At 37.2% G+C, this 288,358-nt stretch overlaps 9 protein-coding genes and 1 long non-coding RNA gene across 12 annotated transcripts; 4 read left to right on the forward strand and 6 right to left on the reverse strand.

Annotated features, from left to right (window-relative positions):
• The first annotated feature begins 4,240 nt into the window (after nucleotides 1-4,240).
• wnt6b (wingless-type MMTV integration site family, member 6b) lies at nucleotides 4,241-28,101 on the forward strand. The gene is made up of 4 exons (XM_051904640.1): nucleotides 4,241-6,171; nucleotides 13,299-13,519; nucleotides 21,400-21,704; nucleotides 26,639-28,101. Exons 1-4 carry the CDS (start codon nucleotides 6,092-6,094, stop codon nucleotides 27,098-27,100), a joined length of 1,068 nt encoding a protein of 355 aa, XP_051760600.1. The 5' UTR covers nucleotides 4,241-6,091; the 3' UTR covers nucleotides 27,101-28,101.
• A 12,256-nt stretch (nucleotides 28,102-40,357) lies between these two features.
• Nucleotides 40,358-59,582, forward strand: wnt10a (wingless-type MMTV integration site family, member 10a). Its single transcript, XM_051904639.1, has 4 exons — nucleotides 40,358-40,805; nucleotides 41,645-41,907; nucleotides 44,619-44,992; nucleotides 56,668-59,582. Exons 1-4 carry the CDS (start codon nucleotides 40,582-40,584, stop codon nucleotides 57,133-57,135), a joined length of 1,329 nt encoding a protein of 442 aa, XP_051760599.1. The 5' UTR covers nucleotides 40,358-40,581; the 3' UTR covers nucleotides 57,136-59,582.
• A 9,509-nt stretch (nucleotides 59,583-69,091) lies between these two features.
• On the reverse strand, nucleotides 69,092-118,507 carry LOC127518259 (uncharacterized). The gene is made up of 4 exons (XR_007931512.1): nucleotides 118,045-118,507; nucleotides 112,793-113,000; nucleotides 73,417-73,544; nucleotides 69,092-70,457 (listed from the first exon to the last, which is right to left on the reverse strand). It is a non-coding gene; the product is annotated as an uncharacterized LOC127518259 (long non-coding RNA).
• A 7,702-nt stretch (nucleotides 118,508-126,209) lies between these two features.
• On the forward strand, nucleotides 126,210-128,712 carry cdk5r2b (cyclin-dependent kinase 5, regulatory subunit 2b (p39)). The gene has a single exon (XM_051904643.1). The coding sequence runs from the start codon at nucleotides 126,887-126,889 to the stop codon at nucleotides 127,805-127,807; it is 921 nt and encodes a 306-aa protein (XP_051760603.1). The 5' UTR covers nucleotides 126,210-126,886; the 3' UTR covers nucleotides 127,808-128,712.
• Nucleotides 128,713-134,436: 5,724 nt separating this feature from the next.
• On the reverse strand, nucleotides 134,437-137,824 carry fev (FEV transcription factor, ETS family member). Its single transcript, XM_051904653.1, has 3 exons — nucleotides 137,015-137,824; nucleotides 136,492-136,563; nucleotides 134,437-135,661 (listed from the first exon to the last, which is right to left on the reverse strand). Exons 1-3 carry the CDS (start codon nucleotides 137,100-137,102, stop codon nucleotides 135,114-135,116), a joined length of 708 nt encoding a protein of 235 aa, XP_051760613.1. The 5' UTR covers nucleotides 137,103-137,824; the 3' UTR covers nucleotides 134,437-135,113.
• Nucleotides 137,825-142,812: 4,988 nt separating this feature from the next.
• cryba2b (crystallin, beta A2b) lies at nucleotides 142,813-148,904 on the reverse strand. The gene is made up of 6 exons (XM_051904654.1): nucleotides 147,638-148,904; nucleotides 146,598-147,017; nucleotides 146,171-146,353; nucleotides 144,270-144,411; nucleotides 143,958-144,100; nucleotides 142,813-143,385 (listed from the first exon to the last, which is right to left on the reverse strand). Exons 3-6 carry the CDS (start codon nucleotides 146,329-146,331, stop codon nucleotides 143,238-143,240), a joined length of 594 nt encoding a protein of 197 aa, XP_051760614.1. The 5' UTR covers nucleotides 146,332-146,353; nucleotides 146,598-147,017; nucleotides 147,638-148,904; the 3' UTR covers nucleotides 142,813-143,237.
• A 5,136-nt stretch (nucleotides 148,905-154,040) lies between these two features.
• On the reverse strand, nucleotides 154,041-160,175 carry umps (uridine monophosphate synthetase). The gene is made up of 6 exons (XM_051904638.1): nucleotides 159,726-160,175; nucleotides 159,428-159,581; nucleotides 157,457-158,128; nucleotides 155,388-155,563; nucleotides 154,605-154,719; nucleotides 154,041-154,382 (listed from the first exon to the last, which is right to left on the reverse strand). The coding sequence occupies exons 1-6, from the start codon at nucleotides 159,873-159,875 to the stop codon at nucleotides 154,207-154,209; spliced, it is 1,443 nt and encodes a 480-aa protein (XP_051760598.1). The 5' UTR covers nucleotides 159,876-160,175; the 3' UTR covers nucleotides 154,041-154,206.
• Nucleotides 160,176-160,886: 711 nt separating this feature from the next.
• Nucleotides 160,887-163,735, forward strand: si:dkey-69o16.5 (Alpha-aspartyl dipeptidase-like). Of its 3 annotated transcripts, XM_051904651.1 has the most exons (9): nucleotides 160,887-161,079; nucleotides 161,219-161,335; nucleotides 161,675-161,763; nucleotides 161,861-161,935; nucleotides 162,276-162,355; nucleotides 162,438-162,611; nucleotides 162,829-162,888; nucleotides 163,400-163,531; nucleotides 163,609-163,735. In XM_051904651.1, exons 2-9 carry the CDS (start codon nucleotides 161,241-161,243, stop codon nucleotides 163,630-163,632), a joined length of 729 nt encoding a protein of 242 aa, XP_051760611.1. In that variant the 5' UTR covers nucleotides 160,887-161,079; nucleotides 161,219-161,240; the 3' UTR covers nucleotides 163,633-163,735. The 3 variants fall into 3 exon arrangements, with proteins under 3 accessions (XP_051760611.1, XP_051760609.1, XP_051760612.1); XM_051904649.1 differs by lacking the exon at nucleotides 160,887-161,079 and having other exon boundaries at nucleotides 161,091-161,335; XM_051904652.1 differs by lacking the exon at nucleotides 160,887-161,079 and having other exon boundaries at nucleotides 161,093-161,335; nucleotides 163,449-163,531.
• A 309-nt stretch (nucleotides 163,736-164,044) lies between these two features.
• itgav (integrin, alpha V) lies at nucleotides 164,045-192,603 on the reverse strand. The gene is made up of 30 exons (XM_051904623.1): nucleotides 192,138-192,603; nucleotides 191,565-191,701; nucleotides 188,504-188,595; nucleotides 187,171-187,285; nucleotides 186,779-186,840; nucleotides 185,896-185,941; nucleotides 184,290-184,412; nucleotides 184,021-184,065; nucleotides 183,238-183,281; nucleotides 183,082-183,138; nucleotides 182,472-182,524; nucleotides 177,736-177,941; nucleotides 177,256-177,447; nucleotides 177,058-177,103; nucleotides 176,154-176,261; nucleotides 175,906-175,961; nucleotides 173,859-174,013; nucleotides 173,155-173,292; nucleotides 171,641-171,708; nucleotides 171,391-171,538; nucleotides 170,440-170,532; nucleotides 170,208-170,287; nucleotides 169,611-169,691; nucleotides 169,193-169,298; nucleotides 168,923-169,081; nucleotides 168,290-168,409; nucleotides 167,409-167,522; nucleotides 167,166-167,273; nucleotides 166,921-167,040; nucleotides 164,045-165,617 (listed from the first exon to the last, which is right to left on the reverse strand). Exons 1-30 carry the CDS (start codon nucleotides 192,302-192,304, stop codon nucleotides 165,519-165,521), a joined length of 3,138 nt encoding a protein of 1,045 aa, XP_051760583.1. The 5' UTR covers nucleotides 192,305-192,603; the 3' UTR covers nucleotides 164,045-165,518.
• A 10,185-nt stretch (nucleotides 192,604-202,788) lies between these two features.
• On the reverse strand, nucleotides 202,789-213,832 carry zc3h15 (zinc finger CCCH-type containing 15). The gene is made up of 10 exons (XM_051904637.1): nucleotides 213,595-213,832; nucleotides 212,853-212,954; nucleotides 212,647-212,755; nucleotides 211,724-211,876; nucleotides 210,619-210,710; nucleotides 210,297-210,482; nucleotides 210,023-210,169; nucleotides 209,583-209,702; nucleotides 208,210-208,342; nucleotides 202,789-203,841 (listed from the first exon to the last, which is right to left on the reverse strand). Exons 1-10 carry the CDS (start codon nucleotides 213,829-213,831, stop codon nucleotides 203,651-203,653), a joined length of 1,470 nt encoding a protein of 489 aa, XP_051760597.1. The 5' UTR covers nucleotide 213,832; the 3' UTR covers nucleotides 202,789-203,650.
• Nucleotides 213,833-288,358: the final 74,526 nt, after the last annotated feature.

Here is a 288,358-nt window from a genome sequence, read left to right on the forward strand (position 1 = left end):
ATGAGTCATAAACCATCAGCCATAGGAAAAATTGTATGGCTTTTGGGTTGGGGGGACAAAGACACAGTCATTATATAATTAGCTTATATTTGTATTTGTCCATCTATCCATCCATCTTTATTTATTTATTGCATCTTTGCTTATGCATTTCAAATTTTTCTTGTAATAATCATGGTACAGAACTCACTCTATGTAGACACATTTATATTTTTACTGTACTTTTATTAGATTTGTTTGTTTTTGCAAAGCAACCATTCCAATAAAGAATTCTCTTTCAAATACCCATGATTTGAGGCTTGAAATCTACAGTAACTTAACATGAGTGAAAATGTACAAGACCCACCCAAATCTCTCTGACACATCACACACAAACACACTGAGTGGAAACAATTTCTTTACGGGCCACAAAAACCCCAGAGGGAACATTTCACTCACTGAGCTCTTTGTTCTAATAGATCAAGGGTGTGTTAGATGTTATCAAGCATATTTGCATGTTTACCTAAGGACGACACATCACAGTGGAAGCCCTTTCCTTTGGAAATCACAGCACCTCACCTAGTTCTGCTGATCTGAGTGGGAAACATGATCAGCCTAGTTCCAGATTAAACCTATCAAGTCTCTGTCAGGACATGTTGGCTTTTCTACTCTTGGGTTTTCTGTGGAACTCTGAAAGGGCATGTTAAACTGAATTTGCTTGATATAAGTACTGCATTAGTCATTTTCTACAGAAGGAGACTTTTTTTTTATTACACAGAGTTTAAGTTCTGCTTTGCATTTTGTATTGCAGACAGGGAAGGTGAACAATTTTGTTGCAGAAGCCATGATCTGACAGTCATGATCTGTCATCGAACATATTCATGTCAAGCTGCTGGGATAAAGGCATGTGTATAAGAGATGACATTTTCTTTCAACAATTGTTTCTTGGCTAAATTTGATTGGTATTAGTCCTGGAAGTATTTAGCACTTGGCATGAAAACGGCTGTGATTAAAACAAATACATTCGTATTGATAGTGTCATGTCAAAATCAACTAACTGTTGAATTAAACTATACTAAATTAACATAATTCACATTTTTCAGCACACCCATCTAGTCTCTGAAACTGTGGCCAAGTGTATTTCAACAAACTGTAACAAAATCTGCCTATAGTAACAAAATCTTAACACATGGTGGCGCTATATGCTCACCCATTTAGAGTTCAAAATTCTCCCCCTGAAATTCATGGCTTAATGAAAATCATATCCAGCTGTACGATTTTTGCTTCATACCACCATGTGCCTATAAAATAAATGGGATGTTTCAGGGAAACATCTGTTTCATCATCATACTATCTATCACTAGAGAAGTTCAAAATTGTTAAAATAGTTTTCCTTTCTTTAAACATTGCTGATTTTCCTTTTCCCGTTTATAAGCTTAGTAAACATAAGGACAAAGAACTGGATGAAAAGCTACTTGTGCAGCTTGACAAAAAAGGTGCTGATTCTAATTTGCAGAGAATTTATCACTCCAGTAATCAGTGTGTGGCCCATTATCTCATTGGCTCATCTCCTTGCAAATGTGTATCTCACCAGAAAGCTTGGCTTTTTGACCGTGCAACGGCTACATTTTTTCTATGCTGCATTACTCCAGTGTCTCATTTTTATGGTATCATGTTTTGCTCATCTAGATGTTAAATAATTCAAATCTTGTGAAATACATTAATGTACATATGCAGTCAAACCAAAATTTATTCAGACACCTTGAACATTTCATTCATTATTAGTTTATTCACTATAGTTTAAAAAATGGTAATAAAATATGACAAGATCTCAGAGTTAAACTGTGTCAGAAAAAAATTATCTTAATTATATCAGATAACACTTAAGCAAAACATGGTCATGTCCAAGTGTCTGAATAATTTTTTGTTTCAAATTTGTATCAATTTTACTGGTAGTCCACTGTATGAAAAATTGTTAGGTATAATATGTCACAGTTTACTTTATTTTGCTATCCTCACCTACATAAATGAACTATAGTGTCCTGTACCCACTAATAAAAATATATCAAAAATATCAAAAATGTCTGAATAATTTTTGGTTTGACTATATTTATATATAAAATAATAATATGAGTATTTAAAAAAGTTATCCACCAAAATATACACACAAATCACATGGAAAAAATAAATAAATAAATAAATAAATAACAACCCTCCGAAAACTGTTATCATGGTAATGGATATGACAATGTTAATGTATTTGGTCTTGGTGGAATAGATCTGCTACGCTGCTGCTGAATTGATGCTGCTGTAGATTATTGCTGTTGTTGTAGATTATTGCTGCTGCTGCAGAGCAAGTACAGGAACTTGTACATACACCGATACGCTGCTGTGAGTAAGACAAAGAGCATAATCAATAACCCATAGCAGATCTATACAGGTGGAGCTGGGGAAGGTGGAGGGTTTTAGAGGAGCTCTGAAGCGCGCTGTGAACTGCTATAGTGAATGTAACCGATCATTTAAATGTGTGAGAAACAAGCTCATTAGCTGCAGATGTGACATGGACCAATCAGCTTGTGCCAGTAGTTAAAGCTGTAATTATCCTCAGCTTGCGTTAAGACCCATCAGCCTGCGCCATCTAGAGTTTCATGACTGAACTATGTATTTATTTATCCAAATATATAAACATTATTTTAAAAAATACAAATTGTGTTCTTAGAGTAATTTTGACTTACTGATTCTAATGTCTTTTTTTGGTAATTCCACAAAATCGGAAATGTTCCATCTCAGCACATTTGTGTGGTGAAGCATATTAAATGAATCATCAGTGTACTTGAGAAATTCCTCAAGATGGTGTTAAATGAACTTGGCCAATACGACCATCCGCACTGTACTCATATGCTAAATGGCACCCAGTAGAGTTGAAGACATCTTCCCTAAAACTCTAAAGCTAACACCATCCACTGGTCCAAAGTTTACGAGTGATGCTATTACATATTAAAAGCGACCCATTTGGAGAATGGGACGTCTTCTGGAATTAATTACTGTACTCCAAGTGAAAACTCTTGCTGCTGAAAGGCTGAGCTCATGATCTGTAAAAAGGGAACAGAGTCTGCAAAAAACTGAGTCTGCAAAAAGTCTTACAGAGCAAGCACTGATTCAACGATGGCTCAAATCTTGTGGTGAGCAACAGCTTTTTTTATTGGAATAAATTATAATGCTCAAAGCAGATTATTATAAAGTGCGCTGTGATTATACATGTTTTACTCTGCCCCCATGTTCTGAAGAGACAAAATCTTACTCATCTGATGCAAGTTCCAGGAAACAGCACGTCTGCCGAATCCCCTCCCATCCTCTGTTGTTTAGGTCATGGCATGACTTGACACTGTCCTCTCTCCATACTGAGCAGCCTGTTCACAGACACACAGAAGCGTGTGGCAATATTGACGTTTTATAACACAAACTCTACTGCCAGTGGTGAAGGAATTTCATGAACTTGACTTCTCGTGGGGATTCCAGAAATGACTGTGGCTTGTTTATAAAGGTTATGGCACATAAGCGTCATGTGGTTTTGATTTGGACGTAATTTTTAACTATGCTTAAAAAATATTGTGTGTAATGGGATTTCTAATCGCATTGGATGCTAACGTAACAGGGAGTTGTCTCACTCCCTGTTGAGACCAGAATGTTAAACAATAGGAAAAAGGTGGGAGATCATAATTAACAGCTTTTTTCTGAATAATGGATATTGATATTAGTAGCAAAAAGTGGGGTCTCGGTTTTACCTGGGAGATCGACTGTAAATTCAGTGCTGAGTAAATGAGAGGCAGTTTTGCCACACGGTCTGCATGGGGATTTTTCCGCGCCATGTGTCAGCTGAAGATATTCTCCTGGTCTTCAGAGGGCTGTTCCCAGGAACGCTCAGCCAAGACCCCAGGCTCAACACCCTGCTGTACTTTGAAATGGGATCTTTATTGTCCATAAAGTTTAAGCCAAGTATGAAGAATCGCTCCTCCCAAACAAAACACACACTCTCTCTCACACACACACATATGTATGAAGAGAGAAAGAGTGCACAGTCTGTTTTGTCAAAGCCATGTTTCCAATTATGCAGCAGATATATATAGATGGGATATGATAAAGTAGTTTTCATAACTTTCTTTAATATAAAGAAGGCTCTTCATCTCATATAACAAGGAATAACATGAACAAACCTGTCTTGGTGCAATTAGATGTTATTTATTGAATCGATTTGATTTTTTAAAGTATATCATTGCTAAATTGAGCAATTCTGGTTTTCTTTCAGGAAATTTATTTGCCTTCAGACCAGAATTGATCGCCGTTCCTCTGCAATTAAACTATCCCTCAAGACAGGCAGGTTATCTTCCCTCTTTTATGTAATGAAAAATTGTGCTGCAACACACCTGCACCTCAGACAAAACTGCTCCATATTTGCCGCTTTGAAGCTGGAGGGAAAACAAAGAGTGAAAATCAAAAAGACCTGACCCTGAGATAACAGATAAACAGCCTATCACATCTCCTTTCTGCTCCCAGCTATCTCAAACGAGATATGAAATTAGAAACAGAGCTTCCATCTTTGATTTTACCTGTATGTGATGCAGTACATCACTGTATCTGAATCCAACAGTAAAGTGAGACTTCAAAAGCAGGGAGGTCTTGGATTTCAATTCGGGACCCCCTGGCCATCGGATGGATGAGGTAGAGCGTGTACGGCGAATGAAGACAACATCACAATGAAGAACTGTCTTGAGAGCCACAAATTACTTTGGGAGGACAGTTAATGAGGGTGATAATACAGATCTTCGCAGATGATAGATGAGAGGACAGCTATTACAGGCCAAATGTGTGAGATTTATTGCTTTGTTTTAAATGCACTACAGGCTAAATATGACTGTTTTTTTATGATTTGATATGTTCATAAATCATTATTTAAACAATGGGGGGCTGGAATGCAAAAGCACAAGCTGAATGGAATTTTTGGATTGTCTTTCTACAACAATTTTAAATCTTAAAATATTTGATAATGTTTCTGAAGAAGCAAGGCGGCATGAAGGCTAAGTCACTTGGAGTGAGCTGGGAAAGTTACTAGATACCTGAGCACAAGTGTGTTCATTCACAGTAATGTAATACTGGAATAAAGTGTGTCACCATTGCTCACACTGTCTGGACTGTATAACTGAACCAAACATGACTTCTTATCAGAGGCAGTTATTTATATCTATTAAATGAAGCATGTATACCAAATTGCATTTTTATTACATTCTTTAAAAAAAAAAAAAACAGTATTAATAGCTTATTTCATGACAACTTTATTTATCTTCTTTCATTTTTTCATTATTTATTTAAACAGGTCTGTCATTGCTTCTACAGATTTTAAATCTCTAACTCGGCCTGCTATAATGTTGTCAAAAAATAAACAATGGACATTCATAATGGGTAGTGTACTACCTGATCCTCCAGAAACTGTAGATCAGAACCGTTTTTTCCTGTATGACAAGGTTCCTGACTCAAGCCCCGGGCGACGTCACTGAGTGGGTGATGAGCTCTGAATTTCTTACACCACGAGAAAAAAGGTCCCCAGCTGAAGGCAGGAAAAAAGTGTGACGAGAGGAGCACGAAATGCCTAGACGTCTACCTGTTTGGATCAGGATGAGATCTGGCGCACTCGAAGAAGGGCGCGCGCACACAGGTTCAGCACATGGCACTCAGATCAACAGTTTTGCTCTTCAAAAGAAAAACTGAATATTTTACATTCCAAACGGAAACGCTTTTTTAAAGCATTTTAGTAGTTCGAGAGGTTTGACTACATTCCATTAACCTAATCTAAGTGCACTTCTGCCTGGAATTTTTCCTTAATTTATCTGTTTTTGATGGATGAAGATCTCCAAGAAGTAAGAATGATGATGCTGACGACTTTCCAAGCGGATTTTGCGATCGTCCTCACCCGATGATGTGCTTCTTGGAAGTGTATTATTCAGGGGTGCTGAATCTTCTCAGACATTATCAAACTTTCGCACAGGACAAGCCTTTTTCATCTCTGGACTAGTTCTTCAGCATCAGACGTACACTTTTGTCCTTCGACAGGCATCTGACCATGACGATTCCACTTTCCAGAACACAGCTTGCCCTCTTCTTTATCCTGCTTTGTCCAGTCAACATTATCGGGCTCTGGTGGTAAGTAATATCTCAGGCGCGCGCTCAGTCGCCTCTAGAAATTCCAGTAAGCTCCATGTTTAAAGTTCGATCAGTGTGATTAGAGAAACTTCAACGTTATAGTTTAGAGATGAGTTTAGAGACTCTTCGTTCCGGGTTATCGCATGATTATTCTTTAAAGAAACATCCCTTAACAATAAATGGTTATCTGGTTCAACAAAAAGCCCTCTTCTTATCATGAAACATCTTGTTGTATTCCTGAGTGGGTTCTCTGGAGGTTAAAAAGTTGAGATCAGTGTGTTGGTTTTTGAAGTCTGTAAACCATGCAGCATAATATAGATTGTTTTATAAAGAACTAAAGAATAAAAAGCCATTTGTAGAACTTGTAAAGGCTCTTTTTGACATTAGGCTGTAAAACATTCTGTTTCTGTTTCACCTTTATTGTTAAAAGTGCTTGTGGTGCAGTTTTGCTGATTACAGGCATAAAATTAATTTCTGTACACAATATTGTCTATGATTTGGTGCCTTATTTACATACTCTGAAAACTGTTCACTTTTAAAATATCAATCACTTTCCTTTGAGCACTTCTCACAAAATCAAAATGCAAAAGTTGAGAATGAGTTATTCACAGTAAATAACTGCACAGATAATAAAAACATTTGAAAGATTGCATTTTTGTAAAGTGCTTGTTTAGTTAAATGAAAGTGAATTAAAAAACGAAAAAACAGGTGGATAAGGAGGTCACTAAAAAGGTTAATATATTTGAAATCTGTACAGAGAAATTTCCTGTGATAGTTGTTGTCGTTATCGTGGGTTTACTAAGGGTTAAGCTGTACTCTGTTTCAGAGATAGACACATCAGGTCAGAGTTGGAATTTTAGCTGGACCTCCGGGCTGTGGGTGTCATCATAAACTACTCCTTCCCTTAACACTGAAATGCATGAGTTTGACAAGAGGGAGAATGTTTGATAAACAGAGACAATCCAAAGTGACATATTACCTTTAACAAGGGTGTTGTTTAAATTTGAACTTTCAAATTTCCACCTTATACAAAGTCAGCTGCACCTAAAGCTCTCCTCCCACGTCTTACGCACACACACTCTCCTTCATACACCTGGATGTCTAAAAACGTTTGCAGAGACAATGATGCTTTCTTTGGGGCACGACGCATGCCATCACAAAGCTCTCGTCTGGTGCTGGGCTGTGCCGAGGGTCTCTGACAGACAGCGTGCCATTCACATGCTGAGACTGAGAGGAGATGAAACGGAGGCAGATAAACTGGCTCTCAGGACTCTGATTGTGCTCTGATCTGAAGGGCTGAGAGCTGAGTGCTTGAGGAAGCGATGGGAAGCCTCACCTCCTCTGGAGTCTTCGGGGTCATGTGCTGGCAGCCTGCCAGGAGTCTGTCGGACAGGTGTGCCTGTGCACGCGCCATACCCTTTTGCTTTTATGTCTGTGTGTGTGAGTCCACTCTCAGTCAACATTTTTGCATTTAAATGCCCGTGTGTGATCTCAACCCAATCTGTTCCTTCACACTGTCTTTATTTTGTTAAAGCAGGGTTCAATCTCAACCTTTTTGACTTGAAGGCTCCCATTGTCCAACACAATATTCAAAGGCCCCTCATATAATATTTCCTCCAGTATGTTCTGCTTTAATAATGAAACATATATATGTCAATATTAGGGCTGTCAAGTCGATTAATCGCGATTAATCGCATCTAACATAAAAGTTTGTGTTATGAAACTGAGATTTATAGATCATCTGAAAGCTGAATAAATAAGCTTTCCATTGATGTATGGTTTGTTAGACAATATTTTGCCGAGATACACCTATTTGAAAATCTGGAATCTGAGGGTGCAAAAAAAATCAAAATATTGAGAAAATCGCCTTTAAAGTTGTCCAAATGAAGTCCTTAGCAATGCATATCCACTCACAAAAAATAAATTTTTGATATATTTACGGTAGAAAATTTACAAAATATCTTCATGGAACATGATCTTTACTTAATATCCTAATGATTTTTGGCATAAAAAAGAAAAAAATCGATAATTTTGACCTATACAATGTATTGTTGGCTATTGCTACAAATATCCATGTGCGATATACATATATTTATACATACATTTTTTCTTTTGTCAAATTAACTTCAATAATTAATGTGGTTCAGATAACATAATATTTTGAGTTTCTGTTGATTAAACCAATCGCCTTCATTGTATTAACTCAAATTTTTTATTTCAATGAACTCAAAATTTTAAGCCAACCAGTTAACTTACTTTTTTAAGTTAAACCAACAATTCTATTTTACAGTGTTACACACACACACACACACACACACATATATATATATATATATATAGACACATATATTATGTAAACAAACATTTATGTTAGATGCGATTAATCACGATTAATCGATTTGACAGCACTAGTCAACATATTAAATTAATTAACCATAATTGTTTTTGCAGAATTTTAAAGGACTGTATTTTCTGCCATAAAACATTTTTATTGAATTGATAATAATAATAATAATAATAATAATAATAATTAAACTTTGCAGTTAAAATAAAATAATAAACTTAAAAAATATATTTAGTTTACACCTTGATTTTGTGTATTTTAGCATTTTAATTAAGTTACAGTATTTTAATATAACTTGATTTAAATAATTTAAGAACCTCTGTATTAAATGTATAGTTTACCCAAAAATGACAATTCTGTCATTTTTCACTCACCCTCCCTCACTCAAACCTGACTTTCTTTCTTCTGTGAAACAAAAAAGAAAAATGTTTCAACTGTTTTTGTCCATACAATAATACATACAAGTCAGTGGGGTCCAAAACAACAAAATTGAACCTCACTGACTTTCATTGTATGGAATTTTTTTTTTCAAAATATTTTTTTCTGTGTTTCACAGAAGAAAGAAAGTCATACGAGTTTGGAATGACATGAGGGTAAGTAAATAATGACAGAACTGCCATTTTTTTATCCACTCACAAGTATCCTATTGGACCTAACCAATGTATGTGAGTGTGTCCCAGATTGCACAGTCTCCTCTAAGATGTTCAGTCTGGGAGAAGCGAATCTCATTTGGAGAATGGAGAGATATCCAATCAAGCGGCCTTGAGAGATGGATCAGATAACGATTGGATGACAGCTGCTTGGCCCGTTTGGCCGCACTTACATTGTTTCACCTCCGAGCATTTGTCTGCCGCTCTCCTGTTCTTCGGGTTTGTCCCATCTGCGTGTGACGGACAGTGTCGTGGTGATGGAGTTGCGCAGCGCCGTGGTTCCACTCGCATGATTTAGTGGCGCACTCCAAGACAAGATTGTGCCATGGCTCTGCGCCACGCGCCACAGAAGTGAACCCAAGCCACTCTGTGCAGTTCCAGCCCTGTCGTGACTGACTTCATATCCAGCATACTTGAGGGATTAAGTAGGGATGAATTTCGCTCTTTCACAAAGTGAAAAAAGAAGAGACTTATCTGTAACCATGCAATTCATAATGTAACCTGAGGTCTCAGCAGGCGCAGAGGATGACGGGTCTATGAAAAGATAAATGTGCATGTGTATGTTCGCACTGATTATTTGGATAACTTCTCTTAATCACAGTTCCCCCCCCCCTCTGTTCCCCTTCAGTATTATCTCTCTCATACATCATGGTGTGGCTTTTTTTTTTTTTTGAATATTCCTGATTGCACAAGTTGGGTACATCCTTTTCCATGTTATGATTAGGCCCCATCTCCCGCTTATCACATCCAGGAGTCTCACTTAGATAAAGGAGAATGAGGAAAGAGTGGCTTTGAATAAAGCAGTGAGGATGATGGTTGATCATCAAGGTCGTGTGGTCCACCTCTGCTTAGATACCAGCCTTACGTGCTGACCTCGGATCAGCATCCCCTATTAAAATCCTAATGTGAATCACTGTATGAGAAATGGCTGAAGTGATCGTCATGTTCAGATTGACTCTTTCTGCAGGCATGTTCTTTTGTCTATTGTTATGTCTTTGGCCATGGTCGTGGCTGGTTTCGATTAGAGCCAGGGAAGGGATGGTTCATCAGACACAGATGAATATCTTCATCTCTATATCACCCAAGCCATAATGTGACCACATATGCATCCCAGGGCCGCTTTTGTGATATTCAAGCTTTCCTTTAAAAGCCAGCGCTTTGCCTCGCCCCTTCTGACTTGGAAAGAGAGAGTCGCTCCAACACTGTCTGCTCTTTTACGAGTCTACACCTCCTGCTGTAAAATGTGGTTCCATTATTTGAGCAGTGATCCTGGCGCTGAGAAACTCACAGGTTTGTGGGTAATCAGAGACTGCAGAGAAGAACATTGTATCTGCATGTGCAGATCGAGATGTGTGAGAGATAATAGAGGCATTGGTGCATGCCTGTTTGTTGAGCACTATAGGAGCACTTAGGGATGAATTGGCCATAGAGAGCACTAAGACTTTTCCTGGTGGGCTGCTAGACTGTCGAAATCAAATTGAAATCAAACTTCAAAAATTTTTAAAGGGAAACATTGTTATACTGTCTTTAAAATAATAAAATAAATATAATCAAATGTGCCATCAAGAAATAATTAAAATGTAGTTTTAAAGGATTAGTTCACCCAAAAATAAAAATTCTGTCATTAATTCCCCCCCCCCCGTCATGTCGTTTCACACCCATAAGACCTTCGTTCATCTTCGGAACACAAATTAAGATATTTTTCATAAAATCCGATGGCTCAATGAGGCCTCTATTGCCCGCAAGATAATTAACACTTTCAAATGCCCAGAAAGGTACTAAAGACATATTTAAAACTTTTACGTGACTATGGTTCAACCTTAATGTTATGAAGCTACGAGAATACTTTTTGTGCGCCAAAAAAACAAAATAACGACTTTATTCAACAATATCTAGTGATGGACGATTTCAAAACACTGCTTCATGAAGCTTCGAAGCTTTACGAATCTTTTGTTTCGAATCAGTGGTTTGGAGCGTGTATCAAACTGCCAAAGTCACGTGACTTCAGTAAACATTATTTTACATCATAAACGTTACAAACCTTACATCATAAGTGTATCGAAATGTTTTGAAATTTCAATGGTTCACGTGACTTTGGCAGTTTGATACACGCTCCGAACCACTGATTCGAAACAGAAGATTCGTAAAGCTTCGAAGCTTCATGAAAAGTATTCTCGTCACTTCATAACATTAAGGTTGAACCACTGTAGTCACATGAACTGTTTTAAATATGTTTTTAGTACCTTTCTGGGCATCTGAAAGTGTTAATTATCTTGCTGTCAATGCAGGCCTCACCGAGCCATCGGATTTTATCAAAAATATCTTAATTTGTGTTCTGAAGATGAGCGTGTGTGGAACGACATGAAGGTGAGTAATTAATGACAGAAATTTCATTTTTGGGTGAACTAACCCTTTAATTATGGAGAATTTATACATGGGCCACTATGATCATGCACTGATATACAACAATGCATTACTCTTAATCAGCTCAACTTTGAAAAAAAAAAACTTTATATATATATATAGCATTTTTTTCAAAGTTGAGCTGAGTAAGAGTAATATATATATGGCTTTACAGAAGTTATGCATAATGCATAGTGATAGTGTTTAGCGTTAACTAAAATCCATCATCTCCTGCAAATTTTTGCTATAGGCAAAAAGTCCAAAATTCTCTTCAGGCGCCGAATACAAGTAAAAATTGACATTGGTAAGCAGTATGTGCCAATTGGCCTGTGAATTTATTAGGAAAAGCAACATAATACATGGTTTAAGTCAAACTGTAAAAGCAATAGTCTGACCCTCACTGATTGGAGAGACATGAGTGATTCAAAAGAAAGACTAAAAAACTGTATAATAATTTTACTTTTAAAACTGCCCATCAAAAGATTATTGTTTTGTTGTTGTTTTTTTAACCTTTACTCCATGTGGCCACACATATGTAGAATATTCCTCATTAAACCACTGCAATATGAGCATTTGAAATTGGACAAACAGGGATTGGCTAATGTTGTATGTGATGCTAAGAATGACAATGTAATCTTACTAATATACTGAGGGAAAAAATAGTTAATTAATTCTTTTGTTATTGGGAGAAAATATTTTTTAATAAATTAAATTTAATAAAAGAAATTTAAATTAAAATAAATGTACTTAATTTCACTCTATAACATTTTCTTATGTGCAATGAAATGAATCCAATGTGCCCTTTAGCACATGTAAGCATATATCACGGCAAAACACACTCGCGCTGCTCCATGTCCAAAGACTTCTGTTGAGTGGTCATATGTAAATGAAATATTAGGCCTATCAAGATGGGATGCATCACTTGTAACGCCTGTTATCTCCCCTCTCATATTTCTTATCAGACCGCCATGGAAGGCGACTGGCAAGAGCGTTGGTTTGACTTTTTAAAACAAACTCGCACGGCAGATGAATGTTATTAGTCTGAAAGATTAGCCTTGACAGGGGTGAATGAAAAGCAATGAGGTATTCGCACAGAGCTCTGCTCCCCCAGACGGCAACGTAATGATAAAAACCGACTTCAGCTGCACGGATCACAGACGCTGAACTTCACTCCAATGCGGAGAGAGTTATTAAAAAGAAAGAACCGGAGGATTGTGCCGTTCTCACATTACGTCATAGCGACTGTCACGGGAAGCTCTGGCAGCCCGCTCCACGCTTTGGACCTGAGGCCTCTTCTCCCATTAGCAGTTGAAATAAACAATTGATTCAAGTGTAAACACACGTCTGTCGTCACTTTTGATAAAACCCAGCAATTAAGATGCAGCTTTTTTGCTTTAAATGTTATCTGTTTATGTTCAAAGGGGTAATACGATTACCGCTGACATTATAGTGTGTCTGACTCTAGTAGTTGTCTTTTTTCTGTTTATTTTCTTTGTCATCTGCTAGGAACAATGAGTGTGCCTGAAAACCACGAAAAGCCTAAATGAATGAGGATCTGCTCAGACCTTAACGTGAACCTTGCAGTAAAGCAACAGAACATTAAATTTATAATGCTTTACATCATTTAAAGTGGTTTGTGTGCCGTGCGGTTTGAGAAGATAACCGCACTTTATCTTGTGAAACCTTATGTAGTTCAGATGAGTCATCTGATGAAGCTTTGTTGGTTTCAGGGCAGTGGGGAGTCCCTTGGTCATGGACCCGAACAGCATCTGCAGGAAGACCAAACGTCTGGCGGGCAAGCAGGCCGAGCTCTGCCAGACCCAGCCGGAGATCGTCAACGAAGTAGCCAAGGGCGCCAAGCTGGGCGTGCGGGAATGCCAATACCAGTTCCGCTTTCGGCGCTGGAACTGTACCAGCCAGAACAAGTACTTTGGCAAAATCCTCCAGCAAGGTGAGCATTTGTCCTGACGTAGCAAAAGAATCCACTCTCCCAGGTTCTGCACCTAAATTAATCAATCTTTGTCTCGATTATGGGTCAGCGACGTCTCTCTGAGGGCATGAACTCTGGCCCCGAGACCTGTGCCCTCTTTTCAGAATGTTTGATCCAAGTTCATAAGAGAACAAGGACAGCTGTTGTGTCCGGTTTACCTCAGTGCCTTTCTTCTGTGTTAAATTGCTCTCTAAAAACGATCCCCAAATTGCATAATCATTGATCTGCCACATTTTTCAGCCCTTTGAAGAGTAATAAACTAACGTAACCTCTACAATTAGGCCGTCCTCTCAGGGTTCAACTCCTCCCTTCTCAAGTTTGAAAACTTGTTCATTATTTTACCCCACAACAGTGGTGTTCATGCTAAAATGTCGGCCATTATCCAATATTTTGTAAACGTTTTCTTTTAAAGATCTGATGAACAACCCAAAGGGCGAGTGTAAATGCTTTCCAAGATGCATGTGAGACGGATAGAAATCCAATCAAGAGGTGGTTTGATACATAATAGGCAAATGCATCTGGTAGTTCAGGCCACAGTTTATGAGAACTTGACTTAAATTTGTAAATTTTCACAAAAATCAGCACATTCTTAGAGCAACTGTAAACTTGTTCCTTCAAATCTGATTGGTTGATTGGAATGTTGTTCCAGGATCAACAAAGATGCTAATCCAGGAACTCGTTGCACTTGGTGAAATCACATTCACCTTGCAGAATACAGTTTTTGCAATCATCTTTTTTAGCTTCTGATGAGTATGCATGAACAAATCATTAAAGGTTGTGTTAGTATGAATTTTAGATGCTGCATGTTGCAGCTATTCTTTTTTAAACAGTTTAATTAGTTGTCACCAATAGAGGGCACTATTTTGGCTCAACATACTGTGTCCTGAGCCAGCAGGGTATGAGATTAAGATGGACAGTAAATATTTTGCATAATTTCACTTGAGTCTTCTCTTTAGACATACCCATATCCCAGTGATGTATAGAGATGCAGGCTTGTCATATCCAGGTCTGGAGCGGAGAGTTCACGATTTGGCCTCCAGTGTGGACGTGTTCACACACGGATTGCAACATGATTCCTCTGTCTGCATCAGCCCATCTTAGACTGAGCACTGGAGACTGCCTCACAAAATGGAAATTAATCATAAATTCCTCTGTGTCTATAGGTGAAGCTTAAGTGCTCTTCTGTTTTCATGCATTTACCACAATTACCGTAAGACTCTGCTCTAATGACCACGTGTCAGAGCTGAGAGCTCTGCTAAAGCAGGTTTACTTCCTGCACCGTGCAATAGGGTTGTACAAAGTGTCTCACATATTTCTTCCATTGCTAAATAACTGGGGGCTATTTTCTTCCCCTATTCAAACATGTAAACCAGAGCTTGTTTTCTTGGCCCAAGGGAGCGGCCTTCTAATGCCAGAATTTGCTGGAAATGCTGCCGGCTGCTCTTACATGTTGTCTCCGAGGTTGTAATGAAGTCGTTAAAATCGCTCAGAGACAATATGCGGTTCCAATTAGAAACCCCAGAAATGATGAGGACACTGTGTGTGCGTAATTTGCCCTGTCACCTCAGGAATGTGCCTCATTATTTTTGCTGTCAAGACCTCTTGTTTCTTGTCTGTGTCAATGAGTGTATGGTATCGTGCATTGTCTGATGTACAGAGGTTACTGACATTTTTCCTTAAGGTCAGGTCTCAGAATGGTAACACGCATGTGAATTCAAATTATATTTTCATTTATGGCACAAATGGTATCCATTGAGTCTGAAATTTAACTGAAATTTCTATACAAATTATCTATATGTATATATATACATAGAGAGAGAGAGAGAGAGAGAGACCAGTGTTTTTTTATTTTTTAAATATTTTGTTTTAAGCATTTAATATACTCTACCATTCAAAAGTTTGGAGATGGTAAGATGTTTTCAAAATATACTTTTTTTGTAAAAAAAAAAATGTTTTTGTAAAGTCTTTACTGTCACTTTTGATCAATTTAATGCATGCTTGCTAAACAACAGTATTACTTTCTTTAAAAAAAAAACAACAACTTTTGATATATATATATATACAATATATATATATATGCTGAAATTTGAATCTGAGTCTGAGAATGAATGCCTTTGTTTTTTCTTTAATCACATCTTATCTTGTGAGATAGAAGTTACATACAGAAGGTGCATGATCCCCCTGGTATTCTGTAATAGGACCCAGAGTTTCTCTCAAATTTTACCATCAGCAATAACATCCTCACATCAGCCATTTGTTCAGCAGATGTGTTCGGTATCTTCAGTAATCTGATAGTGATTGTGAACTAACATTTGAACTCGTAAGTATGCGTGCATTCAAGAAAAGGGCAGGGAGAGAGAAAAAGGGAGAAAGAGGCAGAGAAAAAGATAAAAAGGTAAGCTTATATCAGATAACAATGCAACAGTGCATCTCCAAGCCCAAAGGCAAACCATTTTTGCAAGCATTAAGACTATAAACTCTCTCTTTTTTTATATAATCCCATTTCAAACCCCTAATGTATGCAACAAACCTAAGCACAAAACACACTCTGTAGCTTGGCATTCACTTTATTTCCAGCCCCACTGCTGGAACAGGTCAGAGGCCGCCAGGCCGGTGTACTCAGCATGAAGGACTGCATGAATATGTGTTATCATTTAAAGGGACAGCCAATCCTGTTGTAATGGATCCCTTGTGCACTCAAGAGTAACTGTATTGGACATATTTGAGGGTTGAGACAGTCCATTTGACGTCAGAGGTCACTTCATATTGTTAGTGTGAAAGCGAATTTTCAAACCCTGAATCTGACTTTCTAAGTTCACTTGAAAGGTGGTATAGGTTACGCTTAATGGGTTAGTTCACCCATAAATGAAATTTCTGTCATTAATTACTCACCCTCATGTCGTTCCAAACCTGTAAGACCTTTGTTCATCTTCAGAACACAAATTAAGACATTTTTGATGAAATCCGAGAGCTTTCTGATCTCCCTTTACACAGCAACGTCATAACAAATTTCAAGGCCCAGAAAGGTAGTAAAGACATCATCAAAAAAGTCCATGTGACTGCAGTGGTTCAACCTTAATGTTATGAAGCGACGAAAATAATTTTTGTGTAAAAACAAATAATAACTTTATCAACAATTTTCTTCTCTTTCTGGTAAGTCTCCTATGCTGTTGACCATTGTAAACACAGTGCAGCACTTCCGGGTTCTACGGCAGAACGCAGACTCAGTATCTGCGTTCTGCACTGTGTTTACAATTGTTTTCAAGTCGTTATTTTTGTTTTGTTTTTGCGCACAAGTATTCTTTGTTGCTTCATAACATTAAGGTTGAACCACTGCAGTCACATGGACTATTTTAACAATGTCTTTATTACCTTTCTGGGCCTTGAAATTTGTCATGACGTTGCTGTGTATAGGGAGATCAGAAAGCTCTCGGATTTCATCAAAAATATCTTAATTTGTGTTCCGAAGATGAATGAAGGTCTTATGGGTTTGGAACGACATGAGGATTACAGAAATTTCATTTTTGGGTGAACTAACACTTTAATGTGGACCCTGAGAATAGCCTACGAATTACTCATATTATCCATCAGCATGTGCGTGTGTGTAGCTTTGGTTGCCTTCAGTTGATAAAAGTGGATCCCAGGTATGCAACAAGATCTGCACAGCATTAGAGATTTTCTCAGCCCTCGCTGCATGCAGGCAGCACATGGTGGCAAAATAAATCAATCAAAATGATTCCCGCCCGTCAGCACTGGTGGAGCCGCTGGAGGGGCCCTGCCTTCTCTGCATCTCTTTTCATCCTGCAGCCCCATGCTTCATTGACTCAAAGATTGAGTATTAAAAAAATATTTGCTAATTCTCACAGAAGCCCCTTCTGGCATTAAGTTCTCTCTCTCTTTCCTAGGCAGGCCTGGGCATAGACAGCTGCACAAAATTTGTTTGGAATTTGTGTCTTGGAGGAAAAAATAAGAAAGGGAGGTGAAATCAAGAGACTTTTTACCCTCTGTCTGTCATGACAACCCCTGTCTTATGAATGTATTGGATTAGATTAGTGTGGATCCAGAGGGGCGAATTTTGTCTTTGTAGTAGTATAAATGTTAGATGATACAGTGTTTACAAAATATTGTTTGATCATGATATGTCTGACTTTCAAAAAGGCTGAGCCTCTGAGGTAATATCAGGGTTGCATGAACATGGAAAATCTGGAAATATCAGGAATTTTTGAAAGTAATGGTAATTTTAATAATGATTATAAGCAGTCTAGACCTGCCTTTCTCTAAAATATTTATTCAGCTAGTTGCTTCTGTAGAGTAAAACTTTCCCACAAGCCAGCATTATGACAGGAGTCTGTCCATTGAGGGTCATAAGAGACATATACAGCCGTAAGTATAATGGTTTAAATCTACTCATTTAAAAGATCTGTCATGGAATTCTTATTTTTAAAAATCCATATCTGATATTCATGAATGACTGGAAAAGATCATGGAAACCAGCAGTGGATGAGTGACAAGACATTGGTCCATTAGTTTTTATATCTGTTGTGTCATGTTAGATAGCTCTACCCAGAGTGAGATCTCATTTGTCCAAAATCTTGCTCTACATGTACATATCTGTTTTAAGAAAACAACTTTCATTCTCTTTTAGTTAACATTATTTACTTTTCTTGTCATATGATTGATTAGGTCTACTTACTGTAACAATTTCATTGCATTACCAACATGCCAATGCTGATATAAATATGAGGATGAACATGATCAAAGATGGATTTTGAGGTATACAGATAAACAGAGAATATATTTTTGCTTTCTTGGCGGCTTAGGAAGTAAAAGCAGACTAATGGCTTCATTGAAAGTAATGATGAACTTTCATGGATTCACTGAACTGAAGAATTCGTCAGATGGATTCATCAGACTCATTCTAACCAGTAACCTCTGAACCTCTGAGTCTTTTGAATCATTCATTACAAAACCAGTTCATAGGAATAATTTGTTTCTGAATCGGATACTACACATGTCGTGCTGTATGTTTGTTGTTGTATACAGCACATGATCACGCTGACGCTGAAATACACTGCAGTAAACACTGTACAGCATCTGTTACACTTGTGCTGCATCACAGGACTGCAGGTCCAGTTATTATTTAGTTATTATATAGTTATTATTAAGAAACATATGCAGTATGCACAGATGAATTATACACAATAAGATCTATAACATGCATCTAGAAAATAGGGTGAATTTTTATTTCATGCTGACTTTAAGCATCACATACATCTATGTTCTGATTGGCTATGATTTTACCGCATGACAAAGCATTTTTACTTTCGATGCGGAAAGATGAATGATGTTTGTTCATATGTAGGCATTATGTAATCAAAATTATAATGTATTTTTTGCATAATTCAGAAATATCAGCAAAAGATTAAGAAGGATAAATTATTGAATATAGAACATGAGCACTGCAGCTATTGATTCTCGCCACACACATGCAAGTGGTTCATGACATCCTGAACTGAAACCAAATACTGCACTGTCTAGTAATGCAGAATGGGCTGACAACCCAAACGAACAATGTTACGAGGGGTTATGACACACACACATATATATATATATATATATATATATATATATATATGGATCGTTCATGCAGCTGCATCTTTCTCCTGCCTTTTGGAAGCGAACAGGTTGGAAAGACAATAAGTGTAGGTTGTTAATGAATGATTTAGAGAGATCACTTGTAAATAAATATTAAATATTACACTCTCTGTCACTCAAATGGGCTTGCCTCAGTTTGGAGCTAATATTGCTTTCCCCCCTCTCAGGTTGTTGTTTTTACAATTGCGGAAATTACAAAAATGTAAGCTGCTGCCAATAACAGAGTTTTGGGAACACGGAATTTTGTGTCAAATTCTGGGATCACGGAATTACGAAATCCTGTTGGGACTAATATATATCAGTATTCAGAGAATCTGAGGATATGCGATGTATGTCACTGAGAGGCTGCTTCTCTTTAGAGCATTGCATTTTTGTATAGTAATGTAGTAAACAGCGCTCAGTTTGTACAGATTTCGTTGGTGTTTTGTGCGCCAGAAAGCTACAGGTGTTTCCAGGTGGGGTGCATTCAGAATGCCCATAGATGTATCAAAACAGGAACACACACACGTAACTTCACAGTATGAAGATGACAGTGGGCGTGTGAATGGACAGCTGGGATTAATATCTGTGTGTGTGTGTGTGCACTCATGAGCTCTGATTCCATTTCCACTGGCTTTAATGAATCCCATTCACTGAATCATGCGATGCAGAATTGGCACAAGACTGAAGAGTGACTGCACACTCACTGCATCCAGCGTTTACACAGGATAAAAGTCATTTCTTTCAACTCCCTTACTACAAGTTGTTAAACACATCTGTCTTTTCCAACTTTCTTGTTCTGTTCTGTCTTTTCTGTTATTCCAGAGAATTTGTTTTCAATCAGCATTATTAAATGTTAGCATTTAATAAATACTTCTAGTGAATTGGCTTATGCCCTGTCATTTTCTTGTAAAAGAACTTTTGACAGAAAGAGTACAATGTAATTTTCCTCTTAAAGTGGAAAATAGAAATATATATATTAGGGCTGTCAAATCGATTAATCGCGATTAGTCGCATCTAACATAATTAATCTTACATGTTATGTGTATATAAAAAAAATAAAAATAATATATATATATATATATATATATATATATATATTGGTTTCTGTAACCATTTTTCAATGTTATGTTCGCCAAGGCTGAATTTATTTAAAATTTAGTAAAAACAGTAATATTGTGGAATATAATTTTCATTTAAAATAACTGTTTTCTATTTGAATATGTTTTAAAATGTAATTTATTCCTGTAATGGCAAAGCTGAATTTTCAGCATCATTACTCCAGTCTTCAGTGTCACATGATCCTTCAGAAATCAATCTAATGCTGATTTGCTGCTCAAGAAACATTTCTTATTATTAATAATGTTGAAAACAGTTGTGCTGTTTAATATTTTTACGGAAACCGTGATATATTTGTATATTTATTTATTCATCTTTGGTAAATAGAAGGTTCAAAAGAACATAATTTTTTAATTGAAATGCACTGTAAAAAAGTGAGGAAAAATAGGGCCCATACTGTGTTATTATGAAGGAATTTTCCGTATTGATTTTTCACATTTTACCCATATTTTTAATCACTCATTGCATTGTGTTTTATGGTTGAAGGAAATTTCATGAACTTAAAGGATAATGTCATGGCAGAAAGTTACCATCACAATTTCCCTTTTTTTCTCACAGTGTAGAAATCTTTTGTAACATTAGAAATATCTTTACTGTCTTTGCTAAATAATAATATTAATATAAAAAAAAATCTACAATTAATGCACTTCCCAAGCGAATTTGATACGTTTTTTAAATTATTTTATAATGATTGTCTTTTCCAGGCCTTGAAATCATTATTTTAAAATTCTCCAGGCTTTCTCTGACCAAGGGAACCCTGATTTTCAGTGGTTTGCTTAATTTTTGGTTCTTTGTTTAAAAAAAGTTCTTACATATTGGAACATCATGGAACATGATTTTTAACTGAACAGCATAAGGACTGATCCACAATGCAGCTTATTCTGTCACCATACTGTATATGGCTTGTTGTGCCACAGTAGTGCTGTCACTGTGGATGAGACTACCTTGTCACAGAAATAGCCCATGCAGCTTTCAGATATCTAAAGTGCCATAATTATCAGAGTCCGATGTAACCCAGCCTGGCCAACAATCAGAAGCTAACTTTGATGTGTGTGTGTCTGTGGGTGTGTGTGTTTGTGTCTTCACAGACATCCGAGAGACAGCGTTTGTGTATGCCATCACAGCAGCGGGCGTGACACATGCAGTGACCCAGGCCTGCAGCATGGGGGAGCTGCTGCAATGCGGCTGTGAGGCCACACGGAGCAGAGGGCCGCCCCCTCGTTTAGCCAGCATTGGCCCAACCGAGGGGGTCAAGTGGGAGTGGGGGGGCTGCGGGGACGATGTGGAGTTCGGCTACGAGAAGTCCAAACAGTTCATGGATGCCAGACGGAGGAAGGGCAAAAGTGACATCCGCACACTGATAGACCTTCATAATAATGAGGCCGGACGACTGGTATGTTATTTCATGTTTATCTTGTCACAAATAGCTGTAAAAAAATTCTTGCAATGTTTTTACACAGACTTATTAATAGCTTTTTACAGTATTTTATAGGTGGTATAAATGCAATTCAATAATTGGCCCTACCTATATAAATAAACAAAAAATATATTATAAAAAACATACTATACACTACTGTTGAAAGTTTGTGGTCAGTGGTGGTGGTGATTGGGGGGTGATTAGTTAAATATTAACTATATTGATAGTTAATATTTTTATTTAGCAAGGATCCATTAAATTGATCAAACGGTAAAGACATTTATAAAGTATATATTTTTATAAAATAGTACGGTTACACTTTATTCTAAGGTGACAGTCACATTGTACTTACTCAAATAAGTACTGAGTAATATTAATTAACTAAATGTACTTACTATAGAGTTACGATTAGGGTTGTTTGGGTTTGGTTTAGGGTTAATTATGCATAATTTACTGTTATTACTATAGTAAGTACATGTAGTAACATGTAACTACGTCAGCTTAAAATAAAGTCTTACCAATAAAACTGACAAAACACATAATGTGCACCTTTAACTACACATTATCAAATGAACAACCAGTCAGTAACTCTTAGGTCTCGGATTACACTGTATTGTCTGTTTCACAATGGAGAAGCCATAGCATTGTTGTGGCGATGTTGTATGAGTACTGCAGGAAACTTTGTACGTTATTCTGTACTCATTTTATGGTTCTTAGTTGATAATACACATCAACAATAAAAAAAAAATTAGGAATTGTGATGACTAGCCAGGTAGCTTTTACAGTATTTACTTGCATGTTTTGCTAACAGCAGCCTCAGTTAGTACCTGTCACCCTCATGCAGGTTTGGCGTAATGTTTTTTTTTTTTTTTCATGTTCTTGGTACGATATCACTGTAGATAGATTTTTTGCATCGATGCATAGATGATACAAGCACAGTCGTGTGCTGTTTTGCCTGTACAACCCTTCAGAGATAGTCAAGCTCAAATGAGCAGATGGTGCACTTCAAAAGCCCAAGCATGGAAGAGCTCGGAAATGTTATGGAAATATACTTGGCAGAAGCTGAAGAAGACAGTTGAGACTAGTTTCCCAAAACCACCACTCTCTCCATTCCTTATTGTCTCGATCAACTTAATATATAAAGGTGTGTCATTTTTTTTTAAACTAGAGCTTTTTAAAATTACAGAATTATTATGTACACTAAATTAAACAAGTAAATATTATTATGCATTAAATTGATCAAAATTGACAGGAAAGACATTTTTAATGTTACGAAAGATTTCTATTTCGAAATGTTTTTTATTTTATTTTTTTGTGCTTTCTATTCATTAAAGAATCCTGAGGAAAAATGTATCATGGTTTCCACACACACACACACACACACACACACAAATAAAACAAAAAAACAATTAAGCAGTACAACTGTTTTCAAAGAATGTCATCACAGGAATAAACTACATTTTAAAATATAAACTTTACAAGTTCTTTTAAATTGTCATACTATTCCACAATATTACTGTTCCCTTTCAGTCAGTCACATTCAACGTCACGTCAGTGACTGATGAATTGGGATCTCACTTGAGAGCCCTATCACCTTCGAGTGTAAACTAAATGAGCCAATGCACAATGGCGTGCGAGATTTGCATCTCGTGCTCCGCCCCGCTGCGCAGGTATAAATGCGGAAGCGGGTGCAACACACATTCAACTTTTCGCTTCTGAGCCAAGCGGTTCAACTGTTGTGCTCTACCTGTCACTTCAAGAGTGTTATACGAGTGTCTGTGAGTGGTCTTCGGGAAGAAGACTCTTCTAATCCAGTGTTGGTGTAAAAGTGCTGCAGCGGTGGTTGCGGTCTTCCAGAGCATTTTCCTGCTGTTTCCATACAGCCTAAAAGAGCTTTGTGCTGTGCTGCGGCCATTTCCCGAGTGCTTCAGCACTTAAAGAGAGCTTAAATTTCCCTAAAAGAGCAAAACAAGGGTGTGACGTTGCGTCTTTCTAAAGATGTCATTCCACCTGTGTTTCTGGATGCGGTCTTTTCCTGGTACCGGATGACAGTCACGATTGTTGCCTCATGTGTCTGGGCATCAGACACACTGAGGTTGCTTTCGTGGATGAGTCATGTACCCAGTGCGGGAAGATGACCATCACGGTGTTGCCATTGAGACTCCAATACCTCAAAAGAGGTGAAGTCCCATTACCTATGCCCCGATCTAGATCCTCTTCTGGGCCTCAGAAGAGGGCTACTTCTGTGAATAGCTACAGAATAACCTGAGGATCACAGTGTGGGCTAACCTGCCGAGCTAGTCTCCGTCTCATTCAGGGGTCCTCCGGATGATTAGATGTCAATCATGGCATCGGAGGGTGAGCTGGAGTCCTCCGGGGATGAAGACTCGGCTGCGTTACCCCCTTCAGGGAGAGTAGTGTTGCCCGAGCCTGACCCACAGCTGACGGCTGTTCTTTCCCGGACCGCCAAGTGGAGACCTCCACAGTGTCCCGAACCCTCGAGGCTGGACGAATAGTATCTCGGGGCGGCCTGGGCTAGAATTCGGGCAGGCTAACTCTCACGTTGTCCTGAGACCCTGGCCTGGATATGTGCCCAAGGTTCCCACCATGCCTTTCAGGGATCAGGTGGTGAACCTGCAAGCGCTGCCCCTGGAGGAGGAAGACCCAGCCCTAGCTCTGCTCTTTCCCATTCGCGCTTTGCACCTATTTGTGGACCAAACGCAGAGCTTCAGGACCTCATCGACGAGCAGACGAGACGAGCAGCTCTTCGTCTGTTATGGAGGCCAGCAGAAGGGTAAGGCTGTCTCCAAGCAGAGGTTGGCCCACTGGATAGTGGATGCCATTGTCTTGGCGTACCAAACCCAAGGCATGCCGTGCCCCCTCGGGTTGAGAGCTCACTCTACCAGGAGTGCTGCTAGATTTTGGGTGTTGGCGCACGGCGCCTCGCTGACAGATATATGTAGAGCTGCAGGCTAGGTGACTCCCAACACGTTTGCTAGGTTTTATAGTCTTCGTGTAGAGCCAGTGTCCTCCCGTGTACTCGCCTTAAGTAGCCAGTAAACACTGGAGAGGTCGCTCAGTGTCTCGCTTGTTGCGCCATTCCCCTCTAAGGGCCGGATATGTGCGCTTATTCAGCTCTTCAGTTCAGTTCCCCGCATGGCAAACCCTGTTGAGTTCCTCCATCACCCTCAGCAGTCAGACGTCAGGCCTAACACTCATAAGTATGCCCATTGGTTGACCCTTGTGCTAGGCTAGGTGTCCATATGTTGTGATCCCCACGGTGATCCCATATGTGTGTTCTTCCATGGTACGGTTCCCCTGTCAGTGAGCCCATGTCTTTCCCTTGGCGGGGGAGTCCTCACTGCCATCCCTGCCGGTGTTGTCTCCCTCCTAACTAGGCCGGAGCCACCTCAGAGACATTCCATATGTTGTACTGCCCTTAATGCCCAGCCTATATGTGTAATCTCCACATGATACCTCGCTGCGGGCAAGATGTGGATTCTGCAGCATCCCTTTCCCCTTGAAAGGGCACGCTTACCCAATGTTATCCTATAGTCTTACTATATGGGTCAAGCAGAACAACAGTAAACGACTCTCTCCGCGTAAGCCCTGTCCTATCTTCCGCCCCAGTAGGTGTAGGGGGATCAGGTGGCTTACGAGGGGCACTGGAAGGGTGCTTTCGTAGGGATCCCAATTCGTCAGTCACTGACGTGACATCAAAAGTGACTGACTGAAAGGGAACATCTCAGTTACGTATGTAACCCTCATTACAGATACTCGGGAATGGAGAAGTCACGTCCTGTTGCCACAGTTGCTGCACCACCGCTGAGCGCCGGCTCACCAGCTCGGCTCCTCAGCGAAAACCTTAATGTGCATTGCACACGCTTCTGCATTTATACCTGCGCTGCGGGGCGGAGCGCGAGATGCAAATCTCACATGCCAATGTGCATTGGCTTGTTTAGTTTACACTCAAAGGTGATAGGGCTCTCTTGGGTGAGATCCCAATTTGTCAGGCACTGACGTGACGTCTCTGTTCCAAGACGTTTTTACTGTATTATAAAAGAGACTTCTTTCAAAAACATTAAAAGGTCTTACCACAAACTTTTGAACGGTAGTGTATTTACATTTTTCTTTTATATTTTTTCATATAGTATAGTGTGCAGAAAGAACTTTAAGTGTGAGTGTGTCTGTTACACCTTTTATACAGCGCAGCAGTAGTGTTTTAAAAACCCTTTTGGATAGCAATCATTATTTTTGCAATTACATTTGATGCCTCTAGTGGCATCTGTGATGCAACATTGTAACTACTTCTGTAATACTGTACAATGGAAATATCTGGTGTATGTGTGCTAGATCATTTTGAAAATCTCTTAAGATGTATGCAACTACTCTTTTCTCAGATTACTATTTTATAGTTCATTATTTTTCAGTAGTCTAAAGAGGTCTGATTTATGATTTCCTTTAAGCAATCATCAGTTGGCCAGTGGCCAAATCCTCACATTAGTTATTCACTAGTATCAGTAGTGCTTCATCTTCCAGGGGTCACTGCCTCACAGCCTCAGGTTCTGTTAGTACGGGGTCAGTCACAGGTAAATAGGCATTAAGGAGCAAGGTGGGGGCATAGACATGTTTGGCAGATAGTGATTCTCTTCTAAAGTACATCAAAGTGTTTTTTTTTTTTAATTCCCTGCGACGACATGTTTGGAATTAAAGCGAGAAAAATGTTAATGCTGCATTTATCAGATGTTAATTTAAACAGGTATAGAACTGTACAAATCTCTGTTTTCAAGCTCTCGGATTGGCATTCGGGTGGCTGGAGGCTACAAAGGGAGGGGAGAGACAAGGGTAAATTCCTTCTAAATAGCTTCTCCTTTTATCTCACTGAACAATCTTTGTGTCTTGAACTGCAGGCGGTGAAGAATTATATGAGAACTGAATGTAAATGTCACGGGCTGTCTGGCTCTTGCACTCTGAGGACCTGCTGGAAGAAAATGCCTCACTTCCGCGAAGTGGGCGACCGCCTGCTTGAGCGCTTCAACGGGGCATCCAAAGTGATGGGTGGGAATGACGGTAAGACTCTCATCCCAGTGGGGCAGAACATCAAACCCCCGGACAAGCAAGATCTCATCTACTCGGCTGAGTCACCGGACTTCTGCCTGCCCAATCGGAAGACGGGTTCCTTGGGCACACGCGGGCGAATGTGCAACAGCACGGCGTTAGACGTGAGCGGATGTGACCTTCTGTGTTGCGAGCGGGGTCACCGGGACGAGACAGTGGTCCTGGAGGAAAACTGTCTCTGCCGTTTCCACTGGTGCTGCGTAGTCCAGTGTAAAAAGTGCTCAGTTAGGAAGGAACTGAGTTTGTGTCACTAACCGAGAACCTTTGATGTTGGGATTGAGGAGAGCGATTCCAAAACAAGGATGTGGTGCCAGTGTCAGAACAAAAGAATCTAGAACATTCCAGATTCATGCATACACATTTCAAACCCCGAGGCTTTGGAAAAGCCTAGAGGAGTGTCTGACTTGTGATTCACCCCTCAGAAAACCCAGGAAGCTAGTCTCAATGTCCACTCAAGACTCAAGGGGTTCTTTAGCTGTGAAGTCAAGACATTCAGAAATTCTTATCAACAGATTGAGAAAGCTTTTGTGCATCTTTTTCTGTTAGATCAGCCCTATATATTTTATGAGTTCAGGCTGGAAGCACATCCACATCAGCAACGCAGCCACTGTGTAATGGCTGTTCATGCTCTGAAGTGACAGAACATTAAGAAAAGGATATTTGGCATATCTCTGGATATGAAAGACTGTTATTTATAAGCATTTAATATCATGACTACTTCTTGTGACTAATGCCCTGTTATTTTCTTTCAAAAGCACTTTGAGAACTTTTAACAGAAAGGGTAACAGGTCATTTTACTCTTAAACTCAAAGGTACAAAGCAAACGCAAGAGAAGCAACATGTAAAAACTCTTTATGTTTGTGAGGTATTTAATCTGTGGGGCTTTTAATGCACTTTTACTGATTCTGATCACTATTTTTCATTGGTTTGCTCCTTAGTGAAATGCATTTTCAGTGTTTTGTTTCAGTTTTGGATGTTTGTTAAGAGTTCTTGTATTGTTGACCTTATATATAATGCCTTTCAGTATGCTAACACTGCTCAATAGTTCTCAAAACCAATTGCAACTGATCATTAATGATAACGATCACAGGAATGCATGAGAAATTGTCATTGTTTTATCACCTTGATGTTTTATTTTCAATGGATATCTCACTGGAGGGTTAACAATGACATGGTTTCCATGTCTGACATCATATCTGTAGGTCATCAAAATACCATTTCAGCACCATGTTAAATAAATTAAGTGTCACCCAAATGCATTATGTTTGAAATACAATATTTCTGCAGTCTGTAGAGTTAATGAAATCAGAAAACAGAAATGTTAAGAAACAGACATAAAGAATGCAGAGCTACTTAAGGGGTCAGCCATGAGACTTTCATCAAGTGTTAATCTCAAGCACCCTGTCCTTTGTTTGGAATGTATTGCAATTTTGGAAAATACCTTCGCAAGGTATCATCTGGAGTTTGCGCTTGTGAGCCACAGACCATAGCAAAATACAATGTTCACATGCATTTGTATTAAGAGCATAAGTATAATAGACTTGAGACTGACAAGTGATGGCATTATTTAGGGTGAATTCAAGGTTCATGGGACACTTTTTCCAAGTCTTCTCAATGGCAAAAATTTTCCCGATCACTCTGAATTCACCCCTGTCTGTAGACTCCTCTAAATTTTTTAGTTGCTCTATATTATGCAACCTCATATCTGAGAAATGTGGTGGAAAGATGTTCAAGATTATTGACTGCTCTTCAAAACAACTGTTTATAAAATGATCTTGCAATAATTCGTACCAGAATTGTATATAAAAAAAATGATTGAAATAGGCATTTAATTGACAAAGTGAGACTACACTTAGTATAAAATGTGCAAATAAAGAGTCAACTGTTCTCTAACATATTCAAACTGACGGACAAGACCTGGCAAAAATCCATTTCCAAAGGTTTGTCAATAGTCTCTCTTTGTCTCCCATTTTTCCTCAGTGATAATTTGGTTGAATGTTGTAAGTCTCACATGACGTTTTGACTGGGAGATATGATCCCATTTCAGCCTGAGATATTTATATAGACAGCATAATGAAGCTTATGTCACACTTTCCTTTCATTGACGTTAAACAAATCATACAAATGTTGTTCTAACTGGCTCACTTCACACAGGGTCAAGGCTCAATGCTTCCCACCTTGCTCTCTCGCTATGGCAATTCAGAGATTTCAGCTTCAAGTGTACCGCTTTGCCACTCAGCAGAAGAAAGGTGTTGTTTTGAGTTATTTACGCAGTTGGAAAAGACTCCCTTTGTATTAGTAGAAGTCCTGCAAGTCGGCACAAGTTCATATTTTCAAGGAATTTGGGCTGTGTAGCCAACAATGTTGAAGATAGAGGGGAAGATGGAGACCGGGAATGTGCCAGGAGCATTGGTGAGGGAATGAGAGACAGAGAGAGACACGCACAATGGTAGACAGCCCAGAGCAGGACGACAGCAGAGTCATTCCACAGCCAATAGATTTATAGAAGCGGAGGTATTAATATGGCTGCTATGTTTCAATCACACACACACAGCGGCTGTGGAATGTGCAGGATGAGACATTCGTTCTGTCTTTGCCTGCTGATAGTAAAACACACAGGGCACTAATGAAGGCCTGCCACTGTGGGTGGATACACGGCATGATGGGATACACTCTCATTTCCTCTGATCTAGACAATGAGGTTCAAAGACGCAGATGAGAGACAGTGAACTCCAGTTGCAAGTCTACAGGTGGTAATCATCATTTTAGCTGTTGAATAATGAATTTATGATTCACCATTTTGCAGTAATGGAGATTTTGCTGGAGGATTTATATCAGTATATAGCAAAAGTGTCTTCTCTCGTTATGAATGCACAGAGAGAAATGGTTCATGTCTGTGTGTACACAGGTGCATGTGTGTGGTATATAACCCGAGTGAATAAAACGGTAACATAATACCATCATGCGCCCCCCTTGTTCTGACAACCAGTCTTTATCTAAATAGAGATGCTTGCTTTAGGAAGACATACTCATAAAAGTCAAACTGTGAATAAAGGCTCTGAAACCTTGCAGGAGATTTTATCGGGAGGTAATCGGTCTAATTACAACTTAGGATCTGTCAGACTGGGAGGTGCATGATGGGATGGAAGGGTGCACTGTACAAAATTTAGCCTGTACTTATGGTATGTTCCTGGCTGTTAGCTGCTGCAGCAATTTTTACAGTAGTTGTTGTAAAATGTATTACAATTAAATGACTGTAAACAGGTCCACTGCATTACAGTAATATTTACACATTAACTGTAATAGTGTCCATAATACTATGCTGATACTTATCTTCTGACAACTTATGTTCTGTTAAGATATTAAGACATTTTAATCATTTTTTTTTAAAAATTATTATTATTATTATTATTACTATTGTTCCTCTTTGTATGCTTGTATCTCTCGGCAAACCACAAAAATATGGAAAACACCAGCTAAAATTTACTGGGCCAGGACAAATTTTGTCATGGATGGGCCTCCATCATCACAGGGTCCAGGACAATGTCGCTTTTTGTTCCCCCTGATGGCAGCCCCAAATTTTATTATCTTTTATTCTATAACATGGCCACACATAGTGTAAATTTAATAAGATACTGTAAAACAATCAGTAAACTTTATTTTCTGCATGTATTTTTCTTTAACTGTTACTAGGCTCGGAAAATATTAGTCCAATCCAAATTAGTCCATTTATATCAAAAGGAACACTAATCCCCATCCCAACTAACAAAACATGTTCTAAGAACGTTTTGCTAATGTTCCCATTACGTTATAAAATGTTATTTCTGAATGTTCTCTGAATGCTCAATGCAAACATTAAGGGAACATTCCATTTTATTATTTTGCTTACATTATTAGAACTTTTATGTTTTCTGAACATTCTGAAAAGTACATTTAAAAAAACGTTAGATGAATGTCCAACTAAAACATTTCAGAAATAAAACGTTTGATGAACGATGTATAAATAGCGTTTTTTGCTAACATTTTGAGAACATTATTAGATAACTCTTAAAAGTTCTATAACGTTACTGGAAGAACGTTTGTTTACAACTTTGAGAAACTCTGTCCAACAACGTTCCCTGTTACCTGGGATAATAATCCCTGTGAATTGAAATTTAATACAGTTGTTTACATTATAGGCCTATTATCCCAGACTCATCTAAACAAGATCATTTTTAACAGTAATTGCTGTGTTACCGCAGAAAACGACCTAAAAGGGATTATTTCACAGTAAAAATCTGAATATAGGCCCATTTTATTGTAAGAGTTACTGCTAAATCTCGTAAAATCCAAGAGTTTTGTTTTTTTACAGAGTGATATTTACAGGGCACGGAAGTTAACGATTTCAAGGAGGGTTGAAACAGACTCATCTCCCCTAATGGCAGCGACTCTGCTCGCTAAATAACACAATTACCTGGACCATTTCTTTTTGTGGATAAACGAAGTTTAGTGCTCTCACTGGGTTGTTAACCTCTCATGTCAGGATTTTAAGTGCTGATAATATCTCCAAAAAAAGAGCTTACTCATAGTTACCATTTTGTCTCTTTTTGGACGGACTAAAATGTAGAGACCCAGCGTGCAAGTCTGTGTCAATAAACAATGTTGTTTGCGTGCTCTCCGCACTGGAATCGCCAGATGGAAATCGAGTCCCTGTCCTCAGTTAGATCAGGATTGCTGTTTCCAAAATGGGCCTGCGATGAAGTGTTTATGGATTTGTGGGTTTGCATGCATACGGTCTCTCCACTGATGCCAACCCCTGCACACACAGGCTTTTCAACAGCGCTCTCTCCGTACAACATTTCCAGCCACTTAACACAAGATGGAGCTATTTGTCTCATTTCATGGCTGCATGCTTTACAGGAAACTCTTAAGATACTTTTGAGCCTTTGAAATACATAGATGACTGACGATACAGCCTAGTGTAGATCATCAGTAGGCTAGCTGCAAGATAAGTACAACTGTGAGTAGATTGTTTTAACTACAAATAGAACAAAACGCTGTGAGAAGCTGCATGAAATACTCCTTGAGAAAAAGAAATAGCTACTCTTTAGACATAGCTACTCTTTAGCATAAGCTACTGATAAGTAGGCTATGCAGAAGTGGTAAAAGAATTTAATTATGTTTTTTCGGACACTTAATTCCATGTTATTTTCAATAAAATGATGTTTCATGGTTTAAATTTATATAGCATGCAATTACTTATAATGCTTTTTTGTTCCTTCACAGTAGGACTTGCTGTGCATTTCATATTTAGCCTACTTCTGTTGTCTTTAAAGTATGGTTAAAGTGTACTGTCAAATCAACTGACAATACTGATGATAACTAAAATTTACTATAATGTAATTTCTATTGAAACTTGTATGTTTTAAATATTGTAATTACACATTTGTCAGAATCAAAAATAGATTTTTTGCCAAATAGCCTATGTTTGCATACACATATTGGTGATATTTGTAATGATAAAGTTGCAATTTAGTACATTTAAAATATATTAACTTTAAATATCAACACTACAGTTACAAAAGTATGCTACAAAATTATAAACAAGTACTTAACACATGCTTTAGTAAGTTAGTCAGCACATCAAAATAAGTGTACTTCTTTAAAGCATGACAAAAGATAATTAAAACAAAATTATTTACTTTAAAGAAAAACTTTTGATTTGACATTATTTGATTTGACTTTCTAAAAGTGTTCTTACCTGTAAGTGTGTTAAGAAAAATGAAAGTGCACCCTCTTTAAGTAAACTTCAATGGCCTTTTATTTAATTAATATTATCTGCAAGTACAGTTTTTTTAATATAATTTTAGGATTTGAAGTACACTACAAGTGCACATTCAGTGCAATTAAGCATATTTCTTTTCCACAAGGGACTTTAGAAAGGTTGATGTGTTTTGTCATGTAATATGCTATAGCCCAAAACTGTTTTAAACAATATTTTGATAATTATGTATGTAAAAAATTTCTGTGCATGCAGTTTCTATATCCTAATATTAATTAATTTCAAATTAATTGTAAAAAGTGGTAACCTGCAATTATTACTTTAAAAAGTCTATCCCCTAAATTTAGTTTTTTTGTTGTAACCTATGCATTTATATTGATTCAGTGATGTTATAAAATATTTGTGAATCGATTAACTTAAATCTAGTACAATTTTAAGTTAACAATTTTCCCCCATATTTGTACTTTTAAAACATTTTGTCACACCACTTAGTGAAGGTGAAAAGTTTATTTAAAAAAAGATGAAAAACTTATAACATGCTGACACATTATGGATCAACTACCCATATGAAAAACACAACACAAGTAATACAATACAGCACAGTTTTTACTGAGTAATCACACAGAGGCAGGTTGTGGCTGAACAATAAACATGATCTATAAAGAATAATGTGTTTTCTAATCAGTGCAGTACATGCAATGAATGAGACCATAAAGTACAGACAGGATGCAGTTGTTAGTTGATAGCGCAGCAGCAGCAGCACCTGTCAGACAGTCGTATGGGATTAGTATGAGGGTTAAGAGCTTGGCTGAAGTGGGAAGATACTCTTCTGAAATCCGGTGGTCTTTGCGGATAGGGATTTGCGGTACATTCCAAGAGAAAAGCTGGAAGAACTGATGCGAAGCAGGATAAAAGGGATCATAGATTATTTTGGTGTCCCAGAGGGCAGTTTTTCTATTGTAGAGGGAATCTGCTTCCAGGGTTGTTTTGTTTTTTCAGACAGTTATAGATGATGTCAGGGCGCTTTGGGAGATGTCTGTAAAGAAGGAGACCAGAAGCTGCGGTTTAATTCGTCGAATGATCTCTTCATTTGTCTGAGGACGCACAGTTACTGCTGGACTTGTTTGATGCAGAACCTTTCAAGTCCTTTCAGACAGATTTAGTATGTTTGAGTGCAGTGCGTCGTTGGAGGTTTACTCATAGATTCTTGATGTAGACATCCTGCAAGCTCAAAAATGTTCACCGTGTCCAGCTGTTCATAGCGAATGACCCTTATAATAACTCTTGCTGGTGTTATCTTCACCATCATCTTAATGACCACATTTCACAGGTGAAACGTCTCCCTCAGTTTTATACACTCTGTCTGCCATTGTCATCTTCTCTTTTCTCTCTCCCTCTCTCCACATCAGAAACCACCAGCATGCAGAATTCATTTTGGAATGGAGCTTTCATTCTTCTCTGGGTAAACGGTTTGCTCACGAATGAATAACAGAAGCACAGATCTGTGCAGAATTAGGGCTATGTGCCTCAGTGTAAGAGGAAATCCCCTGTGACGACCCCACACCACAAACTTTGTGCACAGTTGCTTCTGAATAACGTATGTATATAGAGTGGGGTTCAAAAGTCCGAGACCACATTGAAAAATATGTGATTTAAAATGTAATTAAAACCAGGTTTTAGGAATGTTGAACATAAAATGTTGAACTATTTTTGTTTTGAACTATTTCTTATTCAAATACTCATTCAACCATGTCTTTATGGACCTTGCGTTGTGAACTTTCGCACAGTCATGCTGGAACAGAAAAGGGCCTTCCCCAAACTGTTCCCGCAAAGTTGGAAGCATAGCATTGTCCAAAATGTCTTGGTATGCTGAAGCATTAAGATTTCCCTTCACTGGAAGTAAGGGGCCTAGCACAACCCCTGAAAAACATCCCCCCCTCCACCAAATTTTACCGTTGGCACAATGCAACATTCTCCTGGCATCCACCAAACCCAGACTCACCCATCAGACTGCCAAACAAAGAAGCGTGATTCGTCACTCCACAGAATACCTTTCCACTGCTCCAGAGTCCAGTGGCGCTGTGCTTTACACCACTCCATCCAACGCTTGACATTGTTTTTGATGATGTGAGGCTTGCATGCAGCTGCTCGGCCATGGAAACCCAGTCATGAAGCTCCCGCTGCACAGTATTTGTGTTGATATTTAATGATTAGTTCACTTCAGAATTAAAATTTTCTCATAATTTACTCACCCCTATGTCTTTCTTTCTTCAGTCGAAAAAAAAAAGTTTTTTGAGGAAAACATTCCAGGATTTTTAGTGGCTGGGATGATGTAGAGCCCTTTGAAGCTGCATTGAAACTGCAATTTTGACCTTCCATCCGTTGTACTCCGCTGAAGTCCACTATATGGAGAAAAATCCTGGAATGTTTTCCTCAAAAACCTTAATTTCTTTTTGACTGAAGAAAGAAAGACATGAACATCTTGAATGACATGGGGGTGAGTAAATTATCAGGAAATTTTAATTCTTAAGTGAACTAATCCTTTAATGCCAGTGGAAGTTTGGAACTCTTGCGCAATGGAGTCAGCAGAGCGCTGGCGACTTTTAAGCACCATGTGCCTCGGCATTCGGTGACCCTGTTTTGCGACTTTACGTGGTCTTCCATTTTGTGCATAATGCGAATTCACACTGCACAATTTTTGCCCCAATTTTAACTCGCGACAGATTTTGCGAAATTGCCAACAAATGCCTGAAATCGGAGGCAAATCTGTGCTCGTTCTCATGAGTGACAATCACGCAGCGTGCATTATCAAAGACGCGATCTAAGGGGCTGTTTACATGACACTATTTTCAACTAAAAACGGAAAACTTTTTATGCGTTTTGGTAGTTCATTTACACGACAACGGGGTTTTGGTGGCCTGAAAATACAAACTTTAAAAAAAACGTGTTTCAAAGTGGAAGTTTTTGAAAATGATACAGATGTCATTTCCGTGTAAACTACAAAAGCGCAAAACTGTGAAAACGGGGACATCATGCACATGCGTATTACGTGTTTAGTCTATCCACCTTATTTGTCAATGCGGAATTAAGATATTTCTGTGAATGTGCGAGACTTCTGATTTATTAGCCGCTATAGGGAAATAATGAGAAGAATATCAAAGTGCAGTAAACTATAAAAATAAGGTGAATAGGCATCTGTGTTTGGCGCGAGTGCTCTGTATAAGAATGCGTGTGCTCAGGTGCGTAATCTTTCTTTACAAAGTGACATCGCCAACTAATTGTCTGACACGCGTAATACAGCATTTTTCATCATTTTCGCCGATCCCTGTGAATAGGGATAGTTTTGTAGTTTTGTGTCATCTGTACAATGTATAAAATCAGTAAGTAATATCTAAAATGAATATGTAATATGTAATATATATATATACACACATACAAGAATGCTTTAGGCTACTAAATTGTGGCACACTGCCATCCACCTGAGACTACTTCTTTGAAATAGAAAAAGATGTTCTTATCTCTAATACATTCTCCTGCTTCACATACCTTTACAGTCATATCATCTGCCGCAGTAACCCAAACATTTTCACAGTACCAAGAAAAGCAAGCAAACGGGTGTAATTCTGCTCAATTAGTGATAGCGAGCAGTAACTCAAGCGGTAAAGAAAACAAGCAACGCTCTGCTGTTTTTCAATAGCCATGGCTTAGCCAACTCAGCAGCTGGGCAAGTACCTAAAGGCAGGAATTTCTGAATATAAGTACCACTGGAAATTTGTTGTGATATCTCCAGTGCTTTCATAGAAGAATAAGATGCTCCTGTGGCCAGTAGGGGGAGCTTCAGATATCATGTCTACTTGGCCAGTTTGACATGTTCAGGCATCAATTAGTGGAGTTGTACAATGTGTCAACAGATGATTTTGCATTGTTTTTCATGCTTCATCTTGACGTTTTATTCCTAATCAAGATTTTAAAGTAAAAATAATTTATTGAATTTAACGGTATGGATGTCATTATGTTTACGTTCAGCACTTCCAGGTTCTGCGTCAGAACGCCGGCTCAGTATATTGGCCGAAGCTGATCATGTGAGCAGCATACGTGTGATGCTGACGCAGGAGCCGGCCAATAATGAGTCAGCGTTCTGACGTAGAACCTGGAAGCGCTCGATGAAAACACCGTAGCAGAAAGACACAGAACATAAGATATTGTTGAATAAAGTCGTTATTTTTGTTTTGTTTTTGCGCGCAAAAGTATTCTAGTCGCTTCATAAAATTAAGGTTGAACCACTGCAGTCACGTCGACCATTTTAATGATGTCTTTAGTACCTTTCTGGACCTTGAAAGTGGTGGTTAAATTGAGGAGTCATACAGCTATCGGATTTCATCAAAAATATCTTAATTTGTATTCCAAAGGTGAACGAAGGTCTTACAGGTGTGGAACAACATGAGGGTGAGTAATTAATGACAGAATTTTCATTTTTGGGTGAACTAACCCTGTCTTATTTACAGGTTTCCATCAAAAAGAAACTTCCTGTTTTCAAAGTGAGTTTGCATGTTATTAAATCCAACAACTAGTATATGTTATAAATAACCGCTAATACCACACTGTGAACAATTACACAAAGGATGTGAATGATCAAAACAGACCGCATCATTCCATGGCCTATAAAGATCTTTTGCGGCCAATTTAAGACATCTCTTAAACAGCACAAGACACTCTTTGTTTGGGTTGCTAAGAAAGTCAATAACAAAACTTCTCTAACCCCCCCAAATGTTTTGCTCCAACACAATGAACATTTAATTGATTACAACCATTCCCATCCTGACATATCAACAAGCAGATCAGAGGGCAATGGTTCTTGGGAGCTCCACACGCTGCGCTGTACAGCACAATGCTTATTTTCCTCTATTCTTTGAGTCTCCTCTCTTTCTGTGTCGTAGGAGCCAATACCTACACCATTAAGAGCAATCAAAAAGTCCTTTTCCCATCATGCTCTAATGGCTTAGCAACAAAAAAAAGAGACAAATATTCCTGTGGGAAAAACCAAAGCTTAGTACTCATCTTTATTCTCCCCTGAAAAAAAGGAAAGGTTCCTCTGCAAGAACTCATTTCTCCACAGATGTGTCATTGCTCCACAGCAGGGGGTTGAACTTTCTAATTCTTTTAAAAACCTTCTTAGTGAGACATCCCGCGGGAGCCCCAGTAATTGCAGTGTTGATCTTTTTACCCTCTGTTCTGTTTCTCCTGTAGCGTCACATCTTTTGCCCACTCATGAAAGTAGGAAATGCTTATTAAAGGAAGACCGGGAATTGTTTAACCGGCTGGTCCCTTCTTAAAATGAGCATAATTGGGTAAATAAAGCATGAATCAGTTCAGAAGAGTTTTTTATTATTATTATTTTTACAAAAACTGCATTCTTTTTCTGGAAAACACTTAAAATAAGTTAACGCTACATACTGTATTTTACTTATCATTTTTGTGACATTTTCATATCTATACTGAATCAGCCGTGAAGACTTTCTTGGAGAAGTTCTGAAACCTAACAGACTGTGAATAATTCAAATGTCCCTGGTGGGACCATTTGGACAAGGACAAGAGCTATTACCATGTACCATGTACCATTTCGCCAAGGAAAAGTGCACGCAACTCTTAGCACACCTCTTTATTGTGGGAAATTCCAATTCAGCATTATCTTTTGCCTTGGGGCTCTCCTGGTAATCACTACAATCAATGAACAAAACTCCTTTTTACTCATATGAGTCATTACATCACAAGACAGAAATCATTATGCGATTAATCAATGTAAAATTACTGTAATGATTTTGCCTTTTTACCAAATGATGTCTTTCTCAGCCATTTAACTCATGATCAGAAGATGTTCGGCCATGGATAAATGTCGTTACTAAATTACCTTAATGCTCTGCAATTAAAAAGATCATAGAGAAAGGGGTTCCCCAGTTGACACTAGGACACAATTAAAATCAGCATGTGTAAATTCTTGACCGCAGATCTCTTGGCAAGGATCCACACCAGATGGAAGCAGGATTTTGTTTTTCTGAAAGTTGCAACATCTTACTGGTAACCATTTGAGTGTGGAATGTGTCCGTTGTATTGTTTTTAACTTGTCATGAACTATAGCTATAAAAAACCGAGCCGTGATGGTGCCTAATTGAAGACAGAGATGATTATCAATTCATTTGGAGTCAGCGGGGGCTGTTTACCCTCACTCAAGACTGAAGCTTTAAACCGTACCGACTCCCTCCTTGTGACTTCACTGTGACTAAAACCTCCCTGCCACATTGAAGTAACTTTCTGTGGTTCGCTTTATTGATACCACTATGCACACACTCTTCATTTAAGTCTTGAAATGAAGAATTACAAAGGAGCATATGGAATTCAAACATTACAAAAGCTGCGGGAAGGTTTCAGCTTTAATGGGCTTTTGGCTCTTTTCTCAGCATGTAAGATGTGGTTGTATTTTGCATTTGTCATGGGGTTACTATAAATTCAGTGTTCATAATTGCGTTTCCAGGTAACATAAACACCAAGAGAGAGTCTATAGGAATAGTAGTAAGTTTAAAGAAATTAGACCAACAATGTATTTTCAGTTATTAAGACTCTATTCTCTGTGAAAATATATATATTTTTAAAAGCAATTTAAGAATAAAACTAAATTTTTCATCATGTAATAATTCTGTAAAAACTTTAATTGCTTTAAAAATAAAAAACAAACAGGCTATTCTCACCGTTATTTCCCAGGAATAAAAGATAGAGTTCACTAAACACATGTTGACCTACCGTGACAACATGCCCCAATAGTGACATATGGGGGGAGTTTAAACAGCTTGGGTTTTTAGCAAAGTGTAAACAGATATGGAACACAAAATTCATAAAACAGCTAAATAAATTAAAAAGGTAATGAATACATTTTATAAATGTAAAACATTTAAAACACATGTGAGAACTCACAAATCTGATATTTATGAAAAATACCCATGTCCTGTAAACAAGTTTTAAATCTCCCTGACTTGTTTACATGTATAGAAAAATATGAGAATGAAATTTAATTTTACAGAAGTCTGAATTATAAATAAATATTAAATACTAAATATTAAATACTATTTATTTATTTAACTATAAGAGGTCCGAGTCAGTTTTTTTTTTTTTTTTAAATCAAAACATACAAAACACTGCCAAAGAAAAACATTTGTGTAAAGAATTTTTGACTCAAAATCTTATAAATCCTTCAATTGAATAAAGACGACATTCATTTTTATCCATATTCAAATATAGACCATTTCAGTATATACATATGCTTGTCTGATATATTTATCCCTTCCTGGCTGTTCTTATTCTGTCTGTATGTCCGTCATATATCTCAATTAAATCCTTCAACTGAATAAAGACCACATTAATTTTTATCCATATTCAAATATAGACCGTTTCAGTATATACATATGTTTGCCTGATATATTTGTCCCTGCCTCTTTTTATTCTTTATAGTCTTTGTGTCTGTCATATATATCTCAATTAAATCCTTCAATTGAATAAAGACAACATTGATTTTTATCCATATGCACAGCAGCATGAAAGTACCTCGTTATCATTCTCTATCTGTCCCCGACCAATCCCTCACATCTCAATGGGTCCTAAACTTCCCTGTTTATCGGTTCAATCTGGATTTGTCTAATGAGGCACTTGTCCTCTACGGCAGTGTGCTGTGTGTGTGAGTGTGTGTGCTGACGTAGAGGTGGGCTGGCAGAGAGTTAAGTGGAGTAGTCTGAGTGCCATCAAGATAAGGCAAACATCAGAAGTCCTGAAGACAGTAGATTGCTCAGTCTGAGTACTGATGTATATACATGAGTGTCTTGTGTCAGATGATATCTCAGCGGATCCTCACAGCGTCGGCTCACATGCTCATTCATTCATTCTTTAAACAGAAAGCACCAGCAGAAAAGTTGTAAAGTGATTTCATGAATGAGGTATCACGACATCGCTTGGCACTCTCCAGCATCATTTTATTTTTCGTCAGATTTGGACGATCTGAAGCTGATCGCTGGAAAGCTGTGCGCGTGTTGGACGGATCTTCTCCTCAGGCAGAAGAGTTGTTGTGAGAGAGTTTTGCAGAAGAGCAGCAGCATGGATTACTTTTTATTTCGACTCTTCTGTTCTTTGGCTTTGGCGTCGCTTTTAGTTCAAAGGTAAGGACTTGCTTAGTTGTTTCGTTTAAAATTGAAACCATTTTATTCGTTTCTTTACGTGGACATCTATTGACATTGTCTAGGTCTATTTACTGAAAACGTTTGCTTACAAAAATAGCCTACACTAAATAAATTGCCATGATATTCTGTTTTTACGTGCAGTAAGATGTTTAAGAAGTTTTGTTTTGTTTATTACATCTTTGAGAAAAGTAGTACAAAGTGAAGTTTTATTTTTCTCTTTTATAATCTAACTAAAGTATTTGGAAATGTCATAAAGTGCCGAGGTGGGCCATTTGATTCAGTTTTGATTGATCAATTTTAATATTTTGCTAATAAATAATGTCTTCATGAGAGTTTCATTTATCAGTGAGCCCAGTTATGCAATAGTTTCTTTGCAGTTTACTGCATTTCCTTTTAATATTATTATATTGTACTGGTAGTTTGCATTGTAGTAGTTATACGCATATTAGTAGTATTGCCCAGATATAGTTTCACATAGGCCTAACTTTTCTTTAATGTACTGTTATTGCATCTGATATTAGACGAGTAAACTCATGTGTAATTATATCAGATCAACCCCTTTTGATGCCATCTTGTTTGCATGTATACAGTATCTATTTCCGGCACATGGCGTATTTTATATTAGTTATGATCATTGGGCTCCTCAGTGGCTCATTGTCACTTTAATGTGTGACACAGCAGTTTTGTATGACCCATGGGATCTTTTTATATTATAAACAATGCAAAAGAACTCATAAACAGAGTATTTATTACCTCTTTAAGCTTCTTTTTGTGCAGATGTATTTGGATACTTGATAAGGCTTCATTTTCTCTTCTAGGGCAGATTCAAATGAAATCCTGGGACTAAAGATCCCCTTTGACCCCATTCTCAATGCCAACACGGTCTGTTTGACCCTGCCCGGCCTGACAAAGAAACAGCTGGACGTGTGTATGAGACATCCAGATGTGACGGCCTCTGCCATACAGGGCATTCAGATCGCCATCCATGAGTGCCAGCATCAGTTCAGAGGACATCGCTGGAACTGCTCGAGTCTGGAGACCAGGAACAAGATCCCCTATGAGAGTGTTGTCTTCAGCAGGGGTAAGCAACAAAATAAACCTGAACTATGTTGAAATAGTGACTTTTCAATTGGTGAACATTTCAGGTGAAGTTTTTGGAAAATCTGGTTTTAGTTTGGTCTTTTCTTGGGGTCAAGGTGTAGAAGTACAAAAACAGAATTAATGTTTGTATTCGTACTTAATTCAGTAATAGCATCTAAACTGGTTTGATAAGATAAAAACTGACCCATACTAGTAAATAAATCCAAGTTTATAAATTGCAAGCACACATAAATGTGTGATAGTAGGAAAGCTCTATCAGCCATAGACATATATCACTTAAACAGTGAATGTAAATATCCTGCAAGGGGGCTTCCCTGGCCAGCTAATGCTTTTACTCTGTGCCGGTGCAAGTGCTGTGAATTTGCTTTCAGCATTTTCCCAACCCTCAGTGGCAAAAGCATAAACCTGTTTAGTTAGTTTCTGTAACCCAAAGTGACAGTTTCCTTCAATCTTTAATTCATTTTCCCACTTCCTCCACCATCAGCGCAGCCGGGCGTGCCTCTCACTTTAAATTATTTGTTAGATTGATTTGTTCCAGGTCTTTCATTGGCTTGGAAGGAAATCTAAAACAGCATTTCCATGTCCGTGTCTTCTGGCTGTGCCTAAGTGCCGTTTGCCCCCCATAGAATCATGAGAGGATTGCACGGAGAAAAAAAAAGCACCGGCCGGTGTCGTGTTTGTGTGTATTTCAGCATGCAGGTCTCCTCTGCGTGAGTGTGTATGTCACTGTGGGTGGGTGGGTTAATAGGTGTGAGTTCCTGTGTGTTTTGAAATGATCAATTGAACATCATTCAGCTATCTCAGATCTTTGCTCTGAGCCCCAAGGGCAGCTCTGCCATCAGCAAGTGTTTTTGGAAAACACAGCGAATTCCTGACACTGACTGTTTCGCACCTGATTTAAGTTTTAAAGGCTCATTAGTCATTTGTAATCGCCAAAGATGGACAAAACAGGACATGGAGGTGAGGCGAGGCTGCATTCACAGGCCTAATAGGACAAGCCCCAATCTGCATTGAACACGCTTTTTAAGTGGTAGACATGGGGTCATGGCCAGTTTAAAACTTGTTCAAACTTGGAAATTTCTGTTTCTCTTGAAGGATCCTTTTCAATAAACCAAAGGTCTTATGGTCACGAAAATGCATATGAATGCAGACAGTCGATAATGCAAAAGTAATAAGCTTTAATATTTTTGTAGTTTTGGTTGACACATACAGTAATCAGTGTCTTCAGTTGAGTTTCTTTCAGATCTTCGAAATTAACCAGACTGATTAAATCTTGCTCTTCTTTTTTTAAATTATTTAAATAAAAACTAAAAATGTTATAGGCTTTTTCATTTCGTGTGTGTGTGTGTGTATATATATATATATATATATATATATATATACAGTCAAACCAAAAATTATTCAGACACTAGATATAATTTTTAAAATTTTTTGTACTAGTGGGTGCAGGACACTATAGTTCATTTATGTAAGTGAGGATAGCAAAATAAAGTAAACTGTGAAATATTATATACTCAAAAATTCTTCATACAGTGGACTACCAGTAAAATTTATAAAAATTTGGGACCAAAAATTATTCAGACACTTTGACCTGACCATGTTTTGCTTAAGTGTTATCTGACATAATTAAGATTAATTTTTAAGATTTAACTCTTAATATTTTATTACCATTTTTTTAAAACTATAGTGAATAAACTGTAATGAATGAATATACTGACTGTATATATATATATATATATATATATGTATATATTTGTTTTTGTGTGTGTGTGTCTGTGTCTGTGATTTAACGGGAAAAACAAGAATTTTATATGTATACTTAAGAGAGTCTTTTACATACTGAAGAAGTGCCCTTTGATTTTAGCAGGCAGAAGGAACTATAAACTATTTAGCCTTTAGTGGGCTCTTTCATGTTTCTGAGCATGGCCTTCTTTAATTCCCCATCTGTCCCTGAAAGTGATTCAGGAGAGCCTGCTTTTATGAGACCTCCGTTTATTATTGTTTGAGACCATTAGCGTTCAACAAGCCTATAGCATACGCAGGCACCTCTGGTGAGGCATCTTCTTTACTCTGGAAACACTGGAGTGCAAAAAAAAAATTGTAATTAAATATCCTTATACAAGGACAACATAACATGCTACTGCTACATGTGGCTCTCATGTGTTCGAAAGTATTTGCTGAGGAATTTTTTAAATCTTGTCAGAAAGCCTTAAAGTCTGCCGCACTTCAGTTCTAATAAAGAGCGTGGTGGATGAGAGCTGAAATCCAGATGAGCGGCATGTTATTAGTGCAGATCAGACGGCTGCTAACAGTAGCCAGGTTAATTGCAGCCACGTTTCTGAGCTCAGTGCAGAGCCTGTGTACAGATGAGCATGTCTGTGCTTAGCCACACTAACCAGAGCCCTCCACACCTTCCCCATTGTTCCTGCATGTGCATGCTTTGGATACTTAAGCGCTGCACAGCGTTCATTAGATTTGTTGTGCTTTGTCCTGTGAGGTCTTTCTGTTGCTTGTTGTGTGGAGGAATATACTGGTACTGCTGTCAAGCATCAGGGCTCTTGCGGTTTCTCCTGCCGAATACTGATAGCGATCTCCTCCCCAAAGCACGGAGAGAACAAATGGCAAAGTGGGCGATGGACAACATTTGAGCAAGGCTTGCCTGAATAATCCCTTGTATTGTCTCTTTGGCAGGTTTCAGAGAAAGCGCATTTGCATATGCTATTGCGGCGGCCGGCGTGGTGCACGCCGTGTCCAACGCCTGCGCAATGGGCAAACTGAAGGCCTGCGGCTGTGATGAGAAACGCAGAGGGGACGAGGAAGCGTTCAGGATCAAACTCAACCGTCTGCAGCTGGAGGCCATCAACAGGGGTAAAGGAATGGTGCACGGCGTGATGGAACACTTTCCCGCCGACGCTCTCGGCCCCCAGGACTCCTGGGAGTGGGGCGGCTGCAGCCCCAATGTGGAGTTCGGGGAACGCTTCTCCAAGGAGTTCCTGGACTCCCGTGAGACGTACAGAGACATTCACTCCCGGATGAGACTTCATAACAACAGAGTTGGCAGGCAGGTGAGAGACGGCGTTATGTTGGCTGTGTGTGATGTGTGACACTAAGCCTGAATGAATCAGCAGTGTTGGATTGCAAAGGGGATCGACTTACGCTCCCTTTTAAGGTGCGTTAAAACGCGGTGTTCAAAGATGAGCGCTTCTTTTCTACCGAGATACTATAACCGTGTCACATGTACTAAAGGAGACAATAGCGGTTGAGTTCCTCCTTTTGATGTACCTAGAAGCTACAGATTTTCTCAGAGCGGCAGTTAAACATGAAGGGACGCTCGTGTTGCAGCTGTGCTCTTGAAAGCTTCATCCCTGTTCGTTTTGCCAAGCGTAACATTTTTGTTTGTGCGTTCGCCGCCTCGTGTGATCGTTGGTTTTTCAAAAAAGCGAGGCCCTGGCATTGAGAGAGGTTTGCTGAACTTTTTGCCTGGGCTCCTGCCTGTGCGTAAACGTACGAGCTGGTGCCCCGTCTATGCTCAATTAGGTGCACTCATGAATCTTTTCCGATCTCCACGCAACAGTGTCCACCCCCCGAACCACCTACCAACAGCAAAACACTTAAATGAGCAATAACTCCACTCGAGCAAAAGCAAACATGTGCTTCTCTGAAACGTGTTATCTTTGGATTTGGGAATGTTTAAAAGGCATTTAAGCTTTATCAAAATATGCCTTCCCTGGTGTTGCCTTTGATCAGTGAGTCCCTCCTGGTGGCAATGTGTGATGTAAGGGATCGAGGTGTTGTCTCTTTGCCTGTGTTGGACTAATTAGATAATAAGAGGTAGATTAGCGGCACTGTAGAGCAGTTAAGTTAAAAGAACTGGGAGGAATAACAGGACATGGAATGAACTGATGGGTCCTAATGACCTTTCTGAGTAATTACTTGTTACTTGTGTTTCATAAGGAAAACAAATATAGTGGTGCCCCAATAGTAAAAATGTCATTTATTTTACTCCATAAACATTTATGTCATGCAGCTTGTAGTATAGAGCACAAAGTCATCAAAAATATGTAATAACACAAACTGAATTATGCAGACTAAAAATGTTAAACATATCAAAAACATTCTAAATTTTAGATTATTCACTCTGTGCACTGATGACAGCTTTACACACTCTGTATATTTTCCTAACCAAATTCATGAGGAGCATTCTAAGTTGTCTTTCCATCTCTGGACACTTGTTCATTGCTTTCCCCTCACTCTCCGGTCCAAGTCATCCATCTCAAATACTTTTTTTTTTTTTTGTAGTTCTGTAAAGAAAATCATATATTGGTCTACAAAACTAGTTTCAGTCATTTAAGAATAAGCTTATAGATCACAATAGATCAAGCAGTTGTTGCTCAGTTGTTCATAAATGTTAGACTTAGTCTCCAGTTTCTAAATTATTTAATTATTAATTTTTTAAAAAATAATTTAATTTATTAAATTATTTAATAGTGCTGCCCTAAAAGAGTTGCAAGACAAAACTGTGTTGGAATTATATGATGACAGTTAAATTGAAGTGAAGTGGAATATATTAACCATTTTTTCTAGTTCTATACACATTTAATGAATATATATTAAAACTCATTATTCTGGAAGTGCAGCAATTTGCAATTTCCCCACCAGCGCTGAGTTACCAACCAGCATTTTTAATAATTTTTTACAAAACTTTCATGGATCCCAAATTATTATGTTGTATGAATATCTGAACATGCAATATATCAAAAGAAAGAACAGAGCATCTAACTTGATCCATTCTTTTTTTATCAACACTTGAAAGTGAGTAAGTTTCATAAAAAAGCAACATTTTGAACAAAAAGCTGAGAAAAACACATTTTTGTCAAGACTACGTCCGGATCAGACTCAGAACGATGATCAAACATAGATGGAGTAGATCAAGTCCATCAACACCCCCAAAGTTTGCACAGTCCTGTGCCTCTTCCTGGGTCGACAATTTCATTCAGTAACGTTAGGCAGTTTTGGTTTATATGCTGATTAATCATATTATTTTACATGCGCATAGCATAAGCAATGCTTCTGTCGCTTGTTTCTGCTTCTTCACTGTGTTTTGATCCGGAGATTCTGTACTCTTTTAGAGCATGCTTAATAGTGCCCCCTACCGTATAACAGTGAAAACATGAATTGCCTGAAAATTCCGTCAATGGTGGGGAAGCATTGTGTCATACAGTGCTCAGTGTAAATGAGTACATCCCCTTTGAAAAGTAACATTTTAAACAATATCTCAATGAACACAAAAACAATTTCCAAAATGTTGACAAGACTAAGTTTAATATAACATCTGTTTAACTTATAACATGAAAGTAAGGTTAATATTATAACTTAGATTACACATTTTTCAGTTTTACTCAAATCAGGGTGATGCAAAAATGAGTACACCCCACAACAAAAACTACTACATCTAGTACTTTGTATGGCCTCCATGATTTTTAATGACAGAGACTGGATGCAGGATGGAGAGTGATGCTCAACTTGTCTCTTCAGAATTCCCCATAGGTGTTTCGATTGGGTTCAGATCAGGAGCCACTGAATCACTTTCACCCTGTTCTTCTTCAGAAATCCAACAGTGGCCTTAGATGTGTGTTTAGGATCATTGTCATGTTGGAAAAGTGCACGACGACCAAGGGCACGGAGTGATGGTAGCATCTTCTCTTTCAGTATAGAGCAGTACATCTGTGAATTCATGATGCCATCAATGAAATGCAGCTCCCGACACCAGCAGCACTCATGCAGCCCCACATAAGGACACTGCCACCACCATGTTTCACTGTAGGCACCATGCATTTTTCTTTGTATTCCTCACCTTTGCGATGCCATACAGTTTTGAAGCCATCAGTTCCAAAAACATTTATCTTGGTCTCATCACTCCAGAGTATAGAGTCCCAGTAGTCTTCATCTTTGTCAGCATGGGCCCTGTCAAACTCTAGGTGGGCTTTTTTGTGCCTGGGCTTTAGGAGAGGCTTCTTTCGTGGACGGCACCCATGCATGCCATTCCTCTGCAGGGTACGCCGTATTGTGTCACGGGAAATAGTCACCCCAGTTTGGTTTTCTACTTCTTTAGATAACTGCAGTGAACTTGCATGCCGATTTTCTTCAACCCTTCTCATCAGAAGACGCTCCTATCAAGGTGTTAACTTATGTGGACGACCTGGACGTCTCTGTGAAATGTTTGCAGTTCCATCTTTTTTAAATTTTTGTACCACTTTTGCTACAGCATTCTGACTGATAAGTAAAGCTTTGCTGATCTTCTTGTAGCCTTCACCTTTCTGGTGTAAAGAAATTACTTTCTTTCTCAGGTCTTGTGACATTTCTCTTCCATGTGGTGCCATTGCTGACAGCATGAAATGAGAAGGGGTTTTAACACCCTTTTATAGTCAACTGTCTGCTGGACACCTGTATAATGAATAATTAGACTCACCTGTGGTTGAATTCTTGTTAAAATAGACATTTGTAGTCTAAAATTTAGCTTTGCTCCAGAGACTTTCTGTGGGGTGTGCTCATTTTTGCATTACCCTAATTTGAGTAAAACTGAAAAATGTGTAATCTAAGCTATATTATTAACCTTACTTTCATATTATAAGTTAAACAGATGTTATATTAAACTTAGTCTTGTCAACATTTTGGAAATTGTTTTTGTGTTCATTGAGATATTGTTTAAAATGTTACTTTTCAAAGGGGGTGTACTTATTTACGCTGAGCACTGTATATGACTGAAAAGGCTCACCCATAAACTGGCACCAGGCTGAGATCAAGTAAAACACATTGGATAGCACATTGTATACTGAACCACAGCCAGTATACATCAAAACAGTTGTAAATGTACAACCCATCAAGTCAGATGCTTTTCCTTTCATGTTAAATCAACAATATAAAACTAATATTTTATAAGAGACTTCATCTCTTAGCCCTCCTTTTCAATTGCATAACTTATATGTCTAATATCCATCTCCGTTTTCACGAAACTCACGACACAACAAAAACACATCTCTGATCATGGTGTCTTCCATCCTGTAGTTGTTGACATTGTTGAATGCCACACTTAAATGACATCAATGTTGACTGGCTTACGTCACTTCAGAGTTCCTACTGGAGATGCGAATGCAGCAGGACGATGGACCTAAGGGTAATTTTAGTTCTCGGGGGACCGCCCTGGTGGCTATTTCCTACATATGAGTTTCTATAACTACCTGGTGCTAAAGCCCCTATAAATCTGTTATTACTGATATTACTGAATCTCTTATCTCTTATTACTGAAGTCACATTTTACATTTGACAGACACTTTAATCTATAGCAACTTACATTGCACTCAAGAGTTGTTTTTTTTAACCAGATTTTTACAAGTTCATGCATTCCCTGGGAATCAAACCCATGACCTTGGCATTGCTAGTGCTCTACTGATTGAGCTAAAAAATAAGCCTAACTCTTATCATGTGTTGTTACTCCTACCACTACCACTTTTTTATGAGCTTCACTATTGCTTGTAACTCCAATAATGTCCAACTTATTTTGGTGTTGCAACAAACAACAGCTCATCAGCTGTGCGTTTTAGATGTGGGAGGTAAGATATCATCATGGATTAATCTGTTGTCACTCTTTATCAGGACGGTACAGAACTGAAGTGTACTGTAAATGACCATGATAAGCTCTGATGGGCCATCACTGGCAGGTTCACACAGACAGAGTTGCAGATTGTTCATTGTTTGCTGCTTCCTCTTCTCCAATTTGTCTCTGTATCGTTACATCAGTTTTCTGGTTCCCTTGATTATTCAGACAAAACATACTTGGTCAGTCCCAAATAAATTAGCAGATACACTCTTAAAAATAAAGCTTCCAAACAGGGTTTTTTTGAAGCGATGCCATAGAAGAACCATTTTAGCTTTCCCCAAAGAACCTTTCAGTGAACAGTTCTCAAAAGAACCATTTTGTCTTAGTGTGAAGAACACTTCTAAAGAACTAAATAAATCTAAAGAACCTTTTTCCACTATATAGAACCTTTTGTGCAATAGAAAGGTTTCATGAATGTAAAGGTTACTCATGGAACCATAAATGCCAATAATGAACCTTGATTTTTAGTTGTGTTTGTAGTACTTGATAATTCTCATGTCCAGTTGTCTCACTCTATACACTTTGACACATTGTTTTAGAGACTGTAAATTTGGTATATTTCTGGAGTCTTTGTTATTGATGAATTCTGTCAGTTTCATGATTTATTATTGTAATTATTATGATCATTGTAGACTTCATTGGCAAAAGACAGCCATTTGTGGACTTAAGAGACGACACTTCAAAGGATCTTTATTGTTATCAGTTTCTAAACCGATTAATTGTTATTTACATTGGATGATCTATAAAGGATGCTGGAAGTTCAGGATTTCTGTCTGAGAAGCTCATTTAGGAGGTGTGGTGTTTGATCAAGCTGCCAGAGAGGGTGTGATGTACAGAGAGACGCCATTGCTCAGGAATATTTCTTCTGCTTCTGCCAGTAAGCCTATTTGGCATCTGAACCTGATTGTCAGAAAAAAAGACAAGAAACTTTGCTGCTACTGAAATATGTTACTGTTGGCAGGTTTTGTCAAGTCAGTGTCAGCAAGATGAAAAAGAAAAATCAGAAATCCTTCATCTTCTGACTGTAATTAAAATAATATTCTTGATAAAAGATATGTGATCTCAAAATTCATGATATATTTCTGTTTTTTTTTTTTTTTCTGCTTAGACCATTGTCTTTAGCTGTTGGGTTCCATAATTCTGGGAGATGGGTGATGTGACGTAGGTTGGAGGGGACATGCTCTGTATCACAGAGCCTTTTTATTTGCAAGGTTTGCGACCCAATATTCCCCCACCTCCCTCCCCGGGAAAGGTAGTCGCTTGTCGAGGAATGTAGTGACTTTACTGGGATGTACATGTCGCCTCATGCCCACCCTCTGGTTCTCACGACGTTCAGTCTTGTTAAAAGCTCTAATTAGTGGCTGCTGGCTATTTGGAAACAGATGTTTAAAGCTAGCAAAAGATTTTAGACATCAAACACAGCGGGAAGTAGAAAGACATTCGCCCTTCCTTCCCCAAATACAACTTTTAAACAGTCTGTCACTGGCCAGGGCAACACAGAGAGAGAGAGAGAAAGAGAGAGAGAGAGAAAAGGAAACTGCATGAAGAGAATCAATTTAATTGTATTGTTTTAGTATTTGCCATTCACTGCTTCTGGCAACATCATGTGGACCGGCGGGTCGAAAAGAACAGGGCATGTTTTTATGTTTGCAGTAGTTGCCGATTACATGGCAACGTCTAGTGGGGTTGTAAATTATTTTTTGCATGTTTTCATTGGAGCTCCTTCCACTCAATGAAGACCGGTTGGAAAGCCAGGCAAAGTTTCTACTTTTAGAGCAAAGCAAGCAAAGGGCAGGAGACGGTACAGAAACACAGTTTAGAAGAACAATGTTTTGACCTAGAAGTATTAGTGACATTTCCTCTACATTTCTTTGCTATGTACACCACACATGATTTAAATGTAAACATGTTTAATTGATGAAATACATCACAGTCTGGTCACGCATCTATTCGAGACTTTAATGAAGATGTGTGTCGGGACATTGAGGTTTTGGTGGAACGCCTCCTCTAGAACATCAAAGGAACCGAGCAATTCTCATTCAACAATTCATCAAGAGCCATTAGGTGGAGGATCATGCTGTCAGGCACCCTGTCATCATTTTGTCCTAGATCTTAAGTGGACTCTCCAGTTTATACCTAACAGTGTCTTACTGCGACTGCAGCACCCTGAACAGGAAAGTGCTCCACAAATAATCACCTCTGACTGCGGTGATGCTTTTTGGACTGGCAAACAAACATTAATGTTGCTGTTGTGTAGTGTTAAAGACATCATGAAATGAAAAGTGACCCAATTTACAATTTAATGGCAACACATTCCTTCACATTCTCACTATTCAGAAAAGAATTATAAGAAATTACATTAAGCCACAATACAAGTCTACAGCTTTTCCTGTGGTCACCCATACACGGGGTGCTTGTTGCAGTGCTCCTCAAACTGTGCTGTTCTCTGTACATTTCTTCTACATCTGGATTTCTGAATCTTTGATATGTTACATAGATGCTTTTGTTCACAGATCAACTTTATCTGGAATAGTTTTACAGTAAATTGAAGGAATATAAGCAATGCTATGTGGAAATGTTTTATTAGAAAGGAAGCCATGTTGCCATATGGCAATTCTGTACCACAGTGGAATTGGAAATGCATTTCTATAGATAGTTGCATACTGCAATAAATTAATTAAACGTATTTATTTAGATGTGCATTTATTTAAATGCATAAATAACACAATGATGATGAATTGTGCACAATAAGAAAAGGGGCGTTTGTCTTTCTATGATACGTGTCATGTTGAAAAAAAAAGTTTTTTGGGGGATAAATTTTGGGTAAATGTTTCCATATGGAAACTCTGTAATGGAAAATTGTAAAAAAACAAACTAGTTTTTCATAAAAAGTATTAATTTTTCTTTCATTAAAATCTAATAACTTTCTCCACTAGTTAAATGATTTCTTAAAAGACTGCATTGAAAAAAAAAAAAAGTAATTTTAACAAATAATATCATTGTATCTCAGTATAATATCACCCAAATGAAATCCGGATGGAGAAAATAGTCCCACTCAGAAATATAGCACATCCGGAAAGCCAAAAGTGTTGCAAATGCTGTTTCAGTTGTTTTTAATAGTATTCCTGAAGGACTTCTGTTGTATTAACGGCTAGTATCAATATTTGATTCCCAATTATGAATATACATGTAAAAAGCTGCTTAATTTCAATATTAGTTATATATTGTTGATTTAGTGTGAAGCGAAAATCATCTGACTTGAGGGGTTGTACATTTACAACTGTTTTGCTGTATACTGCCTGTGGTCCAAATGTGCTACCAATGTGTTTTACTTGATCTCAGTCTGGTGCCAGTTTATGGGCGAGCCTGTCTCACTTTTTCTTCAATTAAAGTGGCCCAGATGTGGCTTTCAATTTGCTCTGAACCAATGAAATTACAGCACACCCTTCAAAACATCCACATCCACTGCATGTCGGAAAAGAAAATGTGCAAATTTATAGGCCCTAATATGTTTTGCTTGCAGATCCATTTATAGTGGCTTCTGCTGTGTTACTGTAGCTTTTGGAGCAGCACATGTTGCTGTACACATCAAATCCTGATGAATAACTGCAACTGTTCTTCCACTGCACATCTGCTCTTGCCAAAGACGTGTCAGACCGAAAGATTTGCTTTTTTCAAGGTTGAAATATGCCTTTATGTTTGATCTGTGCTGACACTCTTAAGATTTCGAGAACATCCCGTGATTGCATGCGGTGGCACTGTAAATGTATGTTCCTTCGCTTATAAAGCCCTGTATCCCTAAAGAAACTGTAGGATATGGTGAATAAAACGAATCTGCCAATAAAGCCCATTGTTTCACAAGTCTCATTCTGTGCCAGCAAGGCAATGCAGAGGCTTGACAGGCTTCGCTTTAAGGATGTTAATCTGTTCATGGCAGACTACGCTTCCTGCACTTCATCTGTAGCTCCTCAGGCTAGACGGCCTGCCAGGCCTCAGTCAGATGCTCCACCTCTCCACACACCCGATAGATTATCCTGTTGTCACTTAAGCAGGGCGGCAGCTTCCAAGAGCACTTCCTGTCTCTTCCTCGCTTCCTCCACTGCCGCGCACCCACGCCACTCCTGCCCTTAGGTGCCTTGTCCAGGCTGAGGAGGAAGAAGAGCAATCAGACCCTGCGATCTTCCATCCCTTCCCTGTAGCTCCCTCACCATGGGCCGCACATGGCAAGAGCAGGCAGGTTCACTTCCTAACTGCTGGAGGTGAGACATTTAAATTTCCATCAGGTCCTCGGCACTCAAAGTGAAAGGATTTGAATATCCCTATTTGTCTGTACCCGCATTGCATCGGCCCTCAGGGGACTGATTTGGCTTCCTTTTGCAAGGCTGCAGTCGCTCAAAACGATCCCGACCATGAAAATGCTAGTGCCGGAAAGGGTTAATCCTTGTTTTCCCATCACTAAGGGTTAATTTGAGTACCATTGAGATGTTTACCTCAGACGTAGTGAAATCAGCCTAAAATTTTAGTAGTACCTGATTTGCCATTGTGGGCATATTGTTGTGATTGATGGTTGTTATCTTTGGCCTCAATAAGGGTGTGATATCTGTTTCATATCGGTCTCTCTACTGTTTGTGCCCATTCATATAAAACAGACCTGCTCCATTTGCATGCGCACCTATGGTGGCTAAGAGCTTGAAATAGAAACCACCGGCATGCAAACCGCATAGCCTGGAGAATTCACGATCTTCAGGGATGGAAGATGTCTGCTTTTGACAGCTGCTAAAGGGACCTACGACTTGAGGTGAACGGCAACAGTTGTCTGCTGATTATCAGAACATACGGTTTTAGAAGACTGTGGCCCTGGAGGGTTGAAAAGTTGTTTTGAGTCATTTCATAAAACAAAGGTAAAAAAATAAAATAAAAATATGTTCTGGATCATGACGCCACTTCATAGGAAGAGGAAGACAGAAGAAAAAAAAACACAAACCATGGCTCAGTGACATGAAATAGCACAGCTTTATATTGTACAGTGAAACCTAATCCATTGAGTTTTGACAGACAAAACTCGACTTATCTCTAAAGATGTTCAAACTGTGTTTTGTCCCGCGCTAAGCGCTAGGAAGCCTGAGACAGTGTGAAATGTGGGATTGCTAAGCCTTAATGTTTGTGCTTGTGTTGTTGATATGGGTGGGTGCTGGGGCATCTGTCAGTAGTGAGGGTGGCCCCTCTTCCTCTTGGTAATTGGATCTAAAAGTTTATAGCCGGGGATGACAGATGAGTGCATTGTTGAGAGAATGGGAGGTCTGAACTTGTGAGTAGGGCATCCTCATCTCCAACCAGTCTCTGACATGTCATGTAGTGGAGCTCATAACCACACAGAAATGTTCATTAGCTGAATAAATCTGTTAATAACATTAACATCACTATCATTTTTTGTTCGAAAATACATAAAAATACAACTCATTCATACTGTACAATGACTTGAATACACCTCTATGATGAATTCTATGATGAGCATGTTTTTAATTTCTGAATTTCTAAATTTATTTAGATATTTTTTTGGAGTGGCATGAAGTCAAAAACATCAGGGTAGTACAACTTTCCTGATTTTATAAAGTTTACAATAAGATAATTGTATAATTGTAGACTGTTATAGGGGAGAGTTGGGTAAGATGAGCCAGTGGGTAAGTTGACCCACCCCCTGTATCTTGGCAACCGTACCATTTTATTGTCATGTGACCATATATTTTATAACCACCCGTCATTTCTGCCAGACTGTGAAAAGGAGAAGCACATGGGAGGAGTGGAAGTCGCTTGTTTACTTTAAAAACTGTTTTTGGCTTGTCAAAGTCAAATTTTAACATAACAGATGTAATGGCTGTTTCATCAAAGCAAATTTGTCCAGGTCTAAAACTATTTATGATGCATATTGGTGATTTAGCAACATATAAAACCATGCAAGTCATTTAGCTAAATATTATTCTGAATTGGTAAGCTAGCTAGCTTTTCCTAAAATGGCAGCTATGGGGCAAAGTGAGCCAAATGCTGTGGGGTAAATTGAGCCAGCGTTTTAACTTACCCCAACATAACGCAATGAATTTATGTTAAATCTGAAGTGTAAACTGGTGTTATTTCCATGTAATATTACGCAACTGGTTTAGTTTATCTTTATTTTCGAGTTTATTTGATAGGAACAGTGTACAAATACACAAAATCCATCTCTGATACGAACCAGAGGATGTTTAATTATATATATCTTTCCACCTGTAGTCTCTAATGGCCTAATATGGTCGACATTGTAGAACAACTACAATGTCAAGAACCTTTTGACTAAAATGTTTATTAGTTTCAGTGACATTTATTCATTCTTATTTAGTTTTTATTTAATTTTACTCAACAAACTCTGTTTAGTCTGTTTATGGGAAGGTTACAACTTTGGTGTTCAACATGTTGTTTCATTTGGTTGGTTTTATGTTGCTTAATTTAGCTTTAAAAAAAGAAATATTTGTAAAATATTTTTACAAAGAATATTTGAAAAAGGAAATTTGATTATTAAATTAGTTTTTAAAATAGGTACATTATCTTTAAAATTTCACATGGGTTTGATTCAGATTCAGTTAGATGGTCAGTTTACACCCACCTACTGACTCGGCTCAACTTACCCCTAACCTGGGGTAAATTGAGCCAGAGGAACACCTTTTTTTATAAGCCATATTTTTAGAACCCTTTGTCATAGATGTATTCTGATCATTTAAAATGATAGGAAACATCCTGAAATTAATATAAATACTTTCATTGTACTTCTGCCTCATTTCCCCTTATCTTGAGGACCACATAAGTAAAAAATGGCTCATCTTACCCCACTCTCCCCTATGTCATTGACCCATCTATTCATATATATCTTGTGTATAATTTTCCATTTATCACAAATCACTGATTCATCTAATAAGAACAAAGTTTGGATAATTTTTCACTAATTTTGCAGCTTTAGTCAAAGCATTGCAAGGTCTAGATTGCCAGCTATGGTCCAGATGCGCTGCGGTTTCCAGATATTAACGCTTCCTCATCTGTTTTGCTTGTGTGCAGGTTGTGGTGGACCACATGAGGAGGAAATGCAAATGCCACGGTACATCAGGAAGCTGTCAGCTCAAGACCTGCTGGCAGGTGACTCCAGAGTTCAGAACGGTGGGCTCGCTGCTGAAAGAACGCTTCAACATCGCCACGCTAATCAAAGCCCACAACAGAAACACTGGTCAGGTGGAGCACGCCCACCCAACGCACCGACGAAGAGCCAACGTGAACGATCTGGTCTACTTTGAGAAGTCTCCGGATTTCTGCGAGAGGGACCCCGGCTCGGACTCTGCTGGGACGCAGGGCCGGATCTGTAACAAGACCAGCCAGGGCATGGACAACTGTGAGAGCCTGTGCTGTGGACGGGGGCACAACATCTTACAGCAGACTCGCAGCGAACGCTGCAATTGCAAGTTCCACTGGTGCTGTTACGTGGTGTGCGAGGAGTGCAGGATAACAGAGTGGGTCAGTGTCTGCAAATGAAATGAGCAATCATCTACTAAATGTACAAAAACAGACATTAAACATAGGGAAAGACTAAGAAATCTCTCCCTTTTGCAATGGACTGCCATTTCCATGATTCGAATGGAAAGCACAAAAGCAGACTGAGATGAATTGAGTGCTAGAGAAGTGTGCACATGTTTGCACACTGCATGGGTCCAAGCACAAGATTTCAGACTGATTTTGGACTTGCACTGCATTAATTTCAGAAAGTATTTTTAATTTAAATAAATTAAGAATATGAATATATTGTGGAGTATATTGCCAACAGAGCACTCATCGACACGGCGTTGTGTTCGTTTTATTCGGTTTTTAAAGAAATCAATGGCTCGTAGTCCTGTAATATAGCACCAAGCAGCCACATGGGATTCCGGTACTTAAAGAAGAGAAACATATAATATATATATACTCCTGAGGAAAAAAACAAGCCAAGCCAAAAAAGGTGAAGTATTTAGTGGTCTTTTAATGGTCTTAACCATTTTATTCACAAGTCACTGGTAACTTATCACAGAATAGCCTTCCCCAACCTTTTTAGAGGAAGAAGAGCCAGTGTTGTTCCACTCAATGTTAATGGCTTCAAACAGTTCATGAGTAGTTGAAAAAATGTCTCCCAGTTCATTTGAGTTTAATGTGAGAAAAAATATTCGCTATAGGGTTCAAATCGGGACTTGACGGACTTTTTCTCAAACCACTTCTTGGTTATCTTTGCTATTTGGGCAGGACCATTGTCTTGTTGAGAAATAACATCTGATTGTCGAAGATACCACTCTGGAGCATCACCATGCAACTTGTGTTTCATTGTGATTCTTCACTCCACACACAACTTCCCATATTCTGTCAAACACTTGATTCTGTCTTTGATGTTTTTCTGAGACAGCAATGGCCTTTTACATAGCGCATTTGCTTAAATTTTGCTAATTTCCTGACCAATAATTTGTGGTTAAGACAATTATAAGCTTAGTGTTTAGCCATTTTGGGCTTGGCCCATTTTTTGCCTAGGACTGTGTGTGTATAGTTAGTACATCCATGATGTTTAATATACCTTTGCACAGAGCCATTTGTCAGAAGAGTTTAACAAATAAACTCTGAGTATAAAAACGGTATCATATACCAGTTAATATCAATTCAAAAAGGCCAGCATGTCTCCAGTAAATTTCCAGTGATTGTACATATAACCACTTTGATGCTGGTAAAAGTGTAAACTGGTCTTAAAAGGCTTGTTTGCCTTGTCAAGTGACACTTTTTAAGCACAGTCAGATGAATAGATTGCACTCATGTGCAAGCTTTGGATCAGTCCTGGAGACCAGTAGAAAGGACAACACTGTTACATGGATATGGACATTTGTTATGGACAAAGGCACGAAAAATACATCATAAAAAGGATCTGAGGAGTCTAAATGTATGGAAGAAGCTGGACCTCTACAGATGCTTGTGTGTATGACGTTTCCCTGCAAACTGTTGGCTGTGCCTCTGTTCACTGTAACAGGAACATGTTCACCAGAGCTTTTAATGTCAGTCAGTAGATATTTAGACAAATGTATAATCACATCCTGATCACCACACCCATAATGTGGTAGCTATAGGCCCCCTGAACTCACCAAACTTAATATAAATAATTATATATTAATTTCTGCCAGCTCATTCTTTGGTAACACAACTGTTCAGACATGATATTCAACATTCAGAGTCTCTTTTCAGAATGCTCATTGTCTAATAATGTCTTATATAAAGTAGTAAAATATCACTGGATATTTTATGAAAATAACTGTTCATGGCCAGTGTGAGCAACTTGTAAGTTTTTGTCATTGAATCATGACGTTTCTGCAAAAATCATCACTTTGATCAATAATAACTATACATAGAATAAGCTTTTGAACACTTTTGCCCATCTAAACCATCTATCTGATGAAAAAAAAAAAAAAAAAACATAACTACTCATAATTACACAATACTTTTCAAAGCGAACTCCAACCAACCTTTTCATTTAGTAATTTTAAAATTTGTCCCAAAGTGAAAGAAGAATCATTCCTTTTTGGTTTATTTTAGTCTTCTAATTTTGTTCTGTTCTTCTGTTTTGCTTTGTTGTTGTATTTATTTATTTGTGTGATTTTTTCATGTTAAAATATATGCCAAAACATCAAAAATGCATTTGTAAAAAAAAAAATATTGAGTCAGTTGAATTTTGAGTTGTCAGTTAACTGAGTTCTGGTTAACATTTAATTCAATTTGATTGTTTGCACATTTAGAACAATTATCCTGGAGAAATGACTGACATGAAATACTGTGCGGGGTGAACGCGATGATATGCATTTTTATTTTAAATGGTATAATTTTAAATGGTATAATTTTTTAAGTTTGAATATATAAGTTATTTTATTTTGTGGATAACTTAATATTTGTAAAACAATAAAGAACTTAATTATAGAAGAGGTTGAAGAGTGATGTAGACATTCCTGCATACCAGCTTTCACATTTCACCTGTTTTGCATGTGCAGCAGGAAGAAAGAAAAGCACATATTACACAGGACTGATGTGTTGGTCATCATCATGCAGACCAATATATTGTATCACGCATATATCTTTTAATTTCTGGAAAGCGGGAGAATTATTTTTTTTTTTTTTCTCTGTTCTCTGGAAAAAGTAAACTATTTTTCCATTGCAAACTGCATGAAGAGTGAGGACAAGCACGTTGTTGCAGCCTGCAGAGAGACGCCCTCAGGGCTTCAGTTAGTCGACAGCCATTTATAGAGTAGCAAAACTGATCGTCTCTGCCTTTATATAAACATGTTGCAACATAAATTAGGCAAGTAACATTTTAATCATTAATTGTCATCAGTCTTAAGTTACTCTAAAAAGGAATTAAATACTAGCTACATCTTCAACATTGTAATAATTAGATTACTCTCTCTAAAAAGTATAGCATTATTTATTATTAATTACTTTCCAAGTCATATCAACCTCAACCATTTGAACAATACAACATGAAACTGCTCTCTTAATTCTTAGATAAATAATATAAAATTGCATAGATTATTCTTGAACTGACCAAAGTATTTAAAGGAAGGAGGTTACATTAAAACATACATTTTAAATTAGACATCTGGTGAATTTATGTTAAAGTGCCCCGATTATGCCTATTTAAAGGTTCCTAATATTGTTTTGGGAGTCTCCTACAACAGGTTTACATGCATGCAAGGTCAAAAAACACTTTCGTTTTCTCATAATATACATTTAATTTCACATCAGTTCTCAATTATTCGTAAACGATTCGTTAGAAGCAGTTCAGAGAATAAGTCTCTCTAAACCCCTCCTTTGTGTGAGCCTACACTGCTCTGATTGGTCAGATGGCCCCATCCTTTGTTATTGGTCTACTGCGCGCCCATTGCTATAACTGAATGACAGCTATCAATTTGCAAGACACTATACAATGTATGGACAGAAAGATAGCATCGATTTTACCATATCGATTCGAGCCCGAGTCTGACGATGAAACGTCTGAAGTAGTTGATCAACCAGAAACTGATTCGCAATCACGACTGGAGTAGGACGTTTCTCTATGGTAAGTGTCACCTTAGTCTGCGTTATTTATAAGACGTGATAGCAGCGTCATTGTTGCACCTGTGGGAACTGTATCAGAATGTGAAGCGAAGCTGAAAACCTGTAACTTAAGATAAACATTTAAGCCAGATGTGTACACAGACTAAGTAAAAAATGGCTATATCATTATTTGACATTACAATGGGTGTTTACTGTTTACAGAGAGAATACTTCAACTAGTTAGCACAGACTAGCATCTTAACATCCTATTACAATACAGATAGAGCTCCACTCTACTGTAATAATAAAAACGCAGAGGAAAAAAACAGTTTGTTTTACAGTTATGTAAGCGAACCGGGCCCGAGCTATGTTGTGAACTCCAACGTTAGCCGAACACAAACGTGAATAACTGATAATGCATTACACTTTGTAAACAAAAGTCGTGCTCCATCTTTGATCATTACTCCAAGTAATAAGACAGACAAATTGCATTAATCGACACATTTTTAGACAATATTGGACCCACATCTGAATAGCAGAACTACAGAAACGTGAGTTAGCCAGTTAGCAGGAGACGTACAGACTGGGTGTACGTTACACAACATAACATACAAAACTACGATTTTTGAACGATCGCTAGAAAATATAAACATCATTTATTTATCATACTTACAGACTGAGATTCAGAGGAGCAAGCTGGTCCAAATAAACTGGGCATTGATCCATATTTTAAGACCAGGCGTTTTGTGAATCCTGCATTAAACTCCCTGAGGTTTGAGAAGCAGTCGTCAGTAAAATGACGGGAACACAACAAAAGATTGTACTGCTGTGGTATTGTTGAAAAAATTAATTTTTGCTGTTGTCTGTGCGCACAATAAGTGGGCGGGGAATATGCTAATGTTTCAGTGTGACGTCACAACGAAACCGCTTGGGATTCGTTTTACAAACAACTCGTTTAATTGACTCAGAGTCGACTCTTACTTTTGAGAGACAATAACTTTATATATGGCGCACTTTCAGATTTAAAACTTTGCAGGATGTTTTCATTCACTTAGAGCTATGTTACACACTACATGAAAGGTAATTTTCAAAAATCCATAATAGGGGCACTTTAAATCTACTATTGATTTATTTAGAATTGTTCTAAAGTCTACATTATTTAATGCAAATCAGAAGTAACTGCAATTAAATTACAGAAAAATTAACAGTAATCCCTTACTTTACTGTATCAAGGGAAAAGGAATTCAATTACATTAAAGGGTTATTTCACCCAAAAATAAAATTTCTGTCATTAATTACTCATATTTTCAATGAAATTCGAGGGTTTCTGAACCACACATAGGCAGCAACGTCATTGCACATTTTGAGGTCCAGAAAGGTATTAAAGACGTTGTTAAAACAGTCCATGTGACTACAGTGGTTCAACCTTAATGTTATGAAGCGATGAGAATACTTTTTGTGCGCAAAAACAAAATATACACAGCGCTTCTGTGTTACATCAGAATACCTACTCATTATTGGCCGGCACCTGCGTCGAGCTGCTAACATGCACAGAGTCTGTCAATACTGAGCCGTTCGGACACGTCAACTACGTCAACAGTGTAGGAAACTGACAGGGAAGTGGAAAAATTTTGAATAAAGTCATTATTTTTGTTTTGTTTTTGCGCACAAAAAGTATTCTCGTCACTTCAGAACATTAAGGTTTAATGATGTCTTTACTACCTTTCTGGACCTCAAAATGTGCAATAACATTGCTGCCTATGTGTGGTTCAGAAACCATCGGATTTCATCAAAAAATATCTTAATTTGTGTTCAAAGATGAACGATGGTCTTGCGGGTTTGGGGCGACATAAGGGTGAGTAATTAATGACAGAAATTTCATTTTGGGTGAACTAACCCTTTAATTAATTACTTAGTAATGCATTACACCCAACACATTGTCGTAAAGAACATAAAAAAATCCCAGCTCCATGAGAGACATGCAATGCCAAATAAAAGTGTACAGGATAATCTATGCTGTACAAACAAAATAGAGACAAAACCCTTATGTTCTGTTGAGATTAACCTATCTATCTATCTATCTATCTATCTATCTATCTACTCAGACCTCAAACAGAACATGAAGGCTAAACAAACAGCTCTGCAGGAAGGAGCCTTTATGAGAATGTGCTGTTGATTTCAATAAGCATTTGAATTTTGGATGGCAGCATAAGAACACTAATGACGTCAGTTTGATCCCTGCCTTTTAATTTTGATGTCATATGACTGCGTGCACAATTTATGCTGTTTACAAAAAAGTATTAGATGAAATCAAACATTGTTGCATTGATTTGTTACAGGCAAAACAAAATTCTACACACTGGTGTTTTATGTTTGAGTTTCAACTTGAACTTAGATTATATAAAAAAAAATAAAAAAAAACATGATTTATGATACTGTATTTACTGTATTGCGCTGTCAGATTCTTGGCAGACACCTTCATACCCATGTGACTTCTAAGAAAGAGCTCATTTGCATATATAGTGTCATTCATATTAGTCAGTAAAGTGTTGTTTTCTGTGGTGTTGATCAATGCATTCTGTGCAGGAAGTTGACACTTGGGGACATGTACAGAAGTTTGAGAAGACTTTGAGGGGAAAAAAAAAAAAAGAGGACAGCTGGGGAAAGCAGCCGATGGAAAACAAGCACCTCAGTGCCAATGCCTGATGTGAAATAAATGTTCTGCGTTTTTCCCCAAGGGTGGATCACGTCAAGCTGATGTGATGGGCCAGTCTCTACAAGCACAGGACAGAACAGACAGAGAGACTGTACACACCACGCAAAGCTCAGAATGACACAGTTTTTATTGCAGCCAGAGATAAGTCATTATTATTTTTTTAGCTGAATCAAAAGCATGACATGCGAGAGGCAGATACCATGCCGTTTGTGTATTGAAACCTGTACACCATTTGGCCATGGTTGTTTGACCATGCTAAAGGAATTAAGATCTTGAGAGTCGAAGGCTCATTTAATTATCTGTTTGCAAACACAGATGAACTTTGACCTGCCTACATGCTCAGAGACCACACATGAATGTTTGAGCAGGTATTGGTTTGCAGACATGAATTCAGCAGGAAAAGACCCTGTGCATGTAGAGAAGCGTACAGTGCTAATAGGCCCTGGGTGGTCGTTTACCTGAAGCTTATCAGTTGGAAAATTACCTTCTTTCCTTCAGATGGTGAATTTACAAAGAAATATGACAATAATTCATTTATCATCAAATAAATGCAGTCTTGGTGGGCATATGAGACTTCTTTCAAAAACATACTGACCCCAAATTTTTGCACTGTAGTGTTAAAAATATATATTTAAAAAACTTTTTAAAACACAAAAGGGTAACAATTTACTTAAAGCCTTTATATATACTGCATTATAAAATAAAGCAATAAGCCCCAAGAAGCCGTGGTTTACAGTGAATTTATAACAGCTAAGGGGCGTTGTTAGGCACAACGTGGAGCGGAGTGCCTAAAACCCCCTTAGCTGTTATAAATTCACTGTAAACCACGGCTTCATGGAGCTTATTGGTTTTATAAATAGTCCCTGACTGCGAACAGCAACAAAAGTAACACTTATTACGGCATTAGATGGCAGCAAATATTTTCTTTATAAGCGAGTCACTCAGGCGCAAAGACTTTTATATTGAAACTTGTTGTGAACACGGAACAAGACGCAAATGACAAATGCTTTGACTAGTGCTGTCAGTGTCAGCAGGGCACAAGAAACCCCATTAAATGTTAAAAGGAAAAGATCGCAGTGGACATTCAAACAGATTTTTTATTATGAAACATAGGACTGACCTGAAGGAAAATGCTAAATTTGAATGCAGGTAATACACTCGGTCACTCGATATCTCTCTCACAATACTCCTCTACATAATGCAGTAAGCTTCAATGAACAAAATCAACAGAGAACAAACATTATGTTTACGTTGATAAGAGTGGTTGCTAAGACAGACGCAGAGATACTTATGTAATGCAGTCAGCTGTATGTTTTTTGGGAATTTTACAACGGTTTCGAACGCGGCTCAACCAATCAGAATCAAAGGCCAGAACTATCTGTTTTATAAAGTATTTTAATGTTCTTCCTTCCGCCGGAAAAAAATAGTCCCTGACCGTGAACAGCAACAGAAGTTACATTATTACGCCATTAGATGGCGACAAAAACTCTTTATGAGTGAGTCAGTAGTGAAGACTTTTACATTGAAAAGACTGAATTGTTGTGAAAACGGAACAAGACGCAACTGACAAATGCTTTGACTAGCGCTGTCAGTCATGGGAAAACCCCTTAACTGTTAAAAGGACAGGATAATACATCAGATAAATTTAACATATTTTTTATTATGAACATAGGACTGACCTGAAGGAAAATGCTAAATCTGAATGCAGGTAATAAACTCGCTCACTCGATCTCTTTCTTGCAATACCCTTCTACATAATACAGTAAGCTTCAATGAACAATCAATTGAGAACAAACAGTTTACGTTGCTAAGAGTGGTTGCTAGGGGTGTTGTGTAGTGATACACAGACCCGTTGGGTGAAGTGGTCATAGCCGTGTTTTATCGTGAATAACACACAGCTATTGACCAATCAGAATCAAAGACAGGAACTAACCGTTTTATAAAGTATTTTAATGCCTTGTAATGCACCTTGCATTTTATGTTCTCATGAATAGTTGTAACCACAGTTATGATACATTATAATACATTTCTATTCATTGAACTCTGTCATGTACAGGCTGTAATGAGCGCACAACACAGGAGAATCAGAGCAGTAAACAGTCTTTTAAAAAATCCAACAGAAACATGTAGGAAATCTCAGGAGCTACAATAATCCACAACCACATAAATCAAAAACGATACTGGAAAAAATGGGAAACTAGGGAAAATCAGGGTTTAAAGGCCCACTGAAGTGCTAAAAGCATACTAAAAGCAAAAAAAAACTTCAATTTTGATTTCATGGTGACTCTAACTACATGGGGAGACATAACGATTGACAGGTGATAATCAGGAATCAAGGGAACAAACTAGGGAACACAGGCAGACAGACAGGCCAACAGGGAAACCAAAACACCATGATAATAAAACAGAACATACACATCACAATCACACCTTTAGAAAGTATAATGCATTAAAACACATGACAAACAACCAATACCAGATGTAACAAGAAATCTGCAAATATTATAATGCCTTTTACCTTTGGTTACAATTAGTGTTGTCACGGTACCAAAATTCCAGTAGTCTGTACCAATACCATGAAAATTTTACAGTTCTCGGTACCAATTTTGGTACCACAGCAAAATCTGTTGGAACTATTTTACTATTTTATATAGTCTATTTTAAAAACATATTAAATATGATTTGGAGCATGTGTGTATGTTTGTGTGTGTATATATAGGCTACCTCAATGAAATAAATTTTGAAATATAAAAAAAATAAATAAATGCTCAAACATCCATTTTGTACTGTTGAAAAAACCAGCATATGCTGGTTAAGGTAGGTTTTGAAGCTGGTATGCTGGTTTGAGCTGGTTTATGCTGGTCAAGTGCTGGTCCATTCTTAAGATGGACCAGCTCAAACCAGCATACCAGCTTCAAAACCTACCTTACCAGCATATGCTGTTTTTTTCAACAGGGATAACAGACGTGCGTGTTTATTTTAGCTATTCCGTCAGTGAAACAAAACACTACAGCCTGTAAAACTATGAAATAAATATCGGTAAATAATGGTAACCTAAATAATAAGAAAGTTAAATATTATTTAAAAACATTCGTTTTTTTATTTCCACACAAAGATGCGTCATATAGCCTACAGCTTTGAGAGGGATGTGGGACACGAGCAGGAAAGAGACCATATCTTCATGTTATCTCCTGATGTTACAAGCAACTGACACTTGTTGTAAAAGGTCTGAAGAGCGAGTTTTATCCTCGGCAGGGGCAAGACATTCAGGCTATGTTTGATTTTGCGCTGCCAGAAAAAAGCGTGTTTCACAGCATGTGTGAAAAGCGCTATACAAATAAACTTGATGCGCCTTATAAAGTCTAACAAGCACAAACTGTGTTAAATAGAAATTGACGTGCAAGCAAAAAGGTTTCTGTCCTACGGTGTTTTTTCTACTTTACCACAGTAAAGAATGTGAATAGCCTATAATAGGCCTAAATGTGAACGAAAGAAAGAAACGTTTATAATCCCCTTCATGAGTGAAGATTTGGGAAAAGAAACAGAGATTCCATGTTCAGTGGAATAACTAATGGAATATTGTTAAATTCTCTGATAATCAGGTGACCAGACACGCTCTTCAGTGAAAAGTCAAGATCTTCGCAAATTAACATCGCAAAGTCCTTTAGATTAGACTGACCAAATATGACGTTGATCTGATTAAAGCCCTAGGAGGAGTTCGTTAAAGTAGAACTTGTGGAAATGGCAAAAACTGCCAAAATGTTGCAGAGAAAATTCAAAATATCTCACTTCCTGTTGGGTTTACAGATTTTGCACCCAGGGCTTCTTTGAAGGTATTGGGCTGTTACATGTGTCTACCGAATTTCACACCTGTACATGAAACGTAGCGCGAAGGGCACTTAATTGAAATTTTGTAGGTGGTGCTATCGAGCCATTTTGCCACACCTAATTCTGAAACCCATATCATACGTAAATTTTCACCACTTCTGACGCGTGTGCAAAGTTTCATGAGTTTGAGCATGTTTAGGCCCTCAAAAATGTGATTCATTTCGGAGAAGAAGAATAATTGGCTGAGCAATTACAATCGGGCCCTAATTACGAATACCTTTATAATGCATTATACATAAAGGCTTTAAGTAAAGTGTTACCCACAAAAGTTGCACCACATGACATTTAAAACCATATGAGACTAACATGAGTGCATTTCTGTGTTTTAAACTAGATTTTTCTTTATCATTGTCACTCTTATGTCATTGTCCCTTGTTGTTGTCAACATGATTATTGCTTTGTCTATAATAAATATTGACGTCATAATTCAGAGGAAATCAACCACATTCCTCTTTTATCAATGCTATCAATCAAAGGGTTTTTTTGTGATCGTGCATTGTAAAAATGTTTGGTAACACCCTTTGTTTGAACGTCAGACTCTGCATGCAACAGCTGCCCCCTGAAATTCTGTGGTTCTGTGATGCGTGTGATTTTGTGAACATTCAAAATGAACAGGCAGGATTGAGCTTGTTTTAAGATTTTTCCTTATTGTATAGCACACCCACCCACTATCCAGTTTTGGTCTATTATACGCTCATTCAGTTCTAAACAATATTTGCTATTTGTCATTAGTATGTTATTTAACTGATCTCAGTGTCGCAAAGTACATCTTAATGCCAGTAAAGATTCCTCAGCTCTCTAATGATGGCACCCATAAAGATTTTGGAAATCTGTAAAACAGTGAAACCACAAACAAAGGCAAAAAAAAAAAAAAATGGTTCAGTCAGAGAGAAGGTCCTTTGATTTGCAAAAGGCCTCACAAGGATTAGAGCATGACGCACAGCTAGACAGCAAGAAGACAGAAAGCAGAAGATTCTCCACACACAGACACTAGAAAGGTCATGATGCAAACAGAAAGCAACAGCAAGAAGAACGAACTATGGATCTTTTTACATTTTGATAACAGTTTCCCTTTTCTTCCTTCACTCCACTGCAATCTTAAGTGAAAATGCTTATTATCTTGTAATTTTATCAAATAATTTTATTTACATGGATTCATTCAACGTTTGCTTTTTACGTAGACAAGACATTTCATGGAAAATGGGATTTTCCATGCTCTTTTGAAATAAGAATGCAATACTTTCTAACATTCACAACACAAAGCCATTCTTCCAACAAACCATTCTGGAAAACAAAGCTGAAAAGGGGTCGTTCAGGAATTGTCATGGTTATGACGTCAGAAGCATGAACACATGCTTCAAATGGCCACCCACGTTTATATATCAGGGTCAATGAAAAATAACAAAAAAACTTTCAAAAATCTAGTTTAAAAAGCATGTGCCAAGTTAGAAATGTACTCATGTTGTATTCATGTTGGTTTCATGCATTAAAAAAATATTGATACAATTTTCAACAATAAGTAAATCATTGTAACCATCAAGTAAAAAATTTGAGATTCTTTCCTTATACTTTGAATATACAGGTATTTTTAACATGATTTTTTTTTAAATCATAAATGTCATTACATTTTCTTGTCGTTATACAGTAATATTTGACTATCAAATAATCTCAGTGTCATAAAAAGTCAAATCTAATATTTTTGTGAAAACTGACTATGACACGCAGTCATTAGGGTCTAGAGAGGCCCTTTCTGTAATATCATTTCCTGTTTTATGAACAAAAAAATAACAATAAAACAATACAAAATGACAGATAAACTGTTTTTTTCTCCTCAGTTTTTATGCCTAAGATGTCTTATAGGTACAGTAGGAAAAAAACAACCTGTATAACTTTGATAGAGGGTGCACAATGTTATGTAAAACTAAAATATGATATAAACATATAATTATATTTTCAGAGTGTCTATTCACACCAAGTACAAATAGCCCGCCTTGTTGGCAGAGGCTATTTACACTAACTCCACCCACCATTATCTGACTGAGCCAGACAAAATTACAAAATAACTCCTGCTGATAACACGAGCAGTGATGTTGAGAGAAAGGTGGCGTCAGCTTTTAATGTCCCGAGTTCGAGTCCGCCTTTTACCAAACTCATTCGTATCTCTTTTCCTATTGCATATCAGCTCGAATTAGTGGTTATTTTTAATAAAAATTAAGAAAATATTCAAAAAAAAAAAAAAAAAAGAAAATAAAGTGCCTAACGGGTATTTAATAGTGGGAATAAGGTCTTTAACGGGTAGGGTTAGGAGTAAGTGCAGGTGCAGGGGAGGTAATGTCAAGAACAAGTAATGTCCAGCATCCATTTATGATTTTATTAAATATAAACATATACACTGAATATGTTTTATTATCGCATTCTGTTTTATAATATGCTAAAATATACTGAGGTGCAAATAGTACCTGCCACTATTTGCACTGTTTAAAACGCATCTAACTACTATTTAAACTTAGTGCAAAGAAAATACTGCTATTTGCACTTAGTGTAAATAGCATCTATTGCTATTTGAACTTAGTGCAAATAGCAGCTGCCTTATGTTTTCGGTGCAGAAAACCACTTATAACACTAATGGTATATGTAGACTTTAGGTAATACATAAAATACAGCAGCAGCAATAATAATAACAACAACTGTAATCATACACAAAGAAGAGTCAGAGCTGGCAGTGTCTCAGTGGTCACAGACTATATAGCAAATACAGGAACCTGATCCAGTTGAAGGTGATTAGAAGAGTTCAGGTTTGGTGGATGAGCTCTAAGATAAGCCACAGTCAGTACCGATTGAGCCTCCATGGCATGATCAGAAGAGAACTCACACACACCAGCAGTCTTAATCATCTTAAGTCCTGACATTTACATCAAGATTATATTGTAATATCTCACTTCAATGCACCCCGAAGACTAGAGTCGTGCTTTGTTCCAGGTATCCCGTTCTGTACAATTATCCACTTCTGCTTGAGCATCTACGTAATCCGCATTTCTTCTCGAATTCTAAGATACCTGCTCATTTCTCAATGAAGTTCTGTTGTCAGAAACTCCTTCCCCAACTTTGTAATCAGTCCACTCCAGCTTCGCTCCAGGTTTTTTGCATTGCTCAGTCCGCATGTCTGTCCAATAAAGAGTCAAAAAGCTCAATAATAGCATGTTATAAAAGTTTCTTTAGATTTTCCTTCTCTTGGTGCCTCAATAACTTACGGACCCATTTTTGAGCCATTCTAGGCCATGCTAGTCACTCCAGCTTTAATTGAGTTAAATTCCTATGAAAGGAAACTCCACACTATAATTTAATACATACATCTGCGCCGCATGCACCTCTTCCCCAGAGGCTTCATGCCTCATTCTGTCAGCTTCTTTACAAATACTTGATCTGTGTTAACATCACAGTTTGATCCTTATGATTATTTTAATAGGCCGCATTGGCATGGTAGGGTTTTTGAGGCAGCGAGAGGGATAATTTGCACACAGTTTTTATGAAATATTGAGACCGGGCCAGCGAGTACATGCTTTTAACACCATTTGCAACATGTTTGGGGTGACCTTAGGCAACACTGCCAGTGAATTCACTTCCATTTTTAGAAAGGGAAGATGTGAAGTGGCGCTTTCCCCAGTGACTGCTCCACTTTACTCTAGATTAGGCTCTGTGACAGCTGCCTCACAAGTGCGGAGATGGGGAACGACACTGGAAGCCATTCTTTGAAATATTGATCAACAGGGTTAAATATTTCCCCGTCGCTCGTGCTATAAATGGACCTAAGCCAGCGAGCGTCGCTCTGCTTCCGGCCCCATGCGTAAAACCTTTAGCTCACAGTCTATCCACTCCTGTTCCTCAGTTCCCCTGCCTGTCCTTACAGCAAATCTGGACTTCATTTAAGTGCGCCCTCTGTATTGAGCCGTAGTGAATACTGCATGAGCTCTGTTTCACATGGGCTCCTTAAGTCACTTGTTGCATGTCTTAAAGAACATCACGTTCTTCAGGCGCACAGCGGGAGAGCTGCGATCTGACAGAGACCCAAACTGTTTTCTCCCTCCAGGTCCGGGGATTTTGTCTCTTTCTCAGAACTTTGAATATGTTGCCTGGTGTATGCCGATATGTTAAAGGGTTAGTTCACCCAAAAATGAAAATTCTGTCATTAAGTACTCACCTTCATGTCGTTTCACACCCGTAAGACCTTCGTTCATCTTCAGAACACAAATTAAAATATTTTTGATAAAATCCGATGGCTCAGTCAGGCCTCTATTGCCAACAACTTAATTTACATTTTCAAACTCCCAGAAAGCTACTAAAGACGTATTTAAAACAGTTCATGTGACTGCAGTGGTTCAACCTTAATGTTATGAAGCGACGAGAATACTTTTTTGTGCACCAAAAAAATGAAACGACGACTTTATTCAACAATATATAGTGATGGGCGATTTCAAAACACTGCTTCATGAAGCTTCGAAGCTTTACGAATCTTTTGTTTTGAGTCAGTGGTTTGGAGCATGAAAGTCACGTGATTTCAGTAAACGAGGCTTTGTTACATTGAAATTTCAATGGTTCATGTTACTTTGGCAGTTTGATACACACTCTGAACCACTGATTCGAAACAAAAGATTTGTAAAGCTTCAAAGCTTCATGAAGCAGTGCTTTGAAATCGCCCATCACTAGATATTATTGAATAAAGTCGTTATTTTTTTATTTTTTTTGTGCACAAAATGTATTCTCGTTGCTTCATAACATTAAGGTTGAACGACTGTAATCACATGAACTGTTTTAAATATGTTTTTAGTACATTTCTGGACGTTTGAAAGTGTAAATTAACTTGTTGGCAATAGAGGCCTCACTGAGCCATCGGATTTTATCAAAAATATTTTAATTTGTGTTCTGAAGATGAACGACGGTCTTACGGGTGTGAAACGACATGAGGGTGAGTACTTAATGACAGAATTTTCATTTTTGGGTGAACTAAACCTTTAAAATGGTAGCCGGTAGGTTTTAATGCCAAATGGTAACAACACAACAGCATATTACTTAGCGGAGGCAAAACCACATTTGTTCAATTAAGTTTAATTTGCAAGTGTTTACCTCCTCTTCTGTAAGAACTACAACAAAAGGCTTTATTTTCATTGACCAAATATTTATCACACCCACACAACAGGACACCAGTGAGCATATAACATAAATGGCGTTCATCTAAAAGGAGCTAATCAAAAGTGGTCCATGTTCTTGGAGAAAAGAAAAAATTTTGTCCCTTGACTGGAGAAATCGTTGTTTTACATCCTACCCAGCCCTGTTTTATATAGTGCAGCAGATGTGGTTTCCAGTTTACTACTATACACTCGTTTTTGAGGTCCTTGTAGATCATCTGCTTCCATTTTTGCAGGTGAATGACCTTAGTGAGATGACCTACATCAGGTTTGGTAGCTGCAGATCATCATTGATTTTGACAACTAAATATACTTGTTACTGCTCAGGCTTAAATGTCATAGAAAGGCATCTATTTTCTTTCAGAAGAGTATAAAATACAGATGATCCGTTTCCTAGATTTTCATCCCTACATATTTGAAGCTTAATGAAAAGAAAAAGAAGGTAATGCCAGTGCGCAAGGTACGGAGGTTTATCTTTGTTCCTTTCAGGAGCAATTTCACCCTTGATTGCTCTAAAATGCCTAAAATACCTAAAATACCTAATAATGTGCCAAATGGCTCTAATATCAGAAAACAGGCCTTTATCAAAAGCTCGGCCACATATTTTCATGCATCTATCTGGTGTTTTGCAGAGGTTAGCATGCAGACGGCTGGGATAACGGGGCCTCCCACCATCTCACCACATTCTGACATATTTAAATACAGTCTTTGAAAATGTTTACGCATGGTCATCCTGGAAATCAAGTGTTCTTGTCTATGCCCCTTGATTTACCTCTAAGCTCCGACCCTCTCACAGTGACCTTGGGCTCTACAGCTTTGATCAAAGTTATCTGCACTAAATGAGTTAAATTGCTGCATCATCAACCAGCCTTCAAAACTTCTAAAGAGTATAATTAGCAATTCCAACATTAATAACATAAAAAGTAGAAACAACCTTACCCTTTAATCTTATGCTCCACAATCGTTTAGCTTTTTTTCGTCTTCCTTCTCCTCCTGTCCTCTCTCCTCATCCATTTTTTTTTCAGTGACTGACCCAAACAAGCCACAAGCCATGCTTTATGGCAGGCCTATATTAGATGAGAGCATTTGAGCCATTTTATTGATAGTCAGGAGGGCAAAGGTTGAGATATAACAGAAGAGGAGACAAGAAAGAACAAATCCACATTGTTAAAAAAATTAAAAAAAAATAAAAATTTAGTTGTAAATAAGATTACCCTTTTGAAAAAAACAGCATATGCTGGTTAGGTATGTTTTGAAGCATGGCAGCTGGTTTATGCTGGTCCTTAGTTGGTCATGAGCTGGTTTAAGCTGGTCCTTAGCTGGTCTTAATCAACTAGCTCCAGCTCAGGACTAGCTTAAACCAGCTCATGACCAACTAAGGACCAGCTCAAACCAGCTGCCATGCTTCAAAACATACCTAACCAGCATATGCGGGTTTTTTTCAACAGTGACAGTACATGGTTGTTTAAAACCGTCAAACAACCCAAAACAAAGTATTTGTCTAGCATCAAAAATTTAACAGAACTGGTATAATATATGACCTCAAGGCAGCCTCAGTTACCTGTTACAATCACTATTTCATCTTAAATGCACACATTGCAGTGGCAAAAGTTAAGCAAACACGGATGCAAAATGCAAAACTCATTTGCAATGCCGTCTTTGAGAGAAAATGTTTGTCCCTTCAGTCAAATGCCATATTTACATACAAATGAATGTGCCTCTTTTTGTGGCCACCTGATGCCACATCAAACAAGACAGGTTGGTATTATAGGGATCTAGTGAATAGACCATTCATCTCTATGTGGTTTCCCAAAGATATGTTTGACTTAGAAATTATATGACATGATACTTAAATGACTGAAAACATCAAACCTTCCGAAACAAAAAACAACCCAAAGAATACAACTGAACAAAGCAAAATCAAATTAGACTTACTTCCTCATTTTTTTTTCAGTGTGGCATTTTTAAGTACTATAATGCATCAGATTATTGCCTTCGCACAGCATGCAAATAAATATTAATTCAAGGCTTGTGCAACTGTATGCTTAGATTAACATTTTCTCAGTCTGTTGGATGTGGAGGCATTGGTCTCAGTGAGTGTAGATTCGATACACACTAATCAGTTTTACTTCCAGCACCTTTGTTAGGAAAAATGGCAAGAGCCCGAGGCTAATTCAGCTCGCAAACAGAAGTTCAGCATGCCGTGCACAGACCTGCCGTGCTGAGTATAAGAATCATTCCTGGCATTTTTCCTCCTGCTTTCTGCGTCTGTCTAAAACTGTGCACCACTTTCTTTATATCTAATATCAAATACATTATTTCACACCATTTCTCTTTGGAAGCTGGCAATCTGTGAAAGATCAGCAACAACAAATAGAGTAAACTACATCTGTAGTGAAGGAGAGTGAGGATGGCTCAGTTTGTAAACGTATGTTTGAAGCGCAACATATGTATTCATGCCTCTTTGACACAAGTAAATCGGCCGCAAACATTAGCTCGTCCTATCATTACCTACAGGTGGGTTAGCATGGAATGTTCTTAACTTTCCCTCCCGACTCAAGCCGCCCATCTGAACCCTGATTCACTGTGGAGCTGCATGACGATGTGTGTCACATCAAACCCTTTCTTAAGCTTCATAAGCTTGGGCTACAAAAAAAAAAAAGGAGCGAGAGAGAAGAAAATAAAAGAAGATGGAGAGAGAAAAGGAGGAAGAGAGAGGAGAGGGCAAATTGGAACATGTCTTAGGGGGAGTGCCAGTGCCTCTCTGTACTTTAATGTTATAACCTGCCTGATCTTAAATGTTTGTCCTTACATCAAAAAGTAATAGAGACTATATGTGCCACAAATGCCATCTTAGGCTTTAGAAACAAAACCAGCATTAGTACATGATTATTAATGACCTTTATATTTGAAGAAACCCAATGATCTTTTACACTTAAAGGGATAGTTCAACCAAAAATGAACATTTTGTCTTCATTTACTCACCCGTGTCATTGTGGAACACAAATGAGATATTTTGAGAAATGTGTTTTTGTCCATGCAATGAAAGTCCAGTGTTGTTTTGGACAAAAAAACATTCTTCAGAAATATCTTCTTTTATGTTCCACAGAAGATAGAAAGTCATAGAGGTTTAGAACGACATGAGGGTGAGTAAATGATAACAGAATTTACAATTTTGCCTTTGAATCTTTTCAGTTGGCACTGCGGGGCCAGTTTATGGTTTGTTTGAAGTTTATTGTCTTTTAGTGTAGTTATTCTAACATGATAAAACATAAAACGATGTTTCAGGCCTTCTTCTATCTTGCAGTATAGGTGCCAACTAGATTATCTGTGCCTTTTGAAACAATGTATGAGGGCCAGCTGCACCTCTCAGGGTTATGACATAAGGGTATTCTTTTACACAGACAAACAGAGCACAAAGGAGCTGAATAAGTTAGCTTGAAGGCGTTACAAACAGACTGTGACACAGGTATATGCTTCATCCTCAGGTGTCAACCACAACTGAGCGCAGATACCTCCCGTGTCCTTTTGACTGATGGGATACACTTAGCCTTAATTGACATTTTTGCATTTTGACTAGAGGGCTAGGCAGTGAAGTCACCTCTGGGATTTTATTACGGTGAAGAAATCCCGCCCACATCTCCTTCAGTACCTCTGCAGGTTTCATTGTCTGGTGGTTTGGACACATGGAAATGACTGTTATTAGCTGTTCAGATGATGTGGTAAAAAAAAAAAAAAAAAAAAAAATGGAAAGCCTCTCCACCCCCGAAACCATTACATAGCAAGTGGTTGCCAATGATAGCTAATTGTCCAATCTTTTTCTAAGAGGGAAGTCTCCCTTTTTAGGTTCTCTCTCTGTTCTCTTCTGCCAGCTCGGTGGTTGAACATGAAGACGAGTGAGTCATTGTGCATTCTTTGGATGTTCAGTAAGAAACAGACAGTAATGACACGCTGCCTGCATGAGAGCGTAATAAAACCAAAACAAGAAAAAGAAAGAAAAAAAAAAAACACAAGGAGAGGCTGTGTGAAACGTGATTAGGAGAGGAGAACGGGGACGCCCTTTGAAGATTTTAATCAGCGGTTAACGTATTGGAAAATGACTTGTAAGGCATCCCACAAAGCCCGCCATGTTCTAGCATTTCTCTCTGACTATTACAGTTTACTCAATTTGCCACTAGTGCAAGAGAAAAATGTTTCATGGACAGGAATGTGTTTAATTACGGAGAGCTTGAAGTGTGTGCCAGAAGCGAGCGGAAGCAGCGTGAGGGGCTGCAGTAAAGGAGTGCGAGTGATGGATGCGTGGGGCTTCCCACACTGAAAGAAAAGCATGAGTCAGTGAGGAAATTACTAAATTATGGAGAACGTGTGGATGAAGCAATGTGGATTATATCGGCTTTACAAGTGAGTGAGTAAATAGGACAGTGAGTGACTGTTCATAAAGTTGTTGAGTGAGTAAATATTTGCAGGCATGAACGAATGACACTCTCTTGGTCTCCCATTATATTTATGTATTTGGCAGACACTTTTATCCAAAATGACTAACATTGCATTCAAGTCATTCTGTCATGTTTACCCTGGGAATCGAACCCATGACCTTGGCGCTGCTAGCGCCATGCTATACTGTATGAACTACAGGTACGAAACTAAACTGCTTATGAAATTTTGACAACAAATTTACTGTTGGTCAGTGAAATTTTACAAGCAAAATCAATTTAATGGGAATCAGCGTAATGAACAGTGTTGAGGGTAACTCATTACAAGTAACTTGAGTTACATAATCAGGTTACTTTTTCAAGTAACTAGTAAAGTAACCCATTACTTTTTCAATTTACAACAAAATATCTAAGTTACTTTTTCAAATAAGTAACGCAAGTTACTTTTTCACATTTATTGACTGACAGCTCTCTTGTCCCCATGTTCAGAGAAATAAAGTGCAGACGTGTTTTGTGTGCGCTGTGTGAACATGATTGTAGTTCTAGACTAAATGTGAACATGCATTTACTCATCTCACTTGCATGAAAACATTCAGTATTCCTCAAAATGAATAAAAACAGTGAAATGCAATCTCAGAGTTTTATGCAAACCTGTAATAATTAACTATATTAAATTATACAAATATACTTAATGTATTTAATCTCACTTTATTATCCAATGTCTTTGCTGCTGATCTTCAATGATCTAATTCAACTCTACTAATAAGCAAAAATTACTTTAGATTAGATTTAGAAATAAGATGTTGAACCTCCTTCTCCTGTATCCTACTCTTCTTTAATCCAGAATGGCAGCACAGCTGAAAGGTTTGTTTGAGCTGCGCCCTCTACTGTACAGGTGTAAATATTCACTTCCTTCAGCCTGAGGCTTATTCATTTCACTTTTGGTGTGAAAGGGCCTTAACATTTGCCAAAAAAAGAACTTTTTTTGCTGCCATTAAAAAAAAAAAAAAAAAAAAAAAAAAAAAAAAGCAAGCCCAGCCCAGGTGAGGTAAAAGTAGCGCAAAAGTAATGTAACGCATTAAAAAGTAAAAATTAGTTACTTTTTTTAGGGAGTAACGCAATATTGTAATGCATTACTTTTGCAAGTAACTTTCCAACACTGTATGAAGAACTTTGCCTGATGGACTTCCCTATGTGAATTTCACATCAGGTTCAAGTTTGTTAAACTCTGACACACAAGTTTGCAGCATCAACCATTAGACAGCTTTGTTCGCCTGCGAAATATGACCACCTTAAATCATTTATGCACTTATGCACTCACTCACCCATTCAAATGAGTGGAATGGATGGGAAATTGAAGTGAGTGATTAAAAAAATCCAGCGAATGAAAGTATGAATTAATGTATCAATGAATGAACAAATTAATCAATGAATGAATGCAAGAGTGAGACAGTTAAGGCCTGTTCACACCAGGAACAATAACTATAACAATAACTTTTTTAGCGCCCACAGCAACACCAACAATAACACCTTATTATAAGCTCGCACTGCAGTTATGTCATCTGCAGCTTTAAAGTGCCCATGTTATGCTCATTTAAAAGTTCATAATGTTATTTTAGGGTCTGCTAGAATACACTTACATGATTTAAAGTTCAAAACACATTTTTCTCATACTGTACATTGCTGCAGCACGATATCTTTTCAAAGAAACACTCTGTTTTAGTTACTTTCTCTTTAAAGCCCATCTTTCCAAAAAGCCCAGTCTGCTCTGATTGGTTAGCTGGCCCCAGTCTGTTGTGATTGGACAGCCATTTAGACTGTGTGTTTGAAATAAAACATAATTGGGTTTCAGCTCTGGAGGCTCCATGAGCAGCTGTAAACAGTATTATATTATGGTAACTATGGCATTGGTAAGTCCACACAGCTTTTTCTCACAATTGAGAGATCACTTGCCTAACTATTCTTTGAGGGTAGGCCAAATCAGCCAGTGGGTGTTATGCAAATGTATAATATGGTGACAGAAGCTAAGTCACAGAAATAATGGCAGCACTACAAACAAGATGATTAATGTATGTGTTTCTGTTGGAAAGATTAAAGGGTTAGTTCATCCTAAAATGAAAATAATGTCATTTATTACTCACCCTCATGTCATTCTACACACGTAAGGCCTTCATTCATCTTCTGAACACAAATTAAAATATTTTGATTAAATCCGATAGCTCAGTGAGGCCTGCATAGCCAGCAATGACATTTCCTCTCTCAAGATCCATAAAGGTACTAAAAACATATTTAAAACAGTTCATGTGAGTTCAGTGGTTCTAAGTTAATATTATAAAGACTTTTCCACAACATAGTGATGGGCGATTTCAAAACACTACTTCGGAGCTTTACGAATCGAATCAGTGACTCGGAGCGCCAAAGTCACGTGATTTCAGCAGTTTAGCCGTTTGATGGGAGATCCGAATCACTGATTCGATTCGCAAAGCTCCGAAGCAGTGTTTTGAAATCGCCCATCACTATCCGCTTGTTAAGTCGTGACATAAGGAACGTCGTTACTGGGTCCAAGCCTCAACTCGTTTCACTTGAGAATGGCATCTCCACGGCCGTTTATGAGCTCTATTTATTCATATTAAACATTTAATATTTTAAAGTTAAACATTTAAAATACTTACAGTCTACACAACAGTCTCCATGCTCACAGCGTCACAGACATTAATATTTTAACGATTTATAAAAGATGAATCACTGTCTGGCCATCTGGGATTTTGGTATGGAGATAAAGGATATGATTATAATATTTTGGAAGTATTACACCACATCGTGTGTGTATATTAGCACTATTTGTTGTTTTCTTGTGGTATGAGATAGAGCGTTTGGACCCGGAAGCGCTGCAGCGTGACGTCAGACTTAACAATCGAATATTGTTAAAGTCATTATTTTGTTTTTTTGGCACACAAAAAGTATTCTCGTTGCTATACTATTAAGGTAGAACCACTGAACTCACATGAACTGTTTTAAATAGTTTTTAGTACCTTTATGGATCTTGAGAGAGGAAATGTCATTGCTGGCTATGCAGGCCTCACTGAGCCATCGGATTTCAACAAAAATATCTTAATTTGTGTTCCGAAGATGAACGAAGGTCTTACAGGTGTGGAACGATTATTTTCATTTTTGGGTGAACTAACCCTTTAACTCCCTTTGCAGTAGACCTTGTGCTTTGTAACTTTGCAGATTGCAGATGTTTATATGCACAAACAGCACACTCAAGGAAAGGCAAAAAATGCATTAAGGTGCCCTTTAAATGCTCAAGCTCTTTAAAGTCTGATTGGCTGTCAATGTTTTTATTGTTCATCAGCTGGAAAAAAAAATGTTCTGAAAGTACAGTTGTGGTTGGGACTTCGCTATTTTCATAGAATTAGTAAGATTATTAAAATTTTATAGTTATCGTTTTAGTTATCATCCCTAACTGTCACTGTCCCACTAGCGGGAACATGACTTGGTTAGACATATGGCTTTGATTTTATATCAACTTTAGAGTAAAAAAAGTATTTTGTAAAATATGTGTTTTATATAAAATACAAACTTTTTTAGCTCAGTACATTTGATTTACAGTAAATTTAAACCTCTATAACTTTTTCATACTTTCTTTTTTGTCTTTATTGATTTTGAAACATTACCACCAGAAACAAAAAGCACACACACACGCACAAAAAAAATAAAAAATCAAATGCAATGGTACATTAATATCATAACACGTGATGCACGTTAATCCAGGTTACACAGAAAACAGACTGGATCGGTTTCCTTCAAAAATCCTATAAAAGGATTTTATACTTTGAAAAACTGTTCAGGTTTTCCCTTAACAATATATGTAAGTTTTCCCAAAGCCAAACAATAAGACAATTTCTGTAACCACTGTTTAAAATTAGGGCTTTCTTTATTTTTCCAATGACATGCTACTGTGAGTTTTGCTTGTAATAAACAGAAAATCAACATTTTCTTACCAGAACTGGATAAAGTGCAAGTTACAGGGAAAAAATGTACCACTTTTTCATACTTCCATTTTTTGAAGTGCTTCAGCAACAATCTGCCAAGTGTCTTATTTAAAACAAGACCAAATTTAGGTCTATATTCCAAAGCATTCTTGAATTACAATGATTTAAGTTTGGATAGTGCATTTCCACGTCTACGCTCAAAAAGGGGTTATGGGGTTAAGTCAAATAAAGAGTGAAGGTGAGATTCATTCATTTACACTCACTTATTTAGTCATTCATTCATAAAGGGGGTAAGTCATTGAGGGAGTAAATGAATGAATAAATAAATGAGTCAATGAGTAAATAAATGGGCAGTAGTGAATACATGCATGAGTGAGTTAATGGCAGTGAGTTAATGTTTGGGAGAGACAGTCATAAATGAGTGAGTGAGTGAGTGAGTGAGTGAGTGAGTGAGTGGACCCTGGGTAGCAGCAGCGTGAAGTGTGGATCAGTGTGGAGAGCAGTAAAGCTGGTCTTTAATCTGGCTGCAGCAGCTGGCTGCATCTGACAGCACAGAGGTTCTCATTATCTCCTCACTCCTCCACTCCGCTCTCTCTCATGTGGTCACACAGCTGCAAGTGGCGTGCCTTGACCCCATAACTCCCAATGCACATGGGACTTTCCACCAGAGAGAGAGAGACAGAACTGTGAGCAGGAGAGAGAGAGACAGGTCACAGAGTTGGGATAGAAAAAACTGTGAAACAGTAAAGAAAGAGAGAGAGAGAGAGAGAGAGAGAGAGAGAGAGAGAGAGAGAGAGAGCGCACAAACCTTTTAATCACAGTTTGAACAAAAACGAGGGCCTCCTGACATGCTCTGTTATGTTTCAGTGGCGTATTGTAAACACATCTCATGACAGAACAGCGCAGCACACGCGCTGACATTTCAACAGCTCATGAGAGACTGCTACTGAGACAAATTATGATCTTTCTACAGCAGAAGTATGACAGGCAGCTGATTGGCCGTGCACATTTAATGTTTTGTGATTATGAAATGGTGTGTATCATGTAACAATAGCAGCGATGGAGCATTCACAAGTTTAATGACTCATACATTTCTCGCCCAAGGCCAAGATCTCATAACTCAGAGGAGGGGAATGCAGCCATGCCGCTGTTAGTTTACGCAGATCATACTTTGTGTATACAGAGGTATATAAATACAATTAAATTTGATTAGATGCTGAAAGAAATTGGTTTTATGATGTTTAGTTACGGTTGTTAAAAAATAAGCGAAACTGTCAATGTGTAAATATGCTGTTAGGTGGTCGGTGTGAGAGATATCAAAACATATCAATGGTTTTTCAAGACAAACTCCTTAGAGAGAATGCCCCGGAGAGCATATTATCTGTGTTACCTGTAATTGCTTTTGGTTGAAAGATTTACATGAGCATACAGAAACAGTGCCTGCTATGTGCATTCTTATACTGTCTGGCATCTGTTAGAAAAGTTTCACAAATGAGGTCCGTTTGAACTTCTAAACCAGTGGTTCTCAACCTGTGGGTTGTGACCCAAAAGCTGCAAGACTGTTTTGACAGGGTCACAAAGAGCAGGCTAATATTAAAATACAACTCCCTAAACTTGCAAAGAACCTAAAAACTCTTTTGTTGCTGAGGTCAAATGTTGCTTGGAACTTTCTGGTATGCATCTGTTGTTTATAAATATGGCTAATACAATACTGGACCTGTGCAGTAACATTAATAAATTTCAGTGTTTAATTCTATAGAATTTTGTTTACTTGTGTATGACACATCATTTTGGGTTGTCACAAACCAGGGAGTGCTGATAATGCACGCAGCAGTCTTTTTGGTTTCACAATTTTTCTCATAAACAAAGCGCTCAGCGTGTTTATGTGTTGTGACATCATCTCTCTCTCTGTTAGATTCTTATCAGTGTCTCGAGGTGGTTGGTGACTCAAGGATTTCCCCATCTGACCAAGAGCAGACATCATTGTGGTTATGACAATGGCTTAAAGCAAAAGTGACTTATGGCCAAGAATTCATTTATGACTTGCATTCAGTGCTGGGTAGATTACTTACAAATTGTAGTGTTACTGATAACAAATTACATGAAAAAAAAATTGTAGTTAGTAATGTAATCCATTACATTACACATTTAAGGTAATATAATTAGACTAATTTTTGGTTACTTTTAGATTACTTTTGACCTAATTATCACATTGATTTAAATAGGATATTCTTCTACTATATTGACATAAAAATACAAAGAGACAGACAATATATTCCATTCTTTGTTATCAACAACATGAAAGGTTTTAAAGTGTTAGTTCACCCAAAAATGAAAACTCTGTTATTAATTACTCACCCTCATGTCGTTCCACACCCCTAAGACTTTCGTTCATCTTCGGAACACAAATGAAGGTCTTTTAGATGAAATCTGAGAGCTTTCTGTCCCTCCATAGACTTTGCAACTGAAATATTGATGCTTCAAAAAGTTCATAAAGAGATCATAAAACTAATCCATATGAATTGAGTGGTTTAGTCCAAATTTTCTGAAGAGACTCGATCGCTTTATATGATGAACAGATTTAATTTAGGCTTTTATTCACATATAAACATTGATCTGCAACCATAAACAGAAACTGCTTGAATAAAAGCAGTGAATAAAAGCCTAAATTCAATCTGTCCATCATATAAAGTGAGCATGTCTCTTAAGAACATTTTTTACTGAACCGTTCAATTCATATGGATTAGTTTTACGATCCCTTTATGAACTTTTTGAAGAGTCCAAGTGGTAGTCGTGTAGCTGTCTAGGAGGGACAGAAAGCTCTCAGATTTCATTAAAAAGATCTTCATTTGGATCACGTGACCTACTGACAGAGATGGCCGCTTGAGTCTGGAGCTCCTGAACTCGGTACTGATAAATCATCCGTTCAAGTTATAGCTTCGGTATAAATCAATAATACCTGCTCCTTGGGTTCGTTTACCATGTGTGATGGCTAAACGACAGCTTTTACCATCCTCTCCGGAGAAAAAAAGGCTAAAAGAACCAAACAACGAAGCGCTGCGCAGCATGGTGGCTGACAAGCTAAAGCTACAGTTTGGTATCGTTCGAGAAATCTTCAAGGAGGAATTTCAACCTGTTGCTGAAAGAATCGGTTTCTTGGAGAGAGATAAAGTTAATCAGTAACAACTTTAATAACATTCAGTCAGCGGTTCGGAAAGTAAAGCAAGATTCGGCCGAAGTTAAGCTAGCCGTAGACATGCTACAAGACAAGATGGCGAGACTGGAAGATAAGAGTCGGCAATGCAACATTCATCTCGTTGGCCTTAGAGAAGGGGAAGAGGGCACCGACCCTGTGGGCTTTGTGCAAACACAGCTATCACAGTGGATTCCCTCCCTTGAAAACAAATCAGTCGAGATAGAAAGGGCGCATCGTATCTACACTAGTGACAGCAACAGAAAAGGCCCGCGAACACTGATCTTTAAACTACTACGCTTTCAGGACAGAAACAAGATTCTCAACGGAGCCCGAACTGCTGGTCCAATACTTCACAAAAGCAGTTTGCTTCTTTTCTTACCCGACTACAGCAACCAAACTACCACGAAAAGACGTGAAATGAATCAGGCTAGGAAAAAACTCACGCAGCTTGAGATCCCTTCCTTCATGATTTACCCCGCTACGATTAAGGTGACATATCGCGGATCAACCTTTCTTCTGGAAACACCGGCCGAAGTGGAATCTTATGCTTCCCAGCACCAGGAATCCGCATTGCCTCTGCACGAATCGGAGGAAGTACCAGCTGTAATGTTAACGGACGCCAGCCTGCAAACCATAGCAACTGACTAAAAGACTCGTCGAATGCAGCGACTATACCAAGCATCACATCGGTGAACCGGTATGCCGAGTCAGCAATTCCACTCGAGTGATCGACTGTTATACCGGCCACATATCCAGACAAAGTTGTTAAACAGGCAGGCAGGAGACTGTTCTTGTTCTCTGCTTTCTGCCTTCTCATTCGGTTCTTCTTTTTGTTCCCTCAATGTTCCAGATGCCATGAATTACTCTTGTAAGGGTGTACTCACACTAGGCGCTCTGAACCGTGCCCGAGCGCGTTTGACAATTGCACTCGGGCTCGGTTCAAGGCAACCGTGCCTAGTGTGAGTACACCCTAAGTCTAATCTTTTTTGTTACATACTTAATATGTCTTGCATTATGATGTCTGATTTATGGCTCTTAATATAGTATCATGGAATGTCAATGGTTTAAACGGCACTGTTAAGAGAACTAAATGTTTGGATTATTTAAGATCTAAACGGGCCTCTGTTGCATTAATACAGGAATCTCATTTAAAAGCCTGTGATGTACATCGTTTTCAGAATATACATTTTAAAATAGCCTCATTTTCTTCATCTGTAAAGAAAAATAAGGGAGTTTTGATATTGGTTGCCCAGCACCTTCCCTTTTCCATACATTGTTCGAAGGGTGATGCGGATGGTCGTATTACATGTGTACCTGGTACTTGGACCGATATTAAATGCGCCTTTGTCTCAGTGTATGCTCCGAACTAATATGATAGCGCATTTTACCAGCAACTCATCCATATCATACTGAGTCTTAACGACTATCACCTTGTCATAGGGGGCGACTTCAATGCGGTCCATAACCCCTCACTTGATAGATCCTCAAAATCTCTATCTGACCCAGCTGTTTCAAAGTTGTTTAACGACTTCATAAATCAAGTAAAGATATGTGATTTATGGCGGTTGAGAAATGGTGTTAAAGATTATACATTCTTCTCAGCCTGCCACAAGAGCTATTCGCGTATCTGCTCATATCATCTGCTTGTATTCCATTTGTTGATCACTCCCTGGTAACGTTGTGTCTTCTTCCTTTCACTGTCCCCTCTGGGTGCAAACGTTGGAGATTTAATACTTCCCTTCTTCGTGATCAAAAATTCCTGTCACAGCTACGTTCTTCCTTAGTAGAGTTCATTAAATTTAATAGTAAATCTGCAAAGAATCCCCAGTCTCTATGGGAGGTGACAAAATGTTTTATAAGAGGGAAATGTATTACCTTCTCTTCCTTTCAACAAAAATCTAGAAATATCTGCAAAGAACAACTGGAGAGACAAATTCGGTGGTGGAACAGGACCTCAAAAATACTTATTGTCAATGGAAGGCAGATGAACTACGTGCACTTAAATCTGAACTGAAAGGGCTACTCTTACATAGAGCTGAATTCATAATGCACTGCACAAGGCAGTCATATTATTTTAACGTATTTCTAAAAATTCTAAGAAAAAATATGGACCCATTGTTGAAAATTCCTTGATGTATGGAAAAAGGCTGAGAAAATTATGGGAGGTCCTTTTTCATATACAAGTACAACACCTTTATGGCATAATAACTGCTTGCAAACTGGAAAAAAGCCCTTTGTCTATAAAGCCTGGTCTGATTGCGGTATTCACACTCTGAATGACATTTTTTGTGAGGAGGGCCTCAAATCATTTCAACATTTAAATACAGAATTCTCCTTACCGGGATTTTCCTTTTTCTTATATTTAAGACTGTGGTCAGCCCTAAAGGCCTATGGTGTTCCCTGGACTGCTAACATACTTCCACATCCTTTGTGGAAGTGGATGGACTTTAACACCCCCTCAAGTGGCTTAGTCTCTAAAGTTTATAACTCTATTCTCTTTCAACAGTACACCTATATACCAGCTATTTATTCCTGGGAAAAGGAAGTAACAAACAAACCTGATTAGGATGTCGTATGGGCCAGATGTTTCACTGCATCTAAAAACCTGGCGCATCAAATGATCCACTATAAACTTATTAATAGGGTTTACATTACTCTAAGTTTATTGTATAAAATGAAGATCAGATCTGATCCTTATTGTCATCTATGTAATAATTCTATAGTAGGTTCATATTTGCAAATGTTCTGGGAATGCCCTACGGTGGTACCTTTATGGACCTTTGTATGTACGGCCCTCTTTGATATTTTACATCTACCTCAGGACCCCTTGATCTTCATGCTCTTAGATGACTCTATACTTCAGCTAAATATTCATCAAAATAGGATCTTATTGGCTGCAGGTACTAAAAAAACTATCTTAAAACTATGGATTGAACCATCCACCTCTTCTACTTCCATCTGGCTTTCTTACTTCAGAGACATTGCCTTGCTTGAGGGCACCACTGCTTAACTCAATGGAGCCAAGGACAGAACTATTCAAAGCTGGTCAATAACCACTGTGATGTTGTTAGAAAAACTAAAACCTAGACTTCCCAATTATGTGTACTTGTTTTATGTAATTATTTTTCTTTGGTCTGGTAATTTTCATGGCATCTGTTTGTATATAGTTCATTAAATATGTGATAATGTTTCTGAGACATATGAAACTTATAATAAAATGTTAATAAAAAAAAAAAAAATAAAAAAAATCTTCATTTGTGTACTGAAGATGAATAAAGGTCTTACGGATGTGGAACGACATGAGGGTGAGTAATTAATGACAGAATTTTCATTTTTGGGTAAACTAACCCTTTAAATACATTATGTCAGGGTTTAAAACAAAAACAATCAAAATAAACCACTTACTATAAAAGAGGGAATATTTTATTTGTTTACTTGCATGTCATGTGATAATTAACTGACATCAGAGAACTGTGAACTTAATTTTATTTATTTATTTATTATTATTAATTGTTTTTTTAATTTATTTATTTATTTTATTGACCTTACTTATTAACTTAAAATCTCAGGGGTTACTTCAAGTTAATGTATTAGGTCAAAGAGATTCAGCTGACAAAAAAGTTGGGGAATCCCTGCATTGCATGTAAATATGAAATGAAGTGAATTAATGTGTTCTACAGGAGTTGATTAGATATGCAATGTTGAGAAAACACTTATATAAGCTGTAGGCTTATTTTTAGAAAGGAACATTTAAAAAATCAGTGAAGCAATTTACTGCTATTGTGAGAATGACATGTAATCATGTAATCAATAAAAAAGTTACTGTAGTCTGATTACAGGTATTCTAAAATGTAATATAATCTAATTACAAGTAGTCTACTTCATTTTTGGAATCTGGTTACATAATCCAGTTTACATGTAATCAGTTACTACCCAGCACTACATTACACATTAAAATGTGGTCACTCAATGCTTCCAGTTCGACTAAACATATGTATTAAACTCTCACATTCACTGATATTTTCAGGAAACTAAAATCACACTTAGATGAGTTGCGCGATAAATTAATCTTGCAGACTTTGTGTTTTTAATTTGAATCTGACAATTTTCAAGAAATGACATTTAGCAAATACTTTAGCAAATAGCAAAAGCATTTTCTTTGTAAACTGTAGTTGATGCCCTTTATACTTAGTTCAAATAGTAGCAGATACTATTTGCAATAATACAATAATAACATATTCAGTGTATCTTTAATAAAATCATAAATGGATGCTGCCTTATTAGTATGGAGCCAGATTAGTCTCATTAATAATTCATGCAAAAAACATGATGCACACATGCAAAGCCAATTTCACATGCATGAAACCTAATTCACATGCACAAAAAAACATGCTTCCATTTCCTCTTCATTTTGGACAAAATACGGGACATCTGATTACCACAGCAGTTGCTTATATCGGTTAATCGTTAATAAACTATTGCTTCAACTGATCTCTAACTTCATTTACTTCAGTAAAGACAGAAATGAACCGATCAAACTGCACATACATCTGCTTAGCCATGACTTGAGCTGGTCGAAAGCTGATGACGTAACACCCAGGTAGGCACGCGCTCAGGTGATAATGATTGGTCGATTGATAAGCTTCAATTTGATTGGCTAAAGAGTACGAATGACCTGGGTGGGAGGAGAGCGCTGCCAGGGAAGTCTTAAAAATACACACATACAAATCCAAGGCGATTCACACATGAATAACGATTTGTATGGAATCCCAAGTCTGCCAAAATTAAAAATAAATAAATAAATAAATAAATATACAAAGAAATGTAAAAAAGCAAAAATAAATAAATAAATATATAAATAAATACATAGAAAAGCAAAAAAACAAAAATAAATATTTATACATTTATTTCCTTATTTATGTATATATTTATTTTTTTCCACATTTATTTATTTTTTCTTTTATTTATTTCCACATTTATTCATTTCTACATTTCTTTATTTTTACATTTATTTAACAAGCGCTTCCATTTCAGAGTCCCTGTTATCAGATCTGCTGAAGATGTTGCTGTTCATGTTTGCCAGCGCAGGACATTTTACAAATCCAGACCAGACAATGTTCTACGACCATGTCCAGAATAGAGTAGCCTATCCATGTCACACAGTACAGTACAGTGATATTACTTAACACGTGATATAAGATTTTGGCCATACTACCCATCCAAATCATTCATTCCAGTATCCAGTAAAAAAATAAATATATACATATGTATATTTATTTATTTTTGCTTTTTTACATTTCTTTGTATATTTATTTATGTATTTATTTATTTTTAATTTTTAATTCCATAGGATTTGCACAATCAGGATAAACTTAAACATTCAAAACTTTGTGCACAGTTGTATATCTATGAATTGTGTTTTACATTTGTAAAATGTATTTCATGAATAAATAATTATTTTTTGCGCACGTGAATTGCTTTTTGTGAATGTATTGTTTTTTTGCATGTGAATTGTTTTTTGTGCACGTGAATTAGGTTTTATGCCCGTGAAATTGGCTACGCATGTGTGCATCATGTTTTTTGTGTGAATTATTAAAGAGTCTAATCTGGCTCCATATATTTTGCACTTACTTGTCCCTAACCCTAACCATATTGAACCCGTTGATCAGTAGAGGTGTCTTCAAAGGTCCAAGAAGGAGCCATAGTTTTGACCATGGTAACAATATGAGCTGCACACCTCACGGTCAATGTGCCAGCCCGTCTGATCAACGTGAGGACACCACATCCAACTTCAAGTATAGGTCTATGAACACTTTTAATCTCACTACTTATTACCCGTAAGGCACTTTACTTTCACTTTCTGAATGTTTTCTACATTTTTTATGTAAAATAAACGTCTCTCCAAGCTGATAGTTGGGAAAAGGGCAGATTTGAACTCGGGTTGGTCATGTCAAACACTAAATCCACTGTACTTATTTTCCACACTACTTTCATGGCTTGGTATCTTCTGTAATTTGGGCACTTAGTGTAAATAGACACTAATTTTATTTTTTAATTAATTTTAATTTTATGTCCCAATTACTTTGACTTTTATATGACAGGTTTTCTCTGTGCTGTAGGCTAGTTAGCTTGCTACAGTAGTCAGTAAACTTTCTTGGATATTTCATTACTTTGCAACACTTTTCAGCAAGTAAAAAAAAAAGAAAAAAGAAAAGGATTCTTTAGTGAAGTTAGGTTTGCTTGGTTTAAGATGTTGTTAATTTATAATGTATTAACAAAGATTACTTAAGATTTGACTCCAAAAGTTTGGACATGAGACTTTTTCATATCTTGGAGCCATGTCTAACCATCATCGATCTTAAAGCATGTGTCACATCATGTGATCAGATTCAGGACTCAGTAGCTACTGTATCCTAGATTCACACAGGTCTAAATAAAGCAATAAAAGCCTGGTTACAGATGCTCTCATCAATATGGGTGACCACAGCTGGGCTGCCGGCACATCTGCTCTTGAGGTCACCCATCCCTCCACATTATGAGAGCCCTTGATGATGAATGTACGGGCCTCTGAGAGAGCGCTGTGGTCCCTATGTGGTCTCATACTCACATTCAGCCAGGTTTAGACTCACTCCACTCTAAGCCAATTAGCGAGCAGCACGTGTTCTGATGTGCATTTGAAGATATGGTTGAGGTAAAGGCTAATTTAAAAGTTAAAATGACACAACTAATGACTTGTTGAGCGATCTCTCAGTGCTATTAACCTGTGAAAGGTCATACTGATTAATATCTGAACGGTACATAAGATTTATGTTTTAAATGGTACAGGCTAGAACAGTGTGTGATGCTTTGTCTAACCTGTAAACGTTATCTGTACGACCATAAACTTTATAATGGCAGTTATAATCCTCATCTTATAGACTTTTTCATGTAAATCTAATATCCTAACGTACAATGTATTTTGAACCTTAAGTCAGTGTCTGGCCAGTGTTATCTGATATGATGTGTTTTGACCCGATGTGGCAAAAACAAACCAGTTCAAGTAAGTTGCAACGGAATCAAGACTTATTAATGTAAACTTTATGAGTGCTTTCACACTAGAGTTTGCGGTGCAGAACGAGTCCATCTGACGTCAGTGCTTGGTTCATTTGGTTGGTGTGAAAGCTGTTTTCCGAACTCGGGTGCACACACCAGCGAACCACACCCGACAGCTTGAAAAGGTGGTCTGGGTTTCAGTTCATGTGAATTCTGGTACATTAGGGATGCGCCTGAAGCCAAATAACTCCTTGGGAAAGGCCCAAATAATGACTTCAAAATGAATAACATTTAGAACAACAACATATATTTGTTACATACATATACATTATATATATATATATATATATATATATATATACATATACATACACACACACACATATATATATAATTTTTAAGGAAATTAATAATTTAGCAAGGATGTATTAAATTGATCAAAAGTGACAGTAAAGATATTTATAATGTTACAAAAGATTTCTATTTCAAATAAATGCTGTTCTTTTGAACTTTCTATTCATCAAAATTCTTTAAAGGGATTGCTGAAAGGGATACCCAAACATTAAAACCCTGTCATCATTTACTCAACCTCATGTCAGTCCAAAGCTGTATGACGTTTTTCTCCAGCAGAACATAAAAGAAGATATTTTAAAAAAAAATGTCTGAAAAGTGTCCATAATCAATGGGGTCAAATGCTGTTTTTAGAATATAGGTTTTTGTTTTTGTTTTTGTTTTAATTATATTGTATTTTACTGCAGTGTAAGGATTATGCTAGCCTATCAATAAGGTGGTGTTGCATACTGTAGTTGGTAAAGATAATCAAAATTACCAATTCGCACATGTGCAACACTTTGAGCAATGTAAAACTTTTTGAGTACTGTAAATCACTTTCTATAAAAGCACTGATCATCGCAAATGCAAATACGTGGCACATTAAGGGACAAAAATAGTTACGTTTGTTTAGAGCAGAATTATACAGGTCTGTCCACCTAAAATACCTCCACCCTGAAAAAAAGCCATGGTCTGTTTAAACATCTCACTGCTGTTACAAAGACATAATCTTTATATGAGCAAGCACAGGTCAGTAGACAGCAAGAGACAATCAGACCACACAATCTGAACAGTCATTGTCTCACTAAACTTTAATAGGCCTGCATCTATCACATGCTTCCTCTAAAATTTCTGACCTGAAATAAAAGAGTGCTTTGAGAGAAATAAACTAAAGAGACTGCAAATTACTAGTCTGAGACTTCCAGAGGTAAGATGTCAAACACTTGACTAGAGGGGGTCAATTGTTCGCAATAGCCTAAGCCTTTGATTATAAAGCAAGACGATTACAGCAACCATCATCAGATAAAACAGAGGTCGGGTCTAGAGAGAGCCAATTTGCTTGTCTAAATGTCTGGGTAGAAGTGAATAAATAGTTTTCAAACCAGTGTAGCAGGGGAAGATGAGTGGCTAAATGACTCATGTTGGCGGAGGTTAGGATGAAAGTATCAGTATTCTGAGATGAAGTCATGCCTACAAAAACTTGAGCTCAGGTGAGACTCTGAACCACAGGACAGTAAAGAGTGATGTGGCTATGATTACATCTATAATAGTTAACTGAAATCTCTCCAAGCAAAATAGAAATGAAACAGATGCTTTTTTTCTCTCTCTCTCTACCCTTGTTTGCACCTGAGATGTTTGAGGGAGGAAGATCACGTTGTTCTGGATCTTATTTCGAATTTGTCAGGTCATTAAAGACTGAAATAACAGGGTGGTTCTTACTGTAGCTACATGCTGGCAAAGGAAAACACCTTTGGTTTTAAAAGTTATTATTATTATTATAATTTTTTTAATTGAAGACGAGTCAGAGTTTCTCAGACCGTAACTATTTCTCAGCTAAACTAAATAAAGCATTGTTTAACCAGATCAAAAGGGAATTAAATATTCAATAAATCTAACAAACTCAATTCATTTGATGACCTGCCAAAAGGAATATTCCAGGTTCATTACAAATTAAGCCTATTCAGCAGTGCTTGTGGCATAATGTAATGTTGTCACGATACTGGAACCTCCAACTTCGATACGATACCTTGAAAAATATACTCAATACCATTTTTGATACCACGGGGGAAACTCCATATATACCGCCATACAGATAATTTGTGATTATCTCATAATTTTTGATAATTTGGGTAATTTTGTTGTAATAGTTTAAAAACAGCACAGAGATGCTTTATTTAAATAGTTGAATTACATTTACAAAAAAAAAAGAAAAGAAAAAAAGTCGATAATAAAATAAGAACAAATAAACAAATTTCAAATGATAGCACAAACAAATACAATAGAAGAGACCAATGAAAAACTAACAGTATTCAGGTAAGAAATGCTACAGAAATGAAAGTATTCAAATTAAAATAACACTAGACAGTTTACATTGTAAAAATAAAATACAGATTAATGCTTATAATTAAAGTTACAAAAGTTATTCAGTCAAAGAGCAGCAAGCGATTTTCTGATTGTCTTTTGTTCTTTAATTAACTTGACAAACAGCAGCAGGTTTATTAGGCTGCTGTCACTTTAAGAGCTTATGCACTGTTAACATGCGTCAAAACTGGCTGTATTTACCTGAATACTTAATTCAGATAAAATATAACTTATTTTGACATAACTTTGTACAAACCCGATTCCAAAAAAGTTGGGACACCGTACAAATTGTGAATAAAAAAGGAATGCAATAGTTTACAAATCTCATAAATTTATATTTTATTCACAATAGAATATAGATAACATATCAAATGTTAAAAGTGAGACATTTTGAAATGTCATGCCAAATATTGGCTCATTTTGGATTTCATGAGAGCTACACATTCCAAAAAAGTTGGGACAGGTAGCAATAAGAGGCCGGAAAAGTTAAATGTGCATATAAGAAACAGCTGGAGGACCAATTTGCAACTTATTAGGTCAATTGGCAACATGATTGGGTATAAAAAAGAGCCTCTCAGAGTGGCAGTGTCTCTCAGAAGTCAAGATGGGCAGAGGATCACCAATTCCCCCAATGCTGCGGCGAAAAATAGTGGAGCAATATCAGAAAGGAGTTTCTCAGAGAAAAATTGCAAAGAGTTTGAAGTTATCATCATCTACAGTGCATAATATCATCCAAAGATTCAGAGAATCTGGAAAAATCTCTGTGCGTAAGGGTCAAGACCGGAAAACCATACTGGATGCCCGTGATCTTCGGGCCCTTAGACGGCACTGCATCACATACTACTGCTACCGTAATGGAAATCACAACATGGGCTCAGGAATACTTCCAGAAAACATTGTCGGTGAACACAATCCACCGTGCCATTCGCCGTTGCCGGCTAAAACTCTATAGGTCAAAAAAGAAGCCATATCTAAACATGATCCAGAAGCGCAGGCGTTTTCTCTGGGCCAAGGCTCATTTAAAATGGACTATGGCAAAGTGGAAAACTGTTCTGTGGTCAGACAAATCAAAATTTGAAGTTCTTTTTGGAAAACTGGGACGCCATGTCATCCGGACTAAAGTGGACAAGGACAACCCAAGTTGTTATCAGCGCTCAGTTCAGAAGCCTGCATCTCTGATGGTATGGGGTTGCATGAGTGCGTGTGGCATGGGCAGCTTACACATCTGGAAAGGCACCATCAATGCTGAAAGGTATATCCAAGTTCTAGAACAACATATGCTCTCATCCAGACGTCGTCTCTTTCAGGGAAGACCTTGCATTTTCCAACATGACAATGCCAGACCACATACTGCATCAATTACAACATCATGGCTGCGTAGAAGAAGGATCCGGGTACTGAAATGGCCAGCCTGCAGTCCAGATCTTTCACCCATAGAAAACATTTGGCACATCATAAAGAGGAAGATGCGACAAAGAAGACCTAAGACAGTTGAGCAACTAGAAGCCTGTATTAGACAAGAATGGGACAACATTCCTATTCCTAAACTTGAGCAACTTGTCTCCTCAGTCCCCAGACGTTTGCAGACTGTTATAAAAAGAAGAGGGGATGCCACACAGTGGTAAACATGGCCTTGTTCCAACTTTTTTGAGATGTGTTGATGCCATGAAATTTAAAATCAACTTATTTTTCCCTTAAAATGATACATTTTCTCAGTTTAAACATTTGATATGTCATCTATGTTGTATTCTGAATAAAATATTGAAATTTGAAACTTCCACATCATTGCATTCCTTTTTTATTCACAATCTGTATAGTGTCCCAACTTTTTTGGAATCAGGTTTGTATGTATTTGACCATTTAAGCTCAATAAGCCACGAAAAAGAAGTCAATTTGGTACTCGTGCGCTGTTTGAGATGCGGCTTAAATGCCACTATTATGGCATTTGAAAGGTTCCTATTTTTGTTTCCCAAAAACAGTTTTAAAAGCATGCAAAGTCAAAAAACACTTTCATTGTCTTATAATATGCATTTATTTTTACCTTATTTGCTCAACGACTCCCAAACGATTCGCTCAACGATTCATTTTGCCGAACCCCTTGTTTGCGTGATGCTAATCTGCTGTGATTGGTCAGATGACTTCTGCTGGTTAACACGGAGTACAGTATATAGTGCTACATTATATTATAATAATGACGGTGCTACGCTCTGTTCTAAAAATAAAGACTCAGAGAGGAAATAAGTTGTTTTGTGTTTATGTTAGCGAACCTAGCCCACATCTTGGTGGTAAACACACAAACAGTCATGGTATATGCGTTAGCCCAATGCAGAAATGTATTGATAAAGCACTGCAGTTGTACACCAAAGTATTGCTCTATTCTTTATCATAACTCCAAGTAATAACAACGAAAAACATTCAACACATTTCTAGACAATTGCGAGCGAACACATAATGCTGGTTAGCTGGTTAGCCGGAGACCTACAAGCTGCACGGAGCGTACACAACACATACAACTAAATACGTATTGTGCATGCTACAGAGAATGTGGTGATTCTGGCTCGGAATTTGGACGCGCAGACGTCACTGACATGTTCGGACTGAACCGTATAAGGGATTCAGTCCAGTAACGCTACTCTACTTAGGCCAGTGAACTGAAACTCAGAACCGTGTGGATGTTAGACACTGGATTTTAGTCCTTGCTAATCACATATTTGTCTAGAAGATTTTTATTTTTTTACTTAGAGGACACATAGATTGTGCGCAATGCAAGCTCTATTCAACTGGAGTGAATGAGACAAGTGAGAGGAGGCGGGTGTGTCTCTATGGAGCCCCTAAAGGGTCATGGTGGTGGAAAAAAAATGAGATGGGAGGAAAAATAATAAGTCAATGATTTTGTGTTGTCTCACAAATGTTTTGCGTTCCCTCGCAAAATGTCTTGCATTCCCCCGAGAAACTTTGCGTTCGCTCGCAAAACCTTTTGAGCTCTTTGTGAGGGAACGCAAAGTTTCTTAGCAGAATGCAAAAGTTTTTCCTTCACCATGTCCCTTTAGGGGCTCCATATGTCTCAATTCGCTGTCAGAGAGAAGAACCATTTCAGATATTTCAGTATTGATACATAACGAAATAGCAATATTTTTGACAACGCTAGCATAATGTTGATTACCACAATGCTGTCAACAGAGGGACAGAAATCGCTCAGATTTCATTTAAAATATCTTCATTTGTGTTCCGAAAATGAATGAAAGCCTTACGGGTTTGGAACGGCATGAGGGTGAGAAAATGATGACAGAATTTTCATTTTTGTGTGAACTAACCCTTTAAAATATGCACTGTTTCAATAGTATTGCCACAATTTTACAACCTAGAGCCTAAAGCCTAAAACTACTGTAAAAATGACGAGAACAATTTTACAGCTCAAAATAATTAATACAAGTGCTTTTATAAACTTCTAATATTCACATTTATGCTTTTAAATCCTCCAAAAGTTGGCCTGTTTTACTTCTACTGTGATGCCACAAATGCTGTTGATTAAGCCTAAAACAGGCCTACATTTTCATTTTTTTAAAGCAGCATATCAGTCCTTTCGCTCTCTCATAGATTTGTCATATATGTTTGTAAATATTATCCTGCCTAATTGTGTGATTCCAGCTGCCATCCGTCTGCAGCTCAACTTTCAATCACTGTCCAAACATAATTAGAGCTGAATGACTTCCCTCTTTTCAATTAGCAGAAGATGGGAACAAGGGAGTGGATTTTACAGTAACCACACGTGTGAATTATTTTGCCATTTCGCGGCCGACCCACAGGCGAACCGGAGGTCAGGAGGGGTCGCGTCACAGGCTCACGCTTGCAGACCCGTTTTCCCACCAAACCGCATCTTGTGTGGCTTCGCAATCTCGCCCCCTCGTCTGCACGGGTGGACGAGGGCTATTCTCCAACCGCTATCAGCTGGATGTTTAGCTGTGCCCACACTCACAGACAGCAGAAAGCTGTAATGATAGAATTGTATCCAGATGATAAGCCGGGGTCTTTTATAACTCATCAGCCAGCGCCACGCTCCACGTGCATTTTGGTGCCAATTTATGGGGCCGGCATGTGAACCTGCTGTTGTTGCTGCCGCTTTGGACCACATCACTTAGATCTGAATCACTAAAGCCAGCCTTTCATCTGAGCTCCTGGACGGCAGCTGGGGAGGAGGGAGAGAGCGAGGGAGGTGTGTCCTCTCCTCCTCAAACTAATTACAACCATACAGCTCCTTTGTCATGTCTGAAGTGGAGAAAGATCAAATGAAGGCAGCGCTTTGTGCTTGGAGCAGGACATTTAAGGGCAGACCTGTTCGCATGGGGGAAAGTCTCAGATCAAGAAGGACAGGAGACTCAGAGAAAGCAAACAATGGCAGTGCCTCAGCGTTAGTCTGAGGTTTTCTTCTATTTAACTGATTGACTGTCACGTTAATGTTAATTAAGTTTTAATTTACAGTTGGGTTTCCTGTCTTATCGCTGGCAGCTCGCCACGCAGAAGGAGAGTTGAGAAGTTTTTTAGAGTGTGTTTTTGTGTCTGACTACACAGAGCACACCTGCGTGTTATTGCCTCATAAAATACCTATTAACACTTAGCTGGACTGAGCTGGTAATATATAACTTTAATTATTAGCTACAAATCTGCCACAACTGTTTTAAAAACAATTCTATTGTTCTTATGGAGTTCAAGAGAGGTTCATCATTCTTCAGAAGTTCATTTACCTGACACTCTTTTTTAAACACACACACAAATGTGGGGTTTTCATGTTTTATGGGGACTTTCCATAGACATAATGATTTTTATGCTGTACAAACTGTATATTCTATCCCCTAACCCCTCCCATCACAGAAAACTGTCTGCATTTTTACATTAAAAAACAAAACAAAAAAAAACACCACTGTATGTTTTCCTCAGGGAAACAACCGGCTAAAATAGTTCTAGGCAGGTCTTGACTGCATTGCAGTTCCATATCACTTCGCCAAATGATTTCAGTTATTTCAATGGTTCTACAGCCTACAACAGCAAAAGAAACAAAACCCACAACGACACTGACCAAGCAAATAAATATAGTAAACAATAGGATGAAAACGACAAATTATTGTCATGGTTTTTGCCACAAATTACATTTCATTGTGTCCTGAAAGCGCATACTCTCTCTCGCTTGCTCTTTCCAACTTACACATGTACTGTATAGTACGGACACACACTCGCACACAAACGTGTTGTCCGCGCTGCTCTGACGAATTATTCAGTAAAACAGTTTAGCAACTTAAAAGTTACGTGACATTTCTCACCATCAAGGTAATAACTGTGCGGTTCTTGAGGTAGATAAACTTTTCCCTATTAGTAGAGACACTGCTGCCGCTTATTCTCTCTCTCTCTCTCTCTCTCTCTCTCAACTGCGTTAATAACTGTATCAACTGTATTATTCTTCTATCAAGGATCAAGCCTTCGTTACTAGTTCTGAAATGACGTTTTGGAATTGGCAACGGAGGCTTGGGATGAGATGCGTAAGAAATTAGTCCCATACACAAGAGTTTTTAGGACAAAAACCTGACAAATGTCTTGAAATACAACATCAGAACAGTCTCTTGAGGTGTGGTAACCGTAGTATAAGCGGAATAATTGAATTATTGAATTCCTTACAAAATAATGCACATCCGAGGTGCTTTGTGTCGTGGCCGCATAACCACCTCGGGTGTACATTATTTTCTAAGAATTCAATAACCCAGAGTCAATTATTCCTTATATAATAACAATATTACATTATTACATTAAAATTTCTCTGCCGATACAGATAGCCGATTATTCAGAATGATATCGGCCCATACCGATAGTTTGGTTTTTCTTAAGGAAAAAAAAAAAATCTCTCCCAAATAATGCTGCAAACTATACAGGGAACCCTCTCATTTGGTACAGTACAATATTAGAGGTTACAATTAACAGCAGAGGTATTATATTCAGCTGCTGTTTATTTTCAGGTATAATAATTACACTCAAATAAAAACTGAAATGTTTGTATAAAACTTAGTATCACATAAGGTAGTTTTCATAAGCACTTGTCTTCATGGCAAATTTGCACAAACATATAATTAACAGTAAATAAACTCCTCTCTAGTGTTTTTCTTATATGTAGATCGCTAAGGAACTGAACATTGGAAAACATTCCTGAAGTAAAAGTGACATGAAGTGACTGTTCACAAGTTGTTTTATTGACGTCTTTCCGTGGTTGAAACACAAATAAAGTGATTACATGAGACATGATACATTCTTTTAAGTTGTACAATATATTTCAACATACCTTTGATGTTCATTCATGTTTTTCGAGATATAACTTGTATTGAAGAGGAAGAAAAGACTCACGCTCCGAGCTGCCGCCTGAACTGAGGCATTACAGCGATCTGATACATCACATTTAAGAGCGTCAAAACGCCATTTATTGTTTGAATTTGATTGACAGGATATAATCGGCCCTGATCATCGGCAGTTTTTAAACAATCAGCCGATGGCCGATAGTGATAATAATAGCTTTTATCGGCCGATACCAACTGTTAGCCGATACATCGGTGCATCTCTAATATATATTTATATATAATATATAAGTATATAAATATATAAGTTTAATATATAAGTCCTCTCCCACCCCCAGCATTCTAGCGCGAAGCCTCAGTTTAACGTTGAAAGAAAGTGAGGTAAGATGCAAATAGCGAAACATTTAATATATGTTTTGCGATATAAATGTTAAAAGACCAACAGTAACATCCAGTGACGCAAACTACTCAATTCTGAATTCTGTTACAGAGCTACTTAACTTATGGCAATGTTTCTTAAACTTATGGCAATCTGTTCAAAAAAATACCTTACTCACCCATTGAGTAATAAAAACGCCATCTCCGTGTCGCATTTACAACATTTAAAATCCCTGTCGCGTTCTCTTTTTGAAGGCAGACTCTCCTGTGGTCTGCGTTTTTTATTTTTTTAAATGGGTGATTCCCAGAGGTTCGAGTTTTAGCTGCTCCATGTCGACCTTTCTCACTCGTGAAAACAAACCTATGCCATTCTCACACCATACACGAGTCAAACTGGCCGGAGCAACTTTTCTCTATTTACGGATTTGACGAAACACGTACGGGTGAGTGACGTATGTACGCAATTTCTTACGAAAACCATCCCACCTGGTCTAAAATATAAACACTTTCTTCCCCTTATTCAGTTTTCACCCTTTATTTAGCCTTGCTGGGACAAACCTTTGGCTTATACCTGTAGGAATAAAGGTTGTTCCACTTTGCTGCTTACTCTGGCTCAGACTATCTATTATACCGATAAGAGGCCCACAGTCTATTGTAAGATTACATAGTCCTAAAAGTAAAGGATAATGTGCAGTCAGCTGGTCATTATCGCAAAACAAACCCAGGCAGAGCGGAGCGCTCAGGACCCTAATTGTGGGGGGTCTTGCATCACTCTCAAGGGAGTTGTATTGCAATAATGACCGACTGATTACATTTTATCCGACTTATACAGCAACTAGCCAAATAAGTAATTAAATGGACATAGTTTTGTATTAAGTTGAAACTACACTAGAGTCAGTAAGATTTTAACTGTTTTTTAAAAGTCTCTTATGGTCAACAAGGCTGCAATTATTTGATTAAAAAATACAATAAAAACAATAATATTGTGAAATTTTTATTTCCATTTAAAACAACTATTTTCTATTTTAATATATTTTAAAATGTAATTTATTCCTGTGATGCAAAGCTGAATTTTCAGCATCATTACTCCAGTCTTCAATGTCACATGATCCTATGATTTGCTGTTCAAGAAACATTTCTTTTTCTTATCAACATTAAAAACAGTTGGGCTGATTAATATTTTTGTGGAAACCATGATAGAGAGTGCAATAGAATTTTTTAAATAGAAGATACAAGAGACAGCTTTGTACACAGTTTAGTGGTCACTATACAAAACTATTTGACTGCAGAATGCCTCGACTGACCAATCAGAATCAAGTATTCCACTATCAAGCCATGCAATAAGCAAAAGTATCATCAAATTGCTGAATGCCTTTCAGAGCTTATCTGTTCTGAAGATGTGCACTCACGCACATCATAACACGTCTAAAGTAGTGATTCAGGATCTGTCGTTTACCATCACCTGTGGAATTTGGCGACAAGATGGAGGTCTACTATCTCATACTTTGGTGGCTCTTCCTAACTCAGTGCTAGACAGCATCTCAGTTTGTTGCCATGTTTTCATCAAATGAGTAGACTGCATGCTTGTGCAGCTCTTCACAACTTCCTACAACAGCAGGTTGTAGTTCTGTTTGGGTCTGAATACTGCCTCTGGTCTTTAGCTGGGTGGGGCATCCAGCATTCAGATGTGTGTGTCAGGGGAATGTAGGCAGGACTGATGTGGTAGCACGATGCTTCACACACGTCTATGGGCAGAGAGTGTGTGTGAATGACTCGGTGGGAACACGAGGGGCCGGTGCGCACACTCATCAGTGTGAGATGCTCTGTGGTCTGTAGGCAATGATTCACTTCCCACTCAGCCTGTGTGTAGACGACCAAGCTTCCTTTACTAACCTCTTCATTTACAGAGGTATTATAGTAACATGTGGGTCAGTGACAAATGAGAGTGTCCACGATAAAGAGAAAAAAAAAAAAAAAAAAAAAAGGAAAAATATTTTAAAAATCTAGTATAAAGCACATGTGGCAAGGTCTTAGAAATGTACTCTTTGTATTCATGTTGGTTTGTTGGAAGTTTCAATTTAAAAAAAAAAGTCATGTGGTGTGACCATCAATAATAAAGTAAAAACATTTCATTTTAAAACATTTAAAAATTAAACAAATTTAATTTAAATTCAGAAATTAAAGAAATGTGTGGTTTTAAAATAAATAAATAAATAATAGATTCGGACCAAAAAAGCTGAGCATTGTGTCAGAATGACCCACATGTCATTGATTTAATATTAGCAATATCATTATTTCTTGCCATTTACGATCGGAGGAAGCTTTATTATACTGCCTAACTTTTCTCATAAAAATGTAAGCCTTATTTTGTTTCCTAAATCTCTTTAATTAATTCCATTGCTGTTTTACTTAATCCATGGACTCATAAAGTCTTATGCAGACTGTCTTAATTTCAGTGGAGACCTTTTTTTTTTTCAAGTGTATCAAACATACATTTCATTATTAAAAAAGGACCCTGTGCTCATTAGAGCAAATATCAAATATGATAAAGACAAACTGAAATACTGTTTGTTGTTGATAAAGAAAGCTAAAGGTAAACACAGGAACTTGGATCAAATCCAATCATGTGTTTGCGTGAGGCTAATAGGGAGATGGCAAGAAAAGCATTTTGTTTGTCCCACAGTGCAGAAAACATCCTATTTCAGCTGACAGCAATCCTATCAGCCTCTGTGGCTCTTTGGGCTTCCCATAGATGTGATGTTCCTAATTGCTGCTGGCAGGAGACTGACCATGTTAAAAATAACTGTATAAGTACTGTGGTATCATATATCTGTTACACAACACTGCTCTCAGTAAATTGTGGCTATGACACATGTCGAGAATCTGGCGTGGTTCTGGCGGCGGTGGCCCACGAGCAGCTGGGATGTTCCGCTGCTGCTGACGGAACCGTAACATTTCCAGCAGGCGACCCGGAGCATTTGAACTCGGAAGGCAGAGGGAAGTTCAGCTTTACCGAGGATCAAACGGCCTATAGGCTCCAGCCACCACAGCTGGCCACCGATCTGGGGGGAACACCCTCGCTGTGGCTTTCTCGACAAATATTAAAGACCGTTCCTTTCGTAGGGACAGGGCTGCTCTTTCTAGCCCTGCCAGTTTGTGGTTGTGTAAATAAAAACTGCCATGGACTCATTCATTTAAACGTTTAATATCTGAGAATCTAGTGAAATCTCAAAATACACAAGAAAACATGCACATGTTCTGTTTACCAGCTGCAGAAATACTTTCGCTGGCCACACTCTGCTTTGCTTTTTCATTTTTTTCCCCCCTCTTTTGACTCACAACAAAAATGTGTACTAGCATACTTGTTCATATGGTGTGTAAAATGGATGTGCTAAAATTATGCTATGCTGACTAATGTATCTCAGTACTAATATGCTGTGCACAAAAAAGACTCCACAACAACATGAAACATTGTCAGTCAGAATTATACTTCTGGCTTCCTTGTTCTAGCTGCCAAATTGTGAGTTACTGGACGTTAAAGGGTTAGTTCACCCAAAAAAGGAAATTCTGTCATTAATTACTCACCCTCATGTAGGGTTGGGTGATACAGCTAAAAATAATTATCACGATATAATGTTTCGTATTGATTGGTATCGATAATTATTGAAAAAATTTTAGTAGAAAAAAATGTTTGAATTTAACTAATGCATTTTTAATTAAGGCAAACAACAAATAATTTTTAAAACAAAGCTAAATAAAATGTAAACAAATCTTGCTTATATTTTATATGAAGATTAAATAAATAAGTGTTAAAGAAACTTAGAGCTGCACAATTCTGGATAAATTGAGAATTTTTTTGTTTGTTTCAAACCGAGATCACAATTCTGAATGTCAACTAAACGAAATAACGTAATTTACTAGAGGTTCTGACAAAATATTAAATGCTGCAGTCTTTTTAAAAATTTTCAATATATTTGAATTATTTAAAAAAAAAAAAAATCTGTTTGGATGTATGATTCAATGACACGCCCATAAATACTCAGTGTATTTGAAAGAATCTGTTAAATGAAGATTCAACGTCAAATACATTTTTTAACAGTCACTTATCGCCACCTGGTGGTGAAACAATGTAATCGACTAATGCGTCATTTTCAGCGCGTTCAAAGTTTCTTTCAAAAGCTGATTTGCTCTATTGTGATCGATAACATAGACATTAGAGTTTTTATCTGAACTATAAACTTTTATCTCAGTACTTCTGTGATAATTTGAATATTTGTAACACAGAAATAAAGATACTGTGTGGTTGAAAACACTGTTTGTGCAGCTGTTAATACCTACATGACAACTGGTCTCTTTGAAGTACTTTGAAGTAGATCAACTGTAAGACGTAAGGAAACCATGAAACTGCCACACTGATGAGCTGACATGTCCTTTTTTATTCACAATCTCGTCGCCGGCAGGTACAGCACTCATTTTCATGTGTTTGTGTGTTCTGATTTCACGAGGCGACTGCGCAACTGAACTCCACAGCAACCTGTTTGCGTGTCACTCGTAGCGCGTCTGTTTGTGACCCAGGGACGGAGTGAGCTTGAGAGTTAGTCATGCAACCGAACTTCATGTCTGTTTACATTTTAATGCATTTAAGTGAAACTATATCGAGAGTTATATCGAACATTTTTTCTATTGTTATCGATTAAGACGTACCGTCGATAAATATCGATACCGTTTTACCGTTTTATCGTTTTATCGCCCAGGCCTACCCTCATGTCGTTCCACACCTGTAAGACCTTCGTTCATCTTCGGAACACAAATTAAGATATTTTTGATGAAATCCGAGAGGTATATGACTCGTCCATAGACAGCAATATAACCACCATTTTCAAGGTCCAGAAAGGGGCTCAGCCAATACTGAGCCCGTATTCGGACGTAAACACGGAAGCTCTGCAATGCCTTCACTGCGCCAACTGCGTAACATTTTTGAAAAATTGTTGAATAAAGTCGTTATTTTTGTTTTGTTTTTGTGCACAAAAAGTATTCTCGTTGCTTCATAAAATTAAGGTTGAAACACTGCAGTCATGTCGACTTTTTTTTAACAATGGCTTTAGTACCTTTCTGGACCTTGAAAGTGGTGGTTATATTGCTGTCTATGGACAAGTCATATACCTCTCGGATTTCATCAGAAATATCTTAATTTGTGTTCTGAAGATGAACGAAGGTCTTACAGGTGTGAGAGAGTGAGTAATTAATGACAGATTTTTTTTTTTTTTTTTTTGGTAAACTAACCCTACAGAAGTTAAAGGGATAGTTCACCAAAAAATGAAAATTTGTCATCACTTACTCACTCCTCAATTTGTTCCAAACCAGTATGAGTTTCTTTCTTCTGTTGAGCTCAAAAGAAGATATTCTGAAGAATGTTGGTAATCAAACAGTTGATCATTGGAAGTCAATGGCTACCGTCAACTGTTTGATTACCAACATTCTTCAAAATATCTTCTTTTGTGTTCAACAGGTTTGAAACAACATAAGGGTAAGTAAATGATGACAAATTTTTGGGTGAACTATCCCTTTAAGCAAACTTTAAGTGACTTCATACCACAGGTAATCAACTTAGTATTGTGTTTGGCATGTTTCCTTGACAGTAAGCAAGCAATTATAGTCTACTGTAAAACGCTCTGAGGATTACTCTGCCTCTTTTCCAAGTCACTGTACTGCGAGCTGCCTCCATCAGTAAACAGGAGATAATTACCCTGAGCCTGTGCTTAGTGCTTCAACCAGCTAGAACAAAACTGTTTTTCACCTGTACAGCCAGACAGTAGCAGGGGTTTCTGCTGTCCTACATATTCTGCCATCACCTCTTAAAGGTGCACTCACTATTTTTTCATTAAAAAAAAAAAACTTTACACATAATGAACATAACTTTGAAAATGATGTACACTCACATGAGATGAAGAATCCAGTCATATCAGTAGTCTAGTAGAAACGGTTTTACTTTACATGGAGCGGGTCACCTCATGAGAGCAGCCATTTTGAAATCACATGACTTGCTGAATACGACTTGCTTTATCTGAGTAATCCACCTGTTTTTGGACATTTTCACTAGGGGAATGAATAAGGAATTGGCTGATTGCAAACAGTACATTTTCTATGTAATAAAAACTTGCTTTAGCGTGATGCTGCATCCACACAAATAGGTGTCAGTATAAGCCCAAGACAATCACCATTTCAGCCAACAACCTAAAGAGATAGTTCACCCTTTACTCACCTTAATATCATTCAAATTCAATGCACATACATATGCACATCGAATATGGCAGATGAAAGCTCAAACGTGTGTGTGTTACGTGCAATAACCAATAAAGTTTGTTCTCGCGCATCATGCAGGTATACATTTGCGCTTCCGTTGACCATATTTGATGTGCTTTAGGTATGTGCACTGATTAATGTTTATTATATATTATATATGTTTATCATATAAAGCAAAGTCTTTCTTCAGAAGATGCTTGATGAACAAAATAAAAAACGCTCAATAAACGAAAGTCTTATAACTTATGGAACGTTATGAGGTGAGCAATTGATGAGAAAATACTGATTAAAAAAATTTATATTTAAGAAAATAATATAAATACCTGGATCACCTATGATCACCTCCAGGTATGATTTTAAACAAAGCTGCTTAATATCCCAACAGAAATATATTGCAGATATTATACACACCTGGATCTCCATGACAACCACAATAATCACAGCATACAGCTGGTCATAACTATGTGCCAAAAGATATATAAGTGTCCCTATAACTTTTAGGTGTGTAAATGTAAGTGTGGAGAGTTTGATATACCATAACCATGTAACCTCAGCAAGGTGACGTATTTGGGATTCCCCAAAGTCGTCCTGTCATCAGGTATAATTTCCTTTACCTCGCCTCACCTTCTTCAAGGTTAATACACTACTGTAAACATATACCAGGGTAGGAGAAATACCATCAGCGGTTAGGGCAAAAGAGAATAGAAAAACACAAGCTCTATGAATCACATAGGACAAGCACAATGACATCTGGCAGGCAGGTGGGTTTCAGCATCACTGGAGGGCTCTCACAGCAGAGCTTTAGGAAGTGCTCCCTCTACAGGACAAAATAAGCATTACATCTCTTTATCTGTGCTTTGGAAACAGTTGGCCTAATAGAAGAAACTACATCACTAGCTGACTCTCCATTAAATAGTGGATGTACATTATATAAATATATATTTTGCTTAAAAACAAGAGCTTCACAGAAACCCTAGAGGCACAAAGCATGCTACTGATATCGTGCCAAAGACTGGCAACGTTTTTTGCATTCTGGTGCCTTCAGAAACCGCAAAAACAAACTATTTAAGCTCATCACCTCTGATTGGTCCAATTTTCTGCAGCAGAATCTGATGATATGCGTGTCTCTGTGCTATTTTATGCAGCTGTATTTTCCTTCTGGGCATCTCCAATTATTGCTGCTTCATAATGATAGTACTGGCTGCCAACCAAGCATGGCATAAAATGGCATGGAGTTATGAAAATACGGAAAACAATCAAATAACGTGAAAGAGTCAAGTAATTCTCAGTGGGGCAAAATGCTGCATTACCCTTGACCCATTTTTCATAGTTCAGCCCAGCACAAAAATAATCAACATCTGGAGCATCTGCGTGTATTTTAACGACATGTATCATTCCAAATTTTTGGTCTGGAACAGATAGGCTTGGTAACTCATTGGAAAGTTCAATGTAAGCATAAACACATGAAACCATATGGCCCAACGAGGTACCTAACCCTCTCCGTAGTCCAAAAGGTTACCTTTGTTCCCGTCAGCAACGGCAACCATCCCAACGGCAACACTCTCCCAAATAAATGTCCATTTTCCCAGTGCCCACCAGAGAGCGTGTCCTCTGCTTGGTTCTCCCAGGACAGATTTATGTTCGCCTTTAGTGCTCTCAGCAGCTGTGGGAATGTAGCACTCTTGGCTAAGCAGGTTGTGTTAATGATTAGTATGTTTATGGGGCTACAGGCAGACTCTCCCAGAGACGGTGACACCAGATGCAGCTCCAGCCAGCAGGCAGACAATGCTGCTGGACAGAGATAGATGAGTCTAGCAGGCTCTCGCTGAGATGCTCATATTGCCTTACAGTGACCAGAGGCCATTTTATGGGCTAACACTGGCACATACTGCTGCCCTCCAAAGATTGCAACAATGTCTTATAGAGTAATTTCGGTGTCAACGTAATCACAGGAATGTAGATTTTAAGGAGCTGACAGAACGCTATCTATAATCATGGCCAAAAGTAGTGGCAGTGACAAATTTTGTGTTTCGCAAAGTTTGCTGCTTTAGTTGTTGTGGCGCTGATTCACATGGTTTTTTTTAGATTATTGTGCAGAGTGCTCAGATGCATTTTAAATAATTGCAAAAAGCTCTGCACAGTGAGATCTTGTCTTACTGTGAAAATGTTACTACAGTCAACAGGTGTGTGGTCTCGCGGTTCTGACGAATCTTCTAGTGTGTGCATTCAGAGGATTATAATGTTAAAAATGGATGAGTCGCGTTGGAGCCTGCACAATCCCAAATCGTAAATATCGAACATGTTTGATATTTACCATTTGGGATTGTGCAGGCTCCAACGCAATCAGGAGCAGTAAAATAATCGTAATGACACCACACAATTGAGGATTTTTTTGCGAGAAGCCTCAAATCGGGCCGCACCCCCCAAAACATTGGGGGCTGCAAATCAAGCCCAAAATCGGGCTTAAAATCTTTAAGTGTGTGGCTAGCCTTACTGGCCAAAAAAATGAACTTTATCACAAAAACCCAAATGTCACTGGTTTTTGGTCCTGGCGCAAAATGACCAGCTAACATAATTTCACTAATCATATTATCATCACATGGGAAAGTGTGAACAAGTACTAGTCAGGTGAAATCACTCTATCACTCTGATTGGATTATAAAAGAAGACTGATTGCTATAAAAGGAAGGAAGAAGTGCTTCCAATCATTGTGTTCTTGTGTTATCAATGGTTAAATCCAAAGACATGCAACCATCTTCGCTTTGCATCAAAATGGCCTCACATGCAAGAAAAATGCAGCAAAGAATATTGCACCTGAAAGAACCATTTATTCATCAATAACTTCAAAGAGAGAGGTTCAACTGCAGTGAAGAAGGCTTCAGGAAGTCCCAGAGTGTCCAGCAAGCGACAGGACCGTCTCCTCCTGAGGAGTCAGATATGGAATTGTGTCACCACTATTGCAGAGCTTGCTCAGTATCGGCAGCAGGTGGGTGTGAGTGCATCTGCACGCACAATGAGGCCAAGAATTTTGGACAACGGCCTGGTGTCAAGAAGGGCAAAGAAGCCTTCTCTCTCTAAGAAAAAACATCAAGGACAGTCTGAAATTCTGCAGTAAGTACAAGGATTGGACAGCAGAAGACTGGTGCAAAGGTATTTTCTCTGATGAAGCCCCCTTCAACTGTTTGGGACATCTGGAAAATTGATTGTCTGGAGAAGGAACGGTGAACGCTACCATGAGTACTGTGTTGTGCCAACAGTGAAGAGACAATCCATGTGTGGGGTTGCTTTTCATCCAAGGGAGTGGGCTCTCTCACAATTCTGCCCAAAAACACTGCCCTGAATAAAGAATAATATCAAAACGACCTGTAAAAGCAACTTTTCCCATCGACCCAGGAGCAATTTGGTGATGATCTGTGCATTTTCCAGCATGATGGAGCACTATGTCACAAGGCAAGAGTGATAATGAAGTGGCTCAGAGATCATTACATTGAAATTTTGGATCTGTGCAAATTTCCTGGATCTTAAACCCATAGAGAACCTGTGGTCAATCCTCAAAAGGCGAGTGAACAAGAAGAAGTCCGCAAACTGTGATTAACTCTGAGCACTAATAAGGAAAGAATGGATTGCCAACTGTCAGGATTTGGCCCAGAATCTGATATCCAGCATGCCAGAGTGAATTGCAGAGGTTATGAAGAAGAAGAGTCAACATTGTAAATACTGACTCTTTGCATATCTTGAATGTTTTTTTTTTTTTTTTTTTTTTTTTTACCAATAAAAGCCTTTAAAACTTACTAAATGCTTATCATTGTTTTCCAGTATACCATACATAGGACAATCGGTTTGGAGAATGGATGGATTGTTGTCATTTATATATTTTTTACAGTGGTTATAGTTTTTGGGCCACTTTAGTTATTTCAACTTAAACATCATGACAACAAACCACACATTGCAGAGCATACATGACAACATTACCAAAAAAGTTTAGCTTAAAGTTGTCAGGCCTTATGCAGGATTCCTCTCTGCATTTCTGTCTAGTTCAGACACAAGTCTAAGTAGCCAAGGAACAGCTCCTGTCTAATATTTATAATGAGCTTAGGCAAAGTTTGGCCCAAAGATGAACCAGGATCATCCCTCCCCATGACAATTTGGCTTTTGACATTTCTGTCTCTCACTATCAAGTGGTTGAGTCCACAGAGACATCTGCCCACCACCGAGGAGAGCATGTCTGACCACAGGGAAATCTGTTTCATATGACTGAGATAAAGCCTCTTGGGCCGCATTTACATTACATGGTTCAAGTGACCCAATTCCAATTTTTTCCTCCCATATGGCACAGATCGGATATGACCCACAAATGTATCAGCAGGAAAGAAGCACATGGATTTCAATATTCTCTGATCAGTTTCAGGCCTCGTTCATATGTGGAAATAAATCTGATATGAATCGTATACGTGCATGTAAGTGGACAGATCAGATATTCCCTTGTCAATGCGAGTCGTACGTCATTGAAAAAGCAACAGTGGCGAATGACGTCCACTCAGACTCAGGTGGACACCAACTGCGATCACATGACTCTTTTCAATGCCCAGGCTGCAACCAAGGGCTCTCCTCTTTTTTTTCTCCACGTTAAAATGCCAATGTTTTGCTGACCTTTAAAGATGGTGCAGAAAGCAAAAGCTTGTATAATTTCGTCTGCGTCCATTGCAAATCACACTGTTTTTTCTTTCTTTTCGTCCTAAGATTTTCCGGGTCAGTATGTCTACTTTGGGTTGTTTCACCAAGTGCATAGTGTAAATGCAGACATCGGATATGGGTCACTTTTAAAAGATGTAAGCTAGGCGTCAAAAAAAAAAAAACCTGATATAGTCAACAAATCGGAATTGGGCATCAAGACCTGCAATGATATAAATGCGCCTATAGAGAATATGCTCAACTTAAACTCTAAATGACTGAAAAAATAAAAATGTTATTCAATTTTATTGGTATTCAGTATTATTTTATTCAATATTATTGGTTTAGATCCAGTATTATCTTAGTATATTATGTAACATTAGTATACTTATATACTATTATAGTGTTTATTAACATTTTGAAGTATAGCTTCTAATTATATATTTTCATGTTTTTTATTTTATATTTTCATGTTTTTTTATTTTATTTTATTTTACTTTAATTTTATTTTAATTTCAGTTTTAGTTCAACTTAAACATACTTTATTTCAGTTCTTTATTTAGTTTAACTTTTTCCGTCTAATATTTATTTTTGCTTCATTTCAATTAACCAAAATAATTTTTTATACTTTTAGTTGTAGCACTGATTAAATCATGTTTTTTTTTTTTGTCTATAGCAATCGCAAGTTTGAGATCTTGCCATAATGCTGCACTTAATCAATATCAGTCTTCTCTTTCAAATTTGAAATTTCCGAGGAAAGATGAGGCTGTTTTTCAACTACTGCCAAGATACAAAAGGTTAAAGGTCCTAGAACAAATCTCCATTAATGATGTTTTGCTTTGATATGCGTGTGGAGACATTTTATGAATCACTTTGTTCTTGCCCTTCGTTTCTGATGTAATAATAAACCTTCCCTAATGACATTATCACACTCACATTCAAATAAACACCTTAATGTGGACCAAAACACACTAAACAGTACAAGAGTCTCTTGCAGAGCTTCTTCAGCAAACCAACAGATTCTTTATCTCACAAAACCATCATCAGAAGTTATTCTCTCAGCCAAAGCATTTTTAGACTTCAGCATGAGGAGCAGTGAACCAAACAATGCTAAGTCAAAGCTGTTTACTATCTCTTTGCGTGTTGGAATTATAACAATGCATTTTCAAGTTAAATTGGCTTGATTGCAGTTTCTGATAGCAATCAGGTCTGCCATACCACTAGCTGCATGTCTGGTATTTGTTTTATTGTGTTTGAAGTCTGATGAGCTCCCAAATAGAGAGAAAACGACCAGTGAAAGGATCGACGGGGAAAGCACTTCTCAAACTGGACACACACTCACAACGTTGCACATTGAGAAGGGTCCCATCCCAGGTGTGGATGCTAGGACTGCTCTCAAACATTCAAACCACTGTCAAAAACCAGACCTTTATTGATCCATAGAAGCCCCCCTCAGGCCCAGCTGGAATGGTCACTGTGTTTTTTCTCTAAACAAATATATTTGGAAATGTTCTGTCACTGTTTATGGGAATGTGTGCGCGAGGCGAATGTTTGAACGGATACCGTGGAAACAGGCGATGTTTGGAGCTGATAGTCTCTCCCCTTTAATTGCGGAAAATGGGTTTCAGATGTGCGTCGCCCGCTGATCACTTTCGGCCCGGGCTCCCTCGTCATGTCTTATAAAACCACTTCAAGGAGTGCCTGATGGGGGGATGATACCAGGGCTGGGACGGAGGCCTCAGCAGCTGCCTAAATACTCCTCTGGGTCCCACTGAAATAACAACAGCCACATTAGCAGTAGCTGAGAGCTCCATCACCACATTTTTCAAATTTGAAAACAATTACTCTCCATTTACACATAATGAGAACAGATGCTGAAATTATTGGCTTTATTTAATATTGTACACTTGACATGGATTATATTTTGGCCTATACTGAGCTGCTATTCATGAATCTTGGATGAATCATTCTTGCGGGCAAAAGGGTGGCGGTTAAATTAAGAAATGTCATTTTATGTGAGCATAGAGACTCAATTATAGGGCTATGAAGCAGGTTTATGCCCGTGTTGTGTGTACTGCCTTCTGATATGGGAGCCTGTGTTGCCCTCTGTTGGAGAATCATTAAAGGGATAGTTCACCTAAAAATGAAAATTCTGTCATCATTTACTCCTCCTCAAGTTGTTCCAAACCTGTATAAATTTCTTTGTTCTCCTGTACACAAAGGAGGATATTTGGAAGAATGTTTTTAACCAAGCAGATCTTGCCCCCCATTGACTATCATAGTATTTTTTTTCCCCCCCTGCTATGGTAGTCAATGGGGGGCGAGATCTGTTTGGTTACAAACATTCTTCCAAATATCTTCCTTTGTGTTCAGCAGAACAAAAAATGTATACAGGTTTGGAACAACTTGAGGGGGAAACAGAATTTTCATTTTTAGGTGAACTATCCCTTTAAGAATGCTAACCATGCTAAAGAGCGAGTGTTTTTTTTTTTGTCAATACACAAGCTGTTTTTAGTATTTACTTTTCAGAGCCTTATTTCATTCACTATACTGGCTGTTTTATGACCGTATCATGTAGCTGCTCCATTCTAGCTGCTTTAAAGATGCTTAATGAAAATGTTTACAAGGTTGCAATTTCTCTGCTTTAATGCACTGTATAAATTGTAAAATGATATATAAACTGTATAAAGAGCCTCTATTCTCAGCTTTTAGAGAGGAGAGCGCTAGCCTCTTTCTCATAAACCGAAGTCACATGCGAGTTAGGGGCTGTGTTTTTAATGCGGTCTAACGATTTCTCTTTGTTTATCACGCCATTAAAGCTTGGCAGCAGGTGGATTCTGGAAACTGGCCTCCTGACACACAATCTCCATTTCCCAGAAGGAAAGCAGAAAAAGGCCTCATCGCTTCCAAGGGGTACACATCTCTGTGGTTTTTTTCTCTTTAATTTGACAAGTCATAGTGTTGCAGTATGGCAGGCTCAGGTGACATCATCACCCAGCGTGCAACGGGCCGCTGTTAGTGCTTTTCAACATGTGCTGTTGATTTTGGACCAGGTGTCTAAAGTACTTTGCGGACCAGGGAACGAGCCTTGCCTCTGTGGCAGTGAGAGAACCCAGCGTGAGGCCAGAAACGAATTAGAGGTCGGTTCCACCACCTGACGACAGGAATGCAGGAATCTTGTTGATCTGAAGAAATGATAAGTGGTGTGTTCAGTGTACTTTAAGACTGCACTGATGTCTTAAAATGGGTAACACTTTACAATAAGATTCACCCAAAACTAAATTTCGTCATAATTTACTCACCCTCATGTCATCCCAGACCTGTACTACTTTCTTTATTCTATGGAAAAGATATTGTGAAAAATGTTTTTGCCCATAATAAAAGTCAATGGGGTCCAAAACAGCACTGGACCCCTTTGACTTTCAAAAAAAAAAAAAAAAAATAGTCAAACATTGATAATTGTCAAAATTCAAAATATCTTCTTTGGTGTTCCACAAAATAAAGTCTTACAGGATTGGAACAACTTGTGAGTGGGTAAATGACAGATTTTACATTTTTTTTGTGTGTCAATTATTCTTTTAAATAATTTATACAATGTGAAATGTTAAAAATGTATTAGTATATAATATATAAATTAACATTAACCTAAATGCAATTAAATAAAAATGTATTATAGTTTACATTTATATTATATGCAATTAGCCGAACTTTAGAGTGCTGTTTTGATTTACTTAAGTAGGACTAAATAACATATATGTAATTTCATAATTATTATTACTTGTATTGTCTTTCTTGCTGAATGTACTGACAAGCATTTATGGTAAACCAAACTATACCTTAATTTTATTTCTATTTAAACTTTTCTGTTATTTAAATGCAACATTGAATAACACACTACAGTTACAATTATAATTGAGTACATGTACTTTAATATGTTAGTCAGCACATAAAAATCAATGTATTTCTTTAAAACATGACAAAAGATTATTGAAACAATGATCTAAAATGTTCTTTAAAGTAAATAATTTGACATTACAAAGTGCACTCTTTAAAAAATTTACTTATTTGTAACAAACAGTCATAAAACTCTACTCTCTTTAAAGATCAATGTTTATATGCGAGTAAAACCCTAAATTAAATCTGTTCATCATAACAACTGATCAAGTCTCTTCAGAAAATCTGGACTAAACCACTTGATTCATTTGGAATAGTTTTCCGATCTCTTTATGAACTTTTTGAGGCATCAGTTGTGAAAGCAGTCAATGGAAGGAAATCTGACAGCTTTCGGCCATCAAAAAGATCTTAATTTGTGTTCTGAAGATGAACGAAGGTCTTACGGGTGTGGAACAACATGAGGGTGAGTAATTAATGACAGAATTTTCATTTTAGGGTGAACTAACCCTTTAAGTAAACTAAAGGCGTTTCATTTTTATTGATAATATATCTGCAGTTATTTAAAAATACATTTATTTAAAAATATAATTTTAGGATGTGAAGTACACTAAGTGCACATTCAATACAATTAAGCACACTTCTTTTTCACAAGGCAAGCAGACTAGATTATTTCATTTCGTTTCAGTCATTGATGCTTTTATCCAAAGCAATTTACAGGATACAGATTACACATTCAATCCCTTTGGAGTAACTTGGGGTCAAGTGTTTTACTCTAAGGGATTATTAGTTTATGTATGTGGTTTGAACTTGCAAACGTCCAGTTAGCAGCCCAGGTATTTAACCAATAATCTGCACCACCCACTATTGCACTATTTTAAATCGAGGGCATTCAATAACATCTTTCCATTTCCTTTACGTTAAATTAGTTGCATCAGAACGCTATCACAATTCCTTGCTGAAGACCTACTTCTGGACACACGTGGTTGTGCTTCATGTGCGTTCCATGTCAATCTGGTACTTCAAACGTGCTGATAAATGGGCCTGGGGCGCAGGAATCTGCTCACTGTGTCTCTCACCCTCACTTTGTCATTCACTGGTGTCATAAAAGACCACAGGACACCAAGTGATGATCTTATAAACGTATTTATACATTTGCCCTGAAATGAAGCGTTGAACATTTCTCCGGCTGATCGGACGTCCGAGTGAGTTTCCCAGCCCTGGGAGAGGAAGATTCTAGGGTTTATTTTGGGAAGCTAGTGAGAGGTGGGACAATGACAACAGGAGTTGTGTGTAATGGATTTATCACAGAGGTTTGGCCTTTCATGAGCCGCATTACTTTGATTGAATCAAGGATCCATCTGTTGATTCTGGCAGTGGCACAGCATTCAGCATGACCCTGTCCCCAAACACAATGGCCCATGCTGTCTAGTGATTTATAGCACTCAACGCTTGCCATAAACAGACAACGATGCCATCTGCTGGTGAAACCCAATTTTACTCCAGTAAGAGTGACCGCATACTCCAACTCTCTCTCTCTCTCTCTCTCTCTCTCATATATATATATATATATATATATATATATATATATATACACACACTAGTGAAAAGTGCAAAGCAGAATTTTGGAACAAGCCCAAAATAGAAAAATTCTGTTATATTTAAAAGTCATAAAAATGGTTAATAATAATAATAATAATAATAAAGAGACAGATTAATAATAATAATAATAATAATAATGTTTCAAACATTACCCTATTATTTTTATTTATAATAAAAACTTTTAAATTCATTAAAATGGCTATATTCTTAACAGTTATTAAACCTTCATTAGCAACAGTAACCATAATTAGTAAATTATATAATGCTTAAAAGATTATTATAAGTAGTTAAAACACTCCTTTAATTTCTTAAATATTCATATTGAATGTAGATTAACTATTGATCTATATAATATATATGATTACAGAGAGTTACAAAAACAGTATATGGAAACTTCCTCAAGTCTAAATAATTTGTTAATATATATAACAATTATGCAAAAACAATAAAACTTAACTATTAGTTTGAGGATTTCTGAGCTATGAATGAGTCCTGTTCTGGCCTCACTCTACTGAGTAGATACACTATCAGTGCAGATCAGAATGAGTGATGGAAGGAAAGACCACTGTTTACATTTTAACACCCCTCTATAACCCTCTAACATCTGTTCTTGAGCTTCTTGAACTTGTTCATCCTGTGCAGCTGATATAGAGAACTTTAGAAAGAATCAAGTGAAAAATATGACTATGCTATGGTTCACGTTTCCATTGTTGGTGGTTAGATTATGAGACATGAACTTAAATACAGCACCAGCTGGGGGGTCTCACTCTGCATCACCTGCACCCAATCACCCAAAAGACCATCAGCAAGAACTCATCAGTGGGACATTGAGGCAGTTTGTTAATGTGTACTTCAACTCATTTGCACCGAGCCTATGAAAGATATATTGATTTACTGTGAGTTTAAATACACAAAATCCCACGTTATATCTCCAGAAATATTTAAGCGGTTTGCTTGGACTTCTGGAACAGTATTTGTTAACGTGAGATTCATCAACACTTTCTATTCCACTAGCGGCACCATTTGGTCATGTGCAAAATGAGCTAGGCTATAGTGACTATAGTTGTGACACATGACAAATAATATCCAAAAAGTCAATTTCTCTCTTTTGAAAGTCTTTGAAATATTAGTGTTTTACATGTTGCTTATTAATATTTAAAATATATGCACAATACATGGCTGCTTTGACTATAAATGGAGAAATATTTATTTACAATCAGATGGTGTAGTTATGGCATCTATCATCATCTTGGTAACCATATAGTAGTCAAAAATAGCATTCCAAACAATTACAAGAGTTGTGTAGGTAAACAGCTGCTTACCTCATTCGTTGTGGCGGCCCTCCTCCACTTATGTTATTATTAATAAACCGAATAAGTCCAGGGGGATAATTAAAGATCAGTTCGAGTATCAGTATTGAACCCCGCCATCCACAATAATATGACTGTAAACAACAAAATTATTTCCCTGAAGAGATGGTCTTTTGGAAAGGTCCTTTCGACGGGACAATCAAGCAATATTACACGAGATACTGGGTAACTTACATTTTAGAGACAACATTCGCAACTGTTTGTCTCTTTTTGCTCTTTTTGCCAAGAAAATAACTTAAAAGAAACGCCACAGTATCTTAAACTTTGCACGCCTCCGAGCAACACGCAGTAATTGTTCGGTTCAAAAACACTGATTCAACTCAGTGAATGATTCAATGTCTCACTCAAAGACAGTCACGTGTTTCGCTCCTTTGTGGTTTTGGCCAATTGTTTAAAACATAAATGTAGATTTTAAAAAAAATAAATAAATAAATAAATAAATGCAGATCCTTCCATCCTCTCTCATTTCAGAAGAAACTGGTGATCTTCAAATCCTTAAAACTTATGCATAACAACAAAAACTTGTGTATCTTTGTTTTTTATCTTTATCTTTATGTTCATTTATTTATATTTTAATAGCCTAGTAGTTGCTATTTGGATTTATTGGAATCAAGTTTTGTGTTTTTTGAGGCATGTTGTGTATAATGATGATGATGAACTTGTTTCAGTCCTAATTTAATCTGTGTGTTTGAACGAATCGGTTAAATGAATGATTCACTGATTCACTCATAAAGAAAGTCACTTGTCGCCACCTACTGGCATAATGATGTAACCTACAGAAAGTCCTGACAAACTAACAAACTGATACAAAACCAATAAAAATTGAAGACTGGAGCTATTGTATAAATGAACATCTTTGATAATTATAAGTTCTAGTTTCATCACATTACATTGCTCACTTTCGGTGAAGTCGGGTTGGTACCGATTTCATCTTCTTATTTTCCTGAGGCAGCAGATGCTGTCTGATGTCTTTCAGCTTTAGATAAAAACAAGCAGGCCTTTCAAGTGATAGCTGCCCAGTTAAATATAGCGTCAGGTTTGTTTGCATGACAGGACTATGTCGCGTCGCACTGTGCATGGCTTTCAAGCAGTGGGCTTTGATCAAAGGCAGGTGTGTCTGTGTTCAAGAGAGCTCGGCCAGTCATATTGAGCCTTTATTGGTATTAACCAGTGTTTGATCTTCATTCAGAACGGTAAGGTTAAACAAAGCTGGCAGCTTTTGTTTATTTGTTAAATATCAACTGCAGCATGTTCTATAGTTTTGTTCTTTCTAATAACTATTCAGCATTTTACTCACCTCAGCTGTGGCATTTGGGACAGGGCCAGTGTGGTAACCTTTAGTCGTTTAACTGTGTAAGGGTATAGTGCTTATACTGTATACCATTTTTACTTTGTGTTTTCATTCTACACTTCTAAAAATAAAGGTCCCAAAAGGGGGGTTTCTCAGTGATGCCATCGAGGAACAATTTTGGGTTCTCCAAAGAACCTTTCAGTGAGTATTTCTTAAAAGAACTTTTTTGTTTCTTATAGTGTGATGAGCATTTTATTAATCTAAAGAATTATTTTCCAGTATAAACAAACTGCAATGGAAAGGTTCATGGATTTTAAAGTCAGCATGAAACAGAAGTCGCAATCGTTTTTTCTTCCCTATTGTGACATATATCTGAGTGAAATGGCTTCTCAAACAAGAAAAAATGTAGGGAGGGACTCGATTAGGTCCATTGGGAATTGATTGGATGGTTGTGGTTTGCTAATGCTGTGATATCATGTGAGTGACAGGTTGCCAGTAAACACATCAGAGAAGAGATGTTGCTGCAAGAGGGAGCGGAAGTTATTTGATTAAAGACTATGAGGGCACATCAGGGTTGCCAAGTTTTCACAACAAAACCCGCCCAACTGCTATTCAAAACTAGCATTACAGGCCGAGTCCCCCGGTAAAGATTGCGTTCCGGGGGGTAAAATCTGCGTCTTTGGCGGGGTTTCCCTGGTAAAATGTACCTTCCAGGGGCTAAATATCATGTTATTTGGTGTCGCTTCAACCCGCAAACATGAAAAACAACCCGTGGCAACAGTGTTAAAGTAGCCCAATTCCGCGGGAAAACCACAGACTTGGCAACACTGGTGCACATGCATGCATTTAAAAAAAAATTATGTGCAGGGATAAATCATTTATAAAAAATACTGCAATATTCCATAAAAAAATGCATGGTGACTTCAAAGGTTCTTCATGGAGCTATCGAAGCTAATACAGAATCTTTATTTTTAAGAGTGTATCAGTTTGAACATTAGCACCTTTTTGCTCTGTACTGTGTGTGTGTTTCTGTTTAGTCTCTGTCTTATCGTCTCAGTGTTGTCCAGCTGCAGTATCAGTGATGTGTTGTGCCGCCCACCTGCCCCTGGCTGTGCCGCTAAGCCCTTTCTGGAGTCCTGATAGACAACCCTGTGATAAGAGCAGCAACATGATCTCTGTGTTTGCTTTTGATGTGACCCACAACAAAGAGGTGGACAGATTCTTGTGCTTTACAGGGCAAGAGAGAAATGAAACAGGTCACAGCCTATTGTGCACAATGACATAGTTGAGTTCATTGAGTTTTTCTCTTTATTTACATTGGCACAGATTGCTCATATAGTTCTTTCCCATAAATCCTTTGTTTGATACATTAAACATGTTTGATAATTAATTGTCGTAGGATTGTATTTATACTCCACACATTCAATTGTGTGAAAACTTTTAATTATTATATAATTCCATAAACTGCCATGTATTTAACACCTTCATGGTGTTTTTTCTAAGTATTTCCACCTAAATGTGGACAAATTGAATAAATGGTTGTCCTTCATATGAAGAGCTTTTCCTCTGCTAACAGCTGGGGAGGTATAGTCAGCATTTGTTCAGAGATTTTGCTGTTGGCAGCAGTGCCTCGGATGAAAGCAGGATTCTGTCATGAGTGAGAATATTAGACAGATAGGGACCCGAGGGTGTATAATTTCGCTAGCTCTTGCCTTGGGTTATTAAATATTAGCCTGAGGTGCTGAAGGGCGTTGCTGACAGGGGCTATCATCAGTTCTCTCTATCATCAGGATTTTGCACTTCTTCCAAATGCTTGCACCCCTGACACTTAGTAGATGGTGCCCTCTTCTGTCCTTGTAGTGATTAAATTAACTGAAATGTGCATTTCTGAAACTTTTAGAAAGCCAGGGTAGGCTATATATTTTTATAATTAAGGATTTATGATATGTCAGTATCATATTTGTTATGGGCCGACAATTTGAATTTTTATGTTTATTGGTATCAGCCGATACTGGATATTCAATTGTGCATGTTAATTTCCCCTATTTTGACATTTAGATTGCCTTTGCTGTCAACTCACACTTAAAGTTATTTTTTTAAAACACTGATAATGTAATTATAACACTGTTAAGTGTAATCCTAAGCAAATCTCAAAATGAATGTTCTTTTTTTTTTTTTTATTCTGTACAGTATGTTGTGCAATGTTGTGATGCTTAAATTCACTTGTAGCATTTAAAATAATGGATTTTAGTTAGTGGTTTTTTAATGTTTATTTAGAAAAAAAAAAAAAATTGTAATATTAGTGCAATCCCTTATATGTATATCAGAGAGATTGGAAAGTTAGTAACATAATTTTTTTACCTTAAATGTGCAATGAAATGGATTACGTTACTAACTTTCTGATCTCTCTGAAACATATAATCATCAAATATCCCATTTCCTTTGTTTCCCACTCATCATTGGTTACCATGGTTTTTGATTATTTACTCACACCTGTTTCCTTTTAGTTCATTACCTTGTGTATGTATTGCCCTAAGTTCATTCAGTTCATTGTCTGGTGTTGTTTGTGTTGTGTTTTTGTATTTGTAATTGTCTTGTTGGATTATAGTCTTGTTTTCGTATATTAAAGTTCTGCAATTAGATCCACCTTGCCTTGCCTTATATTCTTGCCTGATCCAGCTGTGACATAACACCAGACTGAATTCAAATATGGATCTAGCAACAGCCTTCATTGTCCTCACCCATGAGGATCTACCTTTATGATTCTGTAAGTTGGCCCAGCGCTCCTGTCTGGATAATACCACTCTGAAATCTATTTATTGGATGGGAGTGAATTATTATAGACCACTGCACTTGCCAGAGAAGGGGGATCTCACATGGCAGGAAGCCATTCTTCAGTGTTTGGAATTTGCTTTCCCTTGTTGATGTCATCACCCACGACCACCGCAGAACCAGAGCCCACGCCTACCATGGAAACGGAGCCTGAGCACACCGTAGACACAGAGCCAGAGCTAATGCCCACCACAGATCCTGAGACAAAGCCAGTGCCCGCAATGGAGCCAGAGCCTGCAGCCTCATCCATCCCGGAGACAAAGCCTGCCACTCAGTCTGATCAGGTATGTGAGCCAGTTCATACATTTGTTCCTGTGGGAGTTTTGGTGGAGCTGGGTGATAAAGTGAGTGGTCACCCACATCCTCCAGCATCAAAATTCAATTTATCTCAGTCTGGATTGGTCTATTTCCTGATGACTTCCTGCTCCCAAGCCCTTCCTCATCCGCTGGTTTTGTTGTCGAGCACCAAGTCTGTTTTGTCGCTTATGGTCCCACTCAGCCTCCCACTCCCTCCACCTCTGTCGATCTTATCCAGTTCCTCGGGCCCCACCTCCGCTGGCTCCCTTCGGCTCCTCCTTTGGTGGTTCCACTTGACTGCTCAGATCAGCCTTGGGCTTCTCGATCTGCAGCTCCGCTTTGGTGTGGTGATCCCCTTGGTGTCGTTGCTCCACCTCTGCTCGGCAACCAGTCGGCTCCACCTGGGACCGTCATCCTCACGGCTCCACTGGGCTCCCTCGTCCCTCCAGCTCCACTTCCGGGCCTTCAGCTGTGCATCGTCCCTCCACCCCTTTGGCTCCATTGGGCTCCGCCTTGGTCCTCAGTCCCACCGGCTGCGCCTCAGTCCTCTGGCACCCTGGCTCCACCTCGGCAGCTCATCACCATACTCAAGGACCTACAATGTCACCTGGTCTCTATGCCTCCTCAGCTCCTCCTAGGTCTCCAACTCTCCTGGCTCCACCGCTGGTGGTCGGACATCTGACTTCACCCTGGCTCCTCCCACTTGATTCTACTGTGGTCCTTCTTCCTGGCTGTGCTCTTGGATCCTCCCACCATCAGCTCATCTCTCCATCGTCTGCTCCATGGTGGTTTCCTCTGTTAGCCCCTCCTTGGTCACATCACTTTCCAGCTCAACGCCCTCCTCCAGAGCCCCCACCCTCCCTCCTCTGTTGGAATTTGTTATTTAGTCATGGCGAGAGGATGTGCCTTCCGGGAGGGGGGAGTAATGTCATGTTCTGTTATTGTTTCAGTTTCATTTTCATGGACATTTAGTTTGTCTTTAATTGTTTCCTGTTTCCTTTGTTCCATTTTCCCACTCATCATTAGTTACCATGGTTTTTGATTAGTTACTCACACCTTTTTCCTTTTAGTTTAATACCTTGTGTATATATTGCCCTAAGTTCAACTTCATCGTCTGGTGTTGTTTTTGTTGTGTTAGCACACTGTTACGAGTGTTTTTGCTTTTGTGAATTATCTTGCCTGATCCAGCCATGACACCCTGAATTACATGTAAATGTGAAAGGATGTTTTTTTTGTTTTTTTTACATTTTAATGTGTTTGAAAGACAAAAGCCAGTAATACATGGTTAAATGGCTCATTGAGTAATAATTCAAATAATAATTATGTGTTCATCAGAAGATGATTAGATATGCAATGTTGAGAATCATTTCTGTAAATCCAAGGACCAAATCAGTTTTCAGTGGCAGGCACATAACTAGTGGCTGGTCTGTGTGCAATTCCACAAACCTGGAAGACCTTCTGAACATTTATAAGCAGTAGGCTTTTTTTAGAAAACTAAACTTTTTTAGAAAACTGTGCACCCTTACTTCTGCTCCATTGATCCCTTACCTCTCATTTTTCACACTTGAAAAAACACACAGAATTATGCCAAAATGCCCATTTTGTTGAGTACCCTTGTAATCAATCTTAAATGTGTTAAATAAAGTCTTAAATTAACGCAAAGAGCTGTGAGAAAAAGGGATGCGTGTCAGATCCAAGTAATGTGTGTCAGGTTTAAAGTGACAGCAGCCTAATAAACCTGTTGCTGTCATTAATGTAAATCGAACAAAAGACAAAGAGAAAATCACACACTTGACTGAATAACTTTTGTATCTTTAATAAGGATTAATCTATTTTTAATTTATAATTTATGCAATGAAGACTGAGTTTTTGATAACTGTTCAATTTCTGTATCCTATGGTAGGGCAAGCAAAAATCTGAACCCATCTTACTGGGCTAATAATAATAATAAAAAAAATAAATAAAAAAATCATTAGCATTGAGTCCTGATATATTAAAGGGCATGCAGGTAATAAATGTGACATTTATTATAATGGTTATATGTGATTGTTTTAAGCTCACTTAAATTAAAAGTTATTGTTTTAAAGCCTAATAAATGTTGAAAGCTTTCAATTATAGCCTACTGTAATGTAGAATGGCTATAATTAATGGCCAAAATTAGTAATATTGGTATTGGTGAAACTGGCCTTCATTCATAAAAAAATATATTGAAAATTTTAATGTTGCGATTAAACGTGATTAACTAAAGAAAAATGTGCAATCAAATATTTATATATGAACAACACATGGTCATGCATCTGGACAGTGTCACAATTTTAAACCAATTTTGCTTTATTGTATTTGTAGACTGTTTTTTAGTAACTGACCACAAGGTGGCGAAAGACTGCAGGGAATGATTAAAAGAACACATTAGGACAGTGGCAGTAAACAGCCTTGATTTAACTGCTATATATAGTCATCTGGCTTTACTAAAGAATGTTCTGATTTTTCTGTAAATATATGACATAATTCACATATCCTTGACTCATCAAGTAGCCTACTTCATCCACAATAGTTGCCTCACAACAGTTGCTGTACAACGATGCTGATTCATATCTTAAGTAATATTGACAAACTTGGCAACTGCCGGTTCTGACTTTGAGATATGTTATTAAAACTAGATAGATGCTTAAAAATTAAAAACAGAGAGCCACTACAATTATACAGATTGTTTGTTGTTATTATTAAAGATCATTTCATTGTCCTTTAGTAGAAAAGTACTGGATTCACAGACAGGGAAGGAGAGAGAAGGGATTCTTTTCTGTTCAGACACATTGCTTTCCACAGTAACTGTGTGAGGTTGCTGCAATAGGTGAATATTCATAACACTCTCCCTGCATATTCATTAGACAGACATGCTGCTCTGACTGCAGTACTGTCAGTTCTACCATTGTGACGCTGAATTGTGGGATATTCCTCTGGGTTTCGCAGATTCCCTGTGTCCTATTTTCTAGAGTATGTTTTGTTATCGAATTATGTGCACTGGAACTTGCCATATTTTCAAAGATAATACAATTACTCATAATTGTATGAGTAATACTCATATTGAGAGTATTATCTTTACTTATTAGTAATTGTATTGTTTGTTTTCATTTTTAGACTAAAATACAATTACACATGCACTGCAAACATCTATAAGACTTTTTTTTGTATAATTCATAGGTACTTCAGAGTGTATTAAAGTGTATCTCTCCTGCCAGCTGTTATGATCAGACAGGCCTTTTTGTCATTCGGATGGGAGACCACAGATGGGAGACCAGCATGGGGCTAGCAGACAAAAACCACTACCTAAATTGCACAGGAACACATAAACAAGGTTGGGGAATTAATACATTTAAGTAACATTTGCATTTATTCTGTTGCATCATATTATAATGTAATGGCACTTACACGGCATCTGTGTATCCTGAAAAATACTAGTAAATGAATAATGTTTTGATTAGTTATAGTTAGGGTAACTATAGAGCAAATGTTAATGTTGACCGCTTTAATCCCGATTTAAGATAGACAGAGCAGCATGATCCTGGAATGAATTTGTTATTCCTTTCCTAATCTCATGGAAACTTAAAGGACTACTCATGTAACCTCCATTTCTGTCAAGAAAGAGTACTCAATTAATTTGCTTTAGTTGTTCATCAAACAATCAAAACATGTGCAGTGGGTTGGGAAAATTGTCATTTATTTATTTATATGATTTAAAAAATACTAAACATATAGTCTAGGCCAACGATTATTAAAAACAAATAATATTATTTTATTACATTGTTTTTTAAGCAATTTCTCAATGCATTCATCTTGGTTAACCTCTTGTCATTGTTTTCTAATTTATAACACATGAACTATTTCAGTGCTAAGTAGGTGAAATGGAGTAGCCAAGGAGAGAACTGTACCCTGTCTGGGAATAGCAGAACTATACTTGGCTCATGCGGTCTAAAAATTGTACCTTCTGAAGTGATAATGTGGACGCAGGCGTTTGTTTCTATTGGTGCTTTAGACTGTCATTCGTCTTCTGTAGCCCTGAGGTTGGCTAATTACACAGACACTATAGGATAATCCCGGTTAACAGAAGCTGATGTCAGATTGGTTTGGCTTACCACAAATCCCCTCTAGTTGAGGTAGGCAATGCGCGACAGGCTTGCAGTCACTACTGCAGAAGAAGTGGAGGGAGTGCGTGACTGCTCTGGAATTTCCTTTCTGATGGGCTGTCAGTTTACCTGCTAACCTGCATGTTTTACTAACCAAATGGAGCTGCACTTGATTTGATACGCTCAAGCTCTATTGCGACGTCTCCGCGCGCGCAGGGCCGCATCTTAACGTTTTTGTCGCGTTTGCGAAATGGGGACCGTGCTATCTGTATCCCCTATAGTAACTAAAGGGACCATTCTGGAAGATGAAGGAGACGAAGGCAATGGAAAAATCGAGAAAAGCCTTAAAAAGCAGTCAGTGGTCGTGTCCATGCTCACGTTTAAGCGGCTAGTGACTTCATCGGGTAAGAAAAAAAGTGCCAAGAAAGTAAATCCGAATCCTCCTCCGCTGCCAGAGAGCAGCAACGGCCAGGTCGGGCATCTGAACCAGGAGAACTTCAGGAAATCGCAACAATCGACCAACACCGAGCGGAAAACGAAAAATGGACCTCTTGCGGTGCCCATCCCCACGGTTCCATCACATCTAGCTCAGGATAATGACCAGCTCACTCCAGTAGCGAAGCAACTGGTGTCGGTTCAGAAGCAGCCCAGCAGCCGGTCGCTTCTCTCGCCAAGGCGCGTTATCGTCCAGGCCTCCACCGGGGAGCTGCTACGTTGCCTAGGTGAATTCGTGTGCAAACGGTGCTGCAAAGTTAAGGAACTAACCTCAAATGAGGTCATTCTTTGGTTCCGCAACGTGGACAGGACTCTGCTGCTGCAGGGCTGGCAGGACCACGGGTTCATCACGCCTGCTAACCTCGTGTTCGTCTATCTGCTCGTTAGGGAAACTGTAACCAATGATGTTGACAATCCACGTGAACTCCACGGGACCTTTCTGACCTGCCTCTATCTGGCGTATTCCTACATCGGAAACGAGATCTCGTACCCTCTCAAGCCCTTCATGGTCGACACCAACGCGGACGTGTTCTGGGAACGTTCGTTAGATGTCATCGATAAACTGAGCGGTAAAATGCTGCAGATTAACATGGACCCGCACTTTTTCACAGAGGTTTTCCAAGACTTGAAAAACGAAGGAGACTATAAGAAGGATGGAAGCGAACTGGACCGCTAAATGTGATCAAAATCTGAGCCGATATGAATTACTACTGATTTATTGGGTGTAATTGTAATTTGAGTTACTGTTGCGTTGCACCACGAGCCGATTTATCAATATTTATGACAGTGTTTTGCTGGCTTTGTTTTAACAGTATTAAGTAGCCCCGGTGTAGTGATTTATACTAGCCAACATGGCTTCACCGGTGCAAAATGCATGTCGTATAGATTTGTATCTGTTGATGTGATTCACATTCTTACATAAAAAAGGAAAGTACAAATTAACGTTTATTCTATATAATTGTCCTTCTCAGCTGTCATTACTATGTTATCTGGGTCACTATCCTCCTGAGACCCAAAGAAAAGTTTATTTTTTTAGGCTAAGCATTACTTTTGTTTTACGTAAGTGTTTGGAGTATAATAAACATAATATTCATATTTACAGTTCTACAATTTATGTTATATATTGGCCACATTATTAAAGATTTGGACCTTGCTATGTCAAGGCTTAAAATGTATCTTTCAAAACATTACAGTGGACAAGTGGCTGGGTCTCAGGAGGATAAAGCTACATTTGAAGAGATGTGAATGGAACTATCCAAGGTGCTGACCTGACTTATATGTGCTCATGTTGCTCTATTGACTGACGCCTGTCTCCAGCCATTCTGGATGTGAAACTTGAAAGCGTTTTCTCTTCACTGAGATGTTCTATGTGCCAATCCATGTGTGATCATAGGAAAATGTGTTTTTTATTCACAATGGTTTGAGAAAAATGGGCAGATCTTGCATTGAGATTATTTTATATTTTGACATGATCTTGCTTGAATGAAATAAAATCCAGTCTAACTGGTTTTGTTGATCAATAATGCATGCATCGAGCTCATTGTTGGACTGACCACGTGCCATTTGACTAAATATCCAACGCTATCTCACGACCAATTCGTACGTATTTTACGAGGTGGCTAATTCGTACAAATTCGTACGACCTCACTGGTATACGATTTGTCTAAACCCCAGTGATGGGTAGGTTTAGGGGCGGGGTTAGGGGTAGGCCATTACGAATTCATGGTACGCTTTAACAAAAAAACGTACGAATTTGCAATCTCGTAAAATACGTACGAATTGCCGTGTAAACTCATAGTTTACATTTAAGCTTTGTACTCTAACTTTGGGACAAGGCATCTCTCCACCATCTCTACAGTGTGTACTAAAACTCGAAATCTCTTACATTTGTAATTTCTTTTCGTATGAAAACTAACAGGCTACAAGATTTATTTTTTCTAAGTATGATTTAAGTATTGGTTATTTTAGCATTTTTAATAATTTCCCTTTAATTCCTAATAATAGTTTTAGAAAAAGGAAAGAGGAGGGGGGTTTGTATTAATTATTAGTCTACAATTAATTTACAGATGGATAAATCGTGTCTATGACTTCACTCCAGTCTTTATTTTCTGTTGGACTTTTTGATCATCAGCCAATCCCGTTCATCTGAAAGCAAGAATGAGCGAGTCTCGCGGAATTGTGAATAAAACACTGGACATGAATGATCTTCGAGTTCATTGGCCAGAATTTGCTGCAGTCTGTGAGAGGGGTTTCTCTGGGTCAGCGGAATACATGTGAACTGGGGCTTCGTCTCTTCAGTCGGTCTCTATAGTAACCGCAGGATCGCTCATTCACAGCACTGCAGATCCTCACGCGCTTTGTCTTTAAGCAGCGCGTGGCCACATGCACACTACGTCAAGAAGGCTATGTCCTCAAGTAGTTTTCGAGTAGGAAATTAGCTCGCAATCAACACATGTCCCAGTTTTGGAACTATTTTTAAAGCTTCTGTTGTAAGCAACATGAGGCCACCTCAAGCTTCCATATTTTTGCAGTTCCCAGGCCTTTAAGTATAGGTCTATATTTAAAGGGTTAGTTCACTCAAAAATGAAAATTCTGTCATTAATTACTCACCCTCATGTCATTCCACACCCGTAAGACCTTAGTTAATCTTTGGAACACAAATTAAGATATTTTTGATAAAATCTGATGGCTCAGTGAGGCCTCCATTGACAGCAAGTTAATTTACACTTTCCAAAGCCCAGAAAGCTACTAAAGACACTTCATGTGACTACAGTGGTTCAACCTTAATGTTATGAAGCAACGAGAATACTTTTTGTATAGCGATGGACGATTTCAAAACACTGCTTCATGAAGCTTCGAAGCTTTACGAATCTTTGTTTTGAATCAGTGGTTCGGAGCGTGTATCAAACTTCCAAAGTCAGGTGATTTCAGTAAACGAGGCTTCGTTACATGCTTTTCGAAATTTCAATGGTTCACGTGACTTTGGCAGTTTGATACACACTCCGAACCACTGATTCGAAACAAAAGATTTGTAAAGCTTCGAAGTTTCATGAAGCAGTGCTTTGAAATCGTCTATCACTAGATATTGTTGAATAAAGTCATTATTTAGTTTTTTTGGTGCACAAAAAGTATTCTCGTCGCTTCATAACATTAAGGTTGAACCACTGTAGTCACATGAACTGTTTTAAATATGTCTTTAGTACCTTTCTGAGTATCTGAAAGTGTTAATTAATTTGCTGTCAATGGAGGCCTCACTAAGCCATCGGATTTTATAAAAAATATCTTAATTTGTGTTCTGAAGATGAACGAATTTCTTACAGGTGTAGAACAACATGAGGGTGAGCAATTAATGCAGAATTTTCATTTTTGGGTGATCTAACCCTTTAATGGTACATCTATACCCATCCATCCATCTATCCAATTCGGTGTTTGTCACACTTTGTTTTAAAATCACACTTATTGGAGTTGTATGAATTTCAGTTAATTTTAGTTCTACTTCTTTCAATTTAATTAAATGCTAATTTAAATTTAGGAATTCTCCATTTAATTCTGAATGGTGGACAAGTGATACATTCATAATATTCCAAAACAATATCACTGGACACTAATATGTTCTGTCTGGTGTATGTATGTTTCTTATTAGTTGCACCTACTGGATCCTTAGTAAACAAGTGTTTACCCCAAGAGACCCCAACCAAAGTGCCAAGCAAAAGATGATTAGTTCTTTTTTTGTACTTGTTAAAATGGTTCCTTAATCTGTCAGGAGGCTTTCTTCACCGTCAGTTTGACCGTATGATACTGTGCCCTGGCTATATATACTGTATAAGAGATCTTACCTAAGGCTTTCCACTAACTAATCCCAGATTAGTGGAAATGGGTTATAGCAGGTTGAAAATCAAAGTGTCAGTGGTAATACTCTGTTGACGGGTCAGTGAGTAAACATCTTTCCCATGAGCATGTCAAGAAAAACCAAAGAAAGCTCTCATCTTCAAGCAGATGGCTTAGTAATCTTAAAGTTATACTACTTTTTTGTGAAGATTTCTTTTGCTTTACGGAATAGTTCACCTAAAATTTAAAAATGCAAAACTTTTCTCACCCTCATGTAACCAATATGATTGTCTTTCTTCTGTAGAACACAAAAGGAGAAATTCTAAAGAATGTTCATGCTGCTCTTCATCGTACAATAAAAGCATATAGTGACCAGTGACTGTCAAGCTCCAAATAGAATAAAGAAACTGTCCATATGATTCATACAGATTTGGAATGACATGAAGGTGAATAAATGATAATAGAAATCCATAGTAAAACAATTTTGACATAATATAGAATGTTACAAACATGATATTATTTGTCTGAACATTTTAGTTTAAGTATTCTGTGTACAATAATGAGCCACACTTTTTTCAGTCTCTCTGGGGGAGAGCGAGATGGAGGATGTTGACTATATATAGAGTCAGAGTGGGTGTTCCGTGACTGACTTGAATGGATGATACATTCAGTGCCACCCACTGGCTGGGAGTTAGTCACTAGATCACACAGACAGATTCAAAGCAGTACTGCTCATTAAGCTTTCTCTAGGGGCCACCAGCCAACACTCCTCTCCTGTCACAGAGGCTTGTGTTTACCAGAAAGACTGCCTCACAATGACTTCAGCAGCCATTTAGGGGGCTAATAACCCTTAACAAACTTGAATTAGATTGATCGCTCTTTACTTCCTTCAATGATAGCAATTGTCCTTGACTGACCGTGACAGCAAAGATTTTTTGAGGTTGGCACCATGCTTGTAAACACAAGTTACTATATAAGAAACTAAAGCATTGGGTATTTTTAAGTGCCTTAGTGATTGAGTTTACAAGTAAGGAAAAATAAGTGTTTTTAAATGCTTGATTATATACATACTTGTTTAGAGATCGGAAATGTTCTTCTCCCATCTGTGTGTTATGCAAAAGCTGCTGCACTGGACTAAGCACAGATAATGTCCAGATTAACTCTTGTACATTCACCTACTCAGTGACACCCTCCAGGTCAAAAGAGCTTATTACAAAAGTGACTTAGCTCAGAGAGTACAGAGGAGACCTATGGAAGGCAGACCTTGTATATTATAGATGAAACGCCCTTTGCTGTTATTGGTTTACATTTTTACTTTCCCTATCTCTTAAATAAAAAAGATTACTAATGTTAAGTAATAATAACAACAACAACTGTGCATTTAGTTACTAGCCTACTTTAATTGGGTGTAACAATTATATCTTTAGGGTTACATATAAACAAAAATCATAGGTCACAAAAAGTTAAAACCATAAAAACATATGCTATGTAGTACCTTCATATTATTGTTTCATAAGTGTTTCATAATTGTTATACTGTTTCAATTTATCATAGACAGGCAGGTTCTATTGTGACAACTTACCCCATTTAGTGTATCTACTATTGGGGCAGATTATGTGTTGTTAAATAAGCTGTATCCTTCTCTGAGCAATAACGATGGAAATTACCAGTTTTGAACAAGGTCTACACAAAAACTAAATAAAAATAAACAGCCCGAGAAATATTCACTGGAGTAAAAAGTGTGACGATTAACTCCCCTAGTGAGAAAAACCTTAGAGAGTCCTTCATTGTTTTTTTGTTTTTATATATATATATCAGCTACAGATATAGCTTTGGCTGAAAGGAAACGTATGTCCCTGCACAAACCCTTTCTCTAAACTAGAATCTGTTGGCCAGACTAGAACCTATTTAAAATAAGTCCAGTGTGTCAGTGCAAACTAATCTTGCTATAAATGGCGGACCCCAGTAGAGCTGCTATTGACATGCAGATCACACTGATGGGACTTATGGTTCTCCTCACAATATACAGCAATGCTGGAGAAATTCCTCATCATGACATCAATAAGCAACTAGCCAATTAAACAAGAAAGCCATTTGTCACAAAGTACTCAAAGTAGTTAGTCTCGATACATGACAGGAAGATTTCTTTCTTACTTTCCCCAGTTTATATCTTGTGGTATTTTGATATATGAAGCTGAAATAATGCACTGTGGCTCTGTCTCTCACAGTAGTAGATATGGTGGAATATAGCTACATGGCGCCCTCTTGTGTTCTGATTGGGTGTTGTGGAAAGAAGTGTTCGCACACGTTTGTTATCATGGTGGAGGCTTTACACTAGCTAAATTCCACTTATTTTCATGCACATTTTGGGACACCGCATAAAAAAAAACTCTGGATGGAAACGCCAAGATACTCATAAATTCTAAAAATGAACATAAAAAAAAAAAAAAAAAAAAAACTTATACGCTCAATTGACTCGGATAAACTTTTTATCCGATAAGAAAACATAAACTACGATGGAAACACATTTACTGGATAAATTGCTCGATGCGCATCAAACGTGACTGCGATTGGACGGCATAACTGGACCAACCAGCGAAATCTCGTTGGCCAGCATCTGAAATGCTGTTTTTGTCATTCTGAAATGCCTGAGCACAGTCTGTCGTCCAAGTGGTTTAGTAGGCTACCTCCCAGAACTGTCTTCGACTATGTTCCCACAAGACCAGGCACCCGCCTCCGAAATCAAGACTCTGAGGCGCAAGTAATTTATTATGTAGGGAATAGCTTCTACTACTGCAGCAACTTCCATTTTTCTTAGTGATATTTAGCGCCTTGGAAAGTGACAACTTTGTTCTCTTCTGGATGAAAATGTGCTTTATTCGCAAATGTTTTATGCGATATTCCAATTTTGCGAATAAGTAAAATTCGCAACTTTGGATAAAAACATAGCTACTGAATCGATTTTTTTTTACAGTGTGATAATATGTTCCATTCTCTAAACTTAAACTTTTGTTAACGTCTATTATGCTGTTTCTTAGTGCAATGGCTGACACCCACAGCATAGCCCATTTTTAGGTTTTGCTTGTGATGACATTTAGTCAAATAGCTTAGGCAATACGGCAAAACACTTCCCATTAATAGCCTATAAAATAATGCTATAAAGACTTTTTATATAAAGCATGTTTTACTTTTTAATTGCTAAATTTTATTATTTTGATTAGTGACCATAGCCTAAAATAAAACTGTTTTTTTTTTTTTTTAAATAATAATAATAAAAACAATAGTGATAACGCATTTCACCCTTACTAAGGCTAACGTCGTAAGCATATTTATAGCAAAGATTTCTACCCTTATACAAAATCATTTATAAGGAAATGTTGCATTTTTCAGAATTAAATAAAAGTAGACTACCCAAAATGAGGTTACTACTTTAGCCAGGTTAGAAACACACAAAAAGAATAACCCTATAACAGATCAGACTTTTTAACAATTTTAATGTATTATCACAAGCAAAATACATTATAACAAAATAATCAACAGAGCGAAAAGAAGGGAACTACACAGACTAGTGATCAGTCCTCTCGTGCTTAAGTGGACCCATATGAAAAAATATCTATAATTAGCCTATTCTTTACGATTTATTAGGACATATACGATTTTGAAAAAGTATGTCCAATGTTCAGACCTACACCGTGCATGGGTCTCTGTCGTAAATTATTTACGAAATATCAAAGCGCTTTATAAGTGTGAACCATATGCTCGATTACACAAGTGTAGTAGCGAACACGTTTTGCTTCTTACCATTTGTTCTCGTACCATATAGTCTTTTCGCCAACATTACGTTAATATTGCAAGCCAAAACTGATTTTAACTGATCAACCCAGCTGATATTGATGATGAATTAGCCATGTTATTTGTTATCCATAAGATGGCGCTAAATTGTTTTCTTATCTTAAAGTGATCAACATTAACAGTCCTCAAAATGTTATGCCGAATAATAATTTCAATCGAGTAAGAATTTTAAGGCCTATTATGAATTATTAGACGGTCTTTCTCGGGGTGTGATTGCAATGTTGGCTACTAAAATGTGTTAGTTGCGCTTTTTAATATTAACCTAGTGTATCGATGCGCACTTCTGATCCCAATTTTAAAAATCAGTTATAGTGATTATTGATATTGTTCAGGTTGTTTAAACTATTGATATTGTTAACGCAACTTAAATGTGACGCAGAAACGGCACCGAAGGGTCCTGGCGGTTGCAGGTTGTGGCTGTGGTAGAGGGTGGGAGGAGATCCGGGCCAGTAGGAGAACCCCGACGGACCAACACCTGGAGCAACCAGATTGAGTTTGGAAATGCCTGAAAACTGGAGGGGAGCGAAGTTGCTCTGGAACTTATAAATAGCTTGTTCAGTTGAAGAGGGCTGGCACACTTGCGCCAGGCCGTTAAAGTCAAATTTGTACGCGTAGCGCTTTCCGTGCACCTTGGTCATGATGTTTTTGTCGTAGTAATAGCGCAGAGCTCGGCTCAGTTTGTCATAGTTCATGTTCGGTTTACTCTTGCGTTCCCCCCACCGTCTGGCCACCTCGTCCGGGTCTATCAGTTTAAACTCTCCATTGGTCCCCTCCCAGGCGATGCATGTCATATTGGCGCTGTCAGACAGCAGCTCCAGGAGAAATTGCCATAGCTGGATTTGTCCACTTCCTAAAACGGAAGGAAAGTAGGCTTACATGTAGCCTATGTACATTGTAAAAAATTCTTTTCATGTTTTGTTATCACAACATTTTTTTATTTTGTCAGATCAACTTGATTAATGTGGTTCAGATAACATTACATTTTGAGTTTCTGTTGATTAAACCATTGTATTAACTCAAATTGTTAGTTTCAATGAACTCAAAATTTTAAGGCAACCAGGTAACTTACTTTTTTAAGTTAAACTAACCATTCTTGTTTACAGTGTAGGGAAAACAAGGACACCGACCTTTTGTTATCAATATTCTGTGAAGCGTGAGAATAAATAAAGGACACTCTTGAAAATTAAAGTTTTTTGAAGTTACTTATTAAAATCACTCTTTTAAAAACAGTTGTCTATATGGTTATGGTTATATTTGATATTTAATTATATATTCCATTGGTTTTTTTTTTTTTTTTTTTTTTTTGGTTCTGCAGTCTTAAAAATAAAGATTCTTTGTTGGCATATGGTTCCATGAAGAACCTTTAAACATCCATGGAATTTTTCTTTTTGAGGTTCTTTGTAAGGTTCTTTAAGTGTTATTTACACTAAGAAAAAGGGTTCTCTGAAAGGTTCTTTTGGAAGCACAAAATGACAGCTTATTATCTATGTAGCCTACTAATTAGGTACGTTTTATTGTAGGCCTAATCATAAAATAAAATAATAAATGAGCGGCGTATATATCTTACAATTTTGCGTAATACACACAATAGTATACTGTATTTTTAAAATTATGCAAGAACCCCTTTTTTGCGCAAATGTGAGAAAATTCGTCTGTCAACAATTCATCGCATGCACTCACCTTTTTGCACGCCTGTGTTGATGGGGGTCCAAGAGGAGCTTTTGCTTTCCTTCAGAAGATTTTCTGTGGGATCTGGAAAAAAAAATAAAAACGTTTAAAAAGACGTCTGACAATTAGAATTCATGTTCTAAATGTATTTTGAAAATTTTGGAATAACATGAGTAAGACGCATTAAACATAGCTATTTCCCCGTTTGTGTAGGCCTATATTTGTAATAATTTTAGAAAAAACACGTAATGTCACCTATCTATAAATAACAATTCGCAATAAAAGAGGTTAAATAGTATGAGTATCGTCGTGTTTCAGCTCGCTGTATTTGCCCAGACTTCAGCGCTGAGGTCAGGAAACGCGTCCAGGAAAAAGGATATCCGATTTCCGACAAAAGAGGACATGCGTTCCAGATGGAGAAGTCAGAGACACCGGCGATGGTGCGCAGCATGCACCCGCAGACCCCTAGCATCGCCCTTTTCTTTTCAGTCATTTCAGCAATTTTTCTCATTTTACGCACAAAAAGACTGTGTACCTGAGAGATACATGTTAAACATAAGGCTTCCTCCGCAGTTCTGTCGCATTGTGGTGGTGGTGGTGGACGTGAAAGGGTAGGCTTTCATTGGCGCAAAGATTTTTATTAAACTTTATCTCAAAACTGTGATCTGGAATAAATGTGAGACAGATTGAAGTTTCCAGGCAACTGTCACAAGCCCCATCTCTGAGACAATATTCAGACAGCAATTTCCTTCGGTGCATTGGTTTAATTAAAAGAGCAATTTACCTCTGTCATCCCTCCCCGTCTCCACAATAAAAAGGAACCGATAGAAATTCGGCCTTATCAATCCACCATCAAGGTTTAATAAAGTTTCTGCGTTAAGATCAGAGTTTCTATGGAGAATTGAAGTGTTTGACATGGAAACCGGTTCAGATCCTCTTTCTTTTCCGCCTTTTTACCTCTTTGCAAACAGAAAGGCCTGTTCCATGTTGGTTGAGAATATTTACCTTTTAACCATGCCTCAGTGCATAATGGTAAACAAGAACATTTTATCCCAAACGTATGTTGCTTTAATATGCAATAGATGGTATTGTAAACCCTGTACCTTGCAGTATAAGGGTTCGGTTATACTGTTACATAATGCATTGGTGTTATTAAACAAAAAATATTTGTTTTTTAATTGAATATGAACATGACACAACATTCTGTTATCACTCTTATTAGAAGAGAAGAGACGCTTAGGCGCTTCATATATAACCTTTTACAGGTCCAGAGGTTCCCGTCATAGGATTATTTTATTGATTACTTTTAATTTTTTTTTTTTTAAATATGTTTTCTACTAAACATACTTCATCACCAAAAAAATAAATAAAAATAAATAATGAAATAACCCATGCAATAATTTTCTCCTTAAAGCCTATAGAACCTTTTTGGCATAAAAGATTCTTTAAAACTGAGTTAAGAGTCCTAGGGTTCTATATAGAACCCCTATAAACATATATATATATATATATATGTGTGTGTGTGTGTGTGTGTGTGTGTGTGTGTTTATAGGGGTATATATATATATATATATATATATGTTTAGAAGGGTTCTATATAGAACCCTAGGGTTCTTGACTGGATTGGAAAATAACTAAACTTATCTTTTATTGACACCTTTTTTTTATTATATTAGTCCTTGAATTTCATACCTTTTTACAAAACCAAATCTTAAAAAAACAAAACAAAAAAAAAACAATACTATGATAAATGTAGATAAATTTAAATTATGTTGTACATATTGTAAACTACGATTTTTGAGTGAGATTAGGTTAACCATATATTTTATAATAGTCCCATACGACACTCGTAGACTCATGAAGTGACAAAAAATGCAGACAAAGAAGGTAAATGCTTTATTTTCTTCTTTTTTTTTTTTTTTCTTTTTTTTTTTGTGCCGAGCAAACATGTTAATGCAGTGACTGTACAGGGGTGTGTAGCCTATATTTTATTTCAAACTGAAAGGGGTAATAAATATTTGTTTAAAAGATTCATGCCATGAAATAGATCAGGTAGTGCTGGTGTGTGATTACACTCTGCTTATTCTGTATACTGAACCTGTATTAACTGAACAAAAATAAAGAATCCCAGCAGCATCTTCAACTGCGAGAGCAGCATCGTTATTAACACAAACACACATTAACATCAGCTGTAATAGGCTAGTCATCTTGTCGTTGTTTTTGTGCATCACTCTCGCGCGCTTTGTCGTGTTGTCTCTGGCGTCCCAGACTTGCTTTAGCTGCCTGAGTCATTAAAGAGTTCGCAGGCAACTTAAAACAAGCCTCGGATGCGAGGCAATGCTTGAGTTTGTCCACTCGACATATTTCATGCCGGCTTGGACCTTCTGATGAATAAATTCGATACACCTAAATACAATAATGAAAAATGCGATATGTTTATCAAAGGAAAAGATCTAGAAAATAAAAATGCAAAGAGAAAGGATTAAATCTGGAATAAATCTGAAGATAAGTTTGTGTTTCTAATATCAAGCTGATAGCTGTAATTGGCCTGCACGATTCTATACACTGTAGCCTTTGTATCTGAATCCGCAGATTCAGAGAAAAAAAAAAAAAATGTTTTTTTTCCCCTCAGAATTTTATTTGTTTGTTTTAAATGTTTGTACTTTAGATGTACAAACATTTTGTTTTAGTTAAAATGATTAAAATGAAATGGGGCTGTAAATGGGGGATACTAATTAATGTACAGTAAATTCGATAACCAACATAAAATCAAATGTCCACGTTTCATATGGCGTCACAACTCTCCCCGGTAGGGGGTAAGTTGTAACAGCTGCACTCTTTATATTTGACATTCATTTCAGGTCAGGAATCGGTAATAGATTATTAAACATATTTAATGTGTAGCAGGCAAATTTTGGAATATTATATCAAAGTTTGAGAAAGTACACAGCACAAACAACATTGTGTTTCAAAGAACAAAATGTGTTGCTCCCCGCTGGTCTCCCCTTCTGTTCTTGATATAACCTTGTTAGATCATACGATTTTTACTAGAATAAATAGCCTATTTAAGGCTACTTAAATAAACTTCTTTAACTAATGTTATCATTAGCACGTTTAGTTTAATTAACAAAACATTTTTTACAGTGCAGTTTTATAAGGTTGGATTTGTGATTCATAGCTACCTGCCATTTCCTTCTAAATACTAACTTACAAGTGCCGGTCTCTGTCCTGATTTGCTCCCTTAATAAGTTGACTTACCCCGTCCTGTTATGTCAGACTGCAGCCTGTCTCAGATCCAGCTGCTTTCAGCACTCTTGTCTGTCTTATAACCACTGCACTAAGAACCACTACACTTTTAATGAGCTCGTAGGGAAATGTGTATTTAATAAAGGTGTGTACAGGTGAACATTTTATTAGGAGATCCTGGACTGGGTGTGGGAGCGAGTTTTCAAACAGCAACTGCTCAAATACTGCCAGAGTCCTGAACGGTTACACCACAAACAAAGAAGAGGCGGAACACACCCGGATCCCAGTGTAACACACGATTTGATTGGACGAATATGAAACCGTACTTCCTTTAACCCTTCATCAATAAAAGTGTAATGTTTAAATCCTGGTAAGCATGAGGCCAAGAAAGTTCTCAGTTCCGTCCATTGCATTAGACATCGGCTGTTTTCATCAATGAAAAACATTACAGGCATATTCAAACATGAACGTGTACGATATGTATTTGATCCAATAGGGTCAGGACCTCGGACAGCTCCAGACAAACCCAAACAGGTGGGAACACGTGACAACTCTCACCCCTCCCCCCATGTATAGCCCATTAGTATGGTGAATTAAGGAAAAAAAGGTTAACAATGCAACTGTAGTACTATATATATGTATATATATATATATGGGGTTTTCGAGCATCAAAACAATAAGTGTAATACAACTTTGAATTGTTGTTTTTCAATACATCAGAATGGGTCCTGTTTAATTTGGGGGTTTTTTTGTTTGTTTTTTTTTCTGAGCAAAAATTAAATATCATGCATTTTTACCATGATTTATAGAAGACACCCACTAAAATGTCATTTAGTGTAACAATCTTGTCAGGGATATTTACAGCAAAAAATGCTAATTACTTGTAATTTTACATTTTTTTAACTTTGCCACTGTTTTGCCCATTTGTCAGCAAGAATTTTTTATTCATTTAAAATGCAATAAAATTTAGTATGCTCACTTATTGTTTTATATATTTTAATATGTACAGGTCAGAATAAGTATGTTGTTTCAATTTTTAAATAAATATAATGTTACACTGAATGACATTATTTCACTAAAATTTTAACAATTTTTTTCTCCCAAAACTTATTTGAAACCTTAAAAGTAGATGTTTAATGTGCTTTCTATGTATATAAAATCACTTTTGTAAATTTCTATTGACGCGGACATCCAAATGTCTTTGACCCATATATATATACATACAGTGCTCAGTGTAAATGAGTACACCCCCTTTGAAAAGTAACATTTTAAACAAACACAAAAATAATTTCCAAAATGTTGACAAGACTAAGTTTAATGTAACATCTGTTTAACTTATAACATGAAAGTAAGGTTAATAACATAACTTAGATTACACATTTTTCAGTTTTACTCAAATCAGGGTGATGCAAAAATGAGTACACCCCACAACAAAAACTACTACATCTAGTACTTTGTATGGCCTCCATGATTTTTAATGACACCAAGTCTTCTAGGCATGTAATGAACAAGTTGGCGACATTTTGCAACATCTATCTTTTTCCATTCTTCAAGAATGACCTCTTTTAGAGACTGGATGCAGGATGGAGAGTGATGCTCAACTTGTCTCTTCAGAATTCCCCATAGGTGTTTGATTGGGTTCAGATCAGGAGCCACTGAATCACTTTCACCCTGTTCTTCTTCAGAAATCCAACAGTGGCCTTAGATGTGTGTTTAGGATCATTGTCATGTTGGAAAAGTGCAAAATGACCAAGGGCACAGAGTGATGGTAGCATCTGCTCTTTCAGTATAGAGCAGTACATCTGTGAATTCATGATGCCATCAATGAAATGCAGCTCCCCGACACCAGCAGCACTCATGCAGCCCCACATAAGGAAACTGCCACGACCATGTTTCACTGTAGGCACCATGCATTTCTCTTCGTATTCCTCACCTTTATGACACCATACAATTTTGAAGCCATCAGTTCCAAAAACATTTATCTTGGTCTCATCACTCCAGAGTATAGAGTCCCAGTAGTTTTCATCTTTGTCAGCATGGGCCCTGGCAAACTCTAGGCGGGCTTTTTTGTGCCTGGGCTCTAGGAGAGGCTTCTTTCGTGGACGGCACCCATGCATGCCATTCCTCTGCAGTGTACGCCGTATTGTGTCATGGGAAATAGTCACCCCAGTTTGGCTTTCTACTTCTTTAGATAACTGCAGTGAACTTGCATGCCGATTTTCTTCAACCCTTCTCATCAGAAGACGCTCCTGTCGAGGTGTTAACTTCCATGGACGACCTGGACGTCTCTGTGAAATGGTTGCAGTTCCATCTTTTTTAAATTTTTGTACCACTTTTGCTACAGTATTCTGACTGATAAGTAAAGCTTTGCTGATCTTCTTGTAGCCTTCACCTTTCTGGTGTAAAGAAATTATTTTCTTTCTCAGGTCTTGTGACATTTCTCTTCCATGTGGTGCCATTGCTGACAGCATGAAATGAGAAGAGGTTTTAATACCCTTTTATAGTCAACTGTCTGCTGGACACCTGTGTAATGAATAATTAGACTCACCTGTGGTTGAATTCTTGTTAAATTAGACATTTGTATTCTAAAATTTAGCTTTGCTCCAGAGACTTTCAGTGGGGTGTACTCATTTTTGCATCACCCTAATTTGAGTAAAACTGAAAATTTTGTTCTATAAGTTATATTATTAACCTTACTTTCATGTTATAAGTTAAACAGATGTTATATTAAACTTAGTCTTGTCAACATTTTGGAAATTATTTTTGTGTTCATTGAGATATTGTTTAAAATGTTACTCTTCAAAGGGGGTGTACTTATTTACACTGAGCACTGTATATATCATTTTTAAAATAGAAAGATTTTTCTTTACGTTTTTGATATTTTTCATTTCGAAAAAAAAAATTCTAATTTATAGGAAATAAAATTATATATATATATATATATATATATATATATATATATATATGAATAAATTTATTTTATTTTTGTATAAATGTATTCGTAAATGTAGATGAAATCCCCCAAAACAGGCCCACAAAGAACAAATAATGAGGCACTAACATGAATGTACTCATGCTCTTGTTTATTAGAAATATCACAGTCTCACATCCTCCATCATATAGATGGTGTAGAATGTCATTAAGCAAGACTTGGTGTTGTTCAGCTGGTGTAAATCATCCTAATTCTTAAATATAACGAAGTGGCTTATTCCTCCATTGAAAGTGTAGTCTGTCTCAGAAAAAAATCTTGCCAACATTTCTGCATGATTACATTTACCTTGAAATTTGGGAGGCCTTCTCTAATTACATATAGCTTTAAAAAGCATCAGACATTTTTGTTTTTTACATCAAGGATTACCACTTAGCAGATCCATGATTTGAGCAGAGAAGTTATTTTATTTAAAAAAGCAAGGAATTGCCACAAGCACTCTTTTACCATAGTTTAAATAATGTCTTTATTGCCTATAGTAATGACACGGCATGACATGATGGGTACATAATGGTGTCGGGTCTTATTGCTGAATTCTGCGCATAGACTGGATCTGATTGGTGTGTGCCTGGGTGCCGTACTCGTTGTAGCATCTGTACTCTCCTTGGCGTCTGTCTCTCTCAAAGATGTACTGATATCCACGGTAACCAGGAAACTGATAGCCTACCCAGCTGCCAGAGAAAAGGGCAAATCTCATTTATTGCACCGCACACCAATAATGTGTATATAATTATGTGTGCAGGGGAGGTGCTACATTATGTAAGTAATACATTATTTGTAACAAAGAAATGAAGATCCACAAAGAACACATTCTGTAAGAAATGCATTTGGAAGACATTTACTGATAATCAAAGATAATCAAATGTACATATATATTTTCTGTGCTTTTGTTTTGAACATTTAAAAAACTAAATTATTAAATATAGTAATATTTATAGGGTTCTGTCAGGTAAAATAGAACTTTTGATCCCTCATTTTATGAATTTAATTTTAATGAATTAATTTTGTTTTAATTAATTTTAAATTTTAATTAAATTTTATGAATTAAACAGCTTGTAAACATACTTTATCACTATAAAAAACTGAAATAACCTGTTAAACATGAAAGTATTATGCAATCATTTTAGGCATTCCTCTTTATATAGAACCTTTTTGGCTTACAACTGAGTCAAGAACTCTAGGGTTCTTTATAGAACATTTTTCTTCTAAGAGTGATGTTGTTAAGAGTGATGAGGTGACTTACGCTCCAGAGTTGACTTTGATTGAGGGAACTTCCTTGCTGCACCAACCCATGGCTTGGAGGGAGGGATAGTCCTCACACATCTCAAATTTACGTCCCATGAAGTCTTCACACTCATAGAGGGTAATCTTACTGTCACTGTGGTTCTGTCGGGGAAAGGGTGAGTATGGGAAATGAGATCATGGAGGTGATGATTAGGACGATATTTGTTATGAAGTAAACCTAATGTGCTGTTTTAACAGAGATTGCTGAAATGATAAAAGAAGCGCTTGAGAAAGTCTTTGCAGATTTTACGTAATGGAAAAAAAAACTTACAGCACATTTAATAGGTCTGAAAGAGAGCATGTGCTCTGTTCTGTAACTGCTGTTGCCACTCCAGGCCTGGTAACAGGGATAGTCTCCTTTCTCTAGGATAAACTGCTGGCCCTGGAACTCGGGATATTCGTACCCCACCCAGCTGAGAGAGACAGAATGTCATAGTCAACACAAACACAAACCATGAAGCAACATCGTTTTACATGGCAGTGATCGCTACTGATCAGGACACAAAAGGAAAAGCAAACACGATGGTTTGGACTGAATGAGCGGCTCTGTGTTCTTTTATCAGCTCATCTGTCATCACAGACAGCCACAACACAGCGGCAGCTGCCAGCCGCACACACTATCTCTGCTATCTCTCTGTCATTGTTCCAGTTTGGATAAATATATATAAAAACAGCATTCGGGTTACAGTTGGAAATACTGTTTATGACTATTAAATTGGTGGTTTTGTGGGACATTGTGCAGATGGCATAATAATCAAGTATGTTGCAAAATGTATGTTAAGTAAGTTAGTCACTTTAATTCATATATATATATATATATATATATATATATATATATATATATATAATGTTTGTATGTGTATAGTAGTGGTCAAAAGTGATTTCCGGAGGGGATATTTGTTTTTGTTTTTAATGACCCTACAAGTTCAATTAAACCATCAAAATATGGGGAAAATATTTTATATTTTTTAAATAATTTAAATATGAGGGAAGAACAAAACACTACACTTTGTTATGGTATTTATCTGTCAAAAAGGCAAACTATACAGCTGCAGGTTTTATTTTACCATACCAGGGGTGGCCAACGTCAGTCCTGGAGAGCCACAGTCCTGCAGAGTTTTGCTCCAACCCTAATCAAACACACCTGAACAAGCTAAACATGGTCTTAATGGTTACTAGAAAGATACAGGCAGGTGAGTTTTTATCAGTGTTGGAGCTGAACTCTGCAGGACTGTGGCTCTCCAGGACCGACGCTGTCTATCCCTGTACTATACAAAAGTAAAACACAAAAAACTCACAGGAAAAAACATACATTGTAAGCATATTTTGTTGGTTCTCTTTTGTTTTTGCATGAGTTCATAATTTCTTTGTATGACAGCTTGGCTAAAAATGATCTTGGCACAATTTGGCATGTTTCATTGCGTTATCACAAATAAAACAAAACTGACTCCAAACACAACTATGCAATATGCTTACAAAATCTTTAACAAATATTTTAATAATATTTGTATAAAGGGTGAATTTTCATAGGCCGGACCTAACTTTTGGCCACTACTGTATATATATATATATATATATATACACACACATATACTATCATTCATTCAAAAGTTTGAGGTCAGAAAGATTTTTTGAAAGAAGTCTCTTCTGATCACCAAGGCAGCATTAATTAGATAAAAAAATACAGTAAAACAAAAATATATAGTGAAATAATATTACATTTTAAAATGTTTTCTATTTGAATATATTTTAAAATGTAATTTGCCAAAGATGGCAAAGATGAATTTTCAGCATCATTACTCCAGTCTTTAGTCACATGATCATTCTAATATGCTGATTTGCTGCACAAGAAACATTTTTTTTTATCATTATCAATTTTAAAAACAGTTGTGCTGCTTAACATTTTTGTATTTTCAGGATTCTTTGATGAATAGAAACATCATTTATTTGAAATGGAAATGTCATTTTAAATGTCTTTACTGCCAATTTTGATCGATTTAATGCATACAATTTGTCTACAGTATATATTTTATATCTGTGCACATTACTTCTAATTTTTTAAATATCTCAATGTATTAATCAATCAAAATATATCTCTAATATTAAACATGGCAGTTATATATCCTCTCTGCTTTACCATTTGCACATTAAACATCCAGAGGTTACACTTACGGGCCGTTCTCCACCTTAATGGAGCGAATCTTTCTGAAGTCTCTGTCCAGAATGTTCTGGCACTCAAACATGAATTCACAGCTCTTGCCCTGGAAGAACTCCTCCTCGAACACAGTCATCCTAAACTTCCCCCTCTGCTCCAATTCCTGCTGCGGATTCATGGCTGCTGTCGATCACCGCGCTCTATACCAGGAAAAACGAGGAGAGGAGAGGGGCATAACCAAGACCACAGCATGAATTCATGCACCCATGTGAAACATTCCTGGGTAGATTAAGTGAAAATCAATTCCTGGATAAAGTTTTGACAGTATTTGACATGATCTTTTTTTGGTCAATAAGATCCCTTTCTCTCTCTCTGTCTGTGCTCTTTATCATTGTACAGGAATCCGATGTTTCACTCTGAGGGCTAAGACAGTGTCATACTCACGTACTGAGGTGGGACAGATCCAGTATAATCAATGTGGTGGCCAAGCCCTTGTCCAGTGTTTTTATAGCACAGGGCCCCTCATTTAGTGCAGAATGCGCATCAGGCCTGCACACTCAGCAGCAGCCAACAGAAAAACCGCATTAGCCTTGACTATTGTGGAGCCCTGTGCGGCCTATTGTGGAGGTCTTAGACCCACTGACTCATCAAAACGCCACTCTCTGCCCCCACGCTGGACCCTTGGCTATTCACAATGGCGATGCTTTGACACGAGACTTTGATTGGATAGAGCAGATAATAGCAGAATTGTTGGAGATTAGACTGAGCCGTGGTCACTCTCTGGTGCCTGCTTGTGGATGCTCTCGATGGGCAGAGCTGGCTGCTGTTGACCTATATGAGGACATCTCTCATACCCTTATTTTTCTGAAAAATAATAATATCAGAATCCGTCAGAATTATTTTCTTTTTGTTTCTGAGATCATTTGACTCACAATATATATGCATGTTATGAAAAAAATCGCTACATATAGTATAATTCACATTATTCACAACAGATAATAATATATTCTTTTGAAATACATTTTAATTGCTGCTGTTCAGATAAATTGGGCATATACAGCTGGTTTTGTACAATAAATAACAACTTTAAATAAATAATACATCATAAAAGTAATGTTTGAAATGTGATAAGCATGGTCAGATTGATCATGTCAAGCAAGTGCCATTTATTTTAGAACATGATCATATCAATAAAAAATAGACAGTTTACAATTATTATTTTAAAAGGTAAACTAAACATTAGTCCAGTGGTCAGCCCTTTTGATGACATCTTGTGGTGTGATGCTTTATTGCATGACCAGTAGCTCTGGATTTCTGTACATTTTTATGACCTTTATCACTAGAGTAATAAGTTGTATTATTCATAGACTTTATAGACATACATTTATTACAATTATGTTGGAATAAAAACCTTATAAAATATTCTAATAAGCCAAGGCATTAATAATGTGTGTGTCGGTGCATGCATATGTGATTTTTCTCACCTGTTAGGTGTTGTTTGCGTAAGAACAGGTGCTATAGAGATACAGGGCGCACAGCTGTTGCTGTTATCCTGATTTGACAGATCTCAGCTCATCCTCATTTTCTCAGGATAAGCAATTACATCCCACACACCCTGATACAAAAATAAGAGAAATAATATAATTATAATTAAGTTGCATCAATACTTTAATTTCATAATGGAAACAACACACACCACACACTAGTAGCACAGAGTAATTATGACATGCATTCAGACTAATATATATATATATATATATATATATATATATATATATTAGGGGTGACCCTGAATAGTCAACGATTCGATGCTTTGATAGGAGGAGCCTGATTCGACTACCAATCTCACAGTCGAATCTTCGCAGAGGTGTCATGAGACGAGATATGGGGGTGCTCAATATCTGATTTTACATAGACCTACTGGTTTTCTCCCAATAAGTTAATGTACAGCCTATTATGATAATGTTGTAAATAAAAATGTGAAAAGAAAGAAGCTTTTAATAAATATTTTTAATGTGCGTCAATAAATCCAACCACCCCTGTGACAGAGTTAAGTTTCACTTTCCATGATCCGTGACCGACAGAGGAGCATCTTAGCGGCAGGGATTAAATCTTTAACAATGTCTGGGATAAGAAAATCTAAAGTGTGTGTGTGTATATATATATTCATGGATAATGAATATATATATACACACAATAGTCATTCATGGATAAGGTTTTTAAAAGTGTAAAAAAATAATGATGAAAATATAATTCATTTTGAAGCTTTATTAAGCGTTAACAATGAGATTATGTGGTTTTTATAATCAATTAACACTGCTTTCGTCATTTTTTACAATATCGACAAAATCTGTCACCAAAAAAGTCATTCGGTTTAACCAAAATTTCAGTTTTACTGAATGACACTTTTGGTTATACCGAATGACGATATTTTCAAACCATGTAAACAGGCTTATATCTAGCTAGCTAGCAAAAGGACAATCAAACATTTTATATAATAAGTACAAGTTTTTAAAATACTACAACATTTTTTATGTTTTATAGCAGTTGTACCAAATAACCTCATGTTTCGGGACGTGCGTATGAGCAAGTGAAAACATGATTTTTTCAAATAGTTAAAAGAGAGTAAGTTACTTTGCTTCACGACCATGTGGTCCTTTGCAGGTGTCTGAATGATGACACATCCTGTCACATGATATTGACCATGACTGGATCCAAAATGGTCTCTTTATATTTGTTACTCCGAATGACATCGGTGAAATTCATTTTTCCGGACATTCTTTCTCATAACAAAGCAATGACTTCTACACATACCATTTTACACTATGTTGATATATAATGTTACAAAAACATGCAATATATACATTGATTACATTTTAAGATATTTTAAGCACAAATGGCTGTATTAGCTTTTGGATGGTTAAACCGAATGACCTTTTGACACTTCAGAATCTTTGAAATAGCTTTATATGAAAGATACCTTTATATAGCAAAATATAATTAAAACCTTTTGGGAGTAAAAGAGATCTAGTTGTACTACCTTACATACTTTGGATGTCATATCTTTGTTTTTTATTAGGCCTATTATTAAGGCCTTTGGACAAAAAAATGACCCGACACGTCATTGACCCATATATATATATATTGCAGATTCATTTCGGTGTTGATACTGTTGACATGGATAGGCCTACGCATAATTCCAAGTCTGACTGAACAGCTCTGGTTAGAACGTCACGGGTTGCCATATCTCTTAATTGCGGTAGTTATGGTGTGAATGCAGCATAAGCTCATTGTTTTGACTCGGTAGGAATTCTAAAAGATGGCTGCTGTTTGCTTGCGGAGCGCCGACTGAGGTCTGTCTGTATCTGCATAGCATAAAAACCATATATCTGCGTGAACAGGGGTATGTAAAAACATACGTTGACAGGCAGGTAGGACATCGTATTATTTCATTCGGACCAAATATAATAATTGGATGAACATTTTATGGTCCTGCGCCTTCCACAGACTATATATATTTTAAAAAATACATAGACCGCTTAATAAAGTGATTGCTATCAGGATATGAGGAGACTTTCAACCACTAGGCCTATAACAAAAATATTTCTGTAGAGAATCACCTGCACCTTGAAGCAGAACAACTGTTTTCAACATTCATAATAATACATATTTCTTGAGCAGCAAATCAACATATTATAATGATTTCTGAATGATCATGTGACACTGAAGACTGGAGTAATGGTGCTGAAAATTCAGCTTTGCCATCATAGGAGTAAATTACATTTTAAAATATATTAAAATAGAATACAGATATTTGTAAATTATAATAATAAATTACCATATTACTGGTTTTACTGTACTTTTGGTACTAAAAATGCAGCTTTAATGAGCATAAGAGATGATGAATCATCAGATGATGATGCACTGTAATGTGTGTGTTCAATGTAAAAAAATCCAAATGCAAAAACTAGGTGTAACTGTCAGAGTGATTTGACATGCAAATAATCCTTTGCAAATCAGAAAGTGTGATGCTTCCGTCTCACTGCAGGAATACATGTGTCATTGCTCAGAAAAGCAGGATTTGACATATCATATTACATTTCATTTGAACCAAATGAAAGTCTAAGTTTTATGAATATCTAAAAATGAATTGAACTGTAATATGGCCACATTTCATTTAGCTGTGAAGATGAACTAAATGCTAAATGTTTATTAATGTGTGTGGTGTACAGCACCATTAACCATAGGTGTGCATATTGTTTTTCCTGATTGTCATTCATTTACTTTGCCAGTTTTCAAACAGGTGTGAAGGTGCAGTGAAACTGGTCGGTGCTATTTGAATAGTTAGTGCTGGATGACGTTTTCTTTAGGGTGCCATGGAAACTAATCCTTCTAAGGGCAAATGTGGACAGGTCCAGACAACTATAGTGCAGGTGACATCTGCTCAGATAATGTCCTTTATGTGTTTGAGCACACAAGCTGGCCGCTTCTGCTGAACATGGCCATGACAGAGACAGACATTTCCATCTAATCTACTGCCAAGGGCAAGAAAAAAAACACAATTTGCATTTTCAACAGTAACCCTTTTAACTGCCACATAGCCAACAGGCAACTCCTGTCCAGCAGGTAGCTGTTTGCCAAGTACTTTATGGAATAATGCAATATATGCTTCATTCAATTGTGTCGGTTGAAACATAAGTAGAGCGGTAAACGTATCAAATAATTAAATAATAATAATAAAAATACATATTAAGATTGGTTTCTTTTAAATTTTGTTTCTGTTTTATTAAAATAATTTAACAAATCAGAATAACATACATTGAATAACCTTATAGAGATTAAATATATTGTCTGCTGCCTCCATTATGAAAAGAAAGACAATGATATATTTAATTAAAGGGATAGTCACTGTCAAGTTGTTCCAAACCTGTATGAATTTCTTTCTTCTACTGAACACAAAAGAAGATATATTAAATGTCAGTGCAGGGGTCCATCAACTTTTTGGTTTCCAACATTCTTCAAAATATCTTCTTTTGTGTTCAGCAGAAGAAAGAAATTCATACAGGTTTGGAACAACTTGAGGGTGAGTAAATGATGACAGAATTTTCGTTTTTGGGTGAACTATCCCTTTAAGATATTTTCACATATACAGTTGGTTCTTCAACAATGAGGCTTCTCTCAATTATCTGACTAGAAAATATAATAATTCAGTTTAATGGAAATCTTTTATTAGGCTATCAATACTGATTGTTATATTTATATTGTTCTTAAAATACAATCACATGGTCATATAAGACGAAAAATAAAGGTTTAATTATTAGGCTGCAAGTGGTACTGGAAAAAAATAGGCCTTAACAAGCAGTTTTCCTTTTGTCTAAATACCAAATAAATATCCAACAAAATAACATGAAAACAAGAAATTTGTATCTTATATCGACAGCTATTTCATAGGCTAATCAGTAGTTATAGTTACTCAGCACATTATACGCGTTTTACTCATTGTTTTAAAATGGTTAAGTTTCGTTGCACAGACTGACAGCAGTGAAAAATGTCAGTCGATGAGTCCCGCTGCTCTGGTGTTTTATTGACGCGTGTCTGCATCTGCGTAACGCGAGCCGAACGAACAAAACCATTTCATCTGCAGGTATTGTGCGTGTGGCTCAACGTGATACAAGTACAGAAAGCACACAACATCCATTCTGGCGTCCATTCATTCGGTTTCTGATGATGATTTGTCCTCTTTCCTTTAAGACAACCAGTAAGAAGAACAACAGATCATGTGAGCAATGATTTTCTCGAGTAATAGCCTAACTTTCATTAACAATAGGCTATAAACATTACATATAATGATCAATAGTTTGTGTAGGCTACATGAAAAATGAATGGCCTATACAGTTCATGACATTTTAAACTAGCCTACTTCAATGTACTTTAACTTAAGTGTTACAAAAACTTGAGTAGACAAAACTTACCGTGTTATTCGGCGGATCAGAAGAGTTATAATAGAGACTGATAATGCACACGGACCTGAGGCCTTTAGCTTTATATAGTAGTTTAGTGTGCACGAGAGTAAATGCATTGATCTGCTCTCTGTCTTCAGCGCGCGGAACTCTGTCCTGGACACCTGTCACACGGCACTTTCCTCTCATCCAATATTGACACAGGGAGTCAAATGGGAGGTCCACAGTAGATTACTTCTATTATGTCAATCATGTCGCTCTGTGCAAACCAACCTCGCGTTTTGTCGAGATAAAACGCGTTGAGACATCTGGAGCGGATGGGCGCGTGAGGTCAAGGCGCGAGGACGTACAAAGATTACCTTTTAAACTTAAAAGAAATGCGCTGTATTGCAGGTGAATGCTTAATGTTGATTTCATAAATATAAACGGCACATTAAATGGTATAAAATTGCTAATATTCTGAATATTGCTCAGTTCATTTTCTGTACATATTTCCGCTCTTTTTACAAGAAAAGGGAAGATAAGCAACAAGCCTTAAAAATAAACCTATAAAGCAAAGTACAGGCAATTTTTCTTCTTCAATCATTTTAATCACCGTAGCAATTTGCTGTTCATTCACTGTAAACAGTCCTTCGGAGTGACAATTTAATTTTATAAATACAAATAGCATATTATACTTGTTCTTTTGTTCTTTAAAACTAAAATTAGGATTATTAAGCTATAATTACAAGAATTAGGTAAATATTTTTGCTAATTGTTTTAGATGGGGTAGCCTACAGCATCACTGCTGTTAATGATATTAAACCGTTTTTATCAATGAAAAGAATGGGGAAATGACTAATCGAAATAAAATTTAAAGGCCATATTTTCAAAGATACAGGTTGTCATTCAATTATAACATTATTGTGCAATCACTTTCCTTTTTTAGGCTATGAAAACACTTGACTGGCAAAAAACAATCATAAAACAGCTGGTGTCCGTCTGCCCCCTACTGGATTTGACACGAGATGCATTTTCAGCTTTGACAAAGGCGTTAATACCTTACGTCTTTAAAGGGATTGTTCAGCCAAAAATGAAAATTCTGTCATCATTTACTCACCCTCAAGTTGTTCTAAACCTGTAAAAATTTCACAAAGGAAGATATTTTGAAGAAGGTTGTAACCAGGCCGCTTTGGGGCACCATTGACTTCCATAGTAGGAAAAAAAAAAATACTATGGAAGTCAATGGTGCCCCACAACTGTTCAGTATCCCCCATTCTTTAAAACATCTTCCTTTGTGTTCAACATAAAAAATAATAATAATAATAATAATAATAATAAAATAAAAAAAAAATGTATACAACCTGAGGGTGAGTAAATGATGACAGAATTTTCATTTTTGGGTGAACTATCCCTTTAAGAGAAATGGGGGCAAGTTGTCATACTTTTTACTTGTCATTTCTCAGGGTTTATTTTTGAAAGTCAATTTTTGTATAGGCACACTGCCATTGCCATTTTGGATCTTTTTTTTTTTTTTTTTTTTTGAAATTAATACTTTTATTCAGTTAGGATGCATTAAATTGGTCAAAAGTGACTGTAAAACATTTGTAATGTTACAAAAGATTTCTATATCAAATAAATGCTTTCTATTCATCAAAGAATCCTGAAAAAATGACCTCTTTTACAAAACTATTTAACACCACAACTGTTTTCAGCATTGATAACAATAATAAGTTTCTTGAGCAGCAAATCAGCATATTACAATAATTTCTGAAGGATCATGTGACCCTGAAGACTAGAGTAACGATGCTGAAAATTCAGCTTTGCCATCACATGAATACATTCCATTTTAAAATAAATCAAAGCTCCCCTGTTCAATGTTGCATTAAATTATTACAATTATTAAAAAAAATGAGATTTGAATGACATGTTTAAACAACACTTTAAGTATTTAAACATTTAAACAACATTTTATTACTAAATGTACAAAAACAAGGAGGCAATAATCTAATCTAATCAGGTTAGCATAAACGTGGATGGAATGATTGAGCTATAAAGACCAGACATGATTTGACTGGCCCCAAATTTTTCTTTCTCTTTCCTGAGGGGTTTCGTTAGCTGGCCTGGGAGTCTCTTTTCAGATATGCCTCCCAGCCTGCCGTTCTGTATTCTTCTGCAGCTCTGAGCCGATCTGGGCTGGCAAGAATACCTCGTCCCACAATGATGATATCAGAGCCTTTAGTGCAGATCACATCTTCTGGACTTGAATACTGCTGTCCAAGTCCATCCCCTGGAGAATAAAAGATAACTACATTAAAAACAACAGGTATTTGATTGGTAAAAACAGGCAAATAAAAACAAAATACTACATTCTTGTGGACAGTATGGTGTAGACAATATTTCTGAGATTCTGTAAAACAAAATGGACTTCTCTAAACAAACCCTTTATTTTGTCTTAAGAGACACAGGAAAGCTAATGCCAACACAATGTGTATACAGTAGTAAAATTTACCTCCTGTCTGCATTTGGACTCCTGGAGTCATGTGAACCAGACCAGGCTTGTCACTGATCTTTGATCCACTTATAAATCCAAACACAAAATCAGAATGATCGTCAGCCATCTTGACCTAAAAGACATTCAATCAACTCAAATAAGTGGCTTAAATCATAAATGAAACAGAAAGTCCTTAAAGTCACCATGAAACCAAAATTGACATTTTTTTTTTTTTTTTAATTCATGTGCTCTTGTAATCTTAAATCAAAGTAACTTCTCTCCTCCCTCTAGCACTGACATCTCATCTCTGATGACGTGTTTACTGGCGCGAGGGGTGAGACAACCTGTCACTCACATGAGATTGACCAATAGCAAAGCACAATGATCCGATCAATTCCGGATGTACAAAATAAAGTCCTCCCCTACATTTTTTCGTTTGAGAAGCCATTTCACTCAGATATACAATCACAATAGGGAACTAAAGACTACTGCAACTTCGATTTCATGCCGACTTTAAATTGATTTTTTTCCATAGTATGGAAGTCAATGGGGTCCATCAACTGTTTGGTTAACCATATTCTTCAAAATATCTTCTTTTGTGTTCAGTGGAAGAAAGAAATTCATACAGGTTTGGAACAACTTGAGGGTGAGTAAATGAAATAAATTTTCATTTTTGGGTGAACTATCCCTTAAAGCTCTTGTAGCAATCAAAGAACATTATTGATTCAAAATAATAAATAAGTATTACTGGAAGTGAGGAAGTGTTCGTATCTAGTTATTCACAGAGAGAAGATGACGTACCACTGCTTGAGTGTAATCCCCTGTTGCTAGGGAACCCTGGGAGCTCATCTGAGCAATGAGCAAACAGCCGTGACCCAGAGGCTTGCCAACTGCACCGAGACCCTGCAGCACACCCGGACCCGGCAATGCGTGGGCATTAATGATGTGCGCCCATGAGGAGATCCGATAGAGACCACCTTTAAAGAACATTTGTGCAGAAATTAAAATAACATTAATACAAATTGTTCATTCAAAAAAGAAAATTCTGTCATTTACTTCCAGAACGGTATGACTTTATTTTTCCTGTGGAACACTATCCCCTGGTTTCACAGACAAGGCTTAAAGGGTTAGTTCACCCAAAAATTAAAATAATGTCATTTATTACTCACCCTCATGCTGTTCCACACCCGTAAGACCTTCGTTCATCTTCGGAACACAAATTAAGATATTTTTGTTGAAATCCGATGGCTCAGTGAGGCCTGCATAGCCAAGATCTCTCTCAAGATCCATTAATGTACTAAAAACATATTTAAATCAGTTCATGTGAGTACAGTGGTTCAATATTAATATTATAAAGCAACGAGAATATTTTTGGTGCGCCAAAAAAAACAAAATAACGACTTATATAGTGATGGCCGATTTCAAAACACTGCTTCATGAAGCTTCGGAACGTTATGAATCAGCGTGTCGAATCATGATGTGTTTTTTTTGGCGCACCAAAAATATTCTCATCGCTTTATAATACTAATTTTGAACCACTGTACTCACATGAACTGATTTAAATATGTTTTTAGTACCTTTATGGATCTTGAGAGAGGAAATGTCATTGCTCCCTATGTAGGCCTCACGGTGCCATCGGATTTCAACAAAAATATCTTAATTTGTGTTCCGAAGATTAACGAAGGTCTTACGGGTGTGGAACGACATGAGGGTGAGTAATAAATGACAGAATTTTCATTTTTGGGTGAACTAACCTTTTAAGCTAGTCCTAGACTAAAATGCGTGTTTGAGCTGCTTTAACTGAAAGCAACTTGCACTGACATATCGTATATGTCAGAGCCATTGTTTTGTCTCATGATGCAAACCAGTAGAGGTTTTTACAAAGGCATGTTTTTAAAAGCTACTTAAATGTCCTAATTGAACAAAAAATTAATTATGGTTTAATCTAAGCCTTGTCTGTGAAACTGGGCCAATAAGAGGAATCTGAACATACGGCTTACAATAAACGTCTACTTTTAAATTTTTTTGTAAATTTTTCTACTTTTTTAAACCTTTCTTGACTATCTTGCCAGATACTGACACTATGAAATGTCCTTGCATGGAGAACTACTGCATGAAGATTGTTCTACAGAGGAAAGAAAGTCATACAGGTTTGGAACGACATGAGGGTGAGAGTAAATGATGAGATAACGTTCATTTTTGGGTGAACTGTCCCTTTAAGAATACGGATATATACAAACATTAATTGTGTAGAGCAAAAAACTAAAAACCAAGATATTTATTTTAACTGAACTTAAATTACATTTTTATTTACTAATTTGATTTAAAACTTTTTTAAGGCCCATTAATTAATATTTTTAAGACCCAAACCTTATCCAGGAAATCATCCAATTTAATCATATGTATATATAATAAATAAATAAATAAATAAATAAAAACATCGAATTCTAACACTTTGGTCTATGGATATCTCTCCTGCAGACTACAGACCTTGTGTAGCCCCGCCCCTTTTCACGCTGCGCTTGTTGTGTTTTGTCTTCCGGTTTGTATTTCCACAGCATGAAGGTAAGATCTTACGGATTTATGGATGAACCGCTTGATTTAAAATCTTCCTGGTCTACTGACATCCGCTTCAGACATTACAATGCTCATGGTAACTTTCTACAGTAAGTAAATCCAATTAACCAGTTAATTACTCTTCAACAGCGATGCCATAGAAATATACAGAGCTATACCGCAAAACGGAAGTTCAAACACAAAATTCTAAAGATGGCTGCATGCTTGTTTCTCGGGCACATAAGGTCTATAGGTAAAAGTTTTAAGACTAGTCAATTCCAAGAGCTCCACCACCATGTGAAACAAACACCTACCCTCATACTGATGCTTGACTGTGTTCCCAATGTCTGCAAACTTGCGATCCTCAAAAATCAGGAAGTTGTGCTTTGTAGCCAACTCTTTCAGATTGCTGGCAACATCTGCAGTGAAGTCCTGCAAGATGTCCACATGAGTCTTTAACACGCAAATCAGTGGCCCCAAAGTCACAGCGATCTCCAGAAGCTCCTCAGAACGAGTCACATCTGCAGACACGCACAGATTGCTCTTCTTGTCCTCCATGATCTTCAGCAGACGGGCAGCGAGGGGGTGAGTGTCTGGCAACCCAGCACGAGCCCCATAGCTGAGCTCCTTACAGCTCTTTTTAGGAGCTGAGCATCCATTCTTCTTTGCTGGTACGTAGGTGTTATTTTCTTGAACAAATCTCTCAACGTTCTCAGAAGTGGCCCTGTCTATTCGGCCAGCTTTAAGTAGCACGTCCAGAAGTCTGGAGACAGAAATGACTGAATGTAGAGTGATGCCACGGTCAGCTAGCCTGGCACTGCCTCCCTGCTCTCTGTCCATTAACACAACGGCATCTGTGATCTTCAGGCCTTCATTCTCAAGTACCTCAGCGGTTTCTAGAACACTGCTGCCACTGGTCACTACATCCTCTACTATTAGGCATCTGTCACCAGGGTGGATGGTTCCCTCGATGATACATTTTGTTCCTGGGGGATTTCAATATACAAGTCAATACAGATCAGTATTATTTTAGTATCATTAAGATAAACAAAATAATGCTATTCAAGAAAGCTTTATTGTCACACCAGCAATATACAAGTATACACATGGATTTGCAGTTATCATTTTGTGTCAATATTTTGAATTTTGAGGTAAAATCATATCCTATATATTGTATTGTTATATATTGTACTGACAACTCATCAATTAAATATTTACCATCTTATATTCTGTATGATTGGATGTTTTTAAATAAACACTGACAACAACTATGCAAGTTTTAAGGCTAGATGATATGACGATATATATATCATTGATATAAGTGATCACCCGGATTTAGACCTACCTACATTGTATTTATATAAAGAGTTCACAGGCAAATTTGCTTTATGTATTTCCCCGGCGTCGAAATCAGGCACATATAAATGTCAGGAAACACGATTCCTCGCTGTATGTCAGTATCCATGGTTTACTGGATCTTTGGTAAGTTGTAAGAAACACTATATCGCGTCCAACCTTTAGTTTAAAAACTAATTGTAAACAACAACAACAAATATACAGATTATTATATTTTATATTGTAGTACATCAATTTAAACTAAATGAAAATGAGCTGTGCTGATGTGCTGCCTTTGCAACAAACCGTTTATAACATTACACACACACACACATACATATATATATATATATATATATATATATATATATATACACACATACATATATATGTATATAAAACAACATTTAGTTTATTTCAGTTATTGATATATATATATATATTTTTAAAGATTTGTCATTTTTTTATGAATTTTTAATACAGACTGACACTGCAAATCGTACCATGAAATATATAAATACACTATTTGTAAAAATTATTTTTTGAATAATAGAGACAACTTAAGAACTATTTGGACACTAAAGGCACAATTTAACCACATAGTATTCCACGTTGTCAACCAGAAAGTCTAAAATCAATTTTGTATTAATTTTACATTTATGCATTTGGCAGATGCTTTTATGCAAAGCAACTTGCATTGTGTTTCTACCAGTTCTTGTTGTGAACATCAAATCTACTGCTTTATACTTAATACCTAACAAACATATTTGAGGATTGTTTTATGATTGTACTCCTTTAATTTTTTTTTTTTTTTTAATAAATGGTGCTTGGTTTGATATATTACTACTAAACACATTTCTTCAAGTGTGTCTTCAGTGTCTAAACAGTTTTGGGGGAGAGATAGATAAATATATTACTGATGGAGCGGAGTTAAATTTGCACTATTATACCATAGTCCTTCGCCTCCTTTCGTCGAATAAGCATGGGGTATTGTTTGGTAGAGCAGATGATTGTGGCCAGAGGAAGAGCTGTGTAAGGGACACCACACACACTGTCAAACTGAACTCCTGCATCCTCAGCACGCTTATGAAGAAGGTTTGCCACCTGATCACAAACAAATATGATTAACATTTGATATTAACATATGATCAGCGAAAGACATCCAAAGAAGGATTTGAAGGACTTGTTTTCTAAAATATTTTTGGTAGGAAAATACATTATCATTACTCAAAGTGAGCACGTGTTTACCTCGTTCATCAACGCTGGATGGGACACTATTACTCTAAGATCAAAATAGATTGGCGAAGTGAGTCCACTTTTAAGCTTAAAAGTCCCGAACTTGACGGCTTGGATGTCGTGTAGTTTCAGGATTAAACTATTTAGACTAGTGTTATCCATTTCAGTTTGATCGGTTATGTTCAGCTAACCAGGGTAAAGTCAGTGAGTTTAGTAGTGATTGCCGCTTCTGTGAGACTCAACGCACTCACACGTGATACTCCAACAGGGTTGCCAGGTCTGTGCAACAAACGTAGTCCAGTGGCCAGTCAAAAGTAGCCCAAAGATATATCCCCGTGCGCTTTTCTCCATCGGACGGCCGAATTCTCCAATCAATTTGTACGCCTGGGGTGTTGGAGCGCCGAAATCGTACGTATGGCGGTGGAAATCAACCCGCGGAAAACATTTTTACCCACGGCAACAACTTAAAACCGCGGATTTGGCAACACTGTTGGATGTCTGAGAATACTCGACAAAATAAAAGCATTACAGCTTCGGCTCTATGGACTTTTAGAGAGAGAGAACTTTTTCAAAACATTTTTAAAATAGATTATTTAATCAGACTCCTTGCTAATGTTTACTGCATAGCTAGCGTTTTACACATCCTACCCACGTTTTGCAAAATTTGACAAAATTACAGCTTGATTGTAAAATAAATCTAAACTATTTTGTTCAGAAATTATATTGACCTATCATATTTAATCTCAAGCTCTTCAACAAGACACTGTCTTTTCGATAACCAAATACAGTTTGATAAAACTTAATTAGATGTTAAGAATGTTTGTTATGGTGGAAATTACACAAGGGACTGTTTTTTTTATGATATAAATCACTTTCACACAATAATTACTTAAAGGGTTTATTTTCAGACTAATCTATACATAGACATTTGAGAAGTAGCAAAAATAAAATATTAAGTTTTCATCTAAATGAACAGAGGCCACAATTTTAATATGATGATTCATATAGCCCTATAGATATAAAAAGAAAATAAATATTTTAATAAAAAACTGTTCATTGGCGCGCTCTTTAATCTAAGGGCAGCTAACGGGCTTTTATTTTGAAAACAATGCCTGAGTAACTACAAAAAATAAATACAAATAAAAAGATTAAACATAAAAAAAAAAAACAAAAAAAAAAAAACATAGGTCCGTAAAATTGTAATCAGTAAAATTTCTTTAGTTTCTGATCTGCCTTTGCTTTAAAGTGATTTTGTAACGTTTTACTTTAATCACATGATTCCAGTATAACGTTTCTTATCAAGGCTTGTTCCTGTGAATGTTTATCATTTGTGGAATAATCAGAGTGATATACTTTCTGACCAAAGGTAATGTATTGAAGATTACGACCACACTTATCTAAGAATATGTGGTGTAAGCAAAGTCTTTGGTGTAAGCAGAAAAAAGCGCTGGTCACGTGCTGACTGCTGAGCTGTCTGTCCTCTGATCAACTTCCACATATCTTAGGGCAGCACATTTGAGGAAAATCATGAAGAGAAGACTTCTGCTGGTATCTAACTCTACACTTCATGGAGGAGGATATCTTCAGCACTGTCAGCAGAACATCCAAGACTTTTTTGGAAAGTAAGTTGCCTGCAGCTTAACCAGGAATGTAGAAATAAAAATTTAGGAATGCTACAGTCCTAAGAATATTGTTGCAATACAGTCAATAAAGCCCTTTAACTTATATTAATATTCTGATGTAGTTTCCTGATTTTATATCTGTATGCAGACTTGTTGCTGGATAAGTGCAAAGTACAAGTCCATTCTCTGGGCATAAACACCAATTATGGCATTTCTAAACGTGTTTGTATAAGGAGTTGTATAAGACACCGTTTGTGTTTTTGGAATCAAATTCCAAAAACATTGACCTACATTGAACCCCGTTAATAACAGTGTAAATAACTGTTATTTGTTCAACAGGGATGTAAAGAGGATCCTGTTTGTCCCGTATGCACTGCATGATCGAGATGCCTATACCAAGACTGCCAGAGACAAGTTCAAGACATTGGGTTTGTGTCTTTATTGATTTGAACATAAGTATGCTGAGCACACAGTCACTGCCACATTGCCCTTCTTCTCTTCTCTGCTCTTCCTTTCTGTTTTCAGGCTATGAAGTGGACAGTGTCCATGAGACACCAGACCCTGTGGATGCTGTTAGGAAAGCTGAAGGAATATTCATTGGTATGAAGGATTTAATATAAATAAAGTAATATACTTAAATATGTCTAAATATGATACAAAACTAAGTATATATATATATAGATGTGTCGTCTTATGGTTTCTTTAAAGACCTTTGCATGATCAATGTCACTAATTTGCTTACATTTAATCAGTGAACCAGAAATTGTGTGCAAAACCTTAGTTTTTTATCAACATTTTTCAAAATCCTAAAGCTTTAAATTAGCAGATTTTCAATATGGTTTCTACTACACTGTAATCATTTCTGTGAATGCTTCTCCATTATTCATCCAATTTAATAATGTATTCAGAAAGACATAATGGCTGTTTTTGTGTCCATTAGGTGGCGGCAACACGTTCCGCCTGCTGAAAGCTCTCTATGACAACAAGCTGGTAACTGAGATTAGGAAGAGAGTTTTACAGGTGAATTAGTGTCTTGTTTAATCAAAATCTGAAATATACTACAATTACCTGTAACAGTAATGGTGTGGTTTTGATCTCACAGGATGGAATACCTTACATGGGATCAAGTGCAGGCACCAACGTCTCCACCATCAGCATCAACACCACCAATGACATGCCCATCGTCTATCCACCCACTTTTGCTGCCATTGGTTTAGTGCCCTTCAATATTAACCCTCACTATCTGGATCCTGATCCCAACAGCAGACATATGGGGGTACGTACAGATGCTGTAGATACTTGATAAGCAGATATCTTTTTTCTCTTATAAAAATCTAAAAAGCATGCTGTATTGTGCTGAAATTGATTGCCATGAGATAAAACACTATCTATAATAAATATAATATGAATATATAAAATATAATAAATAAACCAAACTTTTAAGGTAGATCTTTTAGGCTTCATGAACATAGATTTGACTGTGCATTTTACAGGAAACACGTGAACAGAGAATCACCCAGTACCACGAGGAGCCGGACACACCATGTGTGCTGGTATGTCAAGTTAACATGCACTACTGTTCAAAAGTTTGGGGTCGGTTAGATTTTGCTGCATTGTTTTTTTGTTTTTGTTTTTTTTCCATATGCAGTAATATTGTGAAATATTACAATGTAAAATAACTGTTTTCTATTGTAATATATTTTAAAATGTAATTTATTCCTGTGTTGGCAAAGCTGAATTTTCAGCATCATTACTCCAGTCTTCAGTGTCACATGATCCTTCGGAAATCATTCTGATATGCTGATTTGCCACTCAAGAAACATGTATTATTAATGTTGAAAACAGCTGCTTAATTATTTTGTGGAACCCATGGTACATTTTTTCAGGATTCTTCAATGAATAGAAAGTTCAAAAGAACACCCTTTTTTAAATAGAAATCTTTTTGTAACATTATACATGTCTTTTCTGTCACTTTTGACCAATTAAAAAAATACAAATATGAATTTAATTCACAAAACAAAAAAAAAAAAAAAGACCCCAAACTTTTGTGTATTCTCATATCAGTTGTTAGTCCAGCAGCAGCATAACACACACCATATGCTGTTGATGGCAGGGTCTTCGGGAAGGCTCAATGCTCTTAGTGGAGGGAAACAAAGCCACCTTACTTGGGTCCACCAAAGCACGACTATTCCAGAGGTAATGTAGAGACTCCTGCTTATGCACATGAAACATAAAATGGGCACAGCAAGTAAAATGATTGATTTCTTTCTCAGAGGGAAGCAAACCACGGAGTATGAACCGGGAAGTGATCTCAGCTTCTTACTGACAGATGTACAATGAGTTGCGACATCATGTACAATGCAAACATTTTTACAATAAATACTAAAATCCACAGTCCAATTTAACATTTCTTCATTTTTCAACTTATTTACAGCTGCTTTGCTTTGAGTACATGAGGACAAAAGCTATAGAAGCATTTAGATTCTAAAGATGATTATTCCTGAATTTAAAGTCTGCAGTAGGTTATTCATCCAGATAAGTGTTAACAGTTACAGAAATCCTGTGAGGTCAAGTTCATCACTGTAGATTAAAAAATGGTGTTATGATAACAAGAACTTTACACACTAAAAAATAGGTACTACATTCATGTCAAGGGCTAAGTATGAGTAACAGTTATATTCATAAATAAGACAAAAACAAAAATCCAACTACATCAGTATATGTGTTTATTTGAATTACAGAAACATTAACGACATACTGCTGAACAAAATCAAGGGTAAAAAAGAAAAGTCAAAAATAAAGTCAAGGGTCAGTGATTATCTTTTTTAAACATGGTAGATTCTCAAAAATACATTTTTTGTTGCTATGATCATGTTCTATTATTATTATTATTTTTTTTTTTTACAAACTTTACAAACAAAAGAGAATAGAATCTGGATCCTTTTAAAATGCATAATTTTGCAACCCAATATGGGTAAATTCATATGGGCAGCAGCATTACTATAATACAGCAACATAAGAAATCCAGGTGTTTTCAGTGTTATGGGTTGTTTTCAAAAATTAAGACCAAAAACTATGAACAGCAACCTTTAAACCATAAAATCAAATTAACATCAGCCAAATAACTTTTTTAATATATAAAATTCAAAAGACCAATATTGCTCCTAAGGATTCCAGCCTCAATTTTTTCAAATTTTCAAATTTAGTTTTTTCCCCGTACCATCAAACTGTTTCATTCTGATAAATTAATATTACTTGGGGTGCATCATACTAAATGCATTTTTTCTTCTGTTCTAATCAAACATGTACCTTTTTAAAAAAGTTAAATCTATAAAAAAATACTTTTGAATTTTAAAACTAAAGGTGAATTAATACATTATAAAGGTGCTCCGTTCATAAGCGGTAGTTTTCAAAATACAAAAATGCTACTATTTTATTGCTCAGCTGTGCAAAGATGTTGATCATTTTCTCTTTTTATAATACAAATTCAACCAAATGCTCTAAATGCACAAACATAACCCTGCTCTAAAATGTGTTTACAGTAGATAAACATAAGATTATTTTCTCAAAATAATACACCTTACGCCCAAATAAGAAATCAAGAGTCCAAATCCCAACAGTTGAAACAACTGTAAGAAAACAGATAAGAACCAAAAGTATTGCAGAAAAGCCCCCAAACAGCAGAAACTGAGCACCACTAAACAATGTAACATAAATGTTTCTCTAACAGAAGCAGAACCAGCAATCTAATGATGCACCAAACTACGTCATGTCTTTCCTCAAAATAAAAATGTAAAAATCATGATCTCATTTTATATTATTTAACGTTCATTACCTTTATTATTGTTACTTGTAAACAATTTGAAATGTATTACGATTTAAATGGTTAATCTTTATGCCCAACTGAAAATCAAATCTTGTTTTAAGACTCAGTGCAGTTAAAGGAGGATAGGAGCACAGGGGAAAGGGACTGGCCAAGGGGCTTTAGTCTTATTACCAGAACATCATGGTTGTGTACCATTCAAATGACAACAGTCATCTCACTCATCTGGGCAGTCTGGATGAACACTCTGTGTGCATTTAAATGCTGACCTTCTGATAAAGATGAAAGAGTTGCTGTGGACCAGGCACACTCCTGTGGATGGCATTATTGTGTTAGCACTGTGAGAGACTGGTGAAGATCTCAGGCTTCTGTGTTTGTGTCTCCGTTCTCCTGAGGCTGAAGCTGCTCTTTTTCAATACTATCGTCATGTGGCGGCCGCACACGTTTAAAGAAGCCCAGCTGAGGTGGAGAGAAATCAAGTTGAGACATCCCAAGCAAACAACCACTATCTGTATGCATGGTTCAAAACTACCAAAACTTTCAGCATTGATACAAATACCACTGATCAAACTTTAAACATTAAATTAAAAAAAAATGAAAAATACGAAATGTATGTGTGTGTATGTATATATATATATATATATATATATATATATATATATATAGAAAGCAATAAGGTACGAGAGGCTGTGTTGTGAATAAGTCATGGCTGGAGGGCGTTGTTAGGAAAATGCTAAATCTGAATGCAGGTAATAAACTCGCTCACTCAATCTCTTTCTCACAATACTCTTCTAGTTCTACATAATACAGTAAGCTTAAATGAACATTATAAAACAGTAGGTTCCTGTCTTTGATTCTGATTGGTCAATAGCTGTGTTTTATTCACGATAAAACACTGCTATGACCGCTTCACCCAACGGTTCTGTGTATCACTACACAACACCCTTAGCAATGTAAACTGTATGTTCTCAGTTGATATTGTTCAGTGAAGCTTACTGTATTATGTAGAAGAGTATTGTGAGAAAAAGATCGAGTGAGCAAGTTTATTACCTGCATTCAGATTTAGCATTTTCCTTCGGGTCAGTCCTATGTTCATAATAAAAAATCTGTTTAAATGTCCGATGTATTATCTTGTCCTTTTAACAGTTAAGGGGTTTTCCTGTGACTGACAGCGCTAGTCAAAGCATTTGTCAGTTGCATCTTGTTCTGTGTTCACAACAATTCAGTCTTTTCAATATAAAAGTCTTCGCTAATGACTGACTGTCATAAAGACAGTCTTTGCCGCCATCTAATGGTGTAATAATGAAACTTCTGTTGCTGTTCACGGTCAGAGACTATTTTTTTCCAGTGGAAGGAAGGCTTTTAGTGAAAGTTTACTTCATGAAAGTTGCATTGATACATATTTTTTGGCTTTAATATTTGTATTGTGTGGTAACCGTTTTCTAAAAGCAATAAGGTATTCGAGGCTAGTGCTGTATCGTGAATAATTCAGGGCTGAAGGGGATGCAGGAACTCCGCTTCGTGTCATGCCTAACAACGCCTTTCAGCCGTGACTTATTCACGATACAGCACTAGCCTCGAGTACCTTATTGCTTAAATATCAACTGAGAACAAACAGTTTACGTTGCTAAGAGAAGTTGCGTTCAAAAACTTTTGACTGGTAGTGTATATTTGTTTGTCATCCCCACAGAGATTGTTGTGATTGTGACAAGATAGCCATCAATTGGTCAAAGTTATTTAGCTAAAGTTTATAGTTGTTTACCTTATACATGACAAAGATGAGAAGAGCCAGCAGCAGCAGTCCAGCCAGGACAGCCAGAGCCACCACCCATCCTGGGACAGGTGGAGGGGTCTCTGAGTTCCAGATCACCTTCAGAGAAGCCTGCAGGACAGAGACGCAAGATCATGACACTGATGTCCCACTGCCATCACACAACCTTTAGTCATGATCAGTGCAGTCAGTAACAAACGCCACACATTTAGTGCACAAATGTGATAGGAACTTACCGACGCTGAGCTGGTTGGGACCTCAGAATGCAAATTTTTATATGGCGTCTCTATGACATTGAAGGAGGCTGCGGATCGAACATTGTATGATTTGTTTTGACTTTCAGTCTAAAAAGGAAAGAAAACCACCACTGTTTTAATATATTAGCATGTGTGTAATGAAAACAGGATGTTTTAGATCATAAAGGCTTTGCAGTGGGGGAAGGAATAGGAATTTTTCAGTCAAATGAAGGATGTTTTTACCTTGAGAAATGTGTTCACGGCGAGTCTGTAGTAAATAAATAGAATAGCACTCTGGCCTTTCTCCAGACGCCCAACCCAACACTTAATCTCCTGACACCCTGCATTCCCACAATCCTGTTGGGTGCACACAGACAACTGGACTTGCATTCATGCACATTGATGTGATGGACAGTTTAATGGCATATCTGACAGTGCCAATGGTTCACATGTATAGTGGGGTGAAACAAAATAAACAAAATTGTTTTGATGGTATAACAACCATAAGAAAAGTTGAATACACAATTACATTTTAATATACACTACTATTCAAAAGTTTGGGGTCGGTACGATTTTTTAAATGTTTTTAAGAAAAAAAAATCTCACCTAGTCTGCATTTGATTAAAAAAAATACAGTGAAAAATTAATAATGTGAAATATTATTACAATTTAAAATCTCAAAAAAAATTCTATTTGAATATATTTTAAAATGTAATTTATTCCTGTAATGGCAGTCTTCAGTGATTTCTGAAGGATCATGTGACATTCTAATATGCTGATTTTCTGCTCAAGAAATATTTCTGATTATCAATATTGAAAACAGTTGTGCTGCTTAATATTTTCGTGGAAACCGTAATAAATATTTTTTCAGGATTTTCTGATGAATATGAAGTTCAAAAGAACAGTATTTATTTGAAATAGAAATACTTTGTAACATTATAAATGTCTTTACTGTCACTTTACTGTCAATTTATTGCATCCTTGCTGAAAAAAAACCCTGACCCCATACTTTTGAACTGTATATTATATATTATCATACATATATATTATACACATCTAAATTCAGTATAAAACTGCTGCAAATTCTTCACAGACTGCGGCAACTGTTGAAGCTGTGACAATACCACAATCTCCAGGTTTTCTTCCCCTTGTTTTTCCTCCAGGTCTCTGCGATGGACATTGTGTCTGTTCCTCCCCTCTGCTCCACTGGCAGAGGTCTCATTTTTGTCAGTTATTTTGGGATTCTAGGTAAAAGCAAAAGCATAATTTTATCCCTGGATATTAGACAAGATCCTGAGTACAATCCATTTGTGAACAAACAAAGTTTTGTCTCTTCACACCCAAAAATGAAAATTCTGTCATCATTTACTCACCTTCAAGTTGTTTCAAAACCTGTATGAATTTCTTTCTTCTGCTGAACACAAAAGAAGATATTTTGAAGAATGTTGGTAAACAAATAGTTGATGGACCCCAATGACTTCCATAATTGTTTTTTTCCATACCATAGAAGTCAATGGGGCCCATCAACTGTTTGGTTACCAAACATTTTTCAAAATATCTTCTTTTGTGTTCAGCAGAAGAAATTCATACAGGTTTGGAACAACTTGAGGGGTGAAGGATGACAGAATTTTCATTTTTTGATGAACTAACCCTGTAATATACAACTCTGGAGTGGGATTTTAGATCCTGTTAATTAACTACAGTATTACAGTACATATCAAAAAAATTACTTTAATGATCGATTGTGGGATACATACAGTGACATTAAGAGGGTTGAGCTCCCTGTTTGAGCTGCAATTCATGTTTCCGTCCACTTCAAACTTGGTGATGTAGAGCAGAGAGCCGTTGTTGAATCTGTAGGGCCACTGCACATCCAAAATGCCCTTACTGAATGTACTGGGTCCTCTGTTCCTTAGCTGGGAAGATCAGTGATTACAGCAGATAGGAACAAAATCGTAAACTATTCACTGCAGGAGTTTAATAGATGTATAATGTTTTTGGCCAATAATATTCGCAGCATTTATTACCTCATAGATGTGCTGTACAAGAGGTCCAATGTCATCCTCCAGAACAGGCTTGTCTTTTGGCTGCCAGTTAGCGATGGGTAAAAACACCTGCTCTGGTGCAGACACCCTACACAGGATAGAGCAGATAAATACACAATAAAGATTGTGAAGAAGTCTATTACAAGTCAATTTTTTTCATATTCCATCCATACAGAATTTTTTTTCTTTCCAAATACACATTCCTGGTCCTATTGTGCACGTCATTCAGAAATAAAACATTTGCCTTCTTAATATTTGATCTAATGGTAATAACTTGTTTCAGCTTCAAAGTAAAATGTGTTTTTTTGTGTGTGTGTGGCATTTTATGTTGATTTTAAAATTGACATAAAATAAAAACAGTCACATAAATGTAACAGAGATAGGATATAAAGAATCATACCCTCTTAATTCCACTTTGGTCAGCACAGCAAGCTTTGTGACAACAGAGACCAGATTGCTGGTTTTATTGAACTGATTTGAGCTGAAAGCAAAAGGGATTTATTCACTTTCACAATTGAGCAGAAGGGGGTGCTGTTGTTTCAAAAACTAATAGACATTTCATTCATTTAGAGACAAAAAATCCATTAAATATTACAATGGACTAGTCTTTACACTTCAAAAATGCATTGTAAATCATTAAGATAAAGATGTGAGGGTGTGAAGAAAGAGTGAGAGACAGGAAGCAAAGTAGGATGTTCTCACAGAGAGACAAAGACAGCAGTTCCCTGTAATTAACATGTTAAAAAAAAAAGTCACTGGCAGTCAGCAGGGAACTGTAGGATTAGCGAAAACTGTTTGAAGTTTTATTGATTTAAATATAAAAAAAAGACAGGAAGTGGAAATACTTGTATGTTTAGAAAACCTTTGCTTTACATTTGTTTCTAATGGCCCTCCTTGGGTTACAGACGGCCCACCAAAACCTTTTTAATTAGTATTGGACAAAGCAAAGATTCTCTATCAACTATACTATTGTAATAGCAAGCATTAATTGAAATACCTCTGTATCTGCAAGTCAAACTTGACTTCTGTGTCCTGTTCGGAGAGCTGGTGCACACTGAAGCGCAAGCCTGCTATTATCTACAGAACACAATTTTACAGAAAAACTTCAAATGAAATAAAATGGCAAATTTATATGTTACAGTGTGCAACGATATAATAAAAATAAAATAAAATAATGTTTGGTACAAATAAATATGCAGATATTTTAGCTCAGAAAGGCTGTTAGTCACCTTAGTTCCTCCTTTCATTGGGTTCCCAAGATCACACACCACCACTCTGGTCTGATTCTCTTTCTTGAACGCACAGGACAGTCTAGACAATGTCTGAGACACATAAATAACAGATGAACCCTCAAAACTATCTTGACTATCTTTACTATACACAAACTCAAAAGTTTGGGGTCATGTTTCATGTTTTTGAAAGAAATCTCTCACCCAGGCTGCATTTGATTAAAAAAAATAGTAAAACAGTAATATTGTGAAAATATTATTAAAATTTAAAAGAATTGTTTTCTATTTGAATATATTTTAAAATGTAATTTATTTCTGTGATGGAAAAGCTCAGCATCATTTTCAGCATGCTTCAGAAATCATTCAAATATGCTGATTTGGTGAAACATTTTTTTTATTATTATCAATGTTGAAAACTGTTGTGATTTTTGTGGAAACTTGTACACTTTTTTCAGGATTTTTTTTATGAAAAGACATTTCAAAGGAACACTATTTATTTGAAACAGACAACTTTTATAACATTATAAATGTCTTTACTGTCACTTTTGATCAATTTAATGCATACTTACTGAATAGAAGTATTAATTAAAAAAAGAGAAAATAATGAATCAATAATCAAATATGTCAACGTAATTTCAACTTGTCCCAAAGTTTAAATAACACTAAATGGTCTCAATAAGGCAATGCTTTATGTGTTATTGTTAAAGCATTCGTAGATCTTCCTTTAAGTGATCTGACTGCCGTCCAAACTAATCCAAACAACTTTTGCTTGTGTTTACAGTTAGAGCGGCGAGTAACCAACAGCATGTCACAGATACTGCCCATGGAGTTGAACTTGTTATTAAATCCCTTTAAAACAGCCTTTTTAATACAACATTGGTTGTCTCTTTACATAAGGTCACAGTAGGGAGGACAGTGCACTTTATCATGTATAGAGAGGCCACTGCTCACCTCACTGTTACGCACGACCCCAATGAAATCTGCCTGAGATGGTAGAGTGACAATAAGGTCGGCCTCATAAGCACCCTCTCCTCCATTCTCTGCTGTGACCTCTAGGGTCAGGGGGTTATCGTCACCTATGTAGATCTCTTTCTGGTCACTGGAGCACAAAACAACATCAAATGTACACAGAGTTAATCTCCAGCTCTACGCCGCCAGACAACACAGTGGAATTTATGGCTTAGATGAAGCAATGACTCACCTCACAACAGACAGTTTTAAGTCTGGCTTGCAAATATTGTCTTCGCCACAATCCAGGAGTATGTGGGCCTGGAAAATCACAAGGGATTATGGAATATTAAAGACAGTTTCTATTCTTATCCAATGCTATTTAATGTTGATTGTTTAAGGACTCATGCATGCAAGTCTTTGGTTAGTGGAAGATTTTATCTTTTGAGTGGCTGCTGCACAATGTAACGTCTAGTTCAGGGTTCCCACACTTTTTACCCAATGAGTTTCCATGGTTTTACAGTCATTTATGATAACTGGAGAAGAGAGAGAAAAAAAAAAAAAAAAAAACTAAAATACCTCAAATCAATTCACTTGGGTTCTTTAGACGAAATTCATTAGGTCATTTAAATCAAATTGAAATCCACCAATTTCTTGAAAAGAAGTGACTCAAATTTACAGCTTTCTCAAAATGAAAATAAATATTTTATAGCACAGCTTAAAAAAAAACTGACTCCATAATAAGATTTTCATCATCTTTTCCAAACTTAGAAAACACCATTGTAAAATTCCCTTCTATTTTCAGTTTGCCCATGTCTGTGGGAACCCTGCTAGTATAAAAGATAAATAACAATGTTGTTAAAAGCCTGAAAGCCATTAATCATTACCTTAACCATGGCAGCCATTTACACTCTATACATTTACATTCATCTATTCTACCATCATCCTTTCCTACAGACAATGAGATCTTTCTGGAATATATGAAACATGCATCTCCCCCCACAACCCCATCCATTGAGCAAACACCATTCAAAAAAGTCAGTAAGATTTTTTTTTAAAGAAATTAATACTTTTATTTAGCAAGGATTCATTACCATTGATCAAAAGTAATAGATTTAATGATATAAAAGCATTTATAATGTTACAAAAGATTTCTATTTCAAATAAACACGGTTCTTTTGAACATTCCATTCACCAAAGAATCCTGAAAAAATGTATTGTGGTTTCCACCAAAATATTAACTGTTTTAACATTGATAATAATAATAATAATAATAATAATAATAATAATAATGAAATGTTTCTTGAGAAATCATTCAAATATTCAAGTAACTGAGCAGAGGAACAATATCGTTGGAATCAATCAGAATGATTTTTTTCCAGCTGATGAACAATAAAAACATTGACAGCCAATCAGAATTTATCCTGCTTTAAAGAGCTCAAACATAAAACTGTTTAGAACTCAAGCACTCAACCCTAATACCCATAAACGCTAAAGATAAATATTAATGAAAATAATAATAATAATAATGAAATGTTTCTTGAGCACCAAATCAGCATATTACAGTGACACTGAAGACTGGAAATAATATACAGGAATAATATATTTAAATAGAAAACCATTATTTTAAATTGTAATAATATTTCACAATATTGCTATTTTTACTGTACTTTCAAAAACCTAAAAAAAAAATCTTACTGACCCCTAACTTTTGAACAATAGTGTATATGTAGTACACTAGAAGTGTAGTATGGGAAACTGTTGTACCTGCTTGGTGACATTTGTAGGTGTAGATTGGTCAAGGATGGGCAACAGGCCGGTCTTATCGGCTGCTGTTTTGTAATCCAGGCTGTACTCCATAAAAACAGAGATGGGTGTGATCTTATCCCTGAATTCTGAGTCATCCTGTTGAGAGAGAGAGAGAGAGAGAGAGAGAGAGAGAGAGAGAGAGAGGTAGAGAGCCAAAAGTGGATGGAGAAAGAAATGGGGCCTCTATGTCAATGAGCTCAAGGCTGGGGAATTTCAGTCCAGCTTACAAGCTCTACAACATGCTCTTTTATGTCCAGAAAAGAGAGCTTTGGCTTTCCAGGTCAAATCCTTCTTTAGCTATGTAACACATTGTTCCTTTTTGAAAACAAAATAACGGCATATTCCAATGCCAAACATCTGGGCTATCTGCCACCACAGCTTTAAACGCAGTGCAAACACATATTTGATGACATAAAGGCATCAGCACTTCTTCAGCTGGCCAAGAAAAGCAAAACTACACTAAACTTTTCACAGCCCAGCTTCAGCAGAAGTGAGGAAAGAGTCACATAGGGATTCTCTGTGTTCCTGTATCTCAATTGGTAGAACATGACGTTAGGAACACCATGGGTTTGATTTCCTATAAAATATATACCTTGCCTGCACTGCAAGACGCTTCGGATAAAAACATCTGTCAATGCATAAATGTGAATGGATTCACTCACTATTAAATAAGCCTGAAGTTCTTCGCAGGCTGGTGCCTGGCTGTTGGAGACGGTCATGTTCTTTGAATAATGAGACATCTTGTTGTGGAGGAACAGCACCCGTTTGATGGCTCCCTTGTGTTTAAGGCGGTCCAGGGTCAGATCCACTTGGAAATCTGTGAATGAAAGGGTTTTCCAGGTCAGTCAGGTCCCTTTTTCATTTCAATCAGTTAGAGAAACACAAATAGTAATAATAAAAAAGAAATCAATTCAGATGGAAAGGCCTGTTCACACCAAGGATGATAACTATTACCATAACGATAAAGTAACTGAGCAGAGGAACAATATTGTTGGAATCAATCAGAATGATTTTTTCCAGCTGATGAACAATAAAAACATTGACAGCCAATCAGAATTTATCCTGCTTTAAAGAGCTCAAACATAAAACTGTTTAGAACACAAGCACTCAACCCTAATACCCATAAATGCTTCGATACCCTTGAATCTCTGAAAGCATTCAGCTGTTTTAAACTCTGGTTTAGTCTGCCTGAAATAACCTGGGGTTAACGGCCGTGCTCAAAAGATGCAATAGTTATGGTTCTTGGATCAACCCTTATGGAGTTTCATTAGGGCCTTTTAGACACAAGTACAGATACATAAACACAGCTGAACTTAAAGGCAACAAATGAGCATTTGACTTATATTACGCATTTGAAAATATATTTTTAAAACTCAAAAAAATCCTTCTTTGAAGAGCTAGTCACCCCAAAATAAAAATTCTTTCGTTTGAAGAAACAAAAAAATATTGGACCCCACTGATTGCATTGTATGAGAAACCCTGAGACATTTCCACAAAACAAAGTCATAAAGGTTTGGAACATCATGAGGATGAGTAAATAATGGCGATTTTTATTTGGGTGAACCATACCTCTTTAATGACATAAGACATGCCTTGTCAGATTTATTTCTAGAGCAGTTTAAAACAACTGAAAGTTGACCAAAGTGCTTTACATTGATAAAAATATAACATATAAAAAAAAAAAAAAAAACAATACTGGAGATTATATTAATCTCTATGACACATTAAAAGCCATGTGAGTTTTTAGCTTAGATTTAAAATCAGAAAGTGTTTGAGCAGTTCTAACACAGCGGAAGGCTATTCAACAGTTTAGGGGCAATAACTATTAACTAACTTTAACAATGATATTATAAATATTATAATTATATTATATATTATATTATATATTTCTTAAATATATACATGTATGTGTGTGTATTTATATATACATATTAGTCATACACAGAACACACACATATATTACGTAAACACAGACTTTTATTTTGGACACAATCATGATTAAACATTGAACAGCCCTACTATTTGATGAATAGAAAGTTCAAAAGAACAGCATTAAGTTGAAATCTTTAAGTGTTATAAGCATTATAAATGTCTTTACGGTCTTTTTTTGATCAATTTAATGTGTCCTTGCTGAATAAGGTAATATAAAAAATTTAAAAAAAATCTTACTGACCCCAAACTTTTGAACAGTAGTGTATATACCTACTCTATACTTACAAATCAAAACAACTGACACACAGTTCGTTTTTTTTCAACTGTAATCAGCAGATCCATTTATGGCAGACCTTGCACCGTACACATCCGCACCTTAAGATTGCATAACGGCAGCCATTAGCTCAACCAGAGCATAGGAGAACTTCAAAGCGCGCAGAGAAATAATGAATTGGTATCATGGTCTGTGGTCTCTGAACAGTGGGCTGCAGGTCTGGTAGCCATTACACCCCAGACTGTGAGATCCATGTGAAGGCTTTGTGAGCACCGGACGCTTGGCTTTTTAACGGCTCTGCACCGTATGTCCGGCTCCAAACACACTGATGCCTGACACTTCGAGCTTGAGTTTCCCCCCGCAGCGATGCTCATAACACACACCGCAACAGCAGGACTCGGTTTACAGCTGCCATGTGCTTCTGCTACTTGCAATAATAGGTTCCATTGCCCTGAATATTATATGTTTCAATAATGTGCATATATAAAGAAATAAGTACTTACGAAGGGAAGACGGCGCTCCCTTGCCATTTGCTTTTAGACAGTATTTCACAGTGAAGCTAAGGGAAAGAATTAGAGTAGAATTGTGTTAATTCTCTTTTTTGCAGGTGATGTAATATGATTCAACAAAGTGAATGTTACAAAGATTTGAATGCACTTTTATTTGGCAATTTTGAAATAAAACATTTTGCATCTAAATGGCTATGATGGCTGTTTGGTTGAAATTGTTTGATGAAAGAACCTTGACTCACCAGGAAACTGTGGTGGTTGTTCCTGACAGGGTGCAGCTTTTGTCTTCAGGGTTCAAAATCTGTGGGCTGATATCCAGTGTGGCATTCACACTGATGACGGGACGAGCCCTAACAACACAAAACAAGCAAGTATCATCAGTCTGCCATTAAGGATCTCCAACGATAGACATTTTATACTGTGGTAACAATATAGAGTATAGTGTCATACAGCCCAGCCCTATCTGCCATTTTAGAAAGGCTCCTTTTAGTGTAAGATGGTAGACAATCACAGAAAAATCATGAAAACATTGTAATTTAGTTTTACATGATCATTTTAGTTTAGTTTTACATGACTTAAACAGGCTATTTTTGTTGCTGTGCCTTAAAGAATTCTATATGTAAATGGACCTGTTATGATTGGCTATTCTCACTGCATATAAATTACTGCCTAATTAACATACCTATTCATTAGGGCAGGTCAAGCTGCGAAATACTAAAGAAGCATTGATATCAATACTGTGATGGGTTTTGAATCACCCATTTTTCAAGCTTAGTATGTATTAATGATCTGGGTGGACTGGGAAGGAAGTTATAACATTGCAACATTGTCAGAGTATGATTGCACTGTTTATCATTACTCAGAGCTTATTTTGCAACAGTGACCAGCTGACTGTACATTATGGCTTATGTGTAATAAAGTGTCAGTCAATGTCTGTTGGTCTTCCATGTACAAATATAGATGATGGGAAATGTTTCACTGTGATTTTCTTTTAATACAGGCTCTAATTGCTTTCACTACTTGCACATAAAGCAAATTAAATGCTGCTGAATTAAATGAGACCACCTGCAATAGCTTATCCGTCCTGATCATAAAATTCTATCAAACGCACGTGTGATTTCAAAGTGCAGAATAAGCATACTGTACCTGTACAGAACGGCTTTGTCAGCTCCAAACACTCCAACAATCAGGTCTACAAGAGGACAGAGAGTGAAAGAAAGAGAATGAGAAGAGTCAGAGAGAGAAAGTAACTTTGAATTTATTTAGGTGACAGGATCTAATCAGTTGTGAAAATTTCAAAATTTGTGTGAATATGTAAAACAGGATTGAGTGTTGAAATCTCACCAGGGTATCCGTTCTGATCAACATCTGTGCCTCCGTGCATGGCGTAACCAAAGCTTGAAGGCATGGAAGCAGACGCCCATGTTCCTTCTAGAACTTGAGAGGCCACAGGACTCGGCCCTGTGGGACGCCCGTTATGGATGTATACCAGGCCGCGGTGGAACTGCCCACCATATGGGGCAGCAATAGCCACATCTGAGAAAATACAGAGGGATTAAACATAAAATCAGTCTGGTTATTGAGTAACAACCATGGGCAGTATTGTTTTTTTTATATGCTAGTACAGCCATTGCTCAAACAGCTCATGAGTCATGATTACTGTTGAACAATGAGGCACGGAAGATGGTGACAACAGCTTATGACCACGTCCACAAATGACTATGTATGTACTGTCTGTCTGTCTATCTATGATGCAAGCGAGTGCGGGCTCCTAAGAGTATAGCACACAAATACAAAGAATAAATTGAGAAGTCAAAAAAGTACCATTATATCCGTCCATGTTGAGGTCTCCCACACTGCAGATTGAGCTTCCATACCGAGCATAGATCTCAGAGCCCGTGAGTTTGATGGCACTGTTGAAGGTGAAGCCACCTTTTCCTAGGTAGACATAGACCTGACCCACCTCCCTCAGTTTCCCATCTGAGCCACGGTCCATGAACAGAGGAGCCCCCACCAACAAATCCAACTTCCTGCAAGGGGAAATAAAAGGTTTATCCTATTGGAAAAGATCACAGCTAGTCAACCACCATAAACCAGCGGAGAAATTCATGTTGATCTTTTCAGCAGAGTATTGTTGAATAAATGTCAATCAAGTGATCGTTATAAAAGCTGATCAAAACCAACCTCAACAAAAATGGTCAACAAGTTCAGGCACAGAGCAACTTGTCAGGAAAATGTAGGAAACTTTATCTTCACTGTTGCACAATGTTCAGATTTGAGTTCATTTTTTTTTAAATATCGCCAGTGAACACTCTCAAAGCATTGCTATGCATATATTCAGGGTAGGTTTACTTGCCGCAGAGTCATGAAAAGTGATTGACGAAAATCATTTAAGGATTGAAGATTATCATAGATTGAAGACGAGTATCATGTAAAGCAGTGGTTCTCAACTGGTTTCTTAAAAAAAGAAAAAAAAGAAAAAAAAAAAAAAACTGGGTCACAATATAAAAAGTCCAAAACACCACTGAAAGCACATCAGATTCTTTAAATTAACCATTTATCTCTCCTTGATGAACAAAATTGCTTTACTTGCTGAACTGAATAAATAACATGCCCCCTTACATTTCATTCTTATTCACAAATGACGTCACAATTCGCTCATGAATTCATTCAGTGCTACTCCGAGTCTCGTTCAGACTCGAAACACTGGCTGAATTCACAAAAGCATACTACTGCCATTTCTACTTTCTACTTCTATTTTATAAAAATATATAGCAAGTAACTAGTATAGTAAGAGCTTACACTATAGTCAGTCTTTGGGGGGAAAAAGCCACCAAAGCAGTTGTGCGCTTCAAAAAGAAGGAATTATATGAGTGCTAGAAAGTGAACAAGAATGGTATGTACAAAGCAGGTCCTAACAGTGATGCTGGCTTAGACACCACTACATACAGATACAGATGAGGAATACAGTGGGTACGGAAAGTATTCAGACCCCCTTAAATTTTTCACTCTTTGTTATATTGCAGCCATTTGCTAAAATCATTTAAGTTCATTTTTTTCCCTCATTAATGTACACACAGCACACCATATTGACGGAAAAACACAGAATTGTTGACATTTTTGCAGATTTATTAAAAAAGAAAAACTGAAATATCACATGGTCCTAAGTATTCAGACCCTTTGCTGTGAAACTCATATTTAACTCAGGTGCTGTCCACTTCTTCTGATCATCCTTGAGATGGTTCTACACCTTCATTTGAGTCCAGCTGTGTTTGATTATACTGATTGGACTTGATTAGGAAAGCCACACACCTGTCTATGTAAGACCTTACAGCTCACAGTGCATGTCAGAGCAAATGAGAATCATGAGGTCAAAGGAACTGCCTGAAGAGCTCAGAGACAGAATTGTGGCAAGGCACAGATCTGGCCAAGGTTACAAAAAAATTTCTGCTGCACTTAAGGTTCCTAAGAGCACAGTAGCCTCCATAATCCTTAAATGGAAGACGTTTGGGACGACCAGAACCCTTCCTAGAGCTGGCCGTCCGGCCAAACTGAGCTATCGGGGGAGAAGAGCCTTGGTGAGAGAGGTAAAGAAGAACCCAAAGATCACTGTGGCTGAGCTCCAGAGATGCAGTCGGGAGATGGGAGAAAGTTGTAGAAAGTCAACCATCACTGCAGCCCTCCACCAGTCAGGGCTTTATGGCAGAGTGGCCCGACGGAAGCCTCTCCTCAGTGCAAGACACATGAAAAGCACCTGAAGGAGTTTGCTAAAGATGGTGAGAAATAAGATTCTCTGGTCTGATGAGACCAAGATAGAACTTTTTGGCCTTAATTCTAAGCGGTATGTGTGGAGAAAACCAGGCACTGCTCATCACCTGTCCAATACAGTCCCAACAGTGAAGCATGGTGGTGGCAGCATCATGCTGTGGGGGTGTTTTTCAGCTGCAGGGACAGGACGACTGGTTGCAATCGAGGGGAAGATGAATGCGGCCGAGTACAGTGATATCCTGGACGAAAACCTTCTCCAGAGTGCTCAGGACCTCAGACTGGGCTGAAGGTTTACCTTCCAACAAGACAATGACCCTAAGCACACAGCTAAAATAACGAAGGAGTGGCTTCACAACAACTCCGTGACTGTTCTTGAATGGCCCAGCCAGAGCCCTGACTTAAACCCAATTGAGCATCTCTGGAGATACCTAAAAATGGCTGTCCACCAACGTTTACCATCCAACCTGACAGAACTGGAGAGGATCTGCAAGGAGGAATGGCAGAGGATCCCCAAATCCAGGTGTGAAAAACTTGTTGCATCTTTCCCAAAAAGACTCATGGCTGTATTAGATCAAAAGGGTGCTTCTACTAAATACTGAGCAAAGGGTCTGAATACTTAGGACCATGTGATATTTCAGTTTTTCTTTTTTAATAAATCTGCAAAAATGTCAACAATTCTGTGTTTTTCTGTCAATATGGGGTGCTGTGTGTACATTAATGAGGAAAAAAAATGAACTTAAATGATTTTAGCAAATGGCTGCAATATAACAAAGAGTGAAAAATTTAAGGGGGTCTGAATACTTTCATGTGTGTATACAGTGGGTACGGAAACTGTAAATGAAGTTGAAAATGGTAATTGGAGAAGCATATAGTACATGTAAGGTAGAGCTCACGCTGCTCTAATGGACTTACTGATGATATCAAGCATTGTTTACATTTAAATGAGCCTCAACATTCTATGTCAGTCCAGCAGCTTGAGTTGATATTTGAATATTTGAAATCAAAACAACTGTTTCTGAAGCCTTGAAGCCTGATCACACGTGCTACAAGCTCTTCACAACTCTACAATTTGATAAGTCTCAGTGATTTGTCCAGTCTTGGAAGTTCTTCTTGATTCATCATCATGGAGCAGCGTCGCCCAAGAAGAAGCAGGGCTCTTCCCACACACCTGAGGGGATTCTTGGTGGAGGGCGTCTCTTCCAGTCCAGACCCCTGTGAGCTTTCACAGCTGGCAGCTGTAATCAGGTTGGATCACACTTACAGCTGTATCTTTGGGAAAGCTCAAAGACCCACGGGTTTGGAGGAGCGCTACCTGAAGAACGCTGCTGTCCTTCCTGACATCCGTCCAGCAGCCTCAGTCTCTTCAGTGGACATGTGTCAGCAGGAAGAGCCTGTCTTCATCCACGGCTGCAGCGTGCAGGGCTACCAGGACATCTACAGCTCTGTGGCGGAGCCCATGATGAAGACACGCTGCGGTCGGCGCCGTCCCTACAGTCTTGAGCTGGGACTGAAGATCAAGCAGCGGCTGTGGGAGACACTCAAGTGCCCTTCACTGGTGGAGACGGAGCAGCCTGATGGACGCGTCCTGATCACTGAGAGCTTCTCCACAACCAGCAGAAGCTCCGCTCTTCGAATCCACGTGGACATCAGTGAAGAGCCCCTGCCTGAGGAACCCCGGAGAAAGAAGCCCAGACACTGAGTCATCACAGTGTCACATGGAGCCCAGAGAATATCACAGCGGGACCGACGTATGTAAATACTGTATATAGTCATAGAGTAAGTTTATAGTTTTATGAATTAAGTTTATAGCACAATGCTGTTGTGTTGTTTGGATGTTTTTGATGATTGTCAATGCGTTGACATTCAGCTCTTAAGTTGTACCAATGGTTGTCGTGACGTTTTGGATGGTCTCCTGTGCTTGACATGCTTTAAGGTTTTTTGCGTGGTTGTTAGCGTGTTGTTTTGCGGTTGCTGGACTCTTCTGATTTGTTTTCCGTGAATTGCTATGTGGTTGTCAGGATGTTTTGAGGGCTTGGTCGATATGTGGTTGCTTTTAAGCAGTTAGGTTAGGGTAGGTTAGGGTCCCTCACACGGTTTGCAGCTTGACGTGCTGTGAGGGCTTGTATGCATCAGTGATGCTGAGAGCTACGCCACTGGTACTTCACAACTACTGGTAGGGTCACCCATAGTGGACAGGTCTCAGCGGAGATGCCAGACGAAGACAAACCACCTGATCCTGGACAAGAGCAGACTGACCTGACGTTTCTGGCAGAACATCAGTGTCTTGCAACAACATCAGAACAACATCCAAGTAAGAACGACAAAGAGAATAAGGTAACAATGCATTAAGCATTTTATTCTTGATGTTTTCATCAATGTGATCATTTGTTTTTTTTTTGTTACCCAAAAGAAAGTAAGTCATACAGGTTTGGAACAACATAAATACATTGGAACAACATACATGAGGGTGAGTAAATGAGGTTAATTTTTGAATGAACTGTCCCTTTAATGTATGTGACCTTGATTTCTCCAGGGCTAGTTTAAGAGTGCTTTTGACTCACAAATACTGAATACAGTTTTGAACATGATATTGACCTGCATGCAACACATTATCGGGGCCACAACCTGCCAGTTGAGAAACACTGATTTAAAGTATCCATTTGTCCATAAAATGCCTTTCTTGAAGGAAAAGATCGTAAAAGAGCTTAGAAGAAACTTGTTTATGTGTAGAAATCATCAACATCCCTTCAGTGAGGAAAACATCTAACATCAGTGCATAGAGCATCACTTACCTGTCATTATTGATGTCAACGGCTGCTACAGAATGACCGAAGTAAGCAGCCATCTAAGGTGGACAAAAAAAAACAAAACACTTTAGTTATGACTAGGCTGGAGCTTTAGACTTTTAAAACCAACAAAAACAGTATAGATTTAACATACTAGTCTACATAAAAGTTATTGGCCATAACATTCAAAATAACCAACTTAATAATAATAATAATAAAAAATTACTATTATTATTATAGCTGGTTTTGGTGGTGCCGCCTACAGTATATAGATTCATTTTTTGAGCATGGACTCTGTTAAACATGTGTTGATTCTAGCTTGATTAACTGTTCACCACGGAAGCAATCACAATCAGCCAAAAACTCGGGCCTGTCGATGCCACACCTCATCCTCTTTTCTTCTCTTGCTCTTGAGCGCTGGCGACACTGTTGTCAATAGCTTCCAGATGTGGGAGTGGATTTAGGACATGAACTCTCCGCTCGTAAACAAATGTTGAACATAACTGGGCCATGACCACAAACATGGGCATGTCATGTGACCTGTGGGCTGCTCACAGGCAAGACTGCTCATATAAGAGTAAGTAAGTGTAAGTGTAAACATTTTTGTAACACTTACCTGTGTGCCTGTGAAATTATACATAGACTCCATGTTCTTCCCATTGAAAATGTTGACCTAACAAGACAAAACCAGACAAAGAGCTGTTTCAAGCAGGATTGCATCACTTTTATGGGTTTTTGTCAGATTCCTGACCAAAAATAGTACTAAACTCACATAACCGAGAGCCTTTTCCCCTCTGGGAACTCCTGTGACATAATCTAGAGAGGCAGGAAGAATTAAAAATGAGTTGGACACAACAATGCTTTCATTCAGCAGTGAAGCTTCTTGATCCATTTACATAGAAAAATCAGATTTAAGCCATTCCCATAATGCACTACTTCAAGTTGCAATGCTATGGAGATGGTATTTAGAGCAGGTCAGGCTAGCTCAATCAAGACACTGACAACTCATGGTTGTGGGCTGCTTAAATCATTTAAAACTTTGCCGTCAATAAGATTTTTTTTTTATGTTTTTGAAAATATCTTGTACAAACAAACAGTAAAATACAGTAACATTTTGAAATATTATTACAATTTAAAATAACAGATTTCTATTTGAATACATTTTAAATTGTAATTTATTACTAAATTTTCAGCATCATTACGCCAGTCTTCAATGTCACATGATCCTTTAGAAATCATTCTAAATAATATGCAGATTTGGTGCTCAAGAAACATGAAACAACTAAAAACAGTTGTGCTGCTTAATATTTTTGTGGATACCGCAAAAGATTTTTTTTCAGGATTTTTTGATGAATAATTATAAGTTCAAAAGAACAGCATTTATTTGAAAAAGAAATCTTTTGTAACATTATAAACATCTTTACTGTTACTTTTGATCAATTTAATGTGTTCTTGCTAAATAAAATTATTATTTCTTTAAAAAAAAGTCACAAACTTTTGAACAGTAATGTATATTTATCTTTTCCAAAATATGAAACATATCGAAATGTCTTACCATCTTCACCGTCATCATTAAAATCACCAACAGCCACAGAGTAACCTAAGAAATTAAATGACGACATAAATATCTGCACTGCAATTCTGCTTGTTTTTGTACATTCTGATCACTGAAACTCAAAGCACCCAAACATTCATTGCATGTGCAACCCAAAATTACACTGGGCTCTACTCCTGATTTACAGGTAACTGTGCAAATATAAATCACCACAAAAAATAATTACAACTCCAAGGAAACATCAAAACAAAAGACGCAAAAAGGCTTACCCAAATAACTGTCATCATACTGAGCCCCGGCTGACTTGGTTGATAACTGGTTACTGTAAGGAGTAAAAAAGTCCTTATTGTATCTGCTGATGACCTCAGTGATGTCATCTGAGATCAGCTGACCTGTAAAAAGAAGAGAAAAACAGTTAGGAGAACACCAGCAGCTAAAGTGTTTTTATCCCAAATACATAGGAAATGAAGTGTGCAAACAATAGATGTCTTGAACCTGCATGTGATGTTAAGCAAAACAGAAAGATGCAGTGCCAATAAATTCATACATGTAAATGTTAAAAGTAAAAACAGTCACATCATCTTAAATCATGAAATATTATTTCTAATATGGTACATGCATTTTGTTGTTGATTTTATGGCCTCTAATCTTTACAGACTTTTGACATCAGTGTTAGAGAATAACTCAGAAGCTCAGCATTTTCAAAAACAACATAGCTTGTTTAACAATCTTTTTAACAAGACCAGATTTAACAAAACAGTATATCAATCAATTTTTTGTCACATTATATTGCTCACACAGCCTTTCAACTGTGAAGCAAACACTTTCCTTAAATGGCCTCTTAGTAAAGTCCAATTCATTCCAGTGAATCAGTTCCTTTCATCCGTTCATTTAAATGTACCACTAAAAATTTAGATGGAATATAAATTTGAACTTCCCAGAAGTCACCCTTTTGTAGCAGAATAATTTAGTTACTGCTTAATACTACTTTTTAAATCATCACAACCCACAAGTTGTTTGATTAAAAAGTTATGATGTAGAAATTTTTATTGTACCTTGTAATGTAACTAACAATTTTCAGCTTACAGTTTCAATAGCTTTTCTAACACTGCGTCATAAAATCTGTTTAATTAATCTCCCTGTCATATAAAACTATTGTCATAACAACATAGTAATTCATTAACAAATGTAAACAGGCCAAAAAAAGACTTACTTCAAGTCTAATCAAGGTTAGCTTTAGTTACTATCAATCACACCATTACATTCACATTTCTGAAAGCATTTTACTCTCGGCAGGGAGTATAATTATCATACCACCACAAAAGAGAGACACTCAGCAGAAAAACTAAACACAGTAACAAAAAAAAAAAAAAAAACACCCATTACAGAACTTTTAAAAAACGATCACCGCAGGTCATGAAATTAATAAAAGATGTGTTTAAATGTCTTTTCTGGGCATGGTTCCTAAAATGACCCCACCCTGTGAGGTCATAACAGAGCTGTGATTCAGTAAACAACCATTTCAGCATCACAGAGCACAACACAAAACATTTCAATGAAACCACAGACTCATCTCCACTGCAGGAGACAGCATATGATTCTGCATTATTTATTGACTTCAAAACAGCATCCTCTTTTCTGAGCAGCATTTCTCTCACAGGCGGAGACCGAAGACACATTTGTACATTTTAACAAGTATTGCCGAGGTTGCACAAACATTCACTGGCCTGTTTTGTGTCAATGCTATATCTGAACTTGCCCTTGGAAGCAAGACACAACAGACATTCTCTGAGTCACAAAAAATTCTGACAGAGCACATTGTTGTTTCCCATTTCAGTGTCAAATTCACAGAAGGATAATAAAACAATAGTTTACCTTGCCAATAAAAGCTTCCTGGTCCTCCAATAACAACCCGGTTTTTCTGAAGGAGATATAAAAACATGTTTTGGTACATTCGGCACAAGTTTGGGCAGGAATGGGCAATGACATAAACATGCACAGCAATAAAGTATCTAAATATCCAAAACAAATTTTGTTATTAATGTTGTCAAGAAAAAGACCCAGCACTTCTCAAATAAAACATTTCAGAAAAATAAATGTGTGAGGTCTAAAATGGTAAAACATAAGATATAGTGGGGTTTGATATGAATATACAAGAAATGCATACAGTCAAACCAAGAATTATTCAAACATTTTTGATATATTTTTACAAGTGGGTGCAGGACATTTATGTAAGTGAGGATAGCAAAATAAAGTAAACTGTGACATATTATACTCAACGGTTCTTCAAACAGTGCACTACCAGTAAAATTGATAAAAATTTGGAACCAAAAATTATTCAGACACTTTGACCTGACCATGTTTTGCTTAAGTGTTATCTGACATAATTAAGATTATTTTTTTTCTGACACAGTTTAACTCTGAGATCTTGTCATATTTTTTTACTATTTTTTTTAAACTATAGTGAACAAACTGAATTAATGTGTGAAATGTTCAAGGTGTCAGGAAATTACAGTGGTTTAAAATAACACAATGTTTTACATTTACATATGATAAAAATTTAAAACATTTTATGGTGAAATCTTACTAAAGTCCTTAAGTGAGTTTACTAAATAAAAACGTCTGGATTTCTTAAGTAATGAAAGTCAGACATCAAGTGCCCTTATATTTTTGGGGCTATATATAAAAAAATAAAAATAAATAAATAAATAAATGCATTAGTATACAAGGGAGCAGATTTATGTAGAAGAAAAAATACCTTCACAAAGTCAGCACTGAAACCTGCTTGACAAAATCCTTGTCCCTCAGGTGAGTTCGAGTCTGATGAAAAAAAAAATTAAATTCATTCATGTATTTACAACAAGCAGAAATAGTTTTGAGGAAGTCTCAATGTGAAGGAAAGCTGAGAAAGAGGAAGGCAAACTTTAGACAGAGGAACTGTCATAACCATATGACAACTGGCACACCGACTGGGAAAAACGTATTAACTCAGACATGTCTTAAAACCAAATGCATGCAGGAGATGATACACAACACAAGTATGACATCCCATAAATCTAAGTCAAGACATTTCAGGGAGGCTATTAGATGTGACCCAATAAGGGCATGAGCAGCCTAAGGTGAAGTTAAGCACTGTGATCATGTACATACTAGAGCGGCAGGGCGAATATTCCACAATGTTATTGCCTTTCTTCAGGTAACATGTCCCGACAGGCTCTCTTTCTGAGAATCCATACGTGCTCCACTGGTAGAGAGGAGCACATGCCTGAAAAGAGAGGAAAAATGTATGTGCAGATCAGTACATGAGTAGTAATCATGTTCTTCTAAACCATATGCTGAGAAATATCTGCTGACATATATTACAGCAAGACTTATTTTAAACAATATTTTTAGTTCCATAAAAGCATTGAAAGTCAAGATCTTTTAAAGTACTTTTAAATAAAAGAAGAAAACAGCTCCTTACAACATTACAATAATAAATATATAACTTCAATTTGATATCTGACTTGTTTTAATCTAGGATTTTCTAGGATACAGAATCAGAATGTTTATAATCTACGACAGGGCTTAACAATAAGGACATCCCGGGGTCAATGTAATCAGAGTTCCTACACATTTTCAACTTCAAAATTCCATACTCAAATTTCCAAACCTCTCTGTAGATTTTTCAGACCATATTTCACATAAATGTTTCGTACAGCATTATATATTTGGTATATAGAACAATCATCTGTAAATATTTCCTCATTTTTGTTTTTGTCATTGGTTTTCTCTAAATGGTAACATGCTCCCTCTTACATGATGAAAAGAAAGCTAAAACACTTTATAACCTGTATATTTTTACCTCTGACAACCTTTGATGTTGCACGATCACCAAACAGCAAAGTACATTTAGATGGTCATTTACTTTTTTTTTTATCTGTTGCTGGTTTGAGTGGCACAAACACATTCGTTTAGTGAAGAGACATATTAAAGACAACCAGTCTTGCGTAATGAAAACGTAAGCCTTGAATTTATTCAGTTATGTTCGTCAATCACTGAACGATCACTAAACTTCTGCCATGAAATCACTCTGCTTGGATGATAAATTTATTTTTAGAAATTCCTAATTTTATATTTTAGAAAACTGAATAGGGGAAATAGTCTGGAAACAAATATTTTTCCCCATACGTTTCCAGACCTGGAAAATACTCATATCAATTTCCACTTTTCAAAACTGCGTAGGAACCCTCTGTAAAAGACCAGTTGATGGAATATCACTTGTTTTTGCACAAAAAATTTTTTTTTTTTGAAATTTTGCTGCTAATACAAATATGACATACAAGTTTCTGTTACAATTGCACAAATGACTTGTGATTCCCCCTGATTCCTGATCAATTCTCCTGAGATTTTGGAAGCATAAGTAAAATTAGATTAAAATTTATTTATTTATTTTTTCTTCTTTTCTCGATCTTATTTCACAACAAATTTCTACATGACTCACCAGAATATGGTCCCCAGAGGAACGCACAGTGGCCCCAAACCACTGATTCGACTTAAACTCCATTTGCTTTCCATTGGAATTCTTCCTGTCATCTGTGATGGGAACGACAGAGGAATGGGGAAGGAAGAGAAATGAAGGAAGGAGGGGGTGGAAATATAAGTTAGTCAGTTAATTAGATTCATCAGACTGTCATCGTGTCCTTTGTAGTTGACTACGCTGGTCTTCCAATCACTACAATCTCATCCACTGGCGTGTTCCTCTATCTCCAGCTGATTTCAAAAGGTCTGATATGACAGAAGCATCTGAGACCATAGATCAAAAAGTTGATATGCCACACTCTCTCATCCTCTTCATTTCCAAACTATCTGAAGTTCAATCCAAGGTCATGAACACTGACAGCTGAATCTATTTATGGCATGTTAGAATCAAACACTACCTTTCCTGCTGTTAACAAGCACAATGAACTTGAGAACAAACAGTGATTTGTTAATTATAAAAATATTCTGACATCATTCGATATCATTCTTTGATATTCACATGATATCATTCTTTAGTTATATAATGTTGGCCCTAGAAATCAAAATGAATAAAATGATTTCGAAATGTAATTTGTAAACATTTCCAAAAATACTTTGCGCTTGAAAGATTTCCTAGGTCTACATGATCCAACACACACACACACACACACACACACACACACACACACACACACACACACACACAGCCAAGAAAGATATTTTCCCTCCCTGTGGCTTTGGTTCATCTCAGCCACAGTGTCAGCCTCAGGAAGCCCCAGCTGTTCATCAGTCTGTGCTACTGAGCTGGGAATTTCCCAATGTTTCTCATGGTCAACACAGTCATACAGCTGGTCAACAACACCCAGGCTTTACTAGAATTAAGCACTTAATTATTGCCAAACAGCACAAAAGGGGAGATGAGGCCCAGTGGAAACACAGTTGTGTAACCATGCTGTAACAGTTCAGCATGAATGTTGTTACTTACACAGCGATTTCCATCCCACACTTCTGACATTTCTCTCTAATCTAGACTTTGCTTGCTCCTCAAACAGTCAGCAGGTCAGCCAGCATAGAGAACACAATTGTACAGCCATGATTAACCACAGCCCATTTAATTGTATTATTAATTATTAGTTAACAGTAATTGCAAAAGAACTGTCTTAGTTCAGAGAAAATGTCTGAAAGTTTGGCATTTAAAATAAATAAATAAATATATTTTTACACTACCGGTCAAAGGTTTTGAATGGTAAGATTTTTAAATGTTTTTAAATGAAGTCTCTTCTGCTCAGCAAGGCTTCATTTATTTGATACAAAGTACAGCAAAAACAGTAAAATTGTGAAATATTTTTACAATTTAAAATAACTGTTTTCTATTTTGAAATGCTATTTATTTTTGTGTTGGAAAAGCTGAATTTTCAGCATCATTACTCCAGTCTTCAGTGTCACATGATCCTTCAGAAATCATTCTGATATACAGATTTGCTGCTCAAGAAACATTTATTATTATCAATGTTGAAAACAGTTGTGTACAATTTGTTTTCAGGATTATTTAATGAATAGAAAGTTCAAAAGAACAGCATTTATCTGAAATAGAAAGATTTTACCGTTCAAAAGTTTGGGGTCAGTAAGTTTTTTTTTTTTTGGAAAGAAATTAATACTTTTATTCAGCAAGGATGCATTAAACTGATCAAAAGTGACAGTATGGACATTTATAATATTGCAAAAGCTTTATATTTAAGATAAATGCTGTTCTTTTGAACTTTCTATTCATCAAGTAATCCTGAAAAAAAAAATTGTACACAACTGTTTTCAACACTGATAATAATAACAACAACAGTGTTTCTTGAGCAGCAAATCAGCATATTAGAATGATTTCTGAAGGATCATGTAACACTGAAGACTGGAGTAATGGTGCTGAAAATTTAGCTTTGCCATCACAGGAATAAATTACATTTTAAAATATATTCAAAATATTTCACAATATAACAGTTTTTGCTGTATTTTGGATCAAATAAAAGAAGCCTTGGTGAGCAGAAGAGACTTCTTTTAAAAACATTAAAATCTTACTGTTCAAAAACTTAACCAGTAGTGTATATTTGTAAAATATTTGTACTAAAGCAGTTTTACTAAAAATGTCATTTGTCATTATATTTTTTTCCCCAAAGTCCATTTTGTTTGGTATTAAAATTAAATAAATATATATACACTAAAGCTAAATTGACATTAAAAATTGCTTCCAAATTTTATTTGTTTTGGTACTTCATACACATACATACATAAAATCTTCTCTTTTTTTCCATAAAATATATCACTAAATATGATATACTCCAAACTTGCCATAGATGCACAGCATTATTAAAGCTACTCTATACATGGTTCTTTTTCCAAGAACTTCTTTAAGGGTGAAAAGAACACAGAGTAGTAGTTCAGTTGTTGGTGAGAACTCTAAACACACTGAGATAATCCAACTGAAGACTTTTTTGTTTGTCTGGTAGTTCCTCTTGAAGCAATCCAGCTTGACTGGCAGGGTAAATCAGGCAAGGCTAGTCTATAACCGCAACTGAATGCCAATGAGATCTGGCACAATAAACAGTGCCTATATTCAAGTATATACATAAAGATTAACAAAATCCTGTTAGTGTGAAGATTGTGTACATCTGCAATATAGTTAGTGGGCCAGCATATGAATTCTGTGAATGGTAAAGAAACTCCACTGTCTGTTGCAGGACACTGCCAAGCATGTGAATTCAAAACATCTTTTAATAACAATCGCACAATCCTAGATGAGCCTTGACACAACCTCAGACTCCCTCTCTTGTTATTTTTCCTCCACCTATTGAAAATATTTAGAGCAAAGCTGATATATGACCCAATAAATCATTAAAGTGCCACAGGCTACTCAGAAGGTCCTATAATAACTCTGACAAACCCTACCTCTTCCACTAGCATGCAATGTGAATCAATACACAGAAAAAGCTTTGAATAACAGCATGGTGGAGCAAAGATTACATTATAATGGCTGAAAACACAGTGCTGCGTCTTACCAGTGCTGTCAAACTCAATCTGTGTGCATGTGCCGCTCTTGTGCCAAGGACAGCTGAAGACAGCGCCCCTCTCAGTGACTACAGAGGGGGTTTGATCAGATGTGTTTGCCCTGGGTGCACCAACCAGTATGTTTAATCTGGAATCAGAGGGTAAAATGTGTTTTATATGATTTATTTTGTTAAATACATAAAAACATCTTTTTTTTAAATAAAATACTCTTTAATTATATATATTTATTACATATAATAAATATTATTTATTACTATTACACACACTCACACACACACACACACACACATATATATATAGAGAGAGAGAGAGAGAGAGAGATTAAATATTAAGTAAATAACAACATATGTATACATAAGGTATACACATACTAGTGCTACAAAAGAAAATTAAATTTGCTATCCGTGTTAATACATTTATTTTTCAGAATATCTACGCATACTTGAGATTTACATTTTCCTGAAATAAATAAATACATACAGTAGGCTCCTATTATATCTAAAACCAGTTCGTCTGTAGATTGCCAGCTCACAAGGTTAACACGTACAACTTCATCTACTCACTGTTTGTTATCAGGATTGAAGAAAGCCACAGAAAATCCAAAGTAACTTCCTGGAGGTCCAGAGAAAACTGTAGGTTTACTAAAGTCCAGATTAAATGAAAGTGCTCGTTTGCAGTAAAAAAGAGCCACTAGAGCCCAAAGCCAACAACAGATAAGACGTTTGCCCATGTTTTGTGTCTTTGTAGAGTATGAGAGTAGATGGAGAGATCGCGCTGTTTGTGGGTGGGTGGATGTCTTGATCAGCAGCACATATGACTGATTCCGCACTCCATAATAACAAAATTACCGCAACGCTCGCACTAACAATTTCGCAGAAATGGCCGTTACATTATTGCAGGCGGGCCGCTGAAATAAACCTCATCCGTTTCCAGTCTGTCCAGTAAAATGGAAGTCTAAGTAGGACACGGACACCGATGTAGCCCAGCTCGGATGCAGCCGCGGGATGTCCCACTGTACAGGAAGTGAAAATAAACCAACCTACTGAAACGCCACGGTGACGTCACGAGAAACTTCCGCGCAGATTTCATCACCGGGCATCGTCTGCATGACTTAAATGGGCATGAACTGGTAAACCTTTTAAAAAATGCCATAAAATCTTTGTGATTCCATGCAAGAGTGATTCATTATTTTAATAAAGTCTTTTGCTTTATGTAGAACTAGTAAACTGCGCCACCATGTGTTAAGAACGGTACGAATACAATTTTATCTGTATTCAATTCAACAATAAACAAACATATGGCTTCATTTAATTAGAGTGAAATTTCACGTAATGTAATTTTTTTTTTTTATCTGTCATTGCACTAACTGCAATAAATATAACAGATGCGAACAAAAGCTGTCAGCTTTTTATCAGTAAGACGATCCTTGAGTCACACTTTATCCACAAGTTGCAGATAACTGCGACAATTACAAATGACTATTCAGAGCCTGGGGATATTCTATTCATATATGGACTTGTCAGTGATTCATGACTTTAAATGCAGTGAAGTAAGTCTCCAAGAATGCAGTCTGTAAATCCCCCTGGGATCCCTCATAGATTTTGTATGAAAAGGAAAAATTCAGTGATTTTTATGCCCGGCTGGCTTATCTTATAAGGAAAGACATAGGCCTACTATTTTAAACCCTTAACATACTGTAAACTCAAATGTATATGGAACAATTAGTCTTTTATGCTGTGTCACAGAGTAAAATGCTTGAAAAGATTGTGTTTCCTGAGGAAATAAAAGGCACCAGTTGCAAATTGGAACACAAACAACATTCTCACTCTCTGGGGAACAAAGTCACTTTTGTTTTAGAGCTGACCGATCATGCATGTGGTCAAAGGGGCTTTTGGGACCATGTGATACATGGCAGAGTGGCAGAATAATTATGTTTGCCTGGTAAGCATCCAACAAAAATAATAAAGAACTTGATTTACACAAATGAACATTCTTCACCGATTCCAAATGTGTTCTGACTTTTTGGTGCTTACAAGAACAGGAATGAGGGACAGAAGCAAATGTTTAAATGTTTAACAAAATGCCATGTAAGGCAAATGTTTTGTAGCTTTAAAAGCCTTTAAATAATTTTCAACAGGAAACAGACATAGTTTTGACATGGTCACAGGAAACAGACATGGTCTTACTTAGCAGAAAGCTATGTCTACATCCTTTGTCTACATTTTCATAATCACACTACCATTTAAAAGGTTAGGTAATATATTTTTTTAAAAATGTTTTTGAAAAAAAGTCTCCTATTCTCACCAAGGCATCATTTAGCCTATTTGATCAAAAATACAGAAAAAAAAAAAAGAATTTTGTGAAATATTACAATTTAAAATAATTTTTCTATTTGAATATAAAATGTAATTTATACCTGTGATGGCAAAGCTGAATTTTCAGCATCATTACTTCAGCCTTTAGTGTCACATGATCCTTCAGAAATCATTCTAATTTGATGATTTGCTGCTCAAGAAACATTTCTGATTATTATCATCAATGTTGAAAACAGTTTTGCCTCTTAATACTTTAGATTTTTTTTTTTTCAGGATTCTTTGATGAATAGAAAGTTTAAGAGAATTTTAAAAATATTTACTTGAAAATAGAAATCTTTTGTAACATTGTAAATATCTTTACTGTCACTTTGTTTTGATCTATTTAATGAGACCATGCTGAATAAAAGTAGTAATTTTCTTTATAAATACAAATCTTACTGACCTCAAAATTTTGAACGGTTGTTATGGTTATGTTAGCGAGATGGACAACATCCTCGGCCAGATGCTGCTGTTGAAGGAGGATCACCGTCCCATCATCGAATTCATAGATTATGCCCTGTGGGTGTGCAGATCCTCCTTCACTGTGGGAGACGTGTAGTAGGACAACATCACTTCCGACTCCCCGGAACCAGTACAACCTGCAGCAGCCATCTCTGCTCCAGAAAGGACACATCGGCCCAGCCCGGAGATTCACAGACAGCCAGAGAGACCGTAGCACGATGCCCACGGCCGCCACGGACCCAAAGCCCGAGCCAGCACCAGCCGAGGACCACGGGCTAGTGCTCCCTCCATCCCCAGAGTCAGAGCCAACCACAGCGTCCACCCTGGAGCCAGAACCGGTCGCTGCATCCGTCCTGAGGCCAGAGCTTACCGCCAGGTCCCCCCAGGAGTCAGAGCAGTCCACCTTTGGCTTTGCCTTGGCCTTACCGTGGACCGTCATCCCCCAATCCTCTAGCTCCGCATTGTTCCACCGCTGTCCTGGTTTTGCTGAGGACTTCCGGGCCTCCAGCTGTGCATCAGCTCTCCACCCTTTGTCTACACCTTTCCTTCAGTTCCTCCTATGTCCTTGCTCTCTCCGCTGTCACCCAGGCCCCCGTCTCCACCTTGATCCCGCAAGCCAGCTGCTCCACCTCACCTTGGTCTCACTGTCTTACGGTGTCACCCTGGACCCTCGTCCTCTCGTCTACACCTGGGTCTCCACCTTTCTCAGCTTCACCTTCGTCTGTCGGTCCCTCCAGTTCCCTGCCCATTGCCAGCTCTGTCTCCACCTTCTAAAACCCCCTCCATCCCTCCTCTGTTGAACTATTTTCTACGGTGCGAGGACGCATCCTCCGGAAGAGGGGTGTAATTAGGGCCCGAGCACCGATGGTGTGAGGACCCTTTTGGAATTGCTCGGTCAATTATTCTACTTCTCCAAAATGAATCACATTTTTAAGGGCCTAAACATGCTTGAAAACTCATGAAACTTTGCACACACATCAGAAGTAGTGAAAACTGATGTCTGATATGGGTTTCAGAATTAGGTGTGGCAAAATGGATCGATAGCGCCACCTACAAAATTTCAATTAAGTGCCCTTCGCGCTACGTTTCACAGACAAGTATGAAAATCGGTAGACACATTTAACAGCTCAATACCTACAAAAAAGTCCCTGTGTGCAAAATCTGTAAACCCAACAGGAAATGACTTGTTTCACACTGTGATTAACTCCTCGTAGAGATTTAACCAAATCAACATCATATTTGGTCACGTCAAAATGACTTTGCCATATTTTTCCTATATTTACATGCTTAAATGCATGGCGCCCACTGGTCACTGTTTTCTTAAGGCCTACGGATGGCGGTGGCCCCGGATGCGAGGGCCCTTTCGTCGCTGCTTGCAGCTTTAATGTTAGTGTTATGTTTAGTTTCATTGTCTTTTCATTCATGTGTTTGTTTCTTGTGTTTCCTTTCAGTTTAGTCTTGATTATCCCCTTGTTAGTTGCCCTGGTTAATGATTAGTTACATCTGTCTCATTCAGTTCCCTTGTTTGTCCCTGTGTATGTATCAGGGGATTGTCCTCTGAGGAGGCAAGGGAGGCAGTGTCTCCTAACAAAAAGATTATTGTTATGTTATATTATGTTGTTATTTATATCAGGACAGGGATATGTGATTTATCAACTGGCACAATTTTTAGGATTCTTTTGTGGAACCATAATGGCTCTGTAAGTGATTTATACACACACTGCAATATATTACTTATTTGTGTGAATGTGGTGGAGGTGATCATGCTTTCTCAAGCAGATCATAGGAAATGCCAGTCCTCTGACCATATTGGCCATCTCTCAACAGCCCAAGACAAGCAATTAGTGGAGTAGTGCTATGTTAAGAATGTTTATGATCTGTTGCTAAATATAAGGACGAATTTGTTGATGCTTGGTACATTATGATTTCAGATTAAACAGATGATTGCTTTGAGGTGACAAGCTCACCACTGAATAAGAAGGGGAAATGTTTATGCTTACAAGATTCTTGTAGAAGTTTTTTTTTTTTTTTTTTTTTTGTAATGTCTCAATTTTATTTAAATTAGATTTCCGGATTCATTCTGAATTAAGAGCTACAATTAGTCATCTTAACTCAAAATCCGTTTCTAGTATCTTTTTATTTACAATTTCTTATAGTGTGTTAGTAGGAGGTCTTAGCTTCACACTTACCATTTAGTCAGAGCTTTGGAAAAAGAGACTAGAGTTTCGAAACAGGTCACATTTTCAAAAGCATCTCACCATCTGCGTCATTTGTGGGTGTAGCACTTGCATTATGTTTAGAGTTTTAGTTTTATCCGCTTCACCGCGTCATCCTTAACAAACTCAGGCCTGAACTCAAACACTTCCCTTCTCCACTGACCTGCAGGACATGAAACCATGAGATGAGTGTCATTCAACACAACAGACGCCAAAACAGCGTGAAAGAATCTTGAAAAACCAGGACAGAGTACTTGGAGTAAAACAGCAGCAAACGCAAGATCTGAGAGCTTTACTGCCACCCTCTGGTCAAACCAAAGCATCACCGTCAAAATACCCATTTAATTCAGAGCCAAAACAGCATTTTTAATACACACTACATTTTAAGAATAAGTCCCTTTTTTCGAGAGACAATGTTGATGTCACAATTTTTTAAAATCAGACAAACTGGAGGAATAGCAGTGACATTGTCTTAAATGTCTCTATTCTCTTGCTTCTCACCTCTGTCTCTATTAAATCTTTCAAGCGAGATCTCCTCATTCTTTTCTTCTTGTTTTTAGAACGAAACCCATAGGAAGAGAGTGGTTTTACTGTATTTGCTGTTTTCAGTAGTGTCAAGAAAACACTTGCACACCTTAAAATGAATAAACAAAGACTATTTGTGACCCTGGACCACAAAACCAACCATAAGGGTCAATTTTTTGAAATTGAGAATTGAAATTGAGCTGAATAAGCTTTCCGTTGATGTGTGGCTTGGACAAGATTTGGTCGAGATACAACTGTTTGAAAATCTGGAATCTGAGGGTGAAAAAAAAAAAAAAAAAAATCAAAATATTGAGAAAATGAGCCTTCATGAAGTCCTTAGCAATGCATATCCACTCACAAAAATACATATTTATGGTAGAAAATGTACAAAATATCTTCATGGAACATGATCTTTACTTAATACCCTAATGATTTTTGGCATGAAAGAAAAATCAATAATTTTGACCCATGTATTGTTGGCTATTATTGCTACAAATATACCCATGTGACTTATGACTGGTTTTGTGGTCCAGGGTCACATTTGTTGATGTCAAATGGCATTAATGACTGAAGATCATTATCTTACCAGAAACTGTTCAGCCTCTCATGTTTCTTGTTCACAACTTTAAGTTTCTTTATATAAATAATAATAATAAAAAAAGAATTAATTAAATAATATGAGCATCCAAACTCAAGCAAGTGAACCTATAAACAGATAGACCAATAACAAACAACAACAAAGCTGATGTTATTTTTACATTATTTTGTCAGCTGCTGGACTTCAGATTGAAGAAATAGGATAACATCATTGTACGTGCATATGTGTATTCATTCACAAACATCTTGGCATATTCATTCAGCAGATATATATAAATAATGAAGATGATAATGGTAATAGAGAAGCATATAGTACATGTAACATAGAACTCATGCTGCTCATTACTGATGATATCAAGCGTTGTTTACATTTAAACGAGCCTCAACATTCTATGTCAGTCCAGCAGCTTGAGTTGATATTTGAATATTTGAAATCAAAACAACTGTTTCTGAAGCCTTGAAGCCTGATCACACGTGCTACAAGCTCTTTACATCTATACAATTTGATAAGTCTCAGTGATTTGTCCAGTCTCGGAAGTTCTTCTTGATTCATCATCATGGAGCAGCGTCGCCCAAGAAGATCCAGGGCTCTTCCCACACACCTGAGGGGATTCTTGGTGGAGGGCGTCTCTTCCAGTCCAGACCCCTGTGAGCTTTCACAGCTGGCAGCTGTAATCAGGTTGGATCACACTTACAGCTGTATCTCTGAGAAAGCTCAAAAACCCACGGGTTTGGAGGAGCGCTACCTGAAGAACGCTGCTGTCCTTCCTGACATCCGTCCAGCAGCCTCAGTCTCTTCAGTGGACGTGTGTCAGCAGGAAGAGCCTGTCTCCATCCACGGCTGCAGCGTGCAGGGCTACCAGGACATCTACAGCTCTGTGGCGGAGCCCATGATGAAGACACGCTGCGGTCGGCGCCGTCCCTACAGTCTTGAGCTGGGACTGAAGATCAAGCAGCGGCTGTGGGAGACACTCAAGTGCCCTTCACTGGTGGAGACGGAGCAGCCTGATGGACGCGTCCTGATAACTGAGAGCTTCTCCTCAACCAGCAGAAGCTTCGCTCCTCAAATCCACGTGGACATCAGTGAAGAGCCCCTGCCTGAGGAACCCCGGAGAAAGAAGCCCAGACACTGAGTCATCACGGTGTCACATGGAGCCCGGAGAATATCACAGCGGGACCGACGTATGTAAATACTGTATATCGTCATAGAGTAAGTTTATAGTTTTATGAGCAAGTTTTATTTTGTAGAGTAAGTTTTTTGCACATTGTTGTGTGGTTGTTTGGATGTTTTTGGTATTGTCAATGCGTTGATATGCAGTTCCTAGGTTGTTCTGATTGGTTTTTGGTGCTTTGCTACATGGTCGTGATGTTTTGGATGGTCTCCTGTGCTTGACATGCGTTTACTAAGGTTTTTTGCGTGGTTGTTAGCATGTTGTTTTGCGGTTGCTGGACTCTTCTGATTTGTTTTTCGTGAATTGCTATGTGGTTGTCAGGAGGTTGAGGGCTTGGTCGATATGTGGTTGCTTTTAAGCAGTTAGGTTAGGGTAGGTTAGGGTCCCTCACACGGTTTGCAGCTTGACGTGCTGTGAGGGCTTGTGTGCATCAGTGATGCTGAGAGCTACGCCACTGGTACTTCACAACTACTGGTAGGGTCACCCATAGTGGACAGGTCTCAGCTGAGATACCAGACGAAGACAAACCACCTGATCCTGGACAAGAGCAGACTGACCTGATGTTTCTGGCAGAAGATCACAGAACAACATCTGAATTACAGGTAAGTAAGAAAGGCCTGGGCATTGTGATCACTTAAATATAGCCGATTACAGCAGTGAAAATTATTTAAATACAACAATTATAAATTATAACAGGTAAATCCGAGTAATCTTAAAATCATAAACCGGAGCTTAAAAGGGTCTGTTCACCCAAAAATTTAAATTCTGTCATTAATTACTCACCCTCATGTCGTTCCACATCTGTAAGACCTTCGTTCATCTTCAGAACACAAATTAAGATATTTTTGATGAAACCGAGAGCTCTCGGACTCCTCAATAGACAGCAAATTAATTACCACATTCAAGGTCCAGAAAAGTAGTAAAAACATTATTAAAGTAGTCCACATGACTACAGTGGTTCAACCTTAATGTTATGAAGTGACAAGAATACTTTTTATGCACAAAAACAAAACAAAAATAATGACTTTATTTAAAAAATTCCCCCTAGAGAAACTTACAGTAATGAAAAACATGTTTGTATTGCAGCATGAGGACGCATAGCTATGTTCCCAGGGTCCTGTGTTCCCCAGATTTATATAACACATAATGAACTTGGAAAAATGGTCCTTTGTTCCCAGGGTCGTATGTTCCCCAGTTCAATGGTTTGTTAACACACTCTAAGTAATCATTTTAAAAAGACAGGACTCATTTTCCCAGGGCCCTAACCTTAACCTAAAGAGACTATGACCTTTTGTGATTCCATTACTCAAACCACTTGTTTAGTTCCCTCAAGTCTAGGCCTATTATATTGAGAGCCATAAGGCAGTGCTGGGGAACAAACAAACAAATAAATAAATAAAAACCTTAGTTTGACGAGTTCTTACAATAATCCATGTCACATTCCATAGCTTGGGATTTTTTTTTTCAGGTTCCTATATAAACCCATAAAATTTACAGTAAAAAAAAAAAAAAGGCAGCTGCGGTTGCCAGGACTTTACCATTAAAAAAAAAAAAAACAGTAGCAGCATTTTAGGTTTTATGGGACTGAACTTAAATTTATGCAAAAAAAAAAAAAAAAAAAAAAAAAAATTGTATTTCATTAACAGATATAATGTTTATGCACAATGGACATAGGACCTTATTTAATGTGTCCATTATGTTCTATATAAATCTGGAGAACATAGGCATGTCCACCAACAGGCAAATGGGCACAGTAATTACTAAAATATGCATTTTAATGCATCATATAATTCACCAAGAAATTAGTTTTATAAGAAGAGTATCCAATAAGGATCCAATTGTTGGGGCATGTAATCAATTTACTCATTAAAATCTCATTCCAGTCTCCAACCAGGCAACCAAAGTTGTCAACCCTGGATGTAGTTGTTGGTGGATAAGTAATTAAAAAATACATCTATTTTATTTGGTTTCAGAAACTATCAAATCTTGTACATGGTTGCATAACACTCACCTGATGACTCGAGTTGAGTAGGCGGAGACCGGAGGCAAATGTAACAGGGGGCGATTGTAACATCTCAAAATCAGAAACGAGACAGAACCATGAAACCCATTTTGCATGTGCTCTGTGGAGATCCCTATCTGCATGCCAAAGGACAAGCTTCTAAATCATACTTGTTAAAGTTTTTCTGCAAAAAATCTTTTTTTGAGGTATAAAAGTAATTTTTTTTATAAAAGTAAAGTATTTCCCTCATACTGTCTTAACCATTAATGTCTATGAAATTAAATCTGTCTTGTTTTGATGACCATCCTGTTTTCTAACATTTGATATCTTTGTCAAACAATTAGCTTTGTTGTTTCTAGCTAGCAGGGTAACCTGTCATGGGGTGGTACAGTCGGGGGCAATTGTAACACTGCGTTACAATTGCCCCAGACACCATCAAAATAGTGTCCAGCTTAGTAAGGACATCAAAATAGATTGATAGATTACAATAATTTAAGAAATGTGTTTTTCCCTCAGTCTGGGGATCCATTTTACTGAGTAGGCTCTGTGCACTCTGTTCACAGCATGCCTAGGTTCAGACCAAGAAAAACAGCAAGGGGAGTTAATTAATTGTTCTGGACAATATGGATGAAATGGATATTAAATAGTTTTAACTATATCCATATTCTCTGGAGGTTATTGTGGTCATTGGTATTTATATGAAGGTATTACACGTGTTGTTACAATCGCCCCCGCATGTGGGGGCAGATGTGACATTTGACTTCCAATGTTTCAGTCAATATTGTGACTCTAACATAGTCACCAAATGTTTTTACAAGCTATTAACAAGTAGAACACAGATACAAGTTACCGACGTAAAAATTGTATCCAAATATTTCGAAAGGTTTGTGAGTAATGACGACATGACCAAAATTTGTTACAATTGCCCCCGGTCTCCCCTAATGAAGCGATCTCCAGCCTTCATGATAGTGGCAATCCACAAAATACTGAAAACGACTGGATTTGAATCAACATTATAGTTTTACTCCTAAAAAAAATCCATTTATAATAGGCCTATCTTGCTTTGTAATCTTTTTTATCTAGTTATTATTTGCACTGTTTAAATGAAAACAGTCATGTTATCGTGTACAAAACCAAAATTCTACAAAGAAACATTTTAGTCAGCCATGTCTTAACTAAAACTGATGTAATGAGTAATGGCTGATGTCATTTTGGACGGAGCCACGCCTCAGGTCTAGACTTTTTTTTTTTTTTTTTTTACAGTCTATGGTCTAGACAGAAGTGAAAATAAACCATTAACCTACTGAAACTTCAGTGACGTTAATATGAATTTCCGCAGCATTTTTTGACTTAAATGGACATCATTTATCTTTACCAACTTCTTTACATTGAACGCTAAATTCTTCATCCATAAACAACTGTTTACAATCCCATTGTCTTCCAATATTTCTCATTGAATTTCTCTAATTTCATTACTCAGACTTACAAACTATAATAAAAGTAGCAAATCTTTAATGCTCCATTAAAATGTGACGTGATTTAACTTTAATACTGCGCTTTTCTTCTATTTATATGTGTAAATTAAATTCACACGTTTATCGTTTTGCTCTTAAAACTTAAATGGCCTGAACTGGTAACTATTTCAAAATTCATTTTATCGATCAAGTGTTATGCGCCATCATGTGTTAAGAACGTCATTTTACATTTTAAATGTATTCAGTTAATGAAGAATCATGGGTTTGTTTTTGACCCAAATTTCACATTATATAATAAATCATCTGGTATAGCACAACACCATCCATATCTAGACCAGAGTATCTGCAAATTTCACTTTGCCTTAAACACATTCTTAATTAAGTAGTACAATTAGGCATCTTAACTCAGAATCAGTATCTGATATCCTTTTATTTACAATTTCTTGTGTTGTGTTGGTGGGAGGGCAGTTTAAAACAATTGAATAGAAAAACGACAGACATTACTAGTTCATCTCACAAGCTCATCTCTGTCACTTTCTCACTTCCTGAAAACACTTTAAACATCATATTTGACTAGTAATGATGTCGTCTTCCACATCTCCTTCTATAAGGCAAAGATGCCACATCTGTATCCGAGAGATTTCACATTCAACACCTCAATCTGATCAACTGATTATTGAACACTTGAACGTCAGCATCACACTTATTCAGCATTTACATTCTGATCCTGATACAGGCATGCAGTTGGTTACATGTTAAAAACTGTAATGATACCGATCAACTGATTCTTTGTCTTCATTAAAGCAACATTTAATCAGCAGAGAAGAGGAAACCAGATTCCAATAGTGCTTGAACGTCTCGAAGAGGATTTATGCTGGATCGTTTCATACGCATGACCTTACAAAGATGATCATTTAATCAAATCTTTCAAAAGAGAACGCAGAAATATCAAATCAACAGCCTCATAAATATTTGGAGCATGTTTCCACTGTAGAACCAGACCCTCACTTGACTGTGCTTTTGGGGTAGACTGCAATTTAAAAAAAAAAAAAAAAAAAAAAAAAGGAACAGGGCAAAGAGTTAAATCTTAGAGAGAACAAGAACACCTACTCCCGTCTCTCCTTTAGCGTCCCGGGACATCTCGAGTGATGAGGGTGCATATTGCAGGCAGAGCGGTTTCTGACATGGCAATTCTGGTGGTAGTTATTTGTGAAAATATTGTCATTCACTTCAAGCCATGTGTAGTTCATGAATAATGCAACAGTCCTAGTCTTCACTCGTCCAGGTCCAGTGTGTTGAGCTCCTCCTCCAGTTCGTCTAGGTCCTCCCCTGTAAAGAGGTTCTCGTCTACTGGCACCGCCTCTGTCTCGTCTTCATCATTGGTTTCACCGTCCTCAAGTGTCTGGTCTGGGCTGTGTTCTCCGTTCTCCATGGCTCCGCCTGAGGCCTCGCTCAATTTATTGTCTGTAGAGACAAAACAGATCAGTGACGTCAGAAAGAAGCACATGGACATGAAGAAAAGAATCACAATGACATTTATGGATAATAACCGAGACCTGATTGTGAGTTATGACACTTATTCAGGACAAAGAGGTCAGAAAGGTTACGTTCAACATTGCAAGCCTTAAATCTGATTTTTTTTGTTTGGCTGTTGTTCACATTATTTATTTATTTTTTTTTTAAATGTGGCCAATATCAGATTTGTGTGTAAACTGATCAAGGTCCTGAACTTACCCGAATGTGAAAAAGAGCACAAGGTCACATGGGCGTAAACGCGGAGGACACAGAAATCAGTATTTAACGTGTTCATTTAATAAGCTGATGTGCCATGGAAGCCTGCGAATTTGTGAGCAGGCAATAAGGAGGACCACTCTTGCCTGCAGTCTGAACATAGCCTAAGGTAGTTATGATTAGCACTATAAAATATAGATCACTATTGAGCAGTGGTTCTCAAATTGAGGTCCACAAATTAATAAGGTGGTTTAAAAAAACAAAACACTTTACCACTGTAAAGCAGCTTTGAAACAATCTGTATTATATAAAGCGCTATATAAATAAAGGTGACTTGGCTACTTTTGATGTGATCACCACTAGAAAACAACTGGGTAAAAGACATGGTGAAATCTATCAAATATTATAGGGATGCACCAATATATTGGGCAATAATCGGTATTGGCCAATAAAAACAATCATTTTCACTATTGGCCATCGGCCAATTGCTTAAAAACAACTGATAATCTGGGACGACTATATCCTGTCAATCAAAAGGGGGTGGAAAAACATGTCAGACTGCATCTCATTGTGTGTGTGAAGAAAATCTCGTTTTGAATTTATGGCTTCACAGTTACAAAAAATAAAATTTAAAAAATTTTAAAAAATCAGCAGGCTCTATTTGACCCTATGATTCACCCATAGTTCAAGCCAGGGTTGCCAGGTCCGCAGTTTTTCCCTACACCAAACATTATTTGTAGCGAGCTTCCCATCCAATAATCGCAAAGAGCTTTGTTACTTCTGATAAGAAACAAAGTCTCAGCTTTCAAATGCTGTCAATTTTATCATTAAACTATATAAATAATAAATGGTTTTTTGATGTTCTTAAATGCGATGAGACAGTTTGTTTGCTTATTACGTTTGTAACACCATGATAGCATCAGGGCTATTTACATGGCAAACACAAGGTCAATATCACAACCCATAAAATTTAATTATATAAAACATTTCAACTTGACATATATGATCTAAAATACATTCAGGTGATACATTCTGAAATATTCCATGTAAACATGTTTCTGAATAAAAACATTTTCTAGCAGTATAATAAAAATGACAGTCCAACAGAATGTGTTTAACAGTCAAAAGGAACTTGACATGGGAGATAAAGGAGGAACTTCCCCTGTCAATAGAAACCCGTAAGTCTTGAGTGACCTTGTTCATGTCTTGATCTGCAGTTACGGAAGACACTTCTTTTTATACTGAGGTTAATTTCATACAGTTTATTAATTTTATATTTGTCCCATTCCATCTGACACTTGTTAGTGATGTACAAACTAATTAATAAATTTGCTGTCCCCTCAAAATAACTCAACACACAGCCATTAATGTCTAAACCGCTGGCCACAAAAGTGAGTATAGCCCTAAGTAAAAATGTCCAAATTGGGCCAAATTAGCCATTTTCTCTCCTCGGTGTCATGTGACTCGTTAGTGTTACAAGGTCTCAGGTGTGAATGGGGAGCAGGTGTGTTAAATTTGGTGTTATCACTCTCACTCTCTCATACTGGTCACTGGAAGTTCAACATGGCACCGCGTGGCAAAGAACTCTGAGGATCTGAAGAAAAGAATTGTTGCTCTACATAAAGATGGCGTAGGCTATAAGAAGTTTGCCAAGACCCTGAAACTGAGCTGCAGCACGGTGGCCAAGACCATACAGCGGTTTAACAGGACAGGTTCCACTCAGAACAGGCCTCCCCATGGTCGACCAAAGAAGTTGAGTGCACGTGCTCAGCGTCATATCCAGAGGTTGTGTTTGGGAAATAGACGTACGAGTGCTGCCAGCAATGCTGCAGAGGTTGAAGGGGTGGGGGGTCAGCCTGTCAGCGCTCAGACCATACGCCGCACACTGCATCAAATTGGCCTGCATGGCTGTCATCCCAGAAGGAAGCCTCTTCTAAAGATGATGCACAAGAAAGCCCGCAAACAGTTTGCTGAAGACAAGCAGACTAAGGACATGGATTACTAGAACCATTTCCTGTGGTCTGATGAGACCAAGATAAACTTATTTGGTTCAGATGGTGTCAAGCGTGTGTGGCAGCAACCAGGTGAGGAGTACAAAGACAAGTGTGTCTTGCCTACAGTCAAACATGGTGGTGGGAGTGTCATGGTCTGGGGCTGCATGAGTGCTGCCGGCACTGGGGAGCTACAGTTCATTGAGGGAACCATGAATGCCAACATGTACTGTGACATACTGAAGCAGAGCATGATCCCCTCCCTTCAGAGACTGGGCCGCAGGGCAGTATTCCAACATAACGACCCCAAACACACCTCCAAGACGACCACTGCCTTGCTAAAGAAGCTGAGGGTACCTAAACCCTATTGAGCATCTGTGGGGCATCCTCAAATGGAAGGTGAATGAGTGCAAGGTCTCTAACATCCACCAGCTCCGTGATGTCATCATGGAGGAGTGGAAGAGGACTCCAGTGGCAACCTGTGAAGCTCTGGTGAACTCCATGACCAAGAGGGTTAAGGCAGTGCTGGAAAATAATGGTGGCCAAACAAAATATTGACACTTTGGGCACAATTTGGACATTTTTACTTAGGGGTGTACTCACTTTTGTGGCCAGCGGTTTAGACATTAATGGCTGTGTGTTGAGTTATTTTGAGGGGACAGCAAATTTACACTGTTATACAAGCTGTACACTCGCTACTTTACATTGTAGCAAAGTGTCATATATATATATATATATATATATATTTTTATATATAAAAAAACACTACAGAATAATTTACTATAATAATTTATAGTAAATAATTTACAGAATAATTAGTAATTTACTGTTAATTATATGTTTGAATAAATTTGCCATGAAGACAAGTGTTTATCAAAACTACCTTATGTGCAACTGAGTTGTATACAAACAGTTTTTCAGTTTTGATTTGAGTGTAATTATATCTGAAAATATATAGCAGTTCAATATAATAGATCTATTAATTTTAACCTCTAATATTGTATTAAAGGATTATTTCACTTTAATATGAAAATTACCCCAAGCTTAACTCACCCTCAAGCCATCCTAGGTGTATATGACTTTCTTCTTTCTGATCAGAGAAATATGAATAAATATCCTGATGCATCTAAGCTTTATAAATGGCAGTGAACGGGAAACGAGTATGAAACTCAAGAAAGTGCATCCATCCATTATAAACATACTCCACCGCCTTCTGTATTCAACTTACGTAGAAAGTGTAACGCCTCTCACAGTTCAAAACGCTTACGCTACATCCTACACCTTCAGTGTTCAACTAAAGAAAAAAGCATGAATACGGAAGGCGGAAGCTAGATGTTTTACTTTATAACTTGTTAAATATAGATATTGTTCTTACACAAATGCATCGCTTCAGAAGGCCTTTATTAACCCACCAACGCCATGTGGAGTACGTTTGTAAAAGATGGATGCACTTTCTTCAGCTTCATACTCGTTGGTCCCGTTCACTACCATTATAAAGCTTAGATGCATCAGGATATTTATTAATATAACTTCGATTGTGTTCATCAGAAAGAAGAAAGTCATATACACCTAGGATGGCAAGAGTGTGAGTAAAGCTTGGGATAATTTTCATTTTAAAGTGAACTAATCCTTTAATGTTCCAAATGAGAGGGTTCCCTGTATATCTCTCTGTATAAAAATTATCTGTATCGACATAACTCTGAATAATCGGCTATCAGTATCGGCAGAGAAATTTAGTATGTCTATTAAATATATATATATATATATATATATATATATATATAGAGCTGGATGATGACACTAGTATTGTCTTCTGTAGAGCTGCTTTAAAAATGAATCAACTTTGTTCATAATTGATGAATTTTGCAACATCAACACTACTGTTGAACTGAATTGAATCAACACTGAACTGATGTGAGCTGAATAATGACACCATTGTCTTCTGTAGAGCTTTACAGCAGAATTTGAATTTCTTGAATTTGAAGTTTGCATCACTATTTTTTTTTTTTAACACAGTGAAGCTGCATTGAAACAATCTGTATAGTATAAAACGCTATAGAAATAAAGATGAATTGACTAGGAATGAAGATATTCAGATATTCAGTCTCACCATCTGTATCATTTGAAGGAGGGGCTCTGGCAGTAAACCTGTCCGCTGACGCCATCGTTATACCCGCGTGATCCACCTCTTTAGGGATAAATCTAGCAATGTCAAGGTCATGAACTTCATCCGAGTCCTCCACCTAGACAGACAATCATGTTAATAATGCTGAAAGACTCAAGGAGAGAGTGAATCTAAATAAATCAGAGTATTATATGAAAGAGCAACACAGTAGGGCTGGGCGATATGGCCAAAAAGTCATATCTCGGTATTTTTTGGCTAAATGGCGATATGCGATATATTTATTTTCTACATTTTTCTATTTGGATTTAGAAAAAAAAAAAAAAAAAAAAAATCTGTATTTACTTTTTAAAAATCTTAATTTAACATCCCGCCTAATGCTGTCCCACAAATATTGTGTTTATATTGAAAGCTATTAATACAACAGGGAATGTAACCATGTACTCTGGCACACTAATAGGCCTACAGTATGTGCAAAAAAGAGAAAGTTACTTTACATTCTAACATCGTAACATTACAATCTAAAAATAAAAATAATGCTTTTAAAAGCAGAAGTTAAATTCACTAGACTAAAAATTAAAATAAAAACTAAAGCACAGACTAATTAGCTATATATTTATATATATTAGTTGCTGCTATCATAAAAGTACACTTGTAGGTTTCAAATTCTACATATGGCACATTTATTGTTCAACAACAAACATTTTATCAAAATGTATATTTTAGTCAGACGCTCGTTCACGGAAGTCTATGAAGTTTAGAGGAGAATGAGATTCGCTAGCAGAAGGCTCGTCCACTCCTGACAGCAAAATGAAAATATTTTTATGACTTTCTAACATTTACAGATGGAGAATATACCTGTGAAATGTAAGATATGCACTGAGGAAAACACCACATCACAAAAGCATTAAACAGCGCAAATATCTGTCAGCACATGAATCTGTCAGATCATCTGACGGGGCAAGCTGCTTTAAACGATAGGTCTACGTGTTAACTATATCTTAATCTTACGAGTTATTTTGATTTCGCTTGTTAAAGCCCTTAATATTAAGCATGTCTCATGTTTAAGCCAAATTGTATTATGCATTTCCCCCGCAGCAGCACTCTGCGACGTCCACCGCTGTTTTTCAGATGCGCTTGTAAAAAACTACTGTATATCGATATAAACGGTATCGCCACATTCCGTATCGTATATTATAAATATATCGGTATATCGTACAAACTCGATATACCACCCAGCCCTACAACACAGACAATAAAATTAAACATCACATGATTGACTTATAATTAAAGTCCATTATTTGTATATAAAATGTTTATATAGATAAAGTCTATGAGACAATGGGGTAGTGTCACATCACCTCATAAGAAACTTCAGAGCCATCATCATCATCATCTTTAGCGTATTTAGTATCATCCGCCTCCTCATCGTCATCGTCAACAAGCTCAGGTCTGAACTCAAACACTTCCCTTCCACTGACCTGCAGGAAATGAAACCATGAGATGAGTGTCATTCAACACAACAGACGACAGCTTCAGAACAGCATGAAAGAGTCTTGAAGAAACAGGTCACATTAAATCAGCAGCAAACAAGATCTGAGAACTTTACTGCCACCCCCTGGTCAAACCACAGCATCACCATTAAAACATCCATTTCATTCAAAGCTAAAACCGCTTTTTACTGCAACTGCACACTACATTTTAAAGAATAAGTCCCTTTTTCCAGGAGACTATGTTGATGTCAGTATTTTAACTGATCAGGCAAACTGAGGAGGAATATCAGTGATTGGTTTTTACTCACTCCAAGCGCTCTGCCAGCTTTGAAGTCGGCTTTCTTTCTCTCCATGTCCTGCTCTGCTTTAGCCATTTTCTCTTGCCTTTTCCTTTTCTTCCAGGCCAAGAATGTTTCAAGAGTAATTCGAGTGACGTTTGCTCCCAGGGCAGATCGCTACAATCATAACAGCTGATCATTACAACATGAACATTTTTGATAAATCACTAACAGGTCCAAGGACACTGTTACTTCACAATCATGTTCTGTGACGATCTTTATAATCTCTTCGCTTTCTTCTCACCTCAGTCTCTATCAAATCCTCCAACGAGATCTCCTCCTCAATCTTCTCTTCTTTCTTCTTGTCTTTCTTCAGAACAAAGCCCACAGGAAGAGCGTGGCGGTACATACAGTTGTCACCTCCACCGGGACAAACCCAAAACCAGCCGTATTTGTTGTTTTCAATAGCATCAAGGAAATACTTGCACACCTTAAAATGAAAATGATTTGTTAATTTCCCTTTTTTGTTCACAATTGAGAAAAAAAAAAAAAAAAAAAAAAAAATCACATCAATGGTAATATCAAGATGATTTGAGTGTACAACTATACTTCCTTCCAGAACTTACAATTTGTGTCTTCGCTTTCTTCTTTTCAGCTTCTCCATGCTTCTTGTTTACAACCTCTTCAAGTTTCTTTTCATCCCAATTATCCATGGTGTCTGCATTCATAAATTAACAAAATAAATTACAAAAGAGCAACCAATATTTCAAAACCTTTGAGATTAACTGCATCAAAACAATAACAGGCCTCTTGACCAAAGCAATAGTTCCACTTATGTCAATTCCAAATTCCAAAAGAAAACTTGTTAAAACATGCTAAATGATCAATTTTTAAATGTATTACTGTAGTTTATAAAACGGTTAGTTCCTGTCCTTGATTCTGATTGGTCACTGGTTTATTCACGATTAAACACAGCTATGACCGCTTCACCCAACGGTTCTGTGTATCACTACACAATACCCTTAGCAACCTCTCTTGGCAATGGTAACTATTTGTTCTCAATTTATATTGTTCATTGAAGCTTACTGTATTATGTTGAAGAATATTGTGAGAAAAAGATCGAGTGAGCGAGTTTATTACCTGCATTCAGATTTAGCATTTTCCTTCAGGTCAGTCCTATGTTCATAATAAAAAAATCTGTTTAAATGTCCGATGTATTATCTTGTCCTTTTAACAGTTAAGGGGTTTTCCCGTGACTGACAGCACTAGTCAAAGCATTGGTCAGCTGCGTCTTGTTCTATGTTCACAACAATTTAATCTTTTCAATTTAAAAGTCTTCGCTACTGACTGACACACTCATAAAGACAGTCTTTGCCGCTATCTAATGGCGTAATACTGTAACTTCTGTTGTTGTTCACGGTCAGGGACTACTTTTTTTCCGGCGGAAAGAAGGCTTTAGTGAAAGTTTACTTCATGAAAGTTGCACTGCTACATATTTTTGGCTTTAATATTTATATTGTGTGGTAACCGTTTTATAAAAGCAATAAGGTACTCGAGGCTAGTGCTGTATCCTAAAATAAGTCACGGCTGAAGGGGTTGCAGGCACTTCGCGTCGTGCTTAACAACGCCCTTCAGCCGTGACTTACTCACGATACAGCACAGCCTCGAGTACCTTATTGCTTACTAATATCATGCAAATTTGTAGCCTCATGAAAGTCCTATTGGACTTACCTTTCTCCAGCTCTTCATCTCTGCCGTCCACATACACGCTTCTTTTCTCACATTTCCTCTCCAACGAGAGGTCATGAGAGAATTTACACTTATCACCTTTGGTACATTGGCCTTGCTTAAAGAAAGCACACAGCACGGACTTGGGATCCACACCTGAAATTAAGTAGAACAGAAACATCAAGATGATTAAAAAATGAATTGGAGTAGAAAAACAATTTTATAATTAGATTTAGAAGTTAATGCAAAACCTGCCTTATGTGCAATTTACATGTTTGTTTTTATTAATTTGAGTGTCTATTATTACATTTAAAAATAAATAGAAACTGAATTTAATAGTTTGGGCTCTGTTGTTAATTGTAACCTTTAATATTATAGTAATGTGCTAGAAAAGACTCCCTGTATATTAGTTTTTGTTTTGTTTTTTATCCTTAAGAAAATGTTAATTATAATTTATTTAAAGAGACACAATTTGTTCAATAAACCACTGTTTAATAAAAGGAGAAAAAAAAGCAAATTAATGTTTAGTTTTCTCCCCCCTGCTGTACTGAACTGTGACTTCAGTACTGAGGTACATACTGACCCGTCATGTTTGTGTACCATTACACCCCTAATATATATATATATATATATGTGTGTGTGTGTGTGTGTGTGTAGAATAAAAGATATAGATTGTACTGCATGTTAGATTATTATTTTGCTCAAGAGCATGATCATTTTAAGTCTACATGTCATACAACAAGAAAATTTCTAACCAGATCAAGAGCTGTAATTCCAAGCACACAACTTTATGATGCTGTTTGGAATCGGTAAACTATGATGATTACGACCGAAGATGACTAAGGATGATTTTGTGAAACACACCCCTGATTAGAATTGAGCTGCAAGATTCAGAGAAAGGTTTCCTCATTCAAAGGACCATTTACCTTTGCTGACTTTCTGAGCTGCCACCACTGGCTTAAAGAGCTCGTTCAACTCAGACAATTCCTTCTTCTTGTCTTCCTTCTTTTTGTTCTTCTCAGTTTCAGCAGCGATCTAAAAATAAAACAAAATACACCACAGACGTTCGGGACACTGGCTTGGAAATGCAGACTTAAAATAAGAACACTAAAATCAGTGTTACGATCATTACCTGCCGAGCATTTTGCTGTCCATACTTGACCTGCTGTGTTACAGCTTTAATGAACTTCTGTTGTTTAGCACCTTTTTTGTTTTTCAGTCCAAAGGTTTTATCCTGTCAGAAACGATTCAAATTCAGTGACAATGACATAATTATTTTAAAATCAGCCCATACTAAATCAAGTTACATAATCAGATGATGACACGTAAAACAGCATGTGATGCTTACAAAATGAACCACATTGTTGCAAGCAAGTCATTTCTTACATAAAGAATATGTATAATCAATAATGAACACAAAGCACGAGCGATATTTACCTCTAAGACTGAGTAATAACACATAAACAACTTTTTTAGATCACTAAGGCGGTGTCTGAAAACCTAATGAACACCCTAACTGTTAATCATTTTGTCACATTCAAATTAAACGTACAAACGACCCCTTATTGATGGTTAAAAATGCTGTCTAGATGAACAGTTCACTGGGGTTGAGACAGCCTGAATGTGGCTTACTAGCAGTAGACTTTGACTCTATTCACAGTCATGTCCTATTTAAACACCACTAAATTGACAATACCTGTTTGACATCTCAGTCTAACCCTATTAAACAAATATATACCTACTTATCATGTTATTCCATTCATTTTAGACTTTAAATTTCATTAAAAGCTGTTGGAATGCGCTAGAAAGTGAATCAGAGCACAAGGCCCAGTGTTCAGCATGCTGCATGAGTGCTAAACGCCGAAAAATTTCACCTCAATGATCTTCTCTTTTTTCTTCTCTTGGGTTTTCTTACTGCCTGTAGCTGGAGCTGGCTTTTTCGGAGGCATATCGCTTAAAGCAAACCAGTATAAAATCGAAGAAACCCTGACGCCGTATGTATAGTTCCGTATGTTCACAGGTAAGCGTAGGCTAACCAAACTAGCAGCCGCAATGCATTGTGGGAGGTCCGGGCGCGCATGATGTGAGCGCACGTGGCATAACAGAGCCATCTAACGGTCGCTGCTGAAACTTCTGTCCCTGTTTTCAATGATTTGTGGATCATTACTATATCTAGTGGCACTTTTGACTACTTGAAAACTTGACAAAAGACAGTTCTTCATACTATATTTCATCTCATTTATACTGAAATAAGGATCTGATCAGCCTTCAAGTGGATCCTGTGTTTTTGTTTTTTTGTTTTTGTAAATTTTGTAAGAAATGTTGCCTATTTATTAGGCCTATTTGGTAATGACACTTTTTATTGTTATTAAAAAAAGCTAGATAAGCTTTGCTAAGACTTTCTAACACAATTAACTTGAATTAAAAAATGATAATAAAAAAAATTGATTCTGAATGTTCACTTCCTGGCAAAAATATGCGCATATCATTTCCCATTTAGCCTATGTATACATGAAATATGAAATGAAATATTGTGGAACATAGTTCTTATTTATTTATTTATTTATTTATTTTTTAAATACAAATTCTAAAAACAAATGAATTGACAACATTATTTTATCCAGTTCTTATAGATTTAGAATTTATTTCTAACACTTTTTATGCATTATTAAAGAGAATTTGGTATAGGGCGATAAAATGTAATCTTTCAACAAAAAGTCATTAAAGAGACAGTATAAAAAACTATTATGACCAGTCTCTTAAAACTATTATTTTTTAATTTATTTATTTATTTTTTGTTAGTATTTTAAGAATTACCCATTAGGGTAAAGTGGGAGAAAACGCCCCCTTGGAGTAAAACACCCCCCTACTGTTTTTCCCAAAATAACCACTAGATAAAGTACATAAAATAAATTTTTGTTGCAACTATGGACTACATTGACCAGAGTGATGTAGAAGTATTTACAGTGAAGCTTACACTGGTGATGTACCTGAAAGAAAACGGATTTCACTGTAAATTAGCCTAAATTAGCCTCTAATTTTCAGCAGTAAGAAAAAAAAAGGTAAGTTTTAAAGCTTGTTGTTTTGTAGAACATCACAGTTATATATGATATGAGAATAGTAAGGCCTGTAGGGAGTTCATGTTATTTAAGGAAAATATAATTATATTTTCAGAATGACAAAAATTTTTTTTTCAAACATAGTCTGTGGGGTAAAACGCCCGCTTCCCACTGTCAGAATTACTGTAGTTACCCTGTTCTGAACATCAAATCCTTTGTTTTTCAATCAAATATAATCTAACTAGGTGATTGAATAAAAATGTTTGAACTTTATATTTAAAAATTACTTCAAGTTAGCATCAGGTAGCTAGTTAGCTAGCCAGTTAGCATCAGCTAACAATAATTTTCAAATAAGATATTATAATTATTGATTATATTCTTTTTTATTTTAAGCTAAAACTGCCTGTACTCTGATTTTGCTGTAAATGTATAAAGCAACTTGCTTTGTCTGGGGGCATTTTACCCCACCTGGGGCAAAATGCCCCCTTGTACAAATTGAATGTTTGTTAAAAATCTAATAACATGAAAACTCTGGATATTTTTCATACTTGGTTTATAATTTATGTCATTGTCACTAAAATTATGATAGCTATTTTGGACACATTTAACTTTTGTTTTACAGAAAAAACGACACAGTCCTTAAGGGGGTGTTTTCCCCCACCCTGCCCTAGATGCTTGCTTTATATAAGGACAGAGATCATTTAAAGGGTTAGTTCACCCAAAAATGAAAATTCTGTCATTTATTACTTACCCTCATGCCGCTCCACACCCGTAAGACCTTCGTTAATCTTCGGAACGCAAATTAAGATATTTTTGTTGAAATCCGATGGCTCAGTGAGGCCTGCATAGGGAGCAATGACATTTCCTCTGTCAAGATCCATTTAGGTACTAAAAACATATTTAAATCAGTTCATGTGAGTACAGTGGCTCAATATTAATATTATAAAGCGACGAGAATATTTTTGGTGCACCAAAAAAAAAAATAAAAAAAAAAATAACGACTTATATAGTGATTTAAAAACACTACTTCAGCATTATGAATCAGCGTGTCGAATCAGCGGTTCGGAGTGCCAAAGTCACGTGATTTCAGCGGTTTGGCCCTGTCCCAAATGTCACACTTCTATGCACTTTCGGTCTTGTGGACTTACAATGGCTGCCACGTGCGCTTGTCCGTTAAGTCCACCAGACCGTAGGGTGTCCCATTTGTCAATTTTAGGCTTCAGAAGGGTGCTCGCGAGTGCCCCCTTTGCGGCCGATATGCGCCCTCGATGCGCACTTTTGCTGAGCCTGCACTGGTGTGAGCTCCGTGGCAGACTTCTTCCTGACAGTCAAAGCGACGTTACGTCACGAAAGTGCGGACTCGTAGGAAGGCCGTGAGTGTTTAGGGTGCCATTTGGGACAGGGCCTTTGACACGCGATCCGAATCATGATTCGATACGCTGATTCATAACGCTCCGAAGCTTCATGAAGCAGTGTTTTGAAATCGGCCATCACTATATAAATCGTTATTTTTTTAAATTTTTTTTGGCGCGCCAAAAATATTCTCGTCGCTTTATAATATTAATATTGAACCACTGTACTCACATGAACTGATTTAAATATGTTTTTAGTACATTAATGGATCTTGATAGAGGAAATGTCATTGCTGGCTATTATTATATATTAATTTGTGTTCCGAAGATTAACAAAGGTCTTACGGGTGTGGAACGGCATGAGGGTGAGTAATAAATGACATTATTTTCATTTTTGGGTGAACTAACCCTTTAAACAGGCTAAGTACATATCAACATTTATGTGAATTATACTTCCTAATCACTGACCAGAGCGTGACACTCGTATGCAACATGTATGATTAAAATTAATGTCATTTATAGGATGGAGAGAGGTTTCTGTGAGATTAAAGTTGATAAGCACAGCTATAAATGAAGAGGAAGGCGCTTCGAGCAATATCATTAGGAGCTGATTTGATTTATCAACATCACACCAAATGTGTTCCCCTTGTCGGTGTGATGAATAGTGTCTAATCACAAATGGACACCCTGCTGTAAGTAGCCATCATTAACTCTGGCAGTTTTTACAAGCAATCTCTTTCTCCTCCTGCTGCATATCAGATCCTCCTGTCCACAGCAAATAGAGAGGCAAGTTGATGAGTCTTCTCTTAGTTAACTTTGCCTCAGGTGCTTTAGAAGAATTTGTGGCTGATAGTCTCAAAAATACCTCAGATACTCACACAGACTGAGCCTGAGTAAATACTGGAGGTGCTTGGAAAGAGAATGTATTTTAAAACATTTTTATTTGTGCCATATGTCCAGTCTGAACACTGTGCATTTTTTAAGATTTGTTGATTCTGTTTATCTCGGCATATTTTGTATAGTGTGCAGTCCGTCAGTTTAATCAAAACAGAAGTCTTGTGCTGAGCAGCTCAGAGACTCTCGCACCTTTTGCATTACATTACTATTCTGCCGATTCAGCAGACGGATAGTCTGTTGCAACACTCTACCCTGTGAGAAATCCAACAGGGAGAGGTGAGATAAACACACATGCTTGAGGAACAATGAAAATCACAGCTACAGAATTATTCTGCTCATTCATTATAATAAGTGGTGGTTAAATGTGTGAAAGAATTTTGTTGATGTTGTCTGAAATGTTGTTAGACTTGTTTTGTAATTTTAAAAATAAGTTTTATTTCTGATTTAAGCCTACTTTGTAAGATATATATATATATATATATATATATATATATATTTTTTTTTTACTTTAGTTACACATCAGGCAGTATCCTGCTGTTATCATCTTTCTTTTGTGTTATTTCAGGGCCATTACGGATTTGTAATTTATTGCATAAAATATGAACTCTTTTTGGAGTGGCAATTTATTTAGAAATACTCCAGATATTTCTTCATATTTTCATTTTCCAATTTCCATGCCACCATTATATATTTTGTCATTTATTGCATAACATATTTTGGTATGGCAATTTATTTAGAAATATTCCAGATATTTCTTCATATTTTCATTTTCCAATTTCCATGCCACCATTATATATTTTGAAATTTATTGCATAAAATATTAACTCTTTTTATTGTGGCAGTTTATTTAGTATTCAAGATATTTCTTCATATTTCCACTTTTCCAGTTTCCATGCCTCCATTATATTTCTTTTTGTAATATTTTGCATAAAATATTTTTGCAGTGGCAATTTATTACAGAAATTTTCCAGATGTTTCTTCATATTTCATTTTTCTAATAAAAATGTTCAAATAAAACTATAAAACTCCTACATAGGATATAAAATAGGATAGAAAGTGCAACATGTCCTATTTTATATCCTATCCTATATTCATTTCAAATCTCTTTTGTAACAAAAGCCAGTTCATTGATAACATCTTCAGGAAGTGATAATGTTTGTTGTGAAAATAACACATCAATGGGTATTAGCAATGGACTAGATTTTATGAAATCTGTGATGTTTTGTGGTGTTAACTTTAAAACATTTCTTCTTGTTTGATAATACTACATTTTTAGAAAAACATAAAAAAAAGCATCAGCCATTGTGTAAATCATCAAGATAATTAAATTTAAGTGTTCGACAGATTGGACAATTCTGGTATATTGTGTTATAGAAATATTTCCTTAATAGAAATAGAACAGAAATATTTATTCTTACAGCTTTTTACAATTGCTATAACAAGCGTTTACTAATACATAAAGTACTTTTTCTAAACTCTTAACATAGCAACACACCTACATCACACAATTAGCCAAATAGTTAATTTTCTGCCCAAATCCATATTTTGTTAAATAAATACAAACTCTACATTTCAAAATGCTAAAAACATTTTTCTACATATATTAACTTTATCAAAACACAGCAAACCTGACTCAAAATCGAGTCGTTCTGTCAAAACACTAGTTTTCTATCTAACATGAAGATATAGTCAAAGCGCAATTACTGTCAAAATACTAACAGTTGATGGCATTACGAAAACTGCATTACTTGTCGTGTTTCAGTTCTAGTTGCAAAAAAATATGAAATCCATTGTTTTTATAATTCAGTTTCTTTTTACTGCAGTAAAAGTAGAATTCTTACATGTAAGCCATTCTACATTTTTGGTTGAGTGTTGAATGTGTGCATTCTTGGCAACATACTATCTAAAAGTGAACGAGTCATTACTTTATAGAATGTACAGTAGAAAAAAGAAGAAGAAGAAAGTAACAGAATTGCTCAGGGCAGCTACTGGTCAAATGAGTCCCCTATGCAAAACTTCGGTTGCCCCCTTGGTTGAAATCTCTTTCTGGGGGTGGGTGTGGTGTTGATGGTGCCCCCATAGAGAGTGGGATGGTGTACCTTTGGTAGTAAGTGCCCTACGCAGACCACATATTCTGCGTATATGGAACAGTGGTAGTGGAATTGTTTTAGTAAAAGCTTTACATGAAGCTTTTGCTGAAATGAAAACATAAAAATCGCTGCCATTGATCAACAACAAATCCAACATATATGGCCTTTGTTTACTATGGAAGCTTTTTTCCACCACAGAATAAGGGTAATTGTGACTTTTTATCTAATCTAATTCTATTTTTTTTCTTGCAATTGTGAGTTTACATCTCACAATTCTGACTTTTTTTCTCAGAATTGTGAGATATAAACTAGGAATTGAGAGAAAAAAAAAGTCACAATTAGCCTACCTTTTTTATTTTCTATGCATGGCAGAAATAAGCTTTCATACATGTCTAAGGGGGAAAAACATAGATGCACAATCCAGCACACAATCTTACTCCTCTCCCATACCTCTTCTGCTCTCTTGTCCTGATCCAACTACTTCTCTCCTCCTTCATTTATTCCTCTCCCTTATATTTTTTCTCTCTCTGCTCCTCTGTGCTGTTCAGCATCCAAACCAATTCAAGTCCTATTTTACTGTATGTCCATGTAATGAAAAGAACTTCAACACCTGACTATGCCTCCAACTGAGATTGGAATTCGCTATTTCTCAATATTTCAGTGATCTGTTGTTGCAAAAGTAGAGGTTTTATACTATATTTAAAGATTGGAACATTAGGTCTTCATTTCTGACATGCTGTGTTTAAGCATTTGCAAATAAGATGAGAAAGATCCATGATTTTGGTATGGGGTAAGCTTGTATGAAAAGAAAATTAAACCTTTTAGAAATGTGTTAATTGACTGCATTTTGTGTGAAAACGACATGAATTGTGATTATGGTATGGTCACAACAGACGGATGTTGTGTTTATTGTGTTTAGAGTTTTGAAGGTGTGACTACAGATTGGACAAAAGTATGTTAGCAATTGAAAAAAACTAATTCATTTTGAACAGAGTTTAGGTACTGAATAACATAAATGCCCACTAGGGGGCGGTCAGGCTCTTTTATAAGTATAGCAATTCATCATTTTAGAACAAATCTATTAACATATTTATTGGCCAAAAAAAGGCTATTAATTTCATTTTTCAAACCAACAGACTTCTGTCTGTTCACTTCAGTTATTTTATTAACTTTATTATATTTTCTGCACTTATGTCCAACAGTGCTGCTTAGACAAAGTGCTTTGCTGACTACATGAACTTTACACACTAATATAGACGCACACTAACTGTCATTGCATTCTAAAATGTAAAGGGTCTATGGCCAGAAATGGTCTGAATCAGCCAAATGTTGGGTTTTCATGTTTTATGGGGACTTTCCATAGACATAATGATTTTTATACTGAACAAACTGTTTATTATATCCCCTAATCCTACCCATCACAGAAAACTTTCTGCATTTTTATATTTTCAAGAATCATCATTCTGTTTGATTTATAAGCAGTTTTCCTCATGGGGACCAAAAAATGTCCCCACGTGGACAGGATTTCGGATATTGCCATCTTTGTGGGGACATTTTGTTCCCATAACGTAGGGTTTACCACACACACACACACACACACACACACACACACACACACACGATATTCAATAAAATAATTGTTTGCTGAAAGAATAAGGTGTATTAATTGTTCACAAGACCAAAACGTAGTATAAAAAATTAATCAGAGTCTATTTTGATTTCATGCTGCCTTTAATAATAAAATTTTGTTGATGTAAAATACATAACGTAAGACATGCAAACTTGTAGAACTGCTTCTAGCCTTTTTGATAGTTATTGAAGTAATCCTAGTATTTAATTGGCAAGTGTCAGATGCTATATAGCTATCCATCACACACCATTTGTATAAATGTCAAATAAATCACAAAGTGAACCAACTTAAAATCAAATAAATAAACAAACTCAACTTAATTTGATCTCCGCACATTAGCATAAAGCTATAAACTGAATGAAATGGTTTGGCAATTCATTGGGTGGGGGTAATAAATACTAGAGAAAATCACTCATGCTGCCTTTATGGCACAGTAAATTATCCAAAGCCTTCTGCAATGTCCTCCTGGCTCAGCGCAGTGCGCAATAACCCACAAAACCCTTTGCAATATTTATCAGCATACACACTGCCGATGTGGCCGAGTAAAGTGCAGAGTAGCAGAACACAAAAGAATGTCATTCATTGCATGATTTAAGTTAAATGCTCATTTAATGTTTGTTATTCAAAGTTGTGTTCAAGCAGGAAACTATACTTACCAAGGGACTAAGAATTACCATATTTCATGAAATTAATTTAAGCTATTCATTCATAAATGATTTTAGTTCAATGTTCAAATAGTTTTAAGTCGCCTGTTGAATCCATTGCAAAACATAGTTGAAGAGACACTGGAAAGTAACTGATGCTTTCTTACCAATAATATTCTTGCTGTAATGTAATATGTTCTTTAATATGGGGTAATTCTTTTGTTATTAGATAATCAATTATTATTAATAATGTAATATATATATAAATTAATAATTAAAATAGTTCTTTAGTTTGATATGCTGAACTTCAGTGCTGCTAAATTGCAAAAAATAATGATTTTTAAATACATTTCCCAAACTTCCATTGTTTGGACAAACAGATAGCCCAACCTCAAACTTATGTTTTAATGTTGCTGTCAGGCTGTGTATATTAAACTGAGACAAGAAAAAGTACTATATAAAGGAAAAGCATGTAAATTGTAAAGAGCATGCTTAAATCCGTTATCTTTAACAGAGAATTGTGAATTCTATGTGAAATGATAGTTTGTAACAGTGTTCCATCCAAACCACCAAAACTCACTATCATCTATATGTCACCTGCTGGCAGTAGGCTACTTTCACTCCTGAAATTGAACCTAATTTACAACCGTCCATCTAAGTTCTTATTGAACACCCTCTACAGAGTCTTAATATCCTTCCTTGTCACTGCCCCCAGCAACATTAAAGAAGTGCCTTACAGATGTTATCATTATACTGTCAGCTTGTCATGAAATGGTGGCCATGACTCATCTTTTTTGCACTTTGATGTACTATGCTGGCATTTAAATGATTTCTTAATGGAAGGTCCAGAGCACTAAAAAAAAGCTACTCTTTGTACATATAATGAGTCACCAACCTCTCACTGACAGTCAGGTACAAGAAAAGAGTTTAAAAACAACCTGTGTAACAATAACAAGAGAAAACCATGAGTGGTCATTGCAAAGAAATTTGCACTGTTGTGATTATTTGGATTAAATTCATTTAAGGAAAATAGTCTGTATTTATTTATTTATTGTAAAAGCCTATTTCAAGATTAATATTCAATTGAAAACATTTGTTTTTATTATTATCCATGGAGGAACATGCGTAAAGGTTGTTTTGATACAATAGCCTAAGTCATGTACTGTAAAAATAAATGCAGCTATAGAGGGGAAATAGTGACCTGGTACTATAAATACTTTTGATAGGAAGATATTTGAAGTAACATTTTCTGTTTACTAAGGTGTTTTATAACTTGAAAATAAGCTTTACTTTAATTCTCGAATGACATTTTTTTTTCTTAAAACTGTAAGTTCAGATCTCTGAACATTTAGTTTCTTGTTTACATCAGATTTGAATTTCTTATTGATTTAAGCAAATTGGCACGTGTGCAAAGGAGTAAGTACAACTGTCTACAATTTGCACAATAACTAAATGCACATGGCTTGTTGATCAAAACTGATGAGTTGATTCTCAGTGAAACTGTCAAACTCTTCACAACTTCTAAACATTCTTCACATTTTCTTTTTGTGCACTGTTTGCAGACTGCTTGAAATATGTATCTAAAGCTCAGTGTGATACACAAGAGCATTCAGCTGACATTCTTGTATAGTGTAGAAAACAGAGAGTGTCAACTAAAAAGTAGAGAACATATAAAATATGTATATAACAAACATTTCCATGGTGAAAGAACCAAATATTTTGACCAGTGTGGCTCACACGAATGACAAAAACACTTTTATTTTGGTGGCATTGGCCAGTTTACTGACATTATCTAGGTTTTGAAGCATGAATTACAGTTTTTTACAATCGCCTGGACACATTTTTCAATACTTGGGTCACTTTTTCAAAACTCTTCACACAGAGAGCACAACAGAAATCTATGTGGCCTAAACTGTGGATCATTTATCATTGCTTTGGCACAACATGCATTCAATGACTACTCAAATTACATTAATTCTTTTCTCACTTCGACACAACTGCCAAAACTCTGTGTACCTACAGACCAATTTGCACATGCTTACATACTGTTTTCAAAACGGTTAAACTTCAGTTCAAAACAATAACATAATATAGAACAAGACAGCAATTTACTACACTGTAAAAAAGAATTGTTGGTTTAACTTAAAAAAAGTAAGTTACCTGGTTGCCTTAAAATTTTGAGTTCATTAAAATTAAAAGTTTGAGTTACAGTTTTTTTTATTCACTTTGGTATTTTTACAAGTAAGGTGTACATTTTCAAAACTCACAAAACTCCAAACTGATCAAACTTGTAACACAGCTAGTCATTCTTTCAAAACCTGATCTCATGCTTTCATTCTAGTTGTACACATTTTCATTATACATAATCACTGTTTCAAAACACAAGATCATTGTGATATGTAATGAGAACATTTGTTTTAATGACTGAAACACAACAGTATGATCTTCTTTCAGTTGAGTACTTTTAACAATCAGTTAATTAAATAGCAAACAATGCAAGATACATGTTTCAAATCAATCACCCTTTTTTGCTGAAATAATTACAGTTACACAGGCTACAGATGCCACTTTAGAAAATACACTTACATTACCTAAATTACATAATTGGCATAAAATCTATTCAGTGCGTTATCAAAAGGTGTATAGCATGACACAGTCATGAGGTTTTGTGTAGAACAGAGTTTGCTGCCAATACAGTAAATGATCTCACTGTACCATATGACTGAATCTATACTCTGTAGTTGACCTTTATAAGAGTGAGTTATATTGTGGCAGTTTCTACCATGGTAATACCTCGGTTTACAGTATCGTATGGCATACTATAATGTAAAATGATGCCATCCGTCTCCCCTCTTCTGACACGTCTCTGATTAGTCTGATGTTATACAGTCATTGACTGTTTCTTTTCCCTTGTTCTCTGTCCTGTTGGTTTTCCATGTTTTATTGGGACTTTCGATAGACATAATGATTTTTATATAGTATAAACGCTATATTCTATCCCCTATACCCCTAAACCTACCCATCACAGAAAACTTTCTGCATTTTTACATTTTATAAAAATATAATTTTGTATGATTTATAAGCTTTTTCCTCATGGGGAGCAAAAAAAATGTCCACACAAGGTCTAAAATTACTGGTATTACCATCCTTGTTGGGACAACGCAGGGTTTACCAGGACCACACACACACACTTTGAAAACTGTGGTTATCATCTAAGATAAATTGCTTATAATGTAAAAGGAATTCATTACATTTGGTTATCCATATCAGAAATTGCAAATAATTTCTATAGAAACTATGCCTATAGAATCAATATCTATAGAAATCTATAGCTGTACCGAATTATTCATTGATTAACCATTAAGTTCAGTTGGATTAAATAATAGACAAATGTATTAAACTGAACGAAAAGAGATGCAAATCAAAAGTTTGATAGTAACAGCATTATGAAAGGCAGTTACTGTGAATGAAACATTTATATAGATGAAACACTTATTTTGTGTAGTGAAACGGATACTTTGTGATTTTGTGTATTGCACTAACACAATTGAAAACATGCTGAAATGTTTGAAAAAAGTGCACTTTTGATGATATGTTGTGATATTAGTACTAAGAGTTTTGAAAATGTACCAATTGCTTGTGAAAATTGCACCAAAGCAATTAAGAAAAACTGTAATACAATGAAGGCGATTGGTTTAATCAACAGAAACTGAACAACATTCATTCAGTTGTTTTGACAAAAGAAAAAATGCTGATAACAAATCATGAAAATATATTTTTTTTTACAGTGTACATTTCTACAGTAATTTTGTAATGAAATATATTTCGAATCTAAAAATTATTCATCACAATAAAAAATAATTTTGTATTGTGATGTAAACATGGACCCAGCCAGAGAGAGAGAAGTGGCTGAAAGAGGAAGAAGAGTGGCTAGGAGGGGAGAGAAATACGTATGCCTGGTGGAAGAAGAATAAGAAGATCAAGAGCTGTAGTCTCTGATGAGATCAGAGCTACTGTAATTGATCATGTAATAAATCATGGTCTCTCAATGAGAGAGGCTGGTTGAGAATTTTCCGGCAAACCAACAGGTAAGTTGTATTCTGCACGGGCATCTGAATGTGCTGCACATTACAGAAGTAAATAGAGCAAAGCCTCCAAACCCACTTGTGTGTAATTGCTTTTGCATTTCTGCTTATGACTCAATGGTTACCTCAGGTGGGAGAAGAAGGATGTTTAATGATGTGCAGGAAACTGCCATTGTTGACATGGTCATCAGAAACAATAGCATAAAACTCACTGAGACGTTGGCAGACAACGTTACTTTTGCAAATATTCACAGTGTAAGCATAACTATTTCTAGAGTCCTGAAAAAAACATCAGGTCAGGATGAAGCAGTTGTACACTGTGCCTTTTGAGAGGAACTCTGAACATGTCAAGCAACTCAGTAACCAATATGTCCAGGTAAGATGACAATAAAATACAATACTGTTTTTGAACAAAACCAAACACACACAAACAAAATTTTAGGTATAATGTATACTAATAGCCTAACTCTTTTGTTGCCTTGTGGATATATTTTAGAGAGTCATGGAGATCAAAGGCAGGCAAACACCCCACATATTCATCTTTGCGGATGAGGCTGGTTTCAAGTTGGTCAAAACACGGAGACGAGGAAGGAATGTGATTGGCCACAGTGGATGGGCCAGGCTAGAGGGTTGCCAACATCACAATGTGCGCAGCAATATCCACTGATGGACTGCCGTTACACAAACCTCTAATTGGGCCATACAACACTGAGCGTCTCCTTGCGTTCCTGCATGATGTGTATGGAAGGGTGAGGTGAGGAAAGGGATGCAGTGAGAAGAAATCAGCCAACATTTATAATGGTATGGGACAATGCGGCATTTCACCACTCCTGTGCAGTCACCGAGTGGTTTGCAGGTGGAAGGTTTATGACCACCATCCACATGATGTCCCCCCTGGACGCAATGAAGGCTGAATGCCTGGGCACGTCAGCAGAAGATTATCAGGGATGGATTATTCTTTCCTAGATGTACTGCCCTAGATGACGGGATGAGAACGTGGCCAAATGCAGAGTAGATTAGCATTCCTATTATATCTGTATCGGTGGATGGTGTGTATACAAGTTCTTGTATTTTGGAATTACTCAGTGCCAAAAAATACATAAAATATATTGAAGCATACTGCATCATGTCTGATTCATTCCAGTAACATACACTGGTCAGGTATAACATTATGACCACTGACAGGTGAAGTGAATAAAACCGATTATCTCTGCATCACGACACCTGTTAGTGGGTGGCAGTGTTGCCAACTGCTTTCAAATGAAAATAGCTAAAACTGGTAGCTAAATGTCACTAGATGACATCATAATGGCAAATTCATTGATCTATATAAATATGAATATAGATCAGTGGGCAAAATAAGAATCTAGATAAGGTTTGTCCAAGAAGTTGCTAGATTTGTCCCTAAACTTATGAAAAAAGTCTCAAAAGGGGTGAGGAAGTCTCTAAATCTAGTGACAAAATCACTAAATTGGCAACACTGGTGGATGGGATATATATTAGGCAGCAAGTAAACATTTTGTCCTCAAAGTTGATATGTTAGAAGCAGGAAAAATGGGCAAGCGTAAGGATTTGAGCAAGTTTGATAAGGGCCAAATTGTGATGGCTAGACGACTGGGTCAGAGCATCTCCAAAACTGCAGCTCTTATGGGGTGTTCCCGGTCTGCAGTGGTCAATATCTATCAAAAGTTGTCCAAGGAAGGAACAGTGGTGAACCGGCGACAGGGTCATGAGCAGCCAAGGCTCATTGATGCACGTGGGGAGTGAAGGCTGGCCTGTGTGGTCCGATCCAACAGACGAGCTACTGTAGCTCAAATTGCTCAAGAAGTTAATGTTGGTTCTGATAGAAAGGTGTCAGAATATGCAGTGCATCGCAGTTTGTTGCGTATGGGGCTGCATAGCCGCAGACCAGTCAGGGTGCCCATGCTGACCTCTGTCCACCGCTGACAGTGGACACGTGAGCATCAGAACTGGACCACGAAGCAATGGAAGAAGGTGGCCTGGTCTGATGAATCACGTTTTCTTTTACATCACGTGGATGGCCAGGTGCGTGTGCGTCGCTTACCTGGGGAACACATGGCACCAGGATGCACTACGGGAAGAAGACAAGCCGGCGGAGGCAGTGCAATGCTTTGGGCAATGTTCTGCTGGGAAACCTTGGGTCCTGCCATCCATGTGGATGTTACTTTGACACGTACGACCTACGTAAGCATTGTTGTAGACCATGTACATCCTTTAATGGAAACGGTATTTCCCTGGTGGCTGTGGCCTTTTTCAGCAGGATAATGCGCCCTGCCACAAAGCAGAAATGGTTTGAGGAGCACAACAACGAGTTTGAGGTGTTGACATGGCCTCCAAATTCTCCAGATCTCAATCCAATGGAGCATCTATGGGATGTGCTGAAAAAACAGATCCTATACATGGAGGCCCTACCTCGTAACTTAAAGGACTTAAAGGATCTGCTGCTAACATCTTAGTGCCATAGCACACCTTCAGGGGTCTAGAGGAGTCTATGCCTTGACGGGTCAGGGCTGTTTTGGCAGTTTTTACAGAAAAAAACATTGTAAAATGCTACCTGTTGTTAGTGTTTTTTAGGTCATTGTTTTATGGGTGACAAAGTGTGTTTGTTTGCTGACAACCTTTGATAGTGTTATGGAAGAATGAGTTGATTTGAGAAATGTATTAAGTGTTTTGTTAGTTTTACTGCATTTTGAATGTGAAATTAACTGCTGTGTCAAGCTGAAAGTTGGTTAGGATGAACTGTGTGAAGAGTTTTGAAAAAGTGACCTAAGTATTGAGAAATGTGTCCTAGCGATTGTAAAAAAAAAAAAAAAAAAAAAAAAAAATGTGAACGTTTTGGGTAAGTAACTATAATTTGCAGACATGCAATAGAGTTCTGATGTTCCAGCAGTTGTGACAATTGCACTTACAGTTTAGAGAACGTTAAGACTGTTTCGAAAAATGTGCCAAAGCGATTGAGAAAAACTGTAAGTAAATGCACAGTGTACATTATTTTAGTACAGGCATATTTCACAAATTAATCTCCATTGTGACTGGATCAGTAAATGTTAGATCAAATGCCCTGATAGTTTGTTGCTATTTAGTATAAAACAAAAAAACTGAAATGGCTTTTACGGTGTGCGGCTTGAACAACAAACATGGTAAAACTTTCTAAAGGATCACAGACTAATACAAAAGAATGTCCATTAACTCTGTGACATCCATGTCATTATCTATTCTGTGTATTGCCCTCACTGAATAGCCACATTTTTGTAGGGCATCTGGATGAGAGCATGGAAAAACTTTTGCAAGAATGAGGGAACAGTAAGTATCCACTTACTCTCAGAGTCCACTCCATAACAGCATGCTCATAGTTGCCACCACCCCTCCGTCTTTGAGAGATCTTTTTTTAGCTAAGGCAGTAATTAGGGCTCCCTGCTGTGTATCTCTGTGGCCTTGCAGCTCTATGTCGCTGCTCAACCGAGTGTGGCCGTGAGAAAGCGTGGGAGGAAAGATGTAGCACGGGCCCTCTTATCTGAATCATTTGTGTCTAATTTTCTCTCTGCCCAAAGATTCTGAGTCAAGACCCCTCAGCCATCAGACAAGTGTGTCCAGTGAATAGAGTTGAAAGATGGATAGATAGATAGATAGATACTACTTTCTACATAAAGGGTTTATGCATGTCTAATTAATTAACCCTTAATGCATGAATGTTTTGCCAATCATTATTACATATTCGGGTCTTAAGTGACCCAGATCTATATCTAACACGGATGGATCGCTACCTGTCGCGATAATATAAAACTCATATGATATTTGAGTAACAGTTACAGAAGAATAAAATAAAGCATATTTTGTTACCTTTTGGAGCTTGGAAAGGTTTAGTATGAGCAGATGCATTATACCATCATCACTGTCCTCATCAGAGCTCATTTGCCAGTACATTTGCATCTGGCTCATATTTGTGATCTCAAATTTATATTCTCAAAACTATCATTTTCAAGATCTTCAAAATTAATATTGATCACTGACAGCTTCTTCACCAGATCCACCATCAAGTGACAGTGACACTAATATTTGGTTGCGTTCAGTACTTGCTCTGCAGTAAATCAGTGAGCCATTTCAAGTTTTATTGATGATACTTCCTATTCTTTTGTTTTCTGCCTGCAGTAACTATGAGTGAAACGTCACTTCATCATTGTGGATGAGACATTGCCACCTTTTGGAATAAATGCTGCACTTATTCAGTCATCACAATTCAGTTATTGTTGTGAAGAAAAAATATACTTACACTGTTACACACCTCGGGTCGTCGGGTCATTTACAAAAAATGAATGGGAAAACAGGCATTCTTTTATCATTTTATTCTTTTTTTTTACTTGTTATATTGTTTATAATGAATTGATTGAGGAATACTAAGAAGACTGATGCCTAACTTTAAAAAATGAATGAGGAGGAGGGTAGTGAATGATGGAAGTGAATCACCAAGGACCCAAGGTATGCGTTTAAGGGTTAATGAATTTCATATGATCCATAAACACCATTCATACTTTTTTGCATGTCCACAGAGCAATATTATTAGTAAACACAACATGGCTGTATAGGGAAAGAATATGTATATTTCGTTTATCAACATTTTTATATTGTGTATTATTCACATAAATTACAAATCAATATTATAATAGTTTATGAACCCATTTTTTTTTTTTTTTTTGCAGACATGGAGTTATCATCATTAAAATAAATGCCAGACAACATACATCATGTCTGACCAGGATGCATACAGTATGTTTAGGGCCCGAGCACCGATGGTGTCCTATTGTAATTGCTTGGCCAATTATTCTTCTTCTCTGAAATGAATCACATTTTTGAGGGCCTAAACATGCTCGAAAACTCATGAAACTTTGCACATGCGTCAGAAGTGGTGAAAATTTACCTGACAAAGTCTGATGTTTTGCCATGAAAGAGGAAGCTGTTGTAACTCAGGCATACAGTGTCCGATCTGCCCCAAACTTCACATGTGTGATAAGAGTCCTGGCCTGAAGACATCTATATGCAATTTGCTGTCCGTAAGTTTTGCTTTAGCATTAGCCTACAATAAAAAACAGCTGCCAATGGTGATTAAATATAACGATCGCTTAGCTCATGTATTTAGTGTGTATTAGCGTTACCTGTAGATTCCAATTTCTGTAGCCACTCTGCAGTCTGAAGTCTTTTGCTTTTGTCTACGGGTGAATCTCCAGTTGTCACTGATGATTGTCATTTGGACCTTTCTGGATTACAATCCGCCATCAAAATGATAAGTTTAATTATTGCAGCTGCTGTGAGAAAAGGCTATAAATGATCCGCTACCAACAGCATCCTATATGCATAGCCTACTAGCTGGGACTCCTTCCTTTCTGTTTACAGATGTGATGTAATGGCGCAAAGACGAACGGCTGCATGCTCGAATTTCCTACGGAAACCCACCAGTACCGATTTCATTTTAAAACATTATTACAAGCTTACTGTTGTGAATCGGGCTAAGGTAAGGAGATAGTTTTGAACACTGGCTGGTTATGTACATGTTCTAAAATTGATTTTGGATCATTTTTAACCAAAAAAAGTTACAGACTGCAGCTTTAATGGTCCCAGAATGTTAGTTTTTGGCTAACAGAACATTATTCTAACGTTAATCTAACGTTCCCAAAACATAATTTTTTTGGTTTGTATAACGTTATTCTAAAGTTAATCTAAAGTTCTCATAACGTTATTCTAACGTTAATCTAACATTCTCAGAACGTTAGTTTTTGGTTTGTATAATGTTATTCTAAAGTTAATCTAACGATCCCAGAACGTTATTCTATCGTTAATCTAACATTTCCAAAACATTAGTTTTTGGTTTGTATAACGTTATTCTAACATTACTCTAACGTTCCTAAAACGTTATTCTAATGTTAATCTAACATTCCCAGAACGTTATTCTAACGTTACCAGAACGTTAGTTTTTGGTTTGTACAGCATTATTCTAACATTAATCTAACGTTCCCAGAACGTTAGTTTTTGGTTTGTATAACGTTATTCTAAAGTTAATCTAACGTTCTCATAATGTTATTCTAACTTTAATCTAACGTATGGTTAGCCAGAAAAGTTTTCTTAATATTCCCAAAATGTTAATCTAACGTTAGTCTAACAATGTTATTATAACATTTCGAGAACGTTAGTTTTTGGTTCCCAGAAGGTTATTTTTAGGGCCCGAGCACCAATGGTGTGAGGACCCTATTGTAATTGCTCAGTCAGTTATTCTTAAATGAATGGCATTTTTGAGGGCCTAAACATGCTCAAAAACTCATGAAACTTTGCACACGCGTCATGCACGTCACCCACTATTCACTGTTTTCCTAAGGCCACCGGGTGGTGGTGGCCCCGGGTGCGAGGGCCCTTTCATTGCTGCTTGCAGCTTTAATTTATTTTTTATTTTTTTATGGGCATGCCTGGGGCAACAACCTGTTTCGGAGGGCAACAAAATTGCTTTCGTCCCTTTTTCGTAATGAACAAAATTGCATTTGAACACAGTCCCTCACACTTAAATAGTGCTGTTTACTCAAACTGAAGCAGATCGGAGCTCAGAGGCCAGTGATTGGAGTGTTCATGCACCCCTGCGATCCCGACACTATTACTCTATCTCTGAGTGTAATGGGATATTTAATAACGGCGATCCCCCACAGGCCGCCAATCACCCTCATCATTTGATTTTAAAATGTTTGCAATAACCTGCGGCCGCAGGTGTAAACATGTTTGCAGGTGAGTGTGGATGCACAGCCTCTGTGTCATTATCTTAATGGAATTCCTCAGAGGGGCAAAGGGAGAAGCCAACAAAAATAAACAGCCCAGAGCCATATATATGACAGGGGGAGGGATATGAAAGGATATAATCCAAATACCTGTAAGAACCAATAAGGATTTGATGATGGGAGTACAGGCGGCAGACAGCGCCGCTTAAAGTTTACCTACAGCCGTGGTGTTGTTTTGTTGTGAAGATTGCTGGACCAGAACAGCGCGTTGATGTTAGAGAAGCAGAAGATGAGAAAGGCAGCCGTTCTGCTTTATCAGACAGGAATCCGTTATTACCCTCACAAACACTTAATGGAGTTTACAAGTCTGAGTCCCCTGGGTATGACAGATGTGCAGAACACACCAGCCGCTCCTGCTGCCTGAATCGCTAACCAAATCCTGTAATAGTAATATTTAGCAGCCACATGGCGCTCAGCTTGAACATGCTCAGATGGAAAGACCATCAGTCACGTTGATACAGAAAGACGGTCTCCCCCGGAATGTGTCCCAACATGTTATTACAGCCATTACTAAGTTTATGTGTGTGCATTTATGTGAGTGTTAAGCTAATGGAGTGACAGGCCTTTTAATCAGCCCACAGAGAGCGTGTTCTCATTACCGGCTCCCTAGATAGCGCCGCTTACACTTCTGCTGGGACACTGATATCCTTCTGCCGTGGTCCTGAATGGAATCTCTTCTTCCTTGCCTTCCACACTTAACGGAACTAACATGCCGATCACAAGTCCGGCTCCTTCTAGGGATTAGCATACACCAGAGGAGAGACACACTCACTCTCACACACACAGCCATTAGTGTATTACATCTGGCTCGTTGGTGCATAGCATTTGCCAATTACTTTCAGTGGGAACTGAATCCTCTTTAGGTGTGTCTACATCAGACAATCAGAGAGAAATGGATGGAATGGAATTCTAATGTAGCAGCAGGAAGCAGGTGAAATACTATTGCAATGGCTGAAATAACCACATAGGCTCATGCTAGTACAAACTTGAATAATTTATTAATATGGAAATGGAAAGTTAGAGATCATAAATGAATATATATATGTACCTTGGTTTTGAAGTCATGTTTGGTACAGCAGGGGGGAGAAAACTAACAATAAAATTGCTTTTGTATTATTAAATTGTATTTTTTGAACAAATGTGTCTCTGTGTTTAAAGGTGCAATATGTAAAATTTTCTGTCCGCTAGAGGTCGCTAGAGGCCTATTCAAAACAAAGGCATAGCTTGATGACGCCAAGTTTGAGCGCAGAATCTTGGGACATGTGGTCTTCACATCACACACTGGTGGAAATAATCGGGATAGGACTCGGGAAGAAATCATGTTCATGGATGCGATTATTAACGTTATTGTAGTATGAAGCAGAGCAGGACCGAGTGTTATGGGAGCTGAACGAGGACGCTGGAGCGATTGCGCAACACACGCCTCACGAGCAGCGGAACTTTTATTATGACACAGTCGCCAGTGCCGCTTCCGCTTTTCCGGTCATGAGTATGAGGTGACGCAGCTCTGTTTATCATATTAGATACATTTGAGAGTGTTGAAAATTATGTTATAACGTTACTCTGTGCGTTCGCTCGGTGGCTGCTGTGAGACACTTGTTTGAGACACACTGCAGTAAGATACATCGATTTCAGAATATCATATTAAATGCTGGATGGCTTGTGTTGATAAATGGCATGGAATTAATTTTAAAACGTATTGTATGACAGAGAAAATGCTGTATTACTGTTACTAAAAATAAAGCTGCATCTGATTATGCTATGTTAGCTACTTGACAAAATAGTGTTTTTCTCTGAGGCATGGTAAAGCATGGTACTCGCAAAAAATCAAGAAAATTAGATTTAAACAATAAGACTAAACGTGTTGAGCTATATAACAATAATTAGTTTTTCTGTCTATAAATATATCAAAACAGTTGTTCCCTTGTCTATTAAAACATGTAAATATTAAAGCGTCTTTGGTGTTTCCATGGTTTCTACAAAATAAAACCGGAAACTGAGGGTAACACGGGTATGAAGCAATTGACAGGCGACTCCTAACACGTCCCGGAGCCTTGGTTAAAATTGCAATTTTCTAACGATTTACAAATAGTTGCAAACATTTGGGATATTGTATGTACTCAGGTGAACAAAATATATAACAGTGGCCTAGTGGTTTTTGGATATTTTACTGAAAAATTCTTACATACTGCACCTTCAATTCAATTTAATAATATTTTCTTAAGCTAATGCTGTAAACTATACAGGGAGCCCTTACTTACATGACACTTCACTATATTAAAGGTTACAATTAACAACAGAGCCCAAATTATTAAATTCAGTTGCTATTTATTTTTAGATATAATAATCAACACTACAAACAAGCAAACAAACAAACAAAAACATAAATTGCACATAAGGCAGGATTTGCATTAAATTCTAAATCGAATCATAAAGTGAATTTTCAACTCCAATTCAGTTTTGAAATATAATCATTTACACAGTGGCTGTCCGAAAAACTGGGAAATGCTGCCTTCGGAGGACACATTTCAAGGTAGGAAGGCATCAAGGCATGTCCGAATCCAATGTTAACTTCAATTCCTCAGTTTCGTGAGGTGCCTTCATGCACAAACGCTGCCTTACAAGTCATTGCCTGATCAGACAGAGAGGCGACAAGTCAGCTGCCTAGGTTTTCAGATGCAGCCTACATGTCAACACGTCAATTGATCGCCTCTTCATGTTCTTCTTCTGCGCTTTATACACGGAAGCAAATGCCGTTGCATTACCGCGCATGCCCCCTTCTGGATTGGAATAGATAGGGTGAATTTTCATTTAATGCTGACTTTAAGGAACATTATGGGTATGAGAAATTAATTCATCTTGTGCATCAAAAACAAGCAAACCCTAATATGTCTTAACAATAAGCTGTGGACAATGACGGCATTATCCCAAAGGAAAAATATTTAAATCCACAAGAAAGTACAGCCTTAACATCATGTTAATATGAAACTAGTGTGATAGAAACATTTAAACTGTGCAAAGTTAGTTCTAATATTTAATCTATTTCATGACCTTTTAAAGCCAGTTAACCCAGTAACTTTCATAAAATATGCACCAGAAAGGTAGCCTATCCTTATTTAACTATCCTCAAAATGAAAACTGGCCTAGATTTAGACAACTTTACAGCTAAAATATTATGTTTGTACTGAAGCATTAATATATTGGAGTAATAATCAATGACAGTGACTGTGTAAAATGTGTTATCTCAGCTGCAAAGCTGTTGCCATATCGCTGCATATTTATACAAGAATATTTATATGTGAATATTTATACGGCCCTACATGGTGCCCCTCTTTTCGTAGTGCCACTGGGCACGTGCCCAGATGCCCATATGGCCCTGTGCCACAGATGCTGTTGATATGTATGACTTTCATTATTTGGCACAACACAAAATAAGATATTTTGAAAAATGTATAGAAAGAAAGTCAATAGGGTTCAATATTGTTTGGACCCCAAAATTTTTCTTTTGTGTTCCACAGAAGAAAGCTAGTTTGGAACAACATGAGGGTGAGTAAATTATTACAGAATTTTCATTTTGGGGTGAACTTAAAGTTTTAACAAAAGCATCTTAACTTTAACTTTAGCTCCGTCCGAAATCAAATACTTCTCTACTATATAGTACGTGAAAAACAGTATGCAAACAGAGTAGTATGTCCGAATTCATAGTATTCGAAAAACAGTAGGCGAAAAGTATCGGATGACTTACTACTTCCGGTGAGATTCTGAAGTGCGCATAGGATGGACACTTTACTATCCCATGAGGCCACGGGAGAGAATTTATAAGTTGTTAGAGTTGAAGGGACATAACTGACGCTGGTAGCTCATGTGACAGTAACAACATGGTGGATGTAGTACATCTGAATTCATTCATACTACACACATTCGTACTATATAGAACGTACTTTTTCAACGGTCGTGAAGTAAAATTAAATTTAAATGTAGTACCTACACAACAGTACATGATTTCAGACACAGCTTTTGTCTTTAATTTGTATTGAACCAGGGACATTCCTTACTGCTTCCTTAATATTTCTTAAATATGAAAAGTAGTTGGTGATAATCACTAATATCCTGTACCTATCTTCATATTGACATTTACTTGGGTCACACAGCAAAAACCACAAAAAAGATCCAAAAAATGCATTCAAACCAGTCATGCACTTGTATGATTACATGAAAAATACATGTAGACGTCAAATAAAATACATTACAGATAGACAGACAGTACCTGTGTTTATACGTCTGTGGGTATTTATGAATGAGAATGTGTGGCATCTCTTTGGCTGTGACGATCTGATGGAGCCCTGCCAAGGCAAGATACTCACCCTCACCCTTCACACGGATGCCACCTCGTCGCCCATCACCCGGATCACGCGTTGTAATCCCGCGCTGTCTGTATAGTGGTAGGTTTGAAAGGACAGGAGAGGAGGAGTGCTGCCACAGCGTCTCCCTTTCTGCTTGCTGAGCATATTCAGCTAGACAGGCGTCCCTGGAGTGGGCCAAGAAGCAGATGGCTGGGGACTCGATCTCCCATCAGCGTGAAAACAGGAGCGCCGCGGCCCATCCTCCAGAGCTTCATCAGCCGCCCCTGTCACACACTCACACACACACACACACGCACACACACACGCACACCTCTTCCTCCACCCCTTTTAATTTGTTGTTTTAAAGATCTGCCTGAGGATATTCGGTGGCTTATTGATGTTCCTTCTCCCTGCGGCGATACAGCAGAGCTGTTAACAGGTGTTTCAGAGACGCCCCTCTGTTACTGCTCTACTTACTTGATCGGATGCGGAAACCGATTTCCACAGCGTCTTATCCCACACCCATGCCTTTCAACATGTGTTGTAGCACCACTGTGAAAGAACAAAGGTAAAATGACAGGAAACAAAAGACGCCACTTTCAAAGAGCTTGAATTTTCATGGCTTATTCTTCGCTGTCAGCACGTACAGTGTTAAATTGTTGCTTGGGAAACCATATGCATCAAATACAAATCACGGCACTGGATTTTATATGGATTAATATGACTGTGACAATCATGCCCCTCAACCACAATAAACCTGCCACTATGGGAAAATAGCATGATATACATGTTTCTGATAAATGGAAATGTGGCTTCATAATTCACTTGACATGCCTGATGGAAGATATGTTCGTTTTTATTTATTTATTTGCACAAAATGTTAGCTGCAGGCCATAGCTTAGAAATGATCTCAGCAAAATCATAAAACAGGGAAAAACAACGTCAATAAAACAGAATAAAATAGATGGAGCCCTTTGCTATTGTAACAGTTTTGGCCAAAATTATAGTTAGTAAAATTATTTTTACTACTGTGAAATTATAATAAATGAATACAGGAGCTATCAAAAACCTTTCAGAATATTTATTTAATTTAATTCAAAAATTTTTAACCCTTAGGCGGTCTTCGTTTGGGGTGTACACTCAGGGCTTTGGAGTCTCCAGAGACCCCAGGCAACAAAATGTAATTTTGTAACAAAATAATTAAAAAAAAACAAACAAACAAACAACAAAAAAAAGAGTAATTTTCCTCTGTTTATTAATGTTTTTACTCCACATTTGTGCAGTTTTTGGAGGATTTGTGATATAATTTAAATTTATATAAATAAATTAAAGATTTTTTTTTTTTTTAATACAAAAACAGCTTTTTATGTAAAATTCACTTTTTACATAAAAGACCCACATTTCTAACTTTCATTCAATACAAATACAAATCATGGCACTGGATTTAATATGGATTAATATGATTCTGACAACCATGCCCCTCAACCACAATAAACCTGCCACTATGGGAAAATAGCATAACATGAATAATGTGACATGGTTTAGTGTAAGATTTTTGCCCATCTTTTGAAAAAAGCAGATTTAAAAGTAAAAAAAAATTATCACTTAAACTAGTAGATGGCTGCAGAGCTTCACTATTTGCTATTTGAACTGAAAGATATCTTTTTTAAAAGTTTTTTTCAGTTGGATTCATATCTACATATTATGAAATCATAATTATAACAATAAAAAATACTTTTTGTCAAAGTTTAGCTTTTTTTCTGTACTGAAGTTTTTCAATAGTTACATTCTGTTTAGAATTGAACCTGAACAAGATGTTACAAAGAGAAAAGTTGGAGTCTTTAGAGTTTATCATTTATTTCAATCATCTGTTTTTCATATAATTCTACAAATTTAATCTATATTTCAGTTACTAACTGTAACAGAACAAAAATTAACAGAAATGAACAGTTATATTACATTTTGAGTACAAATACACGACATGAACATCAAAATGCAATGAACTGAACAGCAATAACAAATGAGCAAATAAAGCACATGGATTCTGTGTGTGTATGCATGTGAGCATGATCATTTTGCATTGTGGATGTTTTAAAGTGTGCCACTTCATTTCTGTCTGTGTGTTCTGCGTTGTTTCTGATTTTGAGGATGAATTTTGTCATTTTCTAAGTGTGACTTTTTTTCACACTATCATAAAAACAAGATATCATTCCAATTTATCTTTTTATTTGTAGATCTAGAAAGTGTTGTCTACCGTACAAAGTCTCATGCCATTTGGACAAAGAGAACATTTTATTTTTAATTTTAGCAAACGTCATTTGGGTTCAAAAAGACCCAGAAGACCACTTAAGGGTTAAAGTAACAGTGGTATCTATAAATTTGGGGGTTTACAACAAACCTTGACACACACATATATACATACATATAAATGTATCTGACAGTGAGAAACTTACTGGCAGAGATAAATATTGTTTGTTTGTGTATATGTGATTTATGTCAAGGTTGCGTTGTTAAGAACTTGCCAGTGGACTGACATGTACTCTCTCCATCCTCTCACAATATCAGCGTGCCAAACTGATTCATAATACATTTGTTTTGTTCCAGATGCAAAAATAGGCCTTCTGTTCATCATATTTGAAGAAAAAAAAATGTGCCAAGCAATATTTAATTCAGCGCAGCTTCAAAAAACAACCTCATCTTTGTTACGTTAATTTGACTTCCAAAATAACCACAAAAATGAGAAAGTTACACTGCATACCAACCACTGAGGAGCGGAGGATGTTTTCGCATCAAAATCATCATTTTGCCACAAAAGTCACGTTTCCTCCATTATTCATGCACACACTCATTCAAATGGTTGGCCAGCGTCGTATACTGACAAGAAGATTCAACCATGCAGCCATCAGCCTTTATCGTCCATCCACGCTGGAACATTCTGTCAGTCATAGCATATGGCCTGATTGCACATGATGCTATTTATTTGTGCGATTTCCACAAGTCCTTCCCAGAACTCCTCAAAACAAGACTGGCTTGTCCTAGTTCAGTCAAATATCATCTTTCAGTGGGGAATACATTTAAATATAAAAAAAGAGACAGTGAGACATGCTCCTCTTCTGCTAGAGGATTAAACTTCAGAATTCTTGTTTGACTTGGCACCCGAAGTTTTCATCATTTAACATCGGGACTACAGAAATGCTGAGGAGGCACATGCAGCCTGGCTGAACAAATTAACCTTTAGCTGCTGGTGTGAGATTTGGGGAAGATGTGCAATTACATCACTGGAGCGGCTTTGAGATAACATTAACAGACTTTTTTTTTTATAATAATGGTTAAATCCTGGACTATTTTCAGTTAGGAAAATAACAGGCTGAAAAGGAGTGACCAGTGGCATAGTAGATAGGCACGCAGGACATGCACTGCGGGGGAGTCCCACGATAACACATTCCACAACACTGTATTGTAAAGTGAATATCATGGTAAGCCACTAGTAATAGCTCAAGTGTTACCAAATCTGTCAGAATCTCAAAAGCTTACAATGACTTAATAGAGATTCATAAATAGAGAGTTATCACGCTTTTCACTTTAGAATACTGATCCAAATAATTGGTAATTCCTTCTGAAGGATTTAGTAATACTTTAAAAATGCAACTAGAATTGCCTGTGACAGACTGTTACAGTGTCTTTTTTAAACCAATAGTGAGCTGTTACTCTGTGTTAAATCCTGTAGTAGGACAGTCATTAACAAAAAGCCACATTTGTGTGGCAGTGTCCGGGTTTTACACCGGATAAATGAATAAAGCAGAGTAGTGACACATAACCTGGCAAGTATCTTCATTCACCATCTTGCAACACAGATCACCTTGCTAAAACACACATATGTGGGAGATGCAGAATGGATAAAAAATAACTAAGAGGACTTACAATAAAAAATAAAAGAGGACTTGATGTTTGAGTCATGCTCTTAATGAACTGTGTTTTATTTCCATATTGTGAATAATAAATGTGTGTCATTTTAATTTGCTTGTTACACAATGGAGCCTGACTTATTGTAATAATTATTTGACGTAGCCTACTTTTACACTCAGAATTATTCCTTGGCATCCTCACATATTAAACTGCATTTATTTTAAATTGTTTGTGTGCTGGAGGTACGCTTTTACGTCGTGTTACGTCGATGTTAACATTTAAGCTAACTGGTGAGAGAAAATGGCACTATCAAAGAGTCTAAAAAAGGGAAATTGATAGCGAAAATAGGGCGTACAAAGAAGAATGGAAAGACAACTATGCGTTCATCCTACCTAGTTTTGTGAATGCAAAGCCGGTGTGTCTTATCTGCAACAAAGTTGTCGCTGTTTTCAAAGAACATAACACCGTGTCTACACGCGAGCGGTGCGATGCAACGCCTCAAATGATAATAGAACCTATTTTAATTAGTGATATTGTCTACACTGGATGCGCCGCGGTGTGACGCCAGTCACGCGACACAACACATTCCCGACAGTAAACGGATTCCCCGTTCTGTTTCTGACGTAGTCCAAGTGCTTTGCAATGGCCGGTTTGTCGCGTTCAGAGACAGCTTTGAGCTGTTGCGTCTGGTGTAGACACGGTGATAAGGAGCTTTCTCACAGAGAATTTATCACAGTGAGCTCATTCAGCCCCCTCGAGTGCTGAACGTGTGTACACTCCGCTGCTAAACAAATAATACACAACTCCTAACAAAAACACAAGACATTTACAAACACAATCACACTGCTTTGTTACACAAAACACACACAAGCGGCTTCCTGAAGACAAAGAAGCTGATGATGTGTTTACAGGCACCCTATTTTCACATTCAGGCACTTCGCGTGGCATCATCGCATTGCGCCGGCCAATGGTATTGGTGTGAAGTTACACGGTCCTCAGACACCGGGTTCTGAGAGGGCTCGTCCCCATAGCCTCAGCTATTGATGCATGCATTGATTCCCTTCTGAGGAAACTGGGATTATGTACGCAACCCCAAGACATTTTTTAACCTTTTAAAGGCCAAGGCACTGGATAGAAAGATGGAGCAGGGACCCCAATATACAGTGGGTACGGAAAGTATTCAGACCCCCTTAAATTTTTTACTCTTTGTTATATTGCAGCCATTTGCTAAAATCATTTAAGTTCATTTTTTTCCTCATTAATGTACACACAGCACCCCATATTGACAGAAAAACACAGAATTGTTGACATTTTTGCAGATTTATTAAAAAAGAAAAACTGAAATATCACATGGTCCTAAGTATTCAGACCCTTTGCTCAGTATTTAGTAGAAGCACCCTTTTGATCTAATACAGCCATGAGTCTTTTTGGGAAAGATGCAACAAGTTTTTCACACCTGGATTTGGGGATCCTCTGCCATTCCTCCTTGCAGATCCTCTCCAGTTCTGTCAGGTTGGATGGTAAACGTTGGTGGACAGCCATTTTTAGGTCTCTCCAGAGATGCTCAATTGGGTTTAAGTCAGGGCTCTGGCTGGGCCATTCAAGAACAGTCACGGAGTTGTTGTGAAGCCACTCCTTCGTTATTTTAGCTGTGTGCTTAGGGTCATTGTCTTGTTGGAAGGTAAACCTTCGGCCCAGTCTGAGGTCCTGAGCACTCTGGAGAAGGTTTTCGTCCAGGATATCCCTGTACTTGGCCGCATTCATCTTTCCCTCGATTGCAATCAGTCGTCCTGTCCCTACAGCTGAAAAACACCCCCACAGCATGATGCTGCCACCACCATGCTTCACTGTTGGGACTGTATTGGACAGGTGATGAGCAGTGCCTGGTTTTCTCCACACATATCGCTTAGAATTAAGGCCAAAAAGTTCTATCTTGGTCTCATCAGACCAGAGAATCTTATTTCTCACCATCTTGGAGTCCTCCATGCGGGCTTTCATGTGTCTTGCACTGAGGAGAGGCTTCCGTCGGGCCACTCTGCCATAAAGCCCCGACTGGTGGAGGGCTGCAGTGATGGTTGACTTTCTACAACTTTCTCCCATCTCCCAACTGCATCTCTGGAGCTCAGCCACAGTGATCTTTGGGTTCTTCTTTACCTCTCTCACCAAGGCTCTTCTCCCCCGATAGCTCAGTATGGCCAGACGGCCAGCTCTAGGAAGGGATCTGGTCGTCCCAAACGTCTTCCATTTAAGGATTATGGAGGCCACTGTGCTCTTAGGAACCTTAAGTGCAGCAGAAATTTTTTTGTAACCTTGGCCAGATCTGTGCCTTGCCACAATTCTGTCTCTGAGCTCTTCAGGCAGTTTCTTTGACCTCATGATTCTCATTTGCTCTGACATGCACTGTGAGCTGTAGGGTCTTATATAGACAGGTGTGTGGCTTTCCTAATCAAGTCCAATCAGTATAATCAAACACAGCTGGACTCAAATGAAGGTGTAGAACCATCTCAAGGATGATCAGAAGAAATGGACAGCACCTGAGTTAAATATATGAGTGTCACACAAAGAGTCTGAATACTTAGGACCATGTGATATTTTAGTTTTTCTTTTTTAATAAATCTGCAAAAATGTCAACAATTCTGTGTTTTTCTGTCAATATGGGGGGCTGTGTGTACATTAATGAGGAAAAAAAATGAACTTAAATGATTTTAGCAAATGGCTGCAATATAACAAAGTGAAAAATTTAAGGGGGTCTGAATACTTTCCGTACCCACTGTATATTTAAAACTGAGTGTATAATACTATATTAATGTATTAACATATACTTTCGATACTTACACTGCAAAGCCATTAAAATAATGACTGTTAATGTACAGTCGTACTTTAATTAGACTATGATGTCAATCAAAGCTAAAGTTTTTGTTTAATGCATATTTTAATATGTCCAAAAAAAATTAAACTCAAACCCAAATATCTGATCAGTTGACATGAGTATTGTTCCAGGACCAACAAGGCTGTCAATCCAGGAGTGTGTAAGTAGCTGTAAAGCAGCAAAGATCATATAAAGCACATGTAACTGTACAGAGCCGCATGCTTCTTCTAAACACGGATGCTGTAACATTATTAGCACAGCAAATTTGCTATTTGCAATTCACGAGTGACCAACATGACCTTTCAGTATATTCATGATTAATGATCTAAATCATTATAGCTCAGTTCAAAAGAATCAATGAATTCCTAGGCCTTCGCACAAGCACTGTCTTTAAATCTGTCACAATAAGGCTTTATAGACTAATCCTGATCCCTTTACCACATGAACCATGTGATCCCAATTAGAATTAGCTAATTATCAAGATTGAAAAGTATAGCATTTTGTTGAGAGATAATCTCCAAAGAGCCTGCAAAATATTGTCTATAAGCCACACATTTATATTAATTAATGCACAGGTCAAAAAGCCAAATTAAAGCCAAATAGAGATAAAGAAATAAAGACTTAGTATAGATTAATGTAAGTGAATGCATCCTAACAGTTTGCAAATTATTAGAGATTTTTTATTTATTTATTTTTTTTTACCTCATGAGTTTTTAACCTGGTTAAATGAATGAATGAATGAATGAATGAATGAAATTTTTTTAAATATGCATAATCTTTTAAAAGCAAACATTAAATATGCATAAGATAATATAGGGTTTTGTTATAGCCAGATATTTAGCCAGTTGAAAGACAAAGTTTTCACTAAATGGTTAACTATTCTGAGGTACAGTAATGTCATTTTTAAAGGGATAGTTCACTCAAAAATGAAAATTCTGTCATGATTTACTAACCCTCATTACAAACATGAATGACTTTCTTTCTTCTGCAGAATATACAGCAAAAGAAGATATAATCCTTATAGAAGTTAATGAACCAAAACCAATGTTTGGCTACCAACATTCTTCAAAATTTCTTTCTTTTGTGTTTCACAGAAGGAGGAAAGTCAAACAAGTTTGGAACAACATGAGTATATCATAACAGAATTTTCATTTTAGGGTGAACTATCCCTTTAATAATGTAAACTAAGAATCCGCAAGACAGAAAGAATATGTGACAAATGGTTTTGTTGCACAGACAGCCCAAAATCAAAATGTGGTGCACTGATGATAAAACTTATGTTACATTTCCACTCTCGTTGGCGTGCATTAGTGCAAGACTAGCGTGACTGCAACATATGTGCTCTGACAGAACATGTTCTTGTCAATAATATCAACATACCTTTTATACTGGCCCCGTTTGCTGTTTCATAAGAATCAGATATTCTGTAAGAGTGAAGTTGCATGGTCTGAGATTTGGGTTATAGATGACAGTGATCAAGCATGGGAATAGTTTGACAGCATGGGGACTGGGGCAAAGGAAACTAGCAAGAGAATCTTGTGTTCTCCTAATTAAAGTTTGTTCCTTTCAGCGCTGTAATCAGACCCTTTAATCTCTGTTTGAATCGCCTCTGACAGTGGCTGGCGGGCACACGTCAGCTGCGTTGGTTTAAGGCCTCTGATTTATCAAACAGACCACTAGTGGCACTTCCGCAATTTCCCCCGAGGCAATCCTTCAGAGAAGTTGTCAGCTCCAATATTGCGGCTCGTTCCATGACACCTTACCGGTTTCAGCTTTTCTTGGATTCTTCAAACACTGCTGTAAATATGGAACGTTTTACCCACGATCACGATGTCTTTGGCTACAGCTATCACATGCCTTCACAAACGCAAGACTGACACACTGTGTGAGTTTGGAGCGCAGCCATTGGATTCTCTCAGGCAGAAGTCATAAACTCTACAAATGCCAGAGGTTTATTAGCGTTTTTACACACTACTTGTTGCAGCTATTTTTGTGCTTCTTGCAAGTAGCCTAGCAACAACAGAAACTAAAGAAATTATAGTAGTCAAGAGAATTCAACTGATCAGCAGCCGTCAGTGTTTGATGCAGTTTTTTGTGCTATGCTTCATACGAGTGAATTTCATTTTATTACGCATGAGTTGAGATTCAAATGAAAAGCGAATTACAGCCTGAGGAAGTGGCACTGTCTCACGAGCTTCAAACACAATCTTTAATATACATTGAGTCTATGTCCACATGGAGGGAAGAACAGAAAACAGTGTCAAGAAGAATTAAAGGACTACTACTGAATTAACATTGAGTTGAAACACGCAAACTATAATTCAACATTTTGCTACTGGAGTCAGTAAGATTTTTTTTTTTAAAGAAATTAATACTTTTATTAAGCAAGAATGCATTCAATCAATGAAAATGTGATGGTAAAGACTTCTGCTTTGTTTCAAAAAATTCAATTTCAAATAAATGCTATCTATTCATCAAAAAAATTTTCACAGTTTTCACAAAAATATTAAGCAGCACAGCTGTTTTCACCATTGATAATACTTTCTTGAGCAGCAAATCAGAATATTATAATGATTTCTGAAGGATCATGTGACACTGAAGACTGGAGTAATGATGAATAATCTTTCTTTCTTTCATGAAACACTAAAGAAGAAGTTTATCAGAATGTCTGAGCTGCTCTTTTCAGTACAATCAATGCCGAAGGAACAGAATCAAAATGAAGTTGTTCTTCGATAAACTTCTTGCTTTGCCGTGGTCCCCATTCACTTTCACTTTATAGAAAAAAACAACTTGCGCGCTCTGCTAAAATCTCCTTAGGTGTTTCACGTAAGAAAAATGGTTTTCAAAAGGCATGAGGCCAAAATGATGACAGATTTTTATTTTTATTTTTGGGTGAATCATTCCCTTAAGTAAAATACTACAGACTGTTGCTGGGATAATAAGCATACTGTATATAAAAATACAGATCTGTCAATTGCAGAGCTTGAGAATGATGTTAAATGATTTATAAGCAGTGGAAAGCTTGCCGCTAAAGGTGTTTCTGAGGTTAAAAATAAAGATTTCCTGCTGACAGAAACCAAGGAAACACTTTTAGCTGTGCTGGAGCTTAGTAGCATGAATTAAAGAGCGACTCAAGTCCAGCAGGAAGGATTATTTATGTATGCCATATATTTTTGTTGATTTGGGACATTTTGGGGATAAGAGTTCTGCATAACACAAAACAAGCTAGATGTCACAGGAGAGGCCAGAACTGCCTAATTAAAGAGGCTGTGTGATTTTAAATGCTACACGTTTCTGGGAAAAGCAAAAGAGATCAAACGGACTCTTTGTGAGTGAAATTTTATCAATTGTCAGACGCAGGGTCTTGGACATATTTAATGTGAGCAGATCAATGAAAAGCTCTGTAACGCCATGGCGTGCAATGCCTAGTGGAGTTCCTTTACGACGAGCTCATAAATTAACAAGCTCAAAGTCCTGACAGTTTCTGAGACACCTCCAGTGTCATAGCACTTTTCAAAACCTCTAAACGCAAACTACAGACACTGCTGAGCCCTGTAGGAATCAGATCTCTGTAGCCCACACAGCTGTCAGCAACAGTGCTTCTTTACAGGAAAATTAGACCTCCTATGATTTATTTAATCCATAATGCCATGAAAAAACCTGGAATAGGCCTTGGCAAAAACTAAAACTGGATTGCTCATCTTAAGAAAGTTTCGAAAATGGCTCTACTGCTGCCTGTGTTTCAAAACGCTTTCAATTTGTGGATTCAATAAATGGGGTCTGATAGTTAATATTTGATTATTTCTGTCAGTGAATAACAAATTATGTGTCCATGAACAAGAGAACGGGGAAAGAAGTATAAAACCCTGGCATGGCATTTCATAAACAGCTAAATAAAGACTTCACTCATGAGAAGCAATCTGAGAGCCATGAGAGTACATGAGCACGAAATCAAATAGCCTCGATATATCGAATATAGCTGATGGATAAACTTGCTTTACATTGTTAAGTAAGCAATAAGGTACAAGAGGCTGTGCTGTATCGTGAATAAGTCACGGCTGAAGGGCGTTGTTAGGCACGACACGAAGCAGAATGCCTGCAACCCCTTCAGCCATGACTTATTCACGACACAGCACTAGCCTTGTGTACCTTATTGCTTTTATAAAACAGTTACCACACATTACAAATATTAAAGCCAAAAATATGTATCAATGCAACTTTCATGAAGTAAACTTTCACTAAAAGCCTTCCTCCTGCCGGAAAAAATAGTCCCTGAACATGAACAGCAACAGAAGTTACATTATAACGGCATTAGATGGCGGCAAAGACTGTCTTTATGAGTGCGTCAGTCAGTAGCGAAGACTTTTAAATTGAAAAGACTGAATTGTTGTGAACACGGAACAAGACGCAACTGACAAATGCTTTGACTAGCGCTGTCAGTCATGGGAAAACCCCCTAAACTATTAAAAGGACAAGATAATAAAAAATATGTTTAAATGTCCGATGTATTATGAACAAAGGACTGACCTGAAGGAAAATGCTAAATCTGAATGCAGGTAATAAACTCGCTCACTTGATCTCTTTCTCACAATACTCCTCTACATAATACAGTAAGCTTCAATGAACAATATCAATTGAGAACATACAGTTTACGTTGTTAAGAGTGGTTGCTAAGTGGTTGCTAAGGGTGCCGATTTATTCATTTGTATGAAAATAATCCAGAGGATAATATATGATTGTCAATAGCCTTTGGATGTAATGGAGTTGGACAAATCCTGTCATTAGAAACTGTACAGATGTCATTTTAGACTTCAATCGCAACCATTAGGATTATTTTTTTCATTCAAATTGAGCTAGACAGCATGTTTCAGCTTTTTTTTTTTTTTTTTTTTTTGATTTTATGTGAAGGAAACTCTCAGCGTTAGAAAAGAACAGCTTTCGGTAATGGCCCTTCCATCACACTCACTTCCTCTACTCAGATCTCTGTCAGGCATTGTGTTTGATGATAAAGTGCGTTCATGCGCATCTCACAATATTGGATCCGGAGAAATGACTACAAAATTTTTTTGAAATTATCTGCCATGTTCAAACCACTCAGATAGACCTCTCCGCTCTCTGGGCTTTCAGCCTCTTTCCTGTGTTGTCATTCCGTCTGGCTTTCTATTGAAATCTCTAAATTGCTTTAACTATGGGGCTGAGACGACGTCACTCACTCTTTCCGAATCTCGTTGGACATCAGGAACGCTCGGACGGAATTGCCAAGAAAAGCAAAGCAGAGTTGTCTTCAATTTATGGGACACGAATGTGTTATGAATCTATAACTCCAGGAAAGAGGTAAGTCATAAGATCTAAAATACGATACATGCCTCAGTAGGGTTTCCAAAGAAGATAACACCCATATTAAATCTCCAATCTCCCTCCCAGGCCCTGTTAACGACAGAGGCAGTTTATTGATGAAGAACTGATGTCGCAAACCGCGGGCCTGTCTGCCTATGATAATTTAACTGGTTTCGTTTTTATCACCCACCTCCTAGCAATTACTGTGACCTCTTTTAAGAGCTCTCTGTGCTGTGGGCTAATTGCTTACAGAGGACAGAGGAAACACTTTCAGATGAACCAGATCTTCTCATTCCACATCAATTTAACTAAGGCCCTGTTTACACCTGGTATTAAGATCTGTCTTGAGTGATTGATCACAAGTGGTCAGCCAAGACGAATCGCTGTTTACACCTGGCATTAAGATGTGACTACTTGTGACTTGTGTTTTGAGGGAAGGGTCTCATGCATCTCTTTCTTTGTCAGTATGTTACTGCAAGTGAAGGAAAAGCTCAAAAATAGTCAAAAAAGGAAAAGAAAGTTAAAACCTGATGACCTTCAAATTGGGTTTGTGTCATCAGATCACAAGCTCTGTCCACTTATGATTGGATGATCTGAATCAAATCTTAATGGGTTAGTTCACCCAAAAATGAAAATTCTGTCATTAATTACTTACCCTCATGTCGTTCTACACCCGTAAGACCTTCGTTCATCTTCAGAACACAAATTAAGATATTTTTGATAAAATCCGTTGGCTCAGTAAGCCCTCTATTGCCAGCAAGATAATTAACACTTTCAATGCCCAAAAAGCTACTAAAGACAAATTTCAGTTCATGTGACAACAGTGGTTCAACCTTAATGGTATGAAGCTACGAGAATACTTTTTGTGCACCAAAAAAACGAAATAATGACTTTATTCAACAATATCTAGTGATGGGCGATTTCAAAACACTGCTTCATGAGGCTTCGAAGCTTTATGAATCTTTTGTTTCGAATCAGTTGTTCGGAGCGTGAAAGTCACGTGATTTTAGTAAACAAGGCTTTGTTACATCATAAGTGTTTTGAAATTTCAATGGTTCACCACTGGGGGGCATGACTTGGGCAGTTTGACACACGCTCCGAACCACTGATTTGAAACAAAAGATTCGTAAAGCTTCGAAGCTTCATGAAGCAGTGTTTTGAAATCGCCCATCACTAGATATTGTTGAATAAAGTTTTTTTTTTTTTTTCAGTGCACAAAAAATATTCTTGTTGCTTCATAACATTAAGGTTGAACCACTGTAGTCACATTAACTGTTTTAAATATGTCTTTAGTAGCTTTCTGGGCATTTTAAAGTGTAAATTAACTTGCTGTCAATGCAAGCCTCACTGAGCCATCAGATTTTATGAAAAATATCTTAATTTGTGTTCTGAAGATGAATGAAGGTCTTACAGGTGTGGAACGACATGAGGGTGAGTAATTAATGACAGAAATTTCATTTTTGGGTGAACTACCTTTAAAATCAAGTGTAAATGGGATCATAGTGGTTAATTAACACAGGTTACATGCTCTAGCAAAGTTTTTGATGACAAAATATGATTTTTTTTTTTTTTTGTAGGGAAACCCTTCCTTAAATATAAATCATACTTTCATGTATAAACGCCAATGCACTACCATTCAAAAGTTTGGGGTCGGTAGGATTTTTGTAAATGCTCACCAATGCTGCATTTATTTGATAAAAATACAGTAAAAAAAGAAATATTACAAAAAATATTTAAATTTTCTGTTTTCTATTTGAATATATTTTAAAATTTATTCCTGTGATGCAAAGCTGAATTATTCCAGTCTTCAGTGTCACACGAAACGTGTCCTTCAGAAATCATTCTAATATGCTGATTTGCTGCTCAAGAAACATTTCTTATTATCAATGTTGAAAACAGTTCTGGTTATTATTTTTGAGGAAACCATGAAACACTTTTTTTTCAGGATTCTTTGATAAAGTTCAACAGAATCTTTTGTAACATTAAAAATGTCCTAACTGTCATTTTTGATCAATGTAATGTGTTCTTACATGCTGAATAAAAGTATTAATTTCTTATTAATAATAATAATAATAAAAAAAAACCTCATAGACTCCAACTTTTTAAACAACTGTGTATAATGTGGGAGAAAAATATTGTTATAACAAAATTAAACAATTGTTTCCACAATAAATAAATGACTTTCATATTATTGTACTAAAGGAAATTGATATAAATATTTTCTGGGCGATATTTTTTTTAAGTTGACATCATATAATTTGTTGTAAACTAGTTATAAACTAGAGGTGTAAAGAACAAAATAATCACTATTAATTTCATGATTTCTTACCAGTCCTTATAAATAAGAATTAAATAGTTTTTTTTAGCATGTGTATGTTGAAAAACACAATAATATCATAAGTGCACATTAACTTTGACAGTCCTAAAATAGATTTTGTAAAATCTTACAAAAACAAACTTTGCAAGCCCCTTTGTCCCTGTACTTCAGTTTAAAAAACCCTGTTCCAGCACACAGCAAGATGTAAAAATGCACATTTAAACTGCAATTTTCTCTCTTATTGTCTTCCTCGATGTCTGTTTTTCCATCAGTGTATCAGCATGAGACATGCAGTCATGTAACTATAATTACATATTGTGTGCTAATGAAGGGCTTTGGCAATTAAAAAGGCTTAAAATAAAAAGAGAACACACGTTCACAAATGCATGTTACGTGTCAAACAGATGCATTTTACTGCAGTGTATTTGTGCAATACTGTGATACAAGGGTTAAATGTTTTGCTCAAATAGAGGGTGACTGTAGCAAGTGGAACCCATGTAACAATTATTAATTCTCTGCTGGTCAAAGGCTTACAGCGTCAAAATCTGCTGAGAGAGACATTCTAGGATGCAGCGCTTGGTTTTCAATTATGTAGTGCTGTGTTACACACATCATGAGTGACAGCAGGGGAGAGCAAAATTGAAATGAAACTCAACTCGCAAGTTACTAGGACGGGCCATGAAAGCATCTCAAAGCTAAAATTTCATTAATTAGATTTCTAATGGCCCACAGTGGGACTTGTCCTTGATTCACTCTGTTCTGACACATTTCTGGCACAAGGCAATACATGTCTAAAAGTGCTTGACATTCAAGCAATCAAAATAAACATACTGCCACTTAACCTCAGCCTAGAATGGAAGTTCATTATTCTCAAGCACATAAGAAAGTCGATAAGTCTGCCACACACAGCGGGGGAAATCATATTTCCTCCTTTATCCATACCTAGAGTGCTTGAGCCGAATGACTCAAAAAAAAAACAAAAAAAAAACTGATGAAATATGCCGGGTGAATGGATCATGGGAAAGGACTGACAGGTCAATGCCATCATAGATGCTTATTCAAGCAAAATGCTTCTTTCTAAGGCTTGTTTCTTTTCCTAATGCTTCATTTTGCATCCCTGACCACCGACCCGCATGATAATTAAAGAGGAAATAAATGCACACTGCTTATCTGGTGCACACAAAAGCGAGTTCAAGGCGTCCAACAAATCATGTTTCAGAAGAGAAATCATGTTATGCATCAAAGCAGGACTTGTTTTTACTGGAAGGAGGAATTGCTTGTGAACTGCCCACTGTTTCTCCCTCATAGATGACTCATAATATGAGAGCACCAGAAATACTATTATTATCAATGTGATAGCTAAAACAGACCTGGTCTGCGATGACATAATGTGGTTTTGTGCCATAAACACAGAAACATTTTTCCTCCAACCTGCGTCCAGGCATGTTGCAAAAATTCAAGGACCTGTCAACAGAGGGCACTATAATCTATGGTAAAAGGCCACTGTCACCAGCCCCCTCTGAGTTACACATTCTGCCCTCCCAACTGTTTCATCTCTTTGAGAATTGGAATATGGCACACAGGGATGGCATAAGCAATTAAGCTTCAGATGTGAAAATTGAGCTGCCGATAAAAATCGATAGAAAGCAAAATGAGTTTAAAAAGAGCTGACTCTCATTAGATTCCTCCACGCCCTGGAAAAATACGACCCAAATAAAGATTCATGTGACTCTAAAAACAAGAAAGATGCATCTATTTTTAGAAACGTGGTGAAAATGTATTGCTTGTCTTGCAGATAACAGAATTTGCTTGCATTGCTTATGACAACGCTGTTTTGAATGGCTGTTGTTGACTTATTTGAAGACTAAGAATGATATATCCCAGGTGTAATGGAAACAAAGGTTATGGTAACTGCAATTTTTCTGTTATTTTCCAGATCTTGACAGATATTTCCAAATGCTGTCTGTCATTCTGACATTTAAAAAAAAAAAAGAGAGAAAACCATTCAAACGTAGTTCATCAAGAAAGATACACACAAGAATCAATGAAGATCCAGCTATATATCCAAACAATTAGTTCCACACATGATTTGAATAGGCAGAATGCCAGATTTTCAGTGAATTTTCATTGCTATATTACTTATTATAAAATGGTTAGTTCCTGTCCTTGATTCTGATTGGTCAATAGCTGTGTTTTATTCACAATAAAACACGGCTATGACCGCTTCACCCAATGGTTCTGTGTATCACTATACAACACCCTTAGCAACCACTCTTAGCAACATAAACTGTATGTTCTCAATTGATATTGTTCATTGAAGCTTACTGTATTATGTAGAACAGTATTGTGAGAAAAAGATCAAGTGAGCGAGTCTATTACCTGCATTCAGATTTAGCATTTTCCTTCAGGTCAGTCCTTTGTTCATAATAAAAAATCTGTTTAAATGTCCGATGTATTATCTTGTCCTTTTTAACAGTTAAGGGGTTTTCCCGTGACTGACAGCGCTAGTCAAAGCATTTGTCAGTTGCGTCTTGTTCCGTGTTCACAACAATTCAGTCTTTTCAATGTAAAAGTCTTCGCTACTGACTGACTCACTCATAAAGACAGTCTTTGCCACCATCTAATGGCGTGAAAGTGTAACTTCTGTTGCTGTTCACGGTCAGGGACTATTTTCTTTCTGGCGGAAGGAAGGCTTTTAGAAAAAGTTTGCTTCATGAAAGTTGCATTGATACATATTTCTGGCTTTAATATTTGTATTTGTTTCTGGCTTTAATATTTGTATTGTATGGTAACCGTTTTATAAAAGCAATAAGGTACTCGAGGCTAGTGCTGTATCGTGACTTATTCACGATACAGCACAGCCTCTCATACCTTATTACTTACATATGCTGCATATATAGTGTACAAACCCCTTATCTACACCGCAAAAGCTTGAGGGGCCGTTCACACAGAACGCATTTTTACATTCCAATGCGCTACTGTTCCATTGTTTTACTATGTAAACTCACGCTAGCTGGATGTGTGTGACCGTTGCACTCGCGTGACACAGCGTTCTAAAAACGCGGTTCTCATGTTAAAATCAACTTTTAAAAAACGCATCTCGAGACTGTGCGTTTTTCCCCCATTCCACTGGCCGCGTTTCAAAGCAAAAATGCGTTCTGTGTGAATGAGCCCTGAGATTGTCTACACTGGACACAACAAAGTGACCATTGCAAATCCATTTGTTCTTTGTGTCAAAAGTAACGCCGGTGCTTTGGAGTATGTCAGAAATAGAACAAGGTAGGCCTATCAGTTTACTGTTGGGGATTTTGTGTTGCTTCATGCCGCTTGCATCCAGTGTAGACAGGGTATTAGTTAAAAACTGAAACATTAAAAATATAAACAGCTTACCGACTTTAGAGTGACGGCTGAGCTTGTTTTTCATTCAGTTTTTATCATCTCTGATATTCTTGATTTTTACAAGCCACCAGTCCATTTTGTTTATAGTCGTTTTTGCTCAAATTCATTTGCGCCAAACCTGCTGTAACCATAGCCAACGATTATCTGGGAGAATAGTCAAATTGCCCCCTCTAGTGGATGACTAAAGATTTGCTAGTAAAATCTCAAATTTACAGCTTTTTCACAAGAGTGTGCTTCTGAATTAACAGGCGCTCACGCCCCCCTAGTGACCCCACAGGTTGAAAACCCCTGCTCTAAACTATTATATGGCTTCAGAAGATTTTGCATTTTGTGAATGATTTATATACATGCTTTTATGATACTTCAATGTTTTTTTTTTGTTTGTTTTTTTTTGTCTTTTTGAAGCAGCTAATCTCTTTCAATGAAAAAGAGAGGGTTGTTAAATCAGCTAAATATTTCCTTTCGTGATCCAAGTATGATATGTAATGAAAAAGCAAATATGTATTAAATTGATTAAAAAAGTGACAGTAAAGACTTTTAGATTGTTACAAAAAATACAGTTCTTTTGAACTTTCTATTCATCATCTTTTTAAAATAAATATAAATTTATAATTAAAAAATATTGGCTATATCAAATCTACATACACATGGAATGGCATATCTATCAAGATTATGATAGATAGATAATGATTATTTGCACAACCTCTGGATGGGAAGGTCTGAGGGAGAATGTACTGTCCGTTTATCCTCCATTAGAGGCCGAGATTTAGTATGTGTATGCGGGCAGAGATTTGAGAGACTGGGGAGAAATGGTTGTTGTTGACCAGTAATCTCTCAGCGCCTGATCAATTTAGGAAACCTCAGCTGATGTCCCCTGACAGCTGTGGCACCAAAGCGGCTTGGAAACTCTCTGAACGCAAAGCCTGTTACAGTGGAGCTGCATATCAGACACTGCAGATGGAGGAAAAGCCTTATCTTCAGAGACGGCTCAGGTTTGCACCTTCAACACAGCAAGTTTCTCACAGTCTGCGACTGCTGTTAGAACTACCCATTGACTCAAAATCTTGCTATATTGCAAAGGACTCGAATCATCAAACAACATGACCCACATTAAACAAGAAAATCAATCTTGAATACATCCGCTGAGCCCAGCAATGTTCGAAATGACTATGGTTTGAATTCAAACCCCCTCACTGGTGTTAACAGTTAAACTTTGTTGGATTTGACTAAAGGGACATGCATTTGGTAAATGGGAATTGTTCTACAACATGTCCTTGAAACAAATGTGCCTCGACCTGTTTTTATCCAAGTCCTCCTCGGCTCTAAGACAGTTTTTTGACATTAGCACCGGATGCCTGTCACCAGCTACCATCACAGCATGTTCATGAAGACAAACAAATAAGAATTAGCATGTGGTAAAGGGACAGTTGTCCCAAAAGTGACAATTCTGTCATAATTTACTAACCCTCAAGTCATTTACAAACTTGTAAAGGACAAAAAACAAACAAACAAAAAAACTACAAAAGTAGTTCACATGGCTTATGTACTTTAGAAGGCATACAATGTGTGCTTTATGTGACGAACGCACAGAAATTTTAGTCGTTATTCATTAAAAATCATGGCATCTGTGATCACCACTGACTTTCAGTGCACAGAAAAGAGATGGGAAATTCTTCGATTAAAAATTCCTTATATATTTCCACTGAAGAAAGTCATACAGGTTTGGAACATAGTGATGACAGAAAAAAACAAAGTTTTGACAAAATTGTTATTTTTGCGTGAACTATCCCTTTAAGAGACAGAGCAGGCATATGCTCCTGTTGTAGGATGAAATGTAGGGAGGCTAATGTGTGGTAAACATTTCAACAGCAATAGTAACCTTAATGTCTCCAGCAGTCGCTCTACCACTAGCACAGAGTGGGCGGGGTGCGAACAGCACGTGTCATTTCCTGTGAGACCCATCCTTCTTCACAGTGGCCGCTTGTAATCCCTGTGTCGAGTCCAGACGGTCATGCCACGGCACAACACTGCTAGCACAGAATGAGCCAAAACACATGAGCACGCTCCCCACACTTCCTGCCATTTGGCCGTGTATGTTACGTAACTCTATATTCAGGATGCAAATGTGGATGCATTGCAGTTTATAATATTCAACAGTCTGTATGAAAGACATAAGCCACAAGCTGAGAAGCATTGATAGGCAGGACAGAAAGTAAAGGACCAATGTTCAATAAATAATAAAATGTATTAATACTTAAAAAAGTCAAATCCTTCATGTCATGTGACCTGATAAAGGTACAAGCAATCCATATTCCATGATGATTCCGTGAACCCGACAAGCAACGCTTTGTCAAAAGCTTGTTTTATATTTCTGTGGTGTTGCTCCACCCACAGTAAAATCTCACTGGTCCAAAATCCACTCATCTTAAGTGTATACTACACCTGCAAAGCCCGACTTATAAAATAATAAATGTTTGAAATGTTACTTCTTTTGAATTTTTTTGAAAATATGACAAATATGTTGTTTTTTATATGTATCATACGTCATATCTTTTTACTAATTTACTAGATAGAGCAAACAATGTATTTTTTATTGCATGTACCATTTTTGAAGCCAGAGATAGGTAAATATGAATATATCAAATTTGTATAATGTATACATACACACAAGCATAATATACATGTACACACACACACACACACACACACACACACGCACACTGTAAACCCAAATAAGTTAGCAAAACTAAAAAAAAAAAAAAAAGTTGAGAAATTCAAAGTTTAAGTAAACAGAACTGGCAGATTTTTATTTTGTACTCCTACATTTTAATTACACAACTTGAAAAATTTGAGTAAGCTAATTCTTACAATTAACTTAACATTTATCATGTAATCTCAACTTAAATATTTTTAGTAGTGGAAATTTGGCTAATTAGCTAATTCAGTAAATGCTAACTTGGTAATTGGTATCCCAATAGGTGTGTCCCAATTCGCGTACTTATGCTCTATTCTATGACGTTTTTAAGTACAAATAGTCTGAGTAGTGCACTCACAAAAAATTCCAAAAAGAAGAAGTGCACTTTAAAATGATGCACTAAATTAACGGAAAAAACAAAGCGTGAAATGTTGAACACTTTATACACTCAGCTGTCACAGCTTTAATTACATTGTGAAGGGGGAGGGGGATCAGACTCCAATGTTTAATGGCAAAATAAACGTATAAAATTCATAAACTACATGGATGAGTGCATAGTGCATAAGTACATAGTGTATAAGTGCATAGTGTATAGTGCGTCATTTAGGACGCAACTAATGCTTTGATAGCATTAGCATTGCATAGCAATTACTGAAAGAGTATGGCATTATAGAACATTTAACATATAGTTGTTCTCAAACCAAGATCACCCCAAAGAAAACCCCAACATAATAGAAACTCTTCTAAATTAGCATAGTAAAACATTAAACACCACTAAATCTCCCACTTACAACATTAATCTTGCACAAAAACCATTATATAACACTTAATTTTAGCATTTACTCTCCCTTTCAAGTGTCAAAGCATGACAAAAGCATGCTGGGAAATCCCAGCCCAGTTTCAGTTTACCTAAATTAAAAGAAACAAGTTCATAAAACTCAAAACAATGAAAGAATTCAGATTACTTAAAATGTGTCAGTGTTGTGAACTCAAAATAAAAAGAAAGTTCTAAATACACACACAAGAGTCAGTAATAATCAAAATATTGTTATTATTGTGGTGGGCATAATATATCTTGAAATGCACCACAATACATTGTTGTTGCCAAGCTAACAATCAAAGATCATTCTGTGTGAATGATTGACACATATAGTATTTAACTGATGTGGAGTCACATGTTCTATTTTATATTGGATGCGCCACATTCAAAGCCAATCAGATTTTAGGACTATATATTTTATTTAGACAACATTAAAATTCTATTTAAATATGAGTGAGCAAGTGTGTGTGTTTGTGAGTATGTTACAATAAGTTTTGCATAAGTGTCTGCACTATAATTTCTAATGACATGCTTGGCGCCAAATACCCCTGTGGCTTCATGGGACAGCAAATGGCTGCCACATTATTCTGCAGCATGACGAAGCGGTTCTGCCACGCTGGCTAATGTGGCTGCGCTTTTCTGTGAAGTGCTGATGATGGGGCAGCTCCTGTTCCTCTGTCCCCGGCCAAAATTCTGCCGGTCAGTCATGCCTCTTCTCTCTTGCTCTTTCTGCTGCTCTTGCATTAATAAAGCATACAGTGAAGGTTTTCAAAGCTTCCACTTCTGCTAGTGAATGCATGATTTTGAAACATTTTTGCTACTGGCCTGAGAGGAAAGTTCAGGTCAGTCTTTCAATACTACAGCCCACAGATGCAGAAACCGCATGCAGAGCTCGTGACAAGGAATGCATGAATTTAAGTGATATGGCCAGAGATATGATATAACTTCAAAGTATATTTAAAGTGTGGAGGTGTTGCAGCAGTCCACATGCCAAAACTAAACATAACTCACAAACATCTCCTTAATATCTCAGCCTTTTCACCTAAACAGCAACAAAATGGCAAACAAATAGAGAAGACGTATGTATACTATAGACATTCAGGAGAGATTTCAACAATTTCTCACACTATTTTCAGATTTGGCTGCTCAGATACTAAAGGGGATTTCTGAGAGCTCACACATTTCTCCTATAAATCTGTATATGATGAGAAAATGATGATTTTCACATTATTTACATCAGTGGTTCTCAAGCAGGGGGACAGGGCCCACTACAGGGCCACAACAAACTTCCAAGGGAGCCTCAAGATTACTTAAAATTATTTAAAGCATGACAAAACAAGCATTAAAATAGAGCTAAAACAACTAAAAATCTATTTATTTCTTAGTTTTTGGTTATTTTTATAATAAATCCACTGATTTATATGTATATAAAATTTTAAGAAATACATCTGATACAAGTTGATACTTACATTAAATATAACTGAGAACCACACTGAGACTCTGAGCACTGAGCTATGAATGATCAACCTCCCAGCAATAAAATTCTGCTGTGCTCAGAGAGCTTTACCGTTGATGGTATTTTTAATCTCTTTTTCTCCAAATCTGGGACAGTGAGCTTTTCACCATCTGGGACAAAAGAAACGCCATTGTGGCTGTGACTGAATGACCGGTTTATGATTATCACACTGAAGTAATTAACAGCACTCCATGTGGATTATTAAGTGGTACTTAGTGGAGGTTAATTAATTGCACTGTTCTAATTACATTGTAAATTAAAACTGCAAAAAACAATGAGCATTTCCCTCAGAGTGTAATCAGTCAAAAACCATACACAGCAAGATAAAAGTATTTATAAATAAGAGGTACATGCAGTGTACTGAAGCACCTTATCCATATCAAATTATTCGCTGTCGCCCTGATTTAGTGAGATCCCAAATAAATGTTACTAATTTGCTTGTGCAGTCTAACAAATTGTGTGTGAACTTTTTAAACGTATTGCAGGTAATTTGCTAAGTATAACTGTGCATATACAGTATCCAAATTAGCAAATAGTAGGCTTTTAGTTTTATAAATTTGGATGACAACAATGTTTGTTACAGGATTTTGTGTTTTAAATTTTTTTTTTTTTTTTTATATAAAACAATTGCTTACAGAAAGTTAATGAGAAATAACTTAACAATTTTTAATTATTAAATGATATTGCATGTCAGTATTCTCCACTTGCAATGACAGCAGCCATGGTGCTCCATGTAAAATCAGATTAATACCTGCCTTTTGGTCGTATTAATTTGCACATGCCATTTATGGAATGACTTTCAGGGTTGATAAATCGATTTGCGACTGCAATTTAATCTTGCATTGAAACCGCCCTTTATTTTGCATTTTTTATAGAGGCACACCCTAAATTACATATTCAGAAGCCAGCAGAAACAAAGGCAAAGACATGTTGTTTTGCTTAGCTTAAAGCTAGGGTTGGCAATTTCGAAGAGGTTAGCAATAGCAAGCTAGCTTTGAAAGCATAATGCTGCCTTCATGTGCTATCGGAATTATCTTAATTATCTCAAGTCGTATTTACTAATGGGAAGCTTGGGGATAATACTGATAGTTCCTGAGTCTTATCATTAAAGTAGTGCATTTACATATATGAATAATGATTTAAAGCATATTTTGTGTTTTATACACAACGAAAATGGCCTGTATTTGATTCCAGAATTGCCTGCAAGCTGAATGTCTAGCGTGGTGAATGTCTATATTGTTGTCAATGAATGCCAGACGTTAAATATCAGTTTGGCTTTAATAAAATTTTTCCAATAAACAGGCAAGAATAAACCTGGTGTCCTCTATGATTCCTGTTCTTTCCGACAACAAAGCACTTGAATGCGACAAGCTCAAAATCACAACTTCAGAAGTGGGAAGTAGGAAATTTCTGAAAGCATGTGAAGGCAGCAGATCCCACCCTCCCTTCAGAGTGCTCTATAAAGCCACGCCTCCTCCAAAACACATGAACGTACACAGCCAGAGCAGAGTCTGCAAAGAGTCAGTGTTAAATTTTCTCATGTCTCAAAGCACATTACAATAATAATGAATGTAAACAATTAGAGATCTGACTGCTGCAGATTCACTTCGGTGTTCATAGATTTGCCATAGAAACGCATAAAATCCGAGTCTGAGGATGTGAACAGCTCCAAATAGAATGTCACATGTTGCCATCTTGTAATTAAGACATGGCGTGAACACAGTATAAGCTGATTGTTTTGGTTCAGGAGGAACTGTAAAAGGTCTGTCTATGGGTGCTTCTCAATTGGAAGGCTGCGTCCTATAAGGCTGCATACTGTATCTCGGCTGTCACGTCATCAGGCTCCATCAAAGGACGCCTCAATTTGAAGGATCCTTGGAAGGCAGCTTTCGTTTCGCGTCCTTCATTCATCTCATTTTGAAGGATGCATCAAGTGTATCCTTCGCTTCCTTCAATCACCCACAATCCTTTGCACACATTCCAATTCACAATAAAGAACTGACGGAAAACGAGTTGGCACTAAACTTGTCCGAGTTCATTAGGAAATGTAAGACAAATATAATGTTTTTGGAGATGAAGGTATTCATGTTATCTTTTGTTTTGGTGTAGATTAATCCCTTAACTCTAAACTGCCAATGTAAGCCAGAGGCGGTTGTCATTCACTGTACTGCTTTAATAGAAAGCCAGTTAATATAAAGGTTTTTAATACAAAGTATTTTTTCAAAATTAGGTCTTAATATAATTTTTGTGCCATGACTGTGGGGTCGGGAACATGTGTGACATAGCCATGGACACTGACTAGACCATCTCATTTTACCGATTAATGCTGAGGAGGACTCTACACTACAAGCCTCCGAAGTACAAGCCTCACTAGGATGCAGCCTTCCATTTGAGAAGCACCCTACAACTCTGCATAGCTTTATGGAACACGCTGATGACGTGTGATGTTTGCAGGTAGGACATCCTATCATTGCATTCGGATTGGACGAACATTTTTTGGTCCTGTGACTTCCTCAGAAGATATATGTACATTTTGTTATATTTAGACCACTTTTATTATTGATTGCTATCGGGATGTGAAAAGAGTTTCAATCAGTATAACAAAAAGTGTTTATGAAAAACATTCCCTCACTGTAAAACCAGAATTTCAGAATACTCAAAATTTTTGTAGACACCAATTTCCTTAAAAATTTTAAAAAAGCAACTCAATTTTTTAAGTAAACAATAATTATAAATAACAATTAATTCAAACTAAAAAAAACTTAAATTTGTTTTTACTAAATATTTAAGTGCACTGTACTTAAAACTATTGTTTACCACACTGTAAAACCCGATAAGTTCAGAATAGTCAAAATTTTTGTAGACACCGATTACCTCAAAACATTTAAGTAAACAACTCAATTTTTTTTAAGTTAACTAACTCAAAGATTATTTTAGTAGAAATTACATTTATTTTGTATTGCACAATCTTGTTAATTACAATTTATTTGAAATACTGAATAAACTAACACCTAATCTTTATGGTTTAAGGTGTTAGTTAGCAACAGCATACTAGCATGCGCTAATGTAACCATCAAAATAGTCCACGGACCGTTGGCTGAACATCTGATGCATATGGCACACTTAACTGGAAACACTTCAGGATTTTCAAAGTCGTCATCTGGTTGGTTGAATTCTACAGGATGTGCGAAAGACATGTGTGACGCGTTCTTTAACGGTCCGCCTGGAAACAAATGCTGTGATGCAAAACCCCCTCCTGGAAGAAGAAAGCTGTTGTGTTTACAACTGTGACAATGAGCGCTTTCCAGGATCAACTAAACGCTGGATTTTCAAAAGTATGTGAAGTTTGTGGCTCCATTGTTGCAGTAAACTTGCACAATGCTCTTGAATGAATAATTTATTAAATGCACGTCGGTCTGTTATTGTAGGGACATTGACTTTACATTTGCACGCCCCTAAACATGACGCAGAACAAAACAAACTATGATTGGTTGTGTTACATGTCAGTCAAACGTTCTCTTGGGTGGTCTTTGGCCAATGAAAGCTGCGATAGAGCCCAGACCGTCTGCCGTCAGTCTGAAGGTCTGGCTACGCGAGACTACCATCAAAGAGACTATCATTATATACTTGCATGAATTGTTAATCAACATGCAGCATACATAGCCTTAAAGATTTGCAGTCTATTCTCAACCTAACCACAGGCACTACTCTTCACCACAATGGTAACCCTACAAAACTTCAACGTAACAGAAACACCTTTAAATACCAAAATAACAGAACATTAAACAATAACACATCTTCCCCTTATCAATCTTGTGCAAAAACATACAAAATAACAATTTCAACATTTTTCTCCTTACACAGTGCATCAATGATTTAACAGACTTTATTGCAGTGTTCTCAATCTTTATAAGTTAGTAGTACTGTTCGGGTTTACAGTGTAGCTTTAAAAGCCAAAATCAAAAAACAAAACAAAAAAACAAACAAACAAAAGAAAACCTTGGACATCTTTTAGCCTGCCATAGTTTTATACATGTAAACCTTCTGTGAATCAGAGCCATTATGTGAGACATTTGAAATGGACATATTTGAGGATGCGTCTGAATGGCCAGATAGATCCTCAAACTGAATAGAGATTTATATTTCACTCAGAGATTTTCAGGGTCTCGGTTGTCTTCATCTTGTTGCATCATTGGTATTTCTCACAGAACATTCCTCTCTATCTGTCCCCAGACCTCTGAGTTACAGTCTCCTCCAGTTTACTGCTCCCTCGCGGGCACCTTATGGACTTGCTGGGGCTTTAACCATTTACAGCATAAAGGACACAGCTAGTGATGATGGAGTTCTAAACCTCATCATTCTCAGTCTTTTTAGATCCTGCACTTCAGATGGATTCATCTATCATCTTGCCAGACTCTGGCTGTCCCTCCTGAAACACAGTTTCAGACAGCAGACGAGCAGTATGGAAAAGGTTAATCAGAGCAGTGAAGCCAGTCGCCACCTGTGATTCCCATGCAGTACTTCGCTGCGCCTGGAAATTTGGGGGCTGTCATCAGTGCTATTCATGAAAGCTGGCTTGCCACAGAAAGAGCCTTTTATGAGGGTCTGATCAAGGCTTGGCAGAGGGAGTGGGTACATACTTAGCCCCCTTCTGCGTCTCTGTCTGTCTCTCTTTTTCTTTCTTTCTTCTCTCTTGGTCTCTTTGAGGAGCATTCATAGCTGTAATGCAAGGGTGAGGCCACATGGTCATGTGATGACCAGTGTTGTAAAGTATTTCAGTAAAAGTACTTAGTTACTGTACTTAAGCATCTTTTTGGCTACTTTGTAGTTTTAGTGAGAATCAAAGATATTATCATCTTTTACTTGCTACTCAACTATATTTTTTTGAATAAGTATATGTACTCTTTAATCCAATACATTTGTGATGAGTAATGTAATTTCTTATTACATTTTGCATGGCACCTAACTTTTTCTGCAACAGTTTATTTCTGCAACAAAAAAAGCGATACTGTCATCTTCAGGGCATTGAAGGTACTATATCTTGTGCGTTTTGCCCTTACTCACCCAAACTTGTCAACAAGACTACTAAATGCGAATGTTAGTGCATTAGCAGTTAGTTGTGAATCGCAGGTGTTTCATATATGAGATGAGGTCATGACTGCAGCCCCTGATGAGGCTGAAACCAGCACATCCAGTGCAAGTAGGCTTTGACTATTTATTTTATTTATTCATTATATTGAAACCATTTTGAAGGATATTGGTTTACTTATGCCCTTTTTGAGCTCTTGAGCTTAACTTAGACTTGAGTGTTTGTAGACGTTTAAGAGGCTGTTGAGTTGACCTTGATTTATTTCAGTTTTGAGGTGTTCAGTTTATGTTGATTTTAGAACATAATCGTGATTGCTCATTTCACAACTGTTTCTTGTTTTCACTGACATCTCTTAGGTGTTGAGGACTTTGAGCCTCATTCAGTATGAGTAAAATACTTAAGTACTGTTAAAATCAGATACTCAAGACTTTTACTCAAGTCACATTGGAATTGGCGACTTGTAACTTGTAATGGAGTCATTCTAGCTTTAGTTTTCAGGTACTCTTTACACCTCTGGTGATGATTGTTCCACCAAATCAAAGCTGATGAAATATTTACACAAATACTACTAATAATTACACAAAAATTGCTCACATTGCTCAAGCACATATACTACATGCATATTGTCAAATGTGCTGATACACAACCATTCAAAAGTTTGGGGTCGGTAAGATTTATTATGTGCTTGAAAGAAGTCACTTATGTTCACCCAGGCTGCATTTGATAAAAAGAAACATTACTTATTATCAATGTTGAAAACAGTTGTGCTGCTTAATATTTTTGTGTAAACTGTAATACATTTTTTTTTCAGGGTTCTTCAGAAGAACAGCATTTATTTGAAATAGAATATTGTAACTTTATATATGTAACTATATATATATTCTATACTATACTATATCTTTACTGTCACGTTTGATCAGTTCAATGTGTCCTTGCAAAATAAAAGTATTAATTTGTTTCCAAAAAGGCTTAACAAATCCTTTGTGTCTTGGACATTGTGGCTCCTCTTATTTAATTACCCAGCATGCATTGTCTCTCAATGTATCCCAGTGTGCTCCAGGTTAGGGCACGATCGAGATGAGGATATGATGGACAGGCATCCATCATGATGAATTTCTTAAATATCCCATTACCAGTAAATGAGCTGGGTTTTATTAGACTCATCATGGTCATTTACCAACATGCTCATTTACATTCCTAATAAACAACGGCATACAAATACATCCTGTATTTAAATATATAATTTCTCTCCAATAATCTATGTGTGATGATTATTTAGAACAATGGGTCTCATTCACTAATAACAGTTCAGAAACAAATTTGGGTCCCACTTTATATTAGGTGGCCTTAACTACTATGTATGTACATTTAAATGAATTATTTGATACAATGCACTTACTTTTTTACATTGTACTTATATTTAAAAAAAAAAAAAAACCTGCATGTCATTACATTTGTAATTAATTTCTGTAAATACATGTATAATTACACTGTTGACCCTTCCCTTACACCTTAACCCACCCTTAAACCTACCCATACCACCTAACCTTACCTGTATCCACCTCAAGAGCAGCAAAAGTGTTCTGCAATACAATATGAACACAATAAGTATGTTGTACTTATTTTTGTAGTAAAGTAGTAAAGGCCACATAATATAAAGTGGGACACACATTTGCTTTTGTATTTCTTTGTAATTATTAGTGAAATTTACTAGCAATACCTGAGTGAAATTTTTTTTGAAAGTAAATCCTACACCATTTTTTTTTTTTTCAGTATATGAACATTGGGTCTCATTAACTAATAATGCATACACATGCACACACACTCAGAAATAGCTAGTAAATTTCATTAATAATTACAAAGAAATGGCAATTAACACGTTTGAAGTAGGACTGAAATTGTATTTTCTTGTAACATACTACAATAATGTTTATTTATGAATTAAAAACGATTACAGTGTAGATCGCATCTAGCCATTTTCTCTCTTCTATCATTCTGTCGTCTCCGAAATGGACCACAATATGCCTTCCAATCAGTTCTGTTAGGATTACTAAAGTAGCACAGCAGGATGATTATGATGCACCTCGGGTCGCACAAATAATCAAGCCTCTGACCTGTTCATTTTATTCTAATTTGTTTGGCCCCTTACTCTCTCTCCCTCCGTCCCCTCCAATCTTCACCAAGACCACAGATGTCTCGCTGTTGACCGTCGCATCTGACCTCTACGGGGATGTTTCAGCAGCATCTCTCTACCTGCCTGTACCCTCTGCCTTTGTCTCTGGGCGCAGGACCGCGGGACGTACGTCCACCGGGGCCCGTTGTCAGGAGAGAGCTGTCTTCGTCCGGCAGATCTGCCCACCTGGTGGGACTGTGGCCTCAGCGCTGACACGGCTTTTTAATATTTCACCACACGCAGCGTGCACCATATGTCCCTAACCCCCCCACATCCATCTCAACCCTCATGAATAATGAATCTGTAATGCACTTCTAATATTTGGAGGAGAACAAAATACGCCTATAGCTCTGCTTTTGGACTTAGTATTTTTAGAAGCTATGACATTTCTCTCTTTTTTTTTTCCAGTTCAACCTCAATCACATGGCAATAGCTCTGCAGGGGACAAAAGACAGCACGGGAGAGTGTTTGTCTCTCTCTCTCTGTTTTCTGGATCTGACAGGGAATATGAGCTCAGTGAATGTGGGATGAGAGTGATTGCCTGTGAACACTGTGACCAGTTTTACAGGAACAGGAGTCTACGCATATTCTTTACACATCTGACCGATCACCAGACTCAAGTGTTACCCTGTGTCACCAGGAGAATAAATACACAAATTTCCCCGAACAGGTTTGCAGTGGCAGCAAAGCATTTCCGCTTGCTGTGTCAGATTTTCTTGTCACACTGATAAGAAATCCATTTCTGCAGAGCCTTCGGTAATACATCTGTTTTTCCTCACCCAAAAATACCCAAATGCAGTCTCTCGCTTCATGCATGTCCTGTCTTACGGTTCCTGCTATTGGGGTTGTCAGATGCTTACACTAAAACATGGCAATGAATTTGCTTCTCCGTGCTATTCTGCCTGTGCCGCCCTCATCTTATTGAGAATTCTCCCTTAAGCCGCACTGACGGACTGTGAGATTAGAAGCTCAACCTATTGAATTGCAGTTAATAATTCATGACATAATTTTGCTTTATCTCAGAGACTTGATACATGAGTCAGGGGCTCCCATTTATCAGGCTGCCATAACCTTTTATAAGCATAATGAATTGCATGAAGTTGATTTGTTGATGTTGAAAGGTTGAACTGGGCTGCACTGCTTGAGAGAAAAGTGCCTGCACAAATAATTGCACTTTTCTTTTAGCAGGCAAATTAATATCAGAGCTTCGGGTTAATGTTGGCATTTACTGCTGATTCCTCGAACATTCAACATCACCCGTCTCACCGTATATGTGTGTGTTCAAGAATGCTATGCAATGGGGCAGATCTAGTCCTGTTTAACAAACAACAGAGGATCATGACCTTTATTACAGCTGATCAGTGGACATGTGGTCAACTTGTGAGGTACTACTTGTTTTTAAGTAAAACACATTCCTTACAATAGCAATGGGAAAACAACACTATACTATTTATTTAAAAATCTTCACTGGTTGCCCACTGAAGCTAAGCAGGGCTGAGACTGGTTAGTACCTGGATGGAAAAACTAGGTTGCTGCTGGAAGAGGTGTTAGTGAGGCCAGCAGGGGGTGCTCACCCTGTGGTCTGTGTGGGTCCTAACGCCCCAGTATAGTGACGGTGACACTATACTGTCAAAAAGCACCGTCCTTCGGATGAGACGTTAAACCGAGGTCCTGACTCTCTGTGGTCATTAAAAATCCCAGGATGTCCTTCGAAAAAGAGTAGGGGTTTACCCCGGCATCCTGGCCCAATTTGCCCATTGGCCTCTGTCCATCATGGCCTCCTAATCAACCCCATATAATGATTGGCTTCATCACTCTGTCTCCTCTCCACCAATAAGCTGGTGTGTGGTGGGCGTTTTGGCACAAAATGGCTGCCGTCGCATCATCCAAGTGGATGCTGCACATTGGTGGTGGTTGAGGAGATGCCCCCTTCCATATGTAAAGCGCTTTGAGTACCCAGAAAAGTGCTATATAAATGTAAGGAATTGTTATTATTATTAATTATTAAATGCCTTATTAATAAACTTATAGTTAAAATTGCATTAGATGTTGTAATCTCGTAATTATGCTAATTTCCACATGGCTTGAACATGCCTTTTATTTAAAAACAAGTCACAGCAACAAAGTGTTTTGAATTTTCATTTCAATGCAAAAATAATAAAGTAAAAAGCATATTTTGTGTAGCTTTTCTTTGTAACTATTTGTTAGGGAAATTATTTTTAAATAACTTTTTCCCCAGATTAGTACTCAACAGATGCAATCACAAGCAGTGTTGAGGAAAGTTACTTTTAAAAGTAATGCATTACAATATGGTGTTACTCCCTAAAAAAGTAACTAATTGCATAACTTAGTTACTTTTTAAGGAAAGTAATGTGATACTTTTAAAAAGCGTACATTACTTTTGCGTCACCTGGGCTGGTCTTGTTTCAATTGTTTTTTAATAACAACAAAAAAGTTTTATTTTGGCAAATGTAAAGGCCCTTTCACATCAAAAGTGAAATGAATAAGCTTCAGGCTGATCACAAATGTGATGTTTATCTAAAGTCATCTTAGTATGGTTGAAATGGATCATCGAAGGTCAGCAGCAAAGACACTGGTTAATAAAGTGAGATTAAATACATAAAGTATATTTGTTTAATTTAATATATTTAATTATTGCAGGTTTGTGCAGTTTTCTGAGATTGCATTTCACTGTTTTTATTCATTTTGAGGAATACTGACTGTTTTTGTGCAAGTAGAGTAAATGCTTACATTTAGTCTAGAACTACAATAACCGCCATGTTTACACACACATTTACACATTTCTCTCAAACTTGATGACAGGAGAGCTGTCAGTCAATACATGGGAAAACAAAGTAACTTGTGTTACTTATTTGAAAAAGTAACTTAGATATTTTGTTGTAAATTTAAAAGTAATGAGTTACTTTACTAGTTACTTGAAAAAAGTAATCTGATTATGTAACTCAAGTTACTTGTAATGCGTTACCCCCAACACTGATCACAAGTACCTTTAATTCAGGCCATCTGAGTGCTTGCTAAAGAACCGGCTCACTTACAGATCATGATTTCAATAATTTCAAGTTCACTTAGAACTTTACGAGATGAAAAGTCATGCTGTTTGAGTGAGTGAGTTGTTCACTTTGTAATTAGTCAGTGCACTTCTATACAACCAGATTGACCAATTCGGGCCTATTTGTGCACCCGCTGCGAACATAATATCGCACTGACGGAGCAAACACAGAGTGACATGGGGGTACTGCTTATCACCTGCATTTCACTATGATCGCCCTCACATTCACACCATGATTTAGATCTCAATGAGAACATAATGAGCTCAAAAGAAGGCAAAAGAGTCACTGCCTTGATCTGAAACTTGGTGTCACTGTTGCACAGTGTTACTTTAGAAAAATAAGTTTTGCACACTATTTGACTTCACACTCTTAATATTTTAGTTTTTGCACTGTTGATTATTTTCTTCGTATGACATTCTCAACTGTATGCCATGCTCTGTTGCCTAGGGAGTAAATGAAAGCCAGTAGATTGTGCGTGTCATGTGGAGCTCTTTCCTGATGCATTCCCTCATCCTGCTGCTTTTGCACTGTGCTGAGAAATGAGCCAAGGCCGAGCATCCGTGTACTTGTGTTAGTGAACTGGCCTGTTATCTTCCATGATTCAAAGCTTTGTGTTATATTCACAAGTCTGCTTACAGGAACACGGCGTTGCCTGCTGAGATGCCCTGAGTCTGTCCAGACTATAGATAACACGCACATACACTGACACGCACACACAAACAAACATGATGAACACAGTCATGTACACCAAGCATTTGGCAGCAGGGCAGCATGACAGCCAGGGAGTGAATGTGTCAAACACAAGCCCTCGTTAATATTTCACCATCTTGAAACCAATCCCTTTGGCAAGCAGTGGAAGGCCACGGCGGTGTATTTCGTTCCATCTGAATTGTTGATTATGTTTTGTTTGAAATCAGTTCAGAGAGTTTTAATGAGGACATCAGAGACGAGAAATTAAGGTTCCAATTAACCACAAGAAAAAAAAGGTAATGTTTTGTATGATTGTTGTTTACTTGTCGCTTACATCCAAACGCTGCTCTATGTGCTGTTTTTTTTTTTTTTTTTATCTTAAAAATGTCAATCAAACAAGAAATGTTGATGGAAAATCACAAGTTTACCACAATTTTCTGCTTAATGGATAAGCCCATCGAGAAAAACTAAATAAAATGTCTATTCACCCTCATGTTGTTCCAAAGCAGACTTAAAGACTTAAATTTTGTTGCACTGGTCACTCTTTTCCATGCAATTAGTCCCCTTGAGAGTTTCAAAGCCTCAAAAATGATGCAAAACCATTGTAAAAGCATAATAAAAGTGGTCTGAATCATATGATAGCATAAAGTGATGAGTAGGGCTGGGTATCGAATTCGATACTTTTTAGGTACCGGCCGAATTGCCTCGATACTATCGAGCATCGAAAAGTGTCTTGTCATTCGGGACCAAATTTCGATACCTCCGAATAGAGCAGGGAAGAGTGGGCGGAGAAATGCGGTCTCGTTGAGCAATGTAATAAAGTTGCACTACAATGTTATTTATATCTAAATATATAAAACTATGCGCGCGAGAGAGACCCTAAGTGCGAGAGAGCGAGTGAATCAACGGTTTCACTTTCAGTTTATCTCCGAAAAGGACGGGTGAGAGCACCGGCTGTTTATGCGAGCACTACAGTTACTCCAGATAGGCTACTGTGAACAGCAAAACAGAAGTGCTGCACTGCCTGCACAAACAGCGGGACGCGCAATGTTTTTTAGACTAGTTATAGGCAGATAGCCTACAACACACAGCAGCGTTACATCAGTGTTCGTTCCTCAAGTCTATAGAAAACAAGCGACCGGTTCGTGACGGGCTCTAGTTCGCCTACACGAACACAGGCTCTGGCTCCAGAACGCAAACGTGCGTCACTCTTTTACTTTTGTTTTCAACTGAATGTATTTCTCTTTAGAGAAAACCAATCAAGGAAAGCATGTGCCTAGAGCACCTCCTAGTGGTCATTATATAAAACACAAAGGAAAACCCTACATGCTTAACTAACAGAAATGATATAATTATATATTATATATAATTATATGTCCAACAATGATGTAGGTAAACGCTGGCAAAAATATTTGAAGAGAGTAAAGCCTGTGTTTAAAGGCTGTTAAGGAAATGTAATTTATCCAAATAAGAACTTTAATTTTAAATAAATGTTAATTTATAAGCAGCCTTTTTTATTAATTTGTGCAGTGGCTCAGGAGATGAGTCTTTGAGTCTGTAAAAAAAAGTCAACAAACTTAAAATATAAACCCAAAGATTTTTTGAGGTAATCTTGTTAAAACAGATTTTATGAAATTGGTATCGAAAAAGGTATCGTTCAGGAATCGGTATCGAAGTCAAGGTATTGGTATCGGTATTGATATCGAAATTTTTGAACGATACCAAGCCCTAGTGATGAGAAGCCTGAAACATACACACACACACACACACACACACACACACACACACACACACACACACACACACACACACACACACAACATTTGTTCACAAATCACAAAATAAATTCACTTCTCTCATGAAATCTATAATGAACACGCCAAGAAGAAATAATGAATTAAATTTCAGTTTTCCCACAAAAGGCTATTATAATAGTCTTAGAAAACTTAACAAAATATAGCACAAACATTGCATCGACTACTTTTATGGTATTTTAATGGGGCTTTTCAATCCTTTTTGAAGCTTGCATGGAAAAGAGTGACTAATGAATTATTCATATTTCACAAAAAAATCTCCTTTTGTCAAAGTCTGGTTCAGAATAACATCAGATTGAGTAAATAATGACAGAAATTTTATTTTAGGTTGAACTATCTCTCTTTAAAAGCACTGTAAATGGATATAAGCTGATACAACAGGTCGGTACCCCCTCTGAATATTTTGCTATAGATGTTGTAATACATACTGGAGACTGGAGAGGACAGTGATGTAAAATGATTTTGAGGCTGACCTGAAGAAAACAAATGTGTGCTGGGTTTCAAAAGGAATGTATACTTGCGAAGTAGAAATAGCCGGCCTCTCCCAGAAACCCAGAACAAATGTTTGTTTCTTTTTGGCAGAAATAATGATGATGTCTGGAATCACAGAAGCGTTTCTTCTCGCCGTTTAATAACCTGCCCAGGGTGCAATTGATTTACTCTACAGATGTATGGGCCCTTTCTGAAATAAATCCAAAAGTTGTAACAGAACTACTGAAAGTGTTGACTTACTAAACCACATGCTCATTTTTGAAGCATTACAGTCGAGTTTACTCTGACACCAACCCAGATCAATATCATGTCCTCCAAGAGAACAAAGTGCAGGGCCTTGACCACTGAAACAGGAACGCTGCAGAGCAAGCTGGATAAAGCTGGCTTTGCATTTCCCAGACCTTGCTAGAAATTGCTTTTAGATGAAAGCTCAAAGACCTGACTTTACATGGGTCAGAAGGGTGACCATGTTTGTTCCAGAAAATAATATTGATTTGTTTTTCAAAGTGTTATTTGCATTAATATAACCATATTACAGCCAGAGGTTTCAGAGAACAATAGGCTTAGCATATTGCTTTTGGTTGCATTACATATCACTACTGTAGAGATCCACTGATATAGAGCTGGGATAATGTAGTCCCAAAACCTGGAAGAGCATTAGATCTTTGGGTTGCTTTAGGGACATTCTGTTTTAGAATGGCTAATAAAAGCTGCAGTCTGTAACTTTTTTTGGTTAAAAAAATATCCAAAATCAATTTTTGAGCAAGTACATAACTAGCCAGTGTTCTATCTCTTTACCTTAGCCGATTCACAAAGGTAAACTTGTAATAATGTTTTATAATATAATCTGTACTGGTGGGTTTCCGCGGGAAATTCGAGCATGCCGCCGTCGTCTTTGCGTTACTACGTCACGTCTGTAAACAGAAAGAAGGAGTTCCAGCTAGTAGGCTATATGGCATGTGAGGATGCTGCTTGTAGCGAATCATTTATAGCCTTTTCTCAAAGCAGCTAGAATAATTAAACTTATCATTTTGATGGCGGATTGTAATCCAGAAAGGTCCAAATGACAATCATCAGTGACAACTGGAGATTCACCCGTAGACAAAAGCAAAAGACGTCGGACTGCGGAGTGGCTACTGTTTGAAATCTACAGGTAACAAAGTATAACAATAATAATAATTTGCACGGTTTGACGTGATCCGAGCTAAGCGATCGTTAGATTTAATCACCAAAATATTGTAAAGCTTTTTTTTCCCTCAGTTGGGCAGAACAAAAGTGGCAGACATGTTACTTCCTTGTTGACATTTTCCGTTGAAAATTATTATTTTGATCATACTTCCAAGATGCAGTACAGTATCCACACCGATGTGGTGACTGACAGCAAACATTATTCATCCACGCTGAGGAGCCGTGCCGATGCACAACCCACGTAACTGCAATTGCAGGTTTCAAACAGAGATGGCGACAAAGAGGCAAAACTTACGGACTGCAGCTTTAAGGACTACAACTACCACAAGTATGTGTTTGACAAATCAGACAACCTTTGTAGTCCTTATGTAGCAACCTGTCACTGCAGTAGCAACTTACGTTAAAAACCAAAACAAAACAGCAGCGTCAAAATTCATGTTTGAGACTGCTTAATTTACATTATAAAAGACAATGGGAAAGTCTCTTCAAATAAAGGTAACCACAAATCTTTTCTAAAAACCCATAGACAATTCCTGAGAGAAGTCAAGGTGAACAATTTGGTCTGCTCTTTGATCCAAGCCCATCCAGGATCCCAAATCGTTTCACTGGCTGAAAAATTGTTCATGACACCAAACTGTTTGCCCACAAATTGAACAGCTCTATTTTTACAGCTATTTCTAACCAGGGAAAATGCATTAGCGAATTGGAAATCTAAAGTAATAATAAAATTCTGACCCATTCTGAAAGCAGTGTGGGAAATTTAGATCATAAAAATGTGCTATACTGTAATAACTGAACCAGTGGCTGCCATTCAGATTACAGAAACCATGATTTCTCACATCTCACCTTGAATTCCTGTTTATACATTGTAGAAAGCATATTAAGCAAGTTCAATGTTAACTTCCTGTCAATTCAAATGACCTAACTGCTTAACAATCGACGAGGGGACATACAAACGGATATAACACTTGAAAATGATATACATTCACAAATAGTGAGTCATTTAGACAAATTAAACTTGTTTTCTTGGCAGATTTGCCTGAATTAGTCTAATTTAGATGGATCGTGGGAGTCTGAAGACAAATCACCCTAAGAGTAATTAATAACTCTTGACATGTTGCTCTTACGTTTTTTTCTTTAATGAAGTCCATCAAACTTTACCCTCATGTTCCATTTCCACTAAGCCTCCAGACAGCCTGATAAATGACTTCTCAGTGGGTGGAAAAGCTACATTTTACACTTCAGATCAGGCATAATGTCAGGGCACGTTTCCTCACTAACACTTGTTCTGCGTGAGGAAGTTCAGAGCTAATGAAAAGTGACCACGGTCTCACCTCAGAGGGAGCGAGAAAGGCAAGAGTGGAACCAACTCCGCCCAAATGTAATCTAAAAACAATTTCCCTATTTCCCTGGTGCTCCCTCTACTCACTAAGTCTGCTTGATGGGAGCAGACAGTGGTTAAGAAAAATATTATTTTGGCCAGAGAGCAGATTTATTTGGGGAATATTGTTGATTGCTGTTCTGAAAATATTAGCACAATACTTTTTTTCCCCTTTGTAGTAGCTCTACTTTCTCTGCACCTTTGTTTATTCTGAATCATTGAAGTTCTAATTGCAGACACAATATCAAGCTTAATCAAAATTCTGATTGCAAAGTCCAAATTAGACACCGAACCAATTCTAATTCTGCACAGCAAGGATTCCAGGGGTATAATTTACAATAATCGCAGGCTGCCAAAGTACTGGATCAGTAGCTCTCAAAGACATCTCATCTTCCTGATGACAAGCTCTTTTTGTTTGTTTGTCCTGCATTATGTACGCCATGATTTATTCACATGAGGTACCCATCCATTTTAGCTCGACACACCTGATAGAACAATCCAAATAAAAATGGCAGCTAAATGAATCATACTACAGCTCGGGTAATTAATTAGCCGACTTGAAGTTATTATAGCAATCTGTGAGAAGTGAATTCGACCAAATTTGCACATTATTGTCACGGATATAATCTAGTCAACTTGATTACACTGAAGCATCGCTGGGGGGAAAGGGGGCGATAAACCCCTGAATAATTAGGTTGATAATTAAACTTTAATACAAATGATTATCATTGTGATATTTTGTCTCTTGGGCTTCCTTCTTCTTCATGCATATAAATTAAAAGCTTTGGAAAGGAAGGAGACAAGAGTCGCAAAAACTGCTGTCTTTTAAAGACTTTGGAAAAAAAAAAAAGTGACAGCAAGCAAGAAATCCATTTCCTCCAAGCACAGGCATCGGGAAACATTCAATTTCATTCACCATTGATGTATTTAAATCCAACAAGCTCCAAACTCAGATAAGAGAAACTCTCAGCACTTCCTCTCTCTGTAAGTTCTTATATTTATTCAGGGTTGCTGATCAAACAGAAGAGTTATAGGAAAAATTATATGCACATAGATGGAACATATGGCTATATGAGTCTGTTTGTTTATGCATGCATGTACTTATTTATTTAATTTATACCACAAATCAATTACGGTCCTTCTGGTTCGCAGTTAAGTAATATACGGGTGACATTTATTCATATATGATTTGTGCTCTCTGGCGCATGGACTCAAGTGAATGCATACTTCCTGCAGGAGGTACAAAGTCTCTAAACTACAAAGCCGGTTTATAGCAGAGGTTATACTCAGCAGGTATGGGTCTCTGCATGGACCTCAGAGTTATGAGCATGATAGAATTAGGGGGTGACACAAAAGGTTTCGCTTATCGGTAGACTGACTTTCTTGCTGCGACCTGTGCAGACAAAGGAACTGAAAATCACATTCATCATTTCTTTTAAAGCCATATTGAACAGTAGGACGATGGACATAAAAAATGTTATGAAATATTTGCATGACACAATATTTATATTGTGTTTCTATACTGATATGCAGTTATATACTGCTTTGTGTCACAATGTGTTGTGCTTTTAGTCACAAACAGTACACTGTCAGGAAAAAAAGGTACAGTGCTTGTCACTGGGGCAGTACCCTAAGGTACAAAGGTACTAATATGTACCTTTAAGGTACTAATATGCACTTTTAAAGTATTAATATGTACCTTTAAGGTACTAATGTCCACCATTTAAGGGTAAGAAGGTACAAAGATGTACCTTTTCACTTTTGTACCTCAGGGTACTGCCCCAGTGACAAGCACTGTACCTTTTTTTTCTAGAAAGTCACAGAGACCACAGGTAATCACAACTGTGCTTATATTCAGTTAAAATGGAGTGATATAGTATTTATTACTATATATAGTAATATACTGCAAATGAAAATAGTTCCAAAAGAAGCTGTAGAATCAATCTTTATTTCACCAAGAAAAGGAAAAAGACTGAAACAGAATGGAGTGGCAGAAATGTCATCTTTATAAATACAGAGTTCTATAATTACTCCACCCCTGGATTTTGCATTTGCCACTCCCCATTTCCATTAATGAAATCAAATTTCATTAAAACAGTCAACCTTAGTTCTTCCTTAGTGACATGCTTGTGTCATGAACACCTTGTGTTATTGGATGACTTATGCGTATGTGTTGACAACCCTTGTAAAAAAAAGTGTGCTTAAATGTATTGAATGTTCATTTGTAGTGTACTTCAAATCTTAGAAGTATATATATTTTTTAAAAACTGATAATATATATTAATGAAATAAAACTCCACTTAAATGTATTTAAAGACAGCATACTTTCATGACTTTGTTTCTTAATACACTTATTGAAAAAGTGCAAATGTCAAATAAAATATTTTGTTGTGCTTGACAGAAATAAGCATATTTTGATGTGCTGACTAACATACTAAAACACATGTAAAGTACTTGATCATAATTTTAACTAATGTGTAAAAATATACTTAATTCCTAATTAAGTGGTATAAACACTGAAGTACAGATTACATAACAAATTTTAATTCTGAAGTGAACTAATCCTTTAACCTCAGTATAGAGTTAGCACATTCTGATGGATAGCATTACTGCTTAAATGATGATTATCAGTGACAATGAGCCTTGACAATGGCTTTTCTGGTGCACACTAATTGTTTTCGGGTACTTAACTGCATGTTAATTGCAATTAAATGAAAATAATCTGACCCTGTAATCATAACTGTGTATGAAAACGATTTAAAATGCTTGCTGTTTTACTGCCTCTAGTGTTCATTTCTGTCGGAAACTGCAGTGATATGTACATATTGGTATGTATTTTGGGACTTGCAATAATGTCCCACAAGTGCATCTTTCCATGAGACCAGGTTGAAAATTTCCTGATAATTTACTCACCCCCATGTCATTTGTCTTTCTTTCTTCAGTTGAAAAGAAATTAAGGTTTTTGAAGAAAACATTCCAGGTTTTTTCTCCATATAATGGACTTCAGCAGGGTTCAATGGGTTAAAGGTCCAAAGTGCAGTTTCAGTGCAGCTTCAAAGGGCTCTACATGATACCAGACAAGGAATAAGGGTCTTGCCTAGTGAAACAATCGGTCCAAAAAAAAAAAAAAAAAAAAAAATACTTTTTAACCACAAATGCTCATCTTGCACTAGCTTTGCGATGCGCCACGCATTACGTAATCATGTTTGAAAGGTCACACGTGACGTAGGCGGAAGTACCGATCCAGTCTCTACAAAGCGACCATACAAAGACTAAGCCAAACGGCCTTTACAAAAAAAAACGGTAAATCAATGATATCGGACGATTTTGAAGTTGGAGGAGAAAATGAGATGGAGTTTTTCGCCCTACCGCGGTACTTCCACCTACGTCACGCGTGACCTATTTTTTTTTTAGAAAATGATCTATCATTTAGCTAAAGACCCTTATTCCTCGACTGCGATCGTGTAGAGACCTTTGAAGCTGCATTAAAACTGCAATTTGGACCTTCAACCCGTTGAACCCTGCTGAAGTCCACTATATGGAGAAAAATCCTGGAATGTTTTCCTCAAAAACCTTAATTTATTTTCGACTGAAGAAAGAAAGACATAAACATCTTGGATGACATGAAGGTGAGTAAATTATCAGGAAATTTTAATTATTTTCCTTTAATGTCCTACAGAGATCCCGGTCTGCTGCTCGGAGAAATGTATGATTCACACAACAGGTCTCTGACGACACCACAGGAGTCAGGGGGCTGTTTGGCCCTGATAAGAAATGATTTAGACTGTACAATGGTGACCCCGCTGAAGACAGAGAGAGAATTATTGTGGTTGGGAAAACCGAGCTGCGTTAATCTCTTTGAATTGTATTCCCCTTCCTGCGTGCATTCGTGTCTTCTCAGTGCCATCCAAAAAGAAACCATTTGTAATAATTTCTCTATTTCTCGTAATTGCGCTGCTCCGGGTATCCAGGGAGACAGAAATGAACTGTGAAATGGATTAGTCAGTGTGCTTCAGTTGTTCAAGTCAATTGGATTGAGGGCATTTCTTTCTGTCTGCGTCTGATTATGTTTGAAAGGAATGAGCTTTATTGCCCCCACACAGGTAGTTCCCTTCTGTAAAGATGCTGCATTTATGGCCGGAGGAAAGAGGTGGGCAAGGTTTGGCACTTGTCCATGGGCAGACATGTACGTCTTGTGTTAAGAACCTGAGAGAGAGAGAGAGAGGCAGGGCTTGCTCGGTTAGGCTTCCCCCCTGCATCCATCAATCTCCCTCAGCTCACAGACGCTCGGCGGGATTAGATTCCTGGGGCAGAAAGGGCCAGCGTTGAAATATGGCTGCAGCCACGCCAGTGATTAACAGCGGCTGTGAATATGGATGCCGTTCATATTGGCTTAGCACTCTGGGGTAGCCCATTAGTGCTCAAGCGTGTACGACGCCCATTCTGACATGGCTCCAAGTGTCAAACTCGCTACAATGCTAAATGCCGTTTCTCATGCTTGAGTGGCATCTCTTGCTGTGCCAAAGTCTATTTCCCATTCAAGTTTTGTCACAACACTTGAAACTACTGAGGTTGGGGTTAGGAATGGGTCATGAGGGTTGACTAGTTGGTTGTTGGATGAGGCTGACAAGATAAGATTTTTTAAAATATTTTATAGATATTTTTAGCGGCAGTGCTTAAATGCTGGGCTTTAATTGTTAGACAGCTTGCCACTGTAAACGTCTTGTAAAAGTTGCATCTTTAAATTCGTCTCCAATAAAACATTGCCACTAGAGCCAAAAATATTCAGACGTACATCTTTGGCCCAGTGTTAAGTTTTATAGCTTTTTGAATTGGTCATTAATTAAATTAATGAATATGACAACAAAAATTGCACAATTTAAAGAATATATTCATAAAAAATACAAAAAGCCTTTTGATGGAAATATTCTTTAAATGTAGTCAATATTGTTGCCTCATATTCATTAATTTAGTCAATTTTACTCATGAAATACAAAATTAAATCAAATATTTAAACATGTTATATATTAATTTAAGCTTGTATAAAATTATGTGAAAACTATTCTTGCTGCGATAACCTAATCTGCCTGAAACACTGACTACATACTCTAGGTACTAGTACACTATTGTAGTACATTATTGTAAATACATGCTTAAGTTATTCATTGTCTTTAATTTAGACATTACAGTAAACAGTGTTTTTGCAGTAAATGTAATTGTGTATTCATGTGTTGCTGTGATTTTAATTTGCCATAATTTTAGTTTAAATCAAATGCAATTTACAAATGAATATAGTAATGCAATCAATACTGGTTAAAGCAGCTTTGCAGCTAACTGAAGTGAAGTAACTATAAAATATAACTTCAGATAAGTTCAGAGAACTAAAGTGAATCAGTTAATCAGTTCAGATTACTTTATAATTTGTCAGATAAACTTATCCAAATAAGTAAGTTAAACTGGGAAAAAAAAAAAAAAAAAAAAAAATGCAGAAAGATAACTAAATATATTTAGTTTAGTCAACAAAAGATTTCTTTTTGAATAGACTTCTTTTCTCATCTTCATTACCAATTATGAAATAAAATTCGTCATGAAATGAAAATCCACTCTATTTTTTTAAATGCACGTTATTGATCTTATTTTTATTGTTTCATCCCTGTATGTGTTTCTTTTTTTTTTTCTTTTTTTTACACCTCCCAATTTTTAATCAAAATGTCTTAACTGGATTTTCCAGTCAGGGCTGGTTCTAGACATTTGGAGGCCCTAGGCAAAATATATGTTGGAGGCCCCCCGTGCCACACCCCTCCTGATAAAAAGCACTTGAAACAAATATGATTCATAACTTTTTTTATTTATAAAACATCCACTTTTTGGATTGTCGAACAGTTTTGCCTGCTCTATAATAAAATGAAAGAGAGAGAAAAAAGACAATATTACATTGCCAAAAAAATAATTAGATGAGAACTTCCTGGACACCACTTCAGTAAATGCACATCAGTGCTTTTATTGTTGTTTTTTTCCTTGCTGGGTATATGGACAAGATTTCCCCATTTCACTGTACCAATGTAGAATAATGTCACAATGTAGTCATAATATGTATTTCAGTGCAATAGGCCTACCTTAAATATGCACTATAGCCTGCCTAAATCAAATGCTAATGGAAGTGAAAGTGTTATTCAGAAAGAATAATTAATTTCTTCATAAAACTGCATGCTTATTTTTCAATAAATATAACAGTATTTATGATTTGAAAACTGAAATTAAGTATTATGTTAGAGCAGTAATGTAAATATCAGCTGAATTTAGAAGATATACAGACAGTTGAAGTACTTTTTTGAAACATTAAAAATGCTCTAGTGTGTTTGCTCTTTGACTTTGAATACATAGCTTTACTTTAGTATTTTAGTCAGCTCTTGATGCAATGTCATTCATTGTGCGCTGCGAATTCAGTGTCTAGCAGTCAGAATGTGTCGTCCGTGCTTGCGCTCTTTTAAACTCTGAATAAACCAGAAGATGATCTATCCCAAGATGATGCTGATCGACAGAATGGGTTTATTTTTAGAATACATTACAATTGCTCCAAAATAGATGATGAAATCACACACCTACATTACAAGGTGCACTCTTTGCTGTAGCCTTTTGAATAGAAGCCCAGAAGGATGCGTTCGTTTCAGGCTAAAGTCACTACCTTAAAGTCAGTCAGCTGCAGAATATTGGCATTTTTTCATGTTCGTACCCTATCTCTTCATACATTCAGAAGGTGAAACAAATATTTGAAACGGTTACATTAAATGGTTTCACTACAGGTGAGTGACAATTCATCTATATCCAATGGACAAAGAGCTAGTCTTTTGCTGCCTGTCATGATTGGTGGACTAGTGTGTAGGGATGTTGGTCATGGAGGCCCTGCCTTAAAGCCCGAGGGCGTAGGCAATTGCCTATTCAGCCCTGATTCCAGTGAAATGACAGACTTCTTTTTGCTGACTTCTCCAATCTTTAGTCTGTTTAAATCCCATCCCTTTCTTAAAATCAAGCTCAAGCTCATATTCAGATTCACCTCCATCCAATCAATAACTGATTATTTTTTTGAGAATCTTTTACACTTGGACGTACATCACAATACGGAAGAAAAAATCTGATTTCAAGGTTGATTAGTCAACAAGTTTTTCACATCCCTAATCGGGTTTGAACTGAATCAGATTTGTGAAAGATGCACATGTTCACAGACGCAAAAGTTACCTGAATGCCGTCCCCTCTTGTGACTTGCAGCGTTGTGTCCTTTTTTTTTTTCAGCTATCAGTTCATGTTTGACGATCTGTGCCTGCACCCTGCTTTCGCAATGATTAAGAATCGTCAGTGTTTGCAGCCTCTGGGATAACAATTTCATTAACGGAGGCAGCCATGTAAACAATCTTATTGGTGGCCAATCCATTTTCCTAATTGCTAAAGCCTTCATTAGGACGTTTTATCTGGTCCAGTTGCAATTCTGAAAATGTTAATGGACGTTATTATGCTATTATGGTAATGGGGATTACTCTTACACACAAATTCGCTTTGACATTACAACATTTTCCACATTCAACTCAGAAACAAACAAGGAGGAGACAAATTGTGTCTGGCAGCGAATGCGACGCTGGCATTATTCAGCCTCTGAAACTGTGGATAATTAACAGGTAGGTATGATTTGTTGCTGTCATAGCAGGAATGCTCTCATCTGAGTAATCAAGATCTTCACTTCGGTCTCTGCAGTTTTGTCGTTAGGTGGTGTGACGTTGAAGTGCTCGCAAAAGTGCAACCTCCTTTTTTCCTAGTCTCTCTCTAAACTCTCTCTGCCCTCTTCATAGGAGTGAGCAGTAGCCCTACTGCAGATCTGTGCCCATGGTGCACCATGTCTAACCTGATTATCACTTGAGCTCAATTATCAGGTCACCCGCCGAGTGCGTTACTGCTGGATTATGGTTTAATGAGCTTACCTATGAGAGTTCACACAAAAAGCGTCACCCCAATTACATACAATCTTACATTTGGTTGTGCCGTCTCAGTTGGGAGAGATAGAAAGGAAAAAACTCCAACAGTGTTTTTCCAGTTCAGAACCACACATTCTATAACCTACCATACCCATTATTCCCCACTCCCCTGCCCCCTGTCGACCCTCCCCCACTGCCACACACACTCCCGACGCCAAAAGAATAACACTCCATCTTGATTGCATTCTTATGTGAGACAATCAACAGGAATAGACAGCGCCTTTTCTTTCTGTTTCTTATTCCTGCCACATTTTTCTCACCTCACCCTGATCACAACGGCTAATGAACAATCTCACCAAGTGACTAACAAGCCCGTTTCAGCAGCTGGTCTGAAAAGAGCTTTCACTCAGCCAATGGACAATTGCTCAAAGAAAAGCAGCAAGTGGCAACCAGCCACTTTACCCCATATCAGCATTTTTAATAAAGCACTGAACTATAATGGACTTTGACAAGAACATTCTAACATTTGGAGTTGAAGTCATGCCGATAAAAGAAAAAGCCGCCCGGCTCGATGACTATAATGCACGGTATTGATACCGAATGGCCCCCTGGGGATGAGTGATAGAGTGATCTAAGAGAGATGGATTGTGGCGTCTCGTCGCTGACGGGCTTCCAGTAAATATGACATGAGATTACAGAGCGTGTATTAGTACCAGTAAAAGCTGATACATTAAAGGACTGAAGATACATTAATTGAGACAGTCAAAGTTAAAACCATCAGACATGAACCGCATTAGGACTGGGAAATGTTATAACTCGTAGAGACGCCATGCTTCTGTGAATACATGTCCCACACATCTATTTCACACTGAGTTATGAAAAGAACCATAGAGATGTATCATGACCTCATAAAACTACTAGAGAAACCAATTTACTTGCATAACCCAGTGTAACTCTTCTGGTTCTACTTGCACCGCTCTGAGTGGGATTCGATTCGGTGTCTCTGGCATGGGAGGCGGGCGCACTAACAAAGACGCTAAAGACTACATCCTCACTAAAGACTAGCTGGCTTCCATTACACTCACCCCTCTAAACCTTACTCCCATCCGGGTCACGGCACCAATGTAACTCCTCTGGTCCTACTCACCCTGCTCCGAACGGGACTCGAACCGGCATCTCTGGCATGGGAGGAGGGCACTATAACAAGGATGCTAAAGACCGCAGCCTCCAATGTCAGTCGCTAGTGCACCTCTTGAGATCAGAGGAGTCAGGTTTACCTGCACAGCTCTCACTAGCTAGCCTCCGTTACACCAACTAATGATTTTTGGTTTCCAGAAAGTTTAGTTGAAGCTAAACAGCTATTAGAGAATGTTCTGTATCTTTCAGCTTTATTATATATAGGTTTGCTTAACATACATAGAATGTTCCTAGAATGTTATCAATCAGTTACCTAATCAATTGCCTTAAATAAGTTTTCATAAAAAAGTAAAAAATAAAAATAATAATAATATTACCTACAAAATTGCAATGATGCATTTGACTTGAGTGACAAGGTAAAAAATGAATCAGTATCACAAATTGGATCAAAAATGCCTGTTTGGACAGAAATTATAACATAATTAAGTAATAGGCCATAAAAATATGTGAATAACCATAAATACTTTATAATACTTTTATACAGTATATCAGTGATTATATATATGTGACCCTGGACCACAAAACCAGTCATAAGTCGTATAGGTATATTTATAGCAATAGCCAACAATACATTGTATGGGTCAAAATTATCGATTTTTCTTTTATGCCAAAAAACATTAGGATATTAAGTAAAGATCATGTTCCATGAAGATATTTTGTGAATTTCCTACCGTAAATATATCAAACATTTATTTTTGTGAGTGGATATGCATTGCTAAGGACTTCATTTGGACAACTTTAAAGGCGATTTTCTCAATATTTTGATTTTTTTGCACCCTCAGATTCCAGATTTTCAAATTGTTGTATCTCGGCCAAATAGTGTCCTATCCCAACAAACAATACATCAATGTAAAGCTTGTTTACTCATCTTTCAGATGAAGTAATATCTCAATAATATAGGAATATAGGAAAATAATAAGGAATCTCAAATAATAAATCTCAATTTCAAAAAATTGACCCTTGACTGGTTTTTGCGGTCCAGGATCACATATAACAAATTACTTACACCTAATCTCAGAGGGACAGGCAACATAGCTACTTGGTGACCTAGACTGACGAAAAATAGACACGAATGATTAATTTCTGCCACCATTTTTTAGACAAACAATTTTCCCCCCTACAATAATCATGCAACTTAATTATCAAAGATAAAAATAATTTTTTTTTTTTTGGATTTAGCTTCCACTTCACTCAAAGTCAGTGGGATGCATGTGCATGAATGGCTTATGGCCATGAGGTTTCGGGTTCTAGAAATAATATTTTTTCTGTTGCTATACTCCGTCTGATTCTTGCAGCACCACAGGTTAACCAACCTGCTTAGCAACCTACCAACTCTGAGAAAGTCAGAGGATACATGACCCTTGGCATCTGCTCCCATCTGCCATACATTTGCATTGCAAAAACATGCTCATACTGCAGAAATCAATGTACAATGTTTTAAAATGTGTATTTGACATTGTAGATAGTATATATATCTAGATCAATATCTCAGTAACCTGTCACGTCAACATGAAAATATACAAAGATATTATACTGTCAATAAGATCTCAGAAAACCTTGCAGCCATTTGATTGTTTTCAATGACATTTACCTGTCTTTCAACTGTTGATGGATGGTTTGTCTTTTGCAAATGAAAAGGTTGCGCAAATCATACAGACAGCTTTCCTCAGTATGCTTTGAGAATAGAGGGAGTGCAGTATTCGTCTCTGTCACTTGTGAACTGCTGACTGACATCCTGTGGTCTGGCTTAAGACTAACAGGTACTACTGTGACAGGTGAACTGAAGTTGCTCCCTGTAGAAAAGGCACAGAGGACCTGAGGACACAAGATACAGTTTACAGATTTCTTTTCAAACTTACTTTTCAGAAAATGTCATTGCTCATATCACTCATTTTTTTCCGATATCAATGCAACAATTGCAAACTGTAGATCAATTTGTCACCCACCGTTACGTCAAATTGAATTGCATTGTACTGCTGGTATAGCCATCCAAGTGGAAAACTAGTTTTCACTACTTTGAAAGTAAAATTACTTTTTTTTTTTAATAAAATTAAACTTTAAATTACATTTTATTTCTTAGTTGTAACTAAAAATATTCCACCTTCATTTTTGACATTGACAGTTTCTACAGTATGCCTCCATCCAAACAATCTATGCAACGATGAACTCTGTGACAGTGATTTTCTCTCAGTTTGCAGAGATGAATATTCACTTATTTTGCTCAAGATGGTTCTCAAACATTGCCATGGATTATGAAGCTAGCAGCTACACAATTAGCAACAGATGGTGGACATAATACTTCTAATTGTCAGTTCTATATTATGTGAAGTCCTCAGAAAATTGTTTTGATGCAGCCAGCATCTTTTTCAAGAAGCTGAAATCCTTTTACATTAACAGAATCTGTGTGCCAAAACAACAAGCAAGAATGTGATTTAGACCTCTGACAGAGTTTTCCAAAATATATTTACATGTTTCTTTCCTGAGAAAAAAACTATATAAAAGTAATAAATGCTGATTTTTCAGCGCTAGCATGTGCTTTAAATGTTATAAATCTACACAATTTATACACAGCGACTGAAAAGTTTGAAGTCATTAAGATGATTTTTGAAATAGAAATTAATACTTTTATTCAGCAAAGATGCATTAAATGATGCAGCCTTAAGGCCTTTGCACACTGAATCCGAAATTCGCATGTGAAATTTTCACGTTAAAAAATAAATATGACCTCACGTTATGTCAATCACATTTGCAAACTGCCTCCGAAACTTTCGTCCGTCATAAAAAAATTCAGATCAGGTTAGATTTTCTGCGTTTTTCGCATCCGTGGCACGCATTTTGAGAGACGTTTTGACAATTCAGAGCCACCGTACGCGAACGCCAAAATCCCCAATGCCATCTGACAAGTTGATCCACGTCGTCTACAGCACAAAGCAGTAGCACTGTATGTCAAACAAAGTGCGGAAAGAGACAGAATATAAAGATAAAGTGTGCCAGTATCACTAGCAAAGCATCAAACTGAGGCACTGACATCCTGAAGTAAACTTTGAAACGCTTGGGATAATCACGCAGCTCCTTGATGAGGTGGAACTCTCCTTCCTCTCTATGCAATCTCAGGATTGGATGTACTGAATATTTCCTCTTTCTTTTTGTCTTTTTAAGAAGAGAGAGGACAACTAAATCATGCTCACTGCTTGAAGACTTAATTTTGTATTATTTTGCGAATTTTTTCGCAACGGATTCATTAATACGCATCAGACTCAGTGTGCAAGGTCTCTGTGCGTGACGAATTTTTAGGATCACGAATACGAAAAAACGCATACGAAAATTTCGGACTCAGTGTGCAAAGGCCTTTAGAGTGGAAGAGAACTCCACCAACATTTCCTGCCGGTACTGAGACTCGAACTCACAAAGTCCAACTCTCTAACCATTAGGCCACAACTACCCCCAGTGAGGGCAGAAGAACTTGCAAAGTGTGTTCTGGCAGTAAAAAGATACCTTTCATATCGTGAGCATCTCTTGAAAGGTCTGTGGGGACTCGCCCAGCAGAAATGCTTCCACTGGTACGCTCAGAACGCCCTCAGCGCTTGCCGCCGAGGCTTTGTGCATAGTAGCAGAAGGACCAGGACGGGGAGCAACCAACGTGACTATTTTGACTTTCAGCAGGAAAGCCACGACCGCAATGTTCCTATAGCCATGCTCTCACAATGATTGCATGTACCATCCATAAAAGCTGCTGCAGCATGGGCATGGCCCAAACTGCAGCAGCAATCGTGGCCGTCTGATGGAG

This window comes from Ctenopharyngodon idella, chromosome 9, assembly GCF_019924925.1.
Source record: "Ctenopharyngodon idella isolate HZGC_01 chromosome 9, HZGC01, whole genome shotgun sequence".
Lineage (NCBI taxonomy): Eukaryota > Metazoa > Chordata > Actinopteri > Cypriniformes > Xenocyprididae > Ctenopharyngodon > Ctenopharyngodon idella.

Bases quoted from the DNA above. Each gene is read 5' to 3' on its own strand.
- wnt6b (XM_051904640.1), top strand. From the start codon at position 6,092: ATGACGATTCCACTTTCCAGAACACAGCTTGCCCTCTTCTTTATCCTG. The intron at 13,520-21,399 runs GTGAGCATTTGT...GTGTCTTCACAG, and splicing joins TGGCAAAATCCTCCAGCAAG to ACATCCGAGAGACAGCGTTT. The intron at 21,705-26,638 runs GTATGTTATTTC...CTTGAACTGCAG, and splicing joins ATAATGAGGCCGGACGACTG to GCGGTGAAGAATTATATGAG.
- wnt10a (XM_051904639.1), top strand. From the start codon at position 40,582: ATGAGGTATCACGACATCGCTTGGCACTCTCCAGCATCATTTTATTTT. The intron at 41,908-44,618 runs GTAAGCAACAAA...TCTCTTTGGCAG, and splicing joins GAGTGTTGTCTTCAGCAGGG to GTTTCAGAGAAAGCGCATTT. The intron at 44,993-56,667 runs GTGAGAGACGGC...GCTTGTGTGCAG, and splicing joins ACAACAGAGTTGGCAGGCAG to GTTGTGGTGGACCACATGAG.
- cdk5r2b (XM_051904643.1), top strand. From the start codon at position 126,887: ATGGGGACCGTGCTATCTGTATCCCCTATAGTAACTAAAGGGACCATT.
- fev (XM_051904653.1), bottom strand. From the start codon at position 137,102: ATGAAAGCCTACCCTTTCACGTCCACCACCACCACCACAATGCGACAG. The intron at 136,564-137,014 runs GTACACAGTCTT...TTTTTTTTCCAG, and splicing joins GTTTAACATGTATCTCTCAG to ATCCCACAGAAAATCTTCTG. The intron at 135,662-136,491 runs GTGAGTGCATGC...CTTCCGTTTTAG, and splicing joins CAACACAGGCGTGCAAAAAG to GAAGTGGACAAATCCAGCTA.
- cryba2b (XM_051904654.1), bottom strand. From the start codon at position 146,331: ATGAATCCGCAGCAGGAATTGGAGCAGAGGGGGAAGTTTAGGATGACT. The intron at 144,412-146,170 runs GTAAGTGTAACC...TGTCTCTCTCAG, and splicing joins ATTAAGGTGGAGAACGGCCC to CTGGGTGGGGTACGAATATC. The intron at 144,101-144,269 runs GTAAGTTTTTTT...TTTCCCCGACAG, and splicing joins TCAGACCTATTAAATGTGCT to AACCACAGTGACAGTAAGAT.
- umps (XM_051904638.1), bottom strand. From the start codon at position 159,875: ATGGATAACACTAGTCTAAATAGTTTAATCCTGAAACTACACGACATC. The intron at 158,129-159,427 runs GTATAATAGTGC...GAAATCCCCCAG, and splicing joins AAAGGAGGCGAAGGACTATG to GAACAAAATGTATCATCGAG. The intron at 154,720-155,387 runs GTACGTCATCTT...AATGTCTTTTAG, and splicing joins GGGATTACACTCAAGCAGTG to GTCAAGATGGCTGACGATCA.
- si:dkey-69o16.5 (XM_051904651.1), top strand. From the start codon at position 161,241: ATGAAGAGAAGACTTCTGCTGGTATCTAACTCTACACTTCATGGAGGA. The intron at 161,764-161,860 runs GTTTGTGTCTTT...TTCTGTTTTCAG, and splicing joins AGACAAGTTCAAGACATTGG to GCTATGAAGTGGACAGTGTC. The intron at 162,356-162,437 runs GTGAATTAGTGT...TTGATCTCACAG, and splicing joins TTAGGAAGAGAGTTTTACAG to GATGGAATACCTTACATGGG.
- itgav (XM_051904623.1), bottom strand. From the start codon at position 192,304: ATGGGCAAACGTCTTATCTGTTGTTGGCTTTGGGCTCTAGTGGCTCTT. The intron at 177,448-177,735 runs GTACTTTTTTGA...GTATTTTCTCAG, and splicing joins CAACATGGACGGATATAATG to ATGTGGCTATTGCTGCCCCA. The intron at 169,082-169,192 runs GTAATAAATGCT...TGATCTTCCCAG, and splicing joins TTGTACAGCACATCTATGAG to CTAAGGAACAGAGGACCCAG.
- zc3h15 (XM_051904637.1), bottom strand. From the start codon at position 213,831: ATGGCTCTGTTATGCCACGTGCGCTCACATCATGCGCGCCCGGACCTC. The intron at 210,711-211,723 runs GTAAGTCCAATA...TTATGAATGCAG, and splicing joins AGATGAAGAGCTGGAGAAAG to ACACCATGGATAATTGGGAT. The intron at 210,170-210,296 runs GTGAGAAGAAAG...TTATGATTGTAG, and splicing joins AGGATTTGATAGAGACTGAG to CGATCTGCCCTGGGAGCAAA.